Source organism: Mobula birostris, chromosome 10 (assembly GCF_030028105.1).
Source record: "Mobula birostris isolate sMobBir1 chromosome 10, sMobBir1.hap1, whole genome shotgun sequence".
NCBI lineage: Eukaryota > Metazoa > Chordata > Chondrichthyes > Myliobatiformes > Myliobatidae > Mobula > Mobula birostris.
Genome location: NC_092379.1, coordinates 121,204,292 through 121,448,084, shown reverse-complemented (window position 1 = coordinate 121,448,084; position 243,793 = coordinate 121,204,292). Strand labels below are relative to the sequence as shown.

Here is a 243,793-nt window from a genome sequence, read left to right as displayed (position 1 = left end):
ACCTTTTGGAAGTTGTGATCATAATATGATTGAGTTCAGTTTCAAATTTGAAAAGGAGAAGCTGATATCAGGTGTATCGATATTTCAGTGGAACAAAGGAAATTACAGTGGTATGAGAGAGAAACTGGCCCAAGTCGATTGGAAAAGTAAGCTAGGTGGAGGGATGGTAGAGCAGAATTGGATGAAATTCCTACAAGAAATAAGGAAAGTGCAGGAAAAATATATTCCAAGAAAAAAGAAAATCATGATTGGAAAAATGGCACAAATGTGGCTAACGAGAGAGGTTAAGGCTAAAATAAAAGCAAAAGAGACGGCATATAAGGAAGCAAAAATTAGTGGGAAAACTGCGGACTGGACCACTTTTAAAAACTTACAGAAGGAAACTAAGAAAGTCATTAGGAAAGAAAAGATGAATTATGAATGGAATTTGGCAATTAACATAAAAAGGATACTAAGAGTTTTTAAAAAATATATGAAGAGTAAAAGAGTGACACAGGTAGATATAAGACCAATTGAAAATGATGCTGAAGAAATTATAATGGGTAACAAAGAGATGGCAGAGGAACTGAATGAGTATTTTGCATCGGTCTTCACAGTGGAAGACATTAGCAACATACCTGATAGCCAGAGGTCTCAGGGAATAGAATTAGGTACAGTCAAGATTACGAGAGAGAAAGTGCTTGGGAAGGTAAGTGGAATAAGAATAGATAAGTCTCCCGGACCGGATGAGGTACACCCACAGTTTCTGAAGGAGGTGGCTTTGGAGATTGTGGAGGCATTGGAAATGAAATTCCAGGAATCAATAGACTCTGGCATGGTTCTGGAGGACTGGAAGATTGCAAATATAGTTCCGCTGTTTAAGAAAGGAGGGAGGCAGCAAAAAGACCTATTAGTCTGACATCGGTAGTTGGAAAGTTATTGGAGTCGATCCTCAAGAATGAGGTTATGAAATACCTTGAGGTGCATGACAAGATAGGCCAAAGCCAGCATAGTTTCATGAAGGGAAGATTCTGCCTCACCAACCTATTGGAATTTTTTGAGGTAATCTCAATTAAGATTGACAAGGGAGAGGCTGTGGATGTTGTGTATTTGGATTTTCAAAAGGCCTTCGATAAGGTGCAGCATAAGAGGCTGCTTAATAAGATGACAGCTCATGGAATTACAGGAAAGATATTGAAATGGGTGGAGCATTGGCTGATAGGCCGAAAGCAAAGGGTGGCAATAAAGGGATCCTATTCTGATTGGTTGCCGGTTACTAGTGGTGTTCCACAGGGGTCGGTATTGGGGCCGCTTCTTTTTACAATGTATCTCGATGATTTAGATTATGGATTAAATGGTTTTGTGGCTAAGTTTGCGGATGACACCAAGATAGGTGGAGGAGCAGGAAGTGTTGAAGAAACAGAAAGGTTGCAGAGAGACTTGGTCAGTTTAGGAGAGTGGGCAAAGAAATGGCAGACGAGATACAATGTTGAGAAATGTACCACAGATTATTATTTAGATGGGGAGAAAATTCAAAAACCGGAAGTGCAAAGGAACTTGGGGGGTCCTTGTGCAGGATACCCTAAAGGTTAATCACCAGGTTGGATCAGCAGTAAGGAAAGCTATGTTGGCATTCATTTCAAGAGGAATAGTGTGTAAGAGTAAGGTGTTGATGAGGCTCTATGGGGCACTGGTGAGACCTCATTTGGAATACTGTGTGCTGTTTTGGGCCCCCTATCTTAGAAGGGATGTACTGATGTTGGAGAGAGTTCAGAGAAGATTTATGAGGATGATTCCTGGAATGCAGGGCCTTAGAGTATAGAAGAATGAGAGGGGATCTCATGGAAACATTTTGAATGTTGAAAGGGTTGGACAGAGTAGATGTGGGAAGTCTGTTTCCCTTGGTGGGCGAGTCCAGGACAAGAAGCCACAGTCTTAGAATTAGAGAGTACCCATTTAAAACAGAGATGAGAAGTATTTTTTTTTAGCCAGAGGGTCGTGGATTTATGGAATTCATTGCCACATACAGCCGTGGAGGCCTGATCATTGAGGGTGTTTAAGGAGGAGATTGATAGGTATCTAATTAGTCAGGGTATCAAGGGATATGGGGAAAAAGCCAGAAATTGGAACTAGATGGGAGAATAGCTTAGCTCATGGAGTGGCAGAGCAGACTTGATGGGCTGAATGGCCTACTTCTGCTCCTTTGTCTTGTGATACTCCATGGGGAGAACATACAATCACCTTACAGGTAACGCTGGAAATGAATTCTGAACTCCGATGTCCCGAGCTGTAATCCGTTAGTCTTGCGAGACTTGAAAGTCTTCACTCTCCAGGACGCAGGCCTGGGCAAGGTTGTATGGAAGACCGGCAGTTGCCCATGCTGCAAGTCTCTCCTCTCCACGACACCAATGTTGTCCAAGGGAAGGGCATTAGGACCCATACAGTTTGGCACCAGTGTCGTCGCAGAGCACTGTGTGGTTAAGTGCCTTGCTCAAGGACACAACACGTTCCCTTGGCTGGGGCTTGAACTCACGACCTTCAGGTCACTAGTCCAATGCCTTAACCACTTGGCCACGTACCCACTCCCTGTTTCCATCAGGAGACAAATTATCCAACTGACATCTTCTACAAACTAATAGCATCAGAGCAACCGCTACATTACCATAGCGCCCGATAATATAAAAGACAACACCAAAATTTTTTTTCATATACTGTATATAAAAAGTAAAAGAGAAGTAAGAGTGGATATCGGACCACTGGAAAATGACACCGGAAAGATAGTAATGGGAGACAAATAAATGGCAGAGAAACTTGATCAGTATTTTGCAATTCTTCACTGTGGAATTTACTAGCAGTATGCTAGAGATTGGAGTGTCAGGGGGCAGAAGTGAGTGTAGTTACTGTTACTAAAGAGAAGATGCTTGGGAAGCTGAAAGGTCTGAAGGTAGATGAATGACCTGGACCGGATGGACTACACCCCATGGTTCTGAAAGGAGTAGCTGAAGAGACTGTGGAGCCGTTGGTAATGATCTTTCAGAAACCACTAGATTCTGCAATGCTTTTGGAGGACTGGAAAACTGCAAAGGTCACTCCACTCTTTAATAAGGGAGAGAGGCAGACAAAAGGAAATTTTAGGCCAGTTAGCCTGACTTCAAAGGTTAGAAAGATGTTAGAGTCCATTATTAAGGATGAAGTTTCAGAGTACTTGGAGGCACATAATAAACCAGTTAGCATGGTTCCTTTATGGGAATATCTTGCCTGACAAATCTGTTGGAAGTCCTTGAGGAAAAAACAAGCAGGATAGACAAATGTAAGTCAGTGGATGTTGTATACTGAGTTTTTCTGAAGGCCTTTGACAAGGTGCCTCATATGAGACTGCTTAACAAAAGTCCATGGTATCATAGGAAAGATACTACCATGGATAGATTAGCTAACTGGAAGGAGGTGAAAAAAAAGGAAAAAAAGGTGGGGGGGGGGCCTTTTCTGGTTGGCAGCCGTGTTCCACAAGTGTCAGTGCTTCTTTTAATGTTACGTCAATGATTTAGATTCCCATTTTTTGCAAACTTGAAGGGTAGCCAAGGGCAATCACATAGGTCCCAGCTATGCTTGCCTATTCATCAGCTATATAGAACAATCTATGTTCGAAGCCTTCCCCGATTATACTCCTGAACTCATTGGTGTTGCTTCATGCACACATGCTGAGCTCATCAATGTTATCAATTTTGGCTCTAACTTCCACCCTACCCTTAAGTTCACTTGGTCCATCTCTGACACCTCCATTCAGGGCCCCAAATAGTCCTTGCAGGTGAGGCAACACTTCACCTGCAGATGTGCTGGGTTAATATATTGTGTCCGGTGTTCCCACTGCAGCCTCTGTATTGGTGAGACCCGTCATAAATTGGGGGACAGCTTTGTTGAGCACTTCTGCATCACTGGCTGCAAGCAGGACTTCCCAGTGTCAAACATTTTAATTCCCATTCCTATTCCAACATGGTAAAGGAGCAACACCTTATATTCTGCCTGGATACCCTTCAACCTGATAGTATGAATATCGATTTCTCCTTCCGGTGAAGAAGTTTCCCAACCCCCTCTGACCTCTCACTTCTTCAGACTTGCCTATTACTTCCCCTGGGCCCCCTCCTCTTTCCCTTTCTCCTATTGTCCATGCTCTTTTGTCAGAAGTTCCAGACGATAAATATTCTGGTAGTTTAACCTCAACATTCAGTGGTATTTTCATTGAAATTCTCCGCCATCAGAGGCTCTGTTACATTCAGCCAGGAGAACTCCCTTCCACATATCAAAAAGCCCTGAGCACCGAATACAACAAAGACTCCATGTTCAGGCAGCAAACACCAGAGCCGCAGGTTAAATTCATGCCCGAACTAGCTGCACCTCTTGGAAACCTGTATGGCAGAGCTTTTAAAGTGAAGGAGCCACTGCACTGGTTTGTCATGAGCAAAACTGTATGTCTTTTTTAGAAGCAGGACATACCTGGGCAATCTTCCATACTATTGTGTGCTTACTGGTGTTTAACTACCGGCTAAGTAACTGGGGAAGACTACAGCTGTGACACGGAGATCAGAGGCTAGGTCTTTTATAGCAAGTGAGCCTCATTCTGACATCCATCATCTATAAGACACATCCACTTTCATTGATCAGTGCAACTCCAAAAACTAGTGACTCCATACCCACTTAACCAGCATTTCATTCACCACCCTAAACAGTCATTTCCACACAGTGTACACCATCTACAAAAAGTATTGCACTTGTTCACCTGGACATCTCTTGTAGCATCTCAAAGTCACCGAGGAAGGCATGGGTTTCAGGCACAAAGAAATCCACCTGCAGCTTTCTGTCAAAATAGATATAATTTGGACTGGGAAATGTACCTTTACAAAGAAAGTACGGCAGCACCTCTACATTCTCATAGGTTTTTTGAAGATTCAGCATGCCACCTAAAACTTTGATGAACTTCTATAGATGGGTGGTTAGAGTATTTTGACTAGTTGCATCATGGTCTGGTATGGAAACAACAATGCCCTTGAACAGAAAAAGCCTACAAAAAGAGGTGGATACAGCCCAGTCCATCACGGTTAAAGCTCCCCATCCCCTACCATTGAGCACATCTATGTGGAATGCTGTCGCAGGAAAGCAGCATCCATTGTTCCCCCACCATTCAAACCATGCTCTCATCTCGATGCTGCCACCAGGAAGGAGATACAGGAGCCTCAGGACCCACACAAACAGGCTCAGGAACAGTTCTTACCCCTCAGCCATCAGGACCTTGAAGCAGAGAGGATAACTTCTCTCACCCCACCACTGAACAGGTCCTACAACTTATGGACTCACTTTCAGGGACACTTCATCTCGTTATCAATATTTAGTACTTATAAATAAATAATAATAAATATTTGCAGAGTTTGTTGTCTTTTGCACTCCGGTTGTTTATCCATCATGTTGGGTGTGGTCTTCCATTGATTGTAATTTGTTTCTTGTCTTTATTGTGAATGCCCACAAGAAAATCAATCTCAGGGTTGTATATGGTGATGTATATGTAGTTTGATAATAAATTTACTTAGAACTTAGAATATAAATCTTGGATTTAATGTCAAAAATAGAATCAGTAAAACATTATACACGAAAAGTGACAAACAACCAATGCTCATTTGGCTTACTTTGCAAATTAGCTGTTTGTCAGTCTGTGTTTGTGTGTAGTATTTCACTGATTCGATTGTATTTCTCTGTGCTACTGTGAATACCTGCAAGAAAATCAATCTCAAGATAGCAGACAGTGATATTATTAATAAATTTACTTTGAACTTTGAAGCTCCCACCCCAAGAACAGCAGAAGGACTGCTCTGATTCAGGATAGTGATTCAACATCTTTTCAGGGGGTTCTTTCTGGTGATACACAGGTCCTGAAAAAGATGAATAACTGAAGCTTCATCTCAAACAAAAATAGAAAATGCACAGAATACTCAGATCAGCCAGCATATAGAGAGAGAGAGAGAGAGAGAGAGAGAGAGAGAATGATTCAATCAATGACCTTTCATCAGAACAGATGAAAGTTCAATGGAAGCACATTGATCTGAAGTATTAACCATTTCTCTTCGTCAGTGCTGCCTGACAAGAGTTCTTCCTGCTGCACTTCAGGTTTCCAGAATCTACATTCTCCCCCCCCCACCCCCAAGTGAAATCTACATCAAAATAGATAACAAAATTAAAAAAATCATTTGCACAACTATGACCTTTCTGTAAATCATTGTGTTTTTTTTTACTTACTTCAAAAAGGGCAGCACTCTGATGTGATCTAAATTAGCTTTGTTATACTTCTGGTTTTGACGTACTCAGGATTACTGGGGATCCAGATGGTACTTAGAAAGTTTTCAGGGGATATGCATCACAGACAGCTAACATAGCTTCAATGACAATTCATTTCAAAATATTCTGCACTCAAAGACAGTTGATGAACTAAATTCTACACCATTGTAAATTACGAGCAGCACAAACTGTGAATGTATTTTGAAGCCATTGGTGGGTTACCGAGGAGAAATATGTATAATTAACAAAATTTCAATACAGTCATTCATTACAACACTTGTATGTGCTTTTATTGGCATTTTTATTGATAAAAAACAGTGTGGGGAAAATGCCCCACATATTTCACTAAATATCCTTATTGATTCACCCTCCCTCCTCAAATAATCTTCAGCTTAGAAAAATTCACTGTAGATTTCTGTAGATTCTGGAATTCAGTTTGTTCTGATTGTAGGTGGTTTCCCTTCACAGAGCATTGGCAAACAGTCTCCCTTGACTGGAAGTCCATTCGATCCACTAGTACTGTTCATACTTTATGAAGTGGTATCTCTCCCAACTTGAGTGGAAATAATTTCAGTGCCTGTTACCTCCACCGTCACCCATTGCATAACATTTAAAAATAAATTCCATTCAGTCAAAAAATTGCATTTCTAACCATCTAAACCCACAATATTGTGAGATTTTTCTTGAATCTGTCCAAAACTAGTATAGTATACATTCGGCACGTGAAACACTCATTTCATTCTGTGTACCAATGAGACCAATTACTTATTAATATTTTATTGGGTTTAAAATGTAAATGGTTTAAAATGTAACAATAGTGTTAAAACTACTACATTGTTCCACAATCCATGTCTCACAGACCCACTGATCATTTTGTAATAAAGACCCCCCCCACACTGACTTACAACCATACTATAAATGCCCATTTCAACAATCATAACACTAATAGTAATTGTAAAATTTTAAATGTGGAAGAGGATCTAGTCATAATGAAAGGGAGTTCTTCACATATACTGTGGTGCCATTATTCAACAATTACTAACAATGAAAACATTTTTGGGTACAAGCTACACCAGGTAGTTGTTATCCCAGCATCACTGTATCATCAGTAGGTAAATCAGTCTGCTGGTGACAGTGTTAACTCATTTTGTTTTAACATATAAAAAAAACACTAAAATAACTTAGAAACTAGATCCAAAAATTCAGAAAAGAATTGACTTCAATGTACAAAAACTGTCATACGTGTTAGAAAAGTTTGATACAACTCTCTCGCTCTCTCAGTGCGATTAACAACCAGTGTAGTTACTGGGTCCAGAGTAAAATTAAGAAACAAGAGTTCAAACAACAATGGCAAAAATAATTAAACACATCTTTGTATAAAGATTTCCTGCTGGTCTCTAAGATACAGATTAAAGAAACCCTTAGGTCTGAGAGGCACACAAGTGGGCTTCTTCGATACAGCCACCACATGGCAAAGTTACCAGTCATCAATGTTCAACAGTGCTCAGTGAGAATCTTCAAATTAAACTTAATTGAATCAATACTACTAGCAAAACCAGTTACAAATTGTACAAAAATAAAAAAACAAATTATTAAAATCTCCTGCAGTACCTTGAAGGACTGGAAAGCAGGTTTAATTCACAGCAGCATTAGATCATGGCTGGAGGCATCTTTGGTTCAGTCTGAACGACAACACGATGTAACCTCTACTGCACAACAGTATATAAAAAGTGAACATGTTTAAGAGGTGGCATTTAATGTAACAGCCCCATAAAAATATTAAATATCTAATGCTTCGATTTATTCATTTTCTCAAAGGAAAAAATTGACCAGCATGAACATACTGTCATGCTCCTATAGCTACACACGACAAGATATGTCCCATTCCACCATGCCATGCAGGGAAGTATTGCTGACCTCGTCCTTGCAAGGCTGCAGGATTTTATATATTTGTTTTCATCATTATTACACTGGTAATAAAGTTTTGTATAATATCTGCATATATCAAGATTATTCCGATATGAACTCGGAGTCAGCATGACCAGTCACGTGACCTATTCAGAGTCGTATAGCACCATTTTTTCTCCCCCCCCCCCCCCCCAAAAACTAGTAGAGAGCTCAGGGAAAGGATGAGCATGCCGAGATGATAGACATGATGTTTATAGAAATTCAGTAAACTAAGTTCCACTTGGCAGCCAAAAAGATTGTTCAGTTTTGTGCTATTTGTGTCAAAATTAAGGCAACACAAGTGAAATTTAAACAATTGCTTTTGGTGTTACTGTGGATGCACAACCCTTAAAATTCTTTCATTGTGACTAATGGAAGGAGTCAACGAAAACGGCAACTTAACATACTGAGCCCTCTTTCACAGCATAAAGACAAAACTTCATTCACTGTCTGAAAGCCCTACCATTCAATGCCTGAAACTTTATTTAAATTGCCCACTGGCATATTCAAAAGCAGAACTCATGGTTTATTCCAACAGTTATCAAAGGTGAAATTAGATGAAGACAGTTTTGACAAAAGAGTCCTTGAAACTTAGCTGATCTTCATCAATACAGCCAAATCTTAAAAAATCTTCAGAAGAATGCCATATTGACTTTAAGGCTCAAATATATAATTCTGAGTACAAGGATCTTTAAAAAAAAGTCATATTAAAGGCTAAAAATTTAAAGACTTGTTAAGAATTCTTACAGCTGTAGTCCTCAAATTTGATTTGTTTCAATAATGCTTTAACGAAAATCTCAAAGAAAAATTGAGTAGTTAATCGAATCTTTCAGGGCAAGAGAAATATGTCCTTTGGTACCAGTAATAGTCCTGCTTATGCCAGATCTAAACATTTAATTTAGGTAGTTGTCTGCACCCTTTTTCCCTGAAGAGATACAAATTTTTATTTTCTTAAAAGGAGAGCAGACAAACATAAGGCTTAGCAAAGTAATACTGTGTTGTTAAATTTTATACATGTAATCTGTTCAAAACTGCCTATATTTTGAGAAAAGGAATTGAAAATAACTCATATTTATCTGTCCAAAAGCTGGAAATCCAAAGTAAGAATGCAGAAAATGGAAAGTATTACAAACATTTCCTACTTTTATTTTGCATCTGGAAATATTGGGTTCTTCAAAAAGTTCACCTTAGTCAGAAAATTTGAAATAACTTAATAAATTCTCTTAATATAAACCTCTAACACTGACCATAAGTGCCTGAGCAAAATATTGTGTTTACAAAATGTGTTGGCAGCCTCAGGTTGCATAAAATACTGTGCATTTTAATGCTTCCCTGAGTTATAGCACCATGACAGCCCAGTCACTTGTCTTAATTCTTTTCTTCGTATAATTGCTAATGTACACACTGACTAATGCAATCACTGTTCAGAATGTAGAGAATAGGAAAATGTTAGTCAATTATCTATAATTAAACTCAACGCAAACCATGTTTGTTTTACTCAAAGACTACATGTACTAGAACCAAAGAATTGTCACAGCCTGGCTAATTATTGGAAAAGGCTAAATCAATGTTTATGCTTTCCTAGAAGCAAATTCAAAAAAATCTGTTTTCTCTGGCGATTCAGTCAGAAACAGAGTGGTAAAATTGTGTTTTAAAGGAGAAAGCTTACTACTATGCTGCACTGCCGAGCCACAATGAACAAAGAATGATATAGAGTTAAGAAGTTTAGTGATATTTTAGATGTGTCCATCTAGGTTTGTTGAGTAAAAGAGAACTCCAAAATTCAATTATATTTAATTGAAGCTATTCAAAACAACAAAATAGGAGTTATTCCAAAGGGAGCACCTCATGTATGGATAAATGGTCTCTGGTGGTGGTAAACTTATTCAATAAAAAACATCTACCACATGATATTTTACCCTCATTCTTCGAGGAGAAATAAAACAGCAAGAGAATGGAGACCCAAAAAACAAGAATGCTTTCACAGTGTTACGATAGTAATGCATAATCACACTTTTTAAACCATAAATCAAATTTCAATTCAGAATTCCTTTTGAAAGGAAAAATTCAGATAATTCTGCAGCAGCATGATGATATATTAAAAATGGTTACCTTTTCCCCTCGAGGGAAAATACAACTGACGAATATTTATATTCAAAAGTAGGTGAACGTGAAGCATCTTATGATTATGTGCTATCTGGCAAATATACTTAATAGATATTCAACCATGGATAGCTCCGAGGAATAGTTTTTATCATGAGCCCTCTGCATATACATAAGTATAATATGATATTTCAGGAATTCAATTTAGCCCTTTCCTATTTAGCTAGGGAGAAAATAATCTGATCACTGGTGTTAAATACTGGCCTCCAGTTGTACTCAGTGTACACATTTGGCTTTGTTGACTGTAACAGAATCAAAGTGCAAAGCTGAGCACAAGCAGCTGATGCTCTCACATACACTCAGGATTAACCAGCATGTTTCGTAATTGCAATTTAAAGGCTGCATTTTAAACATGAAAGAGAAGTTTAAAAATTTATACTAAAATGATTAGTTTAAGGAATTTGATGCAAATCAAAAGCAGTAATGTTATAATGATTTTTAAACTCATTTAGAGCATCTGAATCAACCTTAAAGAAAACTAAAGAGTTTTATCTGCTCAATGAAGAAATGTAATTGAGCAAAGAGATAACCCTGAAAATTCTTGTTCCTGGAATCTGGAGCACAAAACAAACTCAACTCTCCTTCCATTTATCCACAGATTAAAGAAAATTTGGGAATGCAAAAAGCAAAAGTGACAATTTCATTGGAATTTTTTAAAAAACTGTGCTGAATAAAAATATAATGTTTCACCCGTTGCCAAATTGACATCAACGAAACAGCTGTATGTCACTATGGCAACGGAAACTATCATCATAAAATGGTACAGTAATAGAGATAGCTAGACCAGGAAGGGGAAGGGTCCCCGGGGAAGAGGTCTGCTGAAAGATCAAGTGACTGGTCATGCAAGTCATTGTCAGGAATAATGGTTGTACGATGGTAGAGGGTGTGCAATGCCATTCTGGTAGTGGTGGTGCTGGCGGTGAGCTAGATACTCTGAGTAACTCAGTGTCATCTTTTCACTATGGTATCTGCAAAAAAAAAAAGAAAAAATTTTGTTAGAAGATTTGAAAAGAGTCAAGAAAGAATCTTAACTGCTAATATGGTGAACATCTTCAATAAACATCGCTTAGTAGCAGGATCCCCATTAATTTCCCCAAATTATTGAAAATATACTATGGATTCTTTCTAAGTGACTCCAATAAAGTTTGTTACTAAAGCACAAAAACAGGCAAGAAATAAAATACACAGATACTTACCTCAAATACTTTACATGAAGACAGCAATCCCAGGTTTGTATTCCCCTCATTACTTATTCATTCCCTGTATGATATCCAGTTGCACACAATGAAGTATGATGCCTTTTTCTATACCTTTAGCACTTTACTGAGCCAATCATTTTTGCTCACAATCCATCTGGTTGGTTGGGGTTGGGGTGGGAATAATTGAACAAAATCTAGCCAATTCAACTTTGTAATTCTGAGTGAATGATTAACATGGTGATTAGTTTTTGAAAGATCAAAATGAGACTTAAGGTTCAGGCGATAGCATTTGTAAATGAGAAAGAACCTTGCTGCCAATATTTATCTATATACCTACATCAAGTAACAGATTACCGAGTCATTTATCAATATTATCTGTAGGACTTGCGCAAACTATGACTGCCATTTTGTTCAAACAACTTTGCCTGCACTAAGAGTAATTCACTGAGGTGCCCAGAGGAACTTTGCAGGCATGAAGAATACAATTTAAATGCAAGTTTTGCAGGTGAATGGCTGAAGTTAAATGGTGAAGCTGAAATTTAATCCAAAAATTTGGATTAGGTTCAGAAATGTCAAATCCCTCACTCACATTTATGTCTAGTGAACTTAGATTACAATAATTATCCTATGTAAACATTTAACACAGCAAAATGAAACAATATTAAAATCCCACTAAAATTACAGAGGACCAGGACCAGTGTGATTTCAGCATAAAGTCATGTATAATGCTGGTACCATGTTGCAGCTGGAAGGAATTATTTTCACAGTAATTACCGAAGCAGGAAATAAGAGTAAAGAATGATTAAATAACACAAACAGATCTACATTTATAGATGTATGCTTGATACAGTTCAGTTTCCAATGACGGAATTTGTTTTGTTTCAGTCGCAAGCTGACAATTCCAAAGCAAACCATCTTGTTTTACAAATAGTTCATTTTGTTTTGTTTTATACTTTGAAGCATCACTCAACAGCAGATAGAGATGACAACAGCATTTGTACATTATTCCAGGCAATTTTCTCAACCATTAATTTGCTTGATTTCATTCAGCATGAGCAAAGGTATGTTGCAAAGTCTTGCCTTTCTTTATATTACAAAATTAAGACCTCTGTCATGTTGGGAAACTACTTGTCTCAAGGCTTGGAGATTATATGCATTTCATTTGGCTCTTAGCGTATGCAAAGGCCTGGGGACTTCACAATAGGCTTTCTGGCTATTGTCTACAGGTAATTCAACAAACTAAACCAGTACCATACTATCCTTGCAATTACAACAGATTTAATCATGCACTTGCCTTACTGTTGGCTACACTTAAATGACAACTTTTGCCAAACCTGCAAAGAGCATACCACATTGCTGTTACAAAGACCGATCAGTGGGAACAAAGTGCGAAGCTAAGGAACAACCTTCTTACTTAGGCATTCCTTGAGTTCATAAATAACTTGCTTCCAGTCCAGTTCAATAAATTAAGTCAGACCAGGACTTGCAAATTTTGGCAATGGGTTGGGCTGAATCATGCAGGTCAGTACTGGACATTGAATCATTTCCCACCAGTCCTGAAAGTTGATTCTACTCTATTGGGAACCCTGCCATAGGTACAGCAATATGGAAAAAAAGATTGGAGATGATGCTTGGAAAATGAAGCTGCCTTTTTGGACCTCATTGGTTAGAATCAAGGCCTGCATGGCATCATGATACAAACTTAAGGTCAAGAATTTCTGCTGGCAGCCATATTTGAGAAGGATGGCCCAACTGATTGAGCCAAAGGCATCAAGGAGGTCAAGAAAGGGTATGTATTATGGTACAAATTCACACATAACCTGACTACTCCCAGCAAAAAATGAGCCATTGCACCTGACAATGTCCGACTGGACATGCACCATAATTACGATTCATGAAAATACTAGGAATCTGAATTTATTTGATGAGAATGGCTAGAATATGTAGGATTTTATAAACTGCAACTGTAAAGCATTTCAGCATTAGAAGCTCCACTATATCTCAAGGAAAAATGAACATCTACACAAGTACCTGAAGGGAAAGGTCCAATAGAATATCTGTAATCTATAGGAACATTGAAATACAACAGCACAATACAGGCCCTTCAGCCCACAAAGTTGTGCCAAACATGTCCCTACCTTAGAAATTACTAGGCTTACCCATAGCCCTCTATTTTTCTAAGCTCCATATACCTATCTAAATGTCTCTTAAAAGACCCTATCATATCCACCTCCACCACAATTGCTGGCAGCCCATTCCACGCACTTACCACCTGAGTAAAAAACTTATCCCTGACATCTCCTCTGTACCTACTCCCTAGCACCTTAAACCTGAATGCTCTTGTGGCAACTATTTCAGCTCTGGGAAAAAGCCTCTGACTATCCACACGATCAATGTCTCTCATCATCTTATACACCTCCATCAGGTCACCTCTCATCCTCTGTCGCTCCAAGGAGAAAAGGCTGAGTTCACTCAACCTATTCTCATAAGGCATGCTCCCCAATCCAGGCAACATCCTTGTAAATCTCTCTGCACCCTTTCTATGGCTTCCACATCCTTCCTGTAGTGAGGCAACCAGAACTGAGCACAGTACTCCAAGTGGGGTCTGACCATGGTCCTATATAGCTGCAACATTACCTCTCGGCTTCTAAACACAATTCCACGATTGATGAAGGCCAATACACCGTACGCCCTCCCAACCACAGAGTCAACCTACGCAGCTGCTTTGAGTGTCCTATGGACTTGTACTCCAAGATCCCTCTGATCCTCCACACTGCCAAGAGTGTTACCATTAATACTATATTCTGCCATCATATTTGACCTCCCAAAATGAACCACTTCACACTTATCTGGGCTGAACTCCATCTGCCACTTCCCAGCCCAGTTTTGCATCCTATCAATGTCCCGCTGTAACCTCTGACAGCCCTCCACACTAACCACAACACCTCCAACCTTTGTGTCATGAGCAAACTTACTAACCCATCCCTCCACTTTCTCATCCAGGTCATTTATAAAAATCACGAAGAGTAAGGGTCCCAGAACAGATCCCTGAGGCACACCACTGGTCACTGACTTCCATGCAGAATATGACCCGTCCACAACCACTCTTTGTCTACTGTGGGTAAGCCAGTTCTGGATCCACAAAGCAATGTCCCCTTGGATCCCATGCCTCTTTATTTTCTCAATTAGCCTTGCATGGGGTACCTTATCAAATGCCTTGCTGAAATCCACATACACTACATCTACTGCTCTTCCTTCATCAATCTGTTGAGTCACATCCTCAAAAAATTCAATCAGGCTCGTAAGACACGACCTGCCCTTGACAAAGAAATGCTGACTACGCCAAATCATATTATACCTCTCCAAATGTTCATAAATCCTGCCTCTCAGGATCTCCTCCATCAACTTACCAACCACTGAGGTAAGACTCACTGGTCTATAATTTCCTGGGCTATCTCTACTCCCCCTCTTGAATAAAGGAACAACATTCGCAACCCTCCAACCCTCCAGAACCTCTTCCGTCCCCATTGATGATGCAAAGATCGTCGCCAGAGGCCCAGCAATCTCCTCCCTCGCTCTCACAGTAGCCTGGGGTACATCTCATCTGGTCCCGGTGACTTACCCAACTTGATGCTTTCCAAAAGCTCCAGCACATCCTCTTATTTAATATCTACATGCTCAAGCTTTTCAGTCTGCTGAAAGTCATAGAACGGATGGTGGGTGAAGCCAGCAGGAGATCCAGCAACTTGATGACAATCATGATGTGCAGATTCTTCAACCTCTCACTGCTGCGGGCGGAAGTTCCCACTTGCTTCAAAAAGGCAACAATTATACCAGTGCCTGAGAAGAATAATGTGGGCTCCTTAATGATTATCGCCTGGTAGCACTCACATCGACAGTGATGAAATATTTTGAAACGTTGGTCATGACTAGATTGAACTCCTGCTTCAGCAAGGACCTGGACCCACCGCAATTTGCCTATCGCCACAATAGGTCAATGGCAGACACAATCTCAATGGCTCTCCACACGGCTTTACACCACCCGGACAACACAAACACCAACGTCAAGATGCTGTTCATCGACTATAGCTCAGCATTTAATACCATCATTCCCATAATCCTGATTGAGAAGCGGCAGAACCTGGGCCTCTGTACCTCCCTCTACAATTGGATCCTCGACTTCCTAACCAGAAGACCACAATCTGTGCGGATTGGTGGTAACATATCCTCTTCACTGACGATCAACACTGGCACACCTCAGGGGTGTGTGCTTAGCCCATTACTCTACTCTCTACATACCTGTGGCTAGGTATAGCTCAAATATCATCTATAAATTTGCTGCTGATACAACCATTGTTGGTAGAATCTCAGGTGGAGACGAAAGGGCGTACAGGAGTGAGGTATGCCAACTAGTGGAGTGGTAAAACTAAGGAAAACATACCAATCCCCAGAGGGATCAGAAGTGGAGAGAGTGAGCAGCTTCAAGTTCCTGGGTGTCAAGATCTCAGAGGATCTAACTTAGTCCCAACATATCGATGTAGTTATAAAGAAGGCAAGACAGCGGCTATACTTTATTAGGAGTTTGAAGAGATTTGGCATGTCAACAAATACACTCAAAAATTTCTATAGTTGTACCGTGGAGAGCATTCTGACAGGCTGCATCACTCTCTGGTATGGGGGGAGGGGCTACTGCACAGGACCGAAAGAAGCTGCAGTGGGTTGTAAACCTAGTCAGCTCCATCTTGGGTACTAGCCTACAAAGTTCCCAGGACATCTTTAGCAAGCGGTGTCTCAGAAAGGCAGCGTCCATTATTAAGGACCTCCAGCACCCAGGGCATGCCCTTTTCTCACTGTTACCCTCAGGTAGGAGGTACAGAAGCAATTCAGGAACAGCTTCTTCACCTCTGCCATCTGATTCCTAAATGAACATTGAATCTTTGGACACTACCTCACTTTTTAAAAAAATATACAGTCTTTCTGTTTTTGCACTTTTTAAAATCTATTCAATATACATAATTGATTTATTAGTATTAATTTTTATTTTATTTTTTCTCTCTGCTAGATTATGTAGTATTGCGTTGAACTGCTGCTGCTAAGTTAACAGTCACATGCCGGTGGTAATAAACCTGATTCTGATCTGATTCAATACTATCAAGGCCATCTGTGGCCCAAATAAGCAACTGACAACCAAGAACAGAAGTTGGCAGAGCCTGACGTCATGATTCACTGAAAGAAATACTTCGAAGAACTCCTGAATCGTGCCTGATGCATGATGAAAACTATGTGGCAAACTATCTTATCCAGACTTCCCACCATTCCTGACTGATTAGTTGTCGAAAGACCATATGAACCCAAAGACAAAGAAAAACATTATGAATAGATGGTGTCCCTGCAGAAGTACTAAGCTTGGCTGTGAGGTATTCAATCACTAATTCAATTTAATTTCCCACATCTTCAATGAAATAAGACGTAACTATAGAGGGCTCTCCCTGCTGTTTGCTACAAGTCATCATTAATTCCCACCTCAATCTTTTCATCCCAGTGGTTAAAGAGTTGCACGCAGAACTGCAACATAGATTCTATTTTCATCACAATACAACTCAATGAAAAGTGTACAGAGCAGTATCAACCACTCTGTGGCTAAAGAATGGCAGGAAAACCTCCGCGTTTAAGATTGTAAGACGCAAGAGCAGAATTAAGCCATTTGACCCATTGAGTCTGCTCAGCCATTCAATCATGGCCAACCCTGTTCTTCCTTCCTCAGCCCCGATCCTTGGCCTTCTCTCTGTAACCTTTGATGCTGTGTTCAATCAAGGACCTGTCAATCTTTGCCTTAAATACACCCAACGACCTCACCTCCACAGCTGCCTGTGGCAACAAATTCCACAAATAGTGACTAAATAGTGTAAAATACTATTCTATAAATTAATAGATTTGTTCTCTGTGTAGGAACCATTAATGAAGATAGTTAACATTTGAAGTATGTTTTGCTCTATCAGTCACATCTGCAGCACACTGCTTTCAAGAGTAGCAAAAGTTAGTTGAACACGATGCATTGTCTGCATATGCATTTATTTACCGAAAAGGTACTGATACAAATGAAAAATGATTTGGAGAAACACCCTATGAATTTCATCAACATATATTCTCATTAAATCATCAAAACCCAGGAATGAAAGGGTTACCATATGAGGAATGTCTGGCAGCTCTTGGGCTGTATTCCCTAGAGTTCAGGAGAATGAGGTGGGAATCTCATAGAAACATTCCCAACGTTAAAAGGCCTGAACAGATTAGAGTTCAGGAGAATGAGGGGGGAATCTCATAGAAACATTCCCAATGTTAAAAGGCCTGAACAGATTAGATATAGCAAAGTTATTTCCCATGGTAGGGGAGTCTAGCAGAAGAGGGCTCGTCTTCAGGATTGAAGGACATCCTTTTAGAACAGAGATGCGGAGAAATTCCGTTAGTCAGAGGGTGGCAAATCTGTGGAATTTGTTGCCTTGAGAGGCTGTGGAGGCCAAGTCATTGGGTGTATTTAAGGCAGAGATAGATAGGTTCTTGATTAGCCAGGACATCAAAGGGAATGGGGAGAAGGCTGGGGAGTGGAGATGACTGGAAGAATTGGATCAGCCCAATAGTGAATGGTGGAGCAGACTCAACGGGCTGGATGGACTGCTTCTGCTCCGATATCTTATGGTCTTATTAAAATAACACTGTCAATGCCTAAAAGTTCTTGTAGGAGTCGCATAACACAGAAATGGGTCACCTCAGTCCAGCTCTCCTATGCTGACTAATGCCCATCTATGCTAATCCCATGTCAGCAATAGGCCTGTATCACTATGTCTAAGCACCTATTCGTATGCCTGTAAAATGCCGTGAGTGTATTTGCCTCTACCACCACACCTTGCGCAGCTCTTACAAGATAAACAGATGTGTGAATAACTTACCTCTTCCCTCCCCTCCCCCCCCAGGTCCCCTTTAAATTTCTCCCATCTCACCTTAAACTTCTGCTCTCTAATTCAACTTCTTACTTGGAGGGTTGGGGGGGGGGGGAAGAAGACCATCCTGTCTGTGCCCCTCAATTTTATAAAGCTTTATTAAGGAGGAGGAGAAGATGGCAGTATGATGCAGCACGCACGGCCTCTCCGGTGATGAATATCTGTAATCTGTCAAGTAGGAGGCCATGCACAATTCTGATTTGATGGAGACAGGCGTGAGAGCACAGAGGAACATCTGGTGAAACTTCTGAAATGCCTGCTTCGCTGCCGCTGCTACTGTGTGATCCGAAATCTCCGGAGGGGAAGGCCCCGGATCATAGGCTTTGCCTGTTGCTTGGCGGCCGGGGCGGGGTCGAAGCGCTCAGCAGAGACAGTGCTCGGTGTTGGAGGCTCAAAGTTTTCGGACGGACTCAGAGTCGGACTGTGGTCGGGTGTTTCCAGGATGCCGCCTCGGCAAGTTTGTAGCGCTGGAAGTTCATGGCAGGGAGAGCTTCTTCCTTCTACAGTCTGCATGAGATGTTGGGGCTACTGGGACTTTGAGACTTTTTTTTACCGTGCCCATGGTCTGCTCTTATCAAATTACGGTATTGCTTTGCACTGTTGTAACTATATGTTATAATTATGTGGTTTTTGTCAGTTTTGGTCTTGGTCTGTCTTGTGTTTCTGTGATATCATACTTGAGGAACATTGTATGATTTTTTTAATGCATGCATTTCTAAATGACAATAAACAAGGACTGAGTGTCCTCATAATCTAGTAAAATCTAGTAATCTAGTAAGGTCACCCTCTTAGCCTCCTATGCTCCAGTGAGAATAAGCCCAGCCTATTCAAACTCTCCTTACACAAATCTAGCCCTCCATTCTAGGCAACATTCTGGTGAATCTCTTCTGCCCTCTGCCTATTGCTGTTATATGCTATACTATAAGTTGTGGTACAGTGACCTTCCAGTGTTTGTAGTCATATTAGTTTGTAATTAATACTGGTAGAAATTAAGAGCAATTCATCTGAGTGCACCATATAAGCAGGACACAAACTAAATCATACAAACAAATTTGTCACTGGGACTGTTTATCCATTTGTGGAGGATATCAACAGGTGAACTTATTACAGATTTATAAAATCAAGGGAGGTATAGACATGATGGATTGTTACAGACTTTCTCCCGGGGTAGGAGAATCCAAAACAAGGGACCATAGGTCTAAGATGAGGTGGAAAACATTTAAAGGGGATCTGAGAGGCAAGTTTTTTCTCCATACAGAGGGTGCTGAATATGTTGAATGATCTGTTAGATGAAGTGCTAGAGGTGAGCACAATTACAATATTTAAAAGAAATTTGGACAGATGTATGTATAGGAAAGATTTTGTGGAATGTGGGCCAGACACAGGCATATTGGACAAATAAAAACCATAAAGAACAATCTCAGACAGACAGCTTTGTCAACCCAGATTAGTTGAGCTAAAGCATCTGTTTCTGTGCTGTCTATGACTAACATAAAAATCCATCAGGCACATAGCTGGAGGCATGTGAAAGCCCAGTGACTACCTTAAACTTGAACCACCCTTCGAACAATGCTTAGTCACTGCATACATTTTCATATACATCATCTACCATGGTAGGAAAACCTTCCAAGGCTCAAAACAAAACTTATAATGGAGTTTTAGTGGAACCAAGACTTAACTACAGAGAAATAGAGAATAATGTCTTAAAACCAACACTGCTGTGTGATCATACTCTCGAATTAAAATATCCCAATTCCAGAAGCAGGATTGGATCAGGAATGCTATTCCTGCGCTAATATCAGAAATATTGGACAGTTTTACCATGTGTGTGCATGAATTAGAAAAGGAAGAAATGGGAAGTTTAAGAAAAGGAAAGCCTGTTTTCCTCCCCATCTTGGACCAAAAATGAACCACATCCAATCTTAAGACATCTATTCTTTTATTCCTAATTCCCTTCACTACATTAATTTTCCTGTTCCTAACCCATGTAAAGCCTCTAAACAAAACAACTTCAGTTTCCAAACAGGCAGATCCATTTCCATCTGAAAACAGCAGTAGCAGAAACCTTGATGTTAGGCACTAAAATTAAGGCAATGATGGAAACAGCAGCATTCACCATTTTTAATATACAGATTAATCAAGAAAGCAGTTCTTTGCTTTGGGGACCGTAATGTCAGACAGCCAAGAAAGATCCAGTTCTTCTTACACTGTTTTGTCCCATAACAAGTTCTCAATTCATGTGAGTATATAAGCCCCAACTCCTGCATGGGGACTTACAGGAATCTAAATTCTTCACATTTACTGGTTAGAAACATAGAAAAACCTACAGCACAATACAGGCTCTTCGGCCCACAAAGCTGTGCCAAACATGTCCTTACCTGAGAAATTACCTAGGGTTACCCATAGCCCTCTATTTTTCTAAGCTCCATGTACCTATCCAGGAGACGCTTAAAAGACCCTATCATATCTGCCTCCACCACCGTCACCAGCAGCCCATTCCACGCACACACCACTCTGCGTAAAAAATTTACCCCGATATTTCCTCTGTACCTACTTCCAAGCACCTTAAAACTGTGCCCTCTTGTGCTAGCCATTTCAGCCCTGGGAAAAAGCCTCTGCCTCTCATCATCTTATACACCTCTATCAGGTCACCTCTTATCCTCCGTCGTTCCAAGGAAAAAAGGCCAAGTTCACTCAACCACATAAGGCATGCTCCTCAATCCAGGCAGCATCCTTGTAAATCTCCGCGGCACCCTTTCTATGGTTTCCACATCCTTCCTATAGTGAGGCGACCAGAACTGAGCACAGTACTCCGAGTGGGGTCTGACCAGGGTCCTATACAGCTGCAACATTACCTCTCAGCTCCTAAACTCAATCCCACGATTGATGAATGCCAATGCACCGTATGCTTTCTTAACCACAGAGTCAACCTGCGCAGCAGCCTTGAGTGTCCTATGGACTCAGACCCCAAGATCCCTGATCCTCCACACTGCCAAGAGTCTTACCTATAACACAATATTCTGCCATCATATTTGACCTACCAAAATGAACCACCTTACACTTATCGGGGTTGAACACCATCTGCCACTTCTCAGCCCAGTTTTGCATCCTATCAATGTCCACAGCTATTAAGGGTTAGCCCTCATCTATTCTACTGGTCATATTCCCAAAGAATTCTAGAAAATTAATCATGCACACCCTCCCAACTCAAATCCATGCCAACTCTGCTTATATCTTTATACTTTCCAAAGGCATATGTCACAAAACAGAATAATACGTAAGTACCAACTTTCTTGACTCCTCACACTATATCAGCCTCACAAAATACTTGTTACTCCTTCCCAACTTCTGTAGCTTTGTAGTTTAATATAGAATTTATTTTATCATTGTATGGTCCACTAATTACCACATAACAACAAAACATCTGTGATAGGCTACCATTGCATTTCTGAATTAATATGGTTGTTTTATACTGACAATGGATAGATCCTATATTTTTCACCTGGTGTCTATACCCTTTCTTTCTAGAAATCTAATTCATTCAAAAACTTAATTAAGGCACAGTCCAAAAGCAGATTCAAAAGCAAGGATTTTCACCCCTTCAATAGAGTAAAAATTCAAAATATTGAAATGTGCTTTCCAAGGAGCTGTCACTGTGGCCAGTCTACTAATACAATATCAACGATTCAGAGTGCATTTATTATTAAAGAATGTATAAATTATACAACCTTGAGATTTGTTTGCTTACAGGTAGACACAAAGAAAGAAACCCAAAGGAACCCAATTAAAGAAAAAATAATAAAAAAGGCCAACATCCGACCGAGCATAGCTAAACTTCAATGTAGTGAAATGTCTCAGGATGATTCACAAGAAAATATTCAGAAGGAATTTAACACTGATCAGAAATCTCAGTTTTTTTTTTAAGGTGGATTACATAAAGACAATTTCATCTACAGCAGCACCTCACAAACAAACCAAGTGAAACAAAATATTTACCAAGATGTTCTTTGTAAAATGGTATTTGGTGGAGTAAAATTATATCCTGAGCATCTCCTTTGGAGAACCATTAGCATTGAAAATTCCCAAAGAATGAAAACTAACTAGCAAATGAGCCATATTGTACTGAATAAGGGTTACCACATTTAAATGGCCCAGAAGCATAAAGCCAACAATAACTTAGAATGGAGAGGCACGGTTCAGATGGCAAGTAGGTTTCATGCACACAGGGTCATTGCCCTATATTCCAGAATGTATGTAAGTTGGGCCAAACACTACAAAGTTTTAAAAGCTTTTAAAATTAATATTGATTGTGGAAATTAAATATTAAGTAGTTCAAGTGTATTAAAGTGTTAAAAATAATTAAAGCCATTAAAGTGTTTTCTATTTTTCCACTACTTATTTTATATACATACATATATATAAACGTAATTGTAGTGTGTGTGTGTGTGTGTACACACACACACACACACACACTACAATTACGTTTTTCTCTATTATGTATTGCACTGTACTGCTGCAGCAAAATCAACAAATTTAACAGCATATGCCAAAGATATTAAACCTGATTCTGAGAAAATAACTTGTTTTCATCACCAGAGGCAGAGAATACCCTATGAAATGAAATAGGGGTTTTGATTCTACATAAGGTTTGGTGCAGGACCATCAGGCAATTCCTCCAGCACAATGGATCCCAGCAAGATTAGGCTTTGACACACTCTAGTGATGGAATGTACTGACAGGTGCAGGAGCATCCATCACCCAGCAAGTCAAGAATTACAGTAGGCCTGGACAAGCACAGGATGTGCTTTCCTTCAAATGGCCTAATGCCAACAGTTTCTTTTGGAACTCACAGGCAGAAGGTGGGATAAGGACCATCGACAAAGATACAGGCAGCAAGTCAAATTATTGAAAGGCAGGAAATCACTCATTGCTGTGGTCACAAGCTCCCACCTGCTTCAAAAGGGCAACAATTACACCGGCACCCAAGAAAGACAATGTCAGTTGCCTTAAAGATCATCGTTCAGTAGCACTCACATCTACGGTGATGAATTGCTGTGAGAGGTTGGTCGTGGCCAGAGGCGACACCTGTCTCAGGAAGGACCTGGGCCCACTGCAACTTGTCTATCGCCACAGTAGGTCTACAGCAGACAGGGCCTTAATGGCCTTGGAACACCTGGACAATACATATATATCAGGATGCTGCTTATTGGCAATAGCTCAGCATTTAACACCAACATTCTTACAGTCCTGATCTAAAAGCTACACAACCTAGGCATCTGTACCTCCCTCTGCAACTGGATCCTCGACTTTCAATCTGTGCAGATTGGAAATAACATCTCCACCTTGCTGACAATCAACACTGGTACACCACAGAGACGTGTGTTTAGCCCACTGCTCCTACTCTCTCTACACCGATGACTATGTGCCTAGACATAGCTCAAATGCCATCTATAAATTTGCTGATGATACAACCACTATTGGCAGAATTTCAGATGGTGATGAAAGGGCATAAAGGAGTGAGATATGCCAGTTAGTTGAGTGCTGTCGTGGCAACAACCTTGTACTTATAAGCAAGACCAAAGAGCTGATTGTGGACTTCATTGAGGAATCTAAACTGGACAGTGTGAGCAATTTCAAATTCCTGGGTGTCAATATCTCTGAGGACCTAACCTGGACCTAACATATTGATACAGCTATAAAGAAGGCAAGACAGTAGCTATATTTCATTTGAAATGAGGAGATTGGTTTGTCAACTAAAATACTCGAAAGCTTCAACAATGGACTGTGGAAGAGCATTCTCGCTGGCGACACCACTGGCTGGTATAGGGGAGGCTACTGCACAAGATCGAAGAAACTTCAAAAATTAGTCACCTCCCTCATGGACCCCCACCACCCCCAGGACATGCCCTCTTCTCATTGTTGCCACTGGGAAGGAGGTACAGAAGCCTGAAGGCACACACTCAGTAATTCAGGAACAGCATCTTCTCCTCTGCCATCCAATTTCTAAATGGACATTGAACCCATGAATACTACCTCACTACTTTTTATTTCTGCTTATGCACTTCTTATTTTAACTATTACATACACACACATACACTAACTGTAATAGGTTTTTCTCTATACTTATCATGTATTTCATTGTACTGCTGCTGTAAAGTTAACACATTTGACGACATATGCCAGTGATATTAAACCTGATTCTGATTCTGAAAGGAGATAAAACTCAACTGCCTTGACCAATGATAAATCTCCATTATTCATTTTTAAAAATTGGTTAATGAAAATTTACACATGATTCAGCATTAAATGGTGATGTTAGAAGAGAGCAAAGAGAATTAATAAACAAAGGACTCATCCCATATGGAAACTTCATTCAGACCAAATGAAAATTTACATCTGGGATGCCGGAAATACGCTGGAACACTCATAAGGTAAGACTTTCTGCTGTTACCTTTTTCAAAATTAATCCAATGTTAACTGAAAATGCACTACAGAAAAGGTGCTGACAAAAATGAAAATAAAGACAGCTTGTATGTTTATGCAAACTGAAACTCTGCAGGAAAATATAACATTAATTATCCATTGCAAGTCTTAGACTGAGAAATCAGAGTGTTTTAAAACACAAATGAAGGCACAAAACATAGAAACCATACTTGAGAAGAAGCCAAGGATTTACTGCTATGTCAACAAGAAACTAAAGTTCATACATCTTCAAGGTCACTTCATTTATTGCATAGCTCATTATAATTACTGTGGGCATTTCACAGTTTCAGTCTTTTGATTATTGCATTCTAAACATCAACTTAGAACTGACCTGAAACTTTAATTCTATTTATTTCCACATACACTGATTAACCAAAGTATTTCCAAAATTTCTCACAGTGTGGATTTTATTTAGCGGAACATGTAAGCACAATTGTGAAGCTTTTTTGGTTAGGAGCAACCTCTTCAAGAACACTCCAAGACATTGACTTTGATGTTGGGAAGCCAGGAGCATATAGAGCATCAGATGAAAATATTTCAGATGATGAGTGCAGCAAAGGAGCTTTAATCAGTTAGACAACAGGGTATAAGGTATCAGTATTAATCCAAAGTTAGTATCAATGCAACCCCAACCTAGTGACCAAAGTATTGTAATGTTCTTTAGAGTAAACGAGACATTCTTTGAATTGCATGGTGAGAATTCATCTTTAATCATATTTGAAAACTACTTTATACATTTAAAAGCAGCTCAGTCAGGGATTGTGGCAGATGGAGTAAATTCCTAATAACTGAAAGAACATTTAGCTGCCACCAAGCAAACATACAAAACACTTGTTAAAATATCAATTTGAAAGAGAATTTGAATTAAATACATTTTATATCTACATTTCAAGCTTTAGTGTTTGCATTGTATTTTTGGGTAATAAATGAATCAATTGTTTCAATTGTAATCTTATTTGAAAGGGGTGTTCATGAGGCTGTGGATTTTACTTATCTATCTATTTATTGAGATAAAGTGTGGAACAGGCCCTTCAGCACTCGAGCCACGCCGCCCAGCCATCCACAATTTAACCATAGCTTAATCACAGGACAATTCACAATGACCAATTAACCTACCAACCAGTACATCTTTGGACTGTGGGAGGAAACCGAAGCACCCGGGGGAAACCCATACTGTCACAGGGAGAATGCATAAACTCCTTACAGGCAGGGGTGCAGTGCTAGCCAGAGCGCGTCCGGCACCTCTTTAAGAAAAAAGCCGAAATAAACAACCAGAGTGATTTGAGTATCTCAGAAACTGCAGATCTCCTGGGATTTTTACGCACAACAGACTCTGGAGTTTACAAGGAATGGTGCCAAAAACAAAAAAAAAATCCAGCGAGTGGATTTAACAAGATGTTTTCATTCACAGAACAGCCACTCGCTGTTCATATGTTCACATTTATTTGTTTGATTATTGTCCTTTGCACATGTGATTGTTCTGCTAATTGTTGATTGCCCATGGCTATTTGCACTATTGTTGGTTACTATTGTGTTGTCTGTTATGGTTTTGTCCTTTCTTTTATGTTTGGCACCAAATCACAATCAATTCTGGCATAGAAACAGAAAATAGGTGGAGTAGGCCATTCGGCCCTTCGAGCCTGCACCGCCATTCAGTACGATCATGGCTGATCATCCAACTCAGAACCCTATACCTGCCTTCTCTCCATGTTTCACATACTGGCAAAAAAGTGATTCTGATTCTTGCCTACCTGATATAACATCAGCATTGAGCTACAGCTATCTTAAAAATATATGAAGACTCAGTTTCCACCACCAATCGAGGAATAGGATTCCAAATACTTGCAAGTCAAAGAAAATACTTTTCATTTGATTTACGAGGTGAATCTTTTATTTTTGAGATGAAACCTTAGTTCTAGGTTCTCCCAAGAGGGCATATCCTCTCCACATCTACCTCATAAACACCTCTTATGTTTCAATAAAAAGCCTCTTGAACTCTCAAACCCGAGCCTAGCCTATCTAACCATTCAAAATAAGACAACATACCAGTTATCAGTCTAATGACAGAACAGCTTCACTGCACAGCTACCAATGGCTTTATATCATTCCTTAAATAAGTACATTTCTATACACGGTTTTCCAGTATGATCTCACCACTGTCCTACATAAGTTCAACAGATTTTGCCATTTTTGAATTCAATTCCCCTTGCGATAAATGCTAATATGGTTAGCTTTCCTAATTACTTGATGCATTTGTATATATTAACCTTTTGCAAAATCATGTGCCAGACAATCCAGATCCCTCTGCATCTCATAGTTTTGCCACCTCTCACTATTTGGTCATTGGTTTTCCATTTTTCTCCCAAAATGAAGAATATCACACTTTCCACATTATATCTCACTTGTCAAATCTTCATCCATTCAGATCACATGACCCAATGTAACAGAAATTGCATGGAAGAAAACGTACTCGTTGTTTTTACATTTATTTAACAGAAGAAAATAAAGTTGCCTTAGTAGTATTATTGTTATAGCATGATTGAATTCCTAGACATTGAAATGTGAGGAATGTCTCAGGTTTTACATAGAATCCTCATGTCTCCATAATACGTAAATAACAAAAAAAGTCTAATCTAGAAGTACATTTTAACCACATATTATTAGAATAGAGGAATTGTGAAAGCAGATTTGAATGCTGTTTCAACAGAATACACTATTTTTCAGTTTGGAAGAAAAGCATTGGTGAGAGATGGCAGAACTGAGATATAGATCATATGAAACAGAGCAATAGTTGATAAGTTTATAGTAGAAATATTATGCAATTTAGTAAACTATCAAATTTGATCTGCATAGTTAAAATCAGGTGCATCTAAATGAAGATGTACATTTACCTGGTCAGTTTAATGGTCTTCCTGAAGTCATTAGAAATGGGAGCTTTGTAGCCACCCTTCCGTAACAAGGAATCTATGGTTTGAATATGGTCCCAGCCTGCAATAAAATACACGAAAGAGTTATTAGTATACCAGGACAAAATGTTACCTTTGAATGCATTTATTTTTCTTTAAATTAGGTATAGGAGCATCAGGTCACAGGTTGCAACCCAATCACATTCTTAAGTACAATAGTTTGGTTAAATGCAAACTATTAAGGAACTACTAAGGAATAATTATTTTAAACTTGGGAAAGAGGGAAATCTGTGTTAGAGTGTACATAAAGTGCAACATTGACCTTGCTCCTTCGCAACCTCCGGCAGGTATGTGGCGGTGCGTTTTGATCCTTTTTCATTGATGAATTCTATTCTAATGCCATGTACACCCACCTGGAAGAAATCGGCAGCTTTATTAGAATATGAGGTATGTAAATATTAAACTGAGAATTTAGTACTTAATCTTCCCCATGGTACTATTCCTTTTCTCTCAGGTGACTATATAGCTTCACTTGAAAAATCATAGCCCAATCTCAACCAAAGGAAAGGAGATTCAAAAATTAATTGAAGGCAAGATAAACCCTGATAGAAAAAACGCAGTAACAATTTGAAGAAATATCCCAAAGAGTGAGAAAAATCAGGGAATTAAAATAGTGCAGAAAGCAGAAGAGCCATGGTTGGTCAAACAGTGATAACTGAATTAAGCAGCATTAATACTTTATTACAACCACAAGCCGATCGAATGGAGATGAAAATAGAGCAACAAACTTCACTTAGCAACTAAGAGTAACACCTGTTCACAATTAATGGGAAGTTAATGCTAGTTAACTTGTAGACTATAACTTTTATAACTCCAGTGTTGGTTTCTGGTCTTGTCAAATTTTCTAATGGACACTACTTGGGGCGGGGGGGGGAGAATTTCAGACAGAAATTGGCTTCTTTATGTGTTTAAAAAATATATGTATTTCAAAATATGGAAACATCTTGTCAAACAGAATTAATAACTGGTAAGATATATTAGGAAAATTATGCCAAAGAAGACTACCATAAATCTTTAATGGCTTGGATCCAGACATCACACAAAGCTCAATTCTTTTTGCTTACAATTCACTTGAACCTCAAAAGGGTATGATAGAATTTTATTCACTTTTTCTAATGGTGCTCAGAGAGATTACTTCATTTGAATGCAAGCAGAATGAGATTGTTATTTTATTTCAAATTAAAATAAGCAGGATTACAATAAACTGTTAAAGATCTGATTATATTTACGTAGCACTGTGAATGTTATAAAGTCTTTCAGTTCTTTAAACAGAGCAGCAATGGGTACTGCACAAGTAGATGAAAGGAGGACAAAAAGATTAGTTGGAACATGTTGGGACGAAGGGCTGCCTTCTGTACAATTTCAAGGTAATGTGTGTGAGCTGAGGCAGGGGCTGATAAACAGGAATTTCAGGGAATACGCAGCAGGTTAAGAATTGTCTATGGAGAAAGAAAGAAAAGGTGAAAGGTCATCATTAGTGACCATAAATGTGGTAAAAGAGCATCAGGAAATTCAAAAAACACAGCAAGATAAAAGATTTAATTAGAATTCCAAGTGTATAAAAGCCTATAAGTGAGGAGGGTAGAATTAGATACAATCACTACATTTAAGAAACATTTAGATCAACAGCGAAGCGTACAATTATCAAATAAGGATATCTGTGAAGACGTAATTAATGTAGGTGAGCAAAAAGGTCAGTGGGGACATATTGGGACGAAGGGTCGCTTTCATTGCAATACAAATCTATGGTATGTAGTGATGTCATAGTGGGATTTGAAGGAGTGAAAATGTAATAGACTACAGCTCTTGGACAGACATTGCTTTGAGACCCAGGGTTAAGAAGACAAAAGCACTATACAAGTTTTTAAAGTTGTTGTAAGGATGGTGACAAAGGAAGATGGCCAGATGTGGGACAGGGTGCAGGATTCTGTAGCGAGCTACAGTTGTTGCTTTTTTATTGTAGACTCCATTTCAACAGAATGACTTGCCATTTTGTTTGCCATCTACAAGAAGTTATCAATTTACTATCAAGTGTTGTCCTCTACTTTCTTCAGCAGTTTTCCAATGAACGTAGGTTTAATTGGTATTTTGTTTGTCTAAAAATGAAACGATCCTCTGTATTAAGTTCCAAACAAGAGAAAATCTGCAGATGCTGGAAATCAAAGCAAGGCTCTTCCTCAGCCCAAAACACTGACTGTTTATTCTTTTCCATAGATGCTGCCAGGCCTGCTGAGTTCCTCCAGCATTTTGTGTGTATTGGTCTGTACTAAACTGTATCTATCAAAATGGCATAATTCTCAACCTAACATAGTTTAATTTGATAGGATTGATTTTGCATTTGGTACCACTCTAGGTGTGTCCACTAACCCTCAGCATTTGTGTTTCTAGTTGCTCAAAACTTTAGTAGTACTGATCAAACATCTTTTACTGCACTCCATATTCAATCAGGAGCATCATTTCCAGGCAAGGGACAATTTATAACAAAGGAAAACATCTCAAGGTAATGTGTGAGAGCTAGGGCAGGGGTTGATAAATAATTACTAATATTGAGCCACAATGAATTAGGTCAGATGAGAAATAGTTAAACCAGGCTAGAAGGAATCATTTGGAAGAGGGAACAGAGAGGTAGAAGATAAAGATGGAATTCCCAAGTCTACAGATTTGACAGATGTAGGGATGATTGCCAAAGCAGAATGATTAAAGAATAATTAGTAGGAGAAAATCAGAGCAGAATAAAATAAATAAATAAATAAATATAGATAGAAGGGTTTCAAGAGTGGAGAAAACTACGAAGAAACAGCTCAGCAACACCGATGAATCGGATTTGTTTCAAGTTAGGGTATGGCCAGAGTTTTGAATGATTGCAATTTGAGGTGAAGTAGAACGGGAGACCAGAGAACAGAGAGCATTAAAATAGTCACATCAAGATACTAGGCCAAGTCGCATTAGCAGTAGAATTAAAGGAAATGACAATGTTTGAACATTCTTAACTAAATGCTGAACTTGTATAGACCCACTAAGTCTGAGACGTGGTGAGTGACTGATGTGGGTGTTTTGGCCACTCCATTCCACTTCTGGATGCCATGTAGTACAGGATCAGATTTTCTAATCACCTTATAATCATTCTCAACCTTCAGATAAGGAAAAATGCTATTTTAAAAAAAAATATTGTGTTTTAATTCTTTTGATTTTTTTCCCCCCCCTAAATTTCCAAGCCCATTGCTGCAGCATTGAAGATGTCTGGAATCTGACACAAGGTCTTCATTGCTTTGGCAGGGGGCAAAGCTCTGACACCACCATTCAAAGTCCTGGGTTTTATCAGCACACTAACCAAGGCCTAAATGCTGCTGAGACCCCACACATTGCCAAACACCTCTGATTGTCCAGCTCCATTTCTGCTCTGCATCCAACCTAGCTAAGTGCAGGCTGGCAAGGACTCTCAGCCAAATCCAACTCAGTATCGCTCATGTCACAGATGAAGGCTTCAGCGAGAGATAAATCAAGGAAAGGACAGAACTGAGATGATTTTACCAATGACAGTCCAATAGTTCAGTTGATCGTCTTGTAGGCCAATATTGTACTCAGGTTGTTAATGATTGAGTTGAGTTTTTGGATGCTTCCGATGAAGAGGTATGCAGGTAATCGCTCGGGAACAATTCGCATTAAGGACCGAAGACAATTTTGGACTTTCCAACATTCAGTTGTGACCACATATATCAAACAAGCAATCAGACATTTTAAAGACAGTAGTGGGGTCAAGAGAAGAAACTGAGGGGATCAAATGGGTGGCACCAATGTTTGTGTGAAAAATAACACAATGATTTGATGCCACCAAGCGACATTAAATAGATGAGGAGAAAACATGATGGCTTCTTTAGGATCTATATTTGGCCAAGTTAATATAGCTAACACAGAAGTCATTGCTGACAATTCTTTGGCTATAACTGGATTGATCAGAATCAAACCAGGTATCATTTGGAATAAGGACTGTGGGTCAATCATGTTAAAAGATGCAGACACATTAAGAAGGTTGAGGAGAAATATATTACCTGTATTGACAATCACATCTGATGTCATTAGTGACTTTGATCAGAGCCATCACAGTACTGTGGCAGGGTTGGATATCTGAATGGAGAGATTCAAAGAAGGAATCCTAGCTAAGGTGGGCAAAAATTTAACAGATTACAACATATTTAAGGACTTTTGAAAAGGAAGGTTGCATATGGATATATTAATTTGAAAGGAAGGTATCAAACCCTATTCCTTTGAGAACAGTTTGGGCATTTTCCTATATTAAAACTACTACCAAACCCAATTCCTATCGTACATGAGGTTTGCTAATTATTACTACTTACATAATACTGTGACTTGATCATGTGTTACTAATTATCAAATTAGAGCGAGGCAAGTCCAGAGTGAAACCAGGTAGGAGATTCTCCACTACCTAGATCAAAATTTTCAAGAGAAAGATTTGATAAAGTTGTTAGATAAGGAATAGACATGGAGGGAAAAAGTAGCCTGAAAAGGTGGAAGTAGATTTTAGCTATGATCCACTAAAAAGGTGGAGAAGTCACATACTGCAGGCTGGCTTCCTCCAGTATCTATAGCATCCTATTCAATCTTATGATTTTTTTTGAGCCCAACATGCCAAGCTTCAATTGCAAAAGAGGCTACTTGAGAGCGAGGCAATGCAACGAGTCTGTAAAAAAAAAAAAATAATCTGATGCACTCTGGAGCATTCCATTACTGCTTGCCAAGCAAAACACTCTAGAGAACTTAGTGAAATTCTGTGTAATGCATACAAGAAGAAAGACACATGATATGTTAAACATTCAAAATGAAACTCTCCCACCATGTAACATGACCAGACCCTTATTCTCCCACCATCCCTCACCCTGCCCAGGTGGGCTACAGTGGCTTCAATTTGCCAAATCCTCCAAATTTTCCATTTTGCCCGTCAAGTGAAACAATGATTGAAATTGCTGCCACAACCTCAGGAGAATGCAATTCTAAATTAACAAGACTGCAAATTGTTCAAAAGAGACAGATTTTACAGGAAATATTTAATAAAAGTTACTTACCTCCCAATCTAAGTAATCCCCAACATCTTCAAAATTGGTAAGAAGAGACACCGAACAAAAAAGTCGTGGTAACTCTTCCCTCGTCATTGGGGGAAAGCGACTGTCTTTAAGGGCACTGCAAGAAAGAGAAAGTACTTTTTGAAACCATTACAACTTCACATATGCTTTAGCCACAAGATAAAATACAAGCAGTATAGTGTAATTAACTTGAACCTTCAACTCTGTCAGTGAGCTAAGCTTCTGTAGCGTATACAAGTGGACTAAATCAGAAAACAGACATTTGAACTCTGGAAAAGTGTGAGGCGTTACTTTTCTGCCCTCTGCATTCTGTCTATATCCTGTTGTAACCTTTGATCACCCACAATACCACCAACCTGCAAACTTAATTACCCATGCTTCTACTTTCTCAACCAATTCACTTATCAAAATCACAAAGATCAGGAGTCCGAGAACAGATCCTTGCAGAACACCACTAATCATCAATCAGGCAGAATACTCTTCATCTACGCCTCCTCAGTGCAAGTCAATTACAAATGCACACTGCCAAGTCCCCATGGATCCCATGACTCATGACTTTTTAGACAAGCCTACCATAGGGAAACCTTTTTAAACACTTAAAAAAAAAGTTCCAGCCCATTCTCTTCGACAGTTCCAGCATACTAAAAATCCATATACACATCCACCACCCTAGCTACATCAATTTGTTTTGTTATTTTCTCAAAAAAAAACTCTAGTAGGCCCATGAGACACGGCCTGTCTCTCTCCGAGCAATGCTATCCCTAATACAACTATGCTTCTCCAAGTGCTCACAAATCCCATCACTAACAATCATCTCCAATAATTTTCCTACCACCGAGTAAGACTCACTGGTCTCTTACTCTCAGGATTTTATGTATTAACCTTTCTTGAACAACATTTGCATCCTCCAATTCTCTGGTGCCATTTTGTGGCCGGGAAGGGCACAATGTCAAACAGACGCCCCAGCAATCTCTTTCCTTGCTTCTCGAAGTAACCTGGAGAAGACTTCATCTAGCCCTGGTGACTTAACTATCATAATGTTTTACAGAAAGTCCAACATTGCTTCTTTTCTTAACCTCCAGTACATTAGCCAACTTCACATTCGCCAAACTCCCCTCTCTGGTGAACACTGAAGCAAAGAATTCATTATGGACCCCCACTACCTCTTCTGCTTCTATGCACATTTTCCCCTTTATCCATGTATGGTCTTACTCTCACTTTAGACATCCTCATTTTTCACAGATGTGTAGAATCCCTAGGGGATTTCCTTAATCTTACTCACCAAAGTCTTCCCGTGTCCCTTTCTAGTTCTCCTAAGCCCCTATTAAGTTCCTTCTTGGCTACCTTATAATTCACAAGAGCCCTGTCTAATTTTTGCCTTCTAAACCTTAGGTCATAGAACATAATTGCCCCACCAATCTCTTCCCTTGCTTCTTGAAATAACCTGGAATATACCTCATAGTGACTTATCTATTAGAGTGAATATGCTCTGCAGCTGCTCTTGGACTTTTGCATCCTTCCTAAAATGACACGACCAGAATTAGATCCAAGTACCTAGTTATGGTATGCATAATCAATGTTTCATAAAATTTCAAGAATCACCCAACTTTTGCACTATATGCCTTTGATTATGTCCTTCCTGCAAATCATACATATTGGTATACATTTACACATTATGCCTTTGAACAGAAAAGACTACAAAAAACAGTGGATACAGCCAAGTTGATCATGGTTAAAGCCCTCCCCATCATTGAGCACATTTACAAGGAGTGATGTCACAGGAAAGCAGCATCCCTCATCAGAGAATGGGCAAAGAAGTGGCAGAAGGAATAATGTCAGGAAGTGTATGGTCATGCACTTTGGTATAAGAAATAAAATGGTAGACTCTTTTCTAAATAGAGAGAAAATACAAAAAACTGAGGCGCAATGGGGCCTGGGAGTCCTTGTGCAGGATTCCCTAAAGGTTAATTTGCAGGTTGAGTATGTGGTGAGGAAGGCAAATGCGATGTTAGCATTCATCTTCAAGAGACAAAAATACAAAAACAAGGATATAATGTTGAGACTTTCTAAAGCACTTATGAGAGCTCACTTGGAGTATTGTGAACAGTCTTAGGCCCCTTATATTAGAAAGAACATGCTGAAGCTGGAGAGGGTTCAAAGCTGGTTCATGAAAATGATTTCAGGATTGAACAGCTTATTATATGAAGAGCATTTGATAGGTCTAGGCCTGTATTCATTAGAATTCAAAAGAATGAGGGGTGATTTAATTAAAACTTTATCAAATGGTGAAAGGCCTTGATTGAGTGGATGTGGAGAAGATTTTTTTTATGTTGGGAGAGTCGAAGACCAGAGAACACAGCCTCAGAATAGAATGGTGTCCTTTTAGAACAGAGATGAGGAATTTCTTTAGCCAGGGAGTGGTGAATCTGTGGAATTCGTTGCCACAGGCAGCTATGGAGGCCAAGTCTTTTATGTATACTTAAGGCAGAGGTTAGTAAGATTTTTGATTGGTCAGGGCATGAAGGGATACAGCAGGACGGCAGGAGATTGGGGCTGAGAGGAAAAATGGATCAGCCATGATGAAGTATCAGAGCAGACCCAATGGGTCAAATGGCCTAATTCTGCTCTGATGTCTTAATAGTCTCATCAAGGATCCTCACCAGGCTATGCTCTCTTCTCACTGCTGCCAACAGGATGGAGGGACAGGAGCCTCAAGACTCACACCAGAAGATTCAGGAACAGTTATTACCTCTCAACCATCAGGTTCTTGAAACAAAGGGGATATCTTCACTCATCCCAACAGCATACTGTTTGCACAACCTCTTCATCTCATGTTCTAGATCTCAAGATCAAGAACTCATCTCATATTCTAGACACTTATTGCTTATCATTATTTGATTTTTTTTTTATTTTGCAGTTTGCTGTCTTTTGCACATTGGTTGTCTGTACATCTTGTGAGCTGTTTTTCCAATGATTCTATTATGGTTCTTGGATTTAATGTGAGAAAATGAATCTCGGGGCAGTATATGGTGACATGGATGTAGATAATAAATTTATACTTTGAACTTTGTAATATGCAAAATAATTCAAATTCAATGTGTAGTAGCTAACATGAACACAGTTAAGTGGCAGTATAGGTGTGTAATCCCTGGAGAGATTTCATTGACTAAAAATGTACATCAAAAATAATCCATCATAAGGGACAGAATATTGCTGTGGCAACTACATTTTTATTACTCTCTTGCCTGGCAAAATGTCAGAGGTGATGGATAATTGTGTAAAATTGCCAGTGTAGAGTGCCAACGGGAATGTACAGCCATTTGACTTTTAGTTCCTGATCTGGAAGTCGTGATTTGTACATGACAGAATGAATTTGTATCAACTAAGTTCCATGTTAAAAAAAAAATCAATAATTTGACTGAAATGGGAAGATAACCTAATACGTTTCCATGTTTTAATAAAAATTAGAGAATGGACATGTATTGATTTTTTTTTAAAACTACAGCATTATATATGACAAGAAATACTGATTGCACAATGCTGAATGATGGAACAATAATTTAATGTGTTTCAAACACTGGTCCACAGGTGCTTAGATAAGCTGAAGACCAGTAGATTTCACGTGACAGGCCATCAATGTGTCTCTGTTTGAAGGCTTTGTCGCAGGATGGAAATGGAAAAGCCTTGCTTCACAAATCTTCAAAAAAAAAGGCTTTCAGGCTGCATGTAATTTTGCTGTTCAGCTGAAAATTCTACTTCATTAAATTTCTAATACCATACTGGTGATATTTTTGCAGTGGGCTGGCTGAAACACTTTGAAGTGTTAACCATTTTAGATTTACTTTGAACTTGTAAAAAGTATTTTTTTTGTCAGGAATACACAATTCACCACCTTTCCTGATCTGCTAGGATTCATCTGAGTGTCATAATTAATTAAGTCTAAATGTATCAAACAGTTAAAGATCAAGAAAAAAATGACCCTCTGATATTCAAAGTTGTGTAGGTTGATGTGTTTACTTTTTTAGCCATCCAGTACAAATATTCTTTCCCAAATAGCTAACATTCTTGAAGGTAACTTATTCTACATTTTGCTATCATTGCTAATTAGAGAGGCTATTTCCAAAAACCCCACCACACTATGATTCATCCCCTTTTAATCTAATGTGAAGACTCTGAATGTAACAGTTACACAATAACCATTGGGATCAGGTATCAACATATCAGCTTTATCATTTGGAAGGACAAGCACAGATTACATGAAAAGCTCAATAATTTCAAATTTCTGGTTGAAAGCTTCCCTCCTCTCTCTTCTCCCCCCACCCCCACCCACTCCCCAAATAGCTAACATTCTTCAAGGTATCTCCATAAAAGTATTGCTCAATAATCCTTTAATAAATCTGTACAATGCAGAGCTTATTTGCAAGTTATGAATAACCATACCCTGGATCCTACAAAACCTGCTCTGCTATAGTGCCTCCCACTTGCCAAAATGTCAAGGCATCCATTTAAGACACAGTATTATCCATGTCAGAATTAACACAGTTGGGAGGAGAAAGTTCTTTGCTCCCAGGAGATTTCATTTATTTGAAGCATAGAACATAATGAGCCATAGTTTTAATATAAGCTTCTCAATAACTAGGAAGAACCTAGTCATCTGGTGCAGCAGCTCAGGGCTGCTGTGCTTGATGCAGGCGTGGCCCTTCCTCCACTCAGAATCACCTGAGTCATATTCCAATTCACCTGGAGATCCAAGATGGAGTGAGTCAGATGAGTCACAATGCACAAGTCCCCAGACAAAGGGCCAAAAACATACTCAATGTAGCCTTCATCCTCATGCCCACCTTCAGGTGTGGCTACATCAGGCTGTGTGGAACCTAAATATGCAGGTATCAAGTGATACTATGAGCAGAGCTTCTACCTGTCCCAGTGTGGCAAAGCCTGGGACTGTCCCTGTTGCCATGCAATGCCCCAGTCAACTGTACATTGCTGTAGTACCCACTTTTGTAGAAAAGTTCTTCCAGACCAACACCTTTAAGCACAAATCAATCAGAGAGTCGTAAGCATAGAATGTCATGCAGACAGTACAAATGGACTCGATGGATATAGAGGAATGGCTTCCTGAGGCATTCTGCCAGATGCTCATCGCCAGATCTCACCAACAAGCACCAAGACTGAGGGATGCATTGAAGCTTAATGCAGGGGCTCAGTGAGGTAAGTTTCTACGGCTACTGGACAAGGAGATTGGGTTGTGTGAGGAATTCCCTCAATTACTGTGGTAGTGTACCACTCCAGGGCACCACGTGACTGGCAATAGTCCCATTGCTTTAAACAATGTAATCTAAGACTAAACATTCTGCCTATGACTGCAAGAATGAAATGGCTTTACACAGTTTAATCTTGCAAATTATTTTTATTAGGATTAAAGTTTATTTTGGTTAAGAAAAATAAGCATGATCAGAGAATCCTAATGAAGAGGACTATGGGGCTTTATATACAAAGCATATGCCCAAATGTAAAGCAGCCCAGTAATCTAAGGATTCTGATTTTATTGACCTCAGTGAAAAATGTTAATAAAAATTCTTAAGAATATTAAATAGGTGCAGCAGTATAGTGGTTAAAAAGAAAACTGCCACAACATTCAAAAAGATCATATATTAGGTCTCGTTCTGCGTTGGGTCCTCATGGCCACCAATTCCCTAGTTTATCCTGCATTTTCCTTCAATATTTCCAATGATTCCATCTCCATAATCGTCTGGGGTAGAAAATTCCAAAGATTCACCACCCCATGATCATCCCTTCTGGTTGTTCTTCTAGTGGAAGTAGCTCAACACCAACCACACCATGTCCCCACTGCAATCTTACCTAATTCAATAAGCTGAGGAGAGCAATTCATTTATTTATCCACTCATGACACTACAATCTTCTCATTCCAGGTAATGGATGCTTTGTAACAACTATGCCAGGATGTACTTTACTATCAAACTTTTATACTAAAGATAGAAAATACAAAAAAAAAGGGTTGGGCTATTCTGCCCCTCGCACTTATTTGACTATTAAGATCAAGGCTGATCATCTACCTCAAAACCATTCTTCAAAATCATCCTTTTGTTCATAAAAACCTTGATTCCTCTAATATCAAGACAACTATGAATCTCAAGTTTTGAATGCAGTGACTGCATTTTCACAATCTTCTAGAGAATTTCAATACCTCTCTAAGTTCTCAGTGAAGAAGTTTATCCTCCTTCTAGTCTGAAGTGACTTATTCCCCATGTTGAGATGCCAGTTCTAAACTCCTTAGCCAGAGTAAGGCCTGTCACGCCCCCTACAATGTTTAAATTAGATCACTGCTCTTAAATAGGAGTCCTAGCTTACCCAATTATCTCTTGATATAACTTGTCTTCCCAAGAACCTGTTTAGTGAGTCTCTGTTAAATCAGTATTTCCAATAACTAGAGCATCTGTGGCTGTTTTTGTAAATTGTGCTTTGCTAACAGATAATCATTTTAAGCCTTGAAAAATTCATTAAAGTTCAGATCACTGAAGGAGGCCAGATTGACATGCATCTTACCAGGTTAGAAATAATTTGAATTTATTTTATTGTCATGTGGAAATGACTTGGAATCATTCACTGTTTTATTTAATTTCACCTTCACAAACATAATGAGAAAATTAAGCATACAGCAGCTGGTCCAATGCTGTATTGACAAAATTCAATTGTCTGGATAATACAAAATTTGTGCAACCAATGTTTAAAAAAAATGTTCACAATTAAGCACGGAGAACTTTTCAAAAACACTACGAGGAGAGTTTTTAAAAACATAACTTCAGTCTAATTAAATTTTTGCTCAGAGTTGACTAAAATATTGAGGCAGAAAATGAAAAAGTCACGTTTCAGTCCAATTTACTGCCCATCTTTTCTTGAATTTGGTTTTCAAAGTAAGACATAAAGTTGGAAAATAAGTTTTAACTTTGTCTTAAAAAAAACAGCCAGCATCAAGTCATTAAGAATTTCATTCAATGCTTAAGATTCCTATGCACTGTACCATTACGTTCTTGTGTCTTCTCCGCATAAGGATGCACATGGCATGTCAATCCTTAAAACTCAAAGTTAATACCTAAGTTGTCTTAATTTTAAGACTTCACTTGCCAAATACATTTCAAAATTCTAGCTCCAATTCCCGAGGTAGGTTTAGTATGAAAAGGAAAAAGTGGCATGTTCATGAGCTTCACTCAAACGTTGAACAAGCAATTACAGCTGCACTCAAAGATATTAACCAAATTCAACCAATCGTCTTTTGGTAAAGGAATAACTTAGTCACAAGAAATGGAAAAAAATGACCAGAACATGTTTATTGACATGTACGGGTTTAATTTCCTGCAACAATTGATACCTATCCAACCGTTACAAGGTATCATTCAATACAATTGTGAAATGGCTAGCAATTTTTTATTACAAATACATACATAACAGTAAACTATGCTACTTGTATTACAGATAATTGTTTTAATCTGACACTTTATGACTACTCATTGCACGAGGTAAAATAGAATCTTTTCAGCTCCAGACTTTGTAGGTAATGTTTCGTAAATCAACACGTGCATAAGAGTACTTAAATAGCTCTCACATGAAACCCTTCACACAAGGAATTGTGTAGGAGGAAAAAAAAGAGGAAGATCTGGAGCTGCTGACATCTTACAAAATCACAAACACGAGGAAATCTTACAAAATCATTCTGCTTGTATATTCAGTGCATGGGTGCAGAGTGACAGCTATGATATGCTGAAGGTTCCTGTCATTCCCTTCAACTAATATGGATTTAACAATTTACCAACTTATTTTACCCCATTACAATTGCACCAATATTTTACGTCATGGCATGTTATGCAGCCAATTTTTAAAAAAATCAGTTTTCCCTGCACTTTACCTACAATGAAGAGCATCACTTAAAAGCAGATCCAAACATTCCTCTTCCTGCCTTCTCCACATCACTCCATCTCATTAAGAACAAGAAATGAATTACATAATCACAAAATTTGAGTGATTTTCTATCACATTTGTAAATACTTACATTGCAAAAATGCACCACTTGTGTTCAAGCTTGTCAGGGGACATCAGAAATGAAACAGGACAACATAATTGAACATGCATTTTTAGATGGTAGACACTGCCTCCAAAACAACATTTTTTTGCCATTTGCATAAGACAAGCAAGAAGTCTAAAACAGGGAATTGAGGCAGTCTACATAATACTTAAAATAAAGACAGCACAAACTTTCTCCAGGCTTTGCTTTTGAAACTTAAGCTTACTTTTTGAACTCTGGAAGGAGCTTCAGTTTAAAAAAAATCAAACCCAGCTTTGCTGTTGGCCAGCACAATAGATTAGCAGAATTGCAGGCTGAAATTTGAACTATAAATGGAGCAGAGTATATAAGTCAGTAATTGGAGACTTGTAGTCATCAAGCTGACTCTCAAGAGACAGCAGTCCAATGACTGTTTCTTTCTCCTAAATCTTAAAGACAAAAATCAGGCACCACACAGCACTTCTCATGAAGTACTAAAAATGAAGAGGCATTTCCTATTTACTCATGAAATTACAATACAAATACATAAAATGCAATGGAACCCTCAAAACTCTCGCTCTAATTCACTCAGATTTCTGAAAAATAATCAAAGTATACAAGCAGATGGGCTGCAAAAATAATCAATTTCAGCTCCAGAACGCTTTTTGGCAAATGACTGCAGATTCTTCTGGAATGGGAAGGATAGAGGAAAAAAATTCTATTGTGTTGAATTTAAAAGCCAGTTAAGTTTCATTATCCATATGGGCACTTTTAGATCTTTCACTGATTCTTTAAAAAAAAAAGGAAAATTTGGAGAAAATCAAAAATCTTACAACATTAGCTGATCTTGCAATTACACTCATTATCTTGACTCTTCTATACATGTTCTTCCATTTATTTCTTCCTTGTGCTCTTCATTATGGTTATATCAAGCAAAACTTGTAAAGTTGACTCCAGTCCTGATGAAGGATCTCAGCCTAAAATGTCAACCGTTTATTCTTTTCCATAGATGCTGCCTGGCCAGCTGAGTTCCTCCAGCATTTTGGATTTCCAGCATCTGCAGATTTTCACCATGTTTAGGGATAACAGTGAAGTGCAAATTGACAATTGAACTTTGAGGAAGGAGCACATTTATGCATGCTATTTTTCACATATGGAAACATTATCACGCAAGGCAGCTTATGCAGCAGCCAGAGCACTGAATGCAATGTTTTCTCACTCATCCTATAGACTGTAACATCAAACATTTGGACGCAAAAACACACCAAAACTTCAAACAAAGGGAGTGAACATAATTAAGGCATATGACATTAAAGGAAAGACAGGAATTATGAGCAGTGCTGTAGGAAAACCAGCAAGCAGCAATATACACAAGAGATTACACACACAAAATGCTGGAGGAACTCAGCAAGTGAGGTAGCATCTATGGAGGAAAACAAATAGTTGACAACTGTTTACTCCCTCCATATATGCCATCTGACTTGCTAAATTCCTCTAGCATTGTGTTGCTCAATGGCACCCACTATTTTCGGGTGTTTTCTACAAGTATAGATTAATCAGCATTGCTTCTGCTCACTATAATCAGAAAAGGAATTATCTGCAAAAGGTCAATACAAATAATTTTGCACAATATTACATTTCACTCAATAGTCTGACAATATTTTCCTACAGTCAAGCATACCATAGCTAATTATCATCTGCACATCAAATTAGGTCAGCTAATTATCCAAGTTAAAATATATCAGGTAGTTGGCTTCCGCAGAATGGGCCCTAAATATTGGATTATTTAAAATTAGTCATTTTCCATGTGGTCCAATTAAGACCATTAAAGGAGCAGTAAACACAAAATACTCTGCAGATGCTGGGGTCAAAGCAACATTCAACACGCTGGAGGAACTCAGCAGGTCGGGCCGCATGCGTGGAAACGATCAGTCAACATTTCAGCTGGAACTCTTTGTCAGGACTGACACACATTCAGGGCGGATGCTGACTCAGTCCTGACAAAAGGTTCCGGCCCGAAACATTGACTGATTGTTTCCACGGATGCTGCCTAACCTGCTGAGTTCCTCCAGCGTGTTGAGTGATTAAGGGAGCAGAATTAGGCCATTTGGTCCATCAAGTCTGCTCCAGCACTCAATCATGGCTGATTTATTCTCTCTCAACCCTATTCTGCTTTTTCCCATAACCATTGACACCCTTACTAATTAACCTATCAACATCTGCTTTAAATACACCCAACAACTTGGCCTCCACAGCTGACTGTGCCAATGATTTTCACAGATTCACCATTCTCTGGCTAAAGAAATTCCTCCTTATTACTGTTCTAAAGGGACATCCTTTTATCCTGAGTTTGTGCCTCCTGATCCTAGCCTCTCTCACTACTAGAAACATCCTTTCCACAACCTCTCTATCCAGTAGATTTCAATGTCCCACAAATTCAAACCCACTTCTCCCACACTAATCTTTAACTAATGACATCAGCTTAGTGAAACTAGTTATTTTAGAGATGGTAATGAATAAATGTGTGGTGGCTCTTCTCCATCTAAAGATTTTAAAAAGTTAACAGAAGAACTAGTTTCATCACTAAACTGCTACAGTGCACACCTGAACTGGAGAAGCTCACTTTTAAAGTCAAACAACAGGAATTCTGCAGATGCTGGAAATTCAAGCAACACACATCAAAGTTGCTGGTGAACGCAACAGGCCAGGCAGCATCTCTAGGAAGAGGTACAGTCGACGTTTCAGGCCGAGACCCTTCGTCAGTCCCGACGAAGGGTCTCGGCCTGAAACGTCGACTGTACCTCTTCCTAGAGATGCTGCCTGGCCCGCTGCGTTCACCAGCAACTTTGATGTGTGTCACTTTTAAAGTGGTTGGTTATGCGTTCAGTCAGCATGACACTGCAAATATTCAAAATCATTACTCAAAATGTATTAGTGAAAACTGCTTTGTTGCAGTACTACAGCATGAAAGTACACTTCATTCTGCAACATTGCATATTGGTGTAACACACGCAAAATGCTGGAGGAGCTCATCAGGCCAGGCAGCATCCATGGAAAAATGTACAGTTGACGTTTCAGACTAAAACCCTTTGCCGGTCCTGCCGAAGAGTTTTGGCCCGAAACATCAACTGTACTTTTTTCATAAATGCTGCCTGGCCTGCTGAGTTCCTCCAGCATTTTGTGTGTGTTGCTCAAATTTCCAGCATTTGTAGATTTTCTCTTGTGATTTGACTGCACGTTGGTGGCTTGCACTACGTTCTACTAATACGTATACTATGTGAACCAAAGAGCAATAATAATAATATTTAAAAATATACAATTTGCAATAATTTTATATCTGTCCAAAGCATATATTCTAACTGATGGCAAAGTTCCCGTGCTGTTCCAATTACGTTCAAGTTCAAGCTTTGTCATTCACCTGTAACGTATACCACCAAATGAAACAATATCCCTCCAGATCAAGGTACACCACACAGTACATATACCTCACACACAGAAGTATTATTACCACAAATCAATTAACAAACAAGGTGCATATACAAGTTTAAAAAATAAACAGCATAACACCACTGGCACTTCATCCGTAATGAGACCTGGGTGGTGACAGGGAGTTCAGTCATCTGACAGCTTGGGGGAAGAAGTCGATTCCCAGTTCTTGTCCTAATACTATGATACCTCCTGCCTGATGGTGGTGGGGTGGAAGAGAGGGTCCAAATAGATTGTTGGACAGATGGTGTTGTGCATATAATATTTCAATAATATACATTGATTAAGCATTCTTGTTCATTTAAATAATTATGGGTTTATATATAAACATGCATTAATTGCCCAGGGAATTATAGGAAAGATATTGAAATGGGTGGAGCATTGGCTGACAGGCAGAAAGCGAAGGGTGGGAATAAAGGGATCCTATTCTGATTGGTTGCCGGTTACTAGTGGTGTTCCACAGGGGTTGGTGTTGGGGCCGCTTCTTTTTACGATGTATATCGATGATTTGGATTATGGATTAAATGGTTTTGGTGCCAAGTTTGCGGATGACACCAAGATAGGTGGAGGAGCAGGAAATGTTGAAGAAACGGAAAGGTTGCAGAGAGACTTAGTCAGTTTAGGAGAGTGGGCAAAGAAATGGCAGATGAGATACAACGTTGACAAATGTACGGATGTACATTTCGGAAGAAGAAATAATCGGGCAGATTATTATTTAGATGGGGAGAAAATTCAAAAATCGGAAGTGCAAAGGGACTTGGGGGTCCTCGTGCAGGATACCCTAAAGGTTAACCACCAAGTTGGATTGGCGGTAAGGAAAGCGAATGCTATGTTGGCATTCATTTCAAGAGGAATAGTGTACAAAGAGTAAGGAGGTGTTGATGAGGCTCTATGGGGCATTAGTGAGACCTCATTTGGAATAGTGTGTGCAGTTTTGGGCCTCCTATCTTGGAAAGGATATACTGATGTTGGAGAGAGTTCAGAGAAGATTTATGAGGATGATTCCTGGAATGCAGGGGCTAACATATGAGGAGCGTCTGTCGGCTCTTGGATTGTATTCATTAGAGTATAGAAGAATGAGAGGGGATCTCATAGAAACGTTTCGAATGTTGAAAAGGTTGGACAGAGTAGATGTGGAAAGGTTGTTTTCCTTAGTGGGTGAGTCCAGAACAAGAGGCCATAGTCTTAGAATTAGAGGGTACCCAGTTAAAACAGATGAGGAGAAATTTTTTTTAGCCAGAGGGTCGTGGATTTGTGGAATTCGTTGCCACATACAGCTGCGGAGGCCCGATCATTGAGGGTGTTTGAGGAGGAGATTGACAGGTATCTAATTAGTCAGAGTATCAAGGGATATGGGGAAAAAGGCTGAAATTGGAACTAGATGGGTGAATAGTTTAGCTCATGGGGGAGCTGCGGAGCAGACTTGATGGGCTGAATGGCCTACTTCTGTTCCTTTGTCTTGTGAATTCCACATGTCATCACACTACCATGTGATATGCTCACGCCTTGCTTAAAGATGAAGTTATAAACATAACCTGGTATTCAATAACTTTTACCTCTTTCAATGATTCTACTATGAAGCTGCATGCGATTAGAACCTGTGATTCACATTTTGATGGTGAGAGTTTGGCCAGATTGACTGGTCTGGCACTTTGCTGTCTCCGAGGAAGTTCAATGAGATTTGGAGCAGAGACCTGGGAGCCTGGAGACACGGCGCGAGCCCATGAAGAACTCAAATGCTAGTCTCTGATTGAGGAATCAAGCAAGGCTAAAATCAACAAGGATGAGAGTGGTGGAAAGGCAGGTGCATGGCATAATTTGCCTTAGTTTGACCGGTCTTCTCCCTCTCGCTAGCTGCTTTTGGAGAAAAGTGCAAGGTTCTTGGGATTCACATTGCAAGGATTGATTGGCAAGGCTATGGACTCGTTTTGTAGGACTTTGAGGTTCATGTTGTATGTGTTTCTACATTCTGGTTACTTTTCTATTTTCCTGTTTTTAAGCTGCTTGTTTGGGGCAATCAAACAGCTCTTCAGCAAAGTATGGCTCTGTGGCCTGCAGAGGGCTAGCGCTATACCTCAAAACTGAACTAAAATCTGAATTCCATAGGACTCCTGGTTTGAAATTTGATATTCCATGCGCTGTTCGCTCAATTTTTGTCATTTGCACAATTGGTTTTTCATGCCTTGGGTGTTTGATATTTTCTTGAATGTGTTCCACTGTGTTTCTTTGTTTTGCGGCTGCCTGCGGGAGGGCAAATCTCAGAGTTGTATTCCGTATACATAGTTTGATAATAGATGTACTTTGAATCTTTGAAGTGAGCAAGAGATGAAAAAACCAGTTAAATTAAAAGCAGATTTCCTGTCACTTGCATGACATTATAACTTAATGGGAACAAAATGGTAGTTCAAAATAGATATTCCTTCTGCTCATGAGCTCTGATGGTACTAGTTTCATTTTCAAAGGACTGAGTATTTTCATCATCAAAGAATGGTAAATGCTATGCATGGAAATTAGGGCTATGCTAAATGCAAGAGAACAGCGGTCCCCAACCACCGGGCCGCGAGGAAACGATGTGATTTGGTGATAGGAGTCAGCTGCACCTTTCCTCATTCCCCGTCACAGCCACTGTTGAGCTATTACGCATGTGAGGTCATTACCTGCTGCCATCCATTTCAGCGTGGGAAGAAGATCAACTCCTCGGGCCTGCAGATGACGGCGAGCTGAAAAGTGTGTTTGACGTAACACCTCTGCCAGCATTATGGATCAAAGTCAAAGCTAAATATCCTGAGATAGCCACGGAAGCACTGAAAACGTTGCTTCCATTTCCAACGTATCTCTGCAATGAATGCAACGAAAACTAAATTGCGGAATAGACTGGACATTAGGAAACCCGTTCCAGTATCGCTGTCTCTCGTCACCCTTCGATAGGACCGTCTTGTTGCAGGAAAACAATCCCAGAGCTCCCACTGATTCAGCGATATTGGTGTGTTGCAATGATTTTATATGTTCATACGGGGAAAATATGCGCGGTGTGTTTAATATCCAAACATTACTTAAAATGTTATGATGCTATTGACTTATATAACCATATAACAATTACAGCACGGAAACAGGCCATCTCTGCCCTTCCAGTCCGTGCTGAACGCTACTCTCACCTAGTCCCACCGACCTGCACTCAGCCTACAACCCTCCATTCCTTTCCTGTCCATATACCTATCCAATTTTTCTTTAAATGATAATATCGAACCTGCCTCTACCACTTCTACTGGGAATTCGTTCAACATTTACTTCGTTCCCCTGTCCTCCCCTTTTAATTGACTTATCACTATATTCATGCGAGGAAAATATGCGCTGTGTGTTTAATATTAAATTCGTTAGATAAACCCTTTTAGAAACGAAATTGAGTGTATTAGCTAATTATCATCTGTATTCCGGTCATGATTAACATCCCCCCCCCGAACAGAAACGCCAAAAACGGCAAGGGAAAAAATCGTACACGCATGCGCACTGGTGACCGCGCAAAGCTTCATGGTCATTGTAGTTTTCTCGGGGAAACTCAGCGTATTTGACTGCTACTCTTGTTCGTTGACAACCCTTAACCCCCCCCTCGGTCGGCCGGTCCGCAAGAATATTGACAATATGAAACCGGACCGCAGTGCGAGAAAGGTTGGAGACCCCTGCAAGAGAAGACACATGGCATTTCAATGACATTTTCAAAAATTATATTTTAGCTGCAATGAACATGGAATTACTTTGGTGTGAAGCAAGTGGCAGGTGAGTTAATGTTAAATGATCAAAAAGGCACAAAAAGAGAGGCTTTAAGAGATTGTGTGTTCTACGAAGACAATTGCTGGATGATGCAATGACTTCCCCATCCCCCTCTATACATGTCTTTACCTTAGTTGTAATTGCAGAGTTTTATGACAAATGATCAAAAACCAATCAAATCAAAGAGCTTTGGATTGATGTTAATGGTAGTGGTAGGCTACTGGGTGCATGAGAATGATGGTGTACAAAGAGAAAAGCACCACATTTACATTCAAGATACCAAAAGATAATATACAAATCATAAACTGACATTTATTCATCACCTATGTTTTAAGGTGTAAACATAGTCTCTCTAGTTCTTGCATGTCTTGACCACAATGCACAACCCACATGATGAACCACAGCAACTTTCAACTTGAACACACCTCCATCCATCACTTAGAGCAAAGGAACAACAAGATGGAAATAATTTCCATACCATGAACATAACCGAATGGTTGTTGTTCCTTTCCACACCTTGCGGCAAATTGGGCAGCAACCTTGCTGTTTCTTTAACATTCAATGCTTAACCTAGCAAGGAGCCAGCTGGATTTCAACCCAAGACCACTCGCCTCAAAGTCCAGTGCAAATGCCACTACACCACCAGCTAGCCAACTGAATGATTACAGTCCTGAAAATTCCTATCATTGTTGGTCTTCCATCATCACAATGATTCCAGAACGTGGCCCCACCATCACATTCAGGACAACTAGGAATATGAATCTAATCAAAACAAAAGGATAGAAATCACACAGCAATTCAACAACAGAAGCTAACTTGGTTTTTCTACTTGTGAGAATTGGCCAGTTCTGTGGGTTATCCATCTGTAACATTAATATGGATTTTAATCTCAGCACTGATATTGCCCAATTTGCTGGATACTTCCCATAGCTCTAACCTGCATTTGCAGTTTTTATTAGTTCCTTTGATTTCATTCTGATTTGATTGCACTCACAACCCAACCAAATAATTCTTCAATAGCTTATCACCATGGCAACCATGGCCTCACTCTTCAGCAGAAATTAGAACACAAGAGACAGTTTGAAGTGATTCCATGTCAAAAATGACTTTCATTACAGTTGAAGAACATTTAAGGAATTTCATGAGTTATGAAGAAGTTCCCTGAGGAAACAAAACTTTTTAAGAAAGGGCGTAAACATTTTCTAGGATGTAGGCATGTTGCTATTATAGCTTGGGGTGTCAGTATTTGGAGTTCATTTCTGGTGCTGTGTGAGAGGAGTTTGGTCTTTAAGTTGTTCTGTGATTGGCCTAGAGTTAAATTGGGGATTGCTGGGCAGCGCATGTTGAAGAGCTGAAATCTCAATAAATAAATAAATAAATAAAATCATTGCCATTCAGAAAATCCTTTGGAGGACACACTCTGAGCCATTACATTCCTGCTGATGAAGGTGCTTCCACATTGTGGTTTGCTTGCACTTTCCAGGATTTAGGCCTTGTGGCAAAAATGAAGAATTGCATACTTCCAAATGAATGTGGAGCTAGAGTGCGATGGTAATGGAAAGATAACATGGCCTTGCTCCTCCGTGATGTCTGTGATTCCAGATTAGAGATGTGCTTACAGGACTAGTTTTGTTGGTAGCTGTAGTGTATTTTGTACTTGACACACTGCAGCCATGGTGTGCAGGTAGGGTGTGAATGCATAAGGCAGTAGATGGATGCCCATCAAGTGAGTTGCTTTGAGAGTTTCAGTCACCTAGGCAACTATATTCTGTATTCCTGAATTGTACATTGCAGATATAGAAAAAGCATTATACTACTCGGAATCGACTCATCAGAAATCCCCAGCTTCTAACTCACTCCTATAGTTGCAGGATTGTTAACCTCCTGGATGATGGGGGCTTGAACAAAAGTACTGTTAGAGTCGCTCTCACTGGAGGATGGCCATTACTGGTACTTCTGTGGTGATACATGTATTTGTTGTCACTACTTTTCCACATTCAACTAATCTGAAATTATGGTAAAGGCAGTAAAAGGTGAACAGAGTTGGAGGAAAGCAATGTCCCTTGTAGAGGTAAGGTTAATGGCAGCAACATGGAAGAATGGACAAGCCACCTTAAGATTGGAATGAAAATTTCAAAACCAAGCTGTCTTAGGACTGCAGCTCTATAAGAGGTCGGTACACACAGATGTGACCACTGGGAAGGGCTTGCATATATAAGCAATCGCTTTTGCAGAACAAGCTCTTATAAAATAGTAGAAATGAGAAAATCTGCAGATGCTGGAAATTCAAGCAACACACAAAGTGCTGGTGGAACGCAGCAGGCCAGGAAGAAATACAGTTGACATTTTGGGTCAAGACCCTTCGTCAGGACTAACGGAAAAAAGAGATAGTAAGAGATTTGAAAGTGCGAGGGGGAGAGGGAGACCCAAAATGATAGGAGAAGACAGGAGGAGAAGGGATAGTTCTTATAAAATTGTTCTCTATTTACAAAAATAGCTTACTAGCCATTAGACAAAACATGTTCAAAATAAAAAAAATCTTTCCTAGTCAGCAATGGAACCGAATTTTGGAAAAGATGTAGAGTGTGTAGTCACTATTACAATAGAGTTCAGACTAGAGGCAAGGATGAATGTTCAGACAAATGTAATTTTAAAGTGACCTTGTCTAATTAGGAAACCGAATGTCATAGGTTAATCAATACACATTTTAAAATCAAAATTATAAAATACATTTCCCAATGGCAGAGTATTCAAGTGAAGCCTGACCAAAGCACCTGTGTTGATTATTTCTATCAAGATATTCAACTATGATTCTGGGTCCCTTTCATTTAGTCATTTCATCAGCTCATGTCCATATTTCTTCCCAATGTGAAAATCTTCATTAGCCTGCATTAAGATTTCACTAATCACTAAACAAAATATTACACAATTCCAGAGTAGCCTCCTCCAAATACACATATCCTACACATCGAATTATGTTTACAATGAGCTTTTAAATCCACACTATTTATACTGAGAAATAATAACTAGCATCTGGATCAAACCAAGATTCAGTTGGTACAAAAAGACCACATATCTAGAATCTTAAGCAAATCTAGAAGCAAAGAACAAACTGCAGTGCTAGAAACAAAAGATATACAAATCAGAATGTCTGTGTGTCCTGTGCATAGCTCAGTAATGAAACAACCTAGGAACTTGAAATTTTGCATAGGTTTTTCCATTAGGATGCACACTACACTTAGTTTTTCTAAACCACCCATAAGAGGCCTTCCATGGCAACAAAGTTGGGGGGGGGGGAATCTAATTTTAATTTCCCCATTGGAATGCAGAGATTTTTTCATGTCTGGGGTACTAAATACAGGATGGACCTGATCAGGTATTTTTGAGTTACCTGAACCACAAAGAGAAACTGAAAATTTCTGTAGATCAACTATGATTTAAAATAATCAGATGACTTCACACAAAAAAAACCATACTTGAGATACCACAGAAATACATTAGCTACGATTACAGAGACCATTTACAATGATCAAGAAATGAGTTTTCATATGGATATCTTTGGTGGAATAGAAAAACCTTTCCTTATCAATCTACTATTAGCTAAAGTTTGCTGAGAAAGCATGATTATCCTGGTTGTGATGTCATTAGGCACTGCTTCATAACTTAACAAGGAGCAAAAGTTCCCTTTAAATTCAATGCATGTGGAGACTCCAACATGTAGCATTAATTGGGAACTGCAACAGAAAATAATTCTAAAAGGTTAAGCTTATTGTCTGGGATAAAAGCACAATGGCTAACTAACAAAATGGCCATTGAAGCATTTTATCTTAGACAATAATAAATTAATGGGAGGAGTCACTTCAGTGCTAGCTGGAGACTTGTGCCAAACACTACCACAAGATGCTATAGCCTTACTAAAGCATATACTTGGGAAAATGTTAAATGTTTACACTTGAAAACCAATGTGTGATTTTCTTTGACAGGTAATCCATCTACACGAGCTTGCTTCAAACCTACTCAAATTGGAAATGGGAAAATTACACAAAGACTCAATGGTAAAAATTTCGATTTAAAAAAAACTTGGGCTGATTTGTTATATTTCTCCCTGATCTACTACAAGTTATTTTCCCAAACATCACTCAACACCATTTGAATTACCAATGGTTACATGAAAAAGCAATTTTAACATCAGAAATGGTAGTATAGGTTAGCAGTAAAGACCTTCATGCAGAGTTTCCCCATATAACCTTTACAATACAAATCTATTGACAGAGTGGCAGAAAACTGTGCATTTTCTTATAGAACTTTTAAACTTTTACTACCTGGTGCACTGTCACACCATCTTGAACTGAAAGTAGCTTCAATCATGTCACTCACAAATTTGGATGCACCATTGCAATGCATCTGATTTAAATTACATAATGACCATCAATGCTGTTGGGGAGAATGTTCTCATCCCTCAGATACCAATTAGCCCATCTAATATACCTTTTCAATGCAAACATCAGTTCTCTATTCAACTTAGCTTTACAAAGAGCATTAACAAGGCACAATGTCAAACCAATAAAGATTGTTGATCTTACTCTCAAGACAGTGCTCTTCAAGTGAATTTAAATACTGTGCATCAGTATTTAAGAAAACATTATTTTTGTACACCTATTTTCAACATGTTTTGAGGGTTAAACAGTATAATTTTAACACAATTATATTATATGGAATAATTATACACAAGTTAGATTTTATTTCATTTACAAGGAATGCTGTAAAGCCCAACTGGATGGTGATAAATGCAAACATGATTACCAGCATCCTCTGACATCCTACCATCAGGCAGGAGACTGTGAAGCATAAGGATAGGCACAGTCAGATTGGGAAACAGCTTCTTCCCTCGGGCTTCTGAACTGCTGCACTGCATTTGAAGTGTCACCGGATAATTTGTACTGTACCCTACCATACTTAATTTCTTCTCCTTATCAATGCGTAATTCCATTGTAGATTTAATTCTTACTTTCCTAAGTATTGTGTGTTACGTGTACTACCGTGCTTTACACCCTGGTCCAGAAAAAAGTTGTCTCTTGGCAGTATACGTGTATATAGTTAAACAACAATAACACAAGCAATATTAAGCATAGTAGCTAGTCAGAAATAAACAAGTGCTGGAGATACTGTGGTCAGGCAGGTGCTGAGGGAGAAACAGCTAATATTTAGGGTTGTTAAACTGCTTTTTAGGAAGGGAGAGAGCAATAAGGATAAAGGAAGGGACAAGAGACAAACTAAGAACAGTGAGTTCAGACCATAGCTAATGCTGGAAACTTGAAATAAGAGAGTGGTGGATGTAATAAGCAGATTTTTAGCATTTGTATGAGAACTGATGTTATAGGTGGATGACCTGTCAATCAGAACTGCCTGGTACCAATACAAACAAGAAAGTGTACTGAAGTTGTTGAAATCAATGTGTAGTTCTCAGGGCTATAAAGTACAGGTCCCCCCCCCCCCATCCGAAGGTACAGCATTCCTATGAAACGGTTTGTAAGCCGGAATGTCGTAAAGCGAAGAAGCAATTACCATTTATTGATATGGGAAAAATTTGTGTGTGTTCGCAGACCCAAAAATAACCTACCATGTCAAATAACACAAAAAACCTAAAATAACGAATCTAAAATAACACTAACATATAGTAAAAGCAGGAATGATATGATGAATACACAGCCTATGTAAAGTAGAAATACTTTTCCACAATCATTGCTGCACTGTTCTCCGTAGTGAAAATCTCACGCAAGCTCTGTTGGCAGAAACACAGCACAAGTGCTCTCCAGTAACCTTTAAGCTATGAAGCTGCCAAATCATACCAAATAACACCTAAAAATACACAGCCAATAAAAAGTAGAAATAATGTATGTACAGTGTAGTATCACTTACCGGGATTGGGACAGCGCCGAGCACACTGATAATGGTGTGTTAGGCTGAGTCGTTGGAGGGTGGAGTGGTGCAGTGGCCCCCACCCTTCGGGCCGCCAACCGATACCGATTCGCAAAGAATGCAGTGGTACAGTAGCCAGAATGCACTCAGCACATCTTTAAGAAAAAAAGTTGAAACAAATAACTAATTAATTAGGTGCCGCCCAGCACGTAAATGTGGGCCCAGATCAGAGGCGACGCAATTAGCAATCGCCTCTGATCTGGGCCGACATTTACGCGCCAGGCGGCACCTAATCAATTAGCTTGTTTGTTTCGGCTCTTTTCTTAAAGATGTGCTGGGTGCATCCTGGCTACCACTTCATTCTCTGCGAATCAGTATCTGTCCACAGCCCGAGGGTTGGGGTGGTGGGACACTGGGATGTCATCTGTTTCTGTCAGGGCAGGCAGGTCATCTTCTTCTATGTCTGCCTGCCTCGATGTCGAAGGTTGAGGTTCGTCGTCTGCTGTGGCTGATGTGGAAGGCTTGCTTGACTGCTTAGCATCGCGCATTTTTAGATGATACAGTTCTTTGTAAGCACTCAAACCATCCTGCAAATATGCCCTAAACCAACATACCCATTCAAAATTAAAGTCGTACTTTATCATTGCAGCGAAAATCTCACGCAGCTGCTTCACGTTCAGTTCCTGAACGACTTCACTTTTGGTCTGTTCGCTACTGCATTCGGTTTTGATTGTTATCCTTTCCTCTTCCAATTGCATCAGCTCTTCATCTATCAGTTCTTGGTCATGGGATGCCAAAACCTCTTCAACATCATCTTCGTCAATTTCCACAAGCCAAACTCATGTTGTCCTTACTTCGTTCACCATGATCGAAACCCTTAATTATGTCTAGTTTTATGCTAAGTGTAACACCCTTACGAGCTCTTTCAGGCTTTTCCAATACATTAGAACACATCTTGCCAACGGCTGCTCACAGGCACGTGCTTAAGTAATGCCGGCGAGAATGCAGTTCCAAATCCAGGGGAGGAGCGGCTGCTCCGGGCACGCGCTGTTTTTTTTTTTTCGCGTGCTGCCTTTTTTCATAACAGTGAAAACACCTTCTGTTAGCGAAAACAGGTAACTAATGTAGGTTTTTCGTAACAGTGAGGTTTCGTAAAGCAAACGTTCAAAAAGCGGGGGACACCTGTATACAGATGCAAGATAAGGTGTTGCTGCTCAAGTTAACATTGGCTTCCTACATAATTTCAACAAAACCCAAGAGAGATCAGAATGGGAGTGGAACTGAGAATTAATGTCAGTGAGGCAACTTCATTCTGCAGACTGGCATGGGTGACTGCTTTGCAAGACATCCTGTCTTGCTTGGTTTCTCCAATGTAGAGAAGACCAAATAAGAGCATCAAATGTAGGAAGCTAAACTGAAAGTGCAAGATAATTGCTTCTTCTCCTGGAAGGTCTGTTTGGTTTTATTGGAAGGCCTCGAGCTGAAATGTTAATAGTGTTTCCCATTCTACAGACAATGTTCACCCTGAGTATTTTCATATTTTCTGTTCTTACAAGCCCAAGCAGCACATGTACACTATGGTAATAACAGCAGAGGAAAATTCATATAGTTCAGTCTCCAATTGGAATCACCAATGATTCGGCATTTGGCTCACTAGGCTCCATTTCCTAGCTCTCTTTAAATTCAACAGTACTATATCTAGCATTGCCTTTAAACACCAAGACCCTGCTTCCTGAATACTCTTCAATTACACCGGGCCCCATTTCACAAAGCTCTTTTAAGTACATCATGCTCATTGTAAAATTTGTTAGATTATATTCAAAAGATAAGAGAATTAAAGAGTAACACCCAACATTACAAGTCTGGAAATCTGCTGGTACATAAAAATGTCCCAAGAGACTGAATTATCAGTTTTATTGTGTTTCGCTCAATGGAAATTAAAAAAAGGGTTGTCCACAATATTATCTCTTTTCTACAACAAAACATAATACCACGTGAGCAGATAAGATTAAAAGCAATCACATTGTTAACATATTGGCACCAACAATATACCTGCTAAAACACACAGAAATAAATTCTATCAATTATCTACACCTACTATTCAGTTTAAACTACTTGGATAATATACTTACTGGTTAAATAAACAGAAGCTACTTGACACAGCAAGATACTGAATCAGCCCAACAGTATCAAGTTGGATCAAGGCTACAAGATCTTAACATAGCTTCTATAAGCAGATGACTTCATAAAGTTACAGGATAAGTAAATGAAAAAAATCTTTCACTTTGTCATGATGCACCATTTGTGGCTGATGTAAATTTCCATTTTTACCATGAGTTTGGATATTTTGCCAGAACTAAAAATGCAGCAGAATTCCAGAATTTAATAGTTTTGTGAGTCTCTGTCCACAGCTCTGTCAATTACCCAAGAGCAAAGATACATAAAGTGCAGTTTTTACATAAAAATACTAAATATATGGCTACATCAATTTATTTGGAGGGGTCCCAATGATTTATAATTTACACTCAAAGCAGTACCATACTAGCTGAATGCCTTCTGTTTCAATTTTCTGAATGGACATGCACAAATACGTGCAAAAGTCAGTATGCAATTCATTCATTTGTTTCAGAGTTTGACCATTGGACAAATTGACTGTAAAATACCAATTGATTGTTTTCGACTTTGAAAGAAACTGCACAGTCAAGGCAGTATGTACCAGAATACTTTTCCCAATCCTGTTTTGCTCATATAGAGAATATAGTTCTTCAAAATCTGCTACAACCAAGTAAAAACAGGAGCCTTCCAGGCTTACTCAGTTTATGAACAATTTAACTTTAATATTCTACCAGAAAAAAGTAGTTTTTTTTTTATTTACTGCAGGTGGCAACAATGCAAATGGCATTCCAATTATCAGTTCACAATTCTTCTTAACTCAAGCAATATTAAAGCTTTTGACATAAAAAAAACCTGGATAAAAGGAGTTTCTTCATTCTTCAAAATAAAAAAGTACTCTGAAATAAAAGGACTTACTGGCAACTAAACTTTACAATCACAGCTCTAAAAGCCAGTTAATTATTATTATTTTTTTTAAAAACACTGCTGCTGCCTGAAGCCAACTACCCAAGGCATAGCCAAATCGACTTCACTGTCATCCCAGGTGAAATTTCACAGCAATCAGTTAAATGGACACAGGAGCCAGATTCAAACTGGAAAAAAAATACAGTTAGACCACTGTGAAAGGTAGTGTCAGTGGCCAAGATAAGAAATGCATTTGCTTTATTAGCAAAGGTCATTTTATAACCAGCTTTCAACTTCCAAATGGCTGCCATTAGAATTTGAATCAATTAATTTTGCTACGGAAGAAACATTTATTTATTTCACCTGCATAACTGGAGGATAACAAAAAAAGGTTGACATACAAGCAACCAAAGGCCAGCTGATTTCAAAAAACATCTGCATTCCCATTATAAAAGCTATTTGTAATTTATAGTATAGAATTTTATTATTTTTGATAAACTTCCACAAATATTTCTGGTACCTAAACATTTCAAATAACATTCTTCCATTTGACATATTTGTGACTCAACAAGAGAAATTCTGTTAAAATAATGTCTGTACTTGTAAGGATTGCAACTAAAACTTAGTTTTCTTTTATGCACAATTCCAGCTATCAATGTTCCAGAATACATAGTCATGTGAATTCATCTAATATTATTTTGTAACTATCCATCAAAATATGTAAGAACCCATTCCTGATAGAAATATGGGCCCGGTCAAATCAGAAGAGAATGAAGAGGAACATTGCTATTAAGAGAATATGCACATGTTTTAAACTTTGCTGGACTTATAAGCCAAATAAAACATTTTTTAAAATGAAAATGAGGCTAATTTAACCCGAATTTGATGAAATTCTACTTCACCGATTTGGACTCCATCACGCAAAAGGTATTCTGAATTTGTAAATATTCACCTTTTGTACATGGGTGCCCCAAGTAAGTCCAGCATTTAGTTATAAATTTAGTAGTAAATTTAGTCATAGTCTATTGATCCCGGGGGAAATTGGTTTTTGTTAGTTGCACCATAAATAATAAATAGTAATAGAAATAGTAATAGTCATAGAAATAATAAATAGTAATAGAAAATAGTAATAAATAGTTAAATAATATGTAACTTATGCCAGTAAATTATGAAATGAGTCCAGGACCAGCCTATCGGCTCAGGGTGTCTGACCCTCCAAGGGAGGAGTTGTAAAGTTTGATGGCCACAGGCAGGAATGACTTCCTATGACACTCTGTGCTGCATCTCAGAGGAATGAGTCTTGTGGCTGAATGTACTCCTGTGCCCACCCAGTACATTATTTCAATGATTCTGCAATTTTGAAAAAGTACAAATACACTGACACTGGAATTCAATCTTCTTCCTCAATTTTGCACCCTTGATAGATACTTACTGACCTCTGGTGTGAAGGATTTAACTCATTAAGTATTTAAAACAAATATCTAGAGTTCTTAAACTACTCAATCAGCATATTCCTTAATTAAGGCAAGGCCTATTCTGTCAATCACTATATATTAATGATGCAAACCACTTTTAAGTCTACTTTAAAAAATTCAGTAATATCAATTTTCTTCTCCACATTACTTAACATTGTCATAAAAAACAGCTGTTTTGCTAACAATGGGCTGAAATGTACTGCTTATAGCCAGTTACTCCAAAGGAAATTGTGCAGTCATTCAGCTATTCCCAGATAGTACCTAGAACCTGTTGCAAGTCCAGGAAATCATGAATAAAAGATGTCATCTGGAAGTGAAATCTGGCTTTGGACTCCCTGAAGTCCAGCCACAATGAAGAAGGCTGATCACATGGAATTTCCCAGCATTATGCAAAGGAAACTTGCCTTTTCCCACTCCATGAGTCAGAACTTACACAGCACCAAAGACTATTCTTTGCATACTAGAAGCATTTCAAATCTAAAAAATGCCCCTGCCTTTTAGTAGCTACTTGGGCATACTACAGTTAGAACCTCAGCAGTACATTTGCCCGAGGCCCAACTACAGTGAGATAGGCTCTCCATCCACTTCAGTTAAATGCACTGAATCCTGCAGGTAGTGGGCTGAATCTAGCTCAGTTTGACCCAGTTTCCTTGATAAATATAAGCTTCTAAAGGAAACAAGTTAACAATATTAAAAGCTCTGACTTCCTGTTTTTTTTCTCTTCTTCCCTCCACCCCACCCCAAGATTGGTGTGGTAACAAACTACACCTTGAAGCAGTTAATATTTATAAAGCAAATACTAGTGGAATTCTGCAGGGACTCATGGGCAGATTCAGCAAGCTTTTTGATTTTTTTCTGCTTTTAGAAATATTCTTGGAATTCACCATAAGTCTTGGAAGTTTTGTTGATATTTTTAGTGATATACTCAAAGATAGAACTCTTCTGCTAATAAATCATCAAGCTGATCAATTAGCTTCTTTTCCAAATAGAAAGCTTTGGATATGTGTCTTTTCATTATGGGTGAAGCTGCCTTCCGAAGGTAGTTAGCATTATGCACTTAAAAAAAAAACCAAGGTAGACAACAGCTCCTCAACATTAAGTACTACAATTTCCAGCACTGAGCCTACCAAAGATCTCCAAAAGAAAACTGAAGTCACTGGCAAAAAAACCCCACTGTTTTCATATAACTATACTCAAAATACCAGACCACTAGAGGTCATTTAATTAACGTCATGATTACAGGCCATTTCCAGGTAATGAATGGGTTCTAGCTTTAAAGACATCGTCAGTTTTATTTTGTCTGTAGCTCAGAAAATAAACAAAGAAATCTCAATATGGTAACATACTGTACATTTACAAAGAAGAAAGCACAAAACACTGATAAACAGCTAAAAGTTTGGTGGGGGGAGTAGAAGGAGAAAGGCCCAGAAAGACAAAACTTTCATGAGAATAAACAGAGGAGATTTGAACTGAATGATCGTCGGAGCACATTAGGGGTGTCAGTAAGACAGATGTTCTTAATGCAGGACACCCTGTCTTTAGTACACAAGTATTTCCCACACCACCTAAATGATTAGTTATTAACTTCCTTCCTTGATACATAGACAGAAAATACTGTTTAAACCAATGTACTGATGTGAGCATGCTTGAAAACAGAAAGAATAAATGAACTCTGCATAACTCACCTGGTAAGAGTGTACTCCCTGAGTCCTGAATGCAAGTTCATGGCAGAAAATGTACCTATGCATCCTCGCAACCGCTTATCACGGCCAATCTTCCACGTCACGAATAATGGGCTGGAAAATAAAGTGAGGGCATAAGTACCAGGGCATGAAGTGCTATCTGAACAAATTTTATCTTAAGAAATAAGTCTATTTACCTTTCAGCTCAATATTAGAATAAAACTTTGAAGCAGCAATGGATAATGACTTTTCTTTTTGATAAAGCATTTACAATACACAATTAAAATTCAAAATTATGGGTGCAAATTATGTAATTCAGATACATTACCGCATTTTAAGAAAGGAAGTAAAAAGAACAGGATTTATTTAAAATTTAGAAGTTTAACGTCTTTAGATAAAAGCAGACCATAAAGTACTATTAATGATGGGCATACATAACAGCTAATGCTAGGCAGCTTAAGCCAGAGATACAGATGTGAAACATTATGTCCAGCACAAAAGAAATTCATACAATCATATTAAAGTGAAAGGAATATGTCTGGCTGCAATCACAAACGTTAGCAGTTTATATTACTCTTTGGCATTGATGTGCAGTGATTCTCATCAACTCAATAGAACAGAATCATTGCAATTTGCTGCATTTGGCTCAGTCTCTGCATCTACTTTAAATGCCTTTATCATCGTGAGAGATTCCATCCTTTTACATTTTAAACACATTGTTTCTGTGCTGTAATTGCGTCACCTCTGATCTGGGCTGACATTTACGTGCCAGGCAGCACCTAATTAATTAGCTTGTTTATTTCGGCTTTGATGTGCTGCATTCTTCACGGATCGGTATCGGTCAGCGACCCAGAGGGTGGGGGCCATTGCACCAACCCAACCTCCGATGACTCAGCCTAACACACCATCATCAGTGTGCTTGGCGCTGTCTCCTGATTCCCGTAAGTGATACTACACTGTACATACATTATTTCTACTTTATATCGGCTGTGTATTTTTACGTGTTATTTGGTATGATTTGGCAGCTTCATAGCTTAAAGGTTACTGGAGAGCGCTTGCGCCATGTTTTTGCCGAGAGCGCTTGCGTGAGATTTTCGCTACGGAGAACAGTGCAGGCAATGATTGTAGAGAAGTATTTCTACTTTATATAGGCTGTGTATTTATCATATAGTAAAAGCTGGAATGATATGTTACGGTTATTTTAGGTTTTATGTGTTATTTGGCATGATTTGGTAGGTTATTTTTGGGACTGCAAACACAAATTTTTCCCATATAAAGGGTAATTGCTTCTTCGCGTTACGACCTTCCGGCTTACGAACCATTTCATAGGAATGCTCTACCTTCGGATGGTGGGGGAAACCTGTATATTATTTTAGTCAATTCTTGCTCCACTAACAATAAATACCCAACAAATAGATACTACTACATTTGTGAAGCGTTCAAATAGGCAAGGCATAGAAGGATACAATTCTAATAAGAGCACGTGGGACTGTTGTGAATGAGCAACAATAGTTGGCAACTGTGACACTACAAAAATCTCCAAGACACTGTACAAATGCACAAATTCTGAAATCTAGCGTGTCTGATAATTTAAAGTTTTGTTGATTTATGTACTTTGACGCAAATGATGTTGTTCCACCACAGCTAGCTTCTCACTAGAAATACTTGGAATTGTCTTTGACATTACCAATCTCAACATTGAGCTAGAAAACTAAGACAATAAAAAGTGGGAGGTGGCCATTCAGCCCCTCAAGCTAGCTCCAATATTTTACAGGATTACAACTAATCAAGTCCACATGCTGTCCCTTGTGCATATGTACATTGATTTGCTTACTGATACAGACATACTGTATCGCTTTCAGCCTCAAACAAACCAAAAGTCTATCTCTATAGCTCTCTGAGATAAGGAGCTCCAAAAACTCAGTCCCAAAAGATGTTATCCTTTACACTCTTCGATGGGCACTCCTTGTTCTGAAACCACATCCTCTGCTTCCGGACTCCCTCAAAGGCAGTTACTTCTCCCAAACATTTATCATGTTCAGTCCCCTAGGAATCAATAAGATCACTTCTCATTATCCCCATGATCCCAACCTGTTTGACCTTTTTGTCACTTCATTCATTCTAGGTTCTGGCTTTAAAGCAGCTCCAATGGAAAATTTTCCCTTGGTTAGAGAGCCAAAAAAATTGTTCAGAATGCTTGGAATGTCATCTCACTACTAGTGACTCTCTTAATTCATCTGAGAGAGCTTGGCCAATAATTACATCAGAGAAGCACATTTCCACTAACATACTCAGAATATTCATTCACTGCTAAAACACAACTTTTGCTAAGACATGGATGCGATACAAAGGTTGGCTGCTAGTACATTTTATAACTTTGTCACACTTTGCTCACATTCAGGTCATGCCAGGTCTCCCACAGCATTTACATTCCCCCACTTATACACCATTAACGTATTCTGACATATGACAATTAACACTCCTCTAACACTTCTGCCACTCATTTACCTACACCAGGGATAATTTACAGTACTCAGTTAATCATCACATTTTTGCTGGTGTCAAAGGAAATCTTTGGATAGAAAATTTTTGTACTTATCCAAAAATTTCTCTTAAATGTCTTGTATCCACCACTTGTGCTGGCAGTTTGTTCCACACTCTCATCACCCTTTGAGAGAAGTTCCTCATGTTTCCCTTAAACATTTCACTTTTCACCCTAACCCATGACCTCTAGTTCTAGTCTTACCTAAACTCACTAGAAAAAGCATGTTAGCATTTACGCAATCTATACTCCTCATGATTCTGTATAACTCTATTAAATCTCCCCTCAATTTTCTCTGTTCCAAGGAATAAAGTACTAACCTATTCAACCTTTCCATATAACTAGGGTCCTGAAGTCCTGGCAACATTCTTATAGGATTTTCTCTGCTTTCAATCTTACTTATATCTTTCCTGTAGGTAGGTGACCAAAACTGCACACAATATTCCAAATTAGGTCTCACCGTTAACATCTCAACTCCTGTAGTCAATACATTGATTTATGAAGGCCAATGTGTCAAAAGACTTTTTTTTTAAAAAAAATAAAAGTCTATCTACCTGTGGCACCACTTTCAAGGAAATATGGATCTGTATTCCCAGATCTCTGTTCTACTGCACTGCTCAGTGCCCTTCTGCTCAACATGTAAAACACTCACCTGGTTGATCCTCCCAAAGTTTAACGCCTTACACTTGTCTTCAGTAAATTCTATCTACTGTGGTGACCCACTTTCTACACAGGCGAAGCGGCTCACAAAATGGCGTGCGCGTCAGCAGAGAGGCAAGCCCCAAAATGGCACTGGGCCGCCTTCACCAGCAAGGGGAGAAAGCCCGAGCGCGGGAAGAGACTTTTGTAATGCACCCCTGACATCATTTCTGCCCAGAGGGCGGGAACGGAACTGCGGAAAAGCCAGTGCCATGAAGTTTGAATAAACTAGTCTCGAGTGCAACTTACAGACTGCGTGTCGGTATTTCTAGCTCTGTATGTAGCACATCGCTACATTGGTGACCCCGATGGTCCAAACGGGATTTGGACCAAAGATGATCAACTCTTCATCTGTTTACGCAGTTTCACAAAAACTGCCAACTTTCTGGACGCTGCGACCACGCGTGTGGTTTGACCAAGCAGAAGCCCAATTCCAGATTCGGTAGATATCTTCTGATTCCATGCGTTACTTTTACGTGGTGAGCTCCCTTGACCAGGAGACAACCGCACGGGTTGGGGATTTCATACAGTCACCCCCAGAAGGCGGCAAATATGCAGCATTCAAAGCGCTGCTCATAGGGACCTTTGGCCTCTCACAGCGTGAGCGAGGTGCCTGCGTGCTGCACCTGGACGGTTTGGGAGACAGGCCGCCGTCAGCACTAATGAATGTGATGCTGGCTCTGGTTGAAGGACACAAGCCCTGCCTCATGTTTGCTCTAGGAACGCCTGCTCAACTGCCCGAGGACATACATCTGCTGCTGGCCGACGCAGATTTCAGTGACCCCCGGAAGGCGGCAGCCCGGGCAAACGTGCTGTGGAAAGCCAAGAGGGAGAGCGGGGCGTCCGTCAGACAGATTACCAAGCCACACGCCCAACAGCACAGAAGCCCGCCATTGTCGCCCGCCCTGCAAGTTCCCGGAAAACGGCAGGGCCAGACGCCGCTAATGGCTACGGCGGCTGGCCACCAGGACAGCCTCTTGTACATCTGGGACAAACAGTTGGGACGCCGCTTCTTGGTTGACACCAGAGCAGAAATCAGCGTCTTAACCCCGACAGGGTACAACACCCACAACAGGGAGCCGGGACCCACCCCGAGGGTCGCAAACGGCAGCACGATACAGCACAGTGCAGCTGCAGTTCGGCGCCAGCCGGTTCACGTGGTACTTCAAACTGGCCACTGTGGCCCAACCACTCCTGGCGGCGGACATCTTGCGAGCTCACAGCCTGCTGGTCGACTTGCAAGGGAAAAGACTGGTCCATGCCAAGACTTTCCAGGTGTTCTCCCTGGGTGAAGCCAAGTTACTGGCCCCACACCTGGACTCCATCATGCTGTCTGACAACGAATTCACCAGAATCCTGGAGGACTTTCCATCAGTTCTGGCACCGTAGTTCACGGCGGTCATGCCCAGACACAGAGTACAGCACCACATTCCGACCCAGGGACCACCCCTCCATGCCCGCGCACGAAGGCTCCCCCCGGACAAGCTCCGCCTGGCGAAGGAGGAGTTCAAGAGGATGGAGGAATTGGGGATCGTACGGTGGTCCGACAGCCCAGGGGCCTCCCCCCTGCACATGGTGCCCAAAGCAGCCGGGGGGCTGGAGACCATGCGGCAACTACCGCAGACTGAACAAGGTTACAACTCCAGACCGCTACCCCGTGCCACACATACAGGACTTTGCAGACATCCCCAAAACAGCAGTCATCACCCCGTTCGGCCTGTTCGAATTCCTCCGAATGCCATTCGGCCTGAAGAATGCAGCACAGACATTCCAGCTGCTAATGGATGCGGTGGGACGCGACCTGGACTTTGCATTCATCTATTTGGACGACATCCTCATAGCCAGCAGTAGTTGTCAGGAGCATCTGTCCCACCTCCACCAGCTCTACTCCCGCCTGAGTGATTTTGGCCTCACGATCAACCCCGCCAAATGCCAGTTCGAACTCGATACCATCGACTTCCTGGGCCACAGGATTACCAAAGACTGGGCACCACCTCTGCCCACCAAGGGGGTAGATGCGATCCGCCACTTCACCCGGCCCAACACAGTCAAAGACCCGCAGGAGTTTGTTGGTATGGTGAACTTCTACCACTGCTTCCTCCCCTCAGCAGTCCGTATCATGCACCCTTTGTTCACCCTGATGTTGTATAAAGGCAAGGACATTACTTGGGACGAAGAGACCACAGCCGCTTTCGTTAAAGTCAATGAAGTCTTGGCAGATGCCGCGATGCTGGTGCACCCCAGAACGGATGTTCCAACCACCCTCACAGTGGACACATCCAACACAACAGTTGGTGGGGTGCTGGAGCAAATCATCGAGGGGCACTGGCAACCCCTGGCGTTCTTCATCAGGCACCTACGGCCATCCAAACTCAAATACACTGCCTTCGACCGGGAGCTGTTGGCACTATATCTGGCAATCCGGCATTTCAGGTACTTCTTAGAAGGTAGGCGATTCACCGCGTTCACGGACCACAAACCGTTGACCTTCGCATTCACGAAGGTATCCGATCCCTGGTCGACCCACCAGCAGCGACATCTGTCTTACATCTCCGAGTACATGACGGACATCCGGCATGTCTTGGGAAAGGATAACGTCGTGGTGGACACACTCTCCAGACCAGCTATCCAGGCCCTGTCCCAGGGGGTAGACTATGCAGCACTAGCGGAGGCGCAGCAGGCAGACAACGAGATGCCCAGATACAGGACTGCAGTCTCGGGTTTGCAGCTGCAAGACTTCCTTGTAGGCCCAGGTGAGAGGACCCTCCCGTGTGACGTGGCTACCGGCCAACCTCGCCCCATCGTCCCGGCAGCCTGGTGGCGGCGAGTTTTCAACTCTATACATGGCTTGGCGCACCCATCTATGGGGACAACCGTCCGGATGGTCTTCAGCAAGTTCGTGTGGCATGGACTTCGCAAACAGGTCAGCAAATGGGCCAAAACGTGCATGCAGTGTCAAACAGCCAAGGTGCAGTGGCACACCAAAGCCCCGTCGCAGCAGTTCGAACCCAACCGCCGGAGGTTCGACCACATTCATGTGGATATTGTGGGGCCCCTGCCAGGGTCACGAGGAGCGTGGTACCTCCTAACTATGATAGACCAGTTCACGAGATGGCCAGAGGCGGTCCTGCTCACCAACACCACCGCCGATTCCTGCGCCCGAGCGCTGATTGCAACCTGGGTAGCACGCTTCGGGATACCAGCCCACATTACCTCCGACAGAGGCGCCCAGTTCACCTCCAGCCTGTGGTTGGCTGTGGCCAGCCTGTTGAGAACACAATTACACCACACAACTGCCTACCACCCACAGTCAAATGGACTAGTGGAGCGCTTCCACCGTCACTTAAAGTCAGCTCTCATGGCCCGCTTGGAAGGGCCTAACTGGGTGGACGAGCTTCCCTGGGTCCTGCTTGGAATCCGCACAGCGTCCAAAGAGGATCTGTACACCTCGTTGGCCGAGCTGGTGTACGGCACACCCCTGGTCATCCCAGGAGAGTTCATACCAGCCCCAAGGGGGCAAGAGGAAGAACCCGCAGTAGTCCTGGACAGACTATGCAAAAGGCTCAGCAATCTGGCCCCTGTACTGACTTCACAGCACAGACAGATCCCAACCTGCGTACCCAAAGACCTGCAGAATTGTAAGTTTGTATTTGTACGAAGGGGCGCACACCGGGCACCGCTACAGTGGCCATACGAGGGGCTGTTCAAGGTGATCAGGAACAATGGGTCCATGTATGTTCTGGACATTTGGGGGGGGGGGGGGGAAGAAAGAGGAGGTTTTCACAGTGAACCAACTCAAACCGGCCCATGTGGACTTGGCGCAGCCGGTCGAGGTTCAGGCCACCATGGCACAGAGGCAAATCGCCCAAACAGAGACTGATCCACATTGGGGGGTGCATCACCAGTTCTGGGGGGGTTATGTGGCGACCCACTTTCTACGCAGGCGAACCAGCTCACAAAATGGCACGCGCGTTGGCAGAGAGGCCAGCCCCAAAATGGTGCTGGGCCGCCTTCTTCACCAGCAAGGGGAGAAAGCCCGAGCACGGGAAGAGACTTTTGTAATGCACCTCTGACATCATTTCTGCCCGGAGAGGGCGGGAACGGAACTGTGTAAAAGCCAGTACCGCGAAGATTGAATAAACTAGTCTCGAGTGATAAATAAACAAACAAACAAACAAATCTCCCAGATGTAATAGTGGCCAGAGGACCTAGGGTAACAGAGGAACTGAAGGACATTCGCATCAGGCAGAAAATGGTATTGGGTAAACTGATGGGACTGAAGGCTGATAAATCCCCAGGGCCTGATGGTCTGCATCCCAGGGTACGTAAGGTGGTGGCTCTAGAAATCGTGGATGCATTGGTAATCATTTTCCAATGTTCTATAGATTCAGGATCAGTTCCTGCGGATTGGAGGGTAGCTAATGCTATCCCACTTTTTAAGAAAGGAGGGAGAGAGAAAACAGGCAATTATAGACCAGTCAGCGCAAAATAATCTGCAGATGCTGGGGCAATTATAGACCAGTCAGCGCAAAATAATCTGGGGTCAAAGCAACACTCACAACACGCTGGAGGAACTCAGCAGGTCGGGCAGCATCCGTGGAAAAGATCGGTGACGTTTTGGAACCCTTCGTCAGCACTGTAGGGGGAAGGGGCAGAGGCCCTATAAAGAAGGTGGGGGGAGGGTGGGAAGGCATCTGGTAGGTTCCAGGTGAAAAACCAGTAAGGGGAAAGATAAAAGGGTGGGGGAGGGGAAGCAGGGAGGTGATAGGCAGGAAAGGGGAAGGAATAGGGAAAACACAATGGGTAGTAGAAGGAGGTGGAACCATGAGGGAGGTGATAGGCAGCTGGGGGAGGGGGCAGAGTGACATAGGGATAGGGAGGGAATTACCGGAAGCTGGAGAATTCTATGTTCATACCAAGGGGCTGGAGACTACCTACACGGTATATGAGGTGTTGCTCCTCCAACCTGAGTTTAGCCCCATCATGGCAGTAGAGGAGGCCATGTATGGACATATCTGAATGGGAGTGGGAAGCAGAATCAGACTGACGTCAGTGGTGGGGAAGATGCTGGAATCAATTATAAAAGATGAAATAGTGGCATATTTGGATAGCAGTGGGAGGATAGGACAGAGTCAGCATGGATTTACGAAGGGGAAATCATGCTCGACTAATCTTCTGGAATTTTTTGAGAATGTAACTATGAAAATGGACATGGGAAAGCCAGTGGATGTAGTGTACCTGGACTTTCAGAAAGCCTTTGATAAGGTCCCACATAGGAGTTTAGTGTGCAAAATTAGAGCAAATAGTATTGGGGGTAGGGTACTGACATGGATAGAAAATTGGTTGGCAGACAGGAAACAAAGAGTGGGGATTAATGTGTCCTTTTCAGAATGGCAGGCAGTTACTAGTGGGGTACCGCAAGGCTTGGTGCTGGGACCGCAGCTATTTACAATATACATTAATGATTTAGATGAATGGATTAAAAGTAACCTTAGCAAATTTGCAGATGACACAAAGCTGGGTGGCAGTGTGAAATGTGAGAAGGATGTTATGAGAATGCAGGGTGACTTGGACAGGTTGGGTGAGTGGGCAGATGCAGTTTAATGTGGATAAATGTGAGGTTATCTACTTTGGTGGCAAGAACAGGAAGGCAGATTACTATCTGAATGGTGTCAAGTTAGGAAAAGGGGAAGTACAACGAGATCTAGGTGTCCTTGTTCATCAGTCACTGAAAGTAAGCATGCAGGTACAGCAGGCAGTGAAGAAAGCTAATGGCCTATTGGCCTTCATAACATGGGGAGTTGAGTATAGGAGCAAAGAGGTCCTTCTGCAGTTGTACAGGGCCCTGGTGAGACCACACCTGGAATATTGTGTACAGGTTTGGTCTCCAAATTTGAGGAAGGACATTCTAGCTATTGAGGGAGTGCAGCGTAGGTTCACGAGGTTAATTCCTGGGATGGCGGGACTGTCATATGTTGAAAGGTTGGAGCAACTGGGATTGTATACACTGGAGTTTAGAAGGATGAGAGGGGATTTGATTGAAAGATAAGATTATTAAGGGATTGGACACGCTAGAGGGAGGAAACATGTTCCCGATGTTGGGGGAGTCCAGAACCAGAGGCCACAGTTTAAGAATAAGGGGTAGACAATTTAGAACGGAGTAGAGGAAAAACTTTTTCACACAGAGGGTTGTGGTTCTGTGGAATACTCTGCCTCAGAAGGCAGTGGAGGCCAATTCTCTGGATTCTTTCAAGAAAGAATAGATAGAGCTCTTAAAGATAGCGGAGTGAAGGGATATTGTGAGAAGGCAGGAAAAGGATACTGATTGTGGATGATCAGCCATGATCACGATGAATGGTGGTGCTGGCTCGAAGGGCTGAATGGCCTACTCCTGCACCTATTGTCTATTGAGTGCAACTTACAGACTGCGTGTCATTATCAAAGATGTGATAACAGCACATTTGAAAAGCGGTGAAATCATCGGACAAAGTCAGCATGGATTTGTGAAGGGAAAATCATGTCTGACGAATCTCATTGAATTTTTTTGAGGATGTAACTAGTAGAGTGGATAGGGGAGAACCAGTGGATGTGGTATATTTGGATTTTCAAAAGGCTTTTGACAAGGTCCCACACAGGAGATTAGTGTGCAAACTTAAAGCACATGGTATTGGGGGTAAGGTATTGATGTGGATGGAGAATTGGTTAGCAGACAGGAAGCAAAGAGTGGGAATAAATGGGACCTTTTCAGAATGGCAGGCGGTGACTAGTGGGGTACCGCAAGGCTCAGTGCTGGAACCCCAGTTGTTTACAATATATATTAATGACTTGGATGAGGGAATTAAATGCAGCATCTCCAAGTTTGCGGATGACACGAAGCTGGGTGGCAGTGTTAGCTGTGAAGAGGATGCTAAGAGGATGCAGAGTGACTTGGATAGGTTGGGTGAGTGGGCAAATTCATGGCAGATGCAATTTAATGTGGATAAATGTGAAGTTATCCACTTTGGCGGCAAAAATAGGAAAACAGATTATTATCTGAATGGTGGCCGATTAGGAAAAGGGGAGGTGCAACGAGACCTGGGTGTCATTATACACCAGTCATTGAAAGTGGGCATGCAGGTACAGCAGGCGGTGAAAAAGGCGAATGGTATGCTGGCATTTATAGCGAGAGGATTCGAGTACAGGAGCAGGGAGGTACTACTGCAGTTGTACAAGGCCTTGGTGAGACCAAACCTGGAGTATTGTGTGCAGTTTTGGTCCCCTAATCTGAGGAAAGACATTCTTGCCATAGAGGGAGTACAAAGAAGGTTCACCAGATTGATTCCTAGGATGGCAGGACTTTCATATGAAGAAAGACTGGATGAACTGGGCTTGTACTCGTTGGAATTTAGAAGATTGAGGGGGGATCTGATTGAAACGTATAAAATTCTAAAGGGATTGGACAGGCTAGATGCAGGAAGATTGTTCCCGATGTTGGGGAAGTCCAGAACAAGGGGTCACAGTTTGAGGATAAAGGGGAAGCCTTTTAGGACCGAGATTAGGAAAAACTTCTTCACACAGAGAGTGGTGAATCTGTGGAATTCTCTGCCACAGGAAACAGTTGAGGCCAGTTCATTGGCTATATTTAAGAGGGAGTTAGATATGGCCCTTGTGGCTATGGGGATCAGGGAATATGGAGGGAAGGCTGGGGCAGGGTTCTGAGTTGGATGATCAGCCATGATCATAATAAATGGCGGTGCAGGCTTGAAGGGCCAAATGGCCTACTCCTGCACCTATTTTCTATGTTTCTATGTTATTGGTAGCTGTGTGTGTAGCACATCGCCACACTACCATTTTTCAGCCCATTTTTCCCTCTAGTCCTGATCCCACTGCAAGTTTTAATTGTCTTCCTCTACACCCCCAAACTTGGTGTCATCTGCAAAATTGCTGATCCAGTTTACCGCATTATCATCCAGATCACTGGCACAGTTGACAAACAACAATGGGCCCAATCAACAACAGAATTTTGATACTATAATCAATATATTATTACACCCAGTTCAATGCTCAAATATTTCTTTAAGTTTTTAAAGAATGAGATTTAATTTGATTTAATTTAATTTGAAAGGAAACTTAACCGGGAGGAAGTAAAACTAGTTCTGAACTAGTTGTCAAATCCAGTGTATGCATCAAAACAGCAAAATATGCTGCACCCCAGAACTTGTAGAAGCTATTTGTTTCATTTGGTAACACTAAAAATATATAAAAAATAAACTTGAACTATCGAACCAAGGCTGAATAAATCTTAACAAAGTAACCAATCTCTGGGAAATTTTATCTCGATATCATAATATGATCTGTGCAGAATTGCAATTTAGGAAATTCCTCAATGAGTAAGTCACCTCCAAGTAATGAATGTGGCAGTATGAGAAACTCAACTTTATGAGGAAGTAGTCATTTTCAGCCAATTTAGAATTTAATATGGAGTTCGCATAACTACCTGACTAACAAAGAAACCACATAATTAATTTTGCTGCCTTGATGATGATCATCAAAACTTAGAAGTCTGAATAGAAAGTTACCATATTTCTGATGTGGGTGCTAGATTCCCAGAACCCAATATATTCTCTACCTAGGGTGACAAGGTAGTGTATTGATTAATACAATGGTTTTACACTGCCAGTAATCATCAATTGGGGTTCAATTCTCACTGTACAGTCCTTGCAGACAGCATTCTCCCCGTGACTGCATGGGTTTCTTACCAAACGCCAAAAACGTCCTGGTTAGAGTGAGTTGTGAGCATGCTATTTTGGTGCTGTAAGCATAGTGACACTTACCCCAGCACAATCCTCGGACTGTGATGGTCGTTGACGCAGAAAATATTTCACTGTACACGTGACAAGTTAATCTTTAATCTTTCTCTTTGACCACGCCTACTCCCGATCGGTTTTTTCCTTCCTGCCTTAATTGCCAAAATATGAATTTATTTGAATATATTTTCCATTCACCTTTAGTCAGCTACTTGACTGGCAATTCCAAGAGCAAACAGAATTTTAGTGAAGCAACACACACAAAATCCTGGAGGAACTCAGCAGGCCAGGCAGCATCTATGGGAGAGAGTACAGCCGATGTTTCAGGCCGAGACCCTTCATTTCTAGCTTCTGCAGATTTTCTCATTTATAATCATTGTTTTGCACCATCAGCACATGACATCATGTAGCATTATGCCCAAAGCTAAACATATGACACACTGGAGATTTCCAATTTTGCTATAATGCAATATGGTGTGGCATAGTAACGTGAAGTGAGTAGAGAAAGCAGAGGGGAAAATGTGAATGCAACAACAAAAAAATAATCCAATTAATTTATCCATATCCCAAAGTAATGAATTGTGACCACCATGCTTCACTTCTTTCACAATAATTCAATTTCTCAACTCCTATTTGGCCAATAAATCAGCAGGTGCACATCTCAAGAGAAATTTAAATACCATTTATTACAATCCTATTTTATTATTTCGTTGTCTTACTTTCAAAAAGGGCTAGCTTAATCCATGGATTTCTAGCCATCTTTATATCCAAAGCCAGCTTGGATTTATTCAGCTAACTCCTGCTGTCTCAGAAGCCAGGATCCAAGGACTGAGAGTGTGATTATATTAATTAAATCCTGCCTGCCCGCCGATGCCAAAATTAACGCTCAGGCGGCATTAATTTAGTTAATTTATGGCTGCCTGCCTTCTTCAAACTCCTGATTTAATTCACTGTTACTTTTAGAGCAAAAATACAAATGAATCACAAAATATTTTACATTAAAATGACAAGAAAGTTTATAAACACAAGAAATTCTGCAGATGCTGAAAATCCAGAGCAATAAACACATTGCTGGAGGAACTCTGCTCCTCCCTTCAGGCCCCCTTCCCCACCCACCCACCTACCTCCCCCTCACCTAACAAAAAGTAATTTTGTACTCCTTCCACTCCCCCACCTAATTCTGGCTTTCCCCCGGCCCCCTCCTTTTCAGTCCTGATGAAGGACCTCGGCCTGAAGTATGACTGATAATTCCTCGCCATAGATGGTGTCTGAGCTACTGAGTTCCTCCAGCTTTTGGTGTGTGTTGCTCAAGAAAATTTGTTAAAGTGCATGCATACATTTCTGGGCACCTGTAGGCTACCTTCACTCCAGCTGACCGAGTGTCAGGCTTTGGAAGCAGAGATTACAAATGACTAATAGTAAGAACAATAAGATCCCTGAAAAATGGCAAGAGTCCAGGTTCGGATGTAATAGGTAATGAGTAATTTTTTTTTTAAAAAAAAAAGTAGTTTAGTGACTTATTAGCACCTTATATGGCAAGGATGTACAGAAAGTCATCTGAAACTGGCAGGTTACCCCAAACCCTGAACGAGGCCATTATCATGCTTATTCTGAAGGAGGACAAAGACACAGAGGAGGTAGGATCTTAGGGGCCAACGCTGGCAAGGAGACTCAGTCAGCAGATAAATAAATTGGTACACTCAGATCAAACTGGGTTTATCCCTAAAAGGAATTCTTTCCATAACATCAGGCACCTTCTTAATACAAGGCATTTCCCAAGACATCCTAAGGAAGACCTTATAATATTAAGTTTAGATGCTGAGAAAGCATTTGATCAAGTGGAATGGCAATACCTCTATGAGGTTTTGAAAAAATTTGGAATGGGAGACAAATTTATAACTTGGATTAAGCTACTGAACAGTAACCCTAGTGCTAAAATACTAACTAATCAGATCCTCTCGGAACCATTCAGATTGCACAGGGCCACAAGACAGGGCTGTGCATTAAGTCCCTTATTGTTTGCATTGACCCTGGAACCACTGACGGAGACTATACGTTCTCACCCCAAAATCTATGGGTACAATACAGAATATACTATCAACCAGATTTCCCTTTATGCCGACAATGTTCTGTTGTTTGTAATGAAACCATATATTACTATTCCAATTTTGCTGGAAATAGTCCACTTATTTGGCACTTTCTCAGGGTATAAGATTAATTGGGGTAAAAAGTGATTTATTCCTGGTCTGAGTAGAAGAACAGGAGGGCCTTAAACAATTTCCATTCAAAATAAACCTTGCGGAGTTTACTTACCTTGGAATTGCAATAACCAAAAATTATAGTTCTCTATTTGAAGCAAATTTTACCCCTCTAATTGAAAAGACTAAAAAGAAAATAGAATTTTGGAAGACACTCCTAATTTCTTTAGTGGATAGAGTACATGCAGTCAAAATGATCTTCCTTCCCCAACTGCTCTATTTCAGAACCTGCCCCTTTATCTTACCAAAACCTTTTTTTAAAGGATTAGATTCGATTATTCTACCTTTCACATGGAATTATAAAGCCCATCAAATTAGGAAAGAGCATCTCTGCAAGAATAAGACTAGTGGGGGGCTAGCACTACCCAACTTTATTTTTTATTACTGGGCTGCTAATGTCAGCCATATAGCATACTGGACAGATGATACAGTTGTACTTCCCGGATGGTTGGAGATGGAGCGTGACGATTGCCTACCATATTCCATAGGGGCAATCATTATGTCCCCTATTCGGTTAAATAAAGCCTGTTATAAAGGCAATCCCATTATCCACAGCACTATACAGATGTGGAGACAAATGGGGAAGCATTTGAAACTCAGAACACTATCTTTTCTTGTACCTATATCAGCGAACCCCTCTTTTATCCCCTTATGTATAGAAAGGGCCTTTGATGCATGGCGAGAATTAGGGATATGCAGCATTGGAGACATACATACAAGGGATTTTTGTGTCATTTCAGCAGCTCCAGGACAAATTCAGATTGCAAAAGGGTCATTTTTTCCAGGTATCTCCAGCAAAGACTCTATATAAGATCACATCTTTCTGTTTTGAGATGGCCGAACCTGATAAATTAGATAATCATTTAAGATCATGTTTAGGAAGAGAACACATCATTGCCTGTCTGTATCATGCCATGCAAAACAACTGCCATACAACAATGGATAATATTAAAAAAGAGTGGGAATAGGAGTTGGGTACAGAGATAGAGGAGGTTATATGGAATGAGGCTTTGGAGTATGTTAACTCCTGTTCCATCAATGCCAGGCATTGTTTAATACAATTTAAAATCCTACATAGACTACATTACTCAAAAGTAAGGATTCATAAAATATTCCCAGAGGTGTCCCCAATGTGTGAGAAATGCAAGTCCTCAGAGGCAAATTTGTTACATAGTTATGCTTTATGTCCCAGGATACAAGAGTATTGGAAGCAAATTACTTGAGATCCTATCGAAGGTACTAAAGGTTCAGATAGTACCAGACCCCATTTTAATAATTTTTGGAACTTCTGCGAGGTCAAATAAATTCCAGGCTAGCCAGCGACAACTCCTGACCTATGGCATACTTAATGGAAAGAAACTCATACTGATGTTCTAGAAAAAGGAGGAAACGCCATCACTCAGACAATAGCTGGCTGCATTAATGGATACTCTGCATCTAGAGAGGATAAGATATGTTATCAAGGACAAACTCAAGGAATTTGAAAAAACTTGGCAACCATTACTGTTGTATTTAGAAGAGACTGACAGCTGAACTAAGTGTGGGGGGCAGTAGGACCTAACCAGCACATAGGGGAGGGGTGAGGGGAGGGTAGGGCTGGGAAGGGGAAAGGGGACAGGGGTGGTAGGGTTTCCTTTTAGTCATACTTTATTGATCCAGAGGGAAATTGGTTTTCGTTACAGTTGCACCAAGAATAGAGTATAATTATAACAATATTTTTGCTTGTTTACTATACATATATTCATTTGATTTTCATTATGTTGTTATAAGAAAGAAAAAAAATTGTACTTTAGGATATTGTCTGTTGTGGTTAAGCTGATGTTGCTTCACAATAAAAACAAATTTTCTTGGTTTCAAATGTTAAAGCAAAGTAGTAAAAGTTACACAAGGAGGGCTCGAATTGAGAAGTGTGCATGAATTAATGCATGCATTACCTTTAGAAATAAAATGCACTTCAATAGTGAGGCAAAAGTGAACCTAAAATTGTTTGTCAATCTCTATCATTTGATGAAGTGAAAAGGGGAGTCTTTAAGTGAAAGAATTGCAGGAGTGCAAGAGCAGGGTTCAGTTTTTTGTCATGCTTATGTATAATAGTTCTCATTTATAATCAAATATAAGAGCATAAGAAATAGGAGCAGGAGTAGGCCATCCGGCCCATCGAGCCTGCCCCGCATTTCAATAAGATTATGGCTAATCTGTCCGTAACTCAGCTCCATCTATCTGCCTTTTCCCCATAACCCTTAACTCCCCTATTTCGTAAAAAAATTAAAAATATTTGAAAAGTTAACAAGCAGAACTTAATATCAGGCAATTTGCTGCAATATAGGAGAAAAACCTCAATGATGCAATGCACATACAGGTGCACATTCCTTTATCTGAAATTCTGAAATCCAAGAAGCTCTGAAAACCAAAGTTTTTTTTCTACAACAGCTGACATCACTCAGTTGTGATGTGGCAGCACTAGCAGAGGCCACCCGCCAGACGTCAGTTGTGGCTCAGCACTCATACTGGTTACACGTGAATTTGCTGTTTGCTGATATTTTGTGTTCACTGTTGACATTGTGTTTAATTTCATTGTGAAAATGTCAAAAAGAGCCACAGATACCCCTATGGGTAACAATGAGAAGAAGAGAAGGAAGCATCTATCATTATCTATAACGCAGAAAGTGGAGTTATTGCAGAAGCTTGATTGTGGTGTGTCTGTGCAGCATCTTACTGAAGAAAATACAGTCGGAACTACCACTGTATATGATTTAAATAAACAAAGACAAGTTACTGAAGTTTTATAGTGACAGTGACATTCTACATTTATTCCAATAAGTCATTTACCTTGTGTTTGATTCGGTTCGTTTGAGGCTGTATATTTTTATGTTTTATTGAATGTTTTTGTTGGAAACAAAATTTCTTCTTATCATTATTCCCTAAACAATACAGTATAACAATCATTTACATAGCATTTACATTGTATTAGGTATTATAAGTAATCTAAAGATGATTTAAAGTATACAGGAGGATGTGCGTAGTTTGGTGCGCTGCTTGGTCCTAAAGTCCACTGCACAGACAGGTTAAATAAGGGACTTGAGCATATGTGTTTTTTGGTATGGGGGGGGGGGGGGAGAGAAGAGTCATCTGAAATCCAAAAAATTCTGAATTCTGAAATGCAACTGGCCCCAAGGATTTAGGATAAAGGACTGTGGACCTGTATCATATCTGACACGATTGGAAAAGGAGAATGAAGGTGACAAATTAATGTTAAACTGGGGACTACCAAAGATGCTACAATTTGCCACAGAAGAGCCAGGTAATTTTAGTTGATGGAGTATCAAGATTTTTAAAAATATGTTGGTTTTCTCCACAGTTCAGGACTAGAACAGATTCTGAACCTCATTAGTAACAATAAAAGCTGAAGCAAAATTTTGCAAAGGCTCAAGTTTGACAGGAAATAGCATTTACAAGAATCAATGTTCCACTGTCCCCATGCCATGGTGGAGAGATCATAAGTGCTAATAATCCCCAGAACCAGTGATGGTGGGTACACCTGCTCCTACTAAGTTCAACCATACTCAGTCAGACCAAGGAGGAACAGACACACCGGTCAACAGATTAGCTGTGGGTCAAAAAGGTTGTCCGCACTGGAAATTGAAAGTGTTATGGAAACATCAGCTGAGAATTGCAATGGTGAAAGCCAAACAAAACCCACAGCAACCAAGAGTAATTGTTCAACACCAGAATAAAATACAATGTTTGAAATGGGAAATTTGGTTAAGTGACAAAGACTAAGCACTGCAAGCCAACAGAGAGCCAAGAAGCGAGTGGAAGCACCAACTGAAAAATTGGAAAACCACTGAAAGTGTCTTGCCAGAATACACAGATGTTCATGTTTTGTCACTGTCCAAAGTGTAAGTAAGCAGTGGGTTACTAATGTGGGTTCATCCTTTGTATGATCGGGATTAAAATTGGTTCAAAATACCATTATTTTAAATGCATCATTTTCTTTTCAGAATTTCATACTATAACAAGCTAATAAGTGGACTTTAGTTTCCCTTTTCAAATTTACATTAGGTAATACATTAAATTTTCAAATTGTACCCATTTCAAATCAATATTGCCACTTCTACTTCACCTTGCTCTGAAAATTCACAGAAGATAAAATTTCAAAAGCAATCTGAGTATCATTATGCACAATGTGACTACAATGTATCAGAATAGTTTTATTTAAGGCTTTGCTCTATGAACAATAATATTACTAGTTTTATATTAGTTTTACTTTATCCTAATGGTAAAAAAGGGATCCTCATTTCAAAATAGGAATGATCTACAATCATAAATCTTTACTTACTTCCCTCATGCAACAGATTGTGTAGAATTAGAGGAGTATTACATTACTGGAGGGCAGCAGTCAGTACTAATCAACAAGCCTCAAAACTTGGGCCTCTGTACTTCCCTCTGCAACTGGATCTTTGGCTTCTTTATTGGGAGACCACAGTCGGTATGGAATGGTAATGACATCTCCTCACTGACTACCAATATAGGGATGCCTCAAGGATGCATTCTGAGCCCACTGCTTTACTCTCCTACACTCATGACCATACGGCTAGACACAGCTCAAATGGCAGCTATGAATTCACTGGCAGAATCACAGATGGTAATAAGGAGGTGCACAGGAAAGATTGATTCATTGGTTGACTAGTGTTCTAACAAGTACCTCACACTCAACATCAGCAAAACTAAAGAATTGACTATGGACCACAGGAAGGGGAAGGCAGAACACACCAGTCCTCATTGAGGTGTTAGTGATGAAAAGTTCATGGGTATCAACATTTCGGACAATCTCTATCCTGGCATCAGCACATTGATCAAATCACAAAGAACATACGTCAGTGTCTTTACTTCATTAGTTTGAAATTTGGTATGTCACCAATGTACAGTGTAGTGGAGAGCATTCTGACTGGTTGTATCAGTCTGGTATGGAGCCTTCAAGGCTGCAGATCAAGGACCTCTCCACCATTGAGTAGCCTAGCAGTTAGTGTGACGCTATTACAGCTTGGAATCAAGTTCGGAGTTCAATTCTAGCAACCTCTGTAAGGAGTCTGTACATCCTCCCAGTAGGTGCATGAGGTTTCTTTCTAGAGTCCAAAGATGTGCCGGTCAGTGGGTTAATTGGTCATTGTAAATTGTTCCATGTTTGGGCTCTGGTTAAATCAGAGGTCACTGTGTGGCACGACTCAAGGGCTGAATGGTTGCATTCAGCTTCTTCGTTGTGTTACGTCCATAAGGGATAAGGTACGGGAGACTAAAGACCCACACACTTCTTCCCCTTAGCCATCAGATTTTTGAACTGACCATAAACACCATCACATTATAAATCTTTTGCACTATTTTGTAACCTACAGTACTTGTCTTGCACCGTACTGCTGACTGAAAAATGACACATTTGACAACAGATGCTAGTGACAATAAACCTGATTCTGGTTGAGGCAGGTACAATAGTATCAATTAAGAAGCAGTTTGATATATACACAGGGATGGCGGGGTTGCTTAGAAGGACATGGGCCAAGTGTTGGAAATTGGGACTAGCTGGTGGACATTGTGGTTGGCATGTACTGGTAGGGCCAAAGGCCTGCCTGTGCTGTACTACACTTGTCTAATTAAAAAGACATTTTATTTTATCTTCTCGGTACTTTTTTTTTAAAAAAAACTCAGTGTCCCAGGACACATTTAAACAACTCTGTTCTTTATACTGATTCTGTGTTCTCAGCTGCAACACCAGCAACAAAACAGAAGTTCAGGAACAATTGCATCTGGCCTCCAGCTCATCTCAGACCAGTACCAAGCCAGGAAATGCCAGGCAGCAAGGAGATGACCAGCAACTCCTCATGGAACTGCTGGCTCAAGACAAATAAGATTTGTCCTTATTATTCCACTAGGAAAAAGTACAAATACATACGATATTACTATGGCAAAATGCCTGTTTTACTGTATACATTTGGAATCACAAGATTAGTACCTCTTAATGTTCATTTCAGCTTCATCTGTCAGGATGCCATCCTAGTTACCTCCACAATTGCTCTCCCCAGAAGCTTCATATACATTACTGCTCAAATGATTTTTCAGTTTAGCAGGCATAGGCAATAATAAATAATACCTTGCAGTTACTTTGTCAAATATCTTACTATGAGGCATGTTTTGCAATCACTATAAAATTACACACAGGTGCTGTTAAGACAAAGGCAGGACTAGAGACAATGAGAATATCCTCCACAACTTCCTACAAAACACATCTTTACCTCTTCCCCCTCTCTCTGCTTTCCACAGGGTCACTCCCTCAGTGATTCCCTTGTCCAAACATCCCTCCCCACTAACCTCCGTCCTGGCACTTATCCCTGCAACTGCACATTCACCTCCTCCCTCACCTCTATTCCAGCCCTGCCCTTCCAGATGAGGCAACACTTATGCGAATCTGCTGGGGTCACCTAATGCAGCTGGTGCTCTCGATGGGCCTCACCAATGTACAGGAGGCCACATCGGGAACTCGGGTCCACTTAGTTGAGCGCCTCGGTTCCTTCTGCCTAAAGGAAAACTTTACGGTGGCCAAACATTTTAATTCCAATTCCCATTCCGACATGTCAGTCCATGGCCTCCTCTTATGTCAAGACGAGGCCACCCTCACAGTGGAGAAGCAACACCTTATGCTCCGTCTGGGTAGCCTCCAACCCAATGGCATGAATATTGATTTCTCCTTCCCGTAAAAAAGCTTTTCCCTCCCCCCCCTTCCCCACTTTAGCCTCTTCTCACCTGCCCATCGCCTGCCCCTGCTGCCCTTCCTTCTCTTTCTTCTAACCTATCAGATTCTTTCCTCCAGTCCTTTACCTTTCCTATCCATCTAACTCCACCCATCACCTTCTAGCTATCCTCCTTCCCTTCCCCCTGCCTTTTTATTCTGGCATCTTCCCCCTTTCCTTCCAGTCTTGAAGAAAGGTCTCAGCCCAAAACATTGGCTGTTTGTTCATTTCCATAGATGCTACCTGACCTGCTGAGTTTCTCTAGCATTTTGTGTGTGTTGCTTTAGATTTCCAGCATTTGCAGAATTTATGTTTATATTAGAATATCTGTCCACAAACTATCAGTTTTGGCAATTCAGATATATCTTTGTAGTCATTTTAGTCAATGTTATTTATTTAGCATCTAATTTCATTCTGCTGCAAGTTTCTTATTCTTTTAACACAAAAATCCACTCACATAAAAAAATGTCTAAATATTTGATCTCACAAATATTGGAAGCAGGAGGCAGCAATTCGTGCCGCTCTGGAACAAATTCTCAACTTTACCAAGTTTGACCGATCCCTCCATTTCAAATCACTTTGAGTGGGGTGACAGCAAAAACATTGACTACTTTAATAGCATTATTGGAGCATCTTTTCCACTTGTTCTACAATATTTCACATCAAAATATATATATTTAAAAAAAATAAAATACACACACACACTGAAGTGTAGGGCAATGGATTTAATACTGGAAAGTGGAGTTAGATTTGGCATTTCTTCAATTGGTACAGACATGCTATATCAAAGTAGTATTTGTACCTCTACCTCACTTGAGCAGAATGTTTTGTGCTTCTACAACAGTTTGGTACCACTCTACCAATAGATCCTTCTCATAGATTCCATCTGAAGTTCCTCAAATGTTATACACTTCAATCAAATCTCTCCTCTGACCCCTCCATTCCAAAGGAAATAACTCTTAATTTATCTTACAGTTCAGACATCCTTTCTCAAATCCCTACACTAATTTCAGAGAAATCAACTTTCCTATCTGGTGATGATCAGAATTAAATACTGAAATCAAACCAACGTCAGCTGGATTTGTATGCAGTTCTAGAACAACCTCCCTTTCTTAGAAACATAGAAAACCTGCAGCACAATACAAGCCCTTACGGCCTACAAAGCTGTGCCGAACATGTTCTGACCTTAGAAATTACCTAGGGTTACCCATAGCTCTCTATTTTTATGAGCTCCATGTATGTGTCCAGGAGTCTCTTAAAAAGACCCTTTCTTGATTAATAAATGAAAACATTCCTTGTGTCCAGTCAAACCACCTTATTAGCCTGTGCTGCTTTAAGGGTCCGTGGATATCTATCCATAACCTTATAATCGAAAAATACACATGAAGAACAATTGAGAAATGCTGGGATTATCCAAGAGTTTTATCTCAAGTTGGATTTATTTGACAACAAAAGTGAAGCCTCCCTCAACACGCAAAAGAATGATGAAACACCTGAATGCTGAACAGAGAGTCACAGAATCCTAAAAACGCATAAACATATATTTGGTCCATCATGTCCATGCTGGACAGTGTCATTAAATCACCATAATTCAGGTTTTCAGAGCAACAACTATGGAGTAATAAAGTTAGAATCAAAATGTAGTTATTCTGCAAGAGAATAAAAAAAGACTAAAGTCAGTAAACAATTCCATATAACAAGGTCAAAAAATATTTATCATTTGTTGAAGGTAGTCAGAGAAGAGGCTTTCAAACATTAGCATGACTGGTTCAGAATAACCCCTGTTTCCATCCAGGGGGTCAGTGTGGACATGGTGGAGGATTAAAAATACCTGGGGGATACGAATTGACAATAAACTGCACTGGTCAAAGAACACTGAGGCTGTCTACAAGAAGGGTCAGAGCCATCTCTATTTCCTGAGGAGACTGAGGTTCTTTAACATCTGCCGGACGATGCTAAGGATGCTCTACGAGTCTGTGGTGGCCAGTGCTATCATGTTTGCTGTTGTGTGCTGGGGCAGCAGGCTGAGGGTAGCAGACACCAACAGAACCAACAAACTCATTCGTAAGGCCAGTGATGCTGTGGGGATGCAACTGGACTCTCTCCCGGTGGTGTCTGAAAAGAGGATGCTGTCTAATTTGCATGCCATCTTGGTCAATGTCTCCCATCCACTACATAATGTACTGGGTGGGCACAGGAGTACATTCTGCCAGAGACTCATTCCACCGAGATGTAGCACAGAACGTCATAGGAAGTCATTCCTGCCTGTGGCCATCAAACTTTACAACCCCTCCCTTGGAGAGTCAGACACTGAGCCAATAGGCTGGTCCTGGACTTATTTCATAATTTACATATTACTATTTAACTATTTATGGTTTTATTACTATTTATTATTTATGGTGCAACTGTAACGAAAACCAATTTCCCCTGGGATCAATAAAGTATGACTATGACTACTATAAGTTATATGCACATATCAATCTGTGTTTGATGGACAATTCTCACTTCTGACCACACAATGACTAACTCCTGGCTAAACTGATATATAACAAAGTGGTTTACTGTACACACAAAATTTATTCATGAAAATGAATTCAACATTTCATTGACTACAGATTCTTAGAGAACAAATTAATTTTGCTTCATCAACAGTTTTCACCCATTTGAAATAGTGAGGGTAACCAACCAGTATATGTAGAAATAATTTTCTGTAATGGAGCAAATAAAATAATTCTGCTACATTGTGCACAGTAGGAACTAGCAAGCAGCTTGAAATTCTCAGTAAATTTTATTAATCTACAAAGGTCAAGCAGCTTCCCAGTTTCTTGTAATAGGAACAGAATAGCATGTATGCTATTCATTTTGTCCAATAGGAGGCTCTGATTACCTCAGTTTAATACCTGACATAATTACTTCAAAGTGTTGCTTTAATGTTGCAATCAAGGAACCTTCAAATAACCTTCCTGCAAAGAGAGTTCCTAGAAGATGAAAACCAAATTTGATTCGGCCATTTCCCCAAAATACTCTAAGAATTAGAAATAATTATCTGAATACTCTAGAAGAATTGTTGAATCGAATGTTGCAAAATTCAAATAAAATGTAGCCTGTCAACAAAATTGTAGGAATCCCACAAATGCCACGATGTGGTTTAGATTCTATAATTATGGTCAAGCAGGAAAAATGTATCATCTTATCTATCCCAATTGGCCATTTCCTTGGACTTCAATTGAATTTGCTCAATGCAATATTATTAATCATATCCTAGCATATTATGCATATCCAGACTGCGCAAATCTAATCCTCCGATCTATATATGGATCAACATAATCTCAAAATGACTATGTATTCTGCAAAGAAAACATGAAATTCACAATTTCAACTAAGCTAGCATAAAAAACATTTAAGTAATTGTGGAAACGAACTAAACGTCATTACTTTGAGCTGATCTTTCAAAATGAAAGTCAAGGAAGCACCAAGTAAAATAAAAACTGTTTCTGTGCCAAGTGATTTATACAGGTGAATCCAGCCTTCAACCAAAAGGTAGCTAGTCAGCGGACTAAAATGCCAGCAAAAATAGGCCAAAAAAAAAAGTGGAAGATGATAAAAGAATTGGACTTAATCATAATTAATCCCCAATACATAATCACCTACATCCTTGAATTTTCAAGGAAGCGACTAGGGTGTGGCTACACCAGTCATCATCTTCAAAGATTCCACAGACGCATCACACTTCACTTTACTGGAAGCAAAAAATAATTCCTATTTAAAAGACAGACAGCAAAAGACTTAAAATTATAGATTGCAAACCTGGCATCAGTTAGGGAGAAATGCTGAAATCTGTGAAAATTATATTAACGGGGCATTTAAAATAAACGGATGGGACATTGGCAATTATATAACAGTATTTTTGGCAGTAAATAGCAGCATAGATGGGGGCAAATCAGAGTACATGAAATATTTGATCTACAAAAGAGCTTCAGATAAAATAGATTAAGCAGGAAGATCATTGAAGGTGGTAATAGAGGATTTCTCCCCAAATATACAGGAGGCTGGCAAGAATATTGTGTAAAAGGTCTGGATCTACACAGCTGAAGGATTGGAGTAGTGTAATAAAGAAATCAGATTGATTTCTGAGCTGGCTGATTGCATAGAGAATAAGTTGACTGAACTCCTAATCTTACAAGTACAAACTTCTTGCAGACATTGAAGGGCCTGTTGCAGGAATAATCGTCTCCATGGTTGGGGTGTCTGAAACCAGGGATCCATCTCAAAATAAGCACCTGGTCATTCAGGTTAAGTCTTTATCCAGCAAGTAGAGTAGCTTTAGCATACTCTACTCGAGAGGACAATAGTAGTAGACTCTCAAAGTATTTTAAAAACAGATTGATGTTCCTTTTTAAATACCTAGGGAATCAGAGAACCAGGAGTTGGTGCAAGAAAGTACCATTGAGACAAGAGTTCAGATATGATCTAATTGAACAACAGGGCAAGAATAAAAGCCTCATCCTGCTTCTAATGTTTGAGTATTCATGATTTTTTTATTTTCAAAACACTCAATTAAAAAAATACATTATATTCTGAATTTATAGCAATGAACTGTTTCAATTTGGTAAACTTTTAAGACACTAGAGCAGAATTTGGCTGTTTGGGCCCCCGAGTCTGCTCCATTATGGCTGATTTATTTTCCCTCAAAACCCCATCCTCCTGCTTTCCTCCTATAATTTTTGACACCCATACTAATCAAGAAGCTACTTTATCAACCTCTGCGTTAAATATACCCAATGACTTGGCCTCCACAGTCATCTGTGGCAAAGAATTCCACAAATTCACCACTTCTGACCAACCTGGGATGCACTGACTCCTTGGTTAATGGTTGGGTTTCACGGCATAAAAGATTGGGAACACCTGGTTTAAAGCAATTACTCATCTCTTTTCCAGAGGGATGTCCTTGTATTCAGAAGCTGTGTCCTCTGGTCCTAGAACCCCCACCCCTTCCCAGCTATAGGAAATATGCTCCTCACATCCACTCTCTCTACGCTTTTCAATAGGCTTCAATGAGAATACCCCCCCCCCCCCCCCGATTCTTTTGAACTCCAGTGAGTACAGGCCCATAGCCACCACCAGCCTGGGCAAGATTTTCATCACTAGTAATTTGAAGTTAAAAATTCAATACACAGAAGTTCTAATGTAATATATGTACATATACTTTCCAGGACTGTGCAATTATCCTAATTTCAGCTCTAGTGAAAGTTTTCCAACTTTCAGATGAAACTAAAATTTGTCATAGCTCCTCAACTTCGCTTAATTTTCAATTCAGATTTTACTCCAAGTGCACAATTCTACCTGTATAGTAGTTAAAATGGACTTTGTAATTCAAAAGTTCCTAATACAATAAGAACCTACCAATGCTAAAAATCTAAAATATAAACAGAAAATATTGGAAAATTCTATGACATTTAAAGAAAGGAACATTTTAAGTCACAAATTATTCCCTGAAAAATATGGCTCAGCTCAAAGAGCTTATTTAAAAAACCTTTTTTTTTTACTTTTAGAATTAAAGCAGCTTCTAAAAAGAGCAAGATATTTTTGATGAAAATACAATGAACAGTGGATTGCTTTCCAGAAGTTATGCAGATGAAGTTAATTTTAGTTCAGACTTTATGCTCAATTAACAGAATTGGCGCCTTGTTTTTACACTGATAGTTTGAAGGGAGGTCAAATATTGTTTTTGTGCTCATTCAAACCCCCAGTTTCTCTAGGCAGCCTTCACAAATAAAACTGATCACTGAAAATCCAAATGTTGTAATGTAAACTGCTGATTATGCTGCTTAGAGCAGCAGTAACTTGCATGCCTAATCAGCAGCTGTTCAGAAATCAATTTACTACCCTGCCTAAAACAAAGGCTCAACTTTTAAATCCCTCATTCTTTTTCTTATGTAGGCCACTATTAAAGATTACTACAGCTTTAAGGAAAAGCGGATTATAGGCAGTATCATAACCACAAGCAGATCACTTTACTCCATGAAGCTAGAATACAGACAACCTCAAATATACAACTTCACACTTATCTAAATCATATCCATTCTCTACCTTTTCCAACCAGGTGAAATGGATAAACTTTCTGCATTCTATGCAGTGCTTTCCTTTGAGTCAAACAACAAGTTTTGCATGATCTGCAAATGCCTTGATCCTTCCCCATCCCCATCCAAACCAATTCTGAACAAAATGCATGGGACCTGGTTCTAACAACTCTTTACTTTCCACTAGAGCCAATTTAACACTTTCCTTTGGAATTTGCTGACATTTTATTGACCAGTAGGGCATGTGGAACCTTGTCAAACCTTGCTAAATGTTAAATTAGAAAGACTATTCAACTCAAGCACACAGCTGACCAACTGCAACCTCAATTCCTCATTCCTACTTATCCTGAGTAATTTTCATTCCCTTGTAATCACAGATCTATATACCTTGTAATAAAAATGTTTGAAGACTTTGCTTCTGCCCCCTATAAAGGTTCCAAAGACTCATGATCCTCTTAAAATTGCATATCCTGTTTTAAATGGGCAATACTTTTGTTTAAAAATGTGTTTCCACAGTCTAAATTCTCCCCCCCAACAAGAGATATCCTCTCTACTTCAAATGCAGCAATGAACCCTAACAAAAAAAATAATTGTTAACCAGGTACTTCTTTAATAATTCTATGCTGTCCATAATCAACAGCTTCCATCACTTTATGATTAGGTGGCAATTAGCTAGATTGGGTTTGTTTTACTTTTTGTGAACAGGAAATAACTGGGCAATTTCCAACATCATTGGGTAGATGCAAGTGCCTAGCTTGAGGCGCAGCTGGTTCTGCAGGTTTACAGAAATAAAGCTGATGTGATTTGCTCCCACAGCCTTTGCTGTAGCCAGTGCACTCAGCATTCCTTCATAACACATTGTGCAAGTTTAATTGTCTGAAACTGGCTTTCTGTGTTGCTAAGTTCTTGAAGCTTTCCTGTTACCCAATTATTCACCATCATTCACAAAAATACATGATAGAAGCACAGAGATTCAACTCGATCCATTGATTGTCCACAATTGCACACTGTGTAACATAGAAGTAGCCCTGCCTAGCAGCTTCACTGATGCAATCCTGGCAAGCCCTTCAGCACTCATTGAAGGACTGATCCACCAGCTTGATGGTAATAGTACAGCAAGGAAAATGCCAGGCCACATTTTTGGTGCTGCAGGTAGACCACAACATTTCATGGATGCCCAGCTGAGCTAGCACATCTATCCTGAGACTTTCACATTACATTTGTGGCACCTAAAACTGAAAGAGTCATCTGTGATAGGACAGGACTACATCCACAAGGACTATACTGTGGTTATTCTTTTCCATTTCAAACAAATGTGTTAATAGTTCTCCAGCATCACAACTATATCCTAAGAGAAATGGAGAATGACAATGCCTGTTATTTTCCATATGAGCTCAATACACATTTCATCCATCTATTCATGCTAAAATATCAAGTTTAATTGTTATTCAACATACACGTGCATAGGCCAAACGAAACTGTGTTCTTCTGCGGCCCAGGTGCAAAACAGTTCCAAAAGTCACAATAGCAAAAAAAAGCCCAAGTCCCCGAGTATCATGGCCTGCAGATTGATGGCGCATGGTTGTCTTCTTGGAGCCAAGTTTCTGCACGAACAGCCAACAGCTGTCCTCATCCCGCACTAGTGCAACCACAGCCGAACACTATCCAAGTTGTCTTCCACCAAGCGAACACTTGGTAAGCCCTCAACCAAGCCAGAATCCAGCAGCACACAGCCACCTCTGGCATCTGCTTCACTCGGAGACCCAAGTACGACGGACTACCAAAGCCACAGTTGGTCTCGCCAATGAACCAGTGAATTGGACTTGCAGTATTCTGCATTATCAATGTCCAACGGGATCTTGCAATCACAACAAAAACATCCAAGACAATCACCCATACCATCTGTTGGATCACGCACTGCCTCTGACCCTTCTTCCCTCAATGGCTGAAGCAGGTGTTAAAATGGTGTGCAACAAATTCAACTCCAGTTATCGAGCGACTTATTCAAGGGGTAAGCCTACAATAGCTGTTCTTCTTATCCAGCAGTGTCTTGTAAGAAAGACAAAAGAAAAAATAATCACACCTTTGTCTGGACCCAGGTAGGCCAATGCATCTGAGCATGCTGCCACCTTACTGGAAATCCAAAATGCCAAAGCCTTCAGGTTTCCCCTCTTGCAATGTTCATTCCAAATACTTTACCTTCTTCATCAAACATGTGCACAGTAATGTCCTCAATTGTTAATAAGATGCAAAGCATTCATTACAAGCCCCCATGTGAAAAGCATTGCTGGGTTTTGGCAATTTTTACCTCTCATTTTTGAACAGATGTTGGATCACACTTTGTCTCTCAACAAATTAATGTAAGACTGGGAAATAACTTGTTGAAAGAATTAAGCAACAATTCTGACATACTGAACTAAAGGGTGATCCACAGTTCTTCAAAAAAGAAGAACAAAACAGTCAAGAGTTAATACACAAATCATTCCCCAAAAAGCCCTCAAACTTCACTGGAACATTAAAAAGAATGATAGAGATATATCTCATGAACAACTCCGATTAAAAAAAACTTGCTCACCTAAAAAGGTAGTCAGCAAGCTATAAAAGTTAGTATAATTGTGATTCAATTATTAAACATTAACTTGAAATTATTTGATTCAAGATGTAATCTAGCAGGCATGCTCCAAAAATCAAGTTAGCAATTTAACAAATATATAGATTTAGTATTGTTACAAAGCTTTATTCTTAAGAAATAGTAATATTTTCCCTGCTTTGCATTTATAAGTTTGGTATTTGTCCAAATTCAATTCTCCATTCGCAAACTGGTTCTAAGAAAATAACCAGGAGTTTAAAAAGAAATTAAAATTTAGCACCTGCTCGTCATTTTGGGCACTTCAAGTCGCATTACATAAGGCACTTGCATGGGCCATGCTTACAGTCAACAATTTTTAAAATAGAGTGTTGCGTGTGCTTGCATTCAAAACAGTAATTTGTGTTACTGGTAGTTGGTGAGGAATAAGTAGTAGACAATTCAGAACTGTTTTGCTCACTGCAGTTTCAAGCATTCAGCTTTGAGATGCCAGAAATGGCCAGGAGTGAAAATGAAATTTCACCACTTCAGCAAGTTATGAACTACAAACAGGTTACATCACTGATGTGTCCCAGCGCATCCTATAATGTATCTTAGCATCATGAAGGTAATGACAATCTTGAATGCTACAGTGAAAATGAAGATTTGAAGGATGCAATCATCGAAAGTATTGTATGAAGTCAGTCAATTAACAGAATTAGGTGTCCGTGCTGATTTTGTTCATTTACAGTCAAAAGTACATGGCAGTGCACACTGGATGAATTCTTCCATTGATAACTATTAAAAACTAATAGTTTTATAGTATGGTATTGGTAATGCTCTAATTTTCTCTATTTCATTTAAATACATAATGTTACTCAGTTATATAGTAGTTTGTCTTTTAAAAAAATACCATTTTAACTATTTTCACGAGACTTGCACTTATAGGGGCCCATGATATATTGGTCCCAATGTATCCCAATTAATTGGAATCCACTGTAAAGTTTTTTTTTTAAAAATAACAAGCTCAATCTTAATCACTGAAAACTTGCCACTGATGATTTAGTTTGGTAGGAATGCTAATTCCATAATACAAGATTTAAAAACTAAGAAAAACTCTTTGCAGGCAAAGAATTAATCTAACACACACCTTCTGGTTTGTATTTATGCACTGTCGTACAGTACAGAGAATTTCAACTCAATTTATCACTTCGCTAATATAGATTCCAGATTCTTGGCATGCACTGTGCCAAAATGGCACAGTGATCATCAGTTCCAATGAAAAAAAACACACACATAAATCTGTTTAGTATGGAGTTTGTATGCCACACACATCAGAATCCAGGCCTTTTGCTATTTTTTCCCCCCTCAAAGTGTCCCAAAATTCATGGCACAGATAAACAGAATTTTTCCACAATATAGATTAATCTAAAGCAAAACGCAACAGATTTTTGGATAACAATGCATTAACTAGAATAACTAACGGCAGCATTAATAAACACCCCATGGTGGTTATCCAGAGTAAACTTACCGTAAATCACCCAATTCTGCCAGTTAGCATTTACATAACTTCATTGGTATTATCCACTATATTTGGTCATTATATTCAAGAAAACTATTCAAGTAATCTTCTATATTTATAAAAGCACCAAACTCAATCAGCTGAGGATAGCTATGTGTCTCATGTTTGTGATAAACAAGTATAGCTCTGAGGACACATGCAATGTTTTCAATGGTAAGCTTAAAACCAGCATTTGACAAAATTATACTTCATTTGCAGACATGTCAGAAAACAAAAGATCAGGGAAGCACTTAGATTTGGTCTGTTGAAATTAAGCCAAAAATGCCTTTCCATTAAAGAAAAGGTCTGTTTCCTTACGCCAATTTGGTTATGACGATTTTTTCACTAACCCCAAAATCTGGATTACATGCTGTAGAACTATTGAATACAAATTGTCATCTCAGGTTCTTGCTCAGTCATGCTTGTATTTATAAGGCAATCACATGAAATCAGCAAAAGCAACTTGCACGAGTTTGAATTTCACATAGAGCCTAATGCAAATCTATTGTGATCTTCTCCATTACTTTCTTTAAAAGTGTTTAAAACTGGTCTTTGGTTTCTACTAATTGTGTCCACTTGGAGTTCTGAAATGCTATTAATAATTCTTAACAAATCCAAAATAAGCATTAATAGATATTTTTTTTAATCTTTGTTCATAAAACTGACAGGCATAACAAAGATTCTGCAGTTTTAAGTTTTCGCTGCTTTAAAAGCTGGTTAATGAAAAAGCTAGCTAAGAGGTTAGATGCCTAAAATTTGAGCTAATTTATGCCATCCGTTGGCCTGTCAAATGCGTTATACTATTATATATATATATATATATATATATATATATATAAAAAGTGGGAAGGGGCTTGTTCTGCTGTTCATAAACACAAGAGATTCTGCAGATGCTGGAAATATAGAAAATACTGGAGGAGCTCAGCAAGTTAGGCAGCATCCACCGAAATGAATAAACAGTCAACGTTTCAGGCCGAGACCCTACTTTGTGTGTGTTGTTTGCTTTGCTGTTGCTGCTGCTGCTTGTGTTATTCTTGTGCTGAATATTGTGGGCATGCTATACTGGCACCAGAATCTGTGGCGACAATTGCAGGCTGCCCCTAGCGCACCCTTGGGTGTGTTGGTTGATAGCACAAATGATACAGTTCACTGGATGTTTCAATATACATGTGATAAATATGAACTCTGACACCATTACTATTAAGATATTATTGCAATTTCCCATTTTCCCTCTGACAAATTACTGTCTATATCCATCTTATCACTACAATCAATTCTTTTTTTCTAAGGTGATAGTGGGGAAATGAAAAACTACTTCAGTTAAAACAAATTTGAACTACAATTCTACATATTTCAGTATCATGTTAAAAAAATCCCTCAACTCACAAACACAACGGAGATATATGCCCCTTTGGTCCAATACACAAAATGTAAGCTTTAGAAAGCAAATGTAACTATTTTGACAAGTACACTGAGCTATCATCTGTAGGTCTAACAGTTTATACTTTTCTGCACATCTTGGTTATTAGGCAGAGCAAATTATTCCCATTCAAATGTCCATTCATACTCATTTTGATCATAGCCAAAATGCAAAAAAAATTTGCCAGGAACCATACAAAAGCGTTTTGGAATTTATTTAAAATTGAGAACATTTCTTGATGCATTTTAGAAAGGTAAGATGGTCAAGTAATTAATTCCACATTACAGGGGTTCCCAGGTTGAGTTACAGAAATAAGACTTTACACAAATTCTCCAATACTTCAAGCTAATAACAACAATAATAATAAACCCCCATAGTATTTTAATGATTGGATAGTCACTAAAGTATATACATTTTCTCCAATAGTTTTAATATGGTGATAATTCACTAAAATAAAATTATAGCAAGCGTATGGAAAGCAGTAGGATGGAGTAGCTGGAGAAAACAGGCATTTCTGGGATCTTATGGAAAAATTGATTCTGTACAATTCTCAGGATCGAAACTCTTCCACCACTCCAGGATTGCCTATATTCAAAGATAGCTTATCATAAACATTTTAGATCAACATGTCTAGATCACCAGCTTTTAAAGCAGTGAAAACTTAAAATTATGCAGAATCTTTGTTATACCTATCAGTTTTATCAACAAAAGATTTTTAGAAATCCTTTAATTCCTGTTGTGGATTTGTGTAGAATTTTTAATAGCATTTCAGAACTCTTCAAGGGGACACAATTAGTAGAAACTAAACGCCATTAATGAGATTTGTGGCAAGGCGAGATTTAAACATCTTTTAAAGAAAGGAATGGAGAAGATCACAACAGATTTACATTAGACGTTTTAAGAAACAGACCTTTTGGCCCTTCTTGGCTGTGCCGAACCATTTTTCTGCCTAGTCCCACTGATCTGCACCTGGACCATATCCCTCCATACACCTCTCATCCATGTACCTGTCCAAGTTTTTCTTAAATGTTAAAAGTGAGCCTGCATTTACCACTTCATCTGGCAGCTCATTCCACACTCCCATCACTCTCTGTATGAAGAATCTCCCCCTAATGTTCCCTTTAAACTTTTCCCCCTTCACCCTTAACCCATGTCCTCTGTTTTTTCCCTCCCCCAGCCTCAGTGGAAAAAGCCTGCTTGCATTCACTCTATTTATACCCATCATAATTTTATATACCTCTATCAAATCTCCCCTCATTCTTCTACGCTCCAGGGAATAAAGTCCTAACCTATTCAACCTTTCTCTGTAACTCAGTTTCTCAAGTCCTGGCAATGTCCTTGTAAACCTTCTCTGCACTCTTTCAAACGTATTAATATCCTTCCTGTAATTTGGTGACCAATATGAAATTCAAAATCATGCAAGTTGCTTTTGCTGATTTCATATGATTGCCTTATAAATACAAGCATGACTAAGCAAGAACCTGAGATGACAATTTGTATACACATTGCTATTCAATAGTTCTACAGCATATAATCCAGATTTTGGGGTTAGCGAAAAATTCATAACAATCAAATTGGTGTATGGAAACGGACCACCTCTTTCATGGCAATAATAGTCAAACATCCAATGATTTAATTCCAATGTGTATTTTAATAGTTAAACAACTTCAGATTTAAACAACTTCTTTTAGTTATTAGGGCTGCAACTCTCAGTATACTTCTAATGATTTGTGAAAATCTACATCACCACCTCAAGTAAATAAGCACTTCAGAATTTCAAGATTTGGTTGCAATTATGAACCTCATTTGCAGTTGTCTAATCACAGTCCAAAGCTTACGAATTAAGGGATATTTTCTTGTAAATAATCAAAACCGTCAATTCCTATTATAGTCAACTCTTGAAACAAGCTTGCAAAAGTTTTCCACCTATACAGTGATACCTTTTCCAGTGGTTAATTAAAATATCTATCATGAAGGCTCACAAGGTGAGACAAGTTTAGCACGTTTCAATATAACCTATTACTCTGGGAAGATTACTGTTCAATTCAACCGAGCTAGATAGAATATAAAAACTAAATACTGTACCATATATTGGAATTAGGAGAAATATGACTACAATGCAAAGCAGAATCCACAAGCTATTTCAAAAGGTAACTAGATGGTTGCTAAAAACAAAACAGGTTGGAGCATTGGTCCTTTGGCAAAGACAGTCTAGGGAATTAATAATGGAAAACAGGGAGATGACAGATGTTTTATTCAGGTTAAGACCATGGAAAATACTAAAAAGTAAGAGTAACAGGTGAAAAATAGTTGCAAATCAGGAATTAGAAGTTGTTAAAGTTATGGTAACCAGAGAGGAGGTATAGAACATATTGTTGGAGCCAGGTTCCAAATCTGCAGGTGTGGTAGTTGAAACAATGGAAAAAATAAAACCAAAGTCACTACATCAGGTAAGGTTTAAATCAGGGGTTCCCAATCTTTTTGATGCCATGGACCAATACCATTAAGCAAGGGGTCCATGGACCCCAAGTTGGGAACCCCTGGTTTAAATAAAAATACTGCATTTGCTCTCCTTCTTTCTACACTCACCTCCACAGCTAAAGAGACAAAGCAGGAATTAGTGCTGGCATCTCAACCTTCCCACACTTACATAGAGTCACTAAATTTACTGATTACATGAATATATAGGTCAAAATCAAATCTACTAGGCAGGCACAAGGGTGCAAAGAGGCTACAAAAGGGATATGGTAGTTAAAATACATAAACAAAGAAAAAAGGATTGTGATACGGCAAGTGTGAAATTGACCACCCGGCAGAGAAAAATACAAAGGAAGAATATCATCTAAATGGTGGGAGACTGCACAGCGATTTGCGTGAAAAATTAAACCTCATTGAAAACTGAGGACTTGCTGTATAGAACATTAAGTTGACTATTTTTATTCTGATACTTCTGTGGATTTGGCAAGGCCAGAAAGCCCATCTTTGATAGAATTTAATAGAGGACTTCTCTAAGATCATTCACCATCCACCACTATCGCCTCATCATTAAGGCATTAAGATTATAGGAGCAGAATTAGGCCAGTCAACTCATCGAGTCTGCTCCGCTATTCCATCATGGCTGATTTATAATTCCTCTCAACTTCATTCTTCTGCACTCTCCCCATAATCTTTGACATCTTGACTAACCAAGAACCTATCAACCTCCACTTTAAATATACCCAGTGCATTGTCCTCCATGGCTGTCTGAGGCATTGAATTCCACAGATTCATCTCCCTGTGGCTAAGGAAATTCCTCTTCATGTTCTAAAGTAACATCTTTTTATTCTGAGTGTGCCCCCTCTGGTTCAAGACTCTCAGATATAGGAAGCATACTCTCCAGACAGCTTCAACCCCCCCCCCCATCTTTCTAAACTTTAGCAAATACAAGCTCAGTGCAAACATTATACATTAACCCTTTCATCTCCAGAATGACTGCAAATCTCTGTACCCTTTCCAAAACCTGCACATCTTCCTTAGATATGGGGCTCCAAACTGCTGATGATACTCCAAATGTGGTCTGACCAACACCTTAAAGCCTCAGCATTACATCCTTGCTTTTATATTCTCAAAATGAATGCTAATATTGCACTTGCATTCCTTATTATTGACTCAACCTGCAAGTTAACTTTTAGGAAATCTTATACCCGGATTTGCAAGTTTCTGTGCAGCTCCAACTTCTGAACTCTCACCCCATTTAGAAAATAGATTGTGCCATTATTCCTCTTACCAAAGTGCATAAGCATATACTTACCTACTCTATATTCCATTAGAAAATTTTTGGTTCATTCTCCCAACCTGTCCAAATCCTGCAGACTCCCTGCTTCCTTAATACTACTTGCAGCTCCATCCAACTTTGTGTCATCTCCATGAAGCCAATTCTGTCACCCAGATCATTAGCACAATGTGCAAAGTAGCAGACCCAAAACCAAACCTGCAGAATATCAATCGACACTGAGTCATTGTGGAGTCAACTTCTTTCACCCCAGGATTATGATCCTTTCCTGAGCACACATCCTACTAATAATATGCTGCCCAATTCAAAACACCTAACACCTCAAGGAACAGCCATTTCCCATTAATGTCAAACCACTCAAGCAATTATGTAAAACACTACTGACCAACAGACCCAATGGTGGTCAACAATCGCCGACAGTTGATTCTCAAACTGATATCTCTAATTGTGTGCCTGATTAAAGACCTTCTACACATTACCCCTCCCACCAGGCAAGGTGGCAGGTGTATGGGGTTGAGTGGGATCCAGGATCAGCCATGATGGAATGGCGAAGCAGACTTGATAGGCTGAATGGCCTAATTCTGCTATGTCTTATAGTCTTACCCCTCTCTCCCAGCAATATGGAAACCTTTTCAGGAAGCAGACAAATTCTAGACTGGGGCGTTCTACCTGCTCCATATTGAACTCCCGAGTTGCTGACTAAAAGATTAGTTTTAATTCTAACATCAAAACATACAGTGAAATATGTCATTTGCCTCAACACCCAACACTGTCAGAGATGTGCTGGGGGAAGCCTGCAAGTGTTGCCATACTTCCAGCACCAGCATAGCATGCCCACACCTTACTAACACATACATCTTGATAATGTGGGAGGAAACCAGAGCACCTGAAGGAAGCCCATGTGGTGACAGGTGAATGGACAAATTCCTTACAGACAGTGCCAAGAACTGAACCATGGTTTTCTGATCATTGGTGCTAGAAACCACTACACTAACCACCATGCTAATGTTCATCCCTCAGTGCATCTTATAGATAGCAGATACTGAACTCTCAATGCACCAATAATTTGCCCTGGAACATACTGAGAATGTGCTAATACACCTGCATTTTTTCTAGTCAAGTGGCGATCAAGGCATCAAGCTCATGATATATGCCTTGAAGTTCTACACAATCAAAGGAATGACTGATGTGTGGAGTATCCTAGATGTTGATAACAGGACAATTTACAAAGCTGACAATATCACAGAATGTTATGGAAAAGAGCCCCCACTGCTCAAAGTTTAAAAAAAAACTGTAATACTGAAAATCAAATAAAACAATGTGCTAGAAACACCCAACAGGTCAGACAGCACCTATATAAAAGGAAAAACAATGCTGCCAGAAATTAGTTGCCTTATACTTGTTTGGCACATAAACCAAATCTGAATGCTATGCAGGTTTAACTGCAGATGGGCATGGATAGTAAAATATTGGAGGCATAGCAAATGAAACTATTCACTGTGACAAAACACCCCAGTTCTAATGTTACATATAGGTTTGTCTTATTCAAATACAACACCACATATTCTGAATTGAACTCCACCAGCCATTCCTCAGCCCATTGGCTCATTTCATCAAGATCTCAATGTAATTAGCTAATCACTTTTTAAACTGTCCATTGTACCACCAAATTCAGTGTCATCCACAACTGTACCAACCAGGCCATCTACATTCACTTCCAAATATTGCATTTGACAAATTCTCATAAACTTTTAGACAATTTGAAGCTGGGTGGTCTTCACACCCCATCCCAAAACATCATTGCACTTTCTCAACCAATGGTCTGTTCCACTTTTCAGAAAGTCGGGTTCTATTCCAAAATAGTTTAAAACAAGATATTCTGCATCCTGTTTTAACATATTTTAAACATTTTTCTTTTACTTCCTTGTTGTAATTTTTAGAGTATCCTTGTTATTATTTCACCGCTTAATGGAACACCTATCCCTAGTTCATCCAAACAGTGGATCCAGTACTGATTCCATTAAGATATAGGAGCAGAATTAGGCCATTCAGCCCATCAAATCAGCACTGACATTCCAGTATAGCTGATTTACTATCCCTCTCAACCCTATTCTCCAGCCTTATCCTCATAACCTTTGACACCTTAGCCTCCACTTTAAATATGTGGCACAGTACTAACACAGACTTCCAGTCTGAAAACACAGCAATAATCTTGCCTCCTGCTGTAAAATCAATTTTGTTCAAAGACAAAAAGTGAGATTTTATCTGCTCCACTTCAGAATTGCATTGCAGCTTTTATTTTCTTATAGGTAAAAATAGTTTTTAAAACCAAAATCATTTCAATATTAGTCCACTTCCTTTCACATGCAATTCCTCGTAATTGGATATGTAGCTGTACTATTCCAGTTATTCTACTCACAACCCACACTTTGAAAGGTTATTTCCACCAGATCATGCCTTAACTCTACAGAAGTTTTATCCAATCTTTTATTGCTCCAAGTTTACATACTACATTTCTGACATGTTCTTCTAATACTGCAAATTCATGCTGCTGAACATAATCTGTGACTTTTTTCCAATACTGAGTCCATCAAAAATAAAACAGTCTCCCCTCCAGGGACCATCTATACTTCATTAACTTGGTATAACAACCAAAATAACTAGAGACCCCTTCCACAGTAGCCATTCTTCACCCCACCCCCCAACCCCTACTACCAGGCAGAAGATACAACAGCCATTATGTACAATCAAACTCAAGAACAGCTTCTATCCTGCTGCAAGAGACTATTGCATGGACCTCTTGTACAATAAGATGAACTCTTTGCCTATCAACTAACCTTGTACATTATCTATCTGCACTTCCTTAGTAGTTGCATTATATTCTGTTATTGCTTTTCTCGTCTAATCTCAAGGTACAGATGTAATAAAATCATCTTTATAGATGGCATGCAAAGTTTTCCCTGCCCCTCAATAATAGAACTGGTTTTATTATCATGATCTGTTTGCAATTATTAATTATATACTTTATCCATACCTTTACAGGATTTTGATATGTTTGGCATACAGTATATGCCAATTCTATACATGCACAAGGAAAATATACACCTCACTAGAAAGCAGTAGCACCCATTCAAGATCAAAACAAGCATTCCTCCTACAGTCACCTTCTTGGCCTTGAACTATAAGCAGCAAAAAGTTTTAAACTGTACAGCCATAACTGATCCTGGACCAGACACTCTCTACCATGTACCCAAGTTTCAATAACACTGAAAATTAAAGCTCACTTTTTAAAGAATCTGCTCAAAATATAATGCTGACTCAAACTTACCTGGAAAGGAAGTTCCATGTCACAAAGTATGCATCACAAACCTTAAAATTTGGTTACAGTTTCCTGCTTATGAAACCCAAGTTTATGTGGGGGTCTATAAACACTCAGCTCAACTTATAGTGAGCATTAGAAGCAATTTATAATTAAAAGAGTAAGGAATTGACATTAGGATCACATCTCCAGAGCAAATTGTGCACTGGGCAAAAAGCAAAATTTAAAGAAACTGAAATAATTTAGTCCTTAAGGAATTTCAATTCATGTTTAATTCTGACCATGAGTAAAATTGGCACTCTTAGAACAAGATCAACTATTTCATGAAGAGCAATTTAACAATTAAACATAAGAAGTAAGAACATAAGGTGTAAGCCATCTGGTCTGTGGGGTCTGTAGAGCCTGCTCCGCCATGGACTCATCTCCACCTACCTGTCTTTTCCCCATAATCCTCAATTCCCCCACTATGCAAAAATCTATCCAACCTCGTCTTAAATACGTTTACTGAGGTAGCCTCCACTGCTTCATTGGGCAGAGAATTCTACATAAGTGTAGTTTAACACTTTATTCATAAAAAACACCCGAGTAACTGATCTTCAGCTCCAGCATATGACACTTATCATTGAGAGAGAGAAAAATCACATATCCTTCCCGAACATCAAATGAATGCCAAGTCATTCACTTTTACACATTAGGGTACTTTATCAACACAACTGTGAACTTCACGATAGGCAGGAAAAGCAAACAGTTTGTAAATACTGTTCATTTTACTTCTTCCATACCATTAAAATATAACCTATTCGATAATAACAATCTGCATTTCAAACATCGAGATCATTTCAGAGCAATAGGACATTGCGTCCTTAGCACAAAGCAACTGTCTTAAACTCAGTTGTGGCTTGTTCAGTAGATCTCAAAATATCATTACGAAATCTAAACATCTGTCAAAATTGCGCTCATTTACTCTTGTAAGTGTAATCAGACAACCCGATTTCAACAACAGGGCAATTTAAAAAAAATCGTAGATCAACACAAATATTTGCGATTTCTTAAAAAAACAGCATAATCAATATTCCATTCTAAAAATTCCTAGAACATAACTTGGCTTACGAAGACCGATCAATGAAAGATAACACGTCGCTGGAGTTCAATAAAGTAACTAAAACCCACACTGGTCAATTTTAACTACTTTTGCAATTTTTCTTTATTTACCGAAACCAGATTTGTAACAATGACAAAAGCTAAAACTGTAAGTCTGTAAAGTGATATTACTCAACGGGAATAGACACCATAATACAGAATGGTTTCGGAGTTTCCTTGGGGAAAGCAACTAAACAAAAAGAAAAATCACTGGCCGGACAACTGTGGATCTCACTTCACTCCGCAAAGCTTCCATTTGGAAAGCAATTAGGAATGAAAAATATCTGCATTTTAAATACTGATGAAAGTCACTTGGTAACATCCCCTTCTGGAAGACTCGGACTAAAATCTCCCACAAGTTAATTTGTATGGATACAAAAAAAGTGCCCCGTCAAAATTAAACTCGAGGTTATAGATTAAAAAGTTGCAAGGACGTTCAGAATCGAATGGCAAGTTTTGACGAACTTGGGCAAAAATGCACGGATTCTGCGAGCTGCTTCCTTTGTTTGTGAAGTTCACATACACAAAAAAACCCTCATGAAAATAAGAATGAATCGCGTTACTTAACTACTTGTTACCGATCAACCACAGGGAACAAATCAGAGCTCCGCTGAATTTATTGTTAAATTAATGCAAATACCGAGAGCCGAAAGACAATGCAGCCTTGATTGGGAGCAGCTCCGGAGCCATGCGCCGGCAGTGCCAGGAGTTTGGGTACTTACTATGGGTCGTTGGTGAATCGTGGGCTCCGGGGCGGCTGATATCCGTACAGATGGCAATACAGGACGTCGAAGCAGAAGCAGCACATCTCCGAGTTGACCACCATGCTCCTGCCGCCGGGGCAGCCGCTGAAGCCGTTGGAGCGGGTCACTTCCTTGCAGTGGTTCTCGTTGGAGTTGTTGGACGAGGTGGAAGAGGACGAGCAACTCGACAGTTTCTGCTTCTTCACTCCACAGCACCCCGCCGCCATCTTGGAATCCGCCGGCGCTTCCGCGAAGCCTCGCTTTCTACCCATACTCCTCCGAGGTTACGGCGGGGGAGGGGGGAGCGGGAGCGGGAGCGGGAGGTGGGAAGCGCTTCGAGATCCTGGAAGGGGAAAGGGAAATAAAGAGAGCATCAGTGGATCCACTCGGCGCGAGCGGTGGTTAGACAGGTCCTGACAGGACGTACACTCGCATCTGATAGGCCCGGCACTTGCACCGCTCTCATTGCTGTGGCAACAGGGGGGGCTTAGGCCCAGCCCACGGAGGGCGAATAGCCAGGGAATCGCCGACCCTGCGGTCTTTCTGTGAGTGACCTAGTGGTGTTTATTTCCCTATCTCCAATACTTGTAAATAGATAAAAAGAGCTTTTGTTTAAAAACAGCAGAAAAATTACAAACCGCAAACCTGTCTGCCACCAAAGACTGGTACCTTCATCGAGCTATCAGACTCAGACCTGGAGTGCGATGCAGCCAGGTGATTGTTACACGAGGCCCGAGCAAAGTGGTAACAGTGAACTTCCGTCGGGACAAAAGACACTAAATTTGCCGGTGCTGTAATCTACTTTAACAGCGGTTCAGCTAAAATAGGACCAGTGATTCCCTCGAACACGAAATCATGGGTCAAATGGAAAAAAAAACACTAATATTGTGCAGGCGATAAAGTTTTGGTAGAGGAAGAAAAGCTGTCATGCTCTCAAGAGCTGTAGGGCTGGCAGGTTTCAATAAAATATCGAGTAGTTGAGGTTTAAATAGATTAAAAAGTATTGATTAATTTGTCTTTAGGGATTTGACTCCCCCTCATGCATATGTACAAAAACATTCACAAAACTTGAAAATCTGTTAAAATACTGTGTGCTGTTTTCACATTTCAGAAACCAGAACTGTGTTACTCTCATTAGGTTTGCAGGGAACTGACTAAAGAGCACGTGCCAGGGGAGAGTTACCAAAGTAAATCTAATTCACATTTATTACCACTCAGTTGCTGAAATGTAAGTCGAAGGAATAATGACAACAGGAGAAAAAGAAAGTGTCTTGGCAGATTAAAACATTTGTAAGTCAATAAAGTAAGGCAAAATAGGTCAGACGCAACAAACAGTAATTTCCACTTATTTTGATACAAGGCCAGATGCTAGCCAAAACATGAACAACTTGGATTCAGCAAATAATGATAAAATAACTTTCTTCAAACATATACTATTCACAGTAATCCAGTATGATGTCATGAGAACATCTAAGGGACTTTTAAAAGTTCTTACACAAATATTTTATAGGTTTGCAAAGAGAAATAATTATTACTATATAGGCAACATGTTTATAAAAAATAAGACAATGCATAAAAGTTATTCACAATCTTACTCACACTGAGGATGAAAAAAACCACCCTGAGTCAACTGGCAGTGTAAATAGTATCAAGTGACATTGAAGTGCCTTTTCAGAGGAGAGTTGACAGAAGACATTGGAGCAGAATTAGGCCATTCATCTGATTGAGTCAGTGCCACCTTTCCATCACAGCTGATTTATTATCCCTCCCAATTCCATTCTCCTGCCTTCTCCCTGTAACCATTGACACCCTTAGTAATCAAGAACTTATCAACCTCCACTTTAAATGTACCAAATGACTTGGCCTCCACAGCCATCTGTGGCAATGAATTTCTCAGATTCACCCCCACGTGCTGGCTAAAGAAATTGCTCTTCATCTATGTTCCACAGGAATGTCCTTGTGTTCTGAGACTGTGCCCTGGAGTCCTGCACTGGAGGAAACATTCTGTCCAGGCCTTTCAAGACTTGTTAGGTTTCAATGAAATTCCACACCCCCACTTCTTCTAAACTCCAGTGAGTACAGATCCAGAGCCATCAAGTACTCTTCATACATTAACCCTTTCATTCCCAGGATAATTGAGATGCATGGTAATATACTAGGAAGCAGGACATTGTTTCTTTTAGAAGCTAAGGGTCTTATTAAGCCTCTTTCAGGTAGATGGAGCTCGTTAGCCTGGGAAGGCAGTCCATCTAAGAGGGAAAACTCTGATTTCAAACCTCCGCTGCCTTGCGGCCATACCCACTCATGGGAAAGGCTTTGAGAGTTAACCCCGAGGACAAATCCGGAGCTGGAGTTCCTAAGGCAGTCCGACGTTGTCTTCAACCTCGTTCTGGCAACTCCTGCGACGACACTGGTGCCAAGCTGTATCGGCCCTTGCCCTTCCCTTGAACAACATCGGTGTCGTGGAGAGGGGAGACTTGCTGCCAGTATTCCACACAACCTTGCCCAGGCCTGCGCCCTGGACAGGTGCAAATCCATGGTCTCGCGAGACTAACGGATGCCACCATATTAAGCCTCTTGTTTTTTTCCCCCTAAAGATGGTATATTCTTCTGATGCAGAGGAATTAGTGCAAGTTGTTCCAATAAGCATAACTTAAGCATATGTTTTACTTTTTTCAATTACTGTGATAGGAAAATCAGGAGTTTAATTATCTGTGGTCAGAAATGATGAAGAAAATCTATATTTCAAAGTTTTATATAAATATTTCATTATAGAACTTACTAGTATTTACAGGACACTAATTTTAAGGAAAATTAATTCCACTGACCTAATAAAGAGAAAGTGGGAATTCTTTTACGGAAGGTTTATACTAGTAATGAAAAGTATCAGTGTAAAGATATTTAAATAGGAGGTGAAAACAGAAACGAGATAAAGTAGTAATCGTATATACTCACACAAGATGAGAGCGGAACCAACTGTATAAACTGGGAATGACTAGAACTAGAGATTGAGGGTGTAATAAAAAGAAGGCAAAAACAATCTTAAAATTTTCAATCACAACTAAAATATAATTTTAGGTAAAATGTAGGTGAAATAGGACTTACTTGCTGATGAATGCAGCATGGTTAAAGCTGTTACTTTTATCCATACACCATCAGTTAAGATATGAACTTACAACACAAAGTAGAACATTTGAATGAATCATAATGGGGTTTCTAATTGTAATTTCCAAGGTAGTTAAATGTGTATTATCCAATTGTTCCTTTCTCAAGGAGAACCATTCTGTTTCAATTTTAGGAACATTGTGTGATTAGCTGTAGCACATTGCAGTGGTATCATATATAAAAATAAATCACCCTGTTAAATGCTAATAATAAATTGTTTAAAATATCTGAGAAATTCTACTATATTGAAAGAATGTTTTATCTCTACATCCTGCTTAGTTTGATTTCAATTAAGAATAAGAACATGCTTCAAAGACTCTAACAATGTTTTTGCCAGTTTTGATGTTAATATCTCATTTTAATTTATTCCTATAAAATAACTAAATAAGGGAATCATCCTTTCTAATCTACTACAGATCCAGCGGTTTGTTCATTTTCCCTCCTAGAGAACTGGTCAAGACTGATAAGGAAAGGAATCCTAAACCTGACAACTTTCCAGCCCAACAATTCTGTGCCACCCAATAATACAGCACAGTAACAGGCCCTTCCAGCCCAGTGAGCCCATGCCACCCAATTACACCAGTGTGACCAATTAACTTATTAACCCGTACATCCTGGGAATGTGGGCATGGGGAGAATGTACAAACTCCTTACAGACAGCAGCAGAGCTGAACCCAGGTACTGGCTTTGTAATACCATTATGCTAACTGCTATTCTAATTTGTCTCCATAATCTCAACTTGATTGATACAAAGGGCATCAGAGCACAATTTAAATCAATTAAGGTGTTCTTTCTAACCACTTAATTTTGAATAGTTAACTGTATGTTTCAGAAACTTAAGGTAATACCTTCTTTCACACACTCAGCGAGTCCAAAACTGCTTAATAGTTAATGAAGGGATTTTGAAATATAGTTACTTTCCTACTGCATTGCAAGCTACATCAAGCATCAACAAGGTAATGACTAGGTAATCTGTTTCGTGATCCCATGACAGAGGGAAGCCAATAGGCAGACTGAAGCTACTGTATAACTAGCTCAGGGGTTCCCAACCTTTTTTATGCCATGGACCCCTAACATTAACTGAGGAGTCCATGGACCCCAGATTTGGAACTCCTAGCTCCTAGTCTAGCTCTTTCCACACATTCAAGAGATGGCAATTCGTATTTGCAAAGATGTAAAAAAAAAAATGATCTGACTTACTAATGGCCTTTAGGAAGAAAAATTTTCCATCTTTCTTCCGTGTGTCAGGGTTTTGTGTTGTGATCGATTGGTCTAGAACACTGCTACCACAAGTTACGGCTTTTCTCTTTGGAGTGAAAGGCGATGAGAGGTGATTTAGAAGTGTATAAGATAATAAGAGCTATAGATATAGTGTACAGCCAGTGCATTTTTTCCCAGCGCAGCAATATTTAATAGAAGAGGACATATCTTTAAGGTAATTGTAGGAAAGTATAGGGGGAATGTCAGGGCTAGGTTTTAGTTTTACACATTAAGCATGGTAAGTGCATGGGACATTATCAGGAGTGGTGGTAGAGGCAGATGCATTAGGGGCATTTAAAAGACTCTTAGAAAAGCACATACATGAACAAAAATGGAGAGTTATGTGGGAAGGAAGGTTAATTTAATCTTGGATTAGACTAAGGTTGGCACAACATTGTGGACCAAAGGGCCTATACGGTTCTGTGTTCTAAGAGCAAAAATAGACAAGCTACCTAGCAACAACCTCAGAAATAGATATGATGAATAAGGCACTCCCAATCTTTTAAACCATGTAAAATCCTTATATGGACATGTGTGTTAAAATTGGAAGAGCAGTCTCAAGGAATGACCCAGCTACCAGCCTAATACATGCATCTTCACAGATTCAATATCCCAGACTCCACTGTAATCATCTCTATCACACTGGTGGTCTTACTAAATGCAGGGCATTTTGGGCCCAGAACTTGTAACATGGAGTATTATCATAGGAAATCAGCATCCATCATCAAGGATCCACACCACCAGGTTCAGGAACAGTCATCAACCATCAGGCTCTTAAACCAAATTGGATAGCATCACTCAACTTCACTTGTCCCATCACTGAACTGTTCCCACAACCTATGGACTCACTTTCATCTCATGTTCTCAGAATTTATTGCTTTTCTCCCGTCCCTCATTTATATTTGCAGTGTTTGTTGTCCATTGCACATTGGTTGTTTGTGCTGTTGGGTGTGGGCTTTCATTGATTCTCTTGTGTTTCTTAGATTTACTTTGTATGCCCACAAGAAAACAAATCTCAGGGTTGCATATATGTACCTTGATAATAAATTTACTTTGAACTTCATAGACTTGCTCCAAACATGTATTTAAGAAAGCAAAAAACAAACTGATAGAGTATCTCAACGGGTTAAGCAGCATTCACAAGGGCAAAGAGATGGTCAGTGTTTCAGGTCAAGACTCTGTAGTCTCCAAGTATCGCTAGGCACAAAAAATGGCTTTTTACATTTTTACAGGCAGCATTTTACTGAGAATTGAGGAGCACCAGAAAAAAAATAACTCAAAGGGACTACTGAGAATACTCCATTCATTGGAGTTGCAATTGTCAAAACAATTTTGTTGTTTGAAATCAATTAGCCACAAAAACAAAAAACACAGGAGCATTATAAAATGCCCAAACACATTTGCAAGCTCTTCAGTAATGGTCTTGCCCCACCACAAAGTCTTAAGTGGGAGCATTTGCAAATCATCTCCGCGTGTATTGCAATCAGTTTATTATGGTCACAAGCTGTATCGACGCTTGCCCTTCCCTTGGACTATATCAGTGATGTGGAGAGGGGGAACCCGCTGCATGGGCAACAGCCGGTTCTTCAAATCTTCCCACTCAGGCTTGCGCCCTGGAGAGGGCCTCCAGCATTGCTACTCAGCATTGACATACTTAGGTACAGTGAAAAGCATGTTTTGCATTCTCCATACAGGAAAATTCATTATAGTGTATTGAAGTTGTACAACATAAAACAATAACAGAATGGAGAATAAAGTGTTACAGCTACTGAGAAAGTGCAGTGCAGGTAGATAAAAAGGTACAAGATCATTATGAGATATATTGAGAGGTCAAGTGTCCATCTTATCATACTAGGGAACCATTCAGTAGTCTTAAAAACAGCGGGGGAGAAGCTGTCCTTGAGCCTGGCGGTACATGCTTTATGACTTGAATACTTCTGGTCTGTGGGGGGGGACTGAAAAGATAATACCTGGGGTGGCTGAGCTGCGAGAAGTTCCATTCGCAGTGCTTCAAACAATAACTGAAAAACTGTGTTCACATACTTTCCATATGGACAACAGGCCTAAACAAAATTCGTATTTGTCCCAGTAAGTGACATTTGAGAAACATAAATGCAAATAGGTTTAAAAAACTTCCTTTGATAATCAATGACACTGCCATTACTAAATTTCCTACTGTTAACACCCTAATGATCACTGGCTGTGTAAGAGCTGTTCAGTAGTGACAGATTAATCTCCTGACCCCCAACCTTTTTGTAGGCAAACCAATAGACATTCCCCAGTATTTTACTTATGTATGCACGGGTTGGTTTCTCCCTGGACCATTAATTTATAAGGTAGAAATACGATGGCAAGCTTTTACATTCTTGAATGAATGCAACTCCAGCAGCACTTAGGAAATTCATCACTTTGCGGGGACAAGACAGCCTCCTAGATTAGATGGTGACAAGTCACCACAAACATTCACTTCTCTCCATCACCAGGAGACCTGATTGCACTGTGAATCATCTACAAGATGCATTACAGCAATTCACCAAGGGTTCTTCAATATCATCTTGTAAACTCATGCATTGTCCAGATGTGATCATACAGAGCCATCCATTGGGTGTTGCTGGGTGAAGATGCTAGCCTCCTACCACAAAGCATTACATCTCACAGAGTACATTGTATCGGAAGATCACCCATTGCCATCTTCTTTTGAGTTTATTATTTAGAGATATAGCTAGAAGTAGGCCCTTCGAGCCACAATGCCCAGCAACCCCCAATTTAACCCTAACCTAGTCCTGAGACAATTTACAATGATCAATTAACCTACTAACCGATACATCTCTGGACTATGGGAGGAAACCGGAGCACTCAGAAAAATACACGCATTGTACATTACAGAGCATTCCGCTGTGGAACAATCTGTGACACCCTGAAATGTAAAAGTATCATGCTAACTGCTATGCTGTCATGGCACCCAAAGGTCAATGACTGCTGTTTAGGACTGTTGATGAATTTTCCTGTGTAAGCATGACAAAACCTTTTTAGTAATTTCCATTTTAAGTTGCAAGTCACAGATGGCCTCAAGTAGCTTTTTGCAATATCTCATGACAATGGTTCTATTTAAATATTAGAAGAGCAAAACAGTAGCACAAGTTCAATTTGTTTTTGAACTACAGCCATTGATCTTAGAATTCAAAATAAAACAAAAAGGTCAAAAATACTCAAGACTATCACAAAATGTTTTTACTTAGTATACTTCTGGGTCAGAGAAACTGTCATTGGAAGTCAGTGGAAACACTAAATATTTTCATGTAAACTGGCAGGAAAACTGCTGTGTGTCAGAGTGGACTTTGTGGATACCTTTAAGAGACAAGAAGTAAACATTTCATTTTTTTTGACTTAATCACCAAACTAGTTGTTCAAATGGCTAGGATGTACTGAATGTCAACACAGAAAGAAAATTCCAATAAAAAAGAAAATTCAACACAGTTATTGCATAACAGAAATAATAAAACAATGAACTTTGTTTGCAATTCTTTAAACCACTCTAAGTAAACCAATATATCTGTGTTATTTCTAAAGACATTCTATTTGCATTTAAAAATAATGTGGTTAAAATTAAGATTATGCATTTCACAATACATGAATTGACATCTAAAAACACAAGCAATTAAAGAACAAAGCACGGAAGAGTAGATTTTCATTGAACTGATTTCTGAGAAGCTTGTTATGACACACATCAACTCCAGCCTCTCCTGACTTCCTGATCAACAGGCCACAAACAGTAAAGATAGGCAGTAATTCACATTTGGCTAAATTTGAGCAAAAAAGGATTTGAGCAAAAATTTGACAAATCCTCTTTTGCTCAAATTTAGCCAAGTGTGAATTTAAATTTCAAGTCAAGGACACTTGCCACAAGCTGGTGGAATCCTACTCAAATATGTAAACATACTAAGTGACATAATACACATTACTAACCAGAAAAACTTTATCTTTTTATGGCAAACAAAATACAGGTTTATGCATACTTTTGTTTCCTTATAATCCAGGAAGAACAGGAATGTTACTCCATCCATATAACTGAATGCTGGCTCTTGCTAAAGTACTTGAGGCAAATGACTCACTGCTAATGATTGATCATTTAGTTGTGCTATTTGATTTAATCCAATGATCCCAAATTTGGCCATAATGCCTGTTAACCCCCCTCCCCTCCCCCTCCCCCTCCCCCTTGTGCTGGCTCTCCACAGTTCTGTCTTGTCCAGATTGAAAATCAGGGTCAAGGTCATTAGAATAAGGGATATTTAAATGGTAAATAAGCAAGTACTATAATGTAATTTAAATGTTAAGAGGAAGAATATGAAATGATAATCGAGTAAATGTAGATATATAAGCTTCCAATAGATTGATCTAGTTAGCATGATGTTGGCAAGGGCAAAATAGAAATGCTGTATTTTATTTAGTTTAATGAATAAGCTCCACAACCATCTCTCACCTGTAAAGAGAAAATATAAAACTTAACATAAGTTGGACACTAATGTTATTATCTTGCATATTTGCCAAAACCTACAGTGTATATATATATATATATACTTATTTATATATGTCTAATGAAATTGGATCATGCATAACCATGTTTTATGCACTACATAACCAATTTGAAGGAAAAATTTGAAATTAATTGTAAAAAAGTCAGAGAATATACAAATTTTTGTTTGGGTTTACCATGCGCCTGATTTATTACCATGGCCACGGACATGCACAAAAGGATTTGACAGCATGCAACGTTTATCTGTCCTCCATTATTTGGAAATTTTAGTAGTTCATATACAGTAGTATGCAAAAGTTTGGGCACCACGGTCAAAATTTCTGTTACTGTGAATAGTTAAGTGAGTAGAAGTTGAACTGATCTCCAAGTCAAAAGTTAAAGATGAAACATTCTTTTCAACATTTTAAGCAAGATTAGTGCATTATTTTTGTTTAGCACAATTTTAGAGTGAAAAAAGGAAAGGAGCACCATGCAAAAGTTTGGACACCCCGAGAGATTTGAGCTCTCAGATAACTTTTACTAAGGTCTCAGACCTTCATTAGCTTGTTAGGGTAATGGCTTGTTCACAATCATCGTTAGGAAAGGCAAATTTCAAAGCTTTATAAATACCCTGACTCCTCAAACCTTCTCCCAACAATCAGCAGCCATGGGCTCCTCTAAGCAGCTGCCTAGCACTCTGAAAATTAAAATAATTGATGTCCACAAAGCAGGAAAAGGCTGTAAAAAGATAGCAAAGCATTTTCAGGTAGCCATTTCCTCAGTTTGTAATGTAATTAAGAAATGGCAGTTAACAGGAATGGTGGAGGTCAAGTTGAGGTCTGGAAGATCAAGAAAACTTTCCATGAAAACTGCTTGTAGGATTGCTAGAAAGGCAAATCAAAACCTCTGTTTGACTGCAAAAGACCTTCAGAAGGATTTAGCAGACTCTGGAGTGGTGGTGTACTGTTCTACTGTGCAGCGACACCTGCACAAATATGACCTTCATGGAAGAGTCAGGGTTATCAGAAGAAAACCTTTCCTGAGTCCTCACCACAAAAATCAGCACCAGAAGTTTATAAAGGAACATCTAAACAAGCCTGATGCATTTTGCAAACAAGTCCTGTGGACTGATGAAGTTAAATAGAACTTTTGGCTGCAATGAGCAAAGGTGTGTTTGGAGAGAAAAAAGGGTGCAGAATTTCATGAAAAGAACACCTCTCCAACTGTTAAGCATAGGGGTGGATTGATCATGCTTGGGGCTTGTGTTGCAGCCAGTAGCACGGGGAACATTTCACTGGTAGAGGGAAGGATGAATTCAATTAAATACCAGCAAATTCTGGAAGCAAACATCACACCGTCTGTAAGAAAGCTGAAGATGAAAAGAGGATGGCTTCTACAACAGGATAATGATCCTAAACACACCTCAAAATCCACAATGGACTACTTCCAAGAGGCGCAAGCTGAAAGTTTTGCCATGGCCCTCACAGTCCCCTGACCTAAACATCATTGAAAATCTGTGGATAGACCTCAAAAGAGCAGTGCATGCAAGACAGCCCAAGAATCTCACAGAACTAGAGGCCTTTTGCGAGGAAGAGTGGGCGAAAATCCCCCAAACAAGAATTGGAAGACTCTTAGCTGGCTACAGAAAGCGTTTACAAGCTGTGATAGTTGCCAAAGGGGGTGTTACTAAGTACTGACCATTCAGGGTGCCCAAACTTTTGCTTCGGGCCCTTTTCCTTTTTTGTTATTTTGAAACTGTAAAAGATGGAAATAAAAAAGTAATCTTGCTTAAAATATTAAAGAAATATGTCATCTTTAACTTTATATCTTTTGGAAATCAGGTCATCTTTTACTCGCTTAGCTATTCACAGTAACAGAAATTTTGACCGGGGTGCCCAAACATTTGCATACCACTGTATGTTTGGCACTTTGCAAAGGTTCTTTTTACAGAAGCAGATGCCTGTTGTCCCAATGAAAACTGCTTTATAGGACTTTAATGGCTGGAGATCTTTCAGTTCTTGCAAGAGGAGCACACCACTGCCCTGGAATCAATTCTCACTATCTAGATAGGAACTAATGAAGAATGAAAGAGAAAGCTCAACTTAGCTTCTACCTCTTTTGCTGAAGTCTCTTGAGCCAAAGCCTCAGCCCCTACTCTAACTCCAACACGGTTGCTCCACCTGAACCTAATTTGTTTATATTGGCCCTGCCAGGTGCCTAATAGTACAACAAACTGAAGCTTTGCAGATAGTTTTGACAGGTCCCACTTGTATTTTAAATCAGGAGTTAGTCACCACAAGTAATGGTATCCACAATCTTACTGTCTGCAGTTAAGTGTCTATCTAAATGCTTTTTAACAATATCTGATTCCATTACCTCCTCTGGCTGCATGATTCAGATATCAACCGCTCTGTGTGTAAAAAAAAAACACATACTTCTAAGAACCCTTTAATTCTTCTACCACTCACCTTGTTTTTGATACCCACCACTATGGGAAAACATTTTGACTAACCTAGTTCTGGTTCTCATAATTTGATACACTTCTGAGGCCACAGTTCAATCTTTTTCACTCCAGGGCTAATATAACCTCAGCCTATTCAATCTCTGACCTTAACTAATGTCCTCAAACCTAGGCAACCCCCTCTGCAGTCTTTCCAGTGCAATCACATCCTTCCAATAACCTGGCATGTAGAAGTACATACATACAATACAGCACCAGTGTCTGTCAAACTGTGTTGTAATATTTTGATTATTATTTTCCCTGAAGGAAACTGTGCCATATGCCTTCTTCACTAAACTATCCACTCTCAGGGCATTGTAGACTTGGACCCCAACATCTCGGTTCATCAGCATTTAAAGGAGATTTAGGATATAAGTTTAGTTTTTAAATAGAGAGTAGCAGATACCTGAAGTGTACTCCTAGGGAAAGTGGTGGATTCAGACAACAGCAATATTTAATAGGCATTTGGACAGACACCTGAAAGGTGGGAATGGAGGGTTATAGACCAGATGCAAGAAGATGGGATTACTTGGGCCAAAGACTCATTCCTTATTGTTACTGTTCTATGATAAAAAGAGTGTTTAAGATCTACCATGTTGCTTCAAACCAAATTGTATAGCCATCCTCTTACGTCACTTATACTAAATTACTTAAGGATGATTCATTCCAGTTGTGTTTCTGGAATAACATGAAACAACAGGAAATAATCATTACCATGCTTTACTCAAAAATATTTTTAGTTGCATAACACTGCAAAGGATTATGCAATTCATAATCATTTCCAAATTAGCATGGAAAAAATCTTTCCATTATGTTAAAATGATGCGGGTAAAACATATCCAACCATCACTGTGGTAGTATTTATTACAGACATAAAACAGTCTTTTGGGTGTCAGTTGAGATGGTTTATAAAATTTGCCATTCTTACAACTTTCATTAGACATATACAGTATTTGCATGTATCATAACAGCACACTATTCTGCTGCCAAAGACCATTTCAAGTTTTCAACTCTGTTTACTTAGAAAAGTATCTAGTAAAGTTGATGTTTATATAAAAATCTCTAGGTCTGATGGCTTTTTAAAAAGAGATTTACCTTTAAATATAGTGTCTGGCTTTGTCGTATGTGCATTAAAAAATTAAACGCATCTTCCTGGGTCTGAAAGGTATTTATTCTCAGGGGAATAGCTGTAAAGCAATAGAATAACTAATTAGAATCTTGGGCATCTTATACTTTGAGTGCTAGGCACGAACTTCCAATATGCCATAATATACCTTTCACCACTAACTTTCCTAAAATTCATACTCCTGAACAAATAAAGAAAAATAGTTGATCAATTACTTACGTAAAACTTTAGTTATATACTACCATGCTGCCCCATTGAAATACAGCCAAACATAAACAATTAAAATAATGTTTCCACTCTTGTCCTAACATGTGCCTGTCCATGGGGTACTGATTGGTCACTAAAGGTTTCAAATGTATAAAGCTATGGAAGAGAGTCAACCAGACAGCGTGACCAACCCGTAAGCAGACCCACAACACGCTGGAGGAACTCAGCAGGTCGGGCAGCATCCGTGGAAACGATCAGTCAACGTTTTGGCCCGAAACGTTGACTGATCGTTTCCACGGATGCTGCCCGACCTGCTGAGTTCCTCCAGCGTGTTGTGAGTGTTGCTTTGACCCCAGCATCTGCAGATTATTTTGTGTTTACTATAAGCAGGCCCAATCTGGACTTGTAAACTGGTGGTCTTAGAGTACATTAACTAAGCAATGAATATCTCATGAAATCAATTAATTGAAAATCAGAGTATCTAATTATAGCTATCAGTGAATAATTATCAAAAAATATAATTTTTGTGAATTATTCAGAATATTCTGGTGTTTATTTTGTATTTTTAACAAGAACAAGAACAATTGAGTTTGTTGCCTGGATGTTTAGGACTGTTATTTTTGTTGTGTCCATTTGGCTACATATCAAAGCATTTCCATAAGGTCTTCGTTTTAACCTGCATTGCCTATACCAGAGTGCAAATGACCTCATTTATCCTGAGTCCTTTCGGTAGCTTTTCCTGCTGCACTTAGTGCTCATCTTTCTTCAGGCCTGTCCAGAGTTATTTCTGTCTCATTGCAAGATATTTCCACTTGAATTCTTTCTCATCTATTTTCTCTTCCATTATCATCTTAGTTGACTTGCTAGCTAAATTAACAATTAAGTGACTGACCACTGTTTCAGCGTAACAGCTGGAAAATATTGTATAAAGTACCAAGGTGCTACCCTTATCTTCAATCACCCAAACTGACTGTTTCTGCATTCATACTTCTCACTCTTTTTGTCTAGCCTGTCTCATTTGAACCCTGCTTTTTTCCAATAATGGGAATGTCTCAGGAGTAGGGAGTTGAGATGCGCGGGTAGAATGTTCCTTATTGATCAATGAAATGAATTAGGATAGTCCAAATCTCCCAAGTTACTTCCAGGCTGCTTTTAGAGTATATTATCAGTGTCAAATCAGGAATTCCCCCATAGATTGTTGTGTCATAAGAAATCTTTGTCTTTACGTAAGCAAACTAAAACAATGGTTAAGCAGGAATAATTTTTACAGTTAGTACATCCTTTGGTTTAACATTAGAATGCATAATAAATGATAACCGAATTCACTGTTACCAGTCATCCCGTATTGTTTGCATGCTTTAACTTCTCACCTGGTGACAATCTCGCCTGGTCCAGGAACATCACTGGGATTGTGAAACGGGCCCAGCAGAGATTGCACTTTCTGAGGAAGCTTAAACAGGCATCACTCCCCACTAACATCTTAACTACATTCTACAGAGGAGTGGTTGAGAGTGTGCTGACCTTTTGCATCACAGCCTGGTACTCCAGCTGCAGTGCTGTCGACAAAAAAGCCTTGCAGAGGGTGGTTAGGGGAGCAGAGAAGGTTATTGGGGTCTCCCTACCTTCTGTCCAAGACCTCTTTCAGAGTCGATGCCTCCAGAAGACACGGTACATCATTAAAGACCCCTCACACCCTCTCCATGAACTGCTTGTTCTTCTGCCATCAGGCACGTTACAGGAGCATCAAAACTAAAACCACAAGGCTACTAAACAGCTTCCTCCCACAGGCAGTCAGACTGCTAAATAGCTGCTCCACCTGATTCTGCTTTGGACACTTTTAACTTGTACTGGACACTTATAGCTTGATTTTAACTGACATGTGGCTGTTGTGTTTTACTATTTATTGTTATGTTTATTATTTAGTGTTGCGTTTGTTATGTTATGATTGCACTGTTCCTGGGAAACGCTGTTTCATTCTGCCCTGCAGAGCTGATGTACGGTTAGAATAACAATAAAGTTTTTTGAATCTTTGATTCTTGAATCTTATGTGGAAGTCACCTAAATAATGGAACATGTTACAGCTCCTCAGTAATGGAAAAGGTTATTTCCCCCTCATTTTAAGAGGAATTATAAATAAAATTACTATTCGTATAGGATATCTAACTGGTTGGTTACGAGATAATAATACTTACAGAATGTTAGTCACCTTTCACATTCACCATCTTTGTTTATGTCATTTTGAAAAGGCTAAAGAAAAGGCATAGTGCTTTTATTGAACACTATTCTAATAAGTCAACTACTACTTTTCATGGTTGTGAATAAGTTTGTTACCTGTTTAGGTATGGATCTTTTCTGTACTTTAAGGGTGGCTCTTCAACAAAACCATCACTATTCAGTTGTAAGACTATTATCCCAACACATACTAAGGCCACACCAAAAACCTTCTGTTTACTTTTAGAGCAACAAATTTTCCAATTTTATTTTCCTTTTTCAGGGGTGAGGTTACAATGAACAGAGATAATGTTGGTTGTTATTGTTTCTTTTAAGCAACACTCACTTCTATTCCTGGAGATGAGCAGTTCCTATGGAGTGAAATATATGTGGTTACTTTATTCTAATTAAACAAGATGAGAAACTTTCAGTTACAGTCTGCTCTTTCAGAGAAGTGTTAAGGAATGTTATAGATCCAACATTAAAATAAGTTGTGTCATACAGAATGATTTCATAAATATTGGACAATTTTTGATGGACCTTGGTTAAAAAGTCAAATGGATCATTAACACATTAACATGCTTCTTCTTCATTTTTCAATGTTCACACGTTCTATGAAGTTTATTGTTGCAAATCCTCTTGTAAAACCTGAGTAAATCATCAATACTTGCACTGTACTCTTTGTTCCTGAATTGTGCGTTGTTGCTGCCCTTAAATTTAGTTTTCTCTGAGCAATTTATTTTTGATTATTATTTTTCTATTATGGAGTAAAGAATCAATTGAGATGAGAATCATTTTCACTATTTTAAATTGCTTTTAACTAGAAGGCTTGTTACAATTTCTGCCTTTATAAACCTTAGTCTAAGTCTATTAAAGATTCCAAAGGTTCTCTCTGACTCTTATAACATTAACTCTTTGTTCAAATTTTTTTGGGTAACATATATTTCAATGGTATTTGTATACATGGACATCTCAGAAGGAAATAGTGACAAACCACTTGAAACTTTTGTAAGTCTCTTGGGAAGGTGTCAAGAGTGAGGTGGATGGAGTGTTCCTGTTGGTCAATGAGATGAGTTAGGATCGTCCAAATGAGTCAAATTGTCTGCATTCTTCTTACAATGTTTCATGTATAGTTTCCTTTTTATTTCTCATGCTTTAATCCCCTTTGTTCAAATTGTATGAAGGATATTGAGCACCAATGCACCACCCCACTTTTATATAGGTACTTTAACATTAAAAGACACAGAATCAGGGATGGTCTTATAGACTTGATGAGCTCAGACTCCACATGAGGAGAAGGTTCATATTTGAGAAAAATATGGTTTCAAAGTTAGGGCAGAGCCCAAACTTAAGTTGGGTGTGCAATGAAAAGAAAGGAACTCTACAGAAGACACTTGACAGATAGCTTCAATTTTACTTTCAAAGAAAGCCACAAGCTTTTTGCACTTATTTTGAGAGATAAACACAGTGTAAAGTTATCAATTAGTTGCCTAAAAACTTCTAGTAAGAAGAAACTAATTTTGGTAGTATGTTTTCTGAAATAAAAGGTTTTAAAAACAATTATTTCAAAGTTCATTCATTCATTTTCTATTTTCTTTGTATTTGCATTTTAAGAACATAATTGAAAGATGTTTCTTGACATACAGTATATTCCAAGTTCTTCCTTATTTTGAGCTGAGAAGTTATAGAACACTGCGGTTCCAATCATTTCCCTTGAAGATACTGCCACTATTTTGGAAACATAGTTTGCACATACTTTTACATGTATGATTATTTATTACTTAAACTATATTAATAGATCAAGAATTTATTCTTAAATTCTTTACCCAGTGGCAGTCCATCCACATCCTCAAATAATTATTCCCTCTGCCACTGACATTCCATGATTGCATTGTAAGCCATTGACAAAATGCAATGTATTACTTGCCTAGTCCACTCCAGCAGTATCTTCCAAATGCAGTATCTCTATAAGAAGGATGCAAAAGAGCAAATATATGAAAATCTCCACCTGCGGATTCTCCTCCAGATCAGCGATAATGCTTACTTGAGAAAAGATCACTGTTCCATCATTGCCACTAGGTTTAAGTCTTGATTCATCATCCGTGGATGTGCGTTCACCAAAAAGGCTGCTGCAATTCGAGAATGTGGTTCCCCACCACATTCTCCAGGGCAATTCGAATAGGTCATATCAGTGATAGCCAGATCCCAAGTAAGAAATGTTTAAAAAATTACATATTGAATCTGAAACAGAATTTTTAAAAGTATTGGTTCAATAACTGAGCACATTTTATTAGCTTCCCTCTTTAACAGATGTAATTTAGGAGAAGCCAACTATAAGAAAAGTAAAACTGAAGTATGCTTTACCTATTTATGACAGTCCTGAAATGGCACTTTTTGGATACTTCCCAAATTGTGTCAAAATTGAGATCTTTTTCATATTTCTAAGAGATTACTGTTGAGAATAGAGAAGTGGGTAAGGAAATGGCAAACTTATCAGGGGTTGGACTTCAAGTGAATGACCAAATATTTGAATTGTTTTAATTCTATTTCAAATTTTCTGTGTAATTCAATTAGTGGGAAAGTTTTGAAAAATACTTTCTATATTTATTCTTTTACTTTTAAAAGTTATTGTTGTTTTAACCTATACCATTACAGGCAGTTGCATAATTAAACAAATATGTATATATTTTTCTCTGAACTTCGCAATTAATTTATGCTTTTATGCATATTTCACTCACTTTAGGACGGGAGTTAGAACATAAAATTTAAACACAAAAGCTGAAAGGATCATATAATTAGAACTAAGAGAAGAGTAGCACACAAACAGGGAAATAAAATCACATGAATGGCAAGTCAGAAGAAATAATTATCACAGGCAGAATTCAGTGTACAGTATATACGAGTTACAGTATGTAATAAACTCTAGGTTTTGAGCTCTTAAGTACCAAATCATTCACATAAATTATTACCTCTTCCATGCATCAGCAAGTGATTCAAAACAGTTAAATCACTCCATCTGATTAGTTAACAAATTCTTTTAACTGTCAACAGGAGATGTTTCTGCTTTCTTGTAGGCTCAAAAACATTACTTCTTCAGCAGCAGTTTATGGTTTTATAGGCTTTTTTACATAACAAAGATATTTTGTGCAGATTGTTGGGTGGTGGGGGTGGGATGGAAGGATGAAGATGAGCAGAACAAATTGCTGTGGTGTCTGAAAATAGAGCTAGAGGAGCAGGCTCAAAGAAACCTTTGAAGGCAGAGAGAAGCAATAAGCCAGAAGCCTTATTCTGTTGATAAATAAAATATGGTTTGTTTTCACCACCCCCTAAATTGAACATCATGCTTGTAGCTTAGGCAATGATTTCTTCCTCTCTAAAGTCTATTCCTGAGCTACTTGATAACTGACTGTAGAGAATCACCAAATTTTTAAACAAACCGACAGTTCTGACTTGAATTTTTTCAACTGGCAGCTATCGTGATGTCATCAATGGAAACATTCTAACCCTACCGAAATAGTCAAGTGCAAGATATAGGAGCAGAATTGGGTCATTCAACCCATCAAGTCTGCTATGCCCTTTAATCATTGTTGATGTTTTATCAACCTCATTCTCCTGTAACCCTTAACCCCTCTTACCAATCAAAAACCTATTAATCTCTACCTAAAATACACCCTAATGACTTGGCCGCCTGCATGCCAAGAAAACTCAGATTCAGCACCCCTTGGCTGAATAAGTTCCTCCAAATCTCAGTTTTAAAAATAATGTCTCTTTATCCTGATGGTGTGTCTCCATAAGTGACGTTGGACATACAGTTGTTTTTAGTTTGCCCCTCGGGAGCTAGGACAACGGCTCCTTCTAGTTTTGTGGGATCTATGGTGATTGACAAGGACAATATGGTAAACACAAACACATTACTTGGCAATAGGTGCTTGATGAGGTATGTGGGGAGGTATTTTGTGATGCGTGTACTGTTTTCGGCATTTGCAGAGTGCTTCTGAGATATGGACTTATTCTCAATATCATCTGGAATGCTCCTCCAATTTAAGCATCCTGGCCAAGGAATTCCCAAGAACTGATAAGGTTGTTGCTTTTTCCAAGGAGGTTTTAGGCACATCTTTGAACCTTTTAGTGTGTCCACCTGCTTAGAACATTGGTTCTTTTGGGACTTTGGTGTGATCTGCCCAACAGCTCTAATTGAGCATAATTAGGATTTCAGTGGTGAGGAGGTTGGCCTGGAAGAGGTCACTCACTCCTTTTTCTAGTGAATTTGGAGAAGTTTCCTGAGATGGCATTGGTCATATCTTTATAATGCGTTTATATATTTACAGTAGCTAGTCCAGGTCTCAGAACAGACAAGAAGTAGTTGGTTATATTAAACATGTAGTGAGTGTTCAATCAAAATATTGAATATTAATATGAACCTTTGTAGACCAAAACTACAGGATTTCACATTGTTACATGATAAGAAAAACGGCTGTTCAACGTTAATTTGCTACAAATAAGAGCTCTTCAATCAGTTAAAATTTATCCAAAGTAAAAGTACAATTTGCCAAAAATAGTGAAAGAATATTAAATAATATTGGTCTTAAATTGGATACTTGAAAACAGGTAATTGGAACACAATGTCGATTTAATCTACATTTGTCCATACAGTATTCACATTACAGCCTTATTAACAGGATTTCAGTGAAAATAATGCAGTAGCCATACAGTTTTTGCTTTTGTTCATATTCACAGGGCTCATTTTCTAGATTGTCAAGCATCAGTTCAAGGCAGCTAATGCTATTCAAAGCCATTTTACTCCTATTAAAGGAGAAAGTAATTCATTGTGTAACCAATGGTTGAATTCATTCAAGGCTGTGGGATCTTTATGCAAGGAGTAAAATTGAGGGCAGTCACCCCAGTTTCCCATATCACTTTGCAGGCCTCAGCTGCTGAGGTGAATAGAAGTGCAGAGGATCTTTTCCCACAGATTACCATCTCAATAAACACACTGACAAGCAGCAATAGGAGGGGTAACAATTGAGGTTAATGTAAGGACTCATTCCAAGGACATAAGTAAACAGTTGCTAGAATATATTGACCTTACATATGTAGCAAGATTAATAAACACATTATCAAACTCTACTTCTCTCTAAATGCACCACAAGCTTCACACATTGTTTCGAGTAAGATACTCCCTTGTTTATCAATGACTCAGCATTCAGGTGCCCCGGAAAATTATTAAACGTTTAATATCACACCTACATCTCACAGCTTGCAAACACTGACAAGATATTTATTCATGGGAGGCTCATCTCCTATGGCTGTTAGATTGTTTGATGCAACTTAGTTTTTGTTCTTTCTTACTACTTTGCTAATATTTGTATATCTGTGCACTAGTAATGCTACGGTGACACTGTAATTTCCTTTGGGATCAATAAAGTATTCATCTATTATTGAAAATGTAAGTGACTTCTTATGAGGCCCTATGTTGTTTGGGGTCGACTATGGATGTTGGATCCTAGCTGTCTATGTGACATGCAAGTCAGGGCAGTACAATATGGACAGCAAGCTGTTGCCCATGCAGCAGGCTCCTCCTCTCCATGCAGCTGATGAATGCAAAGCAATGACAGAGACCAATACAGTTTGGCACAAGCAGCATCGCAGGAGTTGACAGTGCTGAACTCAACATAGGACTGCCTTAGGGACTCCAGCCCCAAATTTTTCCCCTCGGGTTTACTCCCAAAGCCTTCTCCATGAGTTGGTATAGCCACAAGGCAGAGGTTTGAGATCAGTTTTCCTAGATGAACTGATAACCGCAGCTGACAATCCCCATCTGCCCAAAGTGACTGGTTTTAAAGTGCCAGTAACCTACCTTTGCCCTTCTTCTCTCAGTAGTAATGGTTCCACCTGGCTTAGTAGCTAAACCAGATGGGAAAGCCAGGAGCTGGACCTAGTTGTCAAAGGATATTTGATATGCACACCATTGGGAGCATTTAATAAGTAGTGGGAGCTTATCTCCACTACCACTCCCAACAATCTTAAGGAACTGAGTGACTCATTAACAGTCCTCATTGCTGAATTCAACTAACTTGCTTCTCTGTCTGTATCAGAGCTCATTATTTCTGCTGTAAATGATGTATCTGTAATACTGGCTTACATTTTGTTGCTCCATTAGCACGATCTGATTTGTTGGTCACATCCTAAAATTGATGGGAATTTGGGGAGAATAAAAAGAAGTGGGATTAGTGTAGGATGATTGAAGATGGGTGTTCGATTGCTGGTGCGATTTGGTAGCTTGAAGAGCCTGTCTCGGTGCTGTACAGTCCTATGACTCCAAAGCCATGTCCAATGTTATTAGGGAAGCTCAAACAACTCTTTATCCTAACTTCCCACCTCCCATGTATCCCATAATTCCTTTTGGTTTACATCTAGAAATAGTGCCTCTCCTCCCACCCTACCTACCCCAACTGCAACTCCTTCAATCTTCATTTAGCCAAGAATTCACATCTTGATAGTCATGGGCAGCAGATTCAAATTCAAAATCCAAGTTAATATATGTCACCATATATTAACTTGAGATTCATTTTCCTTCGGTACTTACAGAAAAATACAACAGAATTTATGAAAATAACTATACAATAAAGTCTTAAAAAACAAAAGAAGACAATTGTGCAAATAAAAATAATACTGAGAACATGAATACACAGAAATTTCTTTGGCCAGAGGGTCGTGAATTTGTGGAATTTGTTGCCATGGGCAGCTGTAGAGGCCAGGCAATTGGGTGTATTTAAAGCAGATCTTGATTGGCCATAGCATCAAAGGTTGCAGAGAGGGGGCCAGGGAGTGGGGCTAAGGAAAGGAAGAAGGGATCGGCCATGGTTGGGTGGCGGAGCCGGCTCAATGGACCAAGTGGCCTGGTTCTGCTCCTATGTCTTATGACTGGTGGAGACCTTGAAAGTGAGTCTGTAGGTTGAGGAATCAGTTCAGAGTTGAGGTGAGTGAAGCTATCCATACTGGTTCAGGAACCTGATGGTTGTAGCATAATTACTTGTTCCTGAATTTGGGGTTGTGGAATGCAAGGCTCCTGTACCTCCTGCCCGATGGTATAAGTGAGAAGATGGCATGGCCTGGATGGATGTTGCTTTCTTGTGGGAATGCTCCTTGTAAATGTGCTCAATGGTGGGGAGGGAATTGCCTGAGGTGGACTGGGCTGCATTCACCCCTTTCTGTAGACTTTTTCATTCCCGAGCATTGGTGCTCCCATACCTGGCTGTGATGCAACCAGTCAGGAAGCTCTCCGCAGTGCATCCATAGCAGTTTGTTGACGTTAAGATGACATGCCAAATCTACTCAAACTCGTAAGAAATTGGAGGCACTGCCATGCCCTCGTTGTGTTGGTCTTAGGACAGATCCGTTGACTAACCAGAGAGCAATGAAAAGAAAAAGCATTTTGTTTCTGATACCTACAGGGGTACTAAGATCTCACGGATATGAGTACTGTACTTTAAAGTGAGAGCAAGAAGAAAATTTAGTAGTACTAGTTCTGCTATAAGAGAGCTAGAAGAAGATTTCAATGAGGCAAGCCAGTAAAGAAGGGTGACAAGGATTGCACAGTGAAATGATTGGTGAAAGCATGTGTGAAACATTAAGGAATGTGTTAAAGTCCAATGTAGACTTGTTCAGAACTTTCTATCCATTTCCTTCCAATATCAGTGAACAAGGTGGGTGTTAGCTCTACTTCAGTATCAATACAAGCAGAAACCTCCAGTGTCCTAATACTGGAGTGGAAGGTCAGATATGAGCCATGTGTACTGTCATTGTGGTTCTGGATAAAATTGTTCACAGAAGTTTTGAGGAAGCTACAGTACACTTAACATTCCTCTGACAGAATATTATGAATACTGAGTCGTTATTCTGGAGGAAGACCACTCTATTGAGCACAAATAGAGTGACAGAAAGAGTCATACAGACTTTTAGACCACCATGTCTATGCAAACATTTTGTACATACTGTATCTATAATCATCCTATTTACCAGCAGATATACTTTAGCCTTCTTTTCTTTCTAGATTTAGATACTTAAGGTTCTGAGAGTACTTGCCCTCGCCATTCCCTCAGGGAACATCTTTTGCTAGTTTTAAACACCTCTACTGTTGGGGGTGGAGAGGGAAGGATTTCCTACCATCTACCCTATCTATGCTCATCATAATTTTGTGTCTTTTAAAGTTCTCTTCTTTAAGGAAAACAAACTCAGCCTATCCAGTCTCCTCATAACTAAAGCCCAAAACCCTAGGCAATAGGCTGTCCTCTCCTCTGCAGCCTCTTAAGTGCAATTCTGTTTTTCCTATCATGAAGTTACCAGAAATGTTCCATCTGTAGCCTGCTTTATTAAGTTGGGTCATAACATCTGGTCTTATATTCTATGCCCTAATTAGTAACCCATATACTTTCTTAATCACCATCTCCACTTGAGCTACTTTCAGGGGTGTTTGGACTTGTATACCAAATTCCTACTGTTTCTCAATATTACATAATTCCCAACCATTCATTAAATATGTTCTGCTCTTAATTGTAAACCCAAGGAGCATAATTTTGCACTTATCAGGATTAAATTCCATCTGCCATTGCTCTGGACATCTTACCGATCAATTAGTAGGCCAAGTCTACCTTTATTATCATGACCGATTTTCACATGAGTTATGAAGTTATTGATTATACATACCTCCTATATCCATATCCAAAACATTAATATATATAACTAACAACGAGGATCCGGACATTGATCACTGTGGTACTCTGTTGATCATAGGTTTACAATATTGGTCCACTGATAATGCCATAGCCTTTGTACCATTCTATCTCACCTGGAACGTGGTGGCTCGTACACCAGGCTGCCGTTTATTCCACTTCAGCTCGGGGTTCAATATGATTATCTCAGAAGCTGGTGGATAAACTGTCCTTGTTGGGTCACAACACCTCTTTCTGGGATTGGATCTTGGACTTCTTGGCAGGAACCCTGCTTCTCTTATTAGTCTCTGATTTGTCTGCATATCTGCTTCTCTCTTTCCTGCTGAGTTTTAGGAAGCCTGTAGCAGACACTCAGCAAAGTGACTCCACCCCTCCCCCACCTTTAGTTTCTCTTTACACATATGGCCCCATTGGAAGAGTTTGAGTGTATCCTTCCACATTACTGCAGTAATTAAGTGCTTATTCAATATTTCAATACCACCTCATCTTTTCCATCCACTTATCATATCTAAAATGTTGAGTTGCCAGTACTTCTTTCAACCATGTTTCTGTGATACCAACAGATTTGTCACATCTCTAGATGAGTGTTTTTCGGTTTCTTTGCAATGGCAATCAAAGAGGGGGGAAAAGACTTCTCTTTCAATTGTTCAACTGCCAGGAATGATTGTAAATAGATGAAAGATTTTGCAAGTCAGAGATCGAGTTTCTCACTGCAGAAGACATGGTCTCTGCACACAATCTCATATTCAGCAATTTAAATTTATTTAGAGAGACAGTGTGGTAACTGGTCCTTCCAGATCAATGAGCCCGTGCCACCCAATCACATCATTATTACCAATTAACCATACATCTTTGGAATTTGAGAGGAAACCAGACCCACCAGTGGAAACCCATGTGGTCACAGAGAGAACATACCAACTGTTTACAGACAGCAATGAGAATTGAACCCGGTTTGCTGACGGTGTAATAGTGTTACACTAACCACTACATTGCCCTGTCACCCCATGGAAGTGTATTTTCAGTTAGTGATAATTCTTAGATCATTGCTCTTGGAGGAATACTATTGAAAATAAAAGGAAAATGGTGAAACTTTTCCTATTGTTGATGATAGTTATAGCCCAATGAAAAAAAAACATTGCAAGTTATCATTTCCAAATGACAGCAACATTTTTCTGGATTTCATTTGGACTGCTTCTGTGTTTTATCCATCTTTCAGAGTAGTGGTGTCCTTAGCTGAACTGCAGGGAAATTAACTGCATTCTGACAGTATGTCCGTAGAGGGCCTCCCTTCATCATTGCCAGTGGCATTCTTTAACTTGCTCTGCTGTTGCTATTTATTGCTGCTGCACATTGGAGAAAGTGTATGTCCCCAAAGTAGCCAGATTGTCGAGGAAACAGCAGGTGTTAGCGAAGTTAGACTGCAGAGTATTGAGAAATCAGACGTTATGGACTTCCTGTAGTTGCAGGGAACAATATTTTGGAACCATGCAGCAAGTGCCTAATTGAACCTGGTGCACATCTTCAGCTCTGAAGATGATTATTCAGTTGGCATTTCAGACTGTGTGTATGTCCACTAGCAAAAAAAGTTGTTAATGATCAGTAACATGCATTGAGGTAACTTGCATGACTCATTCATTCTTTGGCTGTGCACTTTGTTCTGCATGTACTCAGTCTTGACAGTCATGAAAGCTGTTGGGGGAAAAGGACAATCTTCATCCCATTTATTGTTTGTTTCTGTTAAATTATGTGTCAAATAAGAATTGCTGAAATGCAGGATTTTCTGTTGACTGTTTGTCAACAGTGTAAAGGCTAGTTTGCTGATAGGTGTTCATAAATAAACAAATCTCATTAAAACCAGAATTCTGATATTAAATCACAGCACACAAAGTTCTGGAGATGCTGGAAAACTTGAGCAAAATGCACAGAATGCTGGAAGAACTCAGCAGGTCAGACAGCATCTATGGAGGGAAATGAACAGTCAGCTGGTCCCATATTAAAAACTCAATTTATATGGTTTCTGAGTCAATAAACCTTAAAAATTGGCATGGTAGATTTTTTAAAGAAATACATGCAACAAATATGGCAATAGTTGATGGAAATCTTGAACTGTGATAACTTCAACTGCAGTTTTAAATTGTAGGTGTCAAGGTCCACTGTCTGAATCCAAGGCCCATTTTACAGAGGGACGTTTGAGAATAACATCATGTAAAATTTTAACCTGGGGCCTGCCTGGTGGAGTAATAGGTTAAACGAGGACATGCAAAGAAAGCTTTTTTTTTAAATGTTCAAAATTCCTATGCAGCCAGATAGCTGATGAGTCATTAAAATTGATTGAAAACACAAATCTTGTTGCTTCCAAAAAGGGGCTCACTGATTGCTATTTCAAAATATTGCATTTTATTCGCTGGAACTTCAGTTTGGAAAAGCAATTATTAGTCCATGATACAAATGTTTCACAACCAAAATTAAAGCTATGATACTTCCAGTTAATTACACAACCTTTCTTCTCTTTAATGCATCCAAATACACTGATTGGACTGCCATGTTCTGTAAAGTGTACTTCCTCAGAATAGGTAGATGTAGTTGAAAGCTCTCAACTATGATGGTTCTTTTTGTTTTGACTACCTTATCAGGGAGGAACCATCACACACCCCCATGTCTCCTGATGATCCTTTGCTGTCAGTATCTGAAGATGATGTGCAGGCTGCCTTCAAGAGAGTGAATGCAAGGAAAGAATCTGGTCTGGATAGAGTACCTGGCTGAATACTGAAAACCTGGGCTGACCAACTGGTTGATGTGTTAGTGGATATCTTCAACCTCTCACTCCAGTACCCCTCTGCTTCAAGCAGGCCTCAGTCATTTCGGTACCCAAGAAGAGTGTGGTAACCTCCCTCAATGACTATCACCCAGTGGCTTTTACGAGTACATCCACCGTGATGAAATGTTTTGAGAGGCTGATGTTGAAGCATATCAGCTCCTGTCTCAGTGGCGACGTGAATCCACTGCAATTTGCCTACCAAAGCAACAGGTCTACAGTGATGCCATCTCAAGATCAGAAGTAGAAAGGGTCAGCAACTTTAAATTCCTGGGTGTCACTATCCCAGAAGACCTGTTCTGGACCCATCATATAAATATATTTGCAAAGAAAGCATGGCATGTCATCAAAAACTCTGGCAAACTTCTATAGAAGTGTGGTGTAAAGTGTGCTGACTGGCTGCATTGTGGCCTGGTATGAGAACATCAGTGCCTTTGAGTGGAAAGTCCTACAGAAGGTAATGAGTTGGCCCAGTACATCACCGATAAAGCCTTTCCAACCATTGAGCACATCTACATGAAACATTGCTGTAGAGAAGCATCATCCATCATCAAAGATCCTTAAGCAACACACATCAAAGTTGCTGGTGAACGCAGCAGGCCAGGCAGCATCTGTAGGAAGAGGTGCAGTTGACGTTTCAGGCCGAGACCCTTCGTCAGGACTAACTGAAGGAAGAGTGAGTAAGGGACCCTCCCGCTCCAACTTTCAAATCCCTTACTCACTCTTCCTTCAGTTAGTCCTGACAAAGGGTCTCGGCCTGAAACGTCGACTGCACCTCTTCCTACATATGCTGCCTGGCCTGCTGCGTTCACCAGCAACTTTGATGTGTGTTGCTTGAATTTCCAGCATCTGCAGAATTCCTGTTGTTTGCAATCAAAGATCCTCACCTAGATTATGCTTTTTTTTTGCTGCTGTAATCAGGTAGGAGATACAGGTGCCTCAGGACTTACACCACTGGGTTACTACCCCTCAACCATCAGGCTCTTGAACAAAAGTTGGGGTGGGGGGGGGGGAGGCATTACTAGAAGTTTGAAAAATCAGTGTTCATGCCATCAGGTTGGAGGCTACCCAAACGAAAGACAAGGCATTATTCCTCCAACTTAACTCTGGCCTTATCCCGACAATGGAGGAGGCCATGGATAGATACATCAGAATGGGAATGGGAAGTGGATGGCCACTGGGAGATCCGGCTTGTTCTGGCGGATGGAGTGTAGATGCCCAGCAAATTGGTCTCCCAATCTACGTCGGGTCTCACGATATACAAGAGGCCACATTGGGAGCACAGAACACAGTGTATGACCCCAATAGACTCACAGGTGAACTGTTGCCTCACCTGGAAGGACTGTTTGGGGCCTTGAATGGTAGTGAGGGAGGAGGTGTCGGGGCAAGTGTAGCACTTGTTCTGCTTGCAAGGATAAGTGCCAAGAGGGAGCTCCTTGGGGAGGGACAAATGGACTAGGGAGTCAGGTAATAAATTTTATTTTGAACTATATTATTTCTGGATAAAAATTACTACTCAGAAATGTTTCGCTAAATTATTTCAGAAGTCAATCCAATTAATCATTTTACTGCTAATGTAAATACTCTTTGAAATACTACAATTTTGTATAATGAAGAGTTACTGAGAAAATATTTTTAAAATGTGAGTACTGCTTAAATGCTGAAAAGATAGATGCAGTGGAAATCCAAATAGTCTTGGGAGCCATATGCATAGATTATCAAAATGTTCTGGACAATTGCAGAAAATATTAAACTTTAAAAGTATAACTGGAGGACTTGATTATAAGCAGGTGAGTACATTACAGCCATGTACTAAGCCTGAGTACTGTCAACATTTATTTGCACCCCTTCATAGAAACATACAAACTCTTTTAAAGAGTGAGGCATCGATGTACTAAAATGTCACCGAGGCTATAAGACTGAAGTCTAAAGCAGCTGCAGAAACTTGAATCATGTTCACTGTAGTGTGGAAGACAAAGATGTAATATGACTGTAATTTTCTTTCTTCCTTTATTAATCTTTTTATTGATTTAAAAAGAGCATATATACAAGGAGAAATATATATATATATATCAATAACAATACAAACAGAAAATGAAATGGACATTATCAAAATCATACATAGTATTAAGCTAATATCTAGTATATAATAACAAAGAAAACAGCTAATTCTCCTTTTATCAATTCATAGAGAGGAAAAAAAACTTTAAATTTTTTACAATGAGAAGGAAAAAACCCCACTACACTATATGAAAAAAGGAAAAAGAAGGGACTGGGCAATCCATTCTGAGGATATGACCAAAAAAAAAAGGGAAGACTTCTGATCAAATCAAAAACTTTGGAAAAACTAAAACGAAAAAAAATTTGGAAAAGTAATAAATCAAATCAAATGAAAATATTGAATAAAAGATCGCCAGATTTGCTCAAATTTAAAGGATGTATCAAATGTCCGACTTCTTATTTTCTCTAAACTTAAACAGAACATAATTGAGGAAAGCCAATAAAAGACAGGAGATGGATTAGAATCCTTCCACTTCAATAAAATGGCTGTCCTAGCCAATAAAGTTGAAAAGGCTATCATACGTTGAGCAGAAATAGGAATATTCCCTGCTTTAGATGGGATAATCCCAAAGACTGCCGTAAGTAAATTAGGTTGTAGGTCCAGATCCAAGATTTTTGATGTTTTAAAAACATCTCTCCAAAAATTATCTAGCTTTATGCAAGACCAAAACACAAGTTAAAGTGGCCACCTCAATGTTACATCTGTCACAAATAGGATTGATGTTGGAAACTGTAATTTTCAAGATATGAACAGAAACAAATAGATAAAGTAAAATTGGTTTTTGATTGAGTAGTCCACGTTGGTTAGTTAGTTAAGCTCATCACCCCTACTGCAGCATAGGCTGCCAACAACAGGCTCAGCAGAGGCCTCTGTCCTCAGCCCTCGGCCAGACTTTCAAGTTGCCCCAGATGTAGCCCATCTTCTTGGTGTCAGCTTCAATGTCGTGTCGCCAGATTGTCTTTGGCTGGCCTCTCTTATGCTTTCCCTGGGCATTCTATGTTAGCGCTTGCCGTTTGATGTTGATACTTCCTTATGCAGCATGTGTCCTATCCAACCCATCTTTTACTTAATCCTTCTTCTGCCGCTAGCTGGTGTTTTCTTTGCCAATAGATTGGTGCTGCTGATGACTTCTGGCCAGCGGATCTGAAAGGTTTTCCTCAGACAGCTTTTATTAAAGGTCTATACTTTCCTAATAATAGATTTAATTTTTCTCCAAATCTTTGCTCCATACAGAAGAACTGATTTTGGAATTGAGCAGCCTGATCTGAGTGCACTGTGATTGCTCCTTAAAACCGGATGAAGGCTGTCCTAGCTTTGCTGATCCTAGGGTGATCTGAGACTAGGCTATAAAAATTGAAGCCGGATGCTCAAGTGAAATTAAACTTTCCTGCACACAGAAGGCATTTGTAATAATCAGAACAGTTTTGCTAACAAAATTTGTATTTGCTTATTTATTTTAAATCCAATATGGACATATTTTAATGTTGAGCACAAATATATTAAGAATATGGGGAGCTGACTGGTGTTATGCCACAGATCACATTGAATGGCAGGACAGATTAGAGAAGCTAAAATGTTTGGTCCTTTTCTTATGTTCCTACTGGAAAAGTGGCCTGGGTGTGGAAAACCAAGGTAATATAATATACTTTAATATAAAAGAACAAATGTTCTTAAAAGTTTGGGCAAGGCCATTTTTGCATGGGGCACTCTGCCCTTGATTGGTGAATACATGATAATGGGCCTCATTATTATCATGTAAAGGATCTGCTGAAAAAAAAAGGCAAATCTTTTCTAATGTGACTCTTATTAGGCCTCTCAATTCTTCAAGTGAGCAGCATATGGAAATAGACTCAATACAACAGTAAAACTAAATACCACAATATGAATTTAAAGACATAAATCTTTGTTTCACTCTCTCAAGGTACAAACTTGTTTGTGAATTGTCACTTAATGCCACCCAGCTTCAAATTTCAAGTACGTCTTTAGAAAAGCTTATAAATAAAATCTCAGTTCAATGTAATTTATGTGAATTCTTAGATTCGGTGATCTTGACATTGCTTGCAAAGCCAAAATGCTGATCTAAAGAACTGCAAAGTTTGGAAGGGCAGTATAAACTCATTAGGCATCCCAGCAAGCAGTTGCCAATATTGGAAAGCCATTGCACTGCTGGATTGTTTTTTCTTTAAAAGTATGCTGGTAGCAAGATTATCCAGAGTGTTAGGTACATCACATAAGAACATAAGAAATATGAGCAGACCATCTGACCTGTCGAGAGTACTCCACCATTCATGGCTGATCTGGCCATGGACTCATCTCCACCTACCTGCCTTTTCCCCGTCACCCTTAATTCCCCTACTATGCAAAAATCTATCCAACCTTGTCTTAAATGTACAGTGGCATGCAAATTTCAAAGCTTTATAAATACCCTGACTCCTCAGACCTTGTCCCAACAATCAGCAGCCATGGGCTCCTCTAAGCAGCTGCTGAGCACTCTGAAAATTAAAATAAATGATACCCACAAAGCAGGAGAAGGCTGTAAGAAGATAGCAAAGCATTTTCAGGTAGCCGTTTCCTCAGTTCGTAATGTAATTAAGAACTGGCAGTTAACAGGAACAGTGGAGGTCAAGCTGAGGTCTGGAAGACCAAGAAAACTTTCTGAGAGAACTGCTCATAGGATTGCTAGAAAGGCAAATCAAAACCCCCATTTGCAAAAGACCTTCAGGAAGATTTAGCAGACTCTGGAGTGGTGGTGCACTGTTCTACTGTGCAGCGACACCTGCACAAATATGACCTTCATGGAAGAGTCATCGAAAGAGAACCTTTCCTGCATCCTCACCACAAAATTCAGTGTCAGAAGTTTGCAAAGGAACATCTAAACAAGCCTGATGCATTTTGCAAACAAGTCCTGTGGACTGATGAAGTTAAAATAGAACTTTTTGGCCGCAATGAGCAAAGATATGTTTGGAGAAAAAAGGGTGCAGAATTTCATGAAAAGAACACCTGTCCAACTGTTAAGCACACGGGTGGATCAATCATGCTTTGGGCGTGTGTTACAGCCAGTGGCACGGGGAACATTTCACTGATAGAGGGCAGAATGAATTCAATTAAATACCAGGAAATTCTGGAAGCAAACATCACACCATCTGTAAAAAAGCTGAAGATGAAAAGAGGATGGCTGTGGGTAGACCTCAAAAGAGCAGTGCATGCAAGACAGCCCAGGAATCTCACAGAACTAGAAGCCTTTTGCAAGGTAGAACGGGCGAAAATCCCCCAAACAAGAATTGAAAGACTTTTAGCTGGCTACAGAAAGCGTCTACAAGCTGTGATACTTGCCAAAGGGGGTGTTTCTAAGTATTGACCATGCAGGGTGCCCAAACTTTTGCTTCGGGCCCTTTTCCTTTTTTGTTATTTTGAAACTGTAAAAGATGGAAATAAAAAAGTAATCTTGCTTAAAAGATTAAAGAAATGTGTCATCTTTAACTTTATGCCTTTTGGAAATAGGTCATCTTTTACTCACTTAGCTATTCACAGTAACAGAAATTTTGACCAGGGTTGCCCAAACTTTTGCATGCCACTGTATTTACTGAGGTAGTCTCCACTGCTTCATTGGGAAGAGAATTCCTCAGATTCACCACCCTCTGGAAAAAGCAGTTCCTCCTTATTTCCATCCTAAATCTACTCCCCCAAATCTTGAGGCCATGGCCCCTAGTTCTAGTCTCAGCTATCAGTGGAAACAACTTTCCTGCCTCTATCTTATCTATCTCTTCCATAATTTTATATGTTTCTGTAAGATCTCCTCTCATTCTTTTGAATTTCAGTGAGTACAGTCCGAGGCAGGTCAATCTCTCTTAATAGTCTAACCCCCTCATCTCTGGAATCAACCTGGTGAACCTCCTCTGCACTGCCTCCAAAGTCAGTATATCCTTCCTCAAGTACTAATTCAGGCAACAACTAAGGGAAGTTGCTCATAGATTTTCCTAATGGAAAGGGTTCAACCTGCAAAGTTAAATCTACTTTTCCCAGAGGCTGCTTAATTCATTGTGTATTAGTATTTTCTGCTTTTCATATCACCAATGAATGATACGTTTTACTGTTGTATATTTAAAAAATTCCATTCTTCATTGAAGATCCACTTGGACAAAGTGGGAAGTTATTATTTACATTAAAATGTAATAATCTCAACTGCAAAGCACAAATTGTGTAACTGATGGTTTGCTTCTAGTCCAATCTTCAGTCCCTTACTCCCTTAAGAAATTCAAATATATTGTAAAATTTTCTATATCAACAAATGCAGCAGTAAGTGACAAAGTAGTTACTGTATATGAACCTACAACACAAACCAGCTGCATCAGATAAACAGAAAGGAATGAAACTGAAAAAAAAACATGTAGCAACACTAAAGAGGCCAGGATTTCTTGCTTTAGAATTGTATTTGGTGTCAGCCAACAGTGCCTTATAGTTGTTATACCATGCTAGATGTTCCATATAATCTGGTGTAGAGGCCTGAGGCCTTACTCATATTGCCATAGTCATACCCCAAGGAAAATTAACCAGCACCACCTGGGAGCTAATGCATAAACTGCATAAATGTAATGAAAGCTGTGGTTAATTTTAGAGTTAGGTACCTCCCATGTATATGCATACAGCACCTGAGCAATGCTGCTGTTAGAGTTAATTAGGTTAAACTCAGACATCCCACCCTGCAAAAACTTGTTTCAGGGAGGTAGCACCATCAATTTGCAGGAGACTTCTGGGAGAGGTGGGATGTCTGCAATAGAGTAGCTCCTTAGCAGCTAGCCAGCTAGAGTAAATAATGTTAGCTATGCTAATGAATGAATGACATCTGATAAACTGACCTCAACATGTCTTTTACAGTCTTAACCCACAATGGGCAATAGAAAAGTCACTGTTGCAAACACTGCAGCGAGCAAAACTTTTTGACCCCTATTAGGCAAGGGTACACTTTAGTGTAGTCTGGGGTGACGTACGTTCTATATTTTTTTCGGAACTCTCTGCCACTCTGACTTTTTTTGGAACTCTCTCGCTCTTTCGCTCGTGGTCACTCTCACTCGCGTTTGCTTTCTCGCTCTCTCTCGTCGCTCTCTCGCGCTTTCTTGCTCTCTCGCGGTTGCTCTCACTCGCGCTCGCTTTTGCTCTCTCTCGCCCTTGCTTTCTTGCTCTCTCGCGCTTGCTTTCTTGCTCTTGCGCTCGCTCTCTCACTCTCTCTCGCGCGTTCTCTCACGCTTGCTCTCAAAAAAATCAATTTCCGGGACATTGTATATAATTTGCAGGCATCAGGGAGCCACTATTAATTTGCGGGAGACTCCTGGAACTTCCAGGAGAGGTGGGATGTCTGTAAACTTGCATTTCTTCGATGATCCTGAACTTATTTGGAGCAACCAGCGGTTTTGAATGTCTACATACCCATGATCAGTTTTTCCTCTGGCACTGATCCTCCTCCCCTCCTCCTTGAAATTCTACTGACTTAACTCATTCATACATACTGAGACTGCCCAAAAGTGATTTAAAATGAAGTAAGCACTGATCATTTTGGTGTATGATCAACAGAAAATCCCCCATGGTTGCTGAGAGTAGTCATAATCTGGAAAGCACGGCCTGAAAGTATGGTGAGTGCAGATTCATCAACAGCTTATGAAATAGATTTATATTTGATGGTAAAAACTGTGAAGGCTGCAGGGGAAGATTAGTGGGGTTAGTCTGACTGGATTGTTGTACACAGAGCTGGGAAAAAATCCTTCAGTTTAATGCTCTTCTCTGCATTATCTGTAATAATTCCAGGATTGGTATTATTTTATTACTGTCACATGTACCCAGAAACAGTGAACAGCTCTTGTGTGCCGTCCAGATAGATCATGTCATACATCATTACATGAAGTAGCAAAAAGGAAATAGAATGCACAATAGAGTGTTGCATTTACAGATAAAGTGCAAAGTAGGGGACAAAGTGCAGGGGCATGATGAAGTAGATCAGAAGATCAAGAGTTTAAGAGGTCACATTTTAGCATGTGAGAGATCTGTATGCCAGAAGCAGCGTCCATCGTCAAGGATCCCCATTATCCAGCCCATGCTCCCTTCTTGCTACTACCATCTGATAGGAGGTACACCCCAGGTTCAGGAATAGTTATTACCCTACAACCAATCTCCTGAACCACCATGGATAGCTTCACTCACCTCAACGCTGAACTGTCACCATATCCTAGAGACTCACTTTACAACTCATATGCTCCGTATAAATCTATTTTCGTTTTTCTGCATGATTTGTCTTCCTTTGCACATTGTTTGTCAGCCTTTGTTATGTATAGGTTTTCAAGAATTCTATTGAATTTATTTTCCTGTAAATGTCTGCAAAGAAATGATTACATACATGTACTTTGGTAATAAATTTCCTTTGAACTTTGTTCATAAATCTGCTAACAATGGGATAGCAGCTGTTTTTGAGTCCAGTAGTACTGTATGTGCTCTCTAGCTTTTGTATCTTCAGCCCAACAGGAGAGGGGAGAGAGAGGAGGGCCGGATAAGAAGGGTACTTAATTATGTTAGTTGCTTTCCTGATGTGTAATTCTATAATTCTGTGCTATTATTTTCTAGCATCATGGCGTCAGATTCATGTTACTAAAACCTACATATGTTACAAGGTTTAGTATGTTAAAAGAACAAATAATTTCATGTATTTTACCTGATAAATTTAATGGCAGAATGACAGCATTAGAAATAATCTTGCACGGTACATGTGATATTCGTTAGAATTTGCTGACTGATTCTTGAAAATGTATAGATCAAGAGTTCCCAACCTGGGATCCACGGACCCTGGTTAATGGTAGGGGGCCATGGCATAAAAAAGTTTGGGAATCCCCTGGTCTAGATGATATGACATCTGTTGTATGTTGTTAGCCAAAGTAAAGCAATCTTATCCAAACACTATATTATACAGTATAATGCAGTTTTACAGATGCCGTCTCCGGTTTGGATGTTTTTAACCAGTTCTGGTTGATGTAAAGACAGTGAAAAAGATACAAAAAACAAGAACAATCAAGAAAGATTGAATGGGCTGAGTTTAATGGCTTGATATTTGATCCAGATGAAAGAAAACCTGTGGATGACCTGATAGAAGTGCAGAGGTTTTGAAAGGTATTGACGCTATAGATCTATAGCCATAAATATAAAGTTATAAATAAATCCATCAATGGATTCAAGATTTTTTTTAAACCTAGAAAGTATTTGAATGAGGTACTTGTTTCAAAAAGGAGCTGTTAAGACGACTAAAATAGATCTGTTTTAGACGTGGCAACTGCCCTGCCTGTGACTGCAAGAAACTGTAGAGGGTTATGGACACAGCTCGGCACATCACAGAGTCACCCTCCTCTGCATAGACTCGGTCTATACTTCATGTTGCCTCAGTAAAGCAGCCAACATAATCAACAAACCCACCCACCCCAGACATGGACTTCTCTCCCCTCCCATTAGGCTACAGAGGCAAAATCCTGAAAGCACACACTATAAGATTCAAGGCAGCTTCTAACCAGCTGTAAGACTATTGATCAGTACCCTAGTACAATAAGATGGTCTCAAACTCGAAAGCTACCTCATTATGGCCTTGCACCTTATTGTCAACTTGCACTTCACTTTCTCTGTAACAGTAATACATTATTCTGCATTGTGTTATTGTTTTGTCCTACAAAGTTGTTCACTGTACCTTGGTACATGCAAGAACAATTAACCAAATTACAAACGTTAAATAACTGTATGACGGATAATAAAATAGCAGAATATACTGGTAGGCTGGGCTGCAGAAGGCTTATGATGAACATAAATGTTGACACAAATCCTGATGGGTAGGCAGTCTCGTATGCTATAGGCATAATGTAAAACCATAATGTGTAAATCTCGGAAAATAAAGTATTACTATCCAATCCATGAGAATACCGTTATTTCAAGTGACAGACGTTAAAATGGTTTGCCTAATTTTTGCTATGAAATCAGCGAAGGATCAGAAAGGATCTGGCAAGCGTGGATTGGGACAGGATGTTTTCTGGCAAAGGTATACTTGGTAAGTGGGAGGCCTTCTAAAGAGAAGTTAAGAATAGAAAATAAGGAAAGTTAGGAATAGGAAGGGGCCAATAACTCTACTGGGTGTTTTTTTATAGACCACCCAATAGTAACAGAGACATGGAGGAGCAGCTAGGGAGACAGATTCTGGAAAGGAGTAATAATAACAGGGTTGTTATGGTTGGAGATTTTAATTTCCCAAATATTGATTGGCATCTCCCTAGAGTGAGGGATGGGGTGGAGTTTGTTAAGTGTCTCAGGAAGGTTTCTTGACACAATATGTAGATAAACCTACAAGAGGAGAGGCTGTACTTGATCTGGTATTGGGAAATGAACCTGGTCAGGTGTCAAGTCTTTCAGTGGGAGAGCATTTGGAAGATAGTGATCATAATTTTATCTTCTTTACCATAGAATTGGAGAGGGATAGGAACAGACAAGTTAGGGAAATGTTTAATTGGAGTAAGGGGAAATATGAGGCTATCAGGCAGAAACTTGGAAGCATAAATTGGAAACAGATGTTCTCAGGGGAACATACAGAAGAAATGTGGCAAATGTTCAGGGGTATTTGTGTGGGATTCTGCATAGGTACATTCCAATGAGACAGGGAAAGGATGGTAGGGTACAGGAACCGTGGTGAACAAAGGCTGTTGTAAATCTAGTAAAGAAAAGAAAAGCTTATGAAAGGTTCAAAAAACTAGGTAATGATAGAGATCTAGAAGATTATAAGGCTAGCAGGAAGGAGCTTAAGAATGAAATTAGGAGAGCCAGAAGGGGCCATGAGAAGGCCTTGGCAGACAGGATTAAGGAAAACCCCAAGGTATTCTACAGGTATGTGAAGAGCTAGAGGATAAGACGTTAGAGAATAGGACCAATCAAGTGTGACAGTGGAAAAGCGTGTAGGGAACCAGAGGAGATAACAGAGGTACTTAATGAATACTTTGCTTCAGTATTCACTATGGAAAAGGATCTTGGCAATTGTAGGAATGACTTACAGCAAACTGAAAAGCTTGAGCATGTAGATACAAAGGAAGAGGATGTACTGGAGCTTTTGGAAAGCATCAAGTTGGATAAGTCACCAGGACCGGATGAGATGTACCCCAGGCTACTTTGGGAGGTGAGGGAGGAGATTGCTGAGCCTCTGGCGATGATCTTTGCATCATCAATGAGGATGGGAGAGGTTCTGGAGGATTGGAGGGTTGTGGATGTTGTTCCCTTATTCAAGAAAGGGAGTAGAGATAGCCCAGGAAATTATAGACCAGTGAGTCTTACTTCAGTGGTTGGTAAGTTGATGGAGAAGATCCTGAGAGGCAGGATTTATGAACATTTGGAGAGGCATAATATGATTAGGAATAGTCAGCATGGCTTTGTCAAAGGCAGGTTGTTCCTTATGAGCCTGATTGAATTTTTTGAGGATGTGACTAAACACATTGATGAAGGTAGAGTTGTAGATTTATATGGATTTCAGTAAGGCATTTGACAAGGTACCCCATGCAAGACTTATTGAGAAAGTAAGAAGGCATGGGATCCAAGCGGACTTTGCTTTGTGGATCCAGAACTGGCTTGGTCCACAAAAGGCAAAGTGTGGTTGTAGACGGGTCATATTCTGCATGGAGGTCGGTGATCAGTGGAGTGCCTCAGGGATCTGTTCTGGGCCCTATTCTTTGTGATTTTTATAAATGATCTGGATGAGGAAGTGGAGGGATGGGTTAGTAAATTTGCTGATAACACAAAGGTTGGGGGTGTTGTGGATAGTGTGGAGCACTGTCAAAGGTCACAGCGGGACATTGGTAGGATGCAAAACTGGGCTGAGAAGTGGCAGATGGAGTTCAACCCAGATAAGTGTGAGGTTGTTCATTTTGGTAGGTCAAATATGATGGCAGAATGTAGCATTAATGGCAAGACTCTTGGCTGTATGGAGGATCAGAGGGATCTTTGGGTCCAAGTCCATAGTTAACTCAAAACTGCTGCACAGGTTGACTCTGTGGTTAAGAAGGCATACGGTGCATTAGCCTTCATCAATTGTGGGATTCAGTTTAGGAGCCAAGGGGTAATGTTGCAGCTATATAGAACTCTGGTCAGACCCCTCTTGGAGTACTGTGCTCAGTTCTGGTCGCCTCACTACAGGAAGGATTTGGAAACTACAGAAAGGGTGCAGAGGAGATTTACAAGGATGTTGCCTGGATTGGGAAACATGCCTTATGAGAATAGGTTGAGTGAACTCAGCCTTTTGTCTTTGGAGTGACGGAGGATGAGAGGTGACCTGATAGAGGTGTGTAAGACAATGAGAGGCATTGATTGTGTGGATACTCAAAGCCGTTTTCCCAAGGCTGAAATGGCTATCACAGGAGGGCACAGCTTTAAGGTACAGAGGAGATGTCAGGGGTAAGTTTTGTTTTATATACACAGAGAGTGGTGAGTGCGTGGAATAGGCTGCCAGTGGCAGAAACGATAGGGTCTTTTAAGAGACTCCTGGATAGGTACATGGAACTTAGAAAAATAGGGGGCTAACGCTAGGTAATTTTTAAGGTAAGGACATGTTCAGCACAGCTGAAGGCCTGTATTGTGCTGTAGGTTTTCTATGTTTCTAAAGCTTGTATGTGCCTGTGAGAATAAAAGGAAAGGATATCAGGTTTAGGGAACTTTGGTTTTTGAGAGATATTGAGGCCCTCGTTAAGAAAAAAAATGGAGGTGCATAGAAGGTAGGAACAAATGAGGTACTTGTGGAGTACAAAAAATATAGGAGAACACTTAAGATTGAAATCAGGAGGGCTAAAAGGAGGCATGAGGTTGCTCTGGCAGACACAGTGAAGGAGAATATTATGGGCTTCTACAGATATGTTAAGAGCAAACAGATTGCAAGGGACAGAATTGGTCCTCTAGAAGATCAGAATGGTAATCTATGTGTGGAGCCAAAAAAGATGGGGGATATCTTAAATAGTATTTTTGCACCTGTGTTTTTTGCATTTACTCGGGAGATAGATACAGAGTCTATAGAAGTCAGGCAAAGCAGCAGTGAGATGATGGGCCTCATACAGATTACGTAGGTGGAGGTGTTTGCTATCTTGAGACAAATTTGGGTGGACAAATCCCTAGGGCCTAACAAGGTGTTCCTTTGGACCCTGTGGGATTCAAGTGCAGAAAATGTAAGGGCACTAGCAGAGATATTTAAATCATCCTTAGCAACAGGTGAGGTACTGGAGGATTGGAGGATAGCTAATATTGTTCTGCTATTTATGAAAGTCTCTAAGAATAAACCTGGAAATTATAGGACAATGAGCCTGACATCACTAGTGAGAAAATTATTGGAAGGTAGTCTAAGGGACTGGATACATGAGTCTTTGGATAGACAGGGAATGATTAGGCATGGCTTTGTGCATGGTATGTTGTATCTAACCAGTCTTATAGAGTTTTCCAAGGAAGTTACGAGGAAAGTTGATGAAGGCAAGGCTATGGATGCTGTCTACCTGGACTGCATTTAACAAGGTCCCACATGGGAGAATGGTCAAGAAAGTTCAGTTGCTTGGCATTCAAAATGAGATAGTAAATTCAATTAGACATTTGCTTTGTGGGAGAAGCCAGAGAGTGGTAGTAGGGGGCTGCCTCTCTGACTGGAAGCCTGTGACTAGTGGAGTGCAGCAGGGGCCAGTGCTGGGGCTGTTGTTGTTTGTGATCTATATCTACAATCTGGATGATAATGATCAGCAAGTTTGTGGATGACATCCAAGATTGAGGATGTTGTAGACAGTGAGGAAGACTATCAAAGTTTGCAGTGGGATTTGACCCAGCTTGAAAAATGGCAGAAGGAATTTAATGCAGACAAGTGTGAGGTGTTGCACTTTGAGAGGACCAACCAGGGTAGGTCTCACACAGTGAGCAGTAGGACTTAGAGGAATGTGGTAGAACAAAGGGATCTGGGAATACAGGTCCATAACTCATTGAAAGTGATATCAGAGATAGATAGGATTGTGAAGAAAGCTTATGGCACATTGGCCGTCTTAAGTATTGAGCAGAGGAGTTGGAATGTTATGTTGTAATTGTGAGGCCTAATTTGGAGCATTGTGTGCAGTTTTGGTCTCTTATTCAAGTAAGAGATAAATAAGACTGAAAGAGTACACAAAAAGTTTACTAGGATGTTGCTGGGATTAGAGGACCTGAGTTATAAGGGAAGGTTGAACCGGTTAGAACTTTATTCCATAGAACATAAAAGATTGAGGGGAGATTTGATAAAGGTATACAAAATTATGAGGGGTATAAATAGGGTAAATGCAAGCAAGTTTTTTCCACTGAGTTTGAGTGAGATTACAACTGGAGATCATGGGTTAAGGGTGAAAGGTGAAATGTTTAAGGGGAACAAGAGGGGAAACTTTTTCACTCCGAGGATCGTGAGAGTGTGGAATAAGCTGCCAGTACAAGTAGTGGATGTGATTTTGATTTCAAAATTTAAAAGAAGTTTGGATAGTACATGGATTGAGGGCTATGGTCTGGGTGCAGGTCAATGGGACTAGGCAGTTTAAATGGTTTGGCATAGACTAGATGAGCTGAAGGGCTTGTTTCTGTGCTGTATTTTTCTATAACTCTATATTCTCCATCTCTTAAGGGCTAGTCCAGCAAGTATCTAAGAGGTATTTTTATTTGCTTTATTTTATTTTACCTGGTCACCATGGTAGTGTAGCGGTTAGTGCAATGCTATTGCATTTTAGGTGTTGGAGTTCAGAGTTCAGTCCCAATGTCCTCTGAAAGGAGGTTGTACGTCCTCCCCATGCATTTCCTCCGGGTGCTCTATTTCCACCCCCCCCCCCCCCCCAATACAGTCCAAAGACATACTGGTTAGTAGGTTAATAGGTCATTGCAAATTGTCTGGACAGCCTCCCTTCAACCCGCTTTGTCAAGGCCTAGGGCAGGGACAGATGCAAACTGGACCAGGGACAGGTGCGAGCAGCTGTCAAGGAAGTGCGCACCACCAGGATGATGGGAATAGAGCAGCAAATTTGGACAAGGTGGGAGGGTTGCGCTGAAGTGGATGATCTCCTGGTCCAACATCAGGCAGGCAGAACCCTAACGCATCAAACTCATGATCCAGGCTGTATTCAGCACCCTGCCTCATCCTACAAACCTTTTTGTTTGGGGCAAAACCGAGGCACCATCATGACTGAGGGACCCTGGAACACTTCCCCAGCAGCTGCTGATAAGCCCTGGAAGAAGGCTGCTACTGCTGGTGTCATTATCAGGTGCTGAAGGCAGAGGCAGAAAATATCTCCTCAGCCATTAACAACAGTCAGCACCTCCACCAACTCAGTAGGCTTTTGTCAAAGCTGGAGACTAACCACAGCCTCAACTCAGATCACCAACAGGCTTGCTCACCATGGTGTCTGACTGGCAACTGAAAATTGATCTTGGCAAGCAATTAAAGTTCCCCGACTTCATCGCATCAACATCCTTGAGGCCGGACACGGTCATTCTGTCATAATCCATAAGCAGGTGATCATGGTAGTACTGACAGCGCCTTGGGATGACCAGATTGTGGAGGTGTTCGAGGGCAAGAAGGCCAAATACTAGGAGCTAGTAGAGCAGTGCCAGAGACAAGGGTGGAAGGCAGGTTGTGAGCCTTCAGCAGTCAGGTGTAGAGGTTTTGCTGGATGCTTGCTCTGCAGAAGCTACTATCTACTTGGCATTATTGGGCAGCAAAGAGAAGAGCCGTCAGGGCCGTGACAGAGGCTGTTGAGCATGCCTCCAGCTGACAATGCATAAATAGATGTGAACCATGGACCAAGGCTGCTGGGACACAAGCTAGAGCCTGATCAACCCTGGCTGAGTCACCTGGCCAAGGCTGTCTGATGTTGAAAGACCTGAAACATAGAACATAGAACAGTACAGCACAGTACGGGCCCTTCAGCCCACAATGTTGTGCCGACCCTCAAACCCTGCCTCCTATATAAGCCCCCACCTTAAATTCCTCCATATACCTGTCTAGTAGTCTCTTAAACTTCACTAGTGTATCTTCCTCTACCACTGACTCAGACAGTGCATTCCATGCACCAACCACTCTCTGAGTAAAAAACCTTCCTCTAATATCCCCCTTGAACTTCCTACCCCTTACCTTAAAGCCATGTCCTCTTGTATTGAGCAGTGGTGCCCTGGGGAAGAGGCGCTGGCTATCCACTCTATCTATTCCTCTTATTATCTTGTACACCTCTATCATGTCTCCTCTCATCCTCCTTCTCTCCAAATAGTAAAACCCTAGCTCCCTTAATCTCTGATCATAATGCACACTCTCTAAACCAGGCAGCATCCTGGTAAATCTCCTCCGTACCCTTTCCAATGCTTCCACATTCTTCCTATAGTGAGGCAACCAGAACTGGACACAGTACTCCAAGTGAGGCCTAACCAGAGTTTTATAGAGCTGCATCTTTACATCGCGACTCTTAAACTCTATCCCTCGACTTATGAAAGCTAACACCCCATAAGCTTTCTTAACTACCCTATCCACCTGTGAGGCAACTTTCAGGGATCTGTGGATGTGTACCCCCAGATCCCTCTGCTCCTCCACACTACCAAGTATCCTGCCATTTACTTTGTACTCTGCCTTGGAGTTTGTCCTTCCAAAGTGTACCACCTCACACTTCTCCGGGTTGAACTCCATCTGCCACTTCTCAGCCCACTTCTGCATCCTATCAATGTCTCTCTGCAATCTTTGACAATCCTCTACACTATCTACAACACCACCAACCTTTGTGTTGTCTGCAAACTTGCCAACCCACCCTTCTACCCCCACATCCAGGTCGCTAATAAAAATCACGAAAAGTAGGGGTCCCAGAACAGATCCTTGTGGGACACCACTAGTCACAATCCTCCAATCTGAATGTACTCCCTCCACCAAGACCCTCTGCCTTCTGCAGGCAAGCCAATTCTGTATCCACCTGGCCAAACTTCCCTGGATCCCATGCCTTCTGACTTTCTGAATAAGCCTACTGTGTGGAACCTTGTCAAATGCCTTACTAAAATCCATATAGATCACATGCACTGCACTACCCTCATCTATATGCCTGGTCACCTCCTCAAAGAACTCTTATCAGGCTTGTTAGACACGATCTGCCCTTCACAAAGCCATGCTGACTGTCCCTGATCAGACCATGATTCTCTAAATGTCCAATGACGCCAGGTTACGTCACTGATGATGTGTCCCAATGTATCCTAGGATATATCTCTGCATCATTGTCCCGTGATTAGGCTAGGGTTACATTGGTGTTTGCTGATGGTACTGTAAGGGTCGATTCCATGCTTTATCTCAAAATAAAAAAAACGTTTCCAAGGGATTTTAATAAAGATAAAGATAATAAATATACTTTGAATCTTTGAGATAAAAGTATCTGAGAGTCCAAACTATTCAAATTCTATTTTCCTTCTTGGCTGAAAAATGATTCTGGGAAAAAGTGACACTTGAGTAAATTACTTGCTAACTTGAAGAGTTCATTTAAAATTATAAATATTTCAGTCAGGCTTTTATGTTATTTCAACTGAGATCATAAACTGCACAAGATATTATCACTTGGTTGTATGAGAAGAGGACCAAGAATTAGGATAGCATGACAGAACCTGCATCAAAAAAAAATTGAATCTATTAATTCTTCATGGAAGTGTGTTTTGCACTGCTCACATTAAATACCTGTTCACTCAATCATAATGCATTGTTTTGTCCTGCAGAAAGAGATATGTTCAGGCAGGAGAGTGCAGAGTGTAGGGTAGTGCTGAAAGTAGATATGCCTATAGAAAATAATCGAGGAGCATGAGGGATGATTAATGGAAACAAATTGCAAAGTCTGTGAAGTGTGGAAGAAGTTGGAAAGAACTTTTGATATATTATCTAAAGAACAGGATAGCCGTGAACAGCATAATAGTGATGTACTTTCCTGTACTGCATTGTTAGAATCAACATCCTAATTCTAATTGTCTGTCAACTTGCATTCAAAAGCCTCAACTTTATAAATTAAAAGTACAAAATTACGCTGCTTATTTGGATTCTCAAGAATAATCTGTCCCTTCGAAGAAAACAGAATGCTGGTTCTCTCAAAAGAAAACACTTGGCTGAAAAAGAGAAAATACAGAATTTGGTGCAAATATTTTGCTGAGTTGCCAATGAAATGTATACTCATTCATCACTTTATTACAAGGTGCCTCTTATACCCAATAATATGGACAATGAGCGTATGTTTGTGGTCTTCTGTTGTAGCCCATCCATTTCAAGGTTCAATGTGGTGTGCATTCAGAGATGTTCTGTACACCACTGCTGTTATAGGTGGTTAATTGAGTTATTGTCACATTTCTGTTAGCTTGAACCATTCTGGCCATTCTCCACTGACCTCTCTCATTAACCATTAACAAGGCGTTTTCAGCCACAGAAATACCACTCACTGCATGTTTTTTTATTGTTTCTTGCACCATACTGTGTAAACTCTAGAGACTGTTGTGCATGAAAATCTTAGGAGATCAGCAGTTTCTGAGATACTCTAACCACCCCATGTGGCATCAATAATCATTCCACAGTCAAAGTCATGGTCACATATGTTCCCCATTTTTATGTTTTATCCGGACAACAACTAAACCTCTTGATTATGCTTTTATGCATTGAGTTGCTGCCACATGCATAGGAGTCAAAGAATACCACAGGACAACCACTGCCTTGCCTACATCAACTTTCCTGGTAACTTCCTCGAAAACATCTATTACATTGATTAGGCATGATCTACCACACCCAAAGCCATGTTGACTATCTCCATTCAACCTCTGTTAATTGAAGTACATATATATCTGGTCCCTTAGAATACCTTACAATAACCTTTCCACTACTGATGTCAGGTTCACTGGCCAATAATTTCCAAGCTTATTCTTAGAGCCTTTCTTAGACAACAGAATATCATTAGCGATCCTCCAGTCCTGTGGCAACTCACACATGGCTCAGTATGTTTTAATTATCTTTGCTGTCGTCCCTGCAATTTCTGCACGAGTCTGCCATGGGGTCTGAGCAAACACCTTGTCTAAATTAGCTGATTAGCTATTTTGCATTAACAAGCAAGTGCACATGTGTATCTAATAAAGTGGTCACTGAGTGCACAATATTGCACAAGAATACTTTATACATATGGAATTACATTCCTAGTATCTTTGGACAACTAATGTGTCTCCTGCAGAAATCATGAAATTGGTTGAAAATGCGTTTGGAAAGGTGTTAGGGTGGTTTGTACTCAGGAAAATGTTCAAAGTAATTTAATTTTCAAAGGATATACATGTCATTATAATACCCTGAGATTCATTTTCATGTGGGCAATCACAGTTAACACAAGAAACACAATAGAATTAATGAAATGCCACACTCAACAGGAGGATAACAACCAAAGTGCAAAAAAACAATCTGAAATGATACAAAAAGAGAGGAAAATAATAATAATAATGATCTGTGCAGACAAGATGTTGGCAAGGAAGTGTTGAAAACATGGCTCAGAGTTGGAGACCTCTTCCCAGAAACCTTGTGGGTATCTTGTGGTAATATAGGACCAGATGGCTAACACAAAAAATATCAAAAGTATATAATAAAAGACCAACAAATTGAAGACAATAAATGCAGCAGGTGCCAAGAGAAACCAGAAACAATCTAACACATTAGAGGATCCTGCAGCAGTTTAGTTCAATCTGATTACTTACACAAACACAGTCAAGTCACAAACATCATTCACCAAAATCTTGCTTTAAAATACACAGTCAAGAGACACCATACCTTACTATGAATACAAGCCTGATCCAGTTTTAGTCAGAGTCCTACAAATTATATTACAACCTATTCATTATTAGATCAGATAATATATGATAACCATCCAGGTATGATATTATAGGATAAACAAGTAACAACTTAATTTTTATATATATATATAAACCATTCCTAACACACACAACATACAGAATAAGTGAAAAACACCAAAAAAAAAATCTGAGTTAAAAGAGGAAGTTGGAAGACTATGGAACATGAACAAGGTATACATTGTCCCAATGATAATATCAACAACTGGTATTATCCCAAAGTCACTACACATAGCATTAAATAATTAGGCCTATGCAGCAATATTTATGTAAACCTTCAGAAAGCCACAATACTAAACATTACTAGAAAAGTCCAAAAGTTCCTAGCTATTGAGAAATGAGTGTGCTTGTCTATGCCAAGTTGGCTATTATATTTAATGAGCATTAAATATCGAGAAACTGAGATGAAGAGTCCTTCAAAGTGCATCTATGGGTTGTGGGAACAGTCAGTGATGGAGCAAGTGAAGTTATCCCCTCTGGTTCAAGAATTTGATAGTTGGGGAATAATAACTGTTCCTGAAACTGGTGGTGCAGGTCCTGAGGCTCCTGTACCTTCTTCCTGATGGCAGCAGCGAGAAGAGAGAAAGACCTGGATGGTGAGGGTCCTTGATGATGATTGCTGCTTTCCTGTGACAGTGCTCCATGTAGATGTGGTCAGTGATGGGGAGGGCTTTAGCTGTGATGGACTGAGCCATGTCCATTACTTTTTATAAGCTTTTCCAAACCAGGCTGTAATGGATATGGCCCAGACAATATACTCTCCACTACACTATGAAAGTTTATTGAAGTTTTATATATAATAAGACCATTAGATACAGGAACAGAATTAGACCATTTGGCCCATTGTGTCTGCTTTGCCATTTCATCGTGGCTGATCCATATTTTCTCTCAGCCCCAATCTCCTGTCTTTCCCCCATATCGCTTCATGCTCTGACCAATCAAGAATCTATCAACCTGTCTTAAATATATATATATAAAAAGACTTGGCCTCCACAGTTGCCTGTGGCAGCAAGGTCCACAGATTCACCACTCTGGCTAAAAAAATTACTCCTCTGTTCTAAAAGGATACCCCTCTATTCTGAGCCTGTGTCCTCTGGCCTTAGACTCTCCCACCACAGGAAACATCCTCTCCATATCCACTCTATCAAGACATCTCACCATTTGATAGGTTCTGCTGTATCTTCACAAATTTCTAAGAAAGTAGAGGCGCTGCCTGCTTTCTTTGGGCTTTACTGGGACTTAATTGCCAATTTACTTTATGACCACAATCAAGGAGGGAGAGGGGGAGTGCGAGCGGCTCTCTAGGTTTGAAAGAGAGATGGACTTAACCATGAGTTGGATAAATGCCAGGATGGAAGCAGATGGCACACTCGGGAGCTCAGTGGCCCCTTTTGTGTGCAAGAATTTCCACTCAATCAAGCAGAGTAAATTTCATGTCCACCAAAACAGATCACTATGAAGTATAACACATCATATTCAAATCTGTTTGCATCAGCGATTCATTTTTGATGTCTTAACAGCAATGGAAGTGGACCTGCAAAGCAGTAAGAGAGGGATTATTATGTGTCAGCTGGGGTCCCCCTGCTGATTATCAGTATATCAGTTGCTGGTAACCACTGGATTGGGGGAAGTGTTACTTGGCTTGTGCTGGGGCAATGATTTTGCAGAATACCTATAAAAAGCGGCTACATGAGAGTTCATGATTACAGACAGCACGGGGAGCTGAGGATATGGGATGCTGAGCAAGGACATATCCTGTTCATTCTTTTCCTCTTGCTCCTAAGCTTTACGGGTCGGCTTCCTGCTCTTCCTCTGAAACCAGCTGCTACCTTCAGTTGAACCAGAAGTCCTTTCTCTGATGTGGGCAAAAGAACCTCATTTTTAGAAGACTCATGGCATTTTTATTGCATCTTAGTACTTGTGTCTCATTTTACCAGTATTTGGCTGCGGTGTTAAGACTGCCAGTTGGTGGTAGGTATGTGAAGTAGATGGCAAGACCTTATATCCAGCATCTATTTCTACATACTTTGTGCTGGCCACCAAAAAAAAAAAAACGTGGTCCCTGAGACGCTGAAGCCATTGTGCTTCCCAGAAGTATGGCAGGAATGCAAAGAAATTTCTTTGATGATCCACAACCATCTGCACATTTAATTAGACCTTTTCCAGCTAATGTAAAAGGTCCAGGTTCTAAATAGGAGTCCTACTGAGCACAAGAGTGACCCAATGGGTGTCCAGACTCATGGGAGGCTAGCAAAGTCATCAAGTTCCGCAACCTGTTTCTCTGCAAATTCAGCTGTTGGGTGGGTATCCTTTATGATGCAGCACTGAGCAGCAAATTGGAAGAGATTTGCTGCGTGTCACTTAGGTTCCCCCGGAGAGGAAGTTGAGAATCACCATGTCCTTGACCTCAGGGAGAGACCTTAGGCATGGGATCATGGCTGAATATCATCCTGCAACTTCTTACATATCTCAGTGAGGCAGACTTGGAAAACCTGAGCCTCAGTGGGATTTTTAAAAAATTATTTTAATATATAGCACAGTAACAGGCTCTTCCAACCCAATTAGTCCACGCCCAGTTACACCCATGTGACCAATTAACTTACTAACCCATACTTTGGGAGAATGTTAACATTTCTTACAGACAGCAGCAGGAATGCAGATTATGTATAGAAGTACCTAGCTGAAGACCAAGATGTTGTGGGGACAGAAAATTTCTGTTAAAGTTGTTGACGTTTCACAACATCTTTATTCTGGCGATAGGGAAGGGGGCATGGAAGTCGTCAACCTGTTTGGTAGGAGGGTGGTTTTGGCCAGAACATTGGCAGTATATTGGGGAGAGGGGAGAACTTTGGGGGACAGGCCTAATGTCAGATGGGGTTGGGGCATGAGAGTTGAGGTAGGGTCAAAAGTTCAGAGGTACAGGAGAAACATAGGACATGAACCATGGACTTGGAAGAGTCATGGTGCAGGCTGGAGCTTGGTATATCCACAGTATTCAATGGAGGTGTTGGGGAGGCATCATGATGGAGATGATGGGGAATCCAGATAGATAATGAACTCAGGGGAGTGGGAATGAGATAAGGACCACTGATAGGATGTGGGTGTAGGAAGTGAGAGGGGAGCTCAACAATTAAGCTAAGTTGCCTATGGTCTAGTAACAAGGTTTCTAAATCCCATTTCTTGAACCCCCATGATATCATCCTCCCCTGTAGCTACAGCCTCATCTAACCATCACAGATCTCTACATCCCTCAAATTTGACCTCTCACTAATCATAGCTTCCTTTGCTGCAACAATGGATGACTTAAGTCATCCAGGTCTCTCACTTTATCTACCTTTTCCTCTATTATTTAAAATCCACTATATTTACCAAGTCCTTTTTCCTATTGTCTTCTTTGCTGCAATAAAATTGCTTAACTGCAAAGAAAAATCTATTTTACAGGCTAAAAATCAATTTTACTGATATATTTTGACATATCTGTAGGTGCCTTGAAATAGTTTACCTAGTCAATTTGCTAAAATACTGCATATTCATCATGTTTTAGATTTGACTCTCATCATCCCAAGCCCTGGCCTGCTATTTCACTATCTTCCACATTGCTGCTTTCTTCCGCCACTGATCTCTGCTAGGGCTCTGAACTATCTCCTTTCTTTTTAATTTGCTCCCTCAACTCCCAACCTTTCCACCACCACAACCCTCCTCCATTTCTCTGCACAATTGTAATTCCAGTTCTCTGTATGATCACACCCATTGATACCACAGACTGTTACCTTGCTTCAGCTCCTGGTGTAGCTCCTGCTCCCACAGCTACTTTTTAATGAGTGCAAACCATGTGTAAGTAAAATACAATAATTAGATTTGTCAGCCAAAATGTCGGCAAGATTCATCTCCCCTAACTCCAGCCTTATTTTCTTCTATTGGCCCCTAATGCTTTTCTGACCAAACTCCACCCAACTTGGCCCTCTCCTCCCATTACCAACCATTATTAAATATAGCATTTTTATACTAATAAGTATCCTAGAGTTGATAACCTGTCTAAAATGTCTAAATAGTCTTTTCATCAGTTAGAAATTTAGAAAATATGTACTATAGAACCTAAACAGGCTCTTTAACCTCTTCATACAGGCCTCCTCCAATGTGGTCTATTGAATTTGGTTCCCACAATGTAGTTTCGTCTATGTAGGGGAAACCAAGCATATATTAGAGCACCATTTTGAGTAGCACTCATATCTTGTCAGAGTGGCTATCTTGAGCTTACAGTTGTATGCCATTGCACCTCCCCTTCCCATTTCCACACTGATCTGCCTGTTCTTGGTTACTGCAATGCCACAGTGAGGCCAACTGTAAATTAGAACTGAAGTAGATTTATTATTGTCATGTATACCGAGATAAAGTGAAAAACTTGCCTTGTATACCTTCACATAGATTAGATCATTTCACAGTGCATTGAAGTAGAACAAGGTAAAACAATTACAATGTAGAATTAAGTGTAACAGCTACAGAGAAAGTGCAGTGCAGGTAAACAATAAGGTGAAAGATCACAATGAGATGGATTGTGAGATAAAGAATCCAACTTAATGCATTAGCGAACTATTTAATAGTCTTATAGCAGGGGGCTAGAAGCTGTCCTTCAGCTGGTGGTATGAAATGGCTAACACGAGGGAACATAGTTTTAAAGTGCTTGTAAGTAGATTCAAGGGGGATGTCAGAGACAAGGTTTTTCACGTAGAGAGTGGTGGGTGCGTGGAATGCACTGCCAGTGAAGGTGGTAGAGACGAATTCAATAGGGTTTTTTAAGAGACTCTTAGATAGGTACGTGGAATAGAGGGTTATATGGTAGGGAAATTCTAGGCAGCTTCTAGAGTATGTTACATGGTAGGCACAATATTGTGGGTCGAAGGGCCTGTAATGTGCTGTAGATTTTCTATGTTTCTATGTGCTTTTGAGTTTTTGTATCTTCTGCCCAATGAAAGATGGCAAAGAGAGAATGTCTAGGGTGGGAGGGTTACTTGATTGTGCTGGCTTCTTTATTGAGGCAGCAAAGAGTATAGTCAGAGTATATGGAAGGGAGGCTGGTTTCTGTGAAGTGCTGAGCTGTGTCCACAGTTCCTTGTGTTCACATGCAGAGCATCTGTCTTACCAAGCTGTTGTGTATCCAGATAGGATGCTTTCAATGATGCATTGATAAAAATTGGTAAGGGTTAATGGGGTCATGCCAAATTTTTTTAGCCTGCTAAAGAAGTAGCGGTGTTGGTGAGCTACATTTCATATTCCACCTGAGCAGTCTACAACCCAACTGTATGAAGTGATTTTTCCAAATTCAGGTTGCCCTCTGTACTCTTTTTCCACTCCCACCAGTCTGCCCAGGTTTTCTCTCTGTTTGTTCACACTTTCCACTCTTCTCACATTGTTACCAAGACTTGTTACCCTCCTCATCTGGTTCCATCTGCCCAGTACTCCCATACCTTTCCACCTGACATTCCATTCACTTGGCTCACCTTTCCTATCATCTCCCCACCCCGCAAATAGTTACAACTGCCTATCAACCCTTTGTTATTTAGTTCCACTTACAACCTATCAGCCTCTATCTGTACTCTTACCCTCCCCTGCCCCATCTGGTCCCATCTACCTCATCTTCAATCTCATCCCCCACCCTTTATCTGTTTCCATGATTACCTACAAAATTACATCAACACTCCACCCTCCTGGCTCCATCTGCTCATCATCCACTGTACCCCTCCATCACACACCATCCCCCCACCTCACCCCTAGTTCTACTTTCCAGCCTTTGCCTTGCCCCTTCCTCTCACTTCTACACCATTGTCTGTAGCCATTGTCCCTTGACACTTAGGCCTGACACAGGATCTAGAGCTTTTACTAGTGCCATTGGAAACATTGACCGTCCTTTTGCCTCCACGCATTGTTGCTTGAACATCTGAGCTCTTCCAGCAGTTTGTTTTGTGCTACTTGATCTATTTAGACAATTTCTTTTGTGTATTATCTAATCAATCACAAACATTATCCAAACATCCTGTCTTTTGAGAAATATTTCTGCAAAATTTAAGCCTATTTTGATTCAAAGATAAACCAACTTGAACTCCAGAATATTTAATTTTCCTTCATTATTCATCCTTGGCTGTTTATTTTCATTATTACTTGTGTCTACATTTCATGCAGCTCTGAAATCATCATATTCTGTGGAACATTCAGGCATTGCTGTCTTTGACTTACAGGTTAAACTTTTATGTTTTTAACAATTAATCACCTGCTTCTCTTCTGAAAAGATGCTCAATCACTACAATATAATTTTATATGATACAAACCAGTCAAATTACAATTTAGCAGGACTGGGAGAAATGTCCTTGCAGAGAGCTTTTTCTAGTGCCATTGGAAAGCTTTCAAGGAACCCTGCTGGGGCTTGGGAACCTGACAAAAATTTTGGACAGATAGAATCAAATTTGGATGTGTAATGCTGAGATGAAGTAATGAGTTCGAAAGCAGAGGAAACAGCTGGAATAAAAGAAATGAAAAAAAAATTCTTGGTAACACACACAAAATACTGGATAAATTCAGCAGGTCAGGCAGCATTTATGGAGAGGAATGATCAGTTGACATTTCAGGCTGAAATCCTTCATTAGGACTGGAAAGGAAGAAGCCAGAATAAGAAAATGGCCAAGGAGCCTTGGAAATAAATGAAATGAGACCAGGGTAACACAGTATCATGCCATTACTGAAACATAACAAAAGGGCAAGAATAACCACTTACATTCCTGGTTCAGGGTCTTTTGATGCAATGCTGAAGGAGGGGTGCACAAGTAGAAAAGTGATCTACCCTTTTCAGGATGGCATCCAGTTAGTTAGGCTAAGACATAAGAGTCAGTTGTTGCATAAAGAAGGAAATCTTAACTTCTATCCCAGCAGCATTGTTGTTCAGGCGGAATATAGAAAATACAGTTTTATCCAGATTGGATCAGAGGTGCCATGAGTGGAAATAGGATACAAGTAGGCACAAATCACTTGCGAGCTTTCTTCTTACTTCTGCTAACATTGTCATTAGGAATGGCCATATAAATTAAGAAAAAAGGACAGCTCAATGGAGGATAATTAAGACATGAACAATAGTAAGTATATTGCATACAAATCTGTTTGCTCAAAATATATATTTGTTAGGATCAAACATAATTTTATGCAAATGTTAGAGAACTTTGAAGATATTCTCAAGATGCCTTTATGTAAATGAATTCACAAAAGGATTTCACTGCTAATATTGGCAACACATGAGAAATGTAACCAATTTGAATTCAGGAGAGCTGCATTTGGCTAGAGGGTGTTGTAGATCTGATACCAGTCACTATAGCTAGCCTGACATCATTACATGTTTTACTGTTTATGCTTTGGACCACTGGGGACACGAGAACATAGGAAATAGAAGTAGGAGGAGGGTAAATGGGTCTCAGAGGCTGCTCCATCTTTCAATAAGATTATGCCTGATCTGATTCTTGCACTCAATTTCATTTTAATGCCTGATCTCCATAAACTTCAACTCTCTGTATAACAAAAGAATACATTAATTTTACGGAGTGTAGAATTAAATTTCATGTTTTGAACAGTTTTAAATTCTAGCTCAAGTACATTAAGGTCAAAGTAGCATAAAATGAAATCTGATACCACGGCCAAAAAGATCATCAACACTATCAGGGACATGGAGAACACCCATGGTGGAACACATTAACAACTATTTTGGTTGTGAGTCTGCTGCCGAAAATTCAACTGTACCCTCAGATGCTACTAGTTGTGTATTCCAATGTGGGTAAACTATAAGCTGCACCATTGTAAACCAAGACAAGGAAATTAGTCCAGTACCAAACTGGGTTGAAGGTGGGGAGTATGACGGGAGAGAAGGTTGGCAGGTAGTGGTTGAGCCATCGTCTGGTATGCTGGTGAAGATGCTACTCTGGATGATCAGGGCCTGGGGTAGGAAGATATCATAGGGTTACAGAGTATATAGGATTGAGTTGGGAGAATCAATGTGTTTGAGGGTGTCCCTTCGGAGATTTAGAGCATGGGGGTAGCATATCAGAATTCAAGATTTTAAAGGTTGGGTATGCATTTGGGTTTACTTAGGGTTTGAGAGTTGGTTGCCAATAGGATATGAGCCTGTGATGAGAAAAGACACAGTGAAGTGATGGAGATAAAAATGTGGAGAACAGGTAAATAAGACGTACTTAACTCAAATTTCCAGGGCCAGGTTGTGTTATTTATAAATATCTGCTTTGATCATGCTGTTCCACTGGTAATAATACTAGTGAATTATTTTAGTAACAATAGTTCCCAATGCCAGAGGTGAGTGATTTCCTGAAGCAGGTGCTGGTCATCGTTAGATATGACACAATTTAAACTGGAAATCTATCTAATCACATTCTCAACTAGTAAAACAATTTTGAATATGCTTATGTGTATTGCTCTGGATTTCCAGCATTTGCAGTATCTCATGTCTTTCAGTATGTTTAATTTTGATAGAAACGGAACTACACAATCTGAAATTTGTAGGCAAATGGCTTACAATTCATTCAGATGTGTTTTTCATATCATTTTACTCAAACAATAATAAAACACCAAGTAAAATTAATGCTGATATTTTATAAATACATTTTAAAATTCAGTTTGTGTTTCAGATATGGTTTAGTCTTATTGTTCCATCCAAAAGGATAATGTTAGTGAAATAAACATTTTATTTTACATGCGGTGCTTTCAGATGATTCTGAATGAAGCTTTAGAGTACCGTCCAATTTCAATATTCATATCCATCGAGTAGAATCTTAGCTGTACAATAGAGAAACAGAGCTTTTGGCCTAAATTGTCTATGCTGGCCACTATATCTAAATTAGTCCCATTTACCAGCATTTGGTCTGTAGCCTTATATGCTTTGATGATTCAAATGTTTGCCGAGATGCTTTATAACTCTTATGAGAGTACCTGTCTCCACCATCTTCTCAGACACTGTGTTCCAGATTCCAACCACTCTGTGTGTGAAAATCCTCTCTCAGATCCCCTCTAAACCGCCTACCTCTCATCTTAAATCTACACCGTGTTGTTTTAGTTATTGCATTGACAGAAAATCATCCTTATGTATTAACCTCTTAATTTGGTATGCCTTAAATAGATAATCTCTCAGCCTCTTCTGCCTCAAGGAAAACAAAGCCAGCTTATCTCATCTTCCCTTGTAATCAAAATGCTCCAATCCAGGTAACATCCTTGTGAATCTCCTCTGCACCCTTTCGAAAACAATCACATCCTTCCTATACATTTTTAAAAATAATTGTGCTCAGTACTTATTGCTTTGCAGTCCATGAGGCATAGTCTGTAGTTATTTTAAACTTGACAACTTGTAGGATTTTAAAATTAAACATCTGAAATTATGAGTAAAGGCAACAACTCTACTGTTTCTCCAGCAGGACAATCTGTTCAGTTATACTGCAAGTGAAAGCTTCAGGAGCATAGTTGCCATTTCTGTTGGTGTGGAATAATAGCTACAAAATACAGCTGCCATTTCATATACTCTGGAGGAGCAGATTTGGTAATGAAAAGTAGGTCTAGGACACAACATTATTCCTTCTCACCTTGTGAAGGCATATTAAATTGTTTTCAATGTGGACTATCATCCATTTCCCAAGTAATTAAAGGGTCTCTGGTACTATGTGAAAAACAGATTATGGAAACAACCAATCCAAATAATATTAATTTCCTCTCATGTTCAAATGATGATTTTTTTTATGTCATCCATGCTGGAAATAAAATAATAAAATAGCTATCAACAAATGTTAAACTGTGATTTGGAAGTTCCTCACCTTTATCAGAAATGTTTGTATATTCTTAGCACTAGAAAGAGAGTATTTTATAAATTAGCTTTATATTAAGCACAAGAACAAGGACTAATTTAAGGGTATACTAGAAAGCCACTCAAGGACATAAATTTTCTTCATTTGAAGCCACTCCATAGTTGCTCAGGCAGTATGCTTTGGGTCATTGTCCTGCTGAAAGATGAACTTCCTCCCCAGTTTAAACTTTCTGGCAGAGGCTTAACAGGTTATTATTCAGAATCTCTCTGTATTTAGTAGCATTCATCTTCCCATGAATCCTGACCAGATTTCCAGTCCTCGCTGCTGAAAAGCATCCCTAGAGTATGATGCTACCTCCACCATACTTTACAGTAGGGTGGCATAACCTGGCTGATGCACAGTGTTAGATTTATGCCACACATCTTGTTTAAAAAAAAAAGCAGGTCCTTGCAATAACACTTTGCGAAATGTCACTTAGAAGATACCGTAAAAATATGGAAGAAGGTCTTGTAGTCAGATGGGACTAAAGTGGAACCTCAACACTCATCAGTACATATAGGGCAAATCTAATACTGTGCATCAGCCAGGTTACAGCATCCCTACTGTAAAATATGCTGAAAAGAACATCATGCTATGGGGATACTTTTCAACAACAGGGACTAGAAATCTGATCAGGATTAATGGGAAGATAAATGCCGCTAAATACAGAGAGATCCTGGATAAAAACCTGCCAGGAGGACAACGACCCAAAGCACACTGCCAGATCAGCGTGGAGTGACTACAACTGAAGAAAATTGATGTCCTTGCATGCCCTAGTCAGAGACCTATCCATAGCTGAATCGAACATCTCTGGCAAAACCTCTTCATTGCCGCTGCCCAACTAACCTGGCATAGCTTGAGCAATTTTGCAAGGAGAAGTAGGCAAATCTTGCTCCATCACTTTGTGCAAAGCTCCAGAGACTTATGCAAAAAGACTACTGGCTCTAATAGCTGCACGAGGTGCTTCCAAGAAGTACTGAGCAAAAAGGGATGAATACTTTTGAACTGTTGACATTTCAGGTTTTGAATTTTTAGTTTTTCATGCTTTACAATTTTCCCTGTTTTTTGGGGGGGGGGGCTCTACTGTGAAAAAAGGAGCATGTGATTCACAAATAAAAATTCTCAGGTAAATTAATCAAAATACCTACCTGTAGTACTCATATATGTGAACAAAGGGTTGGGGACTGAATACTTTTTCAAGGCACTGTACTTTGCATTTATCTTATCTTACATACACCAAAGCCATCAACAGATTAGTTATTTAAGATCAGCTCCTGTTGATATGTTCAGAATTATCCTGCAACTATACAAGTGATCACTGTAACTGTTTATTTTCTAGGTATTATTGTTTGGAGAAATATTGTTTTGATGAGGACTCGTCTCCAATCTTCAAATCACAGGGCAGTTTGCATTCTGCAAGCAATATATGGCTTTTATATTCAAAAGATAACAAGGAAGCAACACCTAAATTAATACTCAGAAATACTGCAATATTTAAACCTGTTTCATCTTAATAGCTTTTTAAGAAAATTAAATCCACAAACCAGGCTGCACAATTTTCAGAACTGAGCTCTCAGAGAAGCAGAAAATTCAATACTTCTACTGCTGAGCAAATGTTTGGTCCAACAGGTAAGTTTTAAGGATCAATATAGAAAGGAGGAACTACTGAGTCGATTTAAGTTGGATTTTCAATGCTTAGAACCCAGGCAACTAAAGGCATGGTTCAAATGGTGAGCAATTTTTAAAAGGTTGCAAAAAGTTTATATTTGAAAGAGCAGAATTTGGAAATCTAAAGCAAGAGGGCATAGATCTGTGGTAAGATTTAAAAGGGACATAAGGGGTAATATTTTCCACACAGAAAGCATTGGCTATATAGAATGAGCTGCCATAGGAAGATGGGTACATTTGCAATGTTTAAAATACATTTAGATAGTTATAGACAGATAGGAAAGTTCTAGAGGGATATGGACCACAGGAAGGAAAATAGAACTAGCTCAGATTGACATCTTGATCAGCATGGACAATTTGGGTTCAAATGCCTATTTCTGCAAGTCTGTATATAATCTCAAACATAGGCATTTTTTATAGATGAAGAAAAATTATCAACATGACTTTAGGAACACAAAGATTTTGGTAGACCATGGCTTTAAGGAAGATGCCATGATGAAAACCATGAATTGCCATGAGGGCCTTGGTGTTTTTGAAAATATTGTACTTTGAAATCAATGCAGCAGTGAGCACAGGTGTGATGGGTGACAGAGACTAGGATGAATAGTGGAGCTTTGAATGGGATCAACGTTGAGAAATGTTCAAGTTAGAAGGTCACCCAGGGAAGATTTGACTGAATGATTTGAGGTAGTGTCATAGATGTTACAGTGGTGAACTCAGGTAGACTAGGTGATGGAATGAAGGTATGATTAGAAGTTTAAGTCAGGTCAAATCTGCATGGTCAGGGTTTTTGGTGTTGCTTACTCACTTGTGACCCCTGCTGGAAAGTGACTCTTGTGGATTTTGGTGAATGCTATGAGGTCTTCCACTGGTGAGGAGGTTACCCAGTACTCATCCTGTAGACTTGTAAATAAAGAACAGTCACTTGTGCACATTACCAAACATGGAGTGAAACCCAATGGATTTCCATTTTAATAGAGAGGAATACAAAGAAACATAGTTAATCGAATTATATGCATAGATGTGGTTAGTGATCTCACGTGAGAATTCAAATGCGAAAGGTGATTGGTTAAATCTAATACGCTTTGTCTTACTGAGCTAACCTGTACCAGGATACTGATTGGAGTTATAGATGAAAGAAAAACTGGTAATAGTTTTCAATCTTGATGACTGTACATTGATTCTATTGGAACTTCTCCGTATGGAGAGGACTGAGGAAATGGTTATGAGTGATTTTACAGCCCATATCGCGTTTCAATGCAACAGTACATTGTGTGTGTGTGTGTGTGTGTGTGTGTGTGTGTGTGTGTGTGTGTGTGTGTGTGTGTGTGTGTGTGTGTGTGTGTGTGTGTGTGTGTGTGTGTGTGTGTGTGTGTGTGTGTGAGAGTGAACTGGTCAAACCTTATAGATGTTCAGTCCCTTTCAAAGTCAAAAGAATAAATTAGGGGAACAAAAAAAATCAGTGAACGTCGCGATATGCAGCCTTTCATTTCTTAATCACAGAAAGGCGAGCTGGTTTAAGAGCTGGCCATATTTTCAGCAAAATGGCAAACAAAAAAAAGGAAGAAATGAAGCGGCTCCGATTTTCAGCCATTAAACCAAGGGAGGGAGAAAGAGGAGCGGATAGTGACAACGAGACCAGCCTGTCACTGGATGTTAATGGATACGAGAGCGCCTTAGCCCCAACAGGAGATGAATGATTTGGCGATGAAATACTGTCTCATGGGGTCAACGGTAGATATAATCTGCCCACACTATCACACCAAATCCAGGTCGATGAAAAAAAGAGCAAAACTGTACATCATAACTAAAATCAAGCGATCGAGCTGAACACATACAGACATATTTATAGTTTTTGATTTAAATGAACGTCAGGGCGATGTATGGACCGTGACTTACCGTGCTAGGCTAACAGTGACAGCGGGAGAGAAAGCCGATGGATCCAGACACTTAAAGTACGAGGGTCGGTTCCAAAGGAGGAAAGTAATCCGGCGTGATTAAAACACGGCGACCAAGTAGAGATAGCTGAGTCACCAACAGCTCAATCTTTTAACATTCTCGCTGCGTTAGCGTCTGCATCTGCAGCACCAAAATGCTCCCAAAATAGCGCACCCTCCAAATTGCTTGCTAGTGACGACTAGAGAAATCCGAGAAGGTCTTTAATATATACATCGTGCCTCGAAGCGATAGGGTCCTTCAGACTTACGGCGAGCCGATACCTATCATTAAAGAAACAGGGGTAAATGCTGGCGTAAAAGCGTGCAAATACCTAAATACGAATGATATGCCAGCATCCTTAAAGTGGCATGCGTTTTTTTAAAATAAACCCATCTAGTGGCTCACGCAGTGTATCTCGAGAGAGATTTGAAGATACGTTTTTGTTTTTTTTTAAGACATTAATAACTTTGGATGATTATTTTATTGATGAGTGGTTAATGTCTGCAAAGTATTTTGACCATCGCAACAAACCACTGGTTTAGTTTTCAATTGTGCTGCCTAGAATGCTTAACGATAATCTTCGCCATAAACAGCTTTTTTTGTTAGATGTATAAACAGCTTTATCACTAGGAGGGTCCCTTTAAATAACTAAAGCCCATGCGATCAAATCCTCAATGTATACCTTACAAACATTTTCTGGATAAGTCCTGTAATATTTCAAGCATCAATGAATTTGTACCCACACCGCAGAATGAAACTGCAAATGAAGAAGAGAACTGAATAAAAGTCCCAATAAGAGTGATCAATATGAGGCTATCAGGCGGGAACTTGGAAGCTTAAATTGGGAACATATGTTCTCAGGGAAATGTATGGAAGAAACATGGCAAATGTTCAGGAATATTTGCGTGGAGTTCTGCATAGGTACGTTCCAATGAGACAGGGGAAGGATGGTAGGGTACAGGAGCGGTGGTGTACAAAGGCTGTTGTAAATCTAGTCAAGAAGAAAAGAAGAGCTTATGAAAGGTTCAAAAAACTAGGTAATGATAGAGATCCAGAAGATTATAAGGTTAGCAGGAAGGACCTTAAGAATGAAATTAGGAGAGCCAGAAGGGACCATAAGAAGGCCTTGGTGGACAGGATTAAAGAAAACCCCATGGCAATCTACAAATATGTGAAGAGCAAGAGGATAAGATCTGAGACAGTGTCAATCAATTGTGACAGTGGAAAAGTGTATGGAACCAGAGGAGATAGCAGAGATATTAATGAGTACTTTGCTTCAGTATTCACTACAGAAAAGGATCTTGGCAATTGTAGGGATGACTTACAGCGGACTGAAAAGCTTAAACATGTAGATATTAAGAAAGAGGATGTGCTGGAGCTTTTGGAAAGCATCAAGTTGAATAAGTCACCAGGACCGGACAGGATATACCCCAGGCTACTGTGGGAGGCAAGGGTGAAGATTGCTGAGCCTCTGGTGATGATCTTTGCATCTTCATAAGGACAGGAGAGGTTCTGGAGGATTGGAGGGTTGCAGATGTTGCTCCCTTATTCAAGAAAGGGAGTAGAGATAGCCCAGGAAATTATAGACCAGTAAGTCTTACTTCAGTGGTTGGTAAGTTGAACACTTGGAGAGGTATAATATGATTAGGAATAGTCAGCATGGCTTTGTCAAGGGCAGGTTGTGCCTTACGAGCCTGATTGAATTTTTTGAGGATGTGACTATACACATTGATGAAGGTGAAGCAGTAGATGTAGTGTATATGGATTTCAGCAAGGCATTTGACAAGGTACCCCATGCAAGGCTTATTGAGAAAGTAAGGAGGCATGGGATCCAAGGGGACATTGTTTTGTGGATCCAGAACTGGCTTGTCCACAAGAAGGCAAAGAGTGATTGTAGATGGATCATATTCTGCATGGAGGTCAGTGACCAGTGGTGTGCCTCAGGGATCTGTTCTGGGACCCCTACTCTTTGTGATTTTTATAAATGACCTGGAGGAGGAAGTGGAGGGATGGGTTAGTAAGTTTGCTGATGACACAAAGGTTGGGTGTGTTGTGGATAGTGTAGAGGGTTGTCAGAGGTTACAGTGGGACATTTGTATGCAAAACTGGGCTGAGAAGTGGCAGATGGAGTTCAACCCAGATAAGTGAGGTGGTTCATTTTGGTAGGTCAAATATGATGGCAGAATATAGTATTAATAGTAAGACTCTTGGCAGTGTGGAGGATCAGAGGGATCTTGGGGTCCGAGTCCATAGGACACTCAAAGCTGCTGAGCAGGTTGACTCTGTGGTTAAGAAAGCATACGGTGCATTAGCCTTCGTCAATCGTGGGATTGAGTTCATAGTCATAGTCATACTTTATTGATCTTGGGGGAAATTGGTTAAAGAGCCGAGAGGTAATGTTGCAGCTATATAGGACCCTGGTCAGACCCCACTTGGAGTACTGTGCTCAATTCTGGTCACCTCACTACAGGAAGGATTTGGAAACCATAGAAAGGGTGCAGAGGAGATTTACAAGGATGTTGCTTGGACTGGGGAACATGCCTTATGAGAATAGGTTGAGTGAACTCGGCCTTTTTTCCTTGGAGTGCAGGAGGATGAGAGGTGACCTGATAGAGGTGTATAAGATGATGAAAGGCATTGATCATGTGGACAGTCAGAGACTTTTTCCCAGGGCTGAAATGGCTAGCATGAGAAGGCACAGTTTTAAGGTGCTTGGAACTAGGTACAGAGGAGATGTCAGGGGCAATTTTTTTTTACAGAGAGTAGTGAGTGCATGGAATGGGCTGCTGGTGATGGTGGTTAAGGCGGATACAATAGGGTCTTTTAAGAGACTTCTGGACAGGTACATGGAGCTCAGAGAAATAGAGGGCTATGGGTAACCCTTGGTAATTTCTAAGGTAAGGACATGTTGGCACAACTTTGTGAGCCAAAGGGCCTGTATTATGCTGTAGGTTTTCTATGTTTCTATGTTTCTAATTGATCCTGTTTCTTCACCTCCAACAAGATGCTTTTAATTTTGAGATGACAAACAGTCTTGGAAATAAATGACATATATCGCCTGATATAACTATAACATTAATGAGGAGAATTGATTCTACTGCCGTAACCTGCGATTTTCATCTTTAGTAAAGGGATTTGAATGCAGCTATAAAACTAGCTGACTCACTAGTATTTTGTCTATATGTACAGTCTTGAATGTATTGTCACTGCCAAGGCCCAACTTCTCCCTTCCTACTTGTCTTTCAGAAGGTGATGAAGAGATGCCCTCTTGTACATTTTCAGTTCCTGTGGTGAGGATTCTCCTACAACGCTACTAGGTAGGGAGTGCTAGGATTTTGATCCAATGATATTGAAGGAATGGTGATACACTTGCAAAACAGGATGGTGTGATTTGGAGGAAATTTTGAAAATGGCGATATTCCCGGCACCAGGGAGATTACAGGTTTTGGAAGATCCTTTAAAATGTATTCATTTAATTGCTGAACCTCTTCAGTACACAGTCAAGGCACAGTGTGTTGGTGATGGAAGTGGATATGGTTGGGCTGAGTTGTTCTCTGATCTTGGTAATTCATTTGCAAGTGTTCCATCACCATACGAGGAGACTTCATCAAGTGTATATGCTTCAGGTACTGGATGAATTCAGATGAGTTGCTTTGACCTGAAAGGTGCCAAGTGTCTGGAATGCTGTGGAGCTGCATTCATTTGCTATTTGGAGAGTATTTGGTCACACAACTAGAGGGTCAGAAGATGACTCATTTGCCACAGATTGGTGGGTTGTGCTTTTGTAGTACAATGTCTTTCTATGAGCTGTCCAGATATGAGGGGGTTGGTGGGAGATTTGAATAGAATTTTTAAAAATGATAATAGTTATTGCCTGGCAACTGAGCAACATAAATGATATTTGGCACTTGTGAAACCTGGCTTGAATATCTTGAGGTCTAGCCGCATGTGGTCTTAATGTTGTGTCATCCAAGGAGGTGTGATTGGAACAGAATATTATGCAATCAACAGTAAGTGCACCTAACCTAGCCTTTAAATGAAGAGAATATAATGCAAGAGGAAACTAGAGGATTGTTGAAAATTCTACTGTTTCAAAGAATTCCTTTGAAGATGTTCTGGGACTATGATGAATAACCTTAATCAGGTGTAGCAATTTTGTTTATACCTGGCAGGACACATGTCCAGACTTCCCTCTGATTTTTGCTGAATTTTACTCAGACTCCATGGTAGCATATTCAGTCGGGCGCCACTTTGATATTGATGGCAGTTACTCACATCTTACCTCATGAATTCAACTCTTTTGTCCTTATTTGGGGAAAAGCTATGCTCAGGTATTGAATCAATGAAAAATCTACACTGAGGATCAGTGAGCAGGTCATTGGGGAATAAGTGTCACCTGATAGCATTTTCAATTACATCCTTCTTCACGATGTTGGCAAATGGGAGTAAGCAGGTTGTAAACTCATATGTTGGGCTTTGCTCACATTAAGGCTGTGATGTTCTTGAAGCCTGTTTTTCTCGTGGGCTGCTTTATTGATGACTGCCATTCTCATATGGATGTGGGAGTATTTCAGAACAGAGCCTAATCAGTAGTTGTGGTAACTTGGCCACTCGTGTTATTTAATATGCATTGTTTGGGGTGTGTTTGGTCCTAATATCCTCTTCTACATTTCTCACTGAACCATGGTTGGTCCCAAGTTGTAATGGTAGTTATGAGAGGCCTCGATCATGTGAATAGTCAGAGGCTTTTTCTCAGGGCTGAAATGGCTAGCATGAGGGGGCACAGTTTTAAAGTGTTTGGAAGCAGGTGCAGAGGAGGTGTCAGGGGTGAGTTTTTTATACAGTGAGAGCTGAGTGCGTAGAGTGGGTTGTTGGCAATGGTGGTGGAGGCGGATACAATAGGGTCTTTTAAGAGAGACTCCTGGATAGGTACATGGAGCTTAAAAAAGTAGAGGGCTATGGGTAACCCTAGGTAATTTCTAAAGTAAGTACATGTTTGGCACAGCATTGTGGGCTGAAAAGCCTGTATTGTGCTGTAGGTTTTCTATATCTCTATGTAATCAAAGTCAAAGTAAATTTGTTATCGAAGTATGTATGTGTCATCATATACTACCTTGAGATTCATTTTCTTGCATGTATTTGCAGGAAAATAAAGAAATACAATAGAATTTATGAAAAATTATAACAAAGATTGACAAGCAATCAATATACAAAAGGCAACAAATTGTGCAAATAAGAAAAGACGTATAGCAATAGTACTGAGAACATGAGTTGTAGAGTCCGTGAGAGTGAGTCCATAGGTTGTGGAATCCCTTTAGGGTTGAAGTGTGTGAAGTTATCCACATCAGTTCAGGAACTTAAAGGCTTTAGAGTAATAACTGTTCCTGAACCTGGTTGTGGGACCTAAGGCTCCTGTATCTCCTTCCCAATGGCAGTAGTGAGAAGAGAGCATGGCCTGTGTGATGACAGAGTGAGAAATACGTCAGGACTTAATGAATTGTATCATAGCATCTAATTCTACAGCTGCTGAAGGACCACAGAGCTGTAATAAGATGGCTATTTCTAAGCAGCTATATTTGCTCTGTATTGACCTCATTTTGCATAAAGGTAATGCCATGGAATTTGATACTCTGTACTCACAATATGAAGAACATTATCGCCACAAAATACTTTATAGTTATTTATTCTACTGCAGTGTCACAGGTTAAGCATTTTTAGATTATTAAAAGTGACAGAGATATTGGTGAGGACATTTTGCAAGGACCTGTGGTACAGATTTGATGGAATTTGTAAGTACTACGTGGCCATTAATGATACTATATTTTATGAAAGTATAATTTGTTTATCATCTGTTCAGTGCAGCTAAATGCTTTTATGTTTAGATTAATTTTACTTGATATTTTTAATTAGATATTAACTAAAGGCCTGTGGTAAACATAGTCATTTGGGAGTGAATGTTAGGCTGATATATTTAAAAATTTTGACTATTAACCTATGAAAATGGCCATGATCAAAAAGAACAGGAGATTAAAGACTGGAATGTTGACTGTTTATTCCTTTCCATAGATGCTGCCTAACCTGCTGAGTTCCTCCAGCATTTTGTGTTCATTGCTCTGTATTTCCAGCATCTGCAGGATCTCTTGTGCTGTAACCTTTTCTTCCAACAAGATAATTACTTTCATGTTTTGGAATCTAATGGAAAGCAATACCATTTAGACAAAACTAACAATAGATCAAAAGGACTGCACACCTCAGCTAAGCAACTATTTCAAGTTATTTTCACATATTGGTGATTCTTGGAGTTTATAGGACTGGTATCAGAACTTTGAGTTTTTTTAACTTGACTTTATGTTAGTGAAATACTTTTCCTAGTGATTCAGTTATTCTCTATCTCCCTCTCAACTGATACATACCAAGAGAACACTAAAGCATGTTGCATATCTGAGCAGCAGTATCAAACATTAACAGTGTATACAGTAAATATATGAAAATAGATGTCTTTCTTTTTTTGTATTTCAAACACTCAATATTATTTGTTCAAGATTGGACTCATAAGCCACTTGAGAGCCCATAAGTAGATCAACAGAACGAAGACTATCATCCTGGACCTCGAGGGATAGCCACGACGACAACGAATATTTGTTCACAAGTTACATCAGTAAATCTGTTTAGATATAAAATTGATCACAAAATATTACCTTGCATGGGTTAATGTCAATATAAGTAACCTCTGTTTAAACATGGGTATGCAAGATGCTTGGACAAGTTATTCAAATATGTTAGATAATACTACAATGCTGCAGAATTCATTGCTTTGATGTTCTGAAATTCGTTTCTGTTTTATTGATTTTTTTTCTTTTTCTTTGCAAAAGCTAGTACAATTTGTGCCCTTTTCGGGACAAATGGTATTCAGGCATCCGCCTCCAGTCAATACTGAAGTGATGCTCCGTTTTTAGCTGAGACATCTAGATGGAAAGAAGACATGAGGCCGATGTTCGGATTGATTTTTTAAAAAAGCATCCATGTTTAAAGTACAAAACTTTATAAAGTTTGTATTTAAAATGAAAACACAAGTCGTGTTCTGTCTCAAATTTGTCGTTTGCTTCCCATACTGGTCAAAGATTTGTGGTTGAAAACCACACCTTAACACGGGGACGTGGTTACTGGAGGTTTACGACAGCTTTAAACTCAGGCGTTTTCTCAGTATTTTAAATACGTACCGTTGTAACCAGTATTCTTTCGAAGTATCAACCAAACTATGTCAGCACGCAAGGAGTTGCATGATTTAGTTTAAAATCTAAATCTAATCCCAATCCTTCCAGTTTTTATTTATATTGATACTTCAATGGCAAGGAGAATGTAATCACATTGTTTGGATATTGTATGCAATTTGGAATCATATTTACATAATGACTTTGAACGGTCAATACCACAAATGCATTTATGATATTATTGGTCGATCTTAATTTCATGCCATTGATTTCTTTTGACTCGTCTATCAAAATAGCTTAAGTTTCAGGCAAATATAGCGGATCTAGAAAATTTAGTGCGCTACTTTTGGTACTAGTTCTTCCTCTGCTCTTACTCGGTGGGCCTAGACGGGTTATTTTACTCAGTACTGATCAATGAGAGTCGGGGATCGATGAGTGTGATGACGTTAGGAACAGCGAGTGAATCGACGAGAAATGATTATTGGCCTTGTTCATGAACTAGCCCTTCTACAACTAGTGCGGCTGTCCTACAAGCCTTCACCAATAAAGCATTTTTTTCCCCATTGTAGGCATGTTCGGAGAGTAATTTCAAAAACAAACCCATCACAATGTAACAGGTCCTTTCTCGTACTCTAAGACAACTTTGAACCTTATTAAAAGACAGTGAGTAGCCTGTACCAATCAATGGTTTCTTATATACAGTATTGGCAGTTTTCTTTCTAAACCACGACTTCAGGACGCTTCAAAGCGTCACCGAATTTACCGGCAGGGAAGATTCATTTTCAAGGGTGATCGCTATCGTAGCAGAAATATTTAACTGTGCACATTGTGTCATCTTTCACTGCAAGGTGTGCACCTGAAAATCGCCGGCTGCGAATATAATACAAACTGTTCTGCGCGCGAAGAAGAAGAAAAGGTTCATAATATACATCCAGCCCATCATCCGAGGAATGATAACAATTCGAATCTCCTCAATAAATGCTAACGCAACTGCTGTGCATTTACACAGAAGGAACGGCGACGCCTCGACTTTCTTAGAAGTTTGCGTAGAACCGGTACGTCATCTAATACTTCGACAAACTTATAGAGTTACACGGTAGAAATTATCCTGAGTTTGTATCACGGTCTTTATTGGAAACACCAGTGACAAATAACAACCCAGTCCACCCCGGATAAAGTCCTTCCCACCACTGAGCACATCTGCAAGGACTGCTGCCGCAAGAAAGCAGCATCCATCACCAAGGACTCCCACCATACATTTTCCTTTTTTCACTGCTGCTATTTGGAATGAGGTACACCTCCAGTTACAAAATAGTCAACCCTTTCATATCCTATTCAACCCTATCATAAACAAGGCAGCTGAACTTGGTGCATGGATCAATATGTGGAACTATGAAGTTGTGGCTATTAGAGACTTTGATGTCTTCGGGTTAGGAATAGCTGCTGAGTGTGCTGAGCTTTAGATGTTTCAGAAAGGACAGGGATGGAGGCAAAAGAGGTGGAGGAGTGGCATTGCTAATCAGGGATAGTATCATGACTGCAGAAAAGGAGGAAGTCATCGAGGGATTGTCTACTGAGTCATTGTGGATGGAACAAGAAGCAAGAAAGGTGCAATAACTCTACGGGCTATTTTTATAGATCCCGCCCCAGTAGTAACAGAGACATCGAGGAGCAGATAGGGAGGAATGGTGCAATAATAATAGGGTTGCTGTGATGGGTGATTTTCACTTTTCCTAATATTGACTGGCATCTCCTTAGAGCAAGGGGTTTGGATGGGGTGGAGTTTGTTAGGTGTGTTCAGGAAAGTTTCCTGATGCAATATGTAGATAAGCCAACTAGAGGAGAGGCTGTACTTGATCTGATATTGGGAAATTAACCTGGTTAAGTGTCTGATCTCTCGGTGAGAGAGCATTTTTGAGGTAGTGATCACAACACTATCTCTTTTACCATAATGTTGGAGAAGGATAGGAGCAGACAATTTGGGAAAACATTTAATTGGGGTAGGGAGAAATATGATGCTGTTAGGCAGGAACTTGGAAACATAAATTGGAAGCAGATGTTCTCTGGAAAATGCACAGAAGAAATGTGGCAAATGTTCAGGGAACATTTGCTTGGTGTTCTGCTTAGGTATGTTCCATTGAGCAGAGAGAGGGTGGTAGGGTAAAGGAACTATGTTGTACAAACGATGTAGAAAATCTAGTTAAGAAGAAAAGAAAAGCTTACAAAAGGTTCAAGAACCTAGATACTGTTGCAGCTCTAGAAAATTACAAGGCTGCCAGGAAGGAGCTTAAGAATGAACAACACACATCAAAGTTGCTGGTGAACGCAGCAGGCCAGGCAGCATCTCTAGGAAGAGGTACAGTCGACGTTTCGGGCCGAGACCCTTCGTCAGGACTAACTGAAAGAAGAGCTAGTAAGAGATTTGAAAGTGGGAGGGGGAGGGGGAGATCCGAAATGATAGGAGAAGACAGGAGGGGGAGGGATGGAGCCAAGAGCTGGACAGTTGATAGGCAAGAGGGATATGAGAGGATCATGGGACAGGAGGCCCAGGGAGAAAGAAAAAGGGGGAGGGGGGAACCCAGAGGAAGGGCAAGGGGTATAGTGAAAGGGACAGAGGGAGAAAAAGGAGAGAGAGAAAAATAATGTGTGTATATAAATAAATAACGGATGGGGTACGAGGGGGAGGTGGGGCATTAGCGGAAGTTTGAGAAGTCAATGTTCATGCCATCAGGTTGGAGGCTACCCAGACGGAATATAAGGTGTTGTTCCTCCAACCTGAGTATGGCTTCATCTTTACAGTAGAGGAGACCGTGGATAGACATATCAGAATGGGAATGGGACGTGGAATTAAAATCTGTGGCCACTGGGAGATCCTGCTTTCTCTAGCGGACAGAGCATAGGTGTTCAGCGAAACGGTCTCCCAGTCTGCGTCGGGTATCGCCAATATATAGAAGGCCACATCGGGAGCACCGGACGCAGTATATCACCCCAGCCAAATCACATGTGAAGTGTCGCCTCACCTGGAAGGACTGTCTGGGGCCCTGAATGGTGGTAAGGGAAGAAGTGTAAGGGCATGTGTAGCACTTGTTCCGCTTACAAGGATAAGTGCCAGGAGGGAAAACGGTGGGGAGGGATGGGGGGGGGGACGTATGGACAAGGGAGTCGCGTAGGGAGCGATCCCTGCGGAAAGCGGCGGGGGGGGGGGGAGCGGAAAGATGTGCTTAGTGGTGGGATCTCGTTGGAGGTGGCGGAAGTTACGGAGAATAATATGTTGGACCCGGAGACTGGTGGGGTGGTAGGTGAGGACAAGGGGAACACTATTCCTAGTGGGGTGGCGGGAGGATGGGGCGAGAGCAGATGTGCGTGAAATCGGGGAGATGCGTTTGAGAGCTGAGTTGATGGTGGAGGAAGGGAAGCCCCTTTCTTTAAAAAAGGAGGACATCTCCCTCGTCCTGGAATGAAAAGCCCCATCCTAAGAGCAGATGCGGCGGAGACAGAGGAATTGCCAGAAGGGGATAGCATTTTTGCAAGAGACAGGGTGAGAAGAGGAATAGTCCAGATAGCTGTGAGAGTCAGTAGGCTTATAGTAGACATCAGTAGATAAGCTGTCTCCAGAGATAGAGACAGAAAGATCTAGAAAGGGGAGGGTGGTGTCGGAAATGGACCAGGGAAACTTGAGGGCAGGGTGAAAGTTGGAGGCAAAGTTAATGAAGTCAACGAGCTCAGCATGCGTGCGGGAAGCAGCGCCAATGCAGTCGTCGATGTAGCGAAGGAAAAGTGGGGGACAGATACCAGAATAGGCACAAAGCCAACAAAAAGGCAGGCATAGCTAGGACCCATACGGGTGCCCATAGCTACACCTTTAGTTTGGAGGAAGTGGGAGGAGCCAAAGAAGAAATTATTAAGAGTAAGGACTAATTCCGCTAAACGGAGCAGAGTGGTGGTAGAGGGGATCTGGTTAGGTCTGGAATCCAAAAAGAAGCGGAGAGCTTTGAGACCTTCCTAATGGGGGATGGAAGTATATAGGGACTGGACATCCATGGTGAAAATAAAGTGGTGGGGGCCAGGGAACTTAAGAGCGTGAGAAGTGTCACGAACATAGGTAGGAAGGGATTGAACAAGGGGGGATAAAACCGTGTCGAGGTATGCAGAAATGAGTTCGGTGGGGCAGGAGCAAGCTGAGACAATAGGTCTGCCAGGACAGGCAGGTTTGTGGATCTTGGGTAGGAGGTAGAAACGGGAAGTGCGGGGTGTGGGAACTATAAGGTTGGTAGCAGTGGATGGGAGATCCCCTGAACGGATAAGAATGAAATTAGGAGAGCCAGAAGGGGCCAAGAGAAGGCCTTGGCCAACAGGATTAAGGAAAACTCCAAGGCATTCTACAAGTATGTGAAGAGCAAGAGGATGAGACTTGTGAGAATAGGACCAATCAGGAGCAATAGTGGAAACGTGTGCATGGAGTCGGTGGATGTAGTGAAGATACTTAATGAATACTTTGCTTCTATATTCACCAGTGAAAAGGACCTTGGGAATTGCGGGGATGACTTACAGTGGACTGAAATGCTTGAGAGTATAGACATTAAGAAAGAGGATGTGCTGGAGTTTTTGAAAGGTATTAAGTTAGATAAGTCACTGGGACCGGGTGAGATATACCCCAGGCTACTATGGGAAGTGAAGGAGGAGATTGCTGAGCTTCTGGCGTTGATCTTTGCATCTTCAATAAGGGTGGGGAGATGTACTAGAGGATTGGAGGGTTGCAAATGCTTTTCTCTCGTTCAAAAAAATGTGAGTAGAGATAACCCAGGAAATTATAGACTGGTGAGTCTTAGTTCAGTGGTGGCAAGTTGTTGAGAAGATCCTGAGATGCACGATTTATAAGCATTTGGGGAGACATTATCTGATTAGGGATAGTCAACATGGATCTGTCAAAGGCAGGTTGTGCCTTACAAGCCTGATTAAATTCTTTGATAATGTAACAAAACACATTGATGCAGGTAGAGCAATGGATGGAATGTATATGGATTTCAGTAAGGCATTTGATAAGATTCCCTATGCAAGGCTCATTCAGAAAAAAGGAGGCATAGGATCTAAGGAGACCTTGCTTCGTGGATCCAGAATTGGCTTGCTCACAGAAGGCAAAGGGTGATTGTAGATGGTTCATATTCTAGATGGAGAATGGTAAAATGATGTTCTGCAGGGATCTGTTTTAGGACCCCTCCTCTTTGTAATTTTTATATATGACCTGGATGAGGAAGTAGAAGGGTGGGTTAGTAAGTTTGCTGATGATACAAAAGTTGAGGGTGTTGTGGATAGTCTGGAGGGTTGTCAGAAGTTACAGTGGGACATTGATATGATGCAAAACTGGACTGAGGAGTGGCAGATGGAGTTCAATCCAGGTAAGTATGAGTAAATTCATTTTGGTAGTTCAAATTTGAAGACAGAATATAATATTAATGGTATGACTTAGCAGTGTGGAGGATCAGTGTGTTCTTGGGGTCTGTGTCCAAAGAACATGCAAAGCTGCTGCGCAGGGTGACAGTGTTGTTAAGAAGGCGTATGGTGTGTTGGCCTTCATCAACTGTAGGACTGAGTTCAAGAGCCGTGCGGTAATGTTACAGCTATATAAGACCTTGGTCAGACCCCACTTGGAGTACTGTGTTCAGTCCTGGTTGCCTCACTACGGGAAGGATGTGGATACTGTAGAGAGAGTGCAGAGGAGATTTACAAGGATGTTGTCTGGTTTGGAGAGCATGCGTTATGAGAATAGATTGAATGAACTTGGCCTTTTATCCTTGGAACGATGGAGGATGAGAGGTGACCTGATAGAGTTGTATAAGATGATGAGAAGCATTGATCTTGTGGAGAGCCAGAGGCTTTTTCCCAGGGCTGAAATGGCTAACAGAAGAAGGCATAGTTTTAAGGGGCTTGGAAGTAGGTACAAGGGGAATGCCAGAAGTAAGTTTTTACACAGATACTGGTGGGTGCGTGGAATGCACTGTTGGCAATGGTGGTGGAGGCAGATACAATGGGGACTTTTAAGTGACTCTTAGATAGGTACACGAAGCTTAGAAAAATAGACGGCTATGTGGTAGGGAAATTCTAGGCAGTTTCAAGAGTAGGTTACATGGTCGGCACAACATTGTGGGCCAAAGGGCCTGCAATGTGCTGTAGATTTCTATATTCTATGTTTTATGTTCACTTGCCTCTAAGGGTTCTTTTTTCTTAAGCTTTTTAATCAATTACACAATGCCCAAACCAGAATAGCTGATCTCCTAGTGGGCTCAACCACGAGCTGCTCTAAAAAACCATCTTGTAGGCACTCTAGAAGTTCCCCCTCCTGTAATCCAGCACCAATCTGATTTTCTCAATCTACCTGCACTTTGAAGTCCCCCATGATTATTGTAACATTGTCCCTTTGGCATGCACTTTCTGTCTCCCATTGTTATTTATAGGCAACATCCTTAACTACTTTTTCGGGGTCTGTATACAACTCCCTTCAGGGTCTTTTTATCCTTGCAGTTCCTGAGCTCTGTCCACAATGATCGACCTTATGACCCTATGTCACCACTTTTTAATGATTTGATTTCATTTTTTACCAACAGAGCAACACCACCCCCTCTACTTTCATGCCTATCCTTTTGGTACAATGCGTATCCTTGGACATTAAGCACCCAGCTATAATATTTCAGCCTTGATTCTGTGACGCTTTCAACATCATACCTGTCAATTTGCAACTGTGCTGCAAGTTCATCTACCTTATTCTGTCCACTGCGTTCATTCAGATACAACACCTTCAGTCCTGTATTCACCCTTTTAGATTTTGTCACACCAATTGATTCCTAACTTTGACTGAGGTCTTACCAACATCTGCCTCCACAACTTCTCCACTAACTGTTTTGGCACTCTGGTTCCTATCCCCCTGCATCTCAGGTTTAAATCCCACCATACAGCATTAACAAACCTTCCTGCTAGGATATTAGTTCCCCTCCAATTCAGTTGCAAACTGTCCCTTCTCTATAGGTCCCACCTTTCCTGGAAGAGAGACCAATGATCTAAAAATCTTATGCCCTCCCTCCTACACCAACTCCTTAGCCATGTATTAAACTGAATAACCTTCATAGTTCTAACCTCACTAGCACGTTGCACAGGTAGCAATCCTGAGATCACAACCCTGGAGGTCTTGCCCTTTAACTTAGCACCTAACTCCCTGAACTCCCTATGCAGAACCTTGTCACTCGTCCTACACATGTTACTGGTACCTACATGGACCACAACTTCTGGCTGTTCACCTTCCCACTTAAGAATGCTGAAGTTATCCCGAACCCTGACACCTGGGTTGCATACAATAGTTTGAAGTAAAATTAATTATTGGAGTACATGTATGTCACCAAATTACAACCCTGAAATTCTTTTTCTGCTAGCATACTTAGCAAATCTATGAAACAGTAACTATAAACTGGATCTGTAAACTGTAAACTGTGAAAATAGCAATAGCAAACAAATAGTAATAAAAAAAACAAGCATGAAATAACGACATAATAGAGTCTTTAAATGAGTGTAGTTATCCTCTCTTGTTCAAGAGCCTGATGGTTGAGGGGTAGTAACTGTTCTTGAACCTGGTGTTGTGAGCCCTGAGCCACTTGTACCTTCTACCTGATGGCAGCAGCAAGTAAAGAGCATGGCCTGGGTGGTGAGGATCTCTGATGATGGATGCTGCTTTTCTAAGGCAACGTTTCATGTAGATGTGCTCAAATGTTGGGAAAGTTTTACCCGTGATGTACTAGGCTGGATCCTCTACCTTTTGTAGGATTTTTCACTCAAAGGTGTTGGTGTTCCCATACTAGTCTGTAATGCAGCTGGTCGGCACACTTTCCACTACACATCTGCAGAAGTTTGCTGAGGTTTCTGATGACATGCTGAATCTCTGCAGACTCCTGAGGAAGTAGAGGTGCTGTCATGTGATAGTGGTGAATGCATGCTGTGCATTACAGCACATATCCAAATGTCCTTGCTGATATCCCCCATTGGTACAAGGCCAGATGTACTGTTGATATCTGCCATTAAATCAAGGCAGAAAACTCAGAGCTGGGTGTTCTATTACAACTATCCTTTTACTCAAGCTGCAATCCTGTCAGCCATGATTTCTTTGCAAATAAATGTTGTCTCTTCATAAAAGCTTTCAAAACATATAAAGAGATTAACAAATGAATGATGCATTTTAGGAAGTCAAGAAAGGTGAGTAAGAAACACCAGGGGTCAAAGTTCAGACTTTCCAAAAGTCCAGCACTGGTGGTTAGGGTACTGTCATTCTTACTCTGTGTCAGTGATAGTAAACCTGATTCTGATTCTGAGGGCATTATGTTGCAGCTTTATAAAACACTGGGCAGGCTTCACTCACAGTATTGCCACACTGTAGGGAGAATGTGATTACACTGGGGAGACTGCAGAGGTGATTCATCAGGAAGTTGCCTGGATTGGAGGACTTTAATTATGAGGAGAGATTAGATGGGCAGGGCTTGATTTCTCTGCAGCAAAGGAGGCTGAGCAGAGACCTGATAGAAGTATATATTGTAAGTTATGAGAGGCATCACATTTTCAAACTTCTTTTTCTTATGGTAAAGGTATTAAACAAGAGAATATAGTTGTCAAGTGATTTAAAAGGGATTTTAGAGTAATTTACACAGAGTGGTTGATATCTGGAATGCACTGTCAGAAGAGGTGATGGAATCTGATGCAGTTGCTATGTTTAAGAGGCATTTAGGCAGATCCCCGAATAGCCAAGGCATAGAAGGATGTGGTTCTAATACAGGTAGATGGGATTAGTGCAGATGGTTATAAAGTTTGGGAATGGATATGGTGGGCCACAGGACCTGTTTCTGTGTTGTACCTGAAGCACCTGAAATATAGCCCAAACCAAATGCACCATTGTCACTGTGACAATAAATTATTAAATGAGTTGCCATGCTGTTTGGGTTCAACTGAATGATTAATCACTGTATAGAGGACCTTTATAATCTCAGTTGTAACCTGCAGCTATAACAGTCAAAAATTATTGCAATTCTTTGACACCCATCCTAATGAAATACTTTGATTTCTCAATGCTCAATCACAAGCATTTATGTGAAGGTTGATGTCATTTCCCTGGCAGTTCTCCAGATGTCTGTGAATTTCATCTTCTTTAGCTCCTAGGTTTAATCGACCTGAGAGGCTGCATTCATTTGCTCTTTTACATTTTCCCATTTTGCTTGATGTGATAGCTAACAGTAGGGTGCTTTTTGACTCCACTGTTACAATTCCAAAAGCAAGACTTCTAGACCATCAATGTGTGTTTCTTAATACTTTTGCAGATTTATGTAAAATTATGCATATCTATTTACAATAAAAGAGGTCAGCAAAATACTCAGTTAAGCCAAAGGTTCCTTGTAAAGGCAAGCAGCATTCACTCAAGGCAGATTGCATTACCCAATGACTTCCAACATCTCCACTTAAACCTCCATTTCCCTTTGTATGCATATTTGAGCAGAGATAACATTTGCAAACTTAGGAAGAATTCCAGCATTAATAGAATAGCAATTTTAAAGTTGCCTTCTTGCTTCTTAAAACTGTTCATAAATGGAAAAATATTCCTTAACTTTCCACTGAAAATACATTGAATATAAAAGATATTTAGCAAATAGATTGTGTTTTCTTTCAGCTCACTACTTGTTAGCAATTCTGAAGAATTTAACTCTTTGTTCCCGTAGTTCCATATTGTTCCCGTAACTTGCCTGTCACTAAACAGTATTGTGTTAAAAAAAAGTCTATAACTAAGCTTTGTTGGTATTTGTTCACAAGTATTTAGAAGGATGTAATGGAATATTAATATCCATAGTAAATAGAGTAGAATGGTGTGGATCTGTTGATCTGTGGCGATACTCGCTTCCTCTGTATCAATATGTTGTAGATCTGATGGTGTTCCAACCACATAACTCTGCAGTGGAAGATAGGATTGTTTGATTGTTATGCAGTCTAGGTTACTTTACTAACACTGTTAAGGGAAGGAAACCAGCTGACCTTAGTAAGTCTGGTGTACACTCAGAGGCCACTTTATTAGGTACAGCTCTACACTTACGTGTTAGGACTTAGACAAATTGGAAGAATGTGCAAAAAAGTGGCAGATGGAATACGGTGTAGGAAACTGTATGATGATGCATTTTGGTAAAAGGAACAATAGTACAGACTATTAACTAAATGGGGAGAAAATTCCAACATCAGAGGTGCAAAGTGATTTAAGAGTCCTCGTGCACGACTCCCAGAAGCTTAATTCACAGGTTGAGTCTGTGGTCAAGAAGGCAAGTGCAAAGCTGGCATTTATTTCAAGAGGAATGCAATATAAAAGCAAGAAGATAATGTTGAAGCTTTATAAAACACAAGTCAGGCCAGACTTGGAGTACAGTATTGTCAACCATTTTGGGCTCCTTATCTCAGAAAGGATGTGTTGCCATTGGAGAGAGTCCAGAGGAGGTTCACAAGGATGATTCCGGGAATGAAGGGGTTGTCATATGAAGAATGTTTGGCAGCTTTGGGCCTGTACTCACTGGAATTTATAAGAATACATAGGGTTCCGATTGAAGTCTGCCAAATGTTGAAAGGAGTAGATAAGGTGGATGTGGAGAGGATGTTCCCCCTGCTGGGGGCTAGCCGTAGCTAAAGGGCATAGCCAAAAAATTGATGGGTGACCTTTTAGAACAGAAGTAAGGAGGAATTTTCTTAGCTAAACAGTGGTGAATCTGTGGAATGCTATGCCACAGACTGCAGTGGAGACCAAGTCTATGGGTATATTTAAATCAGAAGTTGATAGCCCCATCCTCCTGTCACCACAACAGGGACAGAGTTCCCCTTGCCCTCACCTACCACCCTACCAGCCTCCGGATCCAGCACATTATCCTCTACAACTTCCGCCACCTTCAACAGGACCCCACCACTAAGCACATCTTTCCCTCTCTAACCTTCTCCGCTTTCTGCAGGGATTGTTACCTCCGCGACTCCCTGGTCTACATGTCCCTCCCCACTGATCTCCCACCCGGCACTTATCCCTGCAAGCGTAAGTGCTACACCTGTCGCTATACCTCCTCTTTCACCACCATTCAGGGCCCCAAACAGTCCTTCCAGGTGAGGCAACACTTTACTTGTGAGTCTGTTGGGGTCATCTATTGCATCCGGTATTCCCAGTGCAGCCTCCTCTACATCAGTGAGACCCGACGCCGATTAGGAGACCGCTTCGTCGAGCACCACCGCTCCGTCCGCCACATCAGACAGGATCTCCCAGTTGCCACCCACTTCAACCCTGCTTCACATTCCCACTTGGATATGTCCATACATGGCTTCCTCTACTGCCATGATGAGGCCAAACTCAGGTTGGAGGAGCAACACCTCATATACCGTCTGGGTAGTCTCCAGCCCCCTTGGCATGAACATTGAATTCTCCAACTTCCGGTAATACCCTCCCTCTCCTTTCCCCCACCCCAGTTTCACTCTGCCCCCTCCTCCAGCTGCCTATCACCTCCCTCATGGTTCCGCCTCCTTCTACTACCCATTGTGTTTTCCCCTATTCCTTCTTCACCTTTCCTGCCTATCCCCTCCCTGCTTCCCCTCCCCCACCCCTTTGTCTTTCCCCTTACTGGTTTTTCACCTGGAACCTACCAGCCTTCTCCTTCCCACCTTCCCCCGCCCCCACCACCTTCTTTATAGGGCCCCTGCCCCCTCCCTCTTCAGTCCTGTAAAGCATTCAGTTCTGGGGGAAGACAATGTATTTTGGCCTTGCCAATGATTCTCACACGCTGAGATTAATATTACAAGCTCATTTAGTTATTCACACATGGCACTTTTATCACAACAGAGAAATTAGAAGTGAATATTTTTACTTTACACCCTCACTAAAATCACTAAGGCTGAATTCTTGCACATATTTGTATTAAAAAGTACGATTAAAACCAAGGCATTTTCGGTGGATGAAGGATGATTAAATGAAATGCTCAGGCAGTAATACCTTTCTTGAGGAAATTTTCTTTCAGCTGAAGTGGTAGCTCTTAAATGCTATCATCAGGGAAATGATTAGTTATCTAAAAATAAGTTCATTTTGTTGTTTGCATTCATTAAGTGTCTGCAATTTTAGAAGGCCCATTAGTGCAATTATATTAAAGCCTGTGAGCATGCATATTAATATTAGCAATGCAAAACCTGTTAGGTGGAGAAAGTTAAGTATCTGACTGTTATCACTGAAGCATGCAAAAAGGAGTTTTGATAGTTTCTTAACTACTATGAAGTATTTTGACAGAACTATCTGGGGAAAGACTTTCTTGTTTGATCAGTGATCCATGAACAGAGTGAAGACAAATTGCAGATAGTTGTAAACTTCTATAGTTGTACAGTGGAGAGCATTCTGACAGGCTGCATCACTGTCTGGTATGGAGAGGCTACTGCACAGGACCAAAAGAAGCTGCAGAGGGTTGTAAATCTAGTCAGCTCCATCTTGGGCACTAGCCTACAAAGTACCCAGGACATCTTTATGGAGTGGTGTCTCAGTAAGGCAGCATCCATTATTAAAAACCTCCATTACCCAGGGCATGCCCTTTTCTCACTGTTACCATCAGGGAGGAGATACAGAAGCCTGAAGGCACACACTCAGCGATTCAGGAACAGCTTCTTCCCCTCTGCCATCCGATTCCTAAATGGACTTCAAAGCTTTGGACACTACCTCACTTTTTTAATATTTCTGTATTTGCACATTTTAAAATAATCTATTCAATATACATAATTGATTTACTTGTTTACTTATTATTATGTTTTATTATTTTTTTTCTCCTTCTCTGCTAGATTATGTATTGCATTGAACTGCTGCTGCTAAGTTAACAAATTTCACGTCACATGCTGGTGATAATAAACCTGATTCTGATTCTGGTACCTTTTAAGGTACAAAAAAACTCTAAATAAGCATTGATATAGGACATCCGGTTGAGAAAGTGAGGGTGAGGGGGCATTGTTTTAGACTGCTGCATGAAAACCTGAAAGGCATGTGGTACAACTCAAGATCCCTATGACACAATACCTGATAGGAATGCAGGATTGCAGAACTGCACTGAGTTAATTGTATTGAGCTGATATTATACAGGTTCATGACCAAGCACTGACCATGGTGCTTAAAGTGAGCTTGGTTCTTGATGGTGCCTATGGTGAGCCGAACAGATATTAGTCATTTCAAAAGTTTGCATGTAATTTCTGATTAACTTCTTTTTAAAAAAACATACGCACTCCAATGGCCATAAGTTTACAAGGTATAACACAATCAGTGATTTTTTTCATATTTTTAACAGCACTAAAACTTCTTGAGACAAGTTTATCCCGCAGGGGAACAGACTCCTGGATCAGTTTGAACTGGTTAAGAGACCAGAGATAACAAAGGGACTAATGAGAGTTTTAACAGCAGCTAGGCTGACAGGGTGGAGCAGGACTATGCTATAGAGGTAGATAAACAGAGTCTTCTGTGCTGTCTAAAGCTGAACTTGGAATCAGATATCACACTGAGGTTATGAACAGATCACTTCAGTTTCGGACAAGAGAGATAGAGAGAGAGAAGAGAGAGATAGAGGGGAAGAGGGTGAGAGAAAGAGATTTGGAGAGAGGGAGAGACAGAGCAAAACTATAATTCAAAAATGTGTTGTGATTTGGCAAAGCAATTTCTTTAATCTTCTTAATTTTCCGTTTGAAGAGATTTCAGCACATTAATTATTGGATGTTGTAAGAACAGGTGAATGGTTTAGACAGGTGAATGGGGTGGGAGAAATGTTAGTGGTGTAGAATTGACTTTCAAATAACATTTATGTTTAAACATCAGTGAATGTAATTGTTTTATTTATCATATTTTAGGAAATGAATATGCAATCATGGAAAAGAATCTGACCACAGCTTCAGGATTTTTGAAAACCAAAATTAAATATGCCACATCTATTAGTTCAAGAAAACTATATTAAGCCTTACCTCAGTGTCTATTTGTTTTCTGTTATGCCTGAATTCCAATCTGATTTCATTGTTATTATGATAACTGTGACAGTGAACTTCAGATGTTCAGCTGCAGTTCTACTCTTATTGAAATGGATTTTAATTGTACTGAGCTGCACAGTGTTCAGCTGAAACTGTGACTAATCAATTGTTGAGCTCTCATCATCGATATCCTTGAGATCACTATTGACTGTCACAAACTGGCTAAGTCAAAAGCATACAGAAGTCACATGCCAGAGGCTGAGTAACCACAATGAGTGAATCACCTTTTACTTGCTCAAAGCTTTAGCACCCACCTACAATTGAATAGACAATAGGAAATAAGTTCAGGAGTAGGCCATTCATCCCTTGGAGCCAGCTCCGCCATTCACTGTGATCATGGCTGATCATCCACTATCAGTATCCAGTTCCTGCCTTATCCCCATAACCTTTGATTCCGCTATCTTTAAGAGCTCTATCCATCTCTTTCTTGAAAACATCCAGAGACTTGGCCTCTACTGCCTTCTGGGGCAGAGCATTCCACATATCCACCACTCTCTGGGTGAAAAAGTTTTTCCTCAACTCTGTTCTAAATGGCCTACCCCTTCATGCTTCCTGCCTCCAGCATGTCCATTCCCTTAATAATCTTATATGTTTCAATCAGATCCCCTCTTATCCTTCTAAATTCCAGTGTACACGAGCCCACTCGCTCCAATCTTTCAACATACGACAATCCCGCCATTCCGGGAATTAACCTCGTGAACCTATGCTGCACTCCCTCAATAGCAAGAATGTCCTTCCTCAAATTTGGAGACCAAAACTGCACACAATACTCCAGGTGTAGTCTCACCAGAGCCCTGTACAGCTGCAGAAGGACCTCTTTGCTCCTATACTCAATTCCCCTTGTTATGAAGGCCAGCATGCCATTAGCTTTCTTCACTGCCTGCTGTACCTGCATGCTTGCTTTTAGTGACTGATGTACAAGAACACCTAGATCTCGTTGTACTTCCCCTTTTCCTAACTTGACTCCATTTAGATAATAATCTGCCTTCCTGTTCTTACCACCAAAGTGGATAACCTCACATTTATCCACATTAAACAGAATCTGCCATGCATCTGCCCACTCACCCAGCCTGTCCAAATCACTCTGCATTCTCATAACATCCTCCTCACATTTCACACTGCCACCCAGCTTTGTGTCATCTGCAAATTTGCTAAGGTTACTTTTAATCCCTTCATCTAAATCATTAATGTATATTGTAAACAGCTGCAGTCCCAGCACTGAACCCTGCGGTACCCCACTGGTCACCGCCTGCCATTCCGAAAGGGACCTGTTAATCGCTACTCTTTGTTTCCTGTCAGCCAGCCAATTTTCAACCCATGTCAGTACTCTGCCCCCAATACCATGTGCCCTAATTTTGCCCACTAATCTCCTATGTGGGACTTTATCAAAGGCTTTCTGAAAGTCCAGGTACACTACATCCACTGGCTCTCCCTTGTCCATTTTCATAGTTACATCCTCAAAAAATTCCAGAAGATTAGTCAAGCACGATTTCCCCTTTGTAAATCCTTGCTGACTCAGACCTATCCTGTTACTGCCATCCAAATGTGTCGTAATATCATCTTTTATAATTGACTCCAGCATCTTTCCCACCACTGACATCAGGCTAACTGGTCTATAATTCCCTGTGTTCTCTCTCCCTCCTTTCTTGAAAAGTGGGACAACATTAGTCACCCTCCAATCCACAGGAACTGATCCTGAATCTATAGAACATTGGAAAATGATTACAGTACCAATGCATCCACGATTTCTAAAGCCACCTCCTTAAGTACCCTGAGATGCAGACCATCAGGTCCTGTGAACTTATCAGCCTTCAGACCCAACAGTCTATCCAACACCATTTCCTGCCTAATATAAATTTCCTTCAGTACATCCATTACCCTAGGTCCTTTGGCCACTATTATATCTGGGAGATTGTTTGTGCCTTCCCTAGTGAAGACAGATCCAAAGTACCTGTTCAACTCGTCTGCCATTTCCTTGTTCCCCATAATAAATTCACCCTTTTCTGTCTTCAAGGGCCCAATTTTGGTCTTAACTAATTTTTTCTTTTTCACATACCTAAAGAAGTTTTTACTCTCCTCCTTTAAATTCCTGGCTAGTTTACCTTCGTACCTCATTTTTTCTCCGCGTATTACCTTTTTAGTTATCTTCTGATGCTCTTTAAATGTTTTCCAATCCTCCAGCTTCCTACTCATCTTTGCTATGTTATACTTCTCTTTATCTTTATACTGCCCTTTACTTCCCTTGTCAGCCACGGCCTCCCCTTACTCCCCTTAGGATCTTTCTTGCTCTTTGGAATGAACTGATCCTGCACCTTCTGCATTATTCCCAGAAACACCTGCCATTGTTGTTCCACTGTCATCCCTGCTAGGGTATTGTTCCATTGAACATTGGCCAGCTCCTCCCTCATAGCTCCACAGTTCCGTTCAACTGTAACACTGACACTTCCGATTTTCCCTTCTCCCTCTCAATTTGTAGATTAAAACTTGTCATATTATGGTCACTACCTCCTAATGCCTCCTTTACCTCGAGGTCCCTGATCAAATCCGGTTCATTACACAACACTAAATCTAGAATTGCGTTCTCTCTGGTAGGCTCCAGTACAAGCTGTTCTAAGAATCCATCTCGGAGGCATTTCACAAACTCCCTTTCTTGGGGTCCAGTACCAACCTGATTCTTCCAGTCTACCTGCATATTGAAATCCCCCATAACAACTGTAGCATTACCTTTGCTACATGCCAATTTTAACTCTTGTTTCAACTTACACCCTACATCCAGACTACTGTTTGGGGGCCTGTAGATAACCCCCATTAGGGTCTTTCTACCCTTAGAATTTCTCGGTCTATCTATACTGGCTCTACGTCTCCTGATTCTATGTCCCCCCTCGCAAGGGACTGAATATCATTCCTCACCAGCAAAGCCACCCCATCCCCTCTGCCCATCAGTCTGTCCTTTCGATAGGACGTCTACCCTTGAATATTCATTTCCCAGGCCCTGTCCACTTGAAGCCATGTCTCTGTCATTCCCACAACATCATACTTGCCAGTTTCCAACTGTGCCTCAAGCTCATCCACTTTATTTCTTATACTCCATGCATTCATATATAATACTTTTAATTCATTACTCACCTCACCTCCCGTATCAATTCCTATTTCACTTGACCATACTGTACGATCCCTTCTTGAGCTTTCTGCTGCGTTGATTCTGTTGTCTTTCTTAACTTTTCTTATTCTCACTTTCCCTTTAACTCCATCCTTATATTTCCAGTTTGTCCCCTCCCCCCGGCAACTTAGTTTAAACACACCCGTGTTGCAGAGGCAAACCTGCCTGCCAGAATGCTGGTCCCCCGCCTATTAAGGTGCAACCCATCTCTTTTGTACAATTCATCCTTACCACAAAACATACCTCAGTGGTCCAAGAATGTAAACCCTTGCTTCCTGCACCAGTTCCTCAGCCACACATTCAGATCCATTATCTCCCTGTTCCTGTCCTCTCCAGCACAAGGAACTAGAAGCAAACCTGAGATAACCACCCTGGGAGTCCTGCTTTTCAGCCTTCTTCCGAGTTCTCTGAATTCACTCTGTAGAATGTCTTTCCTCTTCTTCCCCACGTCATTTGTGCCGACATGCACCACCACTTCCGGATGGTCACCTTCTCCCTTGAGGACTCCCTGCACCCTGTCCGTGACGTCCTAGATCCTGGCACCAGGGAGGCAGCACACCATCCTTAAATCTCGCCTGTTGCCGCAGAAACCCCTTTCTGTACCTCTCACTATGTAGTCCCCTACTACCACGGCTCTGCCTGACACCTGTCTCCTCAGCTTTGCTTCAGAGCCAATTTTCGACTCGCAGACCTGACCGCCTCTCAGGCTGGCAGTGTCTTCTGTCCCGACAGCTTCCAAGAGGATGAACCTGTTTATGAGAGGTACCTCCCCCGGGGTCTCTGGTGCTTCAAGCATCCTTTCCTTCCTCATTGTCGCCCCCCTTCTCTCTTCTGGTATCCTCGGTGTAACGACCTCGCTGTAGGTCCTGTCCAGAAAACTCTCGTTCTCCTGGATGAACCTGAGGTCATCCAGTTGCTTCTCCAGTGCTGTAACATGGTCCTTCAGAAGCTGAATCTGGACACATTTTCCACAGTTGTAGGAGCCAGAGGCACCATCAGTGTCCCTGACCTCCCACATCATGCACACAGCACACTGAATCAGAATTGAATTGAATTGACTTTATTACTTACATCCTTCATATACATGAGGAGTAAAAATCTTTATGTTATGTCTCTGTCTAAATGTGCAATTATAGTAATTTATAATAAATATAATGTACAACAGGATGGTTAATATGACATGGGAATACAGTTGCGTCAGCATGAATTAATCAGTCTGATGGCCTGATGGAAGAAGCTGTTCCGGAGCCTGTTGGTCCTGGCTTTTATGCTGTGATACCGTTTCCCGGATGGTAGCGGCTGGAACAGTTTGTGGTTGGGGTGACTCAGGTCTCCAATTTAGAAGTGTGATAGAATAATTTCACCTCCCTAGATGACTGCATCCCTAACAACACACAAAAAGTTTAGTTTCAAACTGAGCTAAACACCTCACGTGATTTCTGATTCAGCCGTCATAGTAAATATTCTCTCACTCCACCACCAATGCACCAATACTGCAGCATTTAAATCTTATAAAATGAATCCAACTAATCAACAGATACATCGGCTGCACTCCCAAATCCATGAACTCGTCAATCAAGCTGAGATGGGCAGCAGGTTTAAGGGGAAACACCCCTTACAGCCATCTGCAGTTTCCTGACTTGACATTCCTTTGTTATTGGTCCAAATCTTGGATCTTGCTATCCAATTGCTGTGTGAATGAATACAGCAGTTTAAAAAAGCTGTTCTCTTTGATTGTATTCTCAAGGTTAATTAGCAGTGTGCAGTGTACATTCCAAAAAATGTGTTTAAAAACTTGGAACCAGAAGAAAAACAGTTGATTTTTCAATTTACAATGCATTTGTGAGAACCTCGAATAATAATCTTAGGCTGTCTACTTTCTCTTCCATACATTCTGTAAATACTTCAAATAAATTGTTCAATAAATTACAATTGCTTTCGTAAAGTATATAAAAGCATCCCCTTTAATTACTCCCATAAACTTTACTCCAGTGGAAATCAATTCACTCGTGCATATAATGGAGTCGATATCTCAGCTCAGAGTAGCAGTTAACAAGCTTTTACTGGATTCACCTTAAAATCAAATCATATTGAACCAGGATGAACAACAAGAATTCCAAAGCAGTTGTATGTACACTTGTGGAGTTAACTGTGTTGGGTACGGTTGGGTTGAGTTGTTCTTCAATCTTGGCAATCTGCTTGCAAATGTTTCATCATCATACGAGGAAACACCATCAATGCACTGTTAATTTGCGGTGTGTCCTTGAAAGGCGTGGCCTTTATATACTTATCCATCAGCTGATTGGTTGTCATTATGGAAAACTCAATTATGATGTAGGGAGGGGATCTCGTTGCCTATAGGTTGCGTGACAAATTCTATACCTTGTGGTCTTAGATTTTGCCCTCATTGGCTTATAAATAGGATTGATGTCTATGTGTCTGTCTACAGAATATGTTGGATATCTTTTGGTGACCTCAGTGGCCACTTTATTAGGTTCACCAGTACACCTGCATATAAATGCAAGTATTTAATCAGCCAATCATTTGGCAACAACCCAATTCATTAAAACATGCAGACATCATCAAGCGGTTCCATTCTTGTTCGCAACAAACATCGGAATGGGGAGGAAATGTGATCTAAGTGACTTTGACCATGGAATGATTATTGGTGCCAAATGAAGTAGTTTGAGTATTTCAGAAACTTCTGATCTCCCGGGATTTTCTTCTAAACAGTCTCTAGGGTTTACAGAGAACCCTAGGGGCAATAAACAATAAACATCCAGCGAGTGGCTGTTCTGGGGGCAAAAATGCCTTCTTAATAGATGAGGTCAGAGGAGAATGGCCAGACTGGTTCAATCTGACAAGAAGGTGACAGTAACTCAAATAACTACAGATTACAAAAGTGGTGTGCAGAAGAGTGTCTCTGAATGCACAACATGTCAAACCTTGAAGTGGATGGGTCACAGCAGCAGAAGACCATGAGCATACACTCTGTTGCCTCTTTATTAGGTACAAGAGGTACTGAATAAAATAGCCTCTGAGTGCATATGGCATGAAGAACCTTTCAAAGTTAAGCAGAGAAAGCAGATTAATTAACGTGCACTGCACATTTGATGCAGATGTTTTGTAGTTCAACACCCTCTCTTAACCTTGCATGGCTTAACATATTTAACAGCGGGCGGGGGGGCTCCTGCCAGTGTTGGCCAGAAAGATAATCAGCAATTTAGAAATTATTTAATGAGGGGAACAAAGATTGCATTGAAAAACAGAACAGAATTTAAGATCGCAAACACAAGGAGATCTGCAGATGCTGGAAATTCAGGCAACACACATAAAAAATGCTGGTGAACGCAGCAGGCCAGGGAGCATCTCTAGGAAGAGGTACAGTCGATGTTTCGGGCTGAGACCCTTCGTCAGGACTAACTGAAAGAAGAGATAGTAAGAGATTTGAGAGGGGGAGGGGGAGATCTGAATTATAGGAGAAGACAGGAGGGGGAGGGAAGGAGCTAAGAGCTGGAAAGTTGATTGGCAAAAGGGATACGAAGGGAGAAGGGAGAAGATCATGGGACAGGAGGTCTTCCTATAGATGCTACCCGGCCTGGTGCATTCACCAGCATTTTTTATGTGTGTTGACAGAATTTAAGATGTTGGTAGCACTTGCACATGGGTCTATTGGCAGCAGATGTAATGGGATAGAATGCATAATGGTGGAAACACATTTTCTTACTTTCCTCATTTAGGGAAGGATGCTTATGGATTGAAAGCAGTTCTGAAAAGGCTTACAATCCAAATAACTGGACTTTTTTTTTCCTGAGGAGAAGCTGAATAGATTAGGCATGCAGAGCTAGACCTTAGATGAGTGAGAAGGAACATATATTTGAAATATTCAAAGTCAAAGTTCAAAGTAAATTTATTATCAAAGTACATATGTTATCACCATATACAACCCTGGGTTTAATTTTCTTGCAGGCATGCTCAGTAAGTCCAATAACCATAATAGAATCAAAGAAAGATTGAACCAACTGAACATTCAACCAATCTGCAAAAGACTACACACTGTGCAAATGCAAAAAGAAATAAATAATATAAATAAATAAATAAACAATGAATAGCGCGAGCATGAGATGAAGAGTCCTTGAAAGTGAATCCATTGGTTGTGGAAACATTTCCATGGTGGGGCAAGTGACATTGAGTGAAGTTATCTCCTTTGGTTCAAGAGCCTGATGGTTGAAGCGTAATAACTGTTCCTGAACCTGGTAGTGTGACTCCTGAGGCTCCTGTACCTTCTTCCTAATGGAAGCGGCGAGAGGAGAGCATGTCTTGGTTGGGGATAGGGGCCCCTGATGCTGGATGCTTCTTTCCTGAGACAGTGATCCATATAGATCATGAAGGATTGTGACAGGGTGCACTGGGGACAATAGTTCCATTTGTAGGATAACCTAGAATCACAGGTCACTGTTTGGAAGGAGTCACCCACTAAAGGTTAGATTAGATTAGATTATGAGGACACTCAGTCCTCATTTATTGTCATTTAGAAATGCATGCATTAAAAAATGATACAATGTTTCTCCAGAATGATATCACAAGAACACAGCACAAACCAAGACTAAAACTGACAAAACCAGATAATTATAATATATAGTTACAACAGTGCAAAGCAATACCGTAATTTGATAAAGAGCGGACCATGGGCACAGTAAAAAATAGTCTCAAAGTCCCGATAGACTCATCATCTCACACAGGTGGCAGAAGGGAGGAACTCTCCCTACCATGAATCTCCAAGCGCCGCCAACCTGCTGATGCAGCACCATTGGAAGCATCCGACCGCAGCGGACTCTGAGTCCGTCCAAAAACTTCGAGCCTCCGACCAGCCCCTCCGACACAGCCTCTCCGAGTACCATCTCTGCCGAGCCCTTTGACCCCGCCCCGGCTGCCGAGTAACAAGCAAAGCCGAGGACTTGGGGCCTTCTCCTCCGGAGATTCTGGACCAGACAGTAGCAGCAGCAGTGAAGCAGGCATTTCAGAAGTTTCACCAGATGTTCCTCCGTACTCTCACGTCCATCTCCATCAAATCAGGATTGTTCACGGCACCCTACTTGACAAATAACAGATATCACCACTGGAGTGGCCGCCGCGAGCTGCGTCACGCCGCCATCTTCTCCTCCCGCATTTATTTATTGGACAATTGTTTTTTTTTCTCAGAGGTAGTGAGACTTTGGAATTCTCTCCTTTTGAGGCTATGGAAACAAATCATTTGAATATTTTTGGGTAGATAAATTTTTGGAAAGTGAGGAGGTTAAAGATTATCTGAGGTAGGAAGGAATATGCAATTGAGGTTACAGTCAGATCAGCCATGATCTTACTAAATGGGAAAGCAGAACATAGGGACTGAGTGGCCTATTTCTGTTCCTAATATGTATGTTAAGGAGCATGAAAATAAAAAAACTTCATGAATATTGAATTTTGATTGTTGATCACTTTGTATTAATACTTACAGCAGAAAATAGCATCCTGGATGTGATGCTTATCAATAAGACCATAGGACATAAAAGTAAATTAGGTCATTTAGCTCAGCAAGTCTGTTCTGCCATTCAATCACGGCTGCTAAATTTTCCCTCTCAACCCCATTCTCCTGCCTTCTCTCTGCAGCCTTTGATGCCCTTACTAATCAAGTACCTATTAACCTCCACTTTAATTATACGCAATAACTTGGCCTCTGTTGCCATCTGTGGCAATGAATTCCAGAGATTCACACCCTCTGTTCCTGCCTTCACACTGCATTAGAAGAGGATGTATCCAATCCTCTTGCCACGCAGTGTGAAGGCAGGAGCAAAGCATCAGGAACAGAATCGGCTAATGATATTTCTCCTCATCTTGTTCTATAGGGATGTCCCTGTATACTGAGTCTGTGCCTTCTGGTCCTAGACTCCCCGACTATAATAAACATCTTCTACACATCCATCTATCTCAGCCTCTCTATATGTGATAGCTTTCAATTTAGATTCCTTTCCTCCCTCATCTTTATAAACTCCGGTGAGCACAGGCTCAGAGCCAGAGACATCAAATGTTCCTCATACGTTAACCCTTTCATTCCTGGAATCATTCTCGTAAACCTCCTCTAAACACTCCAGTTTCAGCACACGCATTATTAGGTTATGGGATCCAGATCTGTTCACAAAACTAAGTGTGGTCTGACCAATGTCTTATGAAGCCTCAGCATTTCATCCATCCTTGCTTTTATATCCTAGACCACTTGAAATGAATGCTGATACTACATTTACCTTCATTACCACCGATGCAAACTGCAAGTTAACCTTTAGGATAAAAATCCCAACATTCTGTGTTGGTGCCACAATTGTACAGAACCTGTTTGAATTACTTAGATTATGAATAGAAAGCTTTGTATATAAGTTTGGGCTGATGTAAGCTGTGTAAATGACCATGACATACTAATGGGTTGAACAAATAGACTTCAATGTGGCAGATGTGAAGTTATTGAATCTGACCAAGAATACAAGCAGAAAGATGCCTGCGGTGTCTTTACAATTCATTAAGATTGTGGCCAATCCTCTATCTAAATTCTTTAAAGGGGTCTACAAAGGACTGAATAGCATGATGAAATCAAGAAAGAATGGATGTCTTAGAAGACTTATGAATCCATGAATATTAATCTTTAAGTACAAAAATATCCCAAATGTCAATGGAATATTGACCATTGTAACTTGTAGTCTGTAATAAAGGAGATAGTGGTGATAATTTGGATAATTTGGTCCCAAAAAGCTTAAGTTAGATCATACCTGAAGGGTATATTGGCCTGAAAGGGAATGCAGAGTAGGTTTATGAAGCAAATCCTATGATCACTGATTAAACAGTAAGCAGTGATGGGAGCCATGTAGAGGGCTACAGTCTATTTATGGGTCACTGGGATTAGGCAGAATAACAGGTTGGCATAAATTAGGTGTGTGGAAGGATCTGTCTCTGTGCAATGGAACTCTATGATTCTGAACAGGACAATGACTGATTACCAGAAGCTTTGAAAGTGGCAATGAAACTCTTGTGTCTCGTGTTACTGTGAGAAGCTGGAGTTATTTGTTAACATCTCACATTTTCTGTCTGCTATTGCATAAGGGAAATCACCAATGTTCTTGATTTAAAACTGCTAACAAACCAGAGGGAGCAGGAAGCTTTGTTGGGATTTCATGCTTCCCTTTGTGTCATCTCTGTCTAATAATAGATCTAGATGGGGATCTGCTCCCTTGGTGCTCATTGGTGCATAATGACAGGCAGTAAGAATTGCAAGCCAGTGCCCGGTATCCTGGCAGCGGTCACATTGCCTTCATTCTGCAGCAGTCTCTTATCCCCATTACACTCGAGCCACCAGGCAAAGCAGTGAGGTAACCATTGACAACATGGCTGAGGACTAGGTGCACAGTACAATACAGCTTGCAAACAATGTAGTCCATGTTCCCATTCTAAGTAAGCTCAACAGAGCACTAGCATGTGCAACACCTTGGACTAATGTGCATAAGCTTTAGTACATATACAGGCAGACCTCATCAACAGCCCTCTACTAATACCTTAAAAATGGCCGCTAAGTCATATTGGAAGAGTGAAAGGCGGAATACATAAATGGAATCCTGTCATATTGCCTGCAGGGGTCAACCAACTGGATAACCATACCCTTAGTTTAGTTTAGAAGGATGAGGGAAGATCTCATTGAAACCTAACGAATATTGATAGGCCTAGATAGAGTGGGCATAGAGAGGATGTTTTCTTTAGTGGGGAGTCGTGGACCAGAGAGCACAGCTTCAGAACACAAGGACATCCCTTTAGAACTGAAATGAGGAGGAATTTCTTTCACCAAATGAGGGTGAATCAGTGGCAGCTGTGGAAATCAAGCCATTGGGTATATTCAAACCGAAGTTGATAGGTTCTTGATTAATCAGCACGTCAGAGGTTGCGGAGAGAAGGCGGGAAAGTGGGGTTGAAAGGGTTAATAAATCAGCTAAGGTGGAATCGTGGAGCAGACTTGATAGGCGAAATAGCCTAATTCTGCTCCTATATCTTATCGTTTTATGGTCTACGAATTCCATGTAGTGGTACAGTCTTGGCTGTAGTCTAGACGGGAAGTTCTGAAAATGGCTGGGTATAACATGGGAAGATGAGTAGCTCTGAGACCAAAGACCTGCTCTGCATGGCAGCAGTCATGGTTGTGTGGCTGGTATGCCAAAGGAAAGACAGTAGTGGTGTTACAGGAGTGAGAGAACCAATGTTACCTTTCTGAGGAAGTAACGCGGGTTTAAACTCCAAGATGCTACTGCCATTTATGAAAGGTGGCACTCAATATTCCTTCCAGTGTACAGCAGGCCAACATGGTGGATGCTGTGGCATGTGTGAGCCCCTCTGGTCTGTGTGATCCACAGCCATAATGGCACCACCATCATTAAGAGGTGGGCTAACTTTAAATAACCTTATTCTTTGAAAGCTGTCTTTATGTGGGGTTCCTGCTCATATGCCTATCCAGTCAGTAACATATTTATCCCCGGCTGAATGCTGAAGCCTTTCTGAGTTGGTGCAAAGCCTGTGTACAATGAACAGGTATGTGCTAATCACTGGCAAATGTAGCCTCTGTTATCTTTGGTTATCCTTGAAGGTTAAGACAGTGAATATTAGTGCACAATACTTAAACCGTGCTCCAACAAATATTGTTCTTGGTGTTATTCTTCAGATGTTTGTGGTGTGCTCCCTGAATTCTTGTACTTTTTACATAACCAGTAAATGTTCCCCCTTTATAAATTACCTTGCTGAAAGTGCACTCTGTGGCCACTTTATTAGGTACACCTGAGCATTAATGCAAATATCTAATCAACCAATCATGAGGCAGCAGCTCAATGCAGACATGGTCAAGACATTCAGTTGTTGATCAGACCAAACATCAGAATGGGTAAGCAATGTGATCCAAGTGACTTTGACAGTGGAATGATTGTTGGTGCTGGACGGGCTGGTTTTGAGTATCTCAGAAACTGTTGATCTCCTGAGATTTTCATACACAACATTCTCTAGAGTTTACAGAGAATGGTGCAAAACACAAAAAAAATCCAGTGAGTGGCAGTTCTGTGGGCGAAAAAGCCTTGTTATTGAGAAAGGTCAGACGAGAATGGCCAGACTAGTTCAGGCTGACACGAAGGTGACAGTAACTCAATAACCACAGAAGAGCACCTCTGAATGCACAACACGTCAAACCTTGAAGTGGATGGGCTACAGCAGCAGAAGACCTCACCGGATTCCACACACATACCTAATAAAGTGGCCACTGAGCGTAGTGCTCAAATTTATAATAAACTTAGACGTAGCTAAATTCAATAAATTTTAAAATATTATTATTAACTTGTCAGAGTGCTCTCATAGCAATTCAAAATGAGCCACTGAGTTAAAAGAATTCTGCCTTTCAGTGAGATTACTATTCAAATACATGCATATAAAATGAATGGAACTGTCTGCTTACAGTACCTGGATTTTATAGAACCCAGTGGTTATTTGTGCATTCACATAAGTACTGCCACGCCACACATGAATAATGTATCAATTCTTAAGGGATTGCTTACATTTATTTTACCAAGCTTGAAGGGCACGTCACAGTTCGCAAAAGGAATGAGGCCATAAAAGCAGTTCCAATAACTTTTTATTATAATATTAGAATAACATTTCCTTGTTTTCAAGCCAGATTCAATTTAGTCTTCGGACTCCTCTAGCAACACATCTACCTTGTACTTGATGCTCTTCCCTCTCAACAGGAGATAGATGCTAACTGGGAAAACATGCCATTTGACAAGAAACGTCGAGGTCATTGCACTGTATTCTAATGTATTGTATTCCTGAGACGAGGTTTGCCGCTTAATAAGTAAGAATGTGAACACGTTTTATTACGGACTATAGAAACCTTCTGAGGATGATGAAGTGAAGGACTGGTGCTATCAAGTAATTGCTTTTTCATCTCCCGTCCAGTCATTTCCCCAAGTGTTTACTGGTCTTGCCCAGGTTTGGTTAAACCTAAAATTTTTGTCAAATTTCACTAAACTTAAGTATGCCAGTATTTCTCAAACCACTGGCTATTTCTACATTATTATTGATAATAATTTCTAGGCACTGAAATAACAAACTGACATGGCCACTTCTTCATATACAAGTTAATATGAGTCTTAAATCTTTTTCATGCATACTTGTTTCTCTCTTCCACTCAACACAAGTACTGTAGTAAGATTGGCAGCTAGCTCAAGTGCAGATTCAGTCAATATGTTCTTTTATCCTCTGTGTCATTAATTTGAGAGCTTTATCTGTTAAAGATCCCCTTCCAGCTGTTAATGTAAAGCAAACATGAATAAAATTCTTACCTTTGTCTTACAGCTGAATTTCTAATGGCTTCACTTTGGTTATTTTTGTATTTATAGGTGGAAATGACGTGAACCAGAGAATCTGTTGCTCTAGCAACATTTGTTTATATTCTCATCGTAGTTTCAGTGCATAGTTTAATTGTAACAAAGCCAACCCACTGTATTTTGGCTCAATGCAAGAAAACAAATTAAGTCAGCTTTGTTCTACATTCGTTACCCACGGCCCCATTATCCACTATGCAATCAGTTTATTTTGCAGATAAACAAGAGCCACATTATGAAGCTTCCATTCTTCTACCATCTGCAGTTCAGTTTCCGCACCTGATGATTTTTAGGTCTTTGCTGCCCAACCATCTGGTGTTTATGAAATGCAGTTGTTTTAAGTGGCCTGCATTGTTTATTAAAGACATAAGACTATAATATGATTCCTAGAAATAAAAAATCCAATTTAATTAAACAAGATAACAATATTGAGATAAATTGAATTGCTATTTCCTTTCCTGTAATTTGAGGTTTAGATTATTTATTTTATTAGTCTTTATACTTTTCCATACAATAATTTAAAAATGAGTTGTTTTGAAGCAGGATGCTGCTTAGCAGACACTAACAGATGGGCGATGTCCGTTAAAATACAGGTTATTATGATATTTTAATTCTGTTTCCTCAGATAGTATTCTACTCTTAAAATATTTTTGTCCACTTTATCCAATAATCTAGGTCATGCCCAAAATGATCTGGAGGCACACTAAGACAGTACTGGCAGGACCATGCCAAATTTGTCTGCCTGACTCATTGGTTTATTACCTACAGAGGACTGTAAGAACCTGCAATAACTCTGAGGCCTAAAGTGAGGTGGTTTGGAGGGAGACAAACCATGAGGTTCTTAAGGGTTCTTAAATGTAGGGTGGGATGGAGCAATGCCACCAGCAGCTCTTTAAAGACCATTGGTCATCCTAATAATTTACCAAATGCAGTGTAAAACAGCTTCTGCCTTGGACTCTGTAAGTGAGATACCTATTGGTGCCTCATGTCAATAGTGTGATTCCTGTCCTAGGCAACTGCCAATACCATACAATTTAGAGCTATGCTTCAAGTCAGGAGGTTAGTCCTTAAAATAGATTCTTCAAATTGTTATCTACATGGAAATGTGTATAGTATAATCAGAATTTTGAGGCTAAGCTATGAACAATGTTCAGTAAGTTGTACTTTTATTTACAAATAATGAATTTTTTTAGCATAAATGGACACTGAATTTTCTGTATATGCAAAATTCTGAGTGGGTGATCTGAGGGTGGGATTTTCTTCTTTCTGGCATCATCTAAGCTGTTGACAAATAGCCTGCATTTAATAGGCCCAATGATACAGTTTATTAATTAAGTGGGAGCTCACAATTTTTCTATAGTTAATGAAAGGCTGCAGCATCTTAAGAAAATATTTGACAATTATAAGAATTGGAGAGTGAACTTATAGGTAGGTAGGTGGCCTCCAGTATATTTATGATATCTGCGCTATGACCATTAGGGAATTATCTGATAAACAGAAAACATTAAAGCTTGATTAAAACAAATATTGTCCATGGATGATGTTACAGGCTTCAGTTATTAAGATTAGAAAAAAGCCTAATATTTGACTTCACATGAATAAAAGGAAATAAGAAATCCAATTTCAAGCTGTTGGGCAAAAAATGCATTATCAGGAGTAATTGAGTTTAGGGAACTGCATTTTCAATTTAGCTGGGCAAAAGATTGAAGGTATTGATCAATTATCTTTTGGGCTTCATTACTGAGTATCCTTTAAAATAATTGAAAGTATTGTACAGATTATACATCCAAAGACAGCAGGAAAATGATAAAATGACCATTTTTATGGTTGTTGACTTCAGAAGGGCACGGAGCGACCACTCTCTGCTGAACATTGATGACTCCTCCGTAGAGATCGTTAAGAGCACCAAATTTCTCACCTGGTCCCTCAACACCAGCTCCATAGCAAAGAAAGCCCAGCAGCGTCTCTACTTTCTGTGAAGACTGAGAAAAGTCCATCTCCCACCCCCCATCCTCACCACATTCTACAGAGGTTGTTTTGAGAGCATCCTGAGCAGCTGCATCACGGCCTGGTTTGGAAATTGTACCATCTTGGATCGCAAGACCCTGCAGCTGAGAAGATCATCGGGGTCGCTCTTCCCACCATCACAGACACTTACACCACACACTACATCTGCAAAGCAAACAGCATTATGAAGGATCCCACACACCCCTCATATAAACTCTTCTCCCTCCTGCCATCTGGAAAAAGGCACCGAAGCATTCGGGCTCTCACGACCAGACTATGTAACAGTTTCTTCCCCCAAGCCATCAGACTCCTCAATACCCAGAGCCTGGCTTGAAACCGACCTACTATACCCTCTACTGTGCCTACTGTCTTGTTTATTATTTATTATTATTTATTGTAGTGCCTGCACTGTTTTGTGCACTTTATGCAGTACTGGATAAGCCTGTTGTCTAGTGTAATTTTTGAGTTTTTTCTTACGTAGTTCAGTGTAGTTTTTGTATTGTTTCATGTAGCACCATGGTCCTGGAAAACGTTGCCTCATTTTTACTATGTTCTGTACCAGCAGTTACGGCTGAAATGACAACACATGCAACTTTGCACATTCAGTTCTATATTTCATTACCTCTTGCATGACAATATGGTGTGTAATTGTATTGGATGAGACATACATACTGTAGCTATAGGGCCTGAGGCATATAATACTTGTCAGTATTGCACTGACCACTGCTGAGACCATGGAGGGTCATGTTATTATTGCATGTAAGGGAGTTTCTTTTTTTATGTCACTGCGTAGTCTAATTAAAATGACTTCTTTGTTATGTTATAATTAAAAGGGCTTCTTTGTTATGTTAACTGCTGAGAAAGTCCTTCCCGCTAGTAGTTTGTTTTGGATTATCTATTGATAAGAGGACGAATGAACCAATTGCGATAGTTATTATGGTTTTGGTGTGTCTGTAAGATATTGTATGCGTGGGGTTTTGGGGGAGAAGGCGGGAGAGAGAGAGAGACAGAGGATGGACCAGGTGCTGTGGGTCCGCTAATGGGGTCGGACCCCGAGCGAGGAGAGGAGACAGAGACGGACTCGTGTGAGGTGTCTGGTCGACCACCATTGTTGGTCCCAGGAGGCCAGTCGAGGCGGTCCGAGGGGTCGCAGGGTGAAGAAGAATGGTCCTGAGCTCCAACTGTTTGTGCACGAAGAGATTGAACTTTGATAAGTGTGGCGCCTTTTATTTTCCTTTTATATTTTATTCTCTATTAATTATATAGTTCCAGTAATATCTATAAACTGTAAATCATTTAATTGTATCTGGTGTATTGTTTGTTATTTGGGCGGGGTAGCGTACATCACACATCATCCACACAAACTGATTCCCCAGTTTGGCGGGGCCGAGGGCTGTTTCCCTAGACGACAGTGAGCTGAGCAACCCTGAGGGTGGCCAGGGGGACTACATAACAAAGAAGCCCTTTTAATTATAACATAACAAAGAAGCCATTTTAATTAGACTACGCAATGACATAAAAAAAGAAACCCCCTTACATGTGTCTAATTGTCCTTTCCACCTGAAACTTGACCTCATTCCACATTCCTTTCTGATTTACAAGCTACAGGTGATGAAATAATGATCCTCCTAATTCAACATATTATTCTCCGTAACTTCCGCCACCTCTAACGGGATCCCACCACTAAGCACATCTTTCCCTCCCCCCCTCCTCTGCTTTCCGCAGGGATCGCTCCCTACGCAACTCCCTTGTCCATTCGTCCCCCCCATCCCTCCCCACTGATCTCCCTCCTGGCACTTATCCGTGTAAGCGGAGCAAGTGCTACACATGCCCTTACACTTCCTCCCTTACCACCATTCAGGGCCCCAAACAGTCCTTCCAAGTGAGGCGACACTTCACCTGTGAGTCGGCTGGGGTGATATACTGCGTCCGGTGCTCCCGATGTGGCCTTCTATATATTGGCGAGACCCGACGCAGACTGGGAGACCTTTTTGCTGAACACCTATGCTCTGTCCGCCAGAGAAAGCAGGATCTCCCAGTGGCCACACATTTTAATTCCACATCCCATTCCCATTCTGACATGTCTATCCACGGCCTCCTCTACTGTAAAGATGAAGCCACACTCAGGTTGGAGGAACAACACTTTATATTCCGTCTGGGTAGCCTCGAACCTGATGGCATGAACATCGACTTCTCTAACTTCCGCTAAGGCCCCATCTGCCCCTCGTACCCCATCTGTTATTTATTTTTATACACACATTCTTTCTCTCACTCTCCTTTTTCTCCCTCTGTCCCTCTGACTATACCCCTTGCCCATCCTCTGGGTCCCCCCCCCCCCCCGTCTTTCTTCCCGGACCTCCTGTCCCATGATCCTCTCGTATCCCCTTTGCCAATCACCTGTCCAGCTCTTGGCTCCATCCCTCCCCCTCCTGTCTTCTCCTATCATTTTGGATCTCCCCCTCCCCCTCCCACTTTCAAATCTCTTACTAACTCTTCCTTCAGTTAGTCCTGACGAAGGGTCTCGGCCTGAAACGTCAACTGTACCTCTTCCTACAGATGCTGCCTGGCCTGCTGCATTCACCAGCAACTTTGATGTGTGTTGCTTGAATTTCCAGCATCTGCAGAATTCCTGTTGTTTGCGCTCCTAATTCACTTCTTATTTTCCCTCACCACATCCCTACCCCAGCATCTCACTCCTTTCAAATAACCAAGAATGTTAAATCTAGCATGGTGTTGCGGGGAATGCAGGAAGAGAATGAAGACACTTGGTTTAACACATTGTCATCAGTTCTGGTATTAATGCTGCATTGCGGAAGCTGTATGTGAGGGGTCACTAATCTGCTACTGAGTAATGTTGCATATGAATTCTGCTTCAGGTGAGTGGTTTCTTGGGGCTGGCTGGAGGCTCATATGCATGTGTAATGAAATAATTGGTCCACTGGGAGAATTTCCAGCATGTGATGTTAAGCAGGACTCCATCACCAATGTTATTCTTTGTTTTATGCAGTGTTTGGAGTTCAACCCCGAAAACGGTAACTCCATTAGGAGATCTAATCACAAGGTAATGATACCCATCATCGCAGTTTACAAAGCAACTCAAGGAGAACCTATTCAACATCTGCGTTTTGTAGTGGCATCTCAGACCCAAGTCCTCCAAACTCAGATTTGGGTTGGAAGGTTGATTGGTGTTCGTAAACTGCCACTAGTGAGTGGGGCAGGTGAGGGAAATGTGGGGTTAGCATACGATGAGGATGAATGAGTGATTGATGGTCGATGTGGACTTGGCGGGCCATGCTGCATTCTCAATGATTCTATGCTGCCACCTTTGCTGAGAATGACATTGTTTAAAGGAATTTTTGAGGCTTGGTCACTTCAGAAATTGCTGCAGTCAGCTGTCTCTGTCAAATTTCCACAATTGTCGACATTCTTCCCCAGAAGAGTGGCAGTAGTTCCAATGAGAATGAACCTGTAATTCTGATGAACCAACTCTGCCCCACTGCTGTTGTCTTTCCTATTTATCTTGACAGACTGGACTGCTGCCACATGTGTCAAAAGCTAGAAAGAGAGACGAGATCAGGCATTTTTTATTTGCAAAAGAAAATAAGCAGTTAGGATTCAGATTTGAGAAATGATGGAAATGTTTGCTCTAGCAAACTAGATATCAGTTACTTGATAAATAAAATTAAGGACAGCACTGTGACAGATGTTGTTAACATCTGGATGGAGTCAGAGCCAAAGTAGAAGGTTTTGACTATAATAGGCAAAGCAATGCTGGCTGCACAGTTAATGGTTTTATTCATTGTCCAAAGCAACACGCATAAAATGCTGGAGGAACTCAGCAGGCCAGGCAGCATCCATGGAAAAGAATTAAACTGTCGATGTTTTGGGTGAGACCCTTCTTCAGGACAGGAAAGAAATATGAGGTCAGAATGAGAAGGTGGGGGGGGAGGAAGAAGTACAAGGCGACAGGCGATAGATGAAACCCGGAGGGGCGGGGAGGGGTGAAGTAAAGAGCTGGAAAGTCGATTGTTGAAAGAGATCAACGGCTGGAGGAGGGGGAATCTGATAGGAGAGGACAGAAGACCATGGAAGAAGGGGAAGAGGAGGAGCACCAGAAGGAGGTGATGGGTAAGGGGATAAGGTGTGAAAGGGAAACTGGAGTGGTGAAGTGGGGGGTGTACAATTACAGAAAGTCAAGAAATTGATGTTCATGCCATCAGGGTGGAGGCTATCCAGATGGAATATATAAGGAAACTTTGTATCTGTATGTATGTTCTGCATTTATGTTTATTTTTATTTCTTACATCGAAGAGAGTAAAAATCTTTATGTTGCGTCTCCATCGCTATGTACAAGCAATAAAAAGGGGAAATGTGGGAGGATTTTGCCCAAACACTATGATTGTATACAGAATTATTTTGTGTACAGTCAGATGCACAGTCAGATCAATGTGTATTGATAAATCTACTGGCCTGGTGAAAGAGGCTGTCCTGGAGCCTGTTGGACCTGGCCTTAGTGCTGCAGTACTGCTTGCCAGATGGTAGCAGCTAAAGCAGTTTGTGGTTGAGGTGACTGGAGTCCCTGATGATCCTCCAGGCCCCTTTTATGCACCTGCTGCTGTAAGTGTTTTGAACAGAGGGAAGTTCACATCCACAGATGCACTGGGCTGTCCACACCACCCTCTGCAGTGCCCTGCGATTGAGGGAAGTGCAGTTTCCATACCAGGCGGTGATGCAGCCAGTCAGGACCCGATGGTGCCCCTGTAGAAAGTCCTGAGGGTTTGGGGACTCATGCTCAACTTCTTTAGCTGCCTGAGGTGAAAGAGGTGCTGTTGTGCTTTTTTAACCACACAGATGGTATGTACAGTTCAGGTGAGATCTTCAGTGATGTGTATACCGAGGAACTTGAAATTACTCATCCTCTCAGCTACCGTCCTGTTGCTCCTCCAACCCAAGTATGGCCTTATCGTGGCAGTAGAGGAGGCCGTGGACTGACATGCTGGAATGGGTTGGGAAGCAGAACTGAAATGGGTGGCTACCAGGAGATCCAATTTTTTTTTGCCTGACGAAGCGCAGATGCTCGGTGAAGTACTCTCTTAATCTACATCGGGTCTCACTGATATTCAGGAAGCATACAGAACTTCTATCCGGCTGTTATAAGACTATTGGATGGTTCCCTAGTATGATAAGATAAACGGTTGGCCTCACCTCGTTATCATCTTGTACCTTATTGTTACCTGCACTGTACTTTCTCTGTAGCTGTTATATTTCCCTCTGCATTCTTTTATTGTTTTATCTTGTATTACCTCAGAATCAGGTTTATAGTCACTGACACATGTCATGAAATTTGTTGTTTTGCAGCTGCAGTACAGTGCAATACATGAAAAATTACTATGTTACAATATCTGACGACATTGGGTCTTCTGGCTCCTGTACCTCCTTCCTGAAGGTAGCGATAAGAAGAGGGCATACCCAGGGTGGTGGGGTCCTCAATGATAGATGCTGCTTTTTCGAGGTATTGCCTTTTGAACATTTCCTTGATAGTGTGGAGGCTAGTGCCCGCGATGGACCTGGCTGAGTTTCCAGCCCTCTGCAGCTTTGTCCAATCCTGGTACTTCCACACCCGATGGTGACGCAACGCTGAAGAAGCTGACACCCAGGAGTCTGGAGCTCTTCACCCTTTCCATTGATGACCCCTTGTTGAGGACTGGTGGGTGTTCTCCAATTTCCCCTTCTTCAAGCCTACAATCAATTCCTTGGTCTTACTGACTCTGAGTGCAAGGTTGTTGTTGTGACACCACTTAACCAGCTGATCTTTCTCACTCTTGTACACCTCTTCCTCACCATCTGAGATTCTGTCAACAACAGCTGTATCATCAGCAAATTTAGAGATGGCATTTGAACCGTGCCTATCCCCAGTCACGGGTGTATAATGACTGTGTACAGTCAATGCCTAGTGTACATAATTTGATCTGTATGAACAATATGCAAGAAGAACTTCTCACTAAATCTCAGTACAATTCCAATGCAACCAACTAAATGGAAGTAAATCATTACTGATATCAGCTTTGTATTCCAGAATGTTTAACTATTTCCCTGCACTACAGAACAAGAGTGAGAGGGGGAGGTAGGGATAGAATTGCTCTACTAGGATCTGGCTTTGACTTGATGGGCTGAATGGACTCCTTTTTAGCCATTGCTGTGCATGGTTCCAACTAAATTTAAATTCCCTATGGAAGGTGAATTCAAGTTTGTTACTCGTCATTCCAGGCATAAATTACTACTCTGGTAACCTGACCATTGTGCAGTTGCATTTAGACGCTGCCCTTTCCAAACAAAAGGACATTAATCTGTCATTGTTTCATTACAAAGTATTTGAGCTGTTCCACAAAAAAAATAGGAAAGTCATTGGGGTTTGAAAATCTCATGCTGCCCTACTCTTTGCTCCTCTCCCTCTTATTAGAGTTGGAACCTTAACAACCACCATTCCTGCTCCTTAAACCCAACAAAAACTTGCTGAATGTGCAGCAACACACTATAAAATGTTAGATGAACTCAGCATGGAGGAAAATGAACAGTCAACATCTCCAGCCAAGATCCTTCGTCAGGACTGAGTGTGCAGCAGACAACTTCACGTTTTGTTGTTAAATATGTATGTAGTTGCCTGCTACATAGTTTAGAGGGCTAAGGGCCAAATACAGGCAAATAGGACTAGCTAAGGTAGGCAACTTAATCAGCACGGATGAGTTGCGCTGAAGTTGCCTGTTTCAATACTATATGGCTCTATGATTCATGACATCTGGGAATAATTCATCAGTCATGTAGAATTGGAGTGATAGGAAACTATCTTGGTGGGAATAGTGTTTCTGGAATAGAAATGAACTTATTATGGGCATTATGAACCCTATCTTCCATCCCTCAAAATGCCCTTCACCCTTTGCAACTGTGAACCTCAGCTACCTCTGATCTTTGCACCAAACTATGAGCTCTGAATACAAATATGTCTGTTGTCTGGCATTTGGTATGCTTTTCCACCAATTATGTATAAGAAAATCGTTCTTTTGTATACCATGCTGGAAACCATGAGATGCCCATCTCCACCATTCTGGATTTGGGGATTTGAAACCAATTCCCTTTTGATTGGCCCAGGGAAACAGAGGCCATCACCCGTCCCTTCAGAACGGCATTCAAGTACCTCTTAGGATCAGCTGATCCAGTGATGTGGGTCAAACAGTCTGTACTGTGCTGTACTGTTCTGTGTTCTTGTTAAAATTCTCTCATATCACTAATTCTTAAAAGCAACACCCAAACTAAATAAGAGTCTTATTCCAAATTGATCTGTCTTGTTAACTCAAGGTTTCAATCTCTTTCATATGTACCACATAGCAGCACCTCCCAGTTATCAACCCTTTCCTAAAAAAAAATGGGGAAAAAAAAGAAAATAAATGGAGGATTCCACTTTAATTTGTTCCCCTTTAATTTTATGAGATCATTTTGCAGGTCAGTGAAGTAGTTCCCCTAGGATAGCAGGCAGATCTATTATTTCTAAGCCTCTCACATTACTGGTATCAAGCCATCTGTGAAGAGATTAATGGGAAAAGATAGTTGATGAATTCCTTTTGTTTTATTTGCCTTCGACTTCTGCCCAAGGGGATAAACTTCACCTGTATTACGAGAGAGAAATCAGCTTGTGAACATTAGAATGATGTAAATGCAGAAACTTTTCATATGAAAAATCTTTCACCTCTAGAAATAGGTGAGTTGAGATTAGTCAATGCTTGCAAGTAAATCAATTTCAAATGAAGATAAGCTTTCCCTGGCTGTGTAACAGGAATAATCCCCTGTGGGTACGATACTTGAAAAATTAATCCAGACATTTTCCAGTAGGGAAAGGTTCAAATATCAGGGATCCAACCAACCTTCCTCCCCCACCGCTCTGCTTTCTGCAGGAGTCACTCCCTCCCCACTGATCCCCCACCCTGTAAGTGGCCAAAGTGCTACACCTACCCATTCACCTCCACTCAGGGCCCCAAACTGGTTTTCCAGGTGAGGGAACAATTCACCTGTGAATCTGCTGGGGTCACCTATTGTATCTGGTGCTCCCAATGCAGCCTCCTCTGCATTGGTGAGACCTGTCGCAAATTTTGGGGGCGGCTTTATTGAGCACCTCCAAAAGCGCCAAAGTCGGAACATCTTAATTCTGATTCCCATTCCTGTTCCAATATGTTGGTCCATGGCCTCCTCCTGTGCGAAGAGGAGGCCACCCTCAGGGTGGAGGAGCAATACCTTATATTCTGAGTAACTTCCAACCTGATGGCATGGATATCAATTTCTTCTATCTTGCATTTGGAAGATAGAAGAAATGGAAAAAACATTCTCTGCCTCTCCCCTCCTTTTCTATTCCCCACTCTGGCTTATTACTTCTCAGTTGCTTATCACCTTCCCCTGGGTCCCTTCCTACTTCCCTTTTTCTTATGGCCCACTCCCCTCCCCTATCAGATTCCTTCCTTTCTAGCCCTTTACTTTTCCTACCCACCAGGCTTCACCTTTCACCTTCCAGCTGTCCTCCTTCCTCTCCCTCCACCTTTTTATTCTGGTGTCTTCTCCCTTCCTTTCCAGTCATGAAGAAGGGGGTGGGCCTGAAACATTGACTGTTTATTCATTTCCATAGATGCTGCCAGACCTGATGAGTTCCTCCAGCATTTTGTGTGTGATGCTTAGGATGCACAGATTAATTATTAGAAATTTTGGTTAAACAGCAATGTGTGATAAGTTAGTAGGAGATGAGATTTTAAAAAAACTGCTGAAACACACAAAAAATGCTGGAGGAAATCAACAGGTCAGCCAGGATCTATGGAGGGAAGTAACCAGCTGTTATTTTGGGGTGAGTCCCTTGCAATGGTAAAATACATTTAAGACAGACCAGAACACCCTTGATTGGCCTCTTGCAAGCTGCTGCATCCAAGCATGCCACCGGATTGTGATGAGTGTTGAGAGGGTGTCATAAGGGGGTTGCTGGGAGCGGACCCAAATGCAAGATAGACACTGAAGTACTAGGAACAGGACTTGACTAGAGAGCTGGGACAAGAACACAGACTTGGGCTAGGACATTGGCGAGGCAAGTGGGACCAGGACAAGGAAATGGGAACTAGGAACCTGGCTTGGACTCTGAGCCAGAGACTGGACAAGGACCCATGGCTTGGGTACTTCAAGGCAAGGACATGACGAGGCTTGGGTTCTTCGAGGTGAGGACATGGTGAGGCTTCGGTTCTTCGAGGCTAGGACATGGCGAGGCGGGTTCAGACTCCAAGCCAGAGACTGGACAAGGACCCAACACCTGGGTCTTGACTCAGGCTCAGACTCCGGAACTAGGCGAAGACATGACATGGTCTTGGGAGACAGGACTAGGCGAGGCTACAGGACAGAATGAGAAGCTCCTGGGCAAGACGAGCGAACTCCAGCACAGGACGAGGGAACTCCAGCACAGGACAAAGCACATGGACAGGATGAGAACACGAAGCCTTGACTTGATACTCAGGAACAGCCGAGCCTTGGATTTGGGATGACAGGAACCTCTGAACCTTGGATTTGGGATGACAGGAATGCAGAACACAGAGCCTTGATCTAGGGGAGGACAGGAACACAGAGCCTTGGTCTAGAGCATGGGAACACAGAGCCTTGGACTTGAGAGACAGGAACACAGGGACATGGAACACAGAGCCAGGACCTCTCCTTGGGAACAGGACTTGGGGCCAGGGCTCCACACAGAATACTGAACATGACGAGACGGTTCTCAACATGAGGTAGCGGAAAACGGCTGGACCTACCTAGCGAAGGTGTGGACAGGGACAGTTCCAACTCAACAATAGACAGTTCCTTATCTTGACACAGCAGGGCTCTGGTCTCGCTGCGGTGGTAGAACTTGACAAGGCTCCAGACACAGGTTGCAGGGCAAGGCTCCAGAAGGAAGCGGAAGGGAACGGAACAGTCCAGCCTCAGGGTAACGGCAAAGACGGCCTGGCTTACCCAACGGAGGCAACAACAGGAAGGGACAGATCCAACCACAGGGTAACGGCAAAGGTGGCTTGACTTACCCCATAGAGGCGAGGACAGGATACTGACAAGACGAACCAGCCCCACACTTGAACCCAGGGCCACTTACATTCCCAGCCCCAAGACGAGCATCAGGTGCCTATGATTAAGCCCAACTGAAACAAGGTTCAGCCAGAAGAACCGGAGTCTGGAGTCCACGGACCAGACTGTGAACCGGAACACAGACTTTACGGACCGGACCATGACAGTACCCCCCCCCCCCCCCCACCTTTGGGAACTTCTGGGCAAACGAACAGGTTCTCCGGGACTAAGGACGACCCGGGCAAGTGGGGGGGGGGGGATACAATCAGGACGGAACCCAGGATGATGAGAGTTAGATGACAGTATCTGTGTTGCTGGGTCCATGTATTGCTGGTTCGTTCTGTCATGGGGGGGGGCGCTGGGAGCGGACCCAAATGCAAGAAACAGACACTGAAGTACTAGGAACAGCACTTGACTAGAGAGCTGGGACAAAAACACAGACTTGGGCTAGGACATTGGCTGGGCAATTGGGACCAGGACAAGGAACTAGGAACTAGGAACCTGGGCTTGGACTCTTGAGCCGGAGACTGGACAAGGACCCAGAACCGTAGTCTTGACTCAGGCTCAGATCCCGGAACTAGGCGAGGACATGATGTGGCTACGGGACTGTACATGGCTTGGGTACTTCATGGCAAGGACATGACGAGGCTTGCGTTTGGACTCCGATCCAGAGATCAGATAAGGACCCAGAACTTGACTCAGGCTCGGGCTCCGGAATTAGGCAAAGACATGACATGGTCTTGGGAGACAGGACTAGGTGAGGCTACAAGACAGAACTAGAGACTCCTGGGCAAGTCGAGGGAACTCCAGTACAGGACAAGGGAACTCTAGCACAGGACAAAGCACATAGACAGGACGAGAACACGAAGCCTTGACTTGGGACTCAGGAACAGCATAGCTTTGGACTTGGGACGACAGGAATGCAGAACAGAGCCTTGGTCTTGGGGAGGACAGGAACACAGAGCCTTGGTCTAGAGCACGGGAACACAGAGCCTTGGAATTGAGAGACAGGAACACGGGGACATGGAACACAGAGCCAGGACCCTTCCTTGGGAACAGGACATAGGGCCAAGACTCTACACAGAATGCTGAACACGACGAGACGGTTCCCAACACAAGGTAGTGGCAAATGGCTGGACCTACCTAGCAAAAGTGTGGACACAGAGACAGTTCCAACTCAACAATAGACAGTTCCTTATCTTGACACAGCAAGGCTCCGGTCTCACTCCGGTGCTAGAACTAGATACAGGTTGTACGGCAAGGCTCCAGACACAGGTTGCGGGGAAAGGGGAAAGGGGAAAGGGGAAAGGGGAAAGAACAGTCCAGCCTCAGGGTAACAGCAAAGACAACCTGGCTTACCCAACAGAGGCAAGGACAGGAAGGGACAGATCCAACCGCAGGGTAACGGTAAAGATGGCCTGACTTAACCCACAGAAGTGAGGACAGGACAAACCAGTCCCAACACACAAACCCAGAGCTATTTATATTCCCAGCCCCAAGACGAGCATCAGGTGCCTATGATTAAGCCCAACTGAAACAAGGGACAGCCGGAAGACCCGGAGTCCGGAGTCCACGGACCAGACTGTGAACCGGAACGCGGACATTACGGACCGGACCATGACAGAAGGAAGATGGGTGAGTGAGGGAGGGGGATGATGTAAGAAGCTGGGAGGGGATAGGAGGGAGAGGTATGGCTAGTCTAAAGTGAAAGTAGAAATTGCTGGAAAAGTTTTGCAGGTCATAGCAGCAGAAACAATTAACGTTTCAGATCTAGTCCACAATCTGTTTCTCTTTCTATGGATGCTGACCCGCTGGGTTTGCCAATATTTTCTGTTTATTATTGATTGGTTGTTGAGGTTAAGTAACAGAGCCAAGTCCTGGGGTGATGGAGATCATTGGGTTGGAGTTGGCAGTTGAGTCATTTAGGGGCTTCAAACCTGCCTGAACTGTACAAGCTAACTGAAGGTCCCTCCCAGTGCCTTGCAATGAAAGCTCTGTGGAATGCTGACCAATTTCCACTGCAACGATCCATTTGATGTGCACCTTTCATTGACAACTACGTGAGACATTAAAGCTCATTTCCCACTGGAAGGTGACGGGTCAAGTTTCTGAAGTGATAGCAAACATCCCAGAAATTATTGGGATTGCTTTTCATTTTCTTCAAAGTGAGAAATGGAGACACAAGAGACTGCAGATGCTGGAATTCAGAGCAAGAAAAAACAAACTACTGGAAGAATTCAGTGGGTCAGGCAATATCTGTGGAAGCAAAGGGATGGTTGATGTTTTGGGTTAAGCCCCTACGTCAGAACTGGGAGTGTAGAGCAGGGGTTCCCAATCTGGTGTCCATGGACCCCTCGGTTAAAGGTAGAATACGTGGCATAAAAAAGGTTGGGAACTGCTGATGTAGATGAAAGATAGCCCATATATAAAAATGAGAGGGAGGGGTGAGGCAGAGGCTGGCCCATGATAAGTGGAACCAGACTGAGGCATGGGGCAGGGTGAAATAATGGGCAGATGGAGTCAGATGGGAGAGTGGAGATGGAGAATAGGGAAAGAGGCTGGTAGGGTATAGGGAGAACCAGGTAAGGGAGAGATGATGTACCAGGTGGGGAAGGAGATTGGGAAGGTGAACCAAGGGAGAAGAAACCCAGATGGATAGGTATGTGGGTGATGAGTAGATGGAGCCAGGCAGTGGAAAGGAATGTGTCTGGGTAATGGGATAAAGATAAAGATTGACTTTATTTATCATGTGTTGTTGCGTGAATGAAGTCACTGGACAGAAGTACTGGTAGATATGAAGCAGCCTCTTTATTCAACAAAACAAGATACAGCAGGCATCATATGGAGACACGTTTGGTCAAAAGGTCTGGCTGGTCCACGCTACCTGATATTTTATGTGCTTAACATCAAAGGACAATTCCATATTTACATTGCATTCACAATTTTTTCTTGGAAACTACACACAAACTTTACATCACACCACAGATATCTAAATGAATTTTAATTAGCAATGTCTGGTCTGTGACTCACGGTTTTTAGGAACCTATTGTTCAGAGCAGTATTTTAAATTAAATCTTCAATGCAAATTGAAATCTGAAGGCTAGTAGCTGAAGTCAGTTACATTAATTGTGCCACATGTGCTAACCCCAAAAATTGTTCTAACAGTCCCTCCTCTTGGTCTTCTCGGACAAAACTAAAATTGTACCAGGAAAGGCCAACCTTAAGGAGGATCTACTCAAATAGAGCCGCAAAATGATTCTGAGCTACCTTGGAATTTCCCACAATTACTTTAAGTGCATCTACAACTGCCCTATCGTCCCTAATGGCTACCTACAAAATGCTAAGCAGAGAGATTGTTCCATAAATTTGAACAACAGTCTTTAGAAATGCAGTTTCATTAATTTCATATTCCTGTTGACTCTTCCCCTGCTGGCCAATTGCAGCGTAATCACATTCCTCAACTTCACCCCTTCGTTCCCTAGTTGCTAAAACTCTCTCTTTCCAGGGGCACCAGCAAGGTAAGTGCATCAGGCTCACAGGCTCTCTCATCAATGTACAGGAAGGAGTTGGAGTGGTCTCTATTTGAATGACTGCAAGGACCTCTCCCAGGTGGCACCCCCTTCTGAACTGTCCGGTTGATCACTGGCCCGACTGCTGAAAGGGACCAGCTCATTTGTATTCATTCCCCATTCAGTCTGGGGGTGACTACCTTCAGATGCCGTGAGGAATCTGTCTGCCATGCTATCGAAGTTGTGAAATCTGCTGTCTCCGCTTTAACTTAAATCCCTTCCCATCTATTTTCCCCAATATCTTTCTATTCTATGCTATTCAACTAATCATCTACCTTCAACAACCAGCCTTCAATACAGAGTATCATCACCATCACACTTTAGCATGTTATTCACAGGTTTCTGTCATGCTCTTGGTGTCTTCTGCCTTCGTGTTTGTTGTGGGTCTGTTTCCATCAACTGTGGCTGGCTGGTATTCATCTATTAGGTTCTCTGTAATTACACGGTTATTGGGTACACTTGATCCCCTGCTCTGTCTGGGCGGGGGGAGCACAAGAAGGTGAGTCATACGGTTTAATCTGAGGCCAATGTTTTCACTGGCTGCCTCGCCGAGTATGCACAAAGACACAAGCGTTACTTGTTAAAAGTACCATCTGGGAGCAAATGCTGCCAGCAATCTTGATTGTTCGGTTCATCCTTTCTACCATTCCTGAATTCTGAGGGTGGTTGGGTACGTGGAACCATTGTTGAATCCCTAACAGTTGGCACATTTCCTTCATCGCTTTCCCTGTGAAACGTCCTCCCTGATCCGGGTCCACCTGACCTGGGGTTCCTCACCTTGGGAGGATTTCCTGAACGAGAATCCGTGCAGCAGTGCTGGCGGTGCAGTCTCTTGTTGGGAAAGCCTCTACCCACCGGGTGAAGTCCTCTATAATTGCTAAACAGTGGCTTTTGTCCCTGCTTTTTGCAGGGACTCTGTGGTCCATCTGGATATTTTCCCAGGGTCCCCTAGACCGTGGCTGGCTTGCCAGCTGTAGCTTTCTGCCCTTACCAGGGTTATGCTGGGCACAAAAGATGCAACAGTGGCAGAATTTCTCAACATCCCCGACCATCCCTGACCACCACCAGTCCTGCGGGAGGGTTGTGATCATGCTCTGCCTTCCCTGACGCATTACCCCATGATTTAACTTCAGTCATGTCTGCCTAATACATGGTGCTGCCACGATTCCTTCCTCCCTGTGTGTCCAGCTCCCTGTGTGCCCCTCTTTGCTCCCTTTCTCCTTACACTGAAACATCGAATGTACAGCGGAATACAGTTCAGAAATGTGCTGGGGCAGCCTGCAAGTGTCGCCATGCTGCCGGCACCAACATAGCATGCCTAGATTCTAACGTGTACACCTTTAGAACTTGGGGGGAAACTGGAGCAGAATCAGGTTTAAATTGCTGGCCTATGTCATGAAATTTGTTGTATATTGCAATACATTATAATTACAGAACTATAAATTACAATAAGAAGCATCGAAGAAAATAATTACATAAGCATTGCAAGAAGTTCACAATGAGTTCCTTGGTCTTGCTGATGTTGAGCTCAAGGTTGTTGTTGTGACTCCACTTAACCCGCTGATCTATCTCGCTCCTGTATGCCTCCTCTTCACCGTCTGAATTTCTGTCAATAGCTGTGTCATCAGCAAATTTATAGAGGCATTTGAGCTGTGCCCAGTCACACAGTCTTGGGTGTAGAGAGAGTAGAGCAGTGGGCTAAGCACACATCCTTGATGTGTGCCAGTGTTGATTGTCAGTGAGGAGGAGATGTTATTTCCAAATGCATAGAGGTCCAAATTTCCAGATGTGCTGAGGTCTAGGTTTTGGAGCTTGTTGATTGGAACTGAGGGTATGATTGTGTTGAAAGCTGAGCTGTAATCAATGAACAGCAGCCTGACCTAGGTATTACAATTGTCCAGGTGCTCCAAGGCGGAGTGGAAAGCCGCTGAGATAGCATCCACTGTAGACCTATTGTGGTGATGGGCAAATTGCAGCAAGTCCATGTCCTTGCTTAGGCAAGAGTAGACTCTAGCTGTGACCAACCTCTCAAAGGACTTCTTCACAGTAGATGTCAGTGCCACTGGGTGATAGTCATTGAGGTATCTCACTCTGCTCTTCTTGGGCACTGGTATGATTATCACCCTTTTGAAGCAGGTGGGAACCTCCATCTGCAGCAGTGAGAGATTGAAGATGTCCTTGAACATTCTCGCCAGTTGGTTGCACAGGTTTTCAGAGCCTACCAACTACATCTTCAGGGCCTGACACCTTGCAAGGTTTCACCTTCTTGAGAGATGTTCTGATGTCAGCCTCCAAGACAGAGATCACAGGGTCACCAGGTGCTGCAGGTGTGCTATTTTGTCCCCTCTTTCAAAGCGTGCATGAAAGACTTTGAGTTCATCTGAGAGTGATCATCATAGCTGTTCACAATGTTAGGCCTTGCTTTGTAGAAAGTAATGGCCCGCAAACCTTGCCAGAGCTGACGGGCATCCAATTCCATCTCTAACCTCAATCAGAATTGTTTTTTTCACTCTTAAAATAGGCTTCTGTCGTTTGTACCTGGGCTCCTTCTGTAGTTATGGATCACTGGTCTTGAATGTCACAGCTATGGCCCTCAGCAGACTACAGATTTCCTGGTTCATCCACGGCTTTGGGTTTGAGTATGTCCAATATGTTCTCGAAGGCACACATTCATCCACATGAGGTTAATGACAACTGTGGCATATCCATGCAGATTTGAAGAATCCCTGAATATTGTCCAGTCCACTAACACAAAGCTCTCCACCATCTTCCTTGACCATACATTTTTAGCCCTCACCACTGGTGCTGTGGTCTTTAGTCTCTGGCTATATGCCAGCTGCAGAAGTACAGTCAGGTGATCAGTCTTTCCGAAGTGTGGGTGGGATGGCACAGTAAGTGTTCTTGATGGTGGTATAACATGGCTGCTCTGGTTCCAGGTGATATGTTGGTGGTAGTTGTTCAGAGGCTTCTTCAAGCTGGCCGGGTTGAAATCCCCCGCGATGATGATAAGGAAGGTATCAGCAGTTTTCATACCTGATGATTACAATGCTCTGCTCCACCAGTGCCTGCCTGATGTTGGCCTGTGATTAAATGTACAGCACAATGGTGAGAAACTCCATCAGCAAATTAATAGGATGACATTTGACCCCCTAGATGTTCCAGGTTGGGTAAGCTGGACTGAGACAGAACCACCATATCATTAACACGATGAATTAATCATAAATCATACCCCACCTCATCTACCTTCAAAGTTCTGAGCTGTCCTGCCTTTGCAGAGAATGGTGAAGCCATCATGCTGTAGTGCTGCATCCAAAATGGCAGGGTATACCCACGCTTCTGTGAAGCAAAGAACACAGCAGTCCCTGATGGCCCTCTGGAACAGCATACTTGCTAGAGGTTTTCAATTTTATTTTCCAAAGACCGTACTTTCGCCAGCAGTGTAGTTGGACAGGGGACTAAAGCATCTGCATTTCGGTCATAACTGTAGACTTGTGTGCCTTCCCCACTTTCGTTTTCTTAAAGGGGAATTGCATTCACGACCTGAGTCTGCAGTCTGCAATCCTTTGATTTTGAGCATCGATAGTTTTTTTTAAAACGCCTTAAAATGATGTTCCTTATTGAAGTATCCATGACTGTGACTGTAGATTTCAGCTGTCGTAGTCCTAAACGGGATTATGTAATGATTCCCATTGGAGCAGCATGCAAAGAGTTGCCAGTTAATAGCGCCATCTTTAGAAGCACATGGGGAGAATGTACAAACTGCTTACAGACAGTGGCAGAATTGCACCCAGGTTGCTGGCGCTGTTAAAGCATTCCGCTAACTGCTATGTGGAAGGAGGAGAGATGGAGCTTCCCTACCACTGACTTGAGGCTCACTGGTCTATAATTTCCTGAATTAACCCTATTTTCTTTCTTCAATAATAGAACAGCTTTAGCTATTTTCTAGTCCTCTGGGACCTCACCTGTGGCTAAAGGTGACATGAAAACCCTGGAAATAAGAATTTTAAAAATATAGTACAAAAAGTCAGTAAAAATCAATGGGAGAAGCTGTATGCACTGTGATTAGTGGGAATCAATCAGGGACACAAGGAGTAGGAAAATCCAATGTTCCAGGTGAGGTAGATTCATGTTGCTCCTCCTCCAATCTGCTCCACAGCATCTGGTGCTCATGATGTGGCCTCCTCTACATGAGCACAACCGAGGATGCAATAGGCCACCATTTAACAAAACACCCACACTCAGTCTGAAAAAAACAGACTGTCCAAGTCTGTCAAAAAACTTCCAAGTGCATGTCATTCCAACTCCCCTTCCCATTCCCACTGGAACCTTTTTGCTGTTGGCCTTTTCCATTGCCACAGTGAAGCTCAACACAAACTAGAGAATCATCACCTCATAGTACACTCAGGTAACCAACATCCCAGTGGCAAGAACACAGAAAGTTTCCATTCAGGTAATGCACCTTTGTTCCTTTTCTACTTTCACTAGTGCACATGGGTTTTCTCTCCTTTTGTTCGCCTTTTTCCATCCCTTAGTTCTTTAACCTGACTCATCCCCCTCCTCCATGTGGTTTCAACTGCCCATCGCACATGTACCTCTCAACCTTAATTTCTTCTCCCTAGCTTCACCTTTCCTAATTGCTCTACCTCCTCACACCCCACCCCCTCATCAATCACTTACTAGCCTCTGGTGCATTCTTCTTCTCATTTCCACCTCTATACTATCGGCCCTCAACACTGGCCATCCCTTTGCGTCTATGGATGCTGCTTAACCCATTCAAGTTCTTCCAGATGTTTGTTTATTAGTGCAAGATAATATGTTAATGCTTAACCTTCTCCCTTATATTAGGCAATTATAACAGGCAACAGTTTTACACTACTTATTTAATCATCGCAGTAGAAAATCCCAGCAACGTTGCTGAATTTCTAAACTAAAGGCCTGAATTAAAAATGAGACAACTGGAATTGGTGAAATCTCATCTTTCACGATTTCAATTCCACTCAATTACATACAGTTGCAACACTCCCCATAATTTCTCTTCCATTTTAGTAAAATTAAAAGGCTAAAAATAATATAGAGAACATCCATCCCAGGGCCCAAGGCCCTTTATATAATTTATGTACCCTTTATAGGCCATTTTTATAGATCAATTAAATTGTCCCACAAGGATGGAAAGGAGCCCATTATTTCCATACCTCTGACAACATTGGCATCAAGCCATCTGTGAGAAATTTGATCAATTCTTTTATTCTCGACTATAAGACCATTAGACATAGGAGCTGAATTAGGCCATGTGGCCCATCAAGTCTTCTCCAACAGGCAGCTCCAATCTCCTGCATTCTCCTCATATCCCTTCATGCCCTGACCAATCAAGAATCTAGCAACCTCTGCCTTAAATATACCCAATGACTATTCTGTTCTCCTCTAGCTCCTGCCGAAGAGGAATCATTTCCCCTGTATTTCCACTTCAGGAAATTAGCAGTGTATAAAATGATGCCACCTGGCTGGCATCTTTCATTGAATTGCCTTCAGGCGTGGAAGCCCAAGTTAAATTTCAGGAGTAATGACAAATGATGTGGAAATAGTCGTTATTACATTTCATTCTATCAGGTGCCCAGAAGCATTCCCCCAATATATTTTCCTCCAATTTTTAAAGAAGTTCTTAGCTTTGCCTTTGAAATCACATTTCCAACATGAGTAATGCCAGCAACTTTAATTGCCTTGGATTTTGCAGCAATGATGATTGGGAAATAGCGGACAGTATGCTGGCATAATTTATGGTTATGTCCATATTTACGATAAATAATGCAAACCTGGAATGGCAGGGTAGCATAGTGGTTAGCACAACACTGGATGGAAGATCATGGTTCACTTCTCGCTGTAGTCTGTAAGGAATTCGTACGTTATCCCCATGACCGCATGGGTATTCTCCATGTGCTCTGATTTCTTTCTACATTAGGGTTAGTGAGTTGTGATTTTGCTATGTTGGCACTGGAAGCCGGGTCCAACACAGTCCTCGATGATTTGACATAAACAGCACTTTTCTCGTGGTATGTCTCGATGTACACGTTACAAATAAATCTAATCTTTATCTTCAACTCTTATATTGAACATAGAAATCTCAGAACTACTTCAAGTATCCCAGAGCACCTCTGTAGGCTGTAGTATTGAGCTGTCAAATATTGAAATTAACTTTAAGATTATTAAGTTTGCAGTAACCTGGGCAGATTGTTTGTTTATTAACAAATAACTCTTGCCTTGATTTTGCACCAGATTTGAGGACATTCAAGAAAACTTTAATGGAAGAAATTGGTTGCAAAGACTCAGATTACCGATTTTAAAGTAGTTCCTTAATTTAAAGGACAGTTAACGTTTCTAACTTAACAAGGTTGATGTTAATGAAGCTTTTTCAAGTATTTCTACAAATTTCCAAAGACATTTAAATACTGCAATTTCTTCATTCATAGGCAACAAAAGGTGGTAAACACAAAATAATCTGCAGATGCTGGGGTCAAAGCAACACTCACAACACGCTGGAGGAACTCAGCAGGTCAGGCAGCATCTGTGGAAACGATCAGTCAACGTTTCAGGCCGGAACCCTTTGTCAGGACTGAAGAGGGAAGGGGCAGAGGCCCTATAAAGAAGGTGAGGGGAGGGTGGGAAGGAGAAGGCTGATAGGTTCCAGGTGAAAAACCAGTAAGGGGAAGGATAAAGGGGTGGAGGAGGGGAAGAAGGGAGATGATAGGCAGGAAAGATGAAGAAGGAATAGGGGAAAGCACAATGGGTAGTAGAAGGAGACGGAACCATGAGGGAGGTGATAGGCAGCTGGGGGAGGGGGCAGAGTGAAATAGGGATAGGTGAAGGGAGGGGGAGGGAGTTACTGGAAGTTGAAGAATTCTTCGTTCATACCAAGGGGCTGGAGACTACCTAGACGGTATATGAGGTGTTGCTCCTCCAACCCGAGTTTAGCCTCATCATGGCAGTAGAGGAGGCCTTGTATGGGCATATCCAAATGGGAATGGGAAGCAGAGTTGAAGTGGGTGGCAACCGGGAGATCCTGTCTGTTGTGGCGGACGGAGTGGAGGTGCTCGAGGAAGCAGTCCCCCAATCTGCGCGGTAGAGGAGATGTAGAGGAGGCCGCACCGGATGCAATAAATGACCCCAACAGACTCACAAGTGAAGTGTTGCCTCACCTGGAAGGACTGTATGGGGCCCTGAATGGTGGCAAGAGAGGAGGTGTAGCGACAGGTGTAGCACTTACGCTTACAGGGATAAGAACCGGGTGGGAGATCTGTGGGGAGGGACGTGTGGATCAGGGAGTCGCGGAGGGAACAATCCCTGCAGAAAGCGGAGCGGGGTGGAGAGGGAAAGATGTGCTTAGTGGTAGGGTCCTATTGAAGGTGGCGGAAGTTGTGGAGGATAATGTGCTGGATTCGGACGCTGGTGGGGTGGTAGGTGAGGACAAGGGGAACTCTGTCCCTGTTGTGGTGGCGAATTCTCCAACTTCCGGTAATTCCCTCCCCCTCCCTTCCCCTATCCCTATTTCACTCTGCCCCCTCCCCCAGCTATCTATCACCTCCCTCATGGTTCCGCCTCCTTCTACTACCCATTGTGCTTTCCCCTATTCCTTCTTCACCTTTCCTGCCTATCACCTCCCTGCTTCCCTCCCCCACCCCTTTATCTTTCCCCTTACTGGTTTTTCACCTGGAACCTACCAGCCTTCTCCTTCCCACCCTCCCCTCACCTTCTTTGTAGGGCCTGTGCCCCTTCCCTCTTCAGTCCTGACGAAGGGTTCCGGCCCGAAACGTCGACTCATTGTTTCCACGGATGCTGCCTGACCTGCTGAGTTCCTCCAGCGTGTTGTGAGTGCAGCGAAAGGTGGTATCATCTGCAAACTTGTAGATGGAGTTAGAGCAGAATCTAGCCAGGCAGTGGGCTCAATGCATCTTTGTGGCTCCCCAGTGTTGAGGAAGTGTTGTGGCCTACCCTTACTGATTGTGGCCTGTTGGTCAGGATGTCAAGGATCCAGTTGTAAATGGAGCTGTTGTACTCCAGGTCTAGGAGTTCGGAGATGAATTTGCTTAGAATGATAGTATTGATGGCAGAGTTGCAGTCAATCGTCTAATGTGGGTGGCCTTTACTGTCCAGATGCTGCAGAGTCAAAAAGATGGCATCTGCCATTGACCTGTTTCGGCTGTAGGTAAATTGAAGTGGGTCGAGGTCGTCTGGGAGGCTGGAGTTTATGAGATTACATAAAATAATGACATTGGAAAGGATGGATCAGAGCTGCAGGAATTCTCTACTTTAATAATGCTTCTCAGTTGGATTTCTTTTAGGTCTATTGAATTTTCGTGCCCTTTTTTGGACAGTATTACATGAAACTTCTCCACAGAAGGGGGCAGCATTGCACTATCTAATAACACTGAACCAGAGTAGATTTATTCCTACTGAGGCTGTGAGATACTGAGTGTGAAATTTGAGAGTAGATCACAACTACTGTACTGCTCCAAGAATAAGTTGTGCAGAAGCTCCCTAAATTTAGATTTAAACATTTCACACTGTTCACAGGATACTTAAATCATAGTAAAACTAAAATTAGAGACATTTCGTAATTTTTAAAGCAAAAAATAAAATGTACTTCCAAAACTATTATCAGTTATGGTCAGGAATATCATGAAGTTCAAATTCAAGTTTATTGACTTTCAACCTTACCAATGTATACAGCTAAATGAGACATTGTACCTCTGGGGCCAGGGTGCAAATCACAGTACATATACTCACACACAGCACTTATAGTTACGATCTGGTGCATACAGTCACAAAATAATATTAGCACAAGTCCTTGAGTGGCATGATTGACAGGTTGACGTAAAGGGCGAGGTGCATGTTTATGTAAGACAGTATAATGTTACTGGCACTATTATAATTAAATCAATCATTTGGTGCTGAATGGATGGCGGCATCACCATCTAACATGAGGGGGCACTGCACAGAATCGAAGTAAGCTGCCTATAGTTGTCAGCTCCATCGCGGGCACTAGCTTCCTCAGCATCCAGGACATCTTCAAGGAGCGATGCCTCAAAAAGGCAGCGTCCATCATGAAGGAACCCCTTCATCCAGGACATGCCCTCTTCTCATTTCTACCATCAGGAAGGAGGAACAGGAACCAAAAATAACACACTCAATAATTTGCGAATAGCTTCTTCCCCTCTGCCATCAGATCTCTGAATGGACATTGAACCCATAAACACCGCCTCACTACTTTATATTTCTCTTTTCCAGGATTGAAAGGCCTGTCATATGAAGAGCGTTTGATGACTCTGGGCCTGTACTCATTGGAATTCAGAAAAATGAGTGGTGACCTAATTGAACCCTATTGAATGTTGAAAGGTCTCAATGTGGAGAGGATGTTTTCTATGGTGGGAGAGTCTAAGACCAGAGGACACAGCCTCAGGATATAGGGTTGTCCTTTTAGAAAGGAGGAATTTCATCAGTCACAGTGATGAATCTGTGGAATTTGTTGCCATGTGCAGCTGTGGAGGCCACGTCTTTATGAATATTTAAGGCAGAGTTGACAGCTTCTTGATTGGTCAGCAGACATCCCACCCTGCAAAAACTCATTTCAGGGAGGTAGCACCATCAATTTGCGGGAGACTCCGAGAACTTCTGGGAGGGGTGGGATATCTGCAATAGAGTAGCTCCTTAGCAGCTAGCCAGCTAGTTTAAATAATGTTAGCTATGCTAATGAACGAATGACAACTGATAAACTCACCTCAACATGTCTTTTACAGTCTTAACCCATCATGGGCAATAGAAAAGTCACTGTTGCAAACAGTGCAGCGAGCAACACTGTTATTGTTGACCCCTATTAGGCAGGGGTACACTTTAGTGTAGTCTGGGGTGACGTACGTTTTATATTTTCTTTTTTTGGAACACTCTGCCACTCTGACTTTTCTTGGAACTCTCTTGCTCTTGTTCTTGCTCTCACTCTCTCTCTCGCGCTTGCTTTCTCGCTCTTGCTCTCACTCTCTCTCTCTCTTGCGCATGCGCTCTCACGCTCTCTCTCGTGGTCGCTGTCACTCGCGCGCATTCTCTCAAAACAATTGATTTCCGTGATATTGTATATAATTTGCGGGCATCAGGGAGCCACTATTAATATGCGGGAGACTCCCGGAACTTCCGGGAGAGGTAGGATTTCTGGGTCAGGGCATGAAGGGATGTGGGGAGAAGGCAGGTGATTGGGGCTGAGAGGGAATATTGATTAGCCACGATGAAATGTCAAATGGCGGAGCAGACTGGATGGACCAAATAGCCTAATTCTTCTCCTGTAGCTTATGGTCTTATATATGTATTTACTGTAATTTACAGTTTTTTATTATTATGTATTGAAATGTACTGCTGCTGCATATCAACAAATTTCATGACATATGTCACTGATATTAAACCTGATTTTGATTCTGAATGTTTTAAACAAAATAAAGACTAGCTTTTATACAAAATCTGCATGTAGTGAGCTCTGTCAAAGGGTCTCTGACCTGTAGCATTGACAATACTTTAATTTCCACAGCTGTGGCCTGAGCTGCAGCGTATTTCCACCATTTTCTGTTTTTGTTTGTGCGCCCACATCACCATTAACAGTAACCTGTGACTAAGGGCTTAACTGGAGCTTAATCTGCCTACAAAGTCAAGGTGGCTCTGTAATGAGTGGCTCAGTTTCTGATCGCTTGAAGCCTCTTCATCCTCTGAATCTCTGCCTGCCCAAAACATGATCTGGCTTTTTCTATAATTTGCCTCAGTAAATGCTTTGTATTTTGTTGCATCTTATTTCCTCCAATCTGTCACCTTTGAGACATGACTGAAAATCCAAAGAAACTATCAGGTAACCTATTATGCATTTCACTGGAGACCTGTTAACTTTGACAATTTTCTTGTTCATGAGTTTAAAAACAAATAGGTTTGCAGAGTGCATTAATCTCGACTCATGCATATGGACAGCAACAAGCCTCTCTACCTCAGTGTGCACAGAAGTATCAGAACTCAGGAAGGGGATTATTTTAAGAGTTTATAATTATAGTTTTGTTATAGAAATAAGGATCAGAGGAAATTGTTTCACTGTTTGCATTGTACATTCCAGCAAGTTGAAGCTTTCCTCCATTTTTGGGAGCTTTATACCACATCTGGACTGTTGCTTATTTGACCAAGGAATGCCTGATGCCGACAGTTGTCAAAGTAAAAAAAAAGCTTTCATGTCTCTGCAGTGTCATTCCCTATTCTGGTCAGCCCAGGCTAGTCAGAATGCAGAATCAAATATTTCTGTTGGTGTTTCCCATTAATTCATTTCAACAGTTCCACAAATTCTTCAAGCAATAATCAACAGTTGGAGATTGCTGGCTTCATCCATTATGTTTGCAATTTATTAAACATTAACAGAAATCTTTCCTGGGGAACAGTTGTCTGCATGTTTTTTCAGCTTCTTGTGTGCTTTGGACTGGCAGCAGTTTGTAACTTATACGTCTCATCCCATGAGACTTGGTAGTAGCTTCTTCCTGCCAGTACTGGAAAGGTAGAAATAAGCTCCAAAGTGGACATAGTCAGAATTTTAATACCCAAACCAGATGCAAAATAGCATTTGTACTGTAAATGCGAACCCTGAATATTGTTTCTTCAAATTCTGCTAAATGCTTGAAAGGACTGTTCCAATTTTCAAATTAAGTTCGGCTCCAGTAATCAAATATTCTCAGTAATTCTTGGCAGTGATGCTGGTCATCAAGGCTCACTTGCTGCATGCCAATCTCTCATTTGGATGCTGACAGATTGACAGATGTACACCATCAAAAGCTGTGCCTTAACAATTGATAGCAAGTTTCTAGAAAAGACAAAATAAGGAGATACTCCCATTAATTAAGCTCTGCTAGGTAACTTACTCCTCATTAGCAGTGTGAAAGCCTTTGGACTTTTATAATTGGTTCTGTTTGAAGTGTCATGGTTTAATCATGTCCATCATCACATTGCTATTTGTTCTGTTAAGGCAGAACAAATGCCTTCACCAAACAACCACTTACGGACACTGCAAAAATAAAGTGAGAATCAATGGGCAAAACTCCATTATTTTAATGAATTGGGTGTTATTTCCTTTTGATTGCACTGAATGGGATTCTATGTACTTAATGCCATAAACAAAATTTGTAACGTGCCAGAATGCTTGCCCCTGGATGTTACTCTTTGTGTTATCCTTACAATTGCAAGTCATTGTTGATCATCTTGCACTTCCATTTTCCAAGAGATGAATTTGGTTTTGGCCGTTAACGCAAAACAGCCAATAGTGAATTGGCAGACCTTTATCTGCCCTACCCAGTTTTTTTTTCACTGTTGGCTATGGCCCATCTCATTCTATTGATAAAAACTAATTTTACCTCCAAGTTTTCTTGGCAGGCAATTTATCTTTTGCCGCATTTTTTTGCCGTATAATCAGCTCCATTGTTATTGAAATAATAATGTATTTGTACACTATTAAAATACAGGAGTGTTATACTGCAAATGATTGCTGATGGGAGAGATGGTAACACATGTTATTCAAGAACAAGTTAATATCCATCTTATAAAGAATGCAGTGTGAAAAGATTGGTGTACAGTATTCATGTTATATGTTGAAGAATGTAAGCATCCTGGTTTTCTGGATCCTGGAACTGGAGAGTGGCTATCCGTCCTGAGATAGTGAGTAAATATTCAGTGACACTACTTTGCAATGAAAGGGTTAGCATATACACCATCAGTATAATGTTCCTTTGTATAATTGCAATAAAATGCATGAGTCTTTTTCTCAAGTAGAAAAAGCTGTCCGTGTTCTGATCTTACGGTATATATGAGATCAGACTCAGAATCAAGTTTATTATCACTGACCTATATCGTGAAATTTGTTTTTTTTTGCAGTGCAATACATTATAAATCACATTAAGAAATATATATAAAAATTAAATTAAATTAAATTTAAGCCAATGCAACTTTGAAAAGAAGAATACAAGGCATTTTGACTCATTCAGCTAAACATTGCTATTTATTTTCTACCCTGGAAATGTGTTGCTGGAAAATTCAGTGCAAACTATTTAAGATTAAATTTTGTCTCTCAATTTTATCACTCCTGTTTTAAGTTGGATTTCTATGAGCAAATTATTCAATAATTATTTTTAAAAAGCTGACCTGCAAAATGACTGAACAAACTGTTCTCCAGTTTGTTGACAAACATAACTCCTCTCACAGTGACTAAAGTGTATTGCAGCTGATTGTGTGAAGGTTTGGGAGTAGCAGCAGATCGGTTATTTATTTTCAATTAACCTATTCATTCCTACATCCTCTGTAATTTGATCACATAAAACTTAGCACTATATAGTATTTTCCCACACTACTGCTTGGCTAGCAAGGATATAATTGCTTAGTTAATTTTTCTGTATCTCGTGAACAGAGGTGTGACATTGGCTGCTATCTACTCTTCTGACTAAATCTGCACATTTGAGACAAATTAGCTCCCTGCATTGGCTTCTAGCAATTGTACTGCATTCTTTTGTGGATGTCTTGATTCTGTTCGAAGTTTGTCATTAGTTATTTTCCTGAAAGCAAAAAAAAAATTTCCATAATTAGACAAAAATGATAATGTCTATCACCCTGTGGTTGAACAGTTTTTAAAATAAAACTCAACTGCAAAATCTCCATCCTACTATTACATAAGAGTAAATGATTTTATTTGCAATAGGTGAACTCCTACTTTAACCAGTAACTATTAAACATTTAGATTAGACCGTAAGGCATAGGAGCAGAATTAGTTCATTCAGCCTATTGAATCTGCTCTGCCATTCCATCTTGGCTGATTTAATATCCCTATCAGCCCCATTCTCTTACCTTCTCCCCATAACTTTTGACACTCTTACTAATCAAGAACTTATCAACATCCGCTTTGAATATACCCAAATGCCTTGGTCTCCACAGCCATCTGTGGCAATAAATTCCACAGATACACTACTGTCTGGCTAAAGAAATATCTTCTTATCTCTGTTCCAAAGGGATGTCCTTCTGTTCTGAAGCTATGCTGTCTGGTGTTAGACTCCCTCTCTGTAGGAAATATCCTCTTCACATCCACTCTATCCAGGCCTTTCAATATTGATTAGGTTTCAAAAAGGTCCTTCTTCTAAACTCCAGCAAGTAAGGCCTAGAGCCATCAAACACTCCTCATACGTTAACCTTTTCATTCCTGGGACCCTCTTCTGTGCTAGTACATCCTTTCTTAGATAAGGAGCTCAAAACTGCTCAAAATACTCCAGTGCAGTTTGACAAATGCCTATAAAGCCTCAGCATAACATCTTTGCTTTTATATTCTAGTTTTCTCAAAATGAATGCTAATTAGGCCACATTTATAGTACCATTCACAATTATATTGCAGAGGAGATTTGCTGAGGGAGAAAGGATTTATTAAGAGCATATTGACTAGACAGTTTGGAATGAAGAACGTTCTGGGAAAATTTAATCAATGTGTTCTAAAGGTCTTGATGAGGTGAAGGATGAGTTTTCCTGTAACAGAGGTCAACAGCCAAGAGACATAGAATTAAGGAAATTATTGGAATCACTTTTGGGGATTTGGGGAAAAAGTTTTCACCCAAAGAATGGTAGAGTTCCGATAAGCTGGCTGAGACAGTAATCCTTATTATATTTAACCAATATCTTCATAAGCACAAGATCTGCCATACCCCAGAGGGATTTGGACTGAGGATGGTGAAGTGGAATTAACCCAGGAAGTGCATTTTACTCTCAAAATGGGGATCTTGTGGAGAAAAGATTGTGCTTTCAGTGTCTATAATTCTGAGGCCTGGTACATTGCCAAAAGGGATAAGAATCCTGGATTTTCCTTTCTTTCAATGGTCACAGGCAGAACGGGGACATTGTTATCCTGCCAGATTCCTCATTTGGTGTGCAACACGGAAGTGGACTGATAGGGAATCTGACTCCTGTTTGATTTACCGCTGCTGGTAGTGAAATGCAGCCTGGAGTAGCCTTTAATAGCTTGCAGCCCATGAAGAGCAACACCACCTTTCTGCAAGAAAGCCCGAACCAGCAGCAGCCTTGGGGCATCAGAAGCTGGCCGAGCTCCCAGGATCTCCACAAATCTGAACCATTTTCACAACAAACGGGCAGTGGTAACAACTAGAGGAGTTCTGAAGATGTTCAACACGTTGGACATCGCATAGGGGAGGGAAACCAAGGAGATCATGGGCATTTCAACCATCATGCTTTAAGTTTTGGCAACTTTTGAGCAGAATAAAGATAGAAGTATCTAGTGCATACAACGGTTTATCCCGTGCTAAACCTCAGAATCAGAATTCAATTTATTATCACTGACATATGTTATGAAATTTCTTGTTTTGTAACAGCAGTACGGTGCAATACATAAATAATACTAGAAGTTACAATCCAAAATATAAAAATACATAAGTAGACCAAAACAGTTAGGTAGTGTTCATGGGATCATGGACCATTCAGAACTCTGATGACAGAGGGGGAGAAGATATACCTCCAATGTTGAGTATGTGTCTTCAGGCTCCTGTACCTCCGCCCTGATGGTAGTAATGAGAAGAGGGCATGTCCTGGATAGTGAGGGCCTTTAATGATGGATGTCACCCTCATGTGGCACCGACTTTTGAAAATGTCCTCGATGGTGAGGGGGCTAGTGCCCCAGATGTAGCTGGCAGAGTTTACAACCCTCCACAGCTTTTTCTTTTGATTCTGTTTACTGGAGCCTCTATACCAGGCTGTGATGCAACCAGTCAGAATGCTCTCCTTCATACATCTGTAGAAATGTGTTGGAAAACTGAGGGAAAACCCAGTGGTAGATTATACACCCCTAGGTTTTCTCTTCTATGCTATTGTGACCTGTCAAAGAGAGACTTAAAAGCTGATGGTATTGATGAAAATCTGCCCAGGAGTTCCACAGTTTACAAAAATATTAAGACAGGCCTTTGCTAAGTCATGTAACTTTGGTTAGTGGGCAAAGGACATTTCTGCTTTTCAGACATTCTATATGTCATGAATGGGGCTGTTGGCCAGGTTATTGCAGGAAGACACTTATATCGAACAGGATAGGACTGAATTTGGCTGGAATGTCCGGTGGTTACATTGACTGCCGTGAAGTCTCACCTGGGGTTTGATGTGAGCACAGAGGGAGGGGGTTGGAGTGGTGGGGTGCAGGAAAGCAGCTGTGGCCATAAATACAGGAAGCCAATGCTTCAGGAGAGGATGTTTAAGAAGCAAAGGAAAGGTTTGTGGACTGAAATGTTCACTCCATTTTCCTTCTCATGGCTACTATCTAATTTGCTAAGTTTTTCCAGCATTTTCTGAGTTGATTTATTCATAAAAAGCAGAATTTTGGAAGAAACTAATTTTGATTTATGTGGTTGTTAATTCTTTCAAAAACGTGAGCATTTGGTTAAATAATCAACTGATTTTAATTAAAATGACCATCAAAATACAGTTTACTTCAGTCTAAAATAAATCTTCCTTCACTTGTGTTTCTATGAAATGATACCTACCCCATCTGTATTGGAAATATATTGAGTTTTCCTACATTTGATTAGGTGAGTATAAATTTTGTGACCTAACTTTGGACCGGTACTGCACCACAAAGTGGGGCAGATTCTACTACAGTTGAAGAATGTTTAACTTCCTAAATCCAGGCTTTCCTCTTTGCTGAGGCAAATTAAATTATTTGTCCCCAAGCAATGAATTGGCAGCTTTCCATTTGACTGAAGCAAATTCCTGCCCCATTCCCTGCACAATAGCCTTCAATTTTCTAGGCCATAAATTCTAGAAATTGGAAATTCTGCAGAAGGGCCAATGTCCTGCTGTTTTCATTTTGACGCTGAGCACAGCAAAAAACAGAAGATATTGGAAATTCTAGACTCTACAGTGAATTTGAAATGTAATCTTGGAAAGAATAAATGCTGATTTGAAATATTAAAATTAAAACTAAGGTTGCCATATCACGACCCTGTTTTTTGTTTCTGTTGGAGACACAAAGGCTACAGATGCTGGAATCCGGAGCAAAAGGAAATCTCTGGAGGAGGTCAGTGAGTCAAGCAGTGTCTTAGGGGTGGGGGTGGGAGAAGAACGCAAGAACATTTCAAGTTGAATCATTGCATCGGTTCTAAGATTATTTGTCGCTCTTTGTTCTGTTAGTTTGGAAGGATTAAGCTATGGATCCTGGAAGTGAAAAAAACATTCTCAGTCATGGAACCGCATACCTTCTATTGCCTTTCACTCGGCCAGTCAGCAGGTGCAGATTTCAGCTGACGCTAAATAAAAGCCAAGAAAGCCAATTAATTTATAGGCTCACATCTTTTAAAGTATTTACTCAGAGGAATTGGCTCTTAGTTTAATGAAAGCTGTGGTAAAATTTTGACTTGAAGTGCAAGTACTTTAGAATGGAGGAAGATGAGAGTTTATGGGCACTTGGAAAGTTCCTACAACACTCGGAGCAAGAAGATGAAAGAGGAATTAATATAGTTTGGGTTGTCACGCACATCTCAGTTGGAAAGCCAACACGTAGGTGCAGCAAATACTGTAATATAAGGGTTGATGATATGTTGGGCTTTATTAAGAGTTTTGAGGTGAGGTCTCTCATTGCAGTTATAAAGGGACTTGATGCGATCGCACCTGAACTATTGCTTATGACATGATCTAAAGTGCAGAGAAGATTCGCTAGACTGTGTCCAGGGATGAAGCATAGGGGAGTGCAGTGAAGATTCACTGGACTGTGTCCAGGGATGGTGTGCAGGGGTGTGAAATGAAGATTCACTAGACTGTGTCCAGGGATAGTATACAGGGGAATGCAGTGAAGATTCACTGGACTGCACCCAGGGATGGTGGGTTTGCAACTTGAAGAACATTTTAGTGGACTAGGCCTGTATGAAAGTTCAAAGTTGATTTATTATTAAAGTACATAGATATACCATACACAACCCTCAGTATCATTTTCTTGTGGGTATACTCAATAAATCCATAGAATAATAACCATAACTGAATCAATGAAAGTCCACCTAACTTGGGTATTCAGTTGGAGTGCAGAAAACAACAAACTGTGCAGATACAAAAAGAAAGAAATAATAATAATAATAATAATGAATAAGCAGTAAATATCAAGAACATGTGATGAAGAGTCCTTGAAAGTGAGTCCACAGGCCATGGAGACACTCCAATAATGGGGAAAGTGAAGTCGAGTGAAGCTATCTCCTTTGGTTCAAGAGCCTGATGTTGAAGGGTAGAATCTGTTCCTTAACCTGGTCATGTGAATCCTGAATTTAGTATTTTCTAGAACTTAGTAAACAAAAAGATCTTCACTGAAGCTTGCAAAATTGTTGCAAGGATTGACAGGTCGAATGCAGGAACAATGCTTCCCCTCTCTAAGGAGACTAGGTCCCAGTTTCAGAATGGGAGTAGGTTATTTGAAATACTGTATTGCACAATATTGGTAGCTCGGGTTGGCTATTTGGAACTTTGGTTGATCGCCGAGCTTAGCAAAATGTTTGCAGACATTTTGGTTCCAGTCGAGAAACCATCACCAGTGTGCAGTTAAGGGTGTTGTCTCTTCAGAATGCAGGTTTATACACTCCTCCGGAGTCCGAATGGATTTTGATTAGATGGCGTGATCTGATTGGATGGTTCAAATCACTGTGAACAGTTTAGCAGTAGAAGATTCTGACTGGCTAGCTTCGAGGGAGGTCCATGGGAAGTGCTGGCTTCACTGTTCAGATCCCAAGATTACTGGCGATTCATGAATTGTTGACGTCGTTGTTTTTCTTTTCTTTGTAAGGGTTCATATACCAGATCTATGTTGCTGTGTTTGATGATGGATCCTTCTGTAGAAACCCAAGCTTTGAGGAATTCTCGTTCTTTTCTTGTTCTTGCTTGAGTCAAGACTCTGGCTGTCATCCAGCTGAAATGGTGTCCCTTATCTGTGCACTGATGATGGCTTCTCAATTGGAGCTGACACATCTGCAAACATTTTGCCAGGCTTGGTGATCAACCAAACCTCCAGGAGTAGACTATTTAAGAGGAGATGAGGAGAAACTTGGTTTGCAATGAGTGGTAAATATTTACAGTTCTCTCTCCTCAAGGGCTGTGTGCACTCAGCAACTGAATAAACTCAAAGCAAAGATTTCTGGATATTAAAGGAAGCAAGGGATTTGAGGATGCTGCAGGAAAATAGTGCTGTGATAGATCAGTCATGATCTTGATGAATGTTGGAGCAGGGTCTGATTGGGACTGACTATCCTACTCTTTTGTTATGTTCTTATATGCTACATTGTGTTTCTCTTCTCAGGCAAGACAACACTGGTTCAAAATTCAGGCCTGTTAGTGCTGAATTTTGATTTGGATTGGCCCTATTCTCATTACAATGATCAGGGAGGATGTACAGAATCCTGAAGATCCACACTCAATGTTTTAGGAACAGTTTCTTCCCCATTGCCACCAAATTTCTAAATGGTCTATGAACCCATGGACCCTACCTTCCTACTTCTCTTTGGTACTATTTATGTATTTTTAAATAGTAATTTATAGTAATTTATTATACCTACACTGTACTGCTGCTACAAAACAACACATTTCATGATTTATGTCAGTGATATTAAACCCGATTCTGTTTCTGATTTGGACAATAAACCCCATTCTGATTTTGGTTTTCAGATGCTAAGCTGACGTGATGCCCTCCCAGTTGAATAGACAAGAAATGTCCAATGGTACAATTTTGAAGAAGTAGAACAACAGAGTTCTCACTAGTGTCCTGGTCAATAATTATTCCCCAGTCAATGTTGCAAACAGCTTATCCTGTTATTTGTCTTCCCTTTATTATTTTCCTTGAAATGCCTTGGTTTGTTGATTAGATGGTGGAAGAAGCCATGGAGGTTTGAATCTTAGAACCGAGGATGTTGCAGTGTAGTACAGGCCCCACAATTATGCTGACTTTTTGACCTACTCCGATGGAACAATGTGACCAAGGGCCACATCCTTCAGGTGGTTCACAAAACTACTTCTTTCATGTCTTTTACAACTTCTTTCTCTTTCAAATGCAGTTCTGCTACTTTTGGAGGCTGTGATTTACAAATTGATGGCGTGTTTTTGGGCTGATTGAGCGATCTGGTGCTTTGCTCTCTTCGAGGGGTGTTGGTGCAGTTTTGAGCAAAGTGTGCAGCCTGGAGACGGGGTGTGAGCCAACAATCAATGCCATTTCTCGCTGATATGAATGAATAAAGTGTTGAGGAAGATTGAAACCATCAAGGATGAGAGCGGAAGGCAAGCAGGTGTTCAGTGCCGTTTCCCTGTGGGTGACCGATCTCTCTCTCTCTCTCTCTCTCTCCCCCTCTTGCTCACTGCTTCTGGAGGAAAGTGTTTGCATGTGATGGTCTCTCATCTACTGTTCCTGGTGGAAGGTGCCTGCATTTGAATGGTCTCTCTCTCACTCGATGCTCCTGGAGCATGGTGCCAGAGTCCTGGGCCCTGTGCAAGGTTTAATCAATGTGGTTTGTGGATTGAGCTCTGTAGTTCACATTATGATGTGTTTCTGGTTTCTGGTCAGTCCTATTTTGTTGCTATTTTGTGTGTTTTTGGTCGAGGTGGACTGGCTCTGCGGCCTAGAGTTAATGAACAATACCGTGCTATATTGAACTGAACTGAGGTGAACTGAATGTACCGGGAGTGCTTCAATGATTTGTGGCTTGGTGTTTTATACTCTGTGTGTTTTTTTGCTCTTTTTTTGCCATTTGCACAGCTTGTTTGTTTTTTTGCACGTTGGGGGTTTGATGTTTCATCTTGAATGGGTTTCCGGTTTCTTTTTTTTTGTTTTGAGGCTGTCTGCAGGAAGATGAATCTCTGGGCTGTATACTGCACACATACTTTAATAAGAGATATTCTTTCAATCTTTGAATCTCTAAGATCCTTCCAATCCTTCCCTCTGACATAACCCTCCATATTTTTTATCAACCCTGTGCCTATCTAAGGGTTTCTTAAAAGCCTAATGTATCTGCTTCTACCAACACCTCTGGCAGGGTGTTCCAAGCACCCACCTCTCTTGGTGTAAAGAACTTACCTCTGGCATCCCCTCAGTACTTTCCTGCAATCACTTTAAAATTATGCCCCCTTGTATTAGCCATTTCCACCCTGGGAGAAGTTCTCTGGCTAACCATTCTGTCTTTGCCACTTATCATCTTGTACATCCCTATCACGTCACCTCTCATCCTCCTTCACTCCAAAGAGAAATGCCCTGGCTTACTCAAACTTTCCTTTTAGACACTCTGTCTAATTCAAATGGCACCTTGGTAAATCTCCTCTGCACCTCTCTAAAGCTTCCACATCCTTCCTATAATGAGAGACCAGAAATGAACACAAAAATTCAAGAGTGGGTCTTACCAGGGTTTCCTAGAGCTTTAAATTCCCTTGAGGCTCTTGAAATGTGAAATAGAAACACAGAAAACCTGCAGCACAGTACAGGTCCTTTGGCCCACAATGCTGTGCTGAAATTACCTAGGATTACCCATAGTCCTCTATTTTTCTAAGCTCCATGTACCTATCCAAGAGTCTCTTAAAAGACCCTATTGTATCTACCTGCACCATGTTGAATACTGAGTGAACAAGTAGTCTTTGGAGTACTGCAAGTCTGTGTCTTTGCTGTTGCTTTGCCCTTGCTTGAGTGCTTGGTGGCGGGTACCGATGCTTTTTTTTTGCTGGTGGGGGTAGGGGGATCATTGTTTGCTGCCGCTTACGCGTGGGAGGGAGGAGAGATGGGGGGACTTTGGGGTTCTAATATTCAACTGTCATTCATTCTTTGGGGCACTCCTCTGTTTTTCGTGGATGGTTGTGAAGAAAAAGCATTTCAGGATGTATATTGTATACATTTCTCTGAGATGAAATGTACCTTTGAAACCTTAGAAAAAGACTGAGTGCCTTCACCCAATCCAATCCCTTCATGATTTTAAGTTCACCTTGCAGGCTTCTAAATTCCAAGGGAAAACGTCCTAGCCTGTCTAACCTCGCTCTATAACTAAGTCACTCGAGTCCTGGCAGCATGCTTATAAATCTTTTCCGCACTCTTTCCAGTTCAGTTTAACAACATCTTTCCTATGGAAGGCAATCAAGTTTGACACAATTCTCCAAGTGTAGCCTCACTAGTATCCTGTACAGCCACACAATAACCTCCCAACTTTATACTCAGTGCCCTGACTAATGAAGGCCAGCACACTAAAAGCCTTCTTCACCACCCTGTCTACCTGTGCCTTCACTTTTAGGGAAAAGTGCATTTGTACTCCCAGATCACTCTGCTCAGCAACACTTCTCAGGACCCTACCTTGATTTGACTTTCCAAAATGCAACACCTCCCAAGTATCTGAATTACGAGGGGTGATTGATAAGTTCGTGACCTAAGGCAGACGGAATCAATTTTAGAAAACCTAGCACATCTATTTTTCAACATAGTCCCCTCCTACATTTACACACTTAGTCCAGTGGTCGTGGAGCATACAGATCTTGGACCTCCAGAAAGCGCCCACAGCAGGGGTGATTGATAAGTTCGTGGCCCAAGGTAGAAGGAGATGAGTTATACAGCTCTCGTTACGTGCACATGCAGTTCAGTATCAAGGAGATGTTATTAGCTTCAAACTTCCTGCATAATCACTCGAAGAGTTGAACTGCATGTGCATGTAATGAGGTAGATAAAGGAGGAAGAATGATGCTCTACTGCTTAGCTGAGTGTAGACTTTCAGCCATTTTAAGAAGCTGCCTATCGTCCTTCACAGATGCATTAACGAGGGCTATGTGAAATTGACCAAGCATTTGCTTCATGAAGAGTTCTTTAAAAATAAAACAGGGATGGTGATTTCCCATGAGAGACAGTAAGAGGTCCATTAGCTCGGATGGCCTAGCATCATCTAGGCCAGGCAGGGAGAGCAACTGTTTGGCGCGTTCAGACTCCGATAGTAGTCTCACCGCTCTTGCAGATGCGGAGTTGCTGAGCGACGCTACCATGTCGAAATATTTACTGCTGATGGCAGTGATTTCTTGCACACGTAAACTGGGCCTCAGTTTGTATGAACCAAGCAATGGCATTTTACTCCTGGAGCATCAGAGCCACCAACATAGGTTTTCACAAATAAAATGGCTGGAGGCACTTTATGTTTAAGAAAAACCATAACAACTAATTTATTGTTCTCCAAATACTGAACACAAAAAGCATGCTAACAGAACTTCACATAATACGTCATCACGTCAGAGCAGCCTCTTACAGTGAACCCCAACTCAATGTCGGTGGTTGTGAATTATGCACGTTTCCATCAGTTATATTGCCCTACCATGTTAAGAGATGTGTTTGTGAATACTCACGATTTTAGTACTCTGATACTAATTATGAGTACTGATACTTTGTAGAAGTTCATCAAATATAATCTCATCTTTCCTCACCAAACATGTTAGTTCAGTTACAAACATCCTTTTCTGGAGCCATTATTTAAATACTTATTTGATATGATGTTTCATATGTTCAAAAATATATAGAATAACAGATGGTGTGGGGTTTTACCGCAAATGCATTTGTGACCTCAAGCTGAAGTTAAGCCAGCGATGTACTTGTCTGAGCTGAACGTGCAATTCTGTTTCCACATTCCCTCTACTTCATCTGTTCACCATCTGTTTTTTTTGTAATTTATATACAGTTTGCTCTTTCCCTTTGGAGACAACCTGAGCTGCATTTGTCCATGTTTTATGGCCAAAGAGAATATCGGGCGGCACGATAGCATGGGTTTTCCCAGGTGCCCTGGCATCGTCCCACATCCCAAAAACGGACTGGTCGATTGGTCATCATAACTTGTCCCGTGACTAGTCTGGCATTAAAAACTGTGGGGTTGCTGGGCAGCACGGCTCAGAAGGCCAGAAGGGCTTGCTTTGTGCCGTATCTCAACAAACAAATAAATAAATTTACTAGCTAATTAAAGAGTTCTGAGCTGGCAGAAGGATCGAGGTGCGATGACCCTCTGGGTTCACAAATCGGTGAGACTGGAGTTCTAGGCCTAGTGTTCCATAATTGGCAAGTCCTGTGTCAAGGCCTGAGAGTTGAACTGGGAGTCTGGAAGTCGAAGCCTGTTGGCTGGAGAGCCGGGTCTGCGAGTCTACTGGGGTGGTTGAATCTGAGTCCAAATTCTGGCCTGCTGGAAGCAGGTGGCCAAAAAATGAGGTTGAGGCAGATAATATATCACCCATGATGGAATGGTGGAGCAAACCCAATGGGCCAAATGGTATAATTCAGCTTCTATGTCTTATGCTGTTATGTTTTTATGGAATATGGACCATCATGGGGTTAGGGTTCAGCATATATGCATGGGTGGGAGAGAGGAACGGGGGCTTGTTTTGCTGTTGTTCTTTTGTCGCTCGTTGTGATCTGTCTTGTTCTGCCGAGCATTTTGGTATGCTATGCTGGCGTCGGAATTTGTTGCGACACTTGCCTGCTGCCCCCAACACAGCCTTAGGTGTGTTGGTTGTTAATGATACTGATGCATTTCACTGAATGTTTCAATATACACATGATAAATAAACTTGAATCACGAATCTAAAGAAGGCAAACGGAATACGAGAGGCAGCATTAAAAGAACAGAGTGGAAGAAAATTCACATAGACCATACATATCAGCATGAGCCACTTGGACTGAATGGCCTTGTCCTAATCAATAAATCTATTTTGAATGATCAGATTTGCATTGGGTCAAGTATTCATTTTTAATACCTACTCAGGATGAATAAAAGATTATTTCACGATGGTCAACATTGATTAAAACAAGTCTATAATTTACTGGAGAGGGGATATACCCTGGTGTAAGAATCTGCAGAATTGGTTTCAGAATCAGGTTTATTATCACTGTCTTACATGGCATGAATTATTACTAGTTGGTCATCCAAAAGGTGAATTGGACAGAATCTCCTCGGGTGGGAGGAGAAGATGGCGGCACGACGCAGTGCGCGCAGCTCTCCGGTGAAATGATATCGTATTTGTAAGTAGGATGCCGTGCACAATTCTAATTTGATGGAGACAGATGTGAGAAGCAGAGGAACATCTGGAGAAATTTCTGAAATGCCCGGTTCGCTGCCGCTGCTACTGTGCGATTGAGAATCTCCGGAGGGAAGGCCCCAAAATCCCTGGCTTTGCCTGCTGCTGGCGACCAAGGCTGAGGTCGAAGTATTCGGCAGAGATGGTCCTCGGTACTCGGTGTCAAAGGGCTGATCAGAGCTGGAAGTTTGTGGACGACGCAAAGTCGGACTGTGGTCAGGCATGGCAGGGAGAGTTTTCTTCCTTCTACCATCTGCATGAGATGTGGGACTTTCAAGAGACTTTGAACTTTTTTTACTGTGCCATGGGCTGTTCTTCATCAAGTTATGGTATTGTTGCACTGTTGTAACTATATGTTATAATTATGTGGTTTTTATTAGTTTTTCAGTCTTGGTCTGTCCTGTGTTTCTGTGATATCACACCGGAGGAATATTGTATCATTTCTTAATGCATGCATTACTAAATGACAATAAAAGAGGACTGCGTGTCCTCATAATCTAATCATTTCCATTTAGGGAAAAATTTCCTCTCTGAATTAGGAGTGACTAAATTAAAAATGCTATTTTTATGGATATGCTCATCAGTTCATCCTCTTCCTGTAAAACTACTTACCATTAATCTTTTAACATAAATAACTTCGCATCAAAATTGCATTTCTAATAGAAGTTATAGTACTGCTCTGGACATCATTACCTCAGGAATGATGTAATTAAAATATCTACGCTCTGATTGACACAAGGTTTAAATTGGAGTTATTCTGGAAAATCATAATCAAATTCCTAGGAAGCACAAAATGTCATATGTTGATATTATTTGCTGTCTACCGCTTGGCAGACTTGCTCAAACACGTCATATAATTGGAAAGTGTGGAAAATTAAAGTCACTTTCTGATGCAGTGAAAAATGTATTCCTTTGAGCCAGATTGTTGTGGTAGGAAGCTTTATTCCTCTTCAAAAACCTCCTTTATTTACAAGAGCTGCTGCTCTATGTTTGGTGCCAAAAAGTGGAAATAATTCGTAAACATTACAGTGATACTTCATTATTACCGCATCCACTCCAATTTATTTAAAATTGTTTCCTTATTTCTAATTCTCCCTCTCTCTCTCTCTCTCTGGCTATCCATCCCATAGGATGATGATGGTTCCTTTCAGTCAGTTAGTGGGGTTTAGGTTTCTTCACTCCTCAGAAAGGAACAGCGTGTGCGTGAGTGGATTTTAGGTGAGTAGGGGGTTGCACAGGTCCAAACCCACCCTCTCGACATCCCCTCCCGGATCCAGCGGCATGGCGGGGTCCAAGACGGCTGGGGGAAGTTCTGTTGCAGTGAATGGCCAGACCAAGCTTCGATGCAAGGGATGCCCCTTCCGCACTTCACGGCATGTGTTTGCTAGATGGCCATTGACCCTACGAGAGGGTTCATCCGCCCTTTGTCAGGTCTTGTTTTTTGTCCTGCAGGGTGTCTAACCACCTTCCTCACCAAGCCTGGTAGGGGAGCCGGTTTAGTCGCCGACCACCCGACCATGCAACAGGTAGTACTGGGGTATTTCTAATTACTAGATCATTGACTGACATATTGCAGGAGTATTTAAGATGTGTTTCATGCAATTGATTGAATATGTGCAATGGGTGTACAATAGGAGTACTATTATACAGGAGTATTGAGTGCATTTCTGGTCACCTACCTACAGGAAAGATATCAGTCAGATTGAAAGAGTGCAGAGAAAACTTACAAGGATGTTGCCAGGACTTGAGGACCTGAATTGTAGGGAAAGGGTGAATAGGTTAGGATTTGAATCCCTGGAGTGTAGAAAAATGAAGTAAGATTTAATAAAGGTATGCAAAATTATGAAGGGTATAGACAGAGTAAATCCAGGCAGGCTTTTTTCCACTGAGGTTAGGTGAGACTAGAACTAGAGGTCATGGGCTAAAAGCAGAAGATGAAATGTCGAAGGGGAACATGAGGGGGAGCTTCTTCACTCAGAGGGTGGTGAGAGTGTGGAATGAGCTGCCAGTGGACGTGGTGGATGTGGGTTCGATTTCAACGCTTAAGTGAAATTTGGGTAGGTTCATGGATGGGAGAGGTATGGAGGCATTTGGTCAGGATGCAGGTCATTGGGACTGGGCAGATTAATAGTTCAGCAAAGACTAGATGGGCCAAAGGGCCTGTTTCTGTGTTTTATTGTTCTATGACTCTATAGGAATTGAAGTACTGTATATTGGTTGCATTATCAGACTGGTGCTAAGAGAACTAGACCATTGATCTGGAGATATGAGTTCAAATCCCACCAACACAGCAAAAAGAAATTTAAATTCTGGTAATTGAATAGGTCTGTAATTAAAAAATGCAGCATCAGAAATGGTGATTATTAACTATTAAGTTCCATCGGTTCACTGATGTTATTCGGGGAAGCAAGTCTATTCTTCTTATGTAGCCTGGACTGTACGTGACCCATACCTATCATTGAGTGAGTACCAATCACCCATAACTGATAGTGACTTCCACATTAATTAATTGATTAAAGAATAAATTTCTAAGTTGCAAAAAGAGAACAAGTCTGAAGTGTCCAAAGTTTATGAACCTGGTTATAAAACCCTGCCGATTCTGATTACTTAAAGCAAAGTGTGAAAATATTAATTCAATTATTGTTTGTTCATGAGGAGTGGACAGTTGGTTTTAAATCAACTTGCTTACCTGGAGCGGTGCGATTGTGAGTTAAGACAGCAGAAGTGTGGAGATCCACATCAAGTTCCAGATGTGTTCCCGCTCCACCTTCTTACTTGATTGCAAGATGGACAGGAAGGATAGCATGTCCAAATGAGTTAAAAGCTAACTTGCAATGTTTTGGTTTGATGGCGCCATTGATATTGGCACAGGCATTCAGTTTCAGCAGAAATCACACAAAGCCTGCAAAGTGCAAAAATTCAAGAGCTCATTCTGCTGGAGACAGCTCAGTGGAACGCGTTAGTAAGTATCTTGTTTTTATGTTCAGTTCTTGTAGGTCAAGAGACAAGAGTTCTCTTTTATTCCCCAAAAGATGTTTTTGATATTATTTAGCAATTCTCTTGTGATTTATGTTTCAAATTATCCTTAAAGATATCTTGAAGTTTCACCACAGACTTGAAATTTAAACTCAATGCCAAATTGTAAGTTTGAATTTTGTGAAGAGAAATTCCAGGAACATCTCTTAGAGTACCACTTAAACCTTCCGAGATGTCTGCTTTATTGTAAATCAATGTGATCATCAAAAACATGCACTACAACTTTGTTTTTCTAAACATTTTATAATTATATTCAATCCCCTTCAAAGAGTTTCAAAAACTCTGATTCTGTTGTAAAAGATTTTGGAAAGGTTCTTTTTTCACTTCAGCTGTGATTTTAATAGAAAAAAAGGAAATGTATGTTTGCAGTGAAGATTTTAGTGCAGGCGAAATGGACAGAACCACCAGGAAATGAGGCTGAACTGAAAACAAACAAGAAAGTCTATTAGATGGCTGGGTATAAAGGTGCGGTAAGTTCTTTGTGGGCTGAAGAATAAGTAATTTAGATCCCAAGAGCTCGAAGTAACTTAAATCCTTTACAGATTTTGCCTCCATTCAAAACTGCACAGGGACCTATTATTGAACCGTAAGAGTCATGGAATCATACAGCGTCTTCTCCGAGGATCAATACCTTGTCGTGGTGGAGAGGCTTGTGGGATCCTGAGATGCTAAGAGTGGTCCATCAGTTTAGCCATCTGATGCGTAGCTCCTGCTAGAGCACCCATGGTGGTAACGTCAAGAAGAAGATTCCAGATAAGGAGCAATCCAACCAAATCCTCAAGGGTGCAGCTGGGGGAAGATGACACATCACAAAGGCAAGGCTGAGGAAGGCTGCCACAGTGAAGGACCCCAATCGTTTTGTATTCCATGCCACTGGACCTTGATGCTGATCTGTCAAGGATTGTGAAGTGACTGTCAGTGTATCACATTAAATAAACTCACACACAGGCATTTTCCATTAAGGGAAATCCACCCCAATGTCCTGGATTTGTGGAATGTGTGGGTCCCGAATTGGTCACTACAGCCACCTGAGGGCCAGCTGATAGACAGCATCTTTGGAGAACAGCATACTCAACTCAAGTGAATGCACTGCTACTACAGCACGGAAACATACAAGATGGAAGCAAGCCATTCAGTCCATCTCTTTACATGGACGAGCAGGCAATCTTCTATCTATCAGACAAATCTCCCAGTCCCTTTCTCAGCGGCTCAGGTGAGAGGAGTGTATATTGTTGTCAGAGCCCTCCTGAAGTCAGGAGAGAGAATAAAAGGAGCAAATTCGAGCAAGGCTAGTCTTTTTGGACTGTGCAGGCATGGAAAGCATCAGTGTCAGAGGCCAACCAAAGCTAGGAATGTGAGTATAAAAAGAACAGTTTCAGGTAAATCCAGTCTTTTTTCAGCTGCTCAGCTGAGAGGAATGTTTATCGGTTTCAAGGCCCTATGGAAGTCATAAAGAGAGGACAAAAGGAGACAATTTAGGCAAGGCCGGTATTTTTAGACTGCGCAGGTACAGAAAATGTCAGCATCAAAGGCCTAACCTCAGCCACAAATAAAAGGAGTGCAGGGTCAATCACAGTGGCCTTTGTTGGAGTGTGCCAGTGATAGGGTGTGAAAGTTTTGGCTTAACAGGCGTCGGCATGATCAGGCAGAGGCACAATTAAGAAGAGGCAAGCCTTTCTCTTTTTTGGTATAGAGTAGTCAAGATGGAAAGTTCCTCCTGTCAGATGTCAGAATTTGAGATACCTGACAGCTTCCCTGATGACTACATTTGTGAGAAGTGCACCCAACTTCAGACCCTGACTAACTGGGTCAAGGAGTTGGATGTACTCAGGTTCTTTTGGAAGGCTGAAAATACTATAGATGAGACTTTTGAAGAGATGGTCACACCCACAGTGCAGGCTCTAGAGAGGGTGGGAGCACTCAAGGATAAACATGTCAACATTTGCTTGGATGCAGAGAATGTGAGAGAGGTACTTAACGAGTACTTTGCTTCAGTATTTACCAAGGAAAATGATATGAAAGAGTAGGAGATCAGTGCTGAGTGTATAAGTACATTAATGTATTTAGAGGTCAAGGAGGAGCAAGTGTTGGGCCTCCTAAGGAGTATTAAGCTGGATAAGATCCCACAGCCTGATAGCATTGATCCCAGATTATTGAAGAAGACAAGTGTTGAGATTGCTGGGCCTTGACTTGTATCTTTGTATCCTCTCTAGCCACAGGCGAGGTCCCGGAGGGCTAGTGAGAGGCTAATGTTGCACTTTCATTTAAGAGGGGAACAAGGGAAAATCCTGAGAACTATAGACCAGCAAGTCTCACACCAGGTGTAAGAGAATTGCTGGAGAAAATTCTTAGGGATAGGATATATGAGGATTTGGAAGCCCATGGCCTAATTAGGGAGAACCAGCATGGCTTTGTGCGTGGCAGGTCGTGCCTTACCAACTTAAAGTTTTTTGACAAGGTGACAGGACAGATTGATGAGGGTAGGGCAGTGGATGTTGCCGACATGGACTTTAGTAAGGCGTTTGACAGAGTCGCTCATGGAAGGCGAATCCAGAAGATTAAGATACATGGGATCTGTGGCAAATTGGCTGTTTGGATTCAGAACTGGCTTACACGTAGAAGACAGAGGGTAGTGGGTGAAAGGACTTATTTGAGCTGGCGGTCTGTTATTAGTGGTGTTCTGCAGGAATCTGTGCTGGGGCCTCTGCTGTTTGTAATGTTTATAAATGACCTGGATGAAAATGTAGATGGGTGGCTTAGTAAATTTGCTGATGATACCAAGATTGGTGGAGTTATGGTTAATGCAGAAGACTGGCAAAGAATGCAG

General features: G+C 40.7%; 1 protein-coding gene and 1 long non-coding RNA gene across 2 annotated transcripts; one reads left to right on the top strand and one right to left on the bottom strand.

The window, feature by feature from the left end:
• Positions 1–6,589: 6,589 nt before the first annotated feature.
• Positions 6,590–104,009, bottom strand: LOC140204290 (nuclear protein AMMECR1-like). Its single transcript, XM_072270886.1, has 7 exons — positions 103,830–104,009; positions 102,210–102,573; positions 60,566–60,676; positions 33,138–33,252; positions 28,319–28,409; positions 27,982–28,078; positions 6,590–11,378 (listed from the first exon to the last, which is right to left on the bottom strand). Exons 2-7 carry the CDS (start codon positions 102,500–102,502, stop codon positions 11,264–11,266), a joined length of 822 nt encoding a protein of 273 aa, XP_072126987.1. The 5' UTR covers positions 102,503–102,573; positions 103,830–104,009; the 3' UTR covers positions 6,590–11,263.
• LOC140204291 (uncharacterized) lies at positions 102,549–169,236 on the top strand. The gene is made up of 4 exons (XR_011887579.1): positions 102,549–102,775; positions 105,812–106,073; positions 165,468–165,538; positions 169,094–169,236. It is a non-coding gene; the product is annotated as an uncharacterized lncRNA (long non-coding RNA).
• The last annotated feature ends 74,557 nt before the right edge of the window (positions 169,237–243,793 follow it).

What these genes read in the sequence shown, in the direction of transcription:
- LOC140204290 (XM_072270886.1), bottom strand. Translation starts at nt 102,502, where the DNA reads ATGGGTAGAAAGCGAGGCTTCGCGGAAGCGCCGGCGGATTCCAAGATG. An exon ending in GGGATTACTTAGATTGGGAG is followed by an intron (nt 28,410 to 33,137) that starts GTAAGTAACTTT and finishes GATTTCTTCCAG; the next exon opens with GTGGGTGTACATGGCATTAG. An exon ending in AAGACCATTAAACTGACCAG is followed by an intron (nt 11,379 to 27,981) that starts GTAAATGTACAT and finishes TTTTTTTTGCAG; the next exon opens with ATACCATAGTGAAAAGATGA.